The sequence below is a fragment of the Thermobia domestica genome, chromosome 11 (assembly GCF_964235325.1).
Source record: "Thermobia domestica chromosome 11, izTheDome1.hap1.1, whole genome shotgun sequence".
NCBI classification, from domain to species: domain Eukaryota; kingdom Metazoa; phylum Arthropoda; class Insecta; order Zygentoma; family Lepismatidae; genus Thermobia; species Thermobia domestica.
This window is the reverse complement of record NC_137464.1, coordinates 117,444,999-117,679,072: the sequence shown is the minus strand read 5'-3', so window position 1 is coordinate 117,679,072 and position 234,074 is coordinate 117,444,999. Positions and strand designations below refer to the sequence as shown.

At 34.4% G+C, this 234,074-nt stretch overlaps 2 protein-coding genes across 2 annotated transcripts; both read left to right on the top strand.

The window, feature by feature from the left end:
- Positions 1–14,459: 14,459 nt before the first annotated feature.
- LOC145664388 (uncharacterized) lies at positions 14,460–42,128 on the top strand. Its single transcript, XM_081731049.1, has 6 exons — positions 14,460–14,648; positions 23,608–24,738; positions 29,013–29,112; positions 31,825–32,003; positions 32,718–32,810; positions 41,684–42,128. Exons 1-6 carry the CDS (start codon positions 14,588–14,590, stop codon positions 41,986–41,988), a joined length of 1,869 nt encoding a protein of 622 aa, XP_081587175.1. The 5' UTR covers positions 14,460–14,587; the 3' UTR covers positions 41,989–42,128.
- Positions 42,129–47,520: 5,392 nt separating this feature from the next.
- On the top strand, positions 47,521–123,583 carry LOC145664389 (serine protease ea-like). The gene is made up of 6 exons (XM_081731052.1): positions 47,521–47,654; positions 68,810–69,280; positions 88,953–89,052; positions 102,263–102,432; positions 114,432–114,548; positions 120,888–123,583. The coding sequence occupies exons 1-6, from the start codon at positions 47,594–47,596 to the stop codon at positions 121,190–121,192; spliced, it is 1,224 nt and encodes a 407-aa protein (XP_081587178.1). The 5' UTR covers positions 47,521–47,593; the 3' UTR covers positions 121,193–123,583.
- The last annotated feature ends 110,491 nt before the right edge of the window (positions 123,584–234,074 follow it).

Genomic DNA, 234,074 nt, shown 5'->3' with positions numbered 1-234,074 from the left:
TTCGCGGGACCCTTTTGACATGAGGCTCTTTTGACTCGGGCCCTTTTCTCGCGGGGCCATTTTGAGGGAGAGGCCCTTTAGACTCAGGCCCTTTTGTTGCGGTGCCCTTTTGACCCGGGCCCTTTTGTCGCACGGCCCTTTTGACCGGGGCTTTTTGACGCGGGGCCCTTTTGACGCAATGCCCTTTTGACGCGGGGTCCTTTTGACCCGGGCCCTTTTGACGCAAGGCCCTTTTGACCCTTGCCCTTTTGACGCGGGGCCCTTTTGACCGGGGCCCTTTTGACGCAGGGCCCTTTTGACCGGGGCCCTTTTGACGCGGGGCCCTTTTGACCCGGGCTCTTTTGACGCGGGGCCGTTTTGACTCGGGCCTTTTTGTCCTCGCCCTTTTGTCCGGGCCCTACTAACGTGACACCCATCAAAAGATGCGATAGACATACGAAAGTAATTAAAGAACTTTCCTTCGTCTTCCCTTAATTGTGAAAACAGTATAGAAAAATCTCCTTCAAGATACCGCTTCTCTAAAAAAGAGTGAACCCATATGTGTCTCTGACGTTTTTTTTTTTTCTGCCTGTGTCTTAACAAGGCGAGTAGAAAACACATTTTGCGTCTGTCCATTACAACCACCACAACACGACAAGAGTCACAGAGTTTTGTTTCTTCAGTTGCACAGCAACCCTGTTCGCATATTTTTCATCTACGGCAAAACGCCGGATAATATAAAAGGGGCCGAAACCGGATGCGGCAAACAGCCGGAAACAGATCCGACAAATCGCCGGATAATGTGAAAGAGGCCTAAGAAGTCAGTATTCAGATAGAAGTTGAGAACTTCAGGGAAATAATGTGACAGATGAAATCTTCTAGCTATTTGTTACAATTATTACTATTTAGGAATCAATGTAGAAACCGAAATGTCTACTATTTGTTACCACTTCCGGTTTTAGTAGATGCATAAAACTTAAATCTCGTCTTCGGACATTTAATTCATATAAAACTATCGTCTGTCGCCTTCTATTATCGTTTTAGATCCATTGCAATCAATATTAAAACCAGATGTTCTAGTATAGTTTTACAACTTCCGGTTTTAGTAGTTGAATATGGGTGGAGATGATATCTTTTCTCAATCAATGTCAGAAAACCGCTCACCGTTATCTATTACCGTTTTGGATCTATGCCGATCAACATCGAAACCAGAAACAGTAGTAAATCTTTACCACGTCGGTTTTAGTAGAATAGAGATGGAATGGAGATTTTATCTTTAGTTGAGAAGCTGAATCGATTCCAAGAAACATTTTGCGACAAACAAGCGATTTGTTTGTCGCTATCTATTATCGTTTTAGTTCTATAGCGGTCAAAGTTAAAACCAGATACAATAGATTTCTACCACTTCCTGTTTGAATAGAGTACGTATTAGGGGAGTATATAAAACATTTTCTTGGAGATGGAATCACTAAATCGATTCCAAAATATCGCTTTTCTTTATATATCTTAGCGTTTTGCTTTATTGACATCAATATTGAAACCTGAAGTACTAATCAAAATGGTGGATCCCACTACGCGGTATGATTGGCTATGTTGCCCCCTCCCCATACGATACAGCGTTTGAGATCAGATTAGATTAGATTTGATTTGATTTATTTACTCCACGAAACCATAATACGTGGTTCAGTATAGTACAGAAGATGATACCTATAAAAAGTAATACATAATACATGCATAATACATAATACTTAATGCGAAGAAAATCATCAAGACTTTTACATTACAAAAAATATTTAAAAGTTTACATTGACAAAAATAGTATTAAGTGTAGTAAAAACAAAAGAAAAACTACTAGGAGATTAAAAATTTTACATAATTTACCAGGATTTACCAAAAAGCTAATTTGTCAGTTTCTGACATTTTTTAATCTTGCAGAAACTCATTTATGGAATAGTACGCGTTTTGTATTAAGTATTTGTTTAGCTTTTTCTTAAACAACTTGTAATTCTTTTCAAGTTTCATTCTATTTGGTAATTTACTGTAGATAGTGTTACCCATATGTCTGGGTCCATGCTGAACTAAGGTCAATTTACTGAAATAGGATTTCTTATAAGTGTTCCTAGTACTATTTTTGTGTGTTGTTGGAAAATCCTCGTTTATGTTTTTTTGATAAAACTAGCTATTTCATATATATACAATGAGTTAGTATTTTAAATTTCAAGCTAAATTGTTTATAGCTGTTTCTACGCTTTAAACCTGCTATAATTCGTATTGCTTGTCTTGTGTTTTAAAAATAGTGCAGAGCATTCCTCAGAGTTATCCCAAAAAATAATTCCAAAACTGAGAAGTGGATGGATAAGCCCGTAGTAGACTTGTATGAGAGTGTTTGTGTTTAAACTGTCTTTTCATATTCTTAAAGGATACAATTTTGAGTTAAGTTTATGTGATACTGCCTGAATATGTTTTGTCCATTTAAGATTTTTATTAACTATAGTTCTTAAGAATTTAGTAGTGCTTGCTAATTGCATAGATGTATTTATTGTTGTTATCAGGTCATCTTTTCTTCTTCTATTTTGAATGGTGTGAAAAATATATATTGAGCATTAATGTTATTCAAAACTAATTTGTTACTGCTAAACCATTTTTTTTAATGTTTCAGTATCCTCTTCAAATTTAAGAGATAATAAATTTATATTCTTAGCTTTTACTCCGTATTATACTCGTGTCATCAGCATACAGTATTATATTTGTATCTGGTATGTTCGTTTGTAAATCATTTATGTAAATTAGAAGAAGGAGCGGACCTAGGATGGAGCCTTGAGGGACTCCATGTCTGATTTCTCTGAGAGTTGATTGGAAATTTTGTGAATGTCCAGTTGAAGTATTAGTGGTTTCTACTTTTTGCTTTCTATCTTTTAAGTAGGACTTTAAGAGCGTCAAACACTTGCCTCTTATGCCGCAGTGTTCCAGCTTCTGTAGGAGAATATCATGATTTACAAGATCAAAAGCTTCAGTTAAATCGTAGAATATACCTAGTACTAGAAGTTTTTCGTTTAGTCCATGCAGTATACTATCAATAAAACTGAAAGTAGCTGAAGTAGTACTTTTGCCTGGGAGAAAACCGTGTTGATGTTTTAATATAACATCGTGTTTCATGAGAAAATTTAGGAGCATGGTTTCGATTATGTTTTCGAGAACTTTGCAGGTAATAGTGAGATTAGTCTATAATTTTCAGCTAAGTATTTGTTACCTTTTTTAAAAATTGGTTTAATTTTAGCTACTTTTAGTACAGTAGGAAAGATTCTTTGTACAATGCATTCATTAAATAAATAAGAAAGGTGTGGTGCTAGTAGCTTGGCAGATTGTTTAGTGATTTTTACCGGGATTTCGTCACCTGTTGTTTTATTATCATGTAATTTGTTTAATTGGGATAGAATTTCGTATTCGGTTATGGGCCTGAAAAACATAGTTTTAGATACTCGTGATGTAGCCGCTTTTAATAGTGTGATAGGATCTTCTGTGGTATTTGAGGTCGAACTAACTGTGTGAGCAACTTCACTGAAATGTTTATTTAGGGCCTCACAAATGAGTATTGGGTCGCTAGTCAATGTTCCATTAATATTTAGTATGATATCATTTGAGGATGTTTTTTTATTACCTTCAATATTAGATCTTACCACTTCCCATAAAGCTTTAGATTTACTATGTGCAGTTGCAATTTGGTGTGAGAAAAAGTCTTGTTTGGCATTTCGTATCGTTTTCTTGTATTGGCTTACAAATAACTTAATATTAGGTTTCTGTCCTACCAAGCTTTGTGTATGTCTAAGAAGTTGGGGTTTTAGTTTACTATATTGTTTGATTTCTGGCGTTATCCACCCTTTATAACTCTTGTTTAAGCTTTTGCACTTTACTTTCGGAAAGCATTTTTCGAAAACATTTAGAAGAATATTTGAAAACAATTCAAAGGATTTGTCAATACTGTCTTTTTATATATATCTTCCCATTTTTCTTTTTCAAGTTACTTTAGAAATTTACTAATACTTTTTTGCGCTGTAAGACCTACAGGTAATTGTTTTATTGTTGTGATTAAATTTACCTCCTAGTTATCTAATTTTCAGTAATTGACACGTATGGTCAAAGACCATCAAGTATCTGGTATTGAAAGTTTTCGTACTCTATATTCGTAAAGGCATTATCAATAGCTATTTGTGAGTGTGAAGTTATTTTTGTTGGCCTTTTAATCATATAATTGATGTTATAAGAATTTATAAGCGACAACACACGATGCTTTTCCGAAGTTTCTTTCAAAAAAATCTACGTTAAAATCACCACATATTAGTTCTTTCTTTTTATGTAATTTATTGATTTTATCGAGCAGATCTTGTAGAGGTTGCAAGAATATTTGTATCGAACCAGATTGGCTACGGTATATTGTTACAATAATAACATTTAAATTTTCAAATAACACAGCTGAACATTCGAAGGCAAATTCACATGATAAGCTACACAAATCAGTTAATTCCCTAACCTGATCTTCTATTGAGTTTACTAAGAAAATAAGAGAACCACCTCGTATATGATCTGTTCTGCAGAAACTACTAATGTTCCTATAGTTCGGAATTTTTACGTAATTTAGATTATTTGTATTGCACCAATGTTCGGTAATACAAATCACATCTCGTGTCGTTTCTATGAGTACTGAATGTCATCGTCTCCTTTTTCTCTTGTATGACTGTTCTTACACTTTTGATCATCTTGAATGTTTTTTTACTAGATTACATTAAAAAACCTGTTGCATGTGCAATTGTATTGGTTACTTTTCTATCTCTAACGCACTCATATTTGGCATTTTACTATTTTTAGAATAGATTTCTTGTATCATTGTTAACATGACTTCTTATTTCCATACAATAAATTTAATTTCGTCCATTACGATGATTGATTCAGTTCTACCATGTTTTTAGGAATTATACATTTTGACAAAAATGTGGGTCATTTCGCCTTATGATCAAACATCATTCTACCGTATTATTTTTCGGGTACTGTATACACTTTTTCTATATCCTGAGTTTTTCCTCCTCTTTCGTAGACTGCTTTACATGTACCAGAAGTTTATTAGGATTTGATGTTATTCAGTTCGATTCGAATGCTATTTCATGCACGTCTTTTTATTACGGAAAAACTATTGTTTCTTCCAATTGCCTATTATGTCTGACTAATTGCCCCAATGCTCCTGTTAATAAAACAGAATGCTCTAATCTATCAAATACCATTTGTGTTTGTATGTTCTGTTACATTCCTTTAATATCTACTTTTGTGAAGATTCGCCCTTTTAGTTTCTTAGTAATAATTTGTTCATTTTATCTGCTATTCTCTAACTTGTTTTCCATTTCCATTTTGCTTTCTAAATCTGCCCTCTGAGAATACACTAAATCTTTTTTTTTTTTTTTTTTCATACTGGTGAACCAAATGTTTCACTACTCTCTTTTTCTAAGTATTCAAATATTAGATTTACTGTTTATAGTCTTTTGTCTGGGATTTTTATTTTAATACCATGTTTAACTTTTTGTGTATTTCACAATGTTATGTATTTTCTTTATTACTTCATGGGGTTGTTTTCCCTACAAACCAATGGCTACGGTCGGAACAATTATTTCTTATCTTATAGCATGACTATTTATTTTTATGTCCAAAAGAATTAAAACAATTTCTAGATCTTTTAAGGCCAGATCTTTCATATAGACCTACTTTACGTGTATGTTGTCATAATTATATATTCTTGTTCAGCAAAATAGTGTTCATTTCTTCTTACTAGTATATTATTTATTGCATCGAATTTTTATATGTGTATTTATAACGTCTTCGGCGAGGCCCCTAGTTAAAGTAACGAGTTAAGGGTTTACGAGAAATGTCAAGCACGTGTTTGCAGTGGAAATGAGCTGTGTCAGCGCGACATATATTATTTTGTTTGACTGGTTTTGACTTTTCTCTATTTCTTATTTTGTGTTGTACCTATTTTCTGTTCTTTACTAAATAAACTTCTATATACTTATCCATCTAAAAGTCAGTTCTAGAAATAGATGTTTCGTGGAGCATTTTGTGGGTAGTACAGTTTCTGTCCGTTTTAGACACACACTTTCTTTCTTTCTTTTTTGTATGGTATACATACTTCGTTTTAGTTCTTCTACCATCAATTTGCGTTTTCATGTCCTTTATTTCCGCAATGTCAAAATATATTTCTCCTTTTCGTTACAGTGTTGGCTGACAGTGGCGTATTTACGATTTTGTTTCGGAGGGGCTTTGCTAACTTTCGAGGGGGCTTTGCTAACTTTCGGGTGGGCTTTGCCTGGAAATGTGAAAATTCTGCAAGATATTTCATATACCGTACTTTACTATAATTGGTAAGATTTCGGAGGGGGGGCTTAAGCCCGGAAGCCCCCCCTAAATACGCCAGTGTTGGCTTACATGGAAATAATTTCTGCAAGAAAGGAATTTTAAGGTCGTTACCAAGTCTTTTATGTCGCGTGCCTCAAACGATAGGTGCACTCTACCTTCTCCAACCAATTTTTGTGCGGTTCTTTCGAATATAAAATGACATTTTTTGCTTGTTTCTCGGGCTAGTTCAAATACGAGGCTAGCTCAAATATGTGGTTTGATTTCCCTCTATGTTTATTATATTTCTTCCTCTAAGAAGTTTTACTCTAAAAATGTAGTTTCTACTAATTCTTTGTCTTCATAGGCAGCCGAAACATGGTACACTATGAGTAAGGTTGTTTTCCTTCGAACTTTCTACCCTGACGTTTACATGCAGTCCTCTTAATCGCACCGCATGCCCAGCTATTTCGACAATAAGTGTATTTTAGTTTCCTTTATTTCTGCAACTTTTATATTCTCTTTCGTGGGATTTCTGAGAGAATAAAGTCTTTTTATCACTTCGTTCACGTTCTGATTATTTTCTGCCTTTAGGGAAAGTGCAGGTCTTTGTTTATTGCTTGTTGAATTACTTGTGTCCTTTCATTCGTTTGTTCTGGTTAATTTTGTCTTGCTTGCAATAGTGGAGTATGGTGGATTCTCACCCATATAACATGTCATTTTATATTGTCATTTTTATATTGTTATTGTCATTTTTGTCGCATTTTTGCGATCTTAATCTTCATTCTTTTAATTTTGTTCCTTAAGTTATTGTATTTTTTATTTTCAAATATTGATTAGGTCCTTCTGTTTATGATTGTTTGATCATCCAATTGATTAAATGTTTGTTTATATTTGTTGTGATATTTGAATGTTTCTTATTTTCTTCTCTTCAGCTTTAACGAACCTCAAAAACCATCGATTCGCAACTAATATTTATCATTTTCGATCATTTAAAAATATTTCATTTTCCCCTTCTTTAAGTTGCACCGTCAAAGTGATATGATAAAATCCTTTCCAGGTCCGAATGTCATCTATGTTGAAAATGTGATCGGGATCGGTCGGGTGGTTCACTTTCTTTTTCATTTTTAAATATATCTGCCCCTTCACCCTACCCTTGGTTGCACCGTCAAAGTGATATGATAAAATCCTTTCCAGGTCCGAATGTCATCTATGTTGAAAATGTGATCGGGATCGGTCGGGTGGTTCACTTTCTTTTTCATTTTTAAATATATCTGCCCCTTCACCCTACCCTTGGTTGCACCGTCAAAGTGAAATAATGACAACCATTCCAGGTCCGAACCTCGCCCATATTGAAAGTTTTATCGAGATCGGTCGGGTGGTTTAAGAGTTATTAAGTTTTATCTATTTTTATGTATCTCCCCCTCCATTGTACCTCCCCTAAGTTCTACCATCAATGTGATATGACAGGTCCGAACCTCATCTATGTTGAAAATTTGATAGAGATCGGTCGAGTAGTCCACTTTCATTTTATTTTTTTAAAAAATATATCTCCTCTTTTCCACCTCCCTTATGTTGCACCGTCAAAGTGAAATGATGAGAACCATTTCAGGTCCGAAACTCATCCATGTTGAAAGTTTGATCGAGATCGCTCGGGTGGTTCAAGAGCTGTTAAGTTTTATTTATTTTTGTATATATATCTCCCACTTCCTCCTACTCTACGTTGCACCTTCAAAGTGAAATGAGAACCATCGAACCTCATCTATGTTGAAAATTTGATCGAGGTCGGTCGAGCGCTTTAAGGGATTAAGTGTCACAAACATAGTGACTTTCAATTTTATAATTTGTCCCATCGTTACTACTATCTATACGAGGCTCTCTGCCTATGCAAATTGAAGTCTTTTAGTAGGATTTATTCTCTATTTTTTTTCATTCTATTGTTCAGTCCATCGATCAAAAGGGAGACACTTTTGTATTTTACACTGATACAGGAATAACAGAAAGAATGCCGTAATTAAAATTCCAATCAGTGCATTGGCTATTATTTCAGATGTGATACGAATAAGCTTTAAATAGATATATCCTCAAATTAATCCTCTACTTAGTTAGTATTTGTTTTTGTTTCAGTTGATTCATTTAGATACATAAAAAGGATGACTGGGTAACGGTATTGTCCGTTTACTGTAGCTTGGTGCTGTGTTTTGACACAAAACCTGGCCAGCGAATCTTAGCAGTACTTCCCCTTCTTTCTCCTTATCGCAGTGGTAACAGTGGCACTAACTCATCAACTTTAGCACTAGTAGGGTTTGGTATTTGCAAATTGCGTAAATTTCGAAACAGTTTACTTCTTCTCTAATCAGGGCCCGTAGCTTGTGTGGGGCAGGGGAGGGGCAACTGCCCCCCAGGGAGGTTCCCCGCCGTTCGAAGGGGCCCATTTTGAGGCAAAATTTTCTTAATCCATATACGATAAGAACATGAAATTATAAATGAAGCATCAAACAGTTTCACTACATTACATAAAGCAGCGCACAAAAGGTAAATAAAACAAAAGTGAGTCGAGGACCCACTTCAGTAAAAAACGTCTACTATTAGGTGCCCTAGAAATAACATTTATTCATATGGTTTTGAGATTTGTCAATATTGTCCCCTGAATTAATTTGTCATGTATGAAAAAGGCCCAGGGGCGTAAATAACGACCCCGCAGACCTTGCCGTGAGAGAAGACCCACAGGCTCCGGGGGGACATAAATAGTAAGGGAAAGATAGAAAGAGGAGGGCCCAAGAATGAGAAAAAAACTTTTTCTAGGAGGCCCAAATACACGTATTTATGCTTGCCCCCCAGAAAAAATCTAAGTTACGGCGCTGTCTCTAATGTGAATTTATTGGTACAGTTCTGCTAATAGTTAACTATATCAGGTTGGTCTCTTTAAACCTTGGGCCGTGGAGAGAAACAATCTTACAGGAGGATGTATTCAGATTTTAAGAAGGTGGGGAAAAGAGAGCGAGGATGAGAAAGATGAGAAGAAAGAAAGAAAGAGAATGAAAGAAACACTTCTACATTTACTTCATAATGAATTTAAACACATATAAACGAAAAAGGGATATCGGAACCCACCACCATAATATTTGTGGAAATGTTGGCAACATAATATTCTGGCGTAATATATTTCCTGCCAATTCTGGGGCCTCAGTGTTTGGCCCAATTCTGGTCTTACAGCAGTAGCGGATCAAGGGGGCGATCGGGGATATTGCCTTCCTTCCCCGGCGAGGAAACTTTCTTATTTAAATAAAACCCATCCCAGAGTTTGGAACTCTTAAAAGTAGCTCTAAGTAGCAGTATTAAAACCCACCACCCCCAGAAGTCCGTCCTGGATCCACCCTTGCCTCACAGAAGCTACCATCTAGGAATTCACCTCGTGGGACTGAGGAAAACCTTAATAAGGAATACCAGCCAGAGCTGGGTTCATGCCCACGCTCGATCTACCTATTTTAGTGCCTTTTTTTGTGTTGGACAGTGTCTGCTAAGGGCACCCAAACAGGGTAAATGCGTACTGCTTTAAAATATTTACATGTTAAAATTCGCTTTATACTGTACTTTGAACATGTAATTCAATGTGTATTATATTCTTCTTACAGCAGCATGCTTTATTTCCTAATACTTTAAGTCTATGGTTGTTAGTATTTATAATTATTGCATCACACTAATCCTCAAAGCTCGTTCAATTAGTATGAAATTCTAGACTTGACAGTCACCAACAGGCAATAATGTGGCGAGAATATTTCCACCTATACTCGCATCGAAATTCCCAGCCCCTGTTTACAATCAGTACAATATGTTTCTGTCGCCTTATCATGAAAACAATGCTGTCCAGCGAACCTAACGGTCTTCGTTCTCTCTGTTTATTGTTTACAATACAAACTGCATGCTTCCAATATTACCAGGCGTACAAGGTTTTCGCACACTTTCGAACAAGAACACTTGTACAAAATTGAGTGTGCATTATATGTAAGATTGTATTACATAATAACTAACTCGATTTGTCATAACGTTAATATCTCAGTCATCTCAAAAGCAGAAATTTATGTAGTATAATAATTGTTCTATAACTGTGCAGAAGTAGGTACAGTACATTCGGTACGACGATACATGTGCCTAGCAACCATGAATTAACCATGTAGGGGTGAGAAGCAAGGTGTTGAGGCTCGCACTACAATTGTTGTTTGTAAACAATTTTCCATCCTAGAGTGAACGGACAATAAATAAGAAATATGTGTATAAATGAAGCAGTGTTGAAAACTAAAAGAGAAATTTGATATGATAAAACAATAAACTGCATTGTCCAGTCTTGATCATAATGAATCAGATCGGAATTTAGTAAATTAATAAATATAATTTTATATTCCGACAATACTAGTTTTCGAAACTACCTATGCTTGTACTTGAAGTTAGGAAAGTCTCCTACAGAAATACTTTAACCGAAATCTGTCAATTTTCTATTGGGTATCTTATATGGACCAAGGTCGTAGCAATGGGTCTCCAGCAGAGACCCTACTTATAATAAGGTAGCTAATCTATTACTTTGATAGTTTGATGTTAGCATTTGACGATATATTACATAGCTATTAAGTTTTCTACTATTCGCCAATATAATGGCGAAAGAAAATGTCTAATTTGGTGTAGGCAAAATTCGAACCCTAATCTTTGGTGTGGGAATTTGATATGCTCACCACTAGCCCAACCGAGAACTAGTAAAAAAAAAAAAGTTCCTTTTAATAATGTTTACTTAACTCTCTCTTCCTGGCTTAATCCTTTGATGATTATTGTCTTTAAGTCACTGTGATATTCTAGAATTTGTATGCTTGAAATATTTTAATATGAGAAATGTGTTGTACCTTGGAAACTATTTTGTTCGAAATATTCTTCACAAAATTCTTGAAAGATAACTTTATAATCTGGCAGCACTGTTAAGTCAGTATACATATTTTTGTACTTAACGTTAATATAACCCTGTTTGAAGCTAATTAGTGAGAAAGCATTATTTTCGAACTACACTTCAAAAGTGTACAAATAAACCTTCACAAATAACTCTTAAAGTTCACAACACTATTACGTATGAGATATACATTTCTTGCCATATGTAATCATCTTGCATATATAATAACATGACGAAGTGCTATTTGAAAATAGAAACTGCATATGGATTTGACAACACTGCATTATCAACCGCACACGATACTAATACTTTGGAATGCTTCTATTTCATGAAGAATGTTACTAAAATTTCTTGTAGTTTTGCTAAACTACATTTGAAGATCATTGAATTCATCTTAAACTTTTACTATTGTGTTGATTGATGTTTTCTTATTTTTTTTATTTTTTATTTTTATTTTTTTTATTTTTTTATTTTTTATTTTTTTTTTTTTTTGTGCAATAAACTCATTGTTTATGCGCATTTGCACCTACAACCTTGGAATATGCTACACCTCGGAAGGGCTATGTACATCTGCTTTCAGATTGTCCAAAACCCGCTTCAAGTTGGCACAAGTATTCGTGGTTAGATTGAGTAGTGAATTCCCTCCTGGCTACATAGTTAGTGTACGTGCCTTCGGCGCAGGAAGCTCTGATTCGAGCCTACGATGGAAGCTCATATGGTTCCAATCCCATATAAAGCTATAGATACATGTCTCATATATAGCCTCAGTGTTGAACCGGGCACAAAACTTTAAATCAACCGGCTAAGTTTAAACGTAATCCAAAAGAGACAGAAAAAGTTAAATTGAAATGAATTTATCAGACACAATGTAGTTGTTATATGCAAACGTCTTTCGGTTATTCTTCCAGACTTCAATAGTATATAGAAAAGAATTAATTCTTTTGTTAATTAATCCAATATAAAATTAATTTTAATTTATACTACTTCAAGCCTTTTCACTGATGTTATTTCTACCGTTTCTACCCTATGTATGGAAATGTTTTCTATTTCCGTTGAGATATAGATCACCCACTCCTCTCAGTTGGTAAGTATGTTATTTTCACTGCACTTTGGAGGTCAAAATGTAGGCAATTGCATCTAGTTGTTTTTTTTTTTTTTAATTAAAATTTCTTTAGATTTCAGAATTTACCATTGCAAAATTACTTTCATTTTTCTTATTGATAGAAGTTCCTGATGCAACTGCACCAGAATAGACAATAATAGAGGCAAAGTTAACAGATATACTCGTATAGTTAAAATAATATTTTTATTACTTTCTATATTAACTAAGAACCATGATTTATCAAACATGTAAGTAGATACTAAAGAAAAACATACTTAAAAGCCTTCTATATTTTCAGAAAATATAGACATAACAAAAAGTTTTTTCTTCCTCCGTCCTCATTATGACCCCGGGTGATCCTCTTCCGTGCCTCGTTGTGACTTCGCTATTCTTTTGACTTTTGTGCAAAGTGCTTTTCTACTTCACTAAAATGGAGAAATTTCCGACGCGTCAACTGCGTAGCGAAACTCTGTTTCATTGTTCCACAAGCTTATCAACTGTCGTCCCCTGGTTGAAATGTTAGGTGTAAGTTAAGTTGCTGTGTTGCCATACTTGGTACAATTGTACCAGATTCAGCCCTTTTTGTTATTCATCGGCCCGTTGGTACCACGCTGGCATTTTCAGCCCCTTTTGTGAAGAAGTTGGTACAATTCTACCCAATTCAGCACCATTTAACAAATATTGTCACATTTTCAAAAGTTCACGTTACTCATACTGTGTTGGACTCTTAAGAAATGCTCGTGAACATTCATTCTGTGACGTTGCACCGCATAACGCTACAAATATCATGTGGAAAATTCGTAATTCGAACTATACCTAGAAACAAACGAGGCTAGATGGGCCCATCCGCGCCGCGCAGGAAGTAGACGAGAAAGAAGCAGTGTAGTGGAAATTTTAGCTTGAAATCTTTTTTTTTTTTCCTTTTTTCCTTTTTTTTAAGTACACACACGTTGAATCAAGTGTTGCATATTCTGAAGAAGACAAGCGGGTGCTGAAGTAAGTCTATAATTTATGTGTCGTTGAAAAGATTATGCAACATCAAAACAATAATAGCACCAGTGCCGTACCGTGGAAACTTAGCGCCTGGGCGAGAATATACGACGGCGTCCCCGTACATATGACTGAGGTCGATAGACCAGCCGCAAAGCGCCACTATAGTTGGCGCGAAGCGTAATAAAATTTTTAAAAGTAAACCCTGGTTTTCCTTGATTTTGAGCACTTTTTCTTAGTTTTTTCCTTCAATTATATATATATATCTTTTCCTTCCGGATTTTGCCCCCCTTACTTCGGCGCCCGGGACCGTTCCCCCCCCCCCAACGGCATGGTATAGCACAAAAAAATACATTGACGTAGTTGCCGGCTTACCGGGCTAAGTTGTTTACTAGTGACGCCATATTGACGAATATAAAAATACCCGAACATTTCTGCGTTTTAGAGATCTATATCGACGCGTTGTAACAAACTTTATGTATAGGTCTAAAGTTAGATCAGGGATGATCATATGTGGGCAAAAATATTTTACTTTTTGATAAAAAATGAATTCTGCACTTTTCGTTTAAATTTGGTACTATTTTTCAGCCCACTCCAAAGCTAGGACTGTGGCAACACTGTTAAGTTGTATCTGGCGAGGCGTTTCTGATACCAGTAAAAATACTGGATCCAACCTGAGTTACAGCAATGAAGGGGAGGAATTACCTTTGTTGTTGACTACATAATTCCAGTTGTTGTTAATACTAAGATTAGTTTTATACATTTTGTCGTCGTCGTTAATGGCTGAAGATTGTTTTAACAAAAATTTATTAGATAATGTTTCCTGGAAATTTTGCTGTCAAATTTATATTTTACAACTAGATCACGCTTTCCTTGTTTTGATATGAAACACATTCACTTTTTTTAAAAAAAAAAAAATCATTTCCTGAGTTTTGTTAATTTTATCTTTGTACTAAAAACCTCAGTTTCCTTTTTTTGTGGTTACTGAGGAAGGATATAGATTGACAGTATGAAAAAAAAAAAAAAAAAAAAACGAATTTCAACAAAGAAGGAAAAGGATGAGCTAGACACTTTTGGCCAACTTCCAAGAACCCTCTTGGGCAATTCCACCTTGTCACGCTCCTTTGGTTCCTCAAGAACCGTTCAATAAAAAGTGCCGTTTATTGTAAAACCAACTCGATCTTTCAGACGCAAATACAAGACTACATACAATGTCGATTGTTCCACCGTTAATTATTTTGGCTGCACTATTTTTGCAACTGATTACCTGTCGTAAGTAGTTCTGTTATTTTACATCGTACTTTGCTCTTAAGACATTTTTATTCTTACCTCAACAAACAAAAAAAGTATGCTATACTATTTACTATTTACAATTTCCTATACTATTACTATAGCCTACTAATTGCTTCTAATATACTGTTTACAAGCGTTCTAAACTTGTATGTCATGTTTTCAAATAAAATTTAAAAGAATTACTCAACGTTCCAATACAAATGTATTACATTAACGTTGTTGAATACATGGGTCATCTTTGCTTTTTAGCCCTTTGATTTGTATAGGGAACTAGCTGAAATATTCGTTCTTTGCAAAAAAGAATAAGCTATATTTGGTCAATCTTATATATGGAGGAAACCATAATAGAGATTTCCGTCTTTCTCCTTTAAAAGTCGAATTTTCTATGTGATTGAGGTATATATCCACTTTTTTTTTTTTTTTTTTAAATAAGGACTTTATATAACAAGATTCATCTTCGTAACATCAGAGTTGTGACATATTCCATATTTGATATGGGGTGCACGCGGGCTCAGTGATAAAGTTCTTACCTCTGGTGCGTGGGATCCCTGGTTTGATCTCCGACAAAGTTAGTTTAGGTGAACAATATCGCCTCCTGTTTTCTCTCACATTCTCATTCCGCCAATTCTTCCACCATCATTCACTTGCCTTAATTATCCGTCTTCCTTAGCTTAAAGAGCAGAACCGTGGGACGTTAAACTTAAAGTTTTCATTCTATAATTTTATTTTTTGATAAACATTTTTAGCCTCTTCCACCTGCCCCCTTAAAATATACCACCAGCGCACATCATCCAATGAGGCGTTGCTTCATTTTGATTATATTAGGAATATAGATAAAGGGTTATATTTTTTTTGTTGCATAGAAAGCAAATACCAAGATGTATAAGGAACATTTATTATAACATAACTAATGTAGTTATTTGAAATCAAATTGTTAACGCTGGACAGATATCCAATAATTTTAAGGAATCATAGAGAACAGTGGTTATTTTTCTCCTTCCTTTAGAGATAATTCTTGCTTTCCTCATTCTAAAGATATCTTTGGATAGAAAGTATGTCTCTAGGGATTTGTGAGGTACAGTCTAAAGCAAAAAACCTGCAACACGAGCATGTAAGTTTATTGTGAAACGACGAAGTTTTGCTCCCAAATAAGTGTGCAGGGGAGGACGCCGAAGTTTCCCTTGGCGTGATTCGTGCTACTTAGACGTTATGTTGATTCCCTGCGCTGTTAGGCGTAGTTTCACAATAAACTTATATGTTGCAGTTTTTTTTCTTTCTTTTCTTTCTGAGGACTGTACAAGATCTCATCTCAAAAAAACAGACTACACATGTTTTTTACAATTCGAGATAAAACACAAGACAGCCCGTGCAATTTATCTTCTCGTCTTCAGTGTCTCGAGAAAACATAGACTATTTTTTAAAATTATTTCGATAGAAGTATTCACTCAAAAAGAGGTATCTGTCCTCTAATCATTATTCTACTAATATTTATTACTTTAAAATGATAGAGAATACCTAAACTTAACAGTTAATGTTTTTGAATCAAGCTTTATTCTTTATTGTGTAAAAATATTGACATGAGGGTACATTATACAGGGTGTTTGAAAAATAGCTCCATAATTTTAAGTATAAATTTAATTGGGAAATGAATGAAAACTTACATCAATGAGTACATATCATGAAAGAGAACTCCTTCAAGTTTTGTTTAATGTTGGTAGACTTCAACGTGGGATCTATTTGTGGCCCTGCACACGTCGAGACGATATTCCACTTCTCGTCACATATTCACCAACATTTCAGGTGTAACTCTCCTAACCGTCGCGACGATTCTTTTCCATAAATGATTGATGTCTCTGATCTTTTCACCGTACACAACATTTTTTATGTGGCCCTAAAAGATAAAGTCCAGTGGGGTTAAGTCTGGGCTTCGTGGTGGCCAAGGTATTGGGCCAGCTCTGCCTATCCACCTTCCTGGAAGGCGAGTGTCAAGAGCCGCACGCACATGGTTACTGTAATGAGGTGGAGCGCCATCTTGTTGGAAAAACACAAGCCCCTTTTCCGCCTCAATATCGTCCATTTGGGGAAAGACGTACTCTGTCAGCATGCCATAGTAAAAGTCCCCGTTTATTGTTTTTTCCACAAAAATGAGAGGACCAATCACACGATCTTCCATCAAACCGCACCAGACATTAAGTTTGGGAGAGTCACGTTGATGCTGAATAACTTCATGTGGATACTCTGCCCCTCAAATTCTGCAGTTATGACGATTAACTGTTCCACTGACATGAAATGTAGCCTCATCAGAAAAGAGAATCTTTTTTTTTTTTTTTTAAATGACATCATCATCAATTCTGTGTGGAAAGTCAGCAGCAAAATCTTTCGATTTTATCAGAAGGTTTAATTTCATCTAACAGTTGCAATTTGTAGGCGCGTAACTTAAGTCTTTTACGCACAACATCATACACAGTACCTTTAGGCACTCCTAATTGTAGACTACGTCTGGCCAATGAATTTTTTGGGCTCCGAACCCAAGAAACACGGATCTCTTCAACAACATCTTCAGATCAGAAGTTCTCGGTCTACCTGGTGATTTTGCTTTTAAAACACTCCGGTTTCCTTGAAAGACTTTAGCCAATGACGGATAGTTTTTGCTGTTGGTGGTTCACCACCATACTGACGTCTAAGATTACGTTGCACAGTTATAACTGACTCAATTTTCACAAGCTAATAACACACTTCGCTTTCTGTTGCGGAGTACACATTGTTGCTGAGTTGCTCTGCACTGCACGCCTGCCTAGACTGAACTGAGGAAACACAGGGAAAAAACAGGACTGGTGCCGTCTCAAGGTCAAGCAGACCTGTAAAATGCAGAGGAGCCAAACTTGGAAAGTTGATGAATCAAACACCACAAACTAGAATAGTGTATGTCACTTTGTACAGATTCTAGGACACATTAAAACTAAAGAGTTATTTTTCAAACACATTGTATATGCGTAGATTCTAATTGTATGTTTGACTATTATTATTATTATTATTATTATTAATATTATTATTATTATTATTTATTATTATTATTATTATTATTAATTATTACTATTATGTTCTTTCTTATTTTTTGTATTTCTGTAGGTAATTTTTTTCAAGTATTACTACGCGAGTTTTGTTTTGTATGAGTGTTATGGAACAATCATTTTTTTTTTAAATTTTGTTTTTACTTTCAACTTCATATTCAATCATTTTCTGCCTTTTTATTTATATATTGTTATTCTTTATTCTATTTTTAATACTTGTGCTTCATTAGTAAACAGTTTGTTTCGATTTTCTCATAACTTTACGTTTCTGACTCATGATCTTTTCAAAACTACTGTTTCAAATCTTTTCACTAACTTGAAAGTGGTATTTTCCAACGTAGTACTAAATAATTACGTAGAGAAATTTTAGGAATAGTTTTTACTATCGCACCAAAACGTAAAAAATGAGACCTGCAGGTTGCCATCACCACAATACAAATGCTGCTGAAATGTTTTACCAAGAAAGATACTTGGGTTGGTGTGTGTATTCCTTCAAGCATAATATATTTTTTCCCCTTTAATTACACTTATACACAATTGTTCTTGCTGTTTTATTTGAGAATGATTACCATGATTATTAATAGAGGAAAAGTTCGTTAACTTTTTTTTAAGTAGGGGAAAGTGGGGGAATACCACGCAACGAGGGAATACCACGCACCCTATTTTCTCAGTTGTATTGCTTCGAAACTGATTCAGATTAGTACTACTATGTAGTTCGGAGCACAGACTAATACATACAGACGAGCAACTTCCTATATGCACTATTGAAATCAGTTGGATCTTTTGCACAGCAAAAGAACCAATCAACGCTCTTGGTGGGCGGGATCAGTGTCGTCGTGTGTGGATGGCGCTGCCATACGTTTTAGACGTGACGTCATGGGTTGTCATAGGAACCGGCGAATTGTTTTTGTCTGTTTCACAAATCAATGTTAGATGTAGTGCAGAAAGATAAGCTAAGGTTCACTTTTTCTTGTACTGTCTCTTGACTGGACGTTGACTGGACTGAACAGATTTTTCTTTCGTTTAAAAACTTCACTTTGAAAATATCTAAGTTCCGCGAAGTACGTCAACAGAAAAAGCTGTTCCCCAAAATGCAACTAAAGGATCGAAAGAGTTACTTTCGAAATTTCCACGTATGTGACGTCAGATCGACTGGTTAGTTCCGTCGTCCCGTGTTAGAGGCGCTACTGTCGCCAAGTTTCCAGTTTTTCGCTGAGTTTGCCGTCTGTATATTCTAGTCTGTGGTTCGGAGTATGAGAGACATATTGCATCAGCGAGGCGCCAATTGCTGCTAGGTGTGGTTCATGGCATGGCGAAATGTTGTTTTCTGTAATTTCTTCTAATTTACTTCGTTCGCAGATTTAGAGGTAGGTATTGCAACACTTAGTTGATTTTTATATTATGTATACAGTGTTTTAGCGTAGTATATTAGTAGTAAGTTCATGCTAAATCTGTTTATATGAACCGACATGAAACGGCTGAAGGTTCAATTTTTCTTTCTCGGCTTGGAATGGGATAATCGCACGCATGTCGTCCATTGTGCGTGGTATTGCCCCTTCACGAAGCAGTTATCAGAAAGTTTATGCTGTGTTTTTTTTCCTTTTTTATGTATATTGCAGATGCCATGACACTATATTAGGCAAACAGAGAAATGGAAATGGACATTGGAACAGCTACCAAACGCCATAGGAACAATAAATGGCGGAAGAAAAATTAGAGAGGTAGCAAATGATTTTGGGATACATTAAGCTACATTAAGAACAAAAATGAAAGCTGGGATTGTCTGGTCTAAGAAAATGGGAAGAAAAGCTGTATTGAGCTCTACACATAAAGCGGAACTTGCTGGCCCCGCTTTACATTTAGCCAAGAGTTTTTACGGAATGTCTCCAATTGGAGTACACAGAATAGCTTATGAATACGCAGACGCTAATAATGTCAAACACAATTTGAATAAAGAAAGTCGACTTGCTGGGAAGGATTGGTTGGAATTGTTTTTAAAGAAAAATTTCACGATAAGGTTAAGGAAACCTGAAGCAATTAGTATTAACAGGGTCGACGAATTCAATGAAGAAGAGATGAAAGGATATTTTAAGAACCTGACAGAAGTTACCGAAAAATATTTCTGCTAAGATTCGATCTTTAACGTTGACGAAACAGATATATTCATAGTATAGACACCAGGGCATATTTTGGATCCAAAGAGAGTGAAACAGCTCGGAGCACTAATATCATGGAAAAGGGGTAAACCCGTTATAAAGCTGCCATATCTTACATATCCCCTATGTTTATCTACCCAAGAAAACGCATGTCACCTCAGCTGCAGAAAGTAGAATCTACTGGATCTATATATTCGTGGGTGGAGCAATGAATCTAGTGGCTGCAACATTTTGCTCTTATTGCGAAACCGATAACAGATGATCCAGTCCTACTTTGGACACACGAGCCATATTTCATTAGAAATTTACAATTTTTGTAAGGAGAAAGGAATTGTTATTGTTACAATACCACCGCATACGTCACATAAACTTCAGTCGCTAGACCTCGCCGTTTTTTTTTTTTTTTTTTTTGTTTTTTGTTTTTTGTTCCCTCAAGACATATTTCAACCAAGAATGCACACTATTTGCGAAGCGCTATGTTAATGAAAAATTTCTCCATATGACTTAGCCGATATCTTTAATAGAGCTTATCTAAAAGCAGCAAGTATGGACAAAGCTGTTAATGGTTTTAAACAAGAGGGTATTTGTCCTTTGGAGCCGGACACTTTTAGAAAAGAAGATTTTGAAGCTGCTCAGTAATTCCATGCCGTAGAGCTTGAAGATGAAAGGGAGACTTCTGAAGAAGTGAATTCAGAATTGCTTTCCTATGCACAAATTATTATAGCCCTACTCCAAAATGAACAACTATCTTCGACAAAAATAGGGCTAAATCGAGAAGAACATCAACTACCCGGAACATCATCACAGCAGTTACCATTGCTTGTCCAACCGTCTTCTTTACAAAATAAGGCTGTGAAAGTCTCACAGATTTCTCCTTTCCCCAGGCCTTCCGAGTAAACTCCTAGAAATAACAAGAAAACATTTAGAAATCTTAACTTCTACTCCAACCAAACAAATATTGGAAGATGCTGAATTCAGAAAGAGCACTAAGCGAAGAAAGCACCAAGAAAGCAAAGTTGAGAAGAAAACTCTAAAATTCGATGTTGGTGGAAAACGTGAAGACAAATTAGAAGTAGACCTAAACGTACAGTCACAAAAACTGAAGTTTTTGGAAAGTAATTTTGATGCTTCACGTTAAGGAATTTGCGCTACTAATTAATGCGTGCCAATACCCGGTGAAATGCGTGTGATTACCCGATGTGGTGGGGAATACCACGCGTTTCTCGTTTTCCACAAAATTTATTTTCACATAACCTATGAAAATCAAGGAGTACTACCAACGACCGAATATGAAACTAGAATGATTAAGTTGTTACAACATACATTTTCCTCGTGTTAATTTCTTTGATTTGTAGTGAGATATTGGAAAATGTACCTTAAGTGCGTGGTATTCCCCCACTATCCCCTATCCCCTACAGTATGAAAGTAATATATGAACTTACCTCCAAGTTATTTTTTTTTTTCAGTGCGAATTTGTCAGAATTTGTCTCCAAGGAACACAATATACGGAACATCCGTCACCGAATATATTAATCTTTACTTCATTGCGTTCTCTTCCTTTACATAGGGACTGCGGTGGCTCACTGTCAGAGCGTTCACCCTGGTGCATGGGATCCTTGGTTCACGCCAAGTGAGCTTTGTGGAGGGCACGCCGTGTGCGTTGATTTTCTGAAAGTTCTCCCGTTTCCTTTAACTTTCTTCATTCCATTCATTTCTCATCATCATCGTCTCTTTTATCCTAGCCGGCATAACCGTGTCTTCATTTGTATCTCAGTGTGGCCAACTACCGGAGTAGAAAAGCAGAAAATGACCAAAAAGTGATATAACATGCTTTGCCATCCTTGTATTGGTTTGATTCAAAAAGTTTGACTTGCCTGTACAAATTTGGATATCACGTTTTAACATAAAACAAAGCTGAATGGTTAGTGCGATCATTGACTTTTATTGTGTATTATCTTAGCTTCTATTCCCAGTGAGAACACAATACTTTCAATTTAAGTCAAGCATAGTGAGGCCATTGGGGAGTGGGTTTGCGCACGAGACGAGACGAGACAGAACAGACTTTTTGTCACGAGATTCGACACAATACAATTCTAGAGCTGTTAACAGAAATATATATATATATATATATATACATTTTTCGAGACAAGGCAGTCTCAGCTTTTGCTTTGTGCGCATCTTTATTGGGGAGATTATTGAATTTAGAAAGTACCGGAAACCAGTCTAGTACATTTGCACCAATGACGTTGAAAACGATTTGCTGACTTCCCATCACCCAACTGAACATCTGCTGTCTGGTGGCCATAAACCTTCCTAGATTCTAGTACCAGGAAGTTTATTTTAGTTTTATTTGACCTAGGTATAATAATATAGCAGAACTGGTCGTTCTTAGCACGGGGAGAATAAGGTTTAATGAATGTAAAATCGGTCATATGAATGCTCCTTACAAATAGAATTTTTGACACTACTGAAACACACTTCCCTCATTTTGTATTAACTTCTTTAAAAAACGAATTTAATACCTACAACTTAAGCGAATTTTTATTTTGAGCATTTTCCGAATAAAGAATCGGGAATTTTAGTACTATTGAAAATACCCATTTTCCCCTCTTAGAAATGAAATTTTCGAAATCACTGTAACACGTATTCCATTATTTTATTAAAAATTAAGAGCTTATATACGGAACTTCATATCATTTTACTGATAAGCAAATACTCATATTGAACATTGTTTCAATATAGAATCGAAAATATTAATACTTTCATACAAATGAAATTATCCCCTTTTTACCTTTAAAGCAAGGTTTATTGTAGACACTGAAAAACGTTTCCCTTAGTTTTAAGTAATACTATGTATAAATGCCGCAATTCACATCTCTAACTTAAACGAATAGGTGCATTAGGCATTTCCTGAATTTAAAATATCTGAACTTTCATATAGAATTCGATACAATCTTCCCTCAGCCCTCTATACAAGTAGAATTTTCGAAAATATTGAAACACGTTTTGCTTATTAATAATTAAGAGTTGATGTAGCGAAATTTGACATCACAAAACTAAGCGAATTCTGGTATTAGACTCGTGTTTTTCCGAATAAAGAGTCAGAAATTTTAATATAAAAATTAACACTTTCCCCATTAGCAGCAAACTGTTCGAAAACATTGGAACACCTATTCAGTTACTTTTAATTAAGAATTTTATTCCGTGTTAACTTCTCCTGACTTCAAGAATTAGTAAGAAGTGGATTCCTGACCAAATAAATAAATAAAAATCTCTCTCTCAAGATCCTATTTAAAAAGAAACTTTCAATTCCTTGTTTCTGTGACAAACATTTTCTCTTCAAATTATACATTTCTGTACAGTAGTATGGTCTTGATGTTGGTAAGTGAGTCACTTTTAATATTTTCGATATAAGGATAGTGAAATACGACCTTTACATCTTTACAGGACATCAAATTACAACCGTATGAACTAAATTTAAAATATTTTCAGTGCACTGGTGAAAAAGGTATATGTACTGCTAAATAGGAAATTTTTAATTTAAGCCCTTATCAACTTTCTCCAACATATAGATCTCAGAATGACCGGAGCGAAAAATCAAAAATAACCAAAACCTGATAGACATATCATGCTTTGCCACTTCCCTACAGTTAGTAGATTATAGTTATATAACAAGAAATAATAATAATGATTGTTTCTCAATCTTTGCAGAGTCTGAGAGCTGCAAAACGCCTTCTAACCAGGTTGGGAATTGCGTTGATTTACGCCAATGTGAGCCATTGATAAAGCTTCTAAAAGAATCACCACAACCAAACAATGTAATCAAAATACTGAAAGCTTCAAATTGTGGATATCAAGGACATCATCCAAAAGTTTGCTGTCCAACATCTGAAAGTCCAGATAATACTCCCGAACTTTCATCTCAACCAGATAATATTGGAAATACCATGCCTAATGAAGAAATGGTAAATAGACCTAACCGCCCACCATTGGGAAGACCAGGTAGTTCTGAAGGTTCCGAGTCAGAAGAAGAATCTGACAATAGACCAGGACGTCCACCATTCGGTAGACCGGGTAGTTCTGGAGGTTCCGAGCCAGAAGAAGAATCTGACATTAGACCAGGACGTCCACCATTCGGTAGACCGGGTAGTTCTGGAAGTTCTGAGCCAGAAGAAGAATCTGGCAATAGACCAGGACGTCCACCATTCGGTAGACCAGGTAGTTCTGGAAGTTCCGAGCCAGAAGAAGAATTTGACAATAGACCAGGACGTCCACCATTCGGTAGACCGGGTAGTTCTGGAGGTTCCGAACCAGAAGAAGAATCTGACAATAGACCAGGACGTCCACCATTCGGTAGACCAGGTAGTTCTGGAGGTTCCGAGCCAGAAGAAGAATCTAACAATAGACCAGGACGTCCACCGTTCGGAAGACCAGGTAGTTCTGGAGGTTTCAAGCCAGAAGAAGAATCTGACAATAGACCAGGAGGTTCACCATTCGGAAGACCAGGTAGTTCTGGAGGTTTCAAGCCAGAAGAAGAACCTGACAACAGACCAGAAGGTTCAGCATTCGGAAGACCAGGTAGCAGTGGGGAAGAGCCTGGAAGTAAGCCAGAACTTGGCGCAACCACAAATACACAGCAAACAACCACAATCAGTTCCCCGACAGAAATTGGAAGTGGTAGTGTCTCAAATCCTAGTCAACCTGGTGGATCAGGAAATAATCAGGACTCATCACGTTCAAGTCTTCCCTTAGATCAGTGTGGAAATTTCAATTCTGATTCCTCTGAGACACCAGCACCTAAAGATTTTCCTTGGCTGGCTCTGCTAAGATACAGAACTCCAGGTGAGCATTTTTTCTGTTATTTTTGATGGTAATAATTCCAATAAAACTAGTAGTTGTCTCTTACATTAGTGATACTGCGTTCATACATCTATATGTTATTTTCATTATTGCAGATAAACGGTCATAATTAAAACACTCCTAAAGAAACACCCTTTCACTCCTTAAATTTCTGGATGAATACCCTATACGTGAAAATACTTGTTTAGAACATGACAAAAATTTGCGTAATACAAGCCTCAAACCTATCTATTGTATAGCTTCATATAAGGCACTCTCACGATTTAAGTAAATATATGTTATTTTTTTTACAGATAATAAAATAATAAATGTTGGTCTTACTTCCATTAATTAGAATAATTAAATTCTGTAGTAAGAGAGAAATTTAAGACTGAGATTTCTATCTTAATTCAGTGAAGTAAATTAATTAAAAAATAATAACAAAACTATTGTCTGAAATTATCGTGTTTTTGAATAAGGTAAGATTTTGAAACTTTTTTTTTTTTAAGGTTACAGGGTTATGGATTGGTACTTTAAACTTTATTCATCTATTTTCATTTCAAAAGGTATGATGGCAGAGCGTCTCCTAACCCTAGCCATTAGAGGGTTGCGCCCTCTCTTTGGCACTTTGAAACTGGAAATCAATGTTTGTTTATAGCCAGGAGTGTTCTCAAAAGATTGGGAGTCGCGATCAAAATGAGTTGATTGAAAATTAGTGAAAGCACTTAAAGAAGTTAGTGTCTGAAAATCTGTTGTACATTTTTTTTTTAAAAAAAGATCAATATTTAAGCAAATCCGTACCCGAGTATAAGAGGGAGCTACTTTTAGGCCAGAATCAATCAGAACCGCACTCACGAAATGTGCAGTGAATAATGATCCTCAAATTTACGACACTCAACATCGTAGGATTGTTGAATAACACATGAATGGTAAGCCTAAAAATGTGGACTCACGATTTCGTGTAAACTACAATTGAAGGGGTGAGCACAACAGTGGTTTAACCCACATTTTTAAAAATGGAGAAAAATCAAGGTAAGCTTTAACACGTGTTTTTTGTACAATATACCAAAAGCAAGCACAAGTGGTTGAATGTGTCATACATTGTACATGCATACTGTACAAAAAACCACATGTGTTTTAAGTTTAACTTGATTTTTCTGCATTTTTTAAAAATGTGGGTTAGACCACTGTTGCGTTCATCCCCTCAATTGTACTTTTATTTCTAGAATTATAATTCTTAAAGTATTGCTTTCTTAGAAATGAAGCAGTATTTTTTTAAATTTTTTTAATTTTTAAAGTAAGTTTTCTCTACAGCCAATTTTCTATAAAAGTTTTGTTGATTTTAATTTTTAAGAAATGCCTCATATTAACTTCTTTTAACTTATTAATGTTGGTTGAGGTTGATTTTTATTATAACAAAAGTATTCTCCATAAGAGATAAAATATACAAGGAATAATTTCGTTTATTACGAATTAATTTATATATGATAGCATATAAAACAGACAATTTAGATCATTTGTTTGAAGGTATGCTACTATACGCAGTACCAGTAACTTCCTGAGATGTACAAGTATTCTATATCACACTGTATCCTGTGCTGTTTTTTTTTTTTTTTTTTTTTTTTTAAATATACTTAATTTGCTCAACATATTAAATTTCCTGGTAGCAAATTTCGGAAAACTTAGTTAATAAAATGGGACAATTCACATAAACACATGAGCATTTATCCGTGTATTTGGAAATAAAGGTTTGAATAGATTTTACAGTTTTGTAATACAGAAACTTTTCTAAATTCATATTTATAACATTTGTATTGTTTTGTTCCAGTCACTGTCATACACTTTCAGTGGTTTAAATTTATAAATGTCATTGTATTGATTACAGAAAGGTATGTGCAAAACCTCTTGATTCAAATATGTGTGTATGTTACTGTGTTTTCTTTTTCCTGATAGATCTCAATACTTCTTCGTTTCACGTTTCTTTTATAATTTCGTTCTTTTCATTCAAATCCATTAGTACTAAGAAATATTTTCTTACTTTAAAAGAAATGTTGATTTCGTATCGCTTGTGTTATGCGTTTGAAATCAGTTACGTACGGAGGTTCAGTAGTAAAGAACTCATCTCTAATGTGTGAAGTCCCTGGTTTGATCCCAGCTCGCACCAAGTGAACTTTGTGGTAAAGAAACATTGAGTGCATTGGGCTCATTATTATCACCACCACGATCCTCAATTTGATGCCGTGGGACAATAAAATACAAATTCCATTTCATTTTATTTTAACAGATATGTAAATCAAGATATAATTTGTCAAGATGAAGGTACAACACATTTAGAGTCTTATATGCTCTAATATTTCTTATAATGATTAAACTTTTTAGTTAATAACGTGCAAATATATTTTAAAAGAAATTTCAATGACAATTCAATGTTTATTGCATGTGTAAATCACTAAAAAATATACTAACATTGCTTAATACGAATTGACTTCTCTTAGTACTTAATTATTCTCTTTCTTTATTGCAAATATATTGAACACAAGTCGCTAGTGAAATTAAACATACTATTATACTACTACATCAAAATAGTAATTATGGTTTCGTTACACAGAATCTTCAAACCCAATTTACCTTACGATATAAAAATAATCTTCCACGGCACAAAAGACTGATTATTAATACATTGCTATAAGTGAAAATTGCACCACCAAAAAGTAGTGATAGAAATGCGTACAAACTCTTAGAATTTGTATGACGGGTACTTAATACAAAAATAATTTCAGAGGGATGATGCATGGTGAGCCAAGCATCTCCCTCGCTCCTATTAACGCAGTGGTACTACAAGAGAAGTTTACACAGCATTTAGACAGTGAAGCGTTATCAAGCGAGCAGGAAACGTGTTGGAAAATATCACTTTGCCTCGTTAAGGGGCGCAATATAAACTGCTAGCTACATTAAGCCAGGCCATATGGTCGACTTACAGGAAGACAGTTTCTCGTACTGTCAAACTGGTGCCCATCCCACCACGACAGTAATGTGTGTGTGTGGAAGCAATAGGCAAAAGAGAACCACATGCAGCGGCGATAACGTAGCGGACTGCTCAATGTGACTACATCATTACATGACATACAGTATATCCCCATGATCGTATCGGACCGTACAGTGTTGCTCACACAATTAGTTCGACGCTGGAATTCCATGACGGATGAGGTGTTGTCTGCGTCGACGGTGAGAGTCTGTTAACCGCAAGACTGGCAGTAAGCATACGTTTGCTTTATCTTGCATTAGCATAGAATCATAAATTTATCAACCTACAATTGACAATGAAACACTGATCTATCGTGGTGAAAGGTAGATGGTCTACCATCTTGCATCATCGAACGTCATAGAGACCGAACGACAGGTTGATCATGTGAGGTAAAATTGAGTGCAATATACAATCTTGGCTGCGGCGTGTTGAGGGTACCTCTACCAGTGATCGTTACATCAGGGGAGGTACATCGCTACATCACCGCTGGTCATTCCCTTCCTTCAAAGAATTTTGAATGCAATTTTACCAGGACTATGAGCGGTCACATGCATTCCAAACTGTGTAAGCCTTTTTCGTGGTACTACGTATAAGTACTGCGGTTTTCCTGGTCTACAATGTTGCCTTGCACCAGATGTTTCATCGGACGGTATATGATTCGTCACGATCCTCCAGCAGATTGTGTCGATGTTTTGTAGACTCACATACAAGCAGCGTGGCAGGCACTTCCTCAGAAAAACATATCTGAGACTGTCTAATGCCATGGCATGATGGAGTCTTCAGGCTATACTGATTTATTAGATGCTGTACAGTTCTAAAATAAATCATTTGTCTATTGTCATGAAACAAGTCATTCGTATAAATTTTATTCCACTTGAACACGTCTTTCTCGGTGTAAGAACTTTCGAGAAAATCAGCACGTATACTGAAGAGGTAGAACATCATAATTTTATGTTTAAAATAAGAAGCTTGTTTTGAAATTTTAACGTTTTTATTCATAAGAATTTTCAGCGTCCTTAAGGGCAATGCTGTAAACCGAAGATACTAATTACAAACAATGGAACTGATTTATTTTATTTATTAATCTCTTACTCTATAATAAGTTCTAATAATTATGTACAGTTCTTTAGTTGTAGAAATGTTAATTGTGCTTATTATATATCTCACTCAAAATAGACATGAATGGAAATGTTCACTTTTAAAAATAAGTTTCGCAAATCTACTGTTTTCTTCTTTTTTCTCTCTTTTCCAGATGGAAATTCTGGACAAAGGTGCATTGGAACTCTGATATCAAACAAACATGTTCTGACTGCTGCTCATTGCGTTATGGGATTACCAGAAGGATGGAGAGTGTAAGTAGAGATTTTTCTTGCAGCATTCTGAATTCCTGACAATTCTTCTAAATATTATCTTAATTTCTGGATAAAATTGTTGATCCTCAGTGTTTAAATTAAATTATCAAATTAAAACATTTGCAATTAAATTTACGAATGAGAGTTCAAAACTCTTGTTAACATATTTCACTTGTGGAGTTTAATTTATTGCAATGGAAAGTGCTGTTATTGATTTAAACTTGCTTTAAGAAGCGAATTCCGACTTAAAAGTTAGATAGTATTGCAAAAATAAGAAACAACTGACTCATTGTAAACAAATGGAGAACCGTTTAAAAGTGGAATAAGAAAGGTATAAAACTTGTGAAAATAGTGCATATTGAAGCACAAGGCAAATACAACTTACAACTATAAGCGACATGCAGCAATGTTCAAAACCCTATTACAAACCAGAAATTACTTTTTGTCACAGGCAATAGGATGTGATGAAAGAGGTCGTGATATGAAATAGGTAGAGAAAGCCTGGCTTACGCAGTTAATAGATATATTTACACAGTTAATAGATATATCTTTAAATTATTTTTTCGCTTTCAACTAACTAGTTTGAAAAGTTTCGGTAACAATATATGTTTAAAATAAATTCTTACAGTATTTGAATGTATTACTTCTGTTTTCTTTAGTTTTAATTTAATCAATATTGTTCCTATGACAAATCTCTATTCACAAAGAATATGACTAATGTACCAACCAATTAGTTTTAGAAGTTTTGGTGATGGTGAATATTTAAGATGAATTCTTAAAATATTTGAATACATTTTCTTTTCTTTCCTTTAATTTCAATTTATTCAATATCGTTCCTGTGATATTGTTTGATTTCAATTTGATTTGATGTTTAGCGTTCCTTTCAGGAATGAGGTTATATGAGACGTACCTACAGCTTAACACGGAATCCGAACCACATGAGCTCGCACCGAAAACAGGCCCGTAACCAAGGGGGTCTAGAGGAGCCGGTCCTCTAAATTTTTACTGGTCACCCTAAAAGTTTCACGTTAGGCTTGCAAATGAACTATAATATGGTGAACAACTATAATATGGTTAGGTCGCCCCCCTAATTTCTACCGGCGCCCCTACATTTTTGGGCTGGCTACCGGCCTGACCGGGAACAGAACCCGGGTCTCCCACGTCAAAGGCGCTTATGCTAACCGCTTAGCAACAGGGAAGCTCTGCGACATGGTTCAAATGCAAAGTCCTTCTTAATCTTAGTTCAGTTCACATCAACATACTCATTTACAATATGCAACATTATTTTATACAAACTGTGGTCTTGGAAGAGGAATATGTCCAAAGTATATTTTCTCTAGTGAGGAATGATGTTTATGCCACGTTTTCATGGATATACATCGAGTGACACAGAAACCATCTGCCACGTTGTATTTACAATTCGTTGGCAACACTGACGAAATTGGTATGTTTGGGTGCAAAGTGATATTATCAAACCCTTACCCGAGTTACGTTCTAGCAGTGAGCCGAACAGGAACATGATAGACTCAGGGGCTTACGTGTGATGTATCGTAATATTCATTTTTATTTTTGTCGAATATACCATACATAGGGTCACAAATACCAACAAACTGGCTGATAGTTTTGGTTTGGATACATTATATGTAGTTCTTCAAATATAAGACGTACAAGAAAATATTTGACTGAATGAAAAACATTGGATTTTTCGGATCAGGTGCCACAAAAATTTTGAATGGCCTTTAAATCGAGTTTTTGTATTTTTTTACGGAATAAGTACATCATACCGAGTTAAGTGGTAGTTTTGGTTTGGCTACACTATATGTAGTTCTCCAGATATAAGACCTAGAAGAACATTTTTGCCTGAAATATATTGGATCTTTCATCCACAGATCTATAACTTTTAGGAACATAATATGGTTGTTAGGCAACTAAATTTACACTAGTGTTATGTTGGGTTGCATAACACTTTCTGGCAACTGGAGAAATGCCACAAGACCAATCAAGATAGCCAGCCTAGGACTGAAAATAGGACTCCGAAGGAACTTTTTTAAATGGTAGAGTCAATTACGGGAATACAAAAGTGGTACTTGAACAACAAACTCACGAAATTCTCCCCCCAAAAAAGAGCGATTTAAAGAAAGAAAAAAAAACTATTTATAAAGATAAAACCCTCCCAAAATGTCAGACTGTTTTGCATCTCTACATTTGGATGAAAAGTGGAATAAACTGCTTGTCACCTTCAGTAGAATAAAATGCTACTTTCATTTGTTGAAGTCCGAATCACAGTTATGTGAAATGTTCTCCCACGTAGAACCGAACCCTGAATAACGCGTACCAAATGTGAACACGCTAGTTACAAGATCAGTGGAGAGGACTAAAATTCAACTTGCTCACAAACAAGATTATAAATAAAAAAGGAGGTACCTCATTACTAAACAGAATAGTGAGATAAGCAGTTTGTTTCCCAAACCCTTCTACAACGTATGCTACATTGATATGATCGACTTGGTTTCATATAAATTTCTCTACACAAAATAAATGCTTCTGTTTGGAACAGCTCTTCATGGCAAAATCACAAGTCAAATAAACTGTCAACATTATCTTGCTTTGTTTTCATTACTTACTTCTGTTTTGTAGTAAAATTAAATAGTCGAAAATGCTCCTCTTCTGTTGAAAGACAACTGGAAAAGTTTTCATTTGTTTGTGTTACAGGATGGAGGTTCGTTTGGGAGAATTTAATCTACGGGAAGCACAAGACTGTAGTTCCTGCCAATCTCCAGTAGATATTAGTGTAGCCAGAACCATACCTCACCCTGGATTTTTAAGCAGCTCTAGAAATCAATGGAATGATATTGCACTATTGGAGCTTAACTGGCCAGTTACATTCACAGGTAAGGAGGTTATGTGCTAAGAGACTAAAAACTATGTTAGAACGTTAAACCGAACTATAATAATAGTAACCACTTAAGATGATCAATATTAACAAGGTCCGTTTTTAATAATTGAATTATTGAGATCGTCTGCAATGCACTTTGCTACAGAAAGGAGCAAAACGTTCTCGTTCTGTCATAATTTGTAATTTTTTGCTTTACTCTCTATTAAATATGTGTGCTATGTAGAAACAAGACATCGTAATAAGTGAGATCTGAAAAGCACTAACCCAGATTGTGCCCAAGAAATACGCCTAGTAAAGTGAACTGGCGACCCACAATCTTGTGTCTATAGTATTTTTCGGTTAGCGTGGTTTCAAATTCACGTTACTATTCATATATGACTCGAAACGATATAATTGATTTGATCCAAGACTGTCTGAGTTAGTAGTACATAACATCGTGTCCACGATATTCCTCATGGTTTTACATCTTTTCTTCATTTCTTATTTCATCAATGCTTTCATCATCCATTTGCATTTTACCTAAAGTTTTTATGTGCTGCAAAGTATAATGGTAAGTCTTTAATATAAAGATTGCATTTCGTTTTCATAATATAAAACACACAGTTAATTTTTAGCAACACTTTTTAAACTTTTCAATATTAATGCAATGTGTTAATGAGTTTTTTTTGAGTAAGTGTATTAAGATAGGTATCTTTTTTATTTAATGCAGATCAAATCCAACCGATTTGTTTACTCAGTGATGAAAGAAGATCACTCGTTGGATCAAGCTTGAATGTAACTGGATGGGGAAATATGGAAGGACGTAAGTACAACACAACAATATAGAATTATTTAGTAGATTAAAGATGAATAATTTTAACCTTATGCTGCATATTTCTTCTTCTAAATAGTTTCAAATGAGTAGATGGATGACCTATTTTGGCATCATTCTAAGAATTATTAACATTAAACCTATTCTTGCAGATTTAATTTAATCTCGGATATATCCACACGGAATTTCGATAAGAAATATTTCAGTTAGGGCTTACTGACTTCATCACTGACTTCACAAAGCCATAAAGATTCATTGTCTTAAATTTTACAGTAGAGCAATAGTAGTGTGCTCTAGCTATGACAGGAATTTTGGATCATTCTGCAAGTTTGGAAGTTTATCAAAAGCTTAAAAAAAATGTCACCAAACTATTTCTTCCTTTTTAATAAATAGACAATCGTACAATAGAATCTTAAGAACTTACATTAATAAACTTGAAACCTGAAGTTTACTTATTTAAAATGATATATGGGTTGGCTTATAATACAGGACAGAAGTTAATGTGACTAGACGTACACGAAAGCACGATATACTTTATGATTCAATTTCAGCTCTTCCTATTTAATTTTTAATCTCTACTTTGAAAATTTTTAATGAATTATTGAAGTCCTTTAAGAAGACCACATCTCTACACAATCGAATCTAATTGAAAATTTTAGATGAATGCCTCATAGAAGTTTCACTGTGTGCAGTATTTCTGTGTTAATGTTTACTCGACAGTCGAATTTTAGTTTTGTCTTGTAGAATATGAATATAGATTTAACATCAGTAGTAGACTCCGGGGTTACAGATTCCATATTAAAGCTGTTAATACTTTTTTTCTCAATATGTAGTATGGACATTGAACATCTGTCTGGAATATTATATCCTACACTTATATTCTGATAAACAGTAGAAAATTGTAGTATTATAGAAATCCCTCCCCCTATTTACTCCTAAAAGCAGAATTTTCAAAGAACATTGAATCAGGAGTTCAGTTACCTTTTAGCGGAATGCTTATGTTCCGAATTCCATCTTCCTAACATCAGGAATTAGTGAGATATGCTATTATTGTTTAAAAAGGTAAAACTTCCTTTATTCCCCTGCTAGATAAGCATTTCCAAAAGTCCTTCATTGTCCCTTGCATTCGTGAAAATGAACATTCTGCCCAAATTTCACGTTTTTACCTATAGTAATATGGAATGGTGATTATAAGTTACTCACTTTTTTACTCTTTTTATAATACAATACATATATGTACAGTATATACAAGGTAAATCATTTACCTTAAAACACTCCTATAAATTATAAACTAATAGATTAAGCAAACGCTGATATTTAAAAAAAAATTGAATATCGATAGGCGGAAATTGTTTTACATACTTTGCAATACTATCAGATTGACAGAGCTTCTAACCTAACACGAAACTATATCTTCTCACAAAGCACTACATCAGATGTTACATATTTCAGATCTACATGTCAAAACAAAATGTGTAATACCACATTTATTACTCAGTGTTGCAAACTCAGAACGGAACAGTATCAGAAATATCCAATCTTTGAATTTGATTTGAGTTTAGTTTAACGCCCCTTTCAGTTGTGAGCTATATGAGACATTGAAATACAAATTAACATGGGATCCGATCCACATTAACTCACTCCGCAGGGAATCCAATCCGGATCTTAGACGCATAAGGCACGTGTGCTAACTGCTTAGCCACGAGAGAGCCTCCAAGCTTTGGAGACACTCTACGGCAGGAATAACGCAAGTAAGATAGACGGGGCAGTGCACATCCGAATATTTTATGAAAGTTGCAAGGACATTTCAAGATAATATATGGAGAATGCTGTAATAATCCTAGAATCTTGAGTTGAGTTGATTTTGAGTTTAACGTCCCTTTCAGTACCGAGGCTATATGAGACGTGGACCTACTGATTAACGTCGAATCCGAACCACCCAAGCTCCCGCCGGGAATTGAACCCGGGTCTCCGACGCAAGAGGCGCGTACGCTAACCGCTTAGCCGCCCTAGAATCTGTCCGCTTAGCCGCCCTAGAATCTGTAACAAATAAAATATCAATACATAACATTATTTTTGTATATAACTGGTTATGAAAAAGTCGGTTTTAGTGTTTATATCGACAATTAATTATACAATTCATACAATATTGTTAATCTAATAAATTGTTTATGCATTTAGTAAATATCTAGCTTTATTTCATGATAAGCTGAAGATAATGAACATTAATGAAGTACTTAAGAAGTGTTACCTAGTTGTGTCGCGTTCTATAAAACCTTATTTGGTGGAAATGTAGTATACATTCAAAGAAATATACAGGGTTTTCATAAAGTCTGGACGGATTTAATTTGCTTATAATTTTCATAAAAATGCTCATAATGAAATCAAATAAAGTGCAAACGGTAGCGGAAGGATTACATTTCTAGTTGGCAACACTGTTAGATAAGCGACAACTCTGAACACGTTGAGAGAGGGAGAGGGAGGGCAAGGCCAATTCTGGTGTGTCGAAAGTTCACCAAAGAGTTCAAAAAGCCGGCACCGACTGAGAGTGCAATCCGAAAGTGCCATGCTAAGTTCTTGGAGACAGGAAGCATCCTGGACCGTCCTCGAAGTGGTAGGCCGCCAACATCGCCTGCAACATTGAGCAGGGTAAGGGAAAGCATCATCAACAGCCCACAGAAGTCGATTCCTAGACGGTCCTACGCGAATGTGTGGACGTAAATGGCGCCCAGTTGGAGGTGTGGCGGTGAATGAACTGAGCTGGTGCAGATTACAGGTAAAAATTTAATCCTTCCGCTACCGTTTGCACTTTATTTGATTTCAATATGAGCATTTTTATGTAAATTATAAGCGAATTAAACCCGTCCATACTTTATGAAAACCCTGACAGGAGAAACTTACATTCTGACTAATTGTATACCCGGCCACAAAAGTATCTCCCTCCCTAAGTGCTCTAATTCCATTACTTGGGGTCCAAGTAATATGCAATTGTGAGAACGCCTAGACAGATGCAACCCAACTTACACGTAACTGTTCTCAGCACTGACAGCAGTTGGTAGCCCTGATTCAGGTGTTTATCAAGTTAAAATTGTAAAGTAGGTGACTAACGAAACAGTTCGCCTCTCTAAGATGAATTTCTATGGTTCGGTGTTTTCCAAAGAACACCATATATTTATCTTAATATTGCTGTGTATGTAATGTATTATTTCTTTATATACTGTATGTTTAGATAAATAAAAATACTGACAACGCATGAATCAGAAAATGCTTGAAAGTAACTGAAAACATCAAATCTAGAACTACTGCTGGAAATAAGTTAGTAAATGATTGCCTTCATTGAGAGACCTTCTCCAATTCTCCTCATTCCAACATCTTTTTCTTTCTGGAAGAGAGTTATTCGGAACATGCAATAGTTTGTCATGAATAGCAAAGATGTTGAGCATTTTGTGTAGTAATACTGTTTTTGTTTTGGTTTGGTTTTACAGATTTGATCAGAGATTGCATGGGTCAATGAAAACTTGACCTACCACCCACCGCGACCCACTCTGACCCATGATCCACCACTCACCTTGGCCCACTCTGACCCACTCCAACCCACCACCCACCATGAACCACTGACCCACCAAAACACATATTCATCAACTCTGACATATGATCCACGTCCTCTTTTCTACCGACTAAAGAGTTTATACTTGTAATATAACCATTATGTCAAACTCTAACTAATCGGAGTTTGAATTTCTATGATCATTCCTTCAAGCACCGCTCTGTTACAATAATGATGGATCTGACCTTTACAATATAAAATGTTTGTCATGGGCAAAATTACGATGAATTTCAATTAAATTATCATGGTCTAATTATTTCCTTGTTGAATTATTGCTACTTTTCAGTGGATAAACGGATGAAATTTGAGTCCCAAATCAAGATACGTAGAAAAACATAGAAGCTTACATTACAAATTTTATGTCTATTTTCTCATAACTACAAAGGTTTCTGCCCTGTGCTCTAAGCGCTCCATATAATAAACAATCTTCAGCAACTATTATAAAGCGCATGGTAAGCATATATGGATATATGATGCGAAGCACTGTATTTTTTGTTGAGTTGAGTTGATTTTGAGTTTAACGTCCCTTTCAGCAGCGAGGCTATATGAAACATGCACCTGCCCCATGCTGTAAACGTCGCCAATACCTAGTGGCCCACATGCGGGTAAACGTCGATCTTCAATATAGAGACGAGTCAAAGAATTGTCGCTAGTATCCCACTGCCGGCAGGGTTTCGTCGAGTCGAAACAGATATCTTGCATAAGGGTGTTGAAGTTATCACCGCGTCGCAGCGAGGACTTCGTTTTGGTCCGCGCTCCTTCGATTCGTCGCGGAGAATCGCGAAGAGGCCAACACGAACTATCGCCAGTCATTAATATCGCCAGTCTGGTTATTATTACACATTTTTTAATATTTTTTCCTAACGAATTGTTCCTAAAGTGAGCTCCGGGAGTCAAGAATAACATCGTCTCAACAACAAGAAGTGAAAAATCTTGAGTGCGATAATTGTATTAATTTAGATGACAACTGTCCTCGATCATTAGAAAGTGAGTATGGGAGGAATATGAAACAACGTAAATAGACACGCGTCATTTTGTTATAAAATTACATGGCGAACGCATTTTATCTTGTCCCAAACAGTTATCGTTTCATGTCTACTGTTAAAAGAGCACTCTGATTGACCAAATAAAAAAGATCTCAACGATTTATCCCTTACAAGCGACGTCTCCCTCATTGCCTCCGTGGCGAAGTCGGAAGAACACTCGCCCAGTAATCATAAGGTTGGTGGTTCGAACCCCCCGGGGTACTTTTTTGGTACTTATTTTAGTGTTCTGGACTCACGTTAATGTAAACAAATCACATATATAGGAGATTTAACATATTTTGGGAGAGTAATTGTGTGGTTCATTAGCGTTTTGTCGCGTCAGAAGATGCTGCCTACAATGCAGTGAGCAGAGAGGGTCGGTGGGTCAGAGTGCGTCATAGTGAGTGGTGGGTCACGGTGGGTGGTGCGTCGCAGTGGGTCACGGTGGATGATGAATCGCAGTGGGTCACATGCTGTTGACCCATTGACCCACTCAAAAAATCGATCAATTTGACCCACTGACCCACTGCAACTCTTGATTTGACACCACATAGAAAATGGAAGATCAAAAATTGCATGTTCATATTTTATTGTTTTACTTCAGGCAAGGGAAGAACGCGTAAATAGTGTTTGTGATTTTTACTGTCCTCCATGTTTCTGTGTTTTTGTCCCTGTTCATAAAGAGTTAGTGAAAAAACTGTAAAAGTGAGTAAAACGCGTCAAAATAGGAAATAAGGTACTGAGGAAGGTTCGTTAAATTAATTAACTTAAAAAATAATCCAGTGCCCTGAAACACCAGTTTCCAATCAATATAAGTATCTGTCCAAGGCCGTGTCATGAAAAATCAGAGCCCCAGGCGAGAGCATACGGCAGCGCCTCCGTACATATGAGTTGTCATTTTAAAGTTGACTTCTCTGGACTATTCTTTCTGCATATTACTTTACTATTTTATCATGATTGAAATCAGAAAGTTTCAGCATTATTACACTGGAATCGTAAAAGTGTATAATTACTGAATTCACTGCAGCTCCATTTATCCTTCTCGCAGAACAGTGATTTCTTAGAGTAGTGGCTTAAGCGTTAGTTTCATAATGTTGGGGACGCGAGTTCGATTTCGGCTGTGGCCATTCAAGATTTTTTATAATCTACAAAACTGATACTTCTGATGTATACTAACATGAAAATATTCAATTTCTCTGGGTCTAAGAGTTGAGATAACTTCCCTTACAGGTGAAACACCAATAACACAAAATTACGTCATCTGTATCAACCTTCGTAACTGTCTGGCAAGTAACGTGTTTGGACAAGAATTGATGAACACATAAGGGCTAAACACGTCCTTACTGCTGTAGTATGGGCCAAAAATGAGTTCCAAGGAATTGTTTCTAGCTGTGCACAAATTACAAATAGTGATCGAACTTACGATGGAGATCACTAGTCATTGAATGATCCTATTTAAGATGTCACCTCACATTTCTACTTAGAAGAAGGGCGAAACAAAATGCATGACTGTTATCAGCTAACAAATCTTTATATTCCATTTCTTGTAGTCATAAAATCCATAAACGTAATAATATTGCGTTCATGTGTAAATCTAAAAAACATCTGACATACTCTATATCTTTTCTGTTCCTATGAATACCTTCGACTATGTAACTTTTTCTTTCCATTGTGGTAACGATAATAATAATAATAATAATAATAATAATAATAATAATAATAATAACACAGGAATAACACAATTACAATACCAATTACATAAACATCTTCCCATTCAGAAAAATTACTAATTACCACGACGGGATTTGAACCGAAGTAGCTACAATGGGAGTTTCCTGCTTTCACATTTGTTTAAACAAATCGCTCCAACTGGAGTATTGTTTGACACTGGCACCTTATGTCTTTTCGACGTATTCCAAACATGAACACAGAAATACTGAAGACAATTAAAATTCCGGCTTTGCTCTTCAGAGGAATTCGAACCCCTAGTGGATTGCGCCTCATAATCAGAAGCCGAACGCCCAGGATCACTTGGCTAGTGCCACTGGTTCTATTTACCACAAACTCCTCATATGAATATAAGAAAATAAACTAGTAGTTATGGAACGTAAAAATAGAACTGTATATTTCTACATGTATTGATACAATTCAAAGAATGTGAAAATAATTTTTGTCGTCTTTTCTTCTTTGGAAATTAGAAGTTATGGTAAAGACGAAATGTAATGTAAATCGGGACCATCCCTGTAACCGATGACCAGCGCCGTAACTTAGATTCTTTTCTGGGCGGCATGCATTAATAAGCTTATTTGGGCCCCATAGAAAAGTTGATTTTCTAATTATTGGGCCCCCTCTCTCCAACTTTCTCTTAATCTTTATGGGCCAACGGAGCCTGCGGGCTCTCCCGCATGGCAAGGTCTGCGGTCTCGTTAGTTACTCCTTGGGCCCATTCCAAACATGACAAAATTGTTAAGCGGACAATATTGCTAAATCTCAAAGCCATACCAATATATGTTACTGAAATGGGTCCACGACTTATTTTGTTCTATTTACCTTTTGTGTGCTGTTTTGTTTATGTAATGTAGCGACTCTATTTGATGCTTCATTTCTAATTTCATGTTCGTATCGTACACGGAGTAAGAAAATTTTGTCTGAAAATGGGCCCCATCGAACGGTGGGAAGCTTCTCTGGGGGGAAGTTGCCCCCCACATGTTACGGCTCTGCTGATGACGTTGGCTCAGCTTGAAGAACATTTCGTGAAATTTTCCTCATTGAGCAACCTCTATATAACTTGTTTTTGAGTTAAACATGAAAATCTCGAGTAAGTCATAAAGACACTCATACAAGTTGCTTATATTTTCTTATTTATATTGTATTTATATTTTGTTTATATTTGTTATATTTGAGTATCTTGTTTATATTTTTCCATGAAACGACTTTAACTAGGTATTAGTTTGGATGGAAGTTTGAATGGCGCGGTGGGTTGTGAATAGTAAATATCCTTGTAAATTTCTCTGTATTTCGATGACAATAAAGTTATTTTTAAAAAAGGTGGGTGAGTGGTTAGCGCGTTGAACTTCTATTTGATGGACTCGGGTTCGAATCCCGGCCAGGCTGAAACTTTTTAAGTGTTTTTGTTTCAATTTCAATTTCAATACGTACTCAGTGTGATAAGCAAGATCTTCTCTCCTAAGAAAGAAAAACATGTTGGAAGGATGAGAATTGGAGAAGGTCTCTCAATGGAGGCAATCATTTGCGAAGTTATTTCCAGCAGTTGTTCTAGATTAGATATTTTCAGCTACGTTCAAGTATTTTCTGATTCATATGTAATCAGTGTTTTTATTTCTTTGAAAATAATGAAAAAATACATTACATACACAGCAATATTGAGATTAACATATGATGTTCATTGGACAACACGCTCTGAATCAGAGAGATTGATGTCAGAATGGAGAAATGTTTCGTGCCTCATCTACTCACAATTTTACTTTCATAGACTTGACTCAGTGCTACCAACTGCTGTCAGCGACGAGAAAAGTTGCGTGTAAGTTGGGTTGCATCTGTCTAGGCGTTCTCACAACTGCAAAAGACCTGGACCCCAAGTAACGGAATTAGAACACTTAGGGGGGAGATACTTTTGTGGTTGGGTGTACATAATTTCGCATAATGCCATGACAATAGTAACATTATAATGGAGGAGATGTGCCTTACACTGGTAGGGTACACAATGATAAATGAATGTGTCACGATTTCGAGAATTGTGTCCCGATAGAGTGATTATTGTAGTAACGATTATTATAATTTCAGAAGGACATAATTGAAGACTCGCTGTAGATAACAATTTAAATGCCACCATGAATTTGTTTTCATTTATTTTATTTTTTAAATACTTTTATGCGTTAGTTAGATTTTCATACTTCGTTATACGCTAGGTTGTATTTCTAAGCAATAGTATTTTCTATTTTGTGACGCTTCTGCACAATTTACTATCTTTTTACTCTACTGTTACAGTAACTATTGTTTTTGGTGCTTACATTGTTTTTACAGCGAATCTTTAATTTATAAATACCACTATGATCAATACTTATTGACTATATCTACTATATTATCATTATGTTTTTCTTGTTTCATACTTTCTTTAATTTCCCTCGTTACTTTTTAAAAAAATGCATGATTTTTATCTGAGTGACGTAGATATAGGCATAAAACTAAGGTGTCATAATTGTTTCTTTCAGGAACCTTCAATGATGTTCAACGCCGAGTGCCAGTTAACGTTATTTCTAGTATAGAATGTTCTGATACCTTCACAAATATTAACCTACATCGATCTCAAATTTGCGCGAGAGGAACACCGGAGCTGGCACCTTGCGTGGGCGACGGAGGCGGACCACTCATTGATCTCGAAGAAGCAAACGGAAAACTCCGTTTCGTGCAAGTTGGAGTTGCATCACTTGGCCCAAGAATTTGTGGAAGAGCTCCAGATGTTTTTACTGCCGTTTCTTATTTCTACGATTGGATTCGGTCTGAAGTGGAAGCCTAGTGATACATTACATTTAATATTAAATAAAACAAAAATAAACAGTTGTTTCTTATTTTATACGTTACAAAAATAATGTAATAATTTCCATACATCAATGTAAAACCATTTAAAATAATTTTGCAATTTTATTTTTAACTTAACCGGCGGTTTTACTACTTTCCTATTTCCCATATAATAGCACATAAACCTATATTAATTAACATTTAAATAAAACTTTTCTTAAACTGTTTAAATCAAATCTTGCATATACAGCTGTCCTCAAAATTATCTTAAAATCTCTTCTTTGCATTCTCCGATTTTGAGAGCAGTTTAGGCAGCATTGTGTAAACGGATTATACTTTCTGTTATCTTTAATTTTAAAAAAACTGAGTTTCACGTTTTCGTTCCTCTTCGCTTTTACTCATAAAATCTCCTGCTATCGTTTAAATATGAAAATACACTCTTTCTTCTTAAGTAGTATAAGCCTCACAATACGTTGTCCTTGGTTCGATCTCTCTATTTTCATTCCTACTAATCACACTTCAATGAAACAAGAAAGTGTAAAATATATTAATATTTCTATTATATACAATAGAAATAATAATACTAGAGTTGTCAATGAAGAGGAGGCAGTCTAACGTGTAACTCTGAACAAAACAGCCATAAAGCTAAAATCTTGCTGACACTATTGTCCGTCGCATCAATCAACATCTCTCCCCATTTTGAAAATCCTGCTGAAAAGCCTGGTCAGAATACGCGCTCATTATGGCGACAGGAGAATGCTAATGTGAACAATGACAAAATGTTTAGCGTATATGTCTTCGACGTGAAAAATGTGGTTTCGATTCCAGGTGGGAGATCGTATATTTCTGATCCCATGTTAAGCTGTAGGTCCACATCTCATATAGCCTTGGTGCTTAAAGAGATGCTAAACCCCAATCCGAAAATAAACAGTTGTATGATTTCAATCTCACGCTAACAGGGCCAAAAGTTACGTAAGAATTTGTTAGAAGTATATGTTTCTCTCACAGATTTTTTTTTTAAATACGTAATTGTAGAACTGGAAATTTGAATAATCTAGAAACTGCCTTCTTTATCCCTGTAAAAGCGGAATTTTCGGGAACGTTGAAACATATATTCCCTTATTTTTAATGAAGAGTTTATATACCGAATTTTACACCAACAAGTTAAGTAAATCGTTACATTGGTTGTTTTCTAAATAGAGAATCGGAAATTTAAATATATAATTTTCCTCTATAAAAGCAGATTGTATGGAGACGCTGAAACGTGCCTCCATTATCTTTAGCGAAAAGTTTACAGTATAAGCTAAATTTCTCACCTCGAACTTACGCGAACTCTTCATGCTTATATAAACTTTAAACTTTTGTGTGCACGGTTGATGCTAGCATAAGAGTGATATCAACATTTAGATTTTCCTAAACTCAAGCGAAAAAGTGGCAGTTTTCATCTCCCATTAGGTTAGTTGGAATTTACGTTGTAGTTGTTCTCTTTAGATAATAAACGAAATTAATACAATTTTCCTTTAAGATTCGTGCTCACCTAGCATTTAACTATCATACACAGCATAATTTTACATGCTCGCTCATGGCAGACCTGCCTTACAACAGTCACTTGTATGTCAGTGTGATTCATTCCCGTTTAGCCTATTCCCGTTTCGTCTACTGACCTGACTACTAATTTATCTCATTGTCTCCATCGTATCTTATCAGTATGCGGAACGAGTATTCCCGTTATATCTGTTCTCGTTTCACCTACGTTCAATCGATAAGGGTATTTAGTGTCTGAGGGAGTTTGGTGGCAAAGATTTATTTCTGGATGCAAACAATTCAGGCGTGATTGGCTGTGATTCTAGTCAAGCACGCGCTATTAGCAGTTTCAGAAATCCACCATAGCCCTTTTGAAAATGACTCTCGTTCATTAGCAATTACATTTTCAAAATATAAGTTTATTTTTCAGATAAACATTTTGTTAGCAAAGCAGCCATTTTAAACAGATTCACTTAAAAAAAAACTCAATTTTTAATGTAAACAAAAGCAGGAGTAAAGAGAAAAAGTAACAATATCTAGATATGTATTGTGGTTGACTGACAAGATTTTTTGTCTTTTCTTCACGACAATATGTGTAATCACACTCATATACGGGACTGCTTTCTTCAAACTCCATTAAGCCACCAGAGAAAAATCACATGAGATGACGAAACACGAATCAGTCAAATGTGTTTATTGCAGGTCACACATTCTCCATACCAAAAGACAGACTCTGGTATTCAATCATTGTGGAATAGTATGCATGAAAAGTGTTAAGGGCAATCGAAGCATCTATCAAGGGTGAACTTCATGATGTAATTTGATTTCTCCCGTCGGCTGGCTATTTTCCTGAAATTTCAAGATCAGATAGTTTAGAAATCATATTTTACTCCTTCTACGAATCACATGATTCATGTATTCATCAGCATCGTCATCCGCCATCCTTGGATTCTTTCGTCGTGTAGGTCGTAAGTCTTTCTATAAACTCTCTGTAGCACTTGTACACATAGTTATCCATCATAATCTTTAATCATTAGACATTGAATGGTGGCTATTTTGTCCCCTTTCGCCCGGAGAAAACGAATTATAATGTAATTCACCCTTGGTGATCATTTAGATTGCACCCGATATGGTTTCATGCACACTGCTACATAATAATTGAATACCACAGCACATCGATACTTACAGTCTGTCGCGAGTTGCATGACATAAACATAGGGGCGGGTTGCACGGACAAAACCTCTGACTACAACGTTTTAGAATGACACCGTTGGTGCCGCAGGTCGGATGAGTCATTTTCCATCTTATTACAAACCACAAGCCGTGGGTTTGTGAGGCAGACGCTCAAAAAAGCATATGAACAGCAGCGTCTCCGCCCAACCGTGAAATATGGCGACAGCTTTTTGATGTTGTGGGCAATAATAAGCTTGTTTTCAGTGGGTCCTGTGCTGCCGCTTACCGGTCGCGTAACTGCTAATGATTATGTCTCCATTTTGAAGGACCATGTGAATCTAATGGTCTAGATGTTATTTCTTGGCAATGGTCCTATATTCCAAGATGAGAATGCACCAATTCACAAAGCTGAAGGTGTTACGACGTGGTTAGATTGATATTGGGATGTCTGGCCCACTCAATCTCCGGACCTGAACATAATGGATCATCTGTGTTACGTTTTGCAGACAAGGATTCGGCGCAGATTTCCACTCCCATCCTCTCTCCCTGATAGTGAGAGGAATGGTGCAGTTTTCTACTTGATACAAACCTCTACCTCAATGACTCCATTCCACGTCATATCGGAGCTGTTGTGAAGACAAAAAGTGGTCCAGTGTCACATTAATGTGGTAAGTTGCACTGTGTTCAGGTGTTTCCATTAAATTGATAATTATCTGTATACGGTACAGAATGTGTCAAAAGTTCTGGGTCATAGATCAACTCCGATATAAGTAAGGGTACAAAAAAATGGAAAGGAAAGGTGTTGGAAATAGGTGCCCCATTGACAATCCGCTGGCGGGCCGAGAGCGGCCAAACAGCGGGGCTAGAACCAGTATCGACAGCGTCCCGCCAACGACTTTATACTTTTTCCGCAGGCGGCCCGCTTAGCGGTAACTTGTCTGCTGCCGCCAAAATGTCACACGCGGGTTGGTCAGCGATTTGTGTTTTTTATAACCACAAATCCGTACGCAGGCAGCCAGTTGAATAAATGCCTGGGTCTCAAGAACCAGGTTTCGGAGGAGCCAAATTAAAGTACCGCTAAATATTACTATTTCTCTGTAATCAAACTGAAAACAATAATCGAAAAATTGCTTTGTAGGAACACTAGTGTGCATGAAACAGTTATTACGAGTCAGGTAACTGCTTTTGTTAATGCAAATTCCACAAGTTTCTGCATAACGAAAGCAGTTAGCCGACTCGTGATAACTGTATCTCATGCACCCTACTATTCCTACAAAGCAATTTTTCGATTATTTTTTCAGTTCGATTACATAAAAATAATAACATTAGCGGCACTATAATTTGGTTTATGAGGGCTCTCAACATACAACAACATATGTGTTACACTAACTATAGTCATTGGGAAGAAACCAGTGAAGGGACACAATATAGCATTTACTTTATTCGTCGTCTTCCCCACAAGGGGCCACTTACACATCATGTTATTGTCATTTTCGCTTAACCAGGAACTTGGTACAGTTGCCAGACTATTGTTCACTTGGAAAAGCACTACGGTATAATATATGCACATTTTTATCACTCAAAAAACTTTTTCTCCCACTTGTACGTGTAAACTCTGTTTGTAAATGTTTGAAGGAGTCCACCCACACTGCATCACCATGTAACAAATGAAGAACGCGAATCGAACATGCAGGCAGAGCGACCAGATGACAATTTCTACAATCAGGCTCTTTAACGGTAAAGCTGTTATCGTCGCTGGCGAGGCGGCACGCTCAATAGCTGCAAAACTGCATCGCGGGCACTTTAGCGGAACAGCTGCTATCGTCGCTGGTAGGCAGCCAGCAGGAAAGCGCTGCAAAACGGCATAAGCGGGCAACGCCCACATCCCGCCTTGACACCGCCTGTGTTGGCGGCCTGGGCGCTGAAGTAGGAGGCAGTCCGCTATCGATAGCGGCAAATTATCAATGCGATGGTTTTCAATCTAAAATGACTGATTTTTTTCAATCGCAGTAGCCATTTGGGCACCACATTGGTAACGCGCACTATGAAATACGGGAAAGCGACGTTTGTCAGTTTAGCAGGCTGTTCCCTTGGATCCCCACCCCATCAACCATACAACATTGTTAGGAAATGGATTCTTCATGTGCTGGGTTTCTTCACATAGCAGCGTACGCGTTTCCAGTGTTCTTTTTCCGTACCTTTGGGTTCCGTTTGAACAGCCTACTGAAATGGGAATCTTTCACTTTTATCTACCATGGTTGTGCAAGCTAGGCTAAAGATAATGATGATGATGAGAAATGAGTGCAATGGTGGTTTGAATAAAGTGTGAGGAAACGGAAGAACCCCGCGGAAACCCACGCACACGGTGTATGCCCACCACAAAGGCCACTTGGCGTGAGCTGGGATCAAACCAGGGATCCCAAGCACGAAAAAATGGAAATGTTACTTTTTAACTTAACGTAGGACACCTTACCAATATTGAGTCCACACAGCTAGTGCAATTGAAGGAGTTTCATTTTAGATAGCAAATCACCTTTTGTAACTATTTTTCCATGTTTCCATTTTTCGCACCTTTAATCATAGCGTAGTTGGCCTACGGCGCGGACTTTTGATACATACAGTATAATTCAAACATGTTTTTGTTATATTGTAAAATTCTTGCTTCAGAGAGAATAAGAAAGAAGTAGGAAATCCCATATGTTGACGTAAGTAAAGGAAGACTATTATTTTTCTCTTATTAAAAGTAGTATCCCATACCTTCAAACATTCAGCCGAAAGCAAAGCGTCACCGACGGAGTCACCTTTTTCCGTCGCATATCAATTAGGTTTCCTGTTGTCTTCTTGTGTAGTCGCGAGAGTTTTCCCTAGTGGCTAGAAAATAACTTTTTGAAAACAAAATCAGTGAAATGAAGAATCGGTGGCTGCACGTGGCATTGTCCTCATTGATTCTCGAAGCTGTTTTTGCAGGTAAGCATTTGCAGGAAACTACACTATATCTGTTATCGTGTTTTTAGTTTTCTTTATAACACAACTTATCGCTCTTATATTTTTGATTACTACTTAATAAATTCCCAACAAATACGAAACTAATTGGGTCGTTTTATGGCAAAAAGCAGTGAGCATATTGACCTTTGACAGATCGGGTAAGGAATCCCACACTATTATATGCACTATAATTGAGCTGTTCGGGGGAAGATGATGGCAAGTCACATTTTCTAACTTTAGAATAAACTGGAGAAGATAGTTTAACATTACCTTGCAATACAATGCTATGACACAAACCAATCAAGCATTCCCTCTCATCTGTAGGTACATTTTCGAATTTAAACTTCCTACATACTCTTTTATGGTCTCATACCAACTCATTCCACCTAATAAATCATTTTCACCTTAAGTAGTGCTTACCATTGTATTGCTCCGAGATGCTTAGTTAGAACTACCACATTTCTTTACTTTAAATACAGTTGTCAAACAATAATAAGGAAAGTAAATAATAATAATAAACCAGATTCCTAAACACAATAGAAATCCTACATTATTTCAGCATTTAAAAATATGCTAACTTTTTAAAGTACATTTTATTACTTGGCCATTTTGACTAATGGGCGCTTTTGGAACTGATACTGTGCATGAAATTATAACTTAAGTTATTTAAGTAATACTGGAAGTATTTCACATTTACACTATACGCTATATACTGACTTGAATGCTAGAAACCTCTGAGTAGTGTCGGTGATGTTGGCTCCGATCGTTCTCAAGTATTGATATGTTAACATTTAAATTACTAAATTAATAATCGATTTCCTTATATTTTCTTATTATTAATATAATAAATTACAACGTCAGTAGGCTGTGCTCATGAAGTTTTAATCTGTACACCGATATTAAAATGTGTATGGAATGCATTGTGCTATAAAAAATAATAATAATAAAAAAAAAAAAAAGATTTTTAAGTTTAACGTCCCTTTCAGCAGAGGGTGTTAATGAACTATACCGACAAACTGCAAGAGCTTATTTCTCGCAACAAAATAACAAAATAAGTTCATGTAAGCATTAGGGGGGAAATGTTTAGTTTCGAAGTTACAACCGTCCACCAGCGTGAAGAAGTTGAATCATGAAACTGGCGGTCCTTAACATTTTCGATTTTCCACCGACGCTTAACTGCTGCCAAGTTTTACTCTATGCAGAATTTGGACCAACCTTTTAAGTACGACCATAGCTGGGATTTCCGCTGCGAACATGGCGGAAGTATGCTCTGTTGGGAATCCCTTGCACATTGGTGAAATATGAATTTTTGGATGACATGGGTGTGATTTCCTTTACGTTGATATAAACAGTCACTCCAAGGTTCGTCGTGTTCGAAATAACGCGTGTTGCAATGTAATTTTTCCACGTCTTTGACGGCTCTAGCTCTGAAAATATTAGCTTTTCCCTACAGGTCTATCTGAATTTTCTTTTCTGATTTTTATACGAGGAATCATCTTTAATAGTTTGTCGATATAGTTCATTAGCATCTTGTATAATAAATAATGTTCATAAGTCATGTTAAATGCAAACTCTTAATAATCTGTATTAGTTGTCTTGCTTCCTCTTAACTCACAGATGGTCACAAAGAAAGTAGCTTTTAGATTCATTCGGTAAGCAGGTTGATTCTTTTGCCCAGCAAGACAACTTTTGAATCACTGGGCGAAAGGACACAAAATGTGACGTATCAGGTCTTTCTGACACGTATGATACAAAATAATCTAACCGCTTCAACGAATTCTGGGAATTTTTCCTAATGGAGGGAAAGGAAGATTCAATATCAGTATCACATGTTTATTTTGAAACAGCTATAAAGACAAGAACTTTGGTAAATAAAATGTCTGCCTAGCTTATAGGTTCTAGAACGAATTCTATATACAACAACAACAAAAGGAAAAGTGAAGAGAGGCGACTTTTGCTATCACTACGTACTTGTTTTTAACTGCTGCACGTGTAAGCAAAAACATTTGGTACATGGGACGTTTTTACTACAACACAATATCGCATTCATATGCCTGAGTTCTGGAAATTTCCTCGTTAATGGACGAAGGGAGGACATGTCACAATTATCACGTAGTTTTGAGTCACTCTAAGCAGTGGGTTTTCCGTTTTAGAGAATATGTAAACCTTTACAAGAATGTAATATGATTTGAATACAAAGGGAAGGGACAGGGTGGCGCTAAGTTTCTGAACAGCCAAATGTAACATAACCACTAGACATAACGGCAAAAAATATTAACTGCGGTGTTTTTGTTTCAGAAAGTGTGAACATAGAACTAGAGTATTTACTACAGAAAATTAGTTCATTTATGCTGAACTGCATCCATGAAAAAGAATAAATCTATCGTTTCTGAGTGTTAGAAATCGTTTTAAACTTTGATAATATCATTCAAAGGCGACATTGAGAAAATGTATTTATAGGGCTAACCATGTTCTCAAACGATTTAAATGAAATTAGTAAATTTATCACTTATAGTAATTATTTTCTTCTAACCTAAGCATATAGATAATATTTAGTAATTAGTTTTTGCAATTAGTTAATTATCTCTAAAATGTTCATTCTCTTTACTGTTACAAAAAGTTTTTTTAATGCAATTTATATTTAGAAATTTGAGAAATGAGCAAATAACTCAGTGCTTCATTTTTAGAGAATTTGATTTACCAAAATTTCTTTATATATTTACTCTGTCTGTCCGTCCGTCTCTGAGACAAAAAATCTCAAAAATATTTGAGAAATTATCACCAAATTTGTAGAGAGTAAAAGTTAGGAATTGAGTGCATTTTCACAGCCAATATTCAAACCGGAAGTTGTAGAAATTAACCATCCAAGTTTTAACGTTGATTGTTACAGCAGAAACGGTAATAAAGAGAGAAGCTGTTTTCAACAATCGATTAAGCGTTACAAAAGTGCGTTATATCTTTATCCTTAACTCTGTACAAAAACCGGAAATGGTTCAATCCCAGGTCGCACCAAGTTGACTTTGTGATGGGTAAACACCGTGTGCGAGGGTTTTCTAGTGTTTTTTTTTCGTTTCCTCCCACTTTATTCATTCCACCATTCCATTCATTTTTCTTCATCACCGTCTTCTTTAGCCTAACCGGCATAATCGTAGGAAGTAAACCTGAAAGATTTGATTTGATTTTGAAACCGGAAGTGCTATAAATCTACTACATCTTCCGGTTTCAATATTGATATACATAGAGCTAAAACGATAATAGATAGCGAAGAGGGTATTTTATAATCGATTTAGTGTTCTAAGAATAGGTACAATTTTCGTTTTAACCTACTATTCAAACGAAAAGTAGTAGAAATGAACCACTTCCTTTTCAAACATTGATCGCGATAGAATAGAAACCGTAGTAGATAGCCAGTAGCAGTTTTCTGTAATCAGCTAAGCGCCTCACAAGGGAACCTTCCGAAAATGATAGTTGCAGTGAAAGATATGGCCTATGCCAATTGAAAGAGCTGTAACAGAGATGAGCACTCCCAAAAAATTAGCTGCCCATAGCAATAGGTTCAAGAAATATAAGGGGTGGAAGTTCGGGAAACAGCAAGGTTGGACAAAGGGGAAAAGTGCAAATTCCGCAAAAAAAGGGGGGCACGGCAAAATACAATGCTGACAAGTGATGTATAGAAAGAGACTTGCCACAATAGGGAACGAATGAAGGCCACCAGTGGGGTTAACAGTGTTGCCAACTGCAATGAAAAGTACATGTTTTGCAAAGAGCACTATATGTAGTGAGTGTCATGTAGAACAATATTCAGTGTCATGTAGAACATAAGATATGACGTGTATAATCAGTGGTACAATCTACAAAAGAGAATAGAAAAAACAGAAGTACGAAAAATACGGAAAAGACGAAGTTGGCCATAATGCGCCACATTTGATCACGAGCTGTGCATATTAGAATGAACAAAACAAGAAGCACCAACTATGCAGGAAACCGACGTACCTAGAGTCGAAAAGAAAAAGGAGTTCCAAAGTTGGCAACACTGGCCATGAAAATCCACACAATTATAATATAGTTAGGCCACTCGCTTCACAAACAGAAAATTCCGGCAAGAGGCATTAGCCTTCGCATCATTTGTACATGCTCGTCCACATTGTACGTGCAATTGTTCGATGAGACAATGGTCCAAACATAAGATACATTTGCAGTGAGCACAGAGGAATACTGCCAACCCGTCATACATGGTACAATGATCGCCTGTGAATGTCTCGAAACAGTACTCTAGAGGTGTCGGAACCTTTGGTGGTCTTTCTATCACATATCCACACCAGTAGAAGGCAAACATAATCAAAGGCTTGATCTGCTGTGTGTTGCTGTCTGCAGTACTATCACCGGCTATATGATGTATCCAGAGTGTCCCACCTAACTCTGTGACTGAAATAGTTTCAATCGAAAAAAATGTGACACATCCAGTTGTGCAGGAATGTACCCATGTCAGCGGGCGAGAAACTTCTGTGAGACGCAAGTGCCCCCAAGTCCCCCATCATAGGGTCCCAGGGGCCAACTTGAAACTTTCAAATAGCACCATCGGTCGAGTTATATTTCTTTCGATAAATCATGGAATATGCAACAACGCATATCAGAAATATTTACTATATGGGATTTCAAAATGGCCGCCAAAATTATCTGATCGGTGACAAGAACAACGTGCATTTTTGGCGGCCATTTTGAAACCCGTGCTTCATATGTCAAATGTTTCTTATAGGCGGTGTTGTATCTATCCAGAGAAATATCATCCGCCCCCTGTTCCCATTTGAAATGTTGCGGTTGTCCCCTCGAGCCGTATGATAGGGACCCTGGGGACTTGCTTCTTACAAAGTTTTCTTGGCCTTCGACATGAGTACATACCTGTGCAATTGGATTTGCAAAATCTCTTTTCGCTTCACAGCAATTTGAGATCACAATGTTCGATGCCATGTTAAAACACAACATATATTTGTGGCGGCCATTTTGAAAAACATGCTTCATATAGCAAATGTTTCCTATATGTGTTGTTGCACATTCCATGATCTATCGAGAGAGGTACCACTTGGTCCCTGTTGCCATTTGAAAGTTTGAAGTTCGCTCCTGGGGACCTATGATGGGGATCCTGGGGGCACTTGCTTTTCACAGACTTTTATCATCCCCTGACATGGTACATTCCTGCACAACTGGATCCGTCACATTTTTGTTCGTTTCTCAAATCTTTCAGGTCACAAAGTTTGGTGGGACACCCTGTATATTCCCACATACGACCCAACCATGACATAATGTTTACTTCTGTTATAGGTTGTTGGCTCAACCCAACCATTTCATGTTCCCCGACTTGGCATTGCCTCAATCACTCTAACATTGATGCATTCCAAGTGATGCCTGTTGCCGGAATTTCCTTTTTGTGAAGCGAGTGACCTAACTATATTAGACTTGTCTGGATGTTCATGGCCAGTGCTGCCAACTTTGGAACTCCTTTTTCTTTTCGAATCTAGGTACGTCGATTTCCTGCATAGTCGGTGCTTCTTGTTTTGTTCATTCTAATATGCACAACTCGTGATCAAATGTGGCGTATTATGGCCAACTTCGTCTTTTCCGTATTTTTCGTACTTCTGTTTTTTCTATTTTCTTTTGTTAGATTGTACCACTGATTATACACGCCATATCTTATGTTCTACATGACACTGAATATTGCACTCAATTCATATAGTGCTCTTTGCAAAACATGTACTTTTTATTGCAGTTGGCAACACTGTTAACCCTACTGGTGGCCTCCATTTGTTCCATATTGTGGCAAGTCTCTTTCTATACATCACTTGCCAGCATTGTATTTTGCCGTGCCCCCCTTTTTGCGGAATTTGCACTTTTCCCCTTTGTCCAACCTTGCTGTTTCCCGAACTTCCACCCCTTATATTTCTTGAACCTATTGCTATGGGCAGCTAATTTTTTGGGAGTGCTCATCTCTGTTACAGCTCTTTCAATTGGCATAGGCCATATCTTTCACTGCAACTATCATTTTCGGAAGGTTCCCTTGTCAGAAATATATTCCATCTTCACTGTAATCTCTCTATTGGACCGTAAGTGGCGGAAATAAATAACTTTCTGCACTAACGTTGATCGCCATAGAATAAAACCATCATGGATAACTAGAAACTGTTTCATGTAATCAATTAGATGTCTCACCACTAATATATTTCTATCTCCACTCTAATATCTCTACTGAAACCGGAAGTAGCAGAAATCAACTACCTGTAGTTTTACATTGATCGTTGTATAGTAAAACAATAACAGATAACGAGAAGGGTTTTTTTGTAATAGAATATGAGCCCAATAATATTTTCCATCTCCATAATATCAGCAGAAAATCAACCACTTCCGGCTTTAAGGGTGATTGCTATAGAGCCGAAACGGTGATAGATAGGGGAAAAATGTTTCTTGAAATCGATTAAGCGCAATTAAAGTACATTTCATTTCCATCTTTAAGCCTCTACTAAAATCGGAATGGTAGAAATCCATTGCGACTTCCGATTTCAATATTGGTTTATTCTATTAAACAATCTAAACAACTATGATTTACATTGTACAGTAATGATTATAGAAAAATAAAATAAAATTAATAAATAATTTTTCGTTAGCTTAGTCTAGCCAATATATGAAATGTCGTTCATCTTGGCGCTTATATACACACAACACGAGAGAACAATTCCACTGACGTGTTTCTGCTATCATATCTAGACCAACTTGCATGATAAACAAAAAAATATTAATAATTATGTTAGAAATCAGATACATCTTTCGAGGAAATTTCCTAAATTTACGTTTTTGAAAACATATTTAAGAGAACCTATAGCGCGGCCAACAAGAGATGGTCTCTGACGCTTCTTACCACATGCGGTGGGACATTGCAGCTCCTACTTTGATACCAGTGTTACCAACCACGATCACTCTGTCTTATACCAGTAATTAAATTGCCATTACAGTTGCACCGAAAAAAATCTTGACACGCGAGTAGTGGCAATGTCACTGCGAGCTGTCAGAGACGTTCTCTTACTGGACGCACTATAGTATTCACGAATCTGGCCAAAGTTTCTACAAAGAAGAAAGTAATAACTGGCAATGGTCTCAGCATGACAACAATCTGGAATAAGGATGGCCAAAATTTTCCGGAAACCGGATTTCGAAAAATGTATTTTCCGGAATCGGTAATTTCACTTCCGGAATTCAGGAATTCGAAAAAATTCTGGATTACGGAAGACTTCCAATGTTGGAATTCCGAAACTTTTCCGAAATCTGAATTTTTAAACTACGGATTTTTATTTTTCCAAATTTGGGGAATTTTTCCAATTTTACTTTCCGGATTCCGGAAAGTAAAAATTCCGGAATTGGCCATTCCTAGTCTGGAATATAAGATTCAGCAAAGTGTCCTGATAAGGTGGGAGACAGGAATTATGACATCTTGATTATACGAGGCACAAGTCATACTCTCCTCACTGAAGGCTGCAGAAGATTAGATCCCATTCCAGATACGGCGTAGCTGCGGCGTATTGCGTGCGAATACTTGGTGAATTTTCACGCTCGCCTGCATTCTACGGACATACACAGTACCGTCACTATGTTTAAAACAGGAACGAATTTAATTGCTAAATACAGTTGGCCTCCATTTGCATTCATATTACAGTCATTCCCGACACCACAAAAGATATTCTTCACAATTCATGTATCAGAGATAATCGTACGAAGAAACTTAGGTGTCAGGGGTAATCTGGCTCAACCAGTTCGTTTACTCACATGAAGTGTTATATCGGCTCTGTCTGCACTGGCGTCGTTGATTTGTTAATTAGTGTGTCCCGAAAGATCCTCCTTTTCAGCCGTCCCCTTTTGTACTGGGCTATATCTCGAAAGGGGTCCCTTTATGTTTCATTGCATTCACTATGAATGGACACCATTATCGTACAAGAGACCACCTAGCATCTCACAATCTCACTATACAACGATGCCCAAAGTCACTTTATTATACAATAAGTTTTCACTAACGTCGCTTTGGCATTGCAGACACAGATTGTGATCCATATTCAATGAATTTGCACATATAAACTACACTTATTGTTGTTCCCGACGACTTCAGTATGTCCTTTAAAGACACTACAATCATTGTGGCATCTACAAAGCTCAGTGTATTGAGGCCTCCTACTAAACGCTTCTCCATTAGTGTATTTTCCTGGACACATTATTGACAGATAAGTAATAAAATTATGAAAGTTGAGCAAATTATTGTACGTTTGCTTATATTATATCTTACATTCGTTTCTTGACGGTTTTTTCTCGCTCTTTACATACATTCCAAGCTTCCAAAAATATTTTTTACCCCCTTAGAAAAGCCTCGCATTAGAAAATCGTCGAGTAAATCGATTATTCAGATAACAATTATTTTCATTCTCGAAATACAGTCCTCTCGACGCTGCTGACAGAGAGTTCATAATATCTAAAACTACCGGATAAATCAAGAGATGAACTATGATTGCTGATAACTATTTTTGGTCTCCACATATAGTCAATTCTTCAAAAGTAAATTCCTGGCGACTCATTAACAGAAATGTCATTATTTTGCAAACTGTCCAGTAAATCGACACATCTAAATGAAAATATATTTTCTAGATAGAATTTTGTCCCAGAAATATATGTGTCTAAGTTACGTCAAACAAAGTGAATCGGCCTGTAAATCAACTCACAAAATCGAAAACGACCAAGTAAATCGTGCTTGTTTGTTTTGAATATAATGTCTGTTCTTTAAGAACTCTATACATACATTCCAAGGCTGAAAACAAATTCATGACGAACATGTTAACAGACAAGTCATGGTGTTAAATATGAAATAAAATAGTAAATGTAGAATGTCGATTTCAAATGTGAAGGGTTTCCATAACTGTTTCTGAACTAAATATATATCCAAAGTTTCACAAAAAATGAGGCTGCTCTACTGATAGGTATATACAGGATTTGGCACTGGACGGATAAATTGAGACTGCTTATTCCTAATCTGAAGTAGGTATATTATTTCGTTTTCTAGCTAGAACGACAAAATAAATTTCTAGAGATGATTGTAACATTTTAAGCTGTGAGGTACTAAATGGAGTATTGATTTTGAAGCTGAAATCCGTTTGTCTATTTCAATTTCTGTACTCGAGATAAGTGAAAGATACCTGCAAATAATAGATTCCTCTTAACATAGTGAAAGATAATTCATAGCATTGAAAACGGGGAAGCAAATATAGGGCGCTAATTACAAAATTTAAACCCGTTTTTCGGTAGTTCTTTGCAATCTAATAGTACAGAATAAACCACAATAGATTTCTCACAACATTGATAGTAGTCAAATAAATTGTGGCTACCTGTACACTGATCAGGTGATGATAGTTCCAAATCTAAAGGGTATCAGCAGCTTTCTTTATTTCCAAAGACCAACCGAAGATCCATTGAAAATAGATCTCTGGATTGTCACTAATATGGAGATCTCAAGATTAAAGACTGCCAAGTATATCAAAGGTGGTGATCGATGTCGGTCGGCTTGAAAACAGATTCTAGAATTCTTCCTAGAAGTCGGACGGAACACATTTGACTGTGGTGACGTGAAAGTAGAAGTTTGCAGTTTTCTTTACCAGAATTGGAAATTATATTAAAATATTTTTTGTGGTTTGTCCGTAAACATAACCTTCATTTCTCCAAGCCTTCGGTTCGAGCGGTCCCGGGTTCGATTCCCGGTGGGGACACTCGGTCAAAAAAGTGTAAAACGCTTTTTCAGGTCAGGTACCCTGAATGAGTTTTTCCTGGGTGTCCCTCATTCACACCAGGCAAATGCCGGGGTGGTATCTAACTTATAGGTCCCAGGCCGCTTCCTTCCTTCCCCAATCCTTCCTTCCTTCCCCTTCCCCGGATAGTGTGCTCGCCGAAGGACGTCATTCCTCAAAACGTGACGGGCTAAATGGCCATAGCTGCCGAAAGCCCTGAAATCTAAATCCTAAATTCTAAATCCTCCATTTCTTCAAATATTGAAAGAAAACGGTAAAAAAAAAAAAAAAAGTAGTAGTAAACGAAGAAGAGAGTGTAGAGTAGAGGAGTCGCTAAAATTAATTCTCTTTTAACGAGGGCGATTACTAAACAACACCTACTAATTGAAATCATGATTATTTTCCAATAAAGTAAAATTCAATAAACTTTCTTGTTATTGTTCGTCCCTCAATGCATACTCATCTCATGGTTAATTATCCCACATCGAACTTCCGAAGAAACTTATCGAAACAACTTATTGACCGCACCAATAGCGACTACTCTCAGTCATGACTCCGTTTTCTTTCATTTAAAAATAGAAAAGAAAGAGAAGAAAGTAGAAGGGTAAAAGGAGGAGGTAGGAAAAGGGAGGAAAAAGAAAGAAAACAAATAGAGTATTTTAATAAGAAATAGATTACTGGATAATTCCGGGAATATAGGGAGAAGTCGAGAAAGTTGTTAAAAGATGAATCATTTTAAATGTTATTAACGATTACTCAATTTTAGAATGCTTCGAAATAAACACATGTTCCTCCATACCACCCCGACCTAGCTCCAGGCACCACGTTCGTGGGGTTGCCCAGACCTAGACCAGGAAAAGAGAAAATCGCAATTATTCTTTGTAAAGTTATTCCACACGATGATTGATAACCATCCAGTATCTCTAGGATCGACCACACATATGAATTAGCCAAGAAAAAAAAATCAAAGTTATAAACTCAATATAAATTTATGTATCGTATCAATGAGGGTTTCAACTTCCTGGAAGAAAGATGTCGTATTTAGGCTCATCCTGCTATTTTCGTTTCACTCCTAGAGCCGATTTAAACCGTTAGTAGCGGTCCTTCATGACCTAGGTTATTTACCTTAACACATATATTAAAACATGACACATATATTATAGATGTTAATACGACAAATGATATCACTAAAATTACTTAAATTAAATCTATCATGCATTCACACGCTCACTCACTCAGGACAGTGTATATATGTTTAAAGGAAACCAACTAACTACAAAGATACAAATAGTTTATTACATTCATAGTGAAAAAAAATAATTATAAAGAAAATATTAAAAGCACAAGTTCTTGGTTATATATCAATAAAATACATAGGGTTATACTTTAGTAAGTGTTTATACATTTGATCATATTGACAAATGGAAAGAAAAAAAATAATTACATGTATTATATCTTAGGCATGCTAAAGCGAAATTATGATTTGCGACATACGCAAAGAAGACACTTATTTTACTTTAAAAAAATTGACAAAAAGGAGGAAAAGAATAAACTTTTAGGTGTAATAGAACTCACGAGTCTCTACTTCACATTGAGCAATAAAATATTAATAATTCCGAGCGTTCAAATCACAGATCGCGCACTACTCGTAGCGTCCAAAATATTTCGCTCCATTTAACTTAGTTTGTGTTTATATATATATCTATATATTTATATAACTATTGGTTTATAAAAAACATTCATCAACTATATTTAGTTTGTGACTATTAGCAGTTTATATCTGCACTCGCATACTGCGACGTTTATACCCATCTAGGGATTTTGAAAATCACTTTCCGCCAGAGGATGCTTCTCCTCTTAGTCAGTCCATTCACAAATTTATTAATCAGGTAAATTTTGAGTTACTTGTTCATCACTGGGACACGTCATGAGACCTTTCGTTTGTCCAGGATCACTTTTGTGTATGTATATATATATAGTTCGAATTTAAGATGATCTTCCACAGGTGTAAGGAGTATAATTGATTTAAATCAAGGAAAAACACTGGTCAAGTCATAGGATACATATGCAGGTGAGAGGGATTAAAAGTACACTTTCCACAATGGTTTTAGGTTGGTAGCTCAGGAATAATATTCATTATGATGTGGGTTACATTTAGACCTGCCGTTACTTCTTAATACATGCCATTGAATAATGATTACATAAGTTATGATTTACATCTATCCAGAAGAAAGGAAAATTATTTGAGTTCACGGCGGTATTCCTGACAAACATCTATATTATTATATTCGTCGGAAACTTACTTATAAACTATAGCAACCAATACACGTTTGGGGGGACAGACACGTGCGCTCTTACATATATCCATATAATACATTTAATATCATACTTTACTTTAACATCATATTCACATACTAAGCACATGTACATTTCGACGTATTCATTTATCTTTATATATATATATATATATATATATATATATATATATATATATATATATATATATATAATAATCGCGCACACATTTAAAATAATAACCCCAACAATAATTTCAGAAAAGGTTGCAAACATTGTACAAGAAAAAACAAATGACTTCCGACATTACATATGAAAAAAGAATTGATATTTTTTATCTGATACCGCGCGTCTATAAATTTTAACTTTCATATAGTCAATTCGTGCATGAATCGTAAAAAAAAAACTTTGTGAGGCAGGTACGTAACACAGAACATTCCTAAATATATAAATAGATAGACCAATATACAATTTCTGGGCCCAGGTTAACTACAAGATAAACGAAAACCAAAACAGAAAGTAAAGTGACCAATGGATTAAAAAAACTTAGAGGGACGACGGTGAAAGAACGTAATTGAAGTGTCGTCAAATATGAAGTCGTTATTCATTTTGGCAATAGGTCAAAATGTGATGGAGGACCCATTCATTATCTACTCTATCCATGAATTGTGTCTTGCAACGTCTCAGCTGGTAATTTTAGATCAGAGTTGTACGTTAAATAAATCGTAAGCGACAAGTTCAAAATCGGGGGGGAAGGTTGAAATTTTAAAAAAACTCTAGAGAAGAAGTAGAAGTATAGGTAAAAAGAGAGGAGACAGAACACTACAACTACGAAAGATAAGTGGTCGAATTTACGTATACAACGTACTATAACCAAATATTCTGTTTTATGCCAAAAAAGGTTGGTTTACTTAAATACGTAAACTCAAAAGTTATCTCCAAACACACAACTAGTCTGTGCCCGCAAGGGAATTTTCAGAAAGACGAAAGCTTTAAGAAAATTCCCCTCCTCGCTGTATCCGGTTGAGTCCTTGAAGATCCCGGAATCCCCCGGAAGGTTAGGGAAGGCGCTAATTTAGAATTTCAAAAGAAAAAAAAATCATCCGACCTCTCGGAAGGTAAAATAATCCAGAATAGTAATGAAATTAGAGGGAAAAAAATAGCTAAGGTGTCCCTAATTAGTGATTGGCCAAAATAAAAAAATTAAATGAACTGAATTTTGGATCGGTGATTTCCATTGCCAAACTTCACCGATAGTTCCCCTTCGCAGAATGCGCTAAATTCTGAGGCATCGATTAATTTCCATCACTATCTAGTTTGAAAACTAAGAAAAGGAAACGAAAATATTCAAGGGGGGAGGGATCGATGCCCGGGTACGGGAAAATAAATTTCAATAACTAATTGTTTTGATTCTGTAACCCTGTCAGAGCTGTCGCCTCCATGAATATTGTAAGCTAGCCCGAGTAGGTAACGTGAAGAAAGAAAAAAAAATCTCACGGAGCAGGATATTCTATTTTAAAACCGACCGAAAAATATAATTCACTACAGCCCCGATGTGTAACAACTATTGTGTTTACATAATTGATTATTAAATATGTCCAGTCAGCGATTATATGATGCTACAAATATTATTAAACGAGATTATTATGATCGAATACGACTGCAATAACAAATTAAGTTATTAAGCACTAACATAGTCCGGCAATATCTCACCCACATGTTCGCAGGATGCTCCGGTGTAGGGGCCAGAACCCGAGATGTGGATAGCTACACATAATATATATATATCTATTCTTTGTACCGAAACGCGACTAATCATAAACTGGGCTTATATCTATCTATCTATCTATCTATCTATATATATATATATATATATATATATATATATATATATATATATATATATATATATATATATATATATGGGTGTCCTCTCATTTATTTCGTTTCACAATATATTCATACTATCATTTTATTCTTTTATTACGACATCGTATTTCATAAACACCCTATTTCTTTAACTACACCCAGACTATACTGCACACTTCGTCATATACTTCTAAATCTATAAATCATTGCCAACATTTCATGTTCCGGCCACCACACAAAACATCCCTCGAACTCAAGACTCCCTTACCACGCAAACAATACTATGTTATACTTCGTAGCTTCATGTAAAAAAAGAAATATGTATGTTCACAAAAAGTAGAGTTCTCCACGATATTATTTAATTTTATAAAATTCTGACAACAATGAAATTATTCTGCAGCCACAGAAGGAAAGAAAAAAATGAACATTTAATATAATTTCAAAGCGAAAAACTAGCATCATATCGCCCGACTTCTGTTAAGAATTTACGTATTGTTTATTTACTTAAATATTTCGATTTCTAGACTAAGTAGAATGTTGTAATTTTCAGAAAATATTAATTTTGGATCACTTAACCTAACTGTATATGCATTTGGGCTGGGAATTTTATTTACTAGGTTTTATTTCGAAAAGAAAGGTCAATTCCATGGAAACTAAATCACTAAGAGCATCGACATAAGAATGACGGTTAGTACTGACTTTTGACACTAGGGGGCTAGCGACGATATGATCAACCCTTGAACCACTGAATGTGACCTTGTACACGGAAATTTTGATACTATGACACTCTCATTTTCTGATATTACTATAGATCGATATGTTGCGTTTAGCTATTGATCGGATACGAATGATACACTGTCCATACTTCATTATTTCACACACTCTTTCATCACTTAACTACAATTGCTACTACTGATACTACATTACGAACACATACATGCCACATCCATAACTACAAACTACATTAATACATGTTATAATACATATTAATCATTACTACTTACTCACATAAACAACATTCAGATTTTACCATTTTCTTTAAAATCGGCTCTATCGGTTTATGAAAGGAAAGGGAAAGAAAGGAACAGGGCCAATTGGCCTTTATATTCACTAAATCACATTCTTAATTCAACCTGTTTAATTAATACCCAAACTATTTATTGGAAAATATATAGGCCCCTTTCCTGAAGGGAAAAAGAACCTTATGACAACTATACGTTCAACCCATCCCTGCTGGAAGCCGTACCCCCAAGTTGGGAGTAGACAGGAGTCCTCTTGAAACTTTACACGTGCATTATGATCACTATCCTAACTACAACGAAATTAAATACCGCCATGTTACTACTAAATAAGTACAAAAAGAAATCACATTCACTACATACACGAACACCAACGGCAGTGGGGCAGGCCATACGTAACTCTAAAAGGAATAATTTTCAGGATAATAATGTTTTAAGGGAGAAAAACACTACTCTTCCGAAACTGTTTGTGGATATTTAAGAACAACTAACAAACTGATGCACTTCGTAGAACCTGTCCATTACTAATGATATCGGCAAAACATGGCGTCACTGAATTACACTTCCTATTTTCAGCTCTTCAGTCCGGGTTATTTACTATGAAATTAAGCAAATTATGGCTCCATAGCTTCCTGGATGGTATTTATTCAATTATCAAACTAAATTTACCTTGTTAATGCAGCTTTTCTAGCTCATTTCTACTTTTCTGAGCTGGGAAGATCTTAGTCTGGTGTCTTCAGCAAAATTCTAGGCAGGGAATGGGAATAATCGCGCTCTAACATCATAGTGTGGGTGAATCCTCCAATCAAAACAAAGCATTTTTGGCGGTGGGGCTTTGAAACGAATAAAATTTGGTAAAATCTGGATTAAACTAGATTTCAGAAGGACCTAGACATCTAAAAGAGAGGTGAAGGGTGGTCCTGAAAATTCTGTCGAATTTTAGATTGGTTATTTATTCGAAAAGTTCCGTCCAATGGTGGACCTATATTTTCAGATAGCACTGACACCGTAAGACTTGTAATAATCCATTTACATATCCATATACAAGACTTATAACTAATTTAATATATAAATAAAGATATCGATTCCCAAAACTATAATTCCTAATGAAGTTTTACAGTTTTCCATGTTAATTTGAAATAGAATAACAAACAAAATTACGAATTATATGAACAGCCAGAAATTTTTTGTTAAACGTCAAGTACAGTGGGTGCAAAAAATTTCGGGCACCCTCCTATTAAAAACATCATCACATTAGACTGTAATGACATATTACAATATCATTCATTATTTTGTACTTTAAAATACTTAGTTTTGCTTCATTTATTGCTCTAGACAAGAAGTGGGAAATTCAATATTTTCTCTAGGATTAATTACAATAAATACTGTAAACCCAAGTAGTTTTCGTGGTACAAAGAGAAAACTAGTGGAAAACGATGGAATAATCTTTATGATTTATTTGTAATAAAGATTAAAAGGCCAATACTAACGCTTGTGATTGGAATTATTTCCCGATCATGATCTGTATTGAATATTGAAATGTCCACGCTTTTAGGAGTCAAGTTGATATAGGCCCTATTCTTTTCATAGAAGCCATATTAATTTCTACATTATTTTTATTCAAGATAATTTCGATATGTCATGAGATATTGAACTGTATAGAAGAGAAACTTAAACTTAAGAGAAACAACGAAAAATTACTAGAGGCATTTGAAACATAGGAATGATTGGAGAGGAATTCACAGTATTTGTTGGGAGGAATGAGGAATACGAGGGCCAATTAAATTGAAATGGCAACATATCTGGTAAATGAAACGAAATGTGTTACTCAGATAAAGATGGTTACATTTCCTCAATATAGTCCCCGCCTGCCTCGTGAACACATTTCAAGATATCTGGCAGATCTTTGGATACCGTCGAGTGCCCCAGTCTGTGAGAGAGTGGCCTAGAGTATGAGCAATGTTGGGAATATAACGAAAACATTTTTCCGAAAGTACCTTTTTCATTTTTTGGAACAAATCAAAATCTTGGAATATGGCGGGTACTTCTGTTCTTCTCAACCCCGTCCCGCGTCGGCGTGGAGGCGATGTATAACGTGGGTAGTATGACATATTGTCGTGAAGCAGATGTGGTTCCAGGCTGCAAATGTGGTTGTTTGCATCGCAAAGCTGGCCGCAAATTAGGGCCCAGGTACGAAGTGTGGCACTTGACGTGAGAGGCCTTCGTGGTTGTAGGACATTATTATTGTGCCCTTAAAGTTTGCTCGATCTTCTTTGACCATTTTCGGTCATGGAGCCATTCACTGGACTGGGGTTTCAATTCTGGTTCGTATGATCCTTCTCATATTTCGTCAATCGCAATAATGTAGTGCAGAAAATCAACATCTACCAGCACGTAAGATGTAAGCGTTCACATCCCAATCGCCGAAACTTCAGTACCTCCGTTAGGACATGTGAAACTAATTTATCTGCTATCTTACGCGTGCCGAAATCGTGTGCTAGTATGTAATACACTGACACATATGAAATATTCAGTTTATTATCCAGTTCACTACATGTCATCGCCGATCGTTTTTGAGTAGTGTCACAGTTCTTCCACATGATGATGATTCGTAGGAGTTCGAATACGGTCCCTCTTCATGTTCTTTGTCAGCTGGCTGTCACAATCGTTCGATAAGGGAGAACACTGTCACCACACGCCCCACGAAATCCTTTGTACTAGATCTGACGTGTAGTTCAACCTCATGCTACCTGAAACTTGGTGAAAATAAGAGGTAAACATTTTTAGGACGATATGTAACATGGGTGTTACTTTAAGAGTGTCCACTGAGCACACACATACACATACACATACACACGCACACCGTAATACAAGAACATGAACACGACGCAACGCCTAGGAACACACTACGTTTGTCATTTGTCTCCTGAACAATCGACAATCGAATAGCAACAGTTTCGCCACTTCAACTTGAATGATCCTCGTGAATAGCAGTGTTGAGTATAGTAGGAGAAAACAACAGTACTGAAATTATTGCAAAAAAAGAAAGAATAAAGAATTTGGTTGGGACATTCTTTTCAAAAGAGCCAAAATAATGTAGTTGGTAAAGTCTCTACCTGCCAACTGGACTGCCATGGTGATTCTCATTTCCGTGTTGCTCTAATGCTTATTCAGTTTCTTTAAAATAGATACGTGGGGTAACTTGGGGAAGTAAAGGAAACTAGAGCGTGGTGCTCAATGATGATCCGTACATCTCAAACAGTCTCCAAGTCAAGAAAGTGTGAAACCTATACCTCTTCACACAGCCATTAAGCCTTCATAGCTTCTTTAAAAAAAAAGTGGGGAACTTTACTATTCATTGTTTAAAAATTAAGGATATTCCTAGAGATGTGATTGAGGATAACTGAGGAAGAGGAAGAAAAGTTACAAATTTTAAGTCCTTACCACTTGCTCGTGCCTTTATTGCACGTGATCCCGGGTTCGATCCCTGGAAAGAAAGCCTTGGAATGAACTCTTTACGGTGATTTAGAGTCCATCTTAAACTTCAAGTTCACGTCTCATCTAGCATCAGTGCTGAAAGGGATACTAAAACTCCAATCCAACCAATCTATAAGTTTTAAACGATATTTAAGCAAGTAACTCCTACGTCAGTATCAGTATGAAGGTAATCAATGATCGCCGTTCATAGAAGCTTCTAAATTTGTGAAATGTGACCTGACGGTAATGATAGAGCACAATAGGACTATTTACGCATGTACACTCATGTCCAAAATAATTGTCGCACATCTATAACTGTCTTCTTGTAAGAATATAATTTGATAATGATGTTGCAGGGTACTTTAAATACTGATACTATGTGTATAATCGGGAAATGTATATTTGTGGTAAATTTCATAAGAAAAGAATTATAAATACGAAAATTAGAATGAGTAAAAGAAAATGTTGCTAAATGGAGAAGAAAGTTTTGTTTTCGTTTTATTGTTCTTATTTACTGCTCTTTTGACATGAAATTTGTCACATACATGTCTTTACCAACTACACACTTACTAACATTATAAGAAATACCGGGCGAATTTGTTATCAAATTATATTCGTAGAACAACATATTTATAGACATGCGACAATAATTTTGGACATGAGTATATGTATACATATTATGTTTTTATGAATGGAAATTTACTGGACAGCACTATTGTTGAAGCACGCAATAAAACAGCTATTTTTAAAATACAAAGATTTCAAAATATGTTTAAGATCATCTTAAACGCTATACAATCATGAAAGTACATGTCATAATTCTCGGTTATTTTATATGAGTATCGATAGTTTATAAATTACTTCAAAGAGCATTATCAGAATTCAATAATGATATAAAGAAATAATCATATAAGAGAAGTACCTAGTAGCATTGAGGAAAATGTATTGTATCATAATATAGGTGAGCATGTGTGAGAATGGACATAAATACACTGGTGTGCAGAGCTTAAGGACGGGATAGATAAAGTAACGTAAAATGTTGCGTAGTCGGTGAAAATGAATGAAAACCCGCTAGCATGTTGCTAGATGCCTCCTACCTACACACACACACACACACACACACACACACACACACACACACACACACACACACACACACACACACACACACACACACACACACACACACACACGTTGCAAGACATTGCAAGGCGGGGCGTCAACGTGACTGTTGCGCCGAGCTGGTCTGCTCCTGCAATATGAAGCATTTGAATGAAAGGGATAAGACAGTGTGTGTTGGAGAGGTATTAGATTCATTGTGATGGTGTTACTCACAACATAGCCCGAAGACATTTGGATGACTTCACACGGGTAAAATTCATCGAGAAACTAGATGAAGGACGAAATATGACGAGTGTCGCCGAGGACTTTGGTATTGTTAACAGCATTGCATTACGTTCATGTGGAGCATTCCGAACCACAGGCAATCCTATGTGAAGGAGACGTGGTGGTCCACCATACAGTAGCATACGACTGCTACATTGTGCAACATATAAAACGGGATCGATAGCAACATATAACATGCAAGAAGAGATTGTAAACAGAGGTTGAAATTACAAACACATTTAACAAGCTTTACAATGGCATGTTGACTACATGCGAATGGCCTCTTTTCTCGACGGCTAGTACGTTGTGTCCCTTGACACCTGAACATCGACGGCACCGTTTGAGGTGGTGCCAATAACATTAAGAATGGACCGAAGACGTGTAGGGTGACATTCTCTTCTTAGATGAGAGCAAATTCAATTTCAGGTAGTTATTTTGAACGTACACTCATCTGACGAGAGATGAAACATCAATAAACAAAAGAACATTCTCAAATATGATCCGTTTTATGTTCCAGGTATTCTTGTGTGGGGAAGCATAGTGTTGCATGAGCATACAAATGTCCAAAGATTTGAACACGGTACACTCATGGTTAACGTTATTGTGTTATTTTACCCCTTCTCCACGTGTGTCTTCGGAGGTGTAGTTGGCTCCAACTTCATCTTCAAGGGTGATAATGCTCTACCACATCGAAATACACAATGATGAAGCTCTTGGAAAGACAGAATATTCGGCGAATGAACCGTCCATTCCCCCGACTTGAACCCCATCGACCATACGTTGGATGCTATAGACATCTTGCAGTACGTCCAGATGCACTAAGCATTATCCAGGAATTACCAACAGTACTGGAAGAGGAGTGGAACTTCACACCATAATTACTCATTACCAACCTTGTGAGCAGCATGTAAGCACATTGCAACCATGCGTCGCTGTCCATGGGGATCACACAACCTTCTAAGGACCATTTCACTTCTTCAGTAATGTCAAGGGAAACATAACATCTTCAGTGTAAAATACTGTACAGTTTTGTTTTTCTAATTACGTGTTTCTTCCTGTTGTTTCCTGTAGCATACTGTAACACTATTTTCTATGTATGACTCAATTTTCACTGATCTATGTTACTTTAGGGTACCAGTGCATGCGAAACTTACTTTCGTACTTAAGGTTAGTCTATCATTGTCGTATACATAGCGATGTTTCGGTACACTGCAGTGTACTAGAAACTGCTTTCTTGATTAGAATTCACGAATGATCTAACTAATTATTTTCATTTACATTTTAGCCATAATCCCCTGCAGAGCTCCTCCTGGTGATCGCTTCGGTCGATGTGTCAGGATAGAAGATTGTTCATCTCTACAGAGTCTTTTGAGCGAGGACCAAGTTACTTCAGAAACCGCAAGTACTCTACTTGCATCATCTTGTGGTACAGTGGACGGTCGGCCAATTTTCTGCTGTCCTGAACCTTCCCTTAATAATATTCCTATTATCCCCGAAATTGATGCTCATTCTTCACGTACCTGGCTTCAGCATGCCAAGCCTAATGCACGTGCTGACTTTTCTTTATATCCGACTGAGTGCACTCTCACCAACAAGCCCAGAGATGTGAAAACTGCGTTTTGCAGTTCTCACAAGAATTTTAATCTGCTTCCATTAGACAGTTGTGGGACGGCAACCACAAATTCTAGCGAAGAAATTAACACAAATTCTTTGAATACATTTCCATGGATTGCATATTTATCATATAGTGATAACCGTAAGTACAATATATTATTATTTTTAGAATTGTGGCAAGTTACTGTTTGTCCTGTATTAATAGTACGTACATTAACAAAATGTCTATGCTTATTTTCCCTGGCGCAAATCTCGGGGGGATGAGGGGGACATGTCCCCTCCAATCTTGGAACTGGGGGGGACAGTCCCCCCAATAATCCTATTTGAAATGTGGTTTTTGGGGAGAAATGTGATGATTTGTGTCCGATTGCCACAAAGGACAGTAAGCCTCAAATTTGCCCGCCTCCCAATGTTGAAGACAACTCTGACCTCCTGATTCTCCAGCGGCATTGTTTTTCAACTTCATTAATATTTTGAACATCGCTATATATATATATATATATATATATATATATATATATATATATATGGGAACGGTCTTACTAGCCCCTTGTTATTATCATACTTTTCATGTTGAGAAATAATGCCAATATTTAATATTGATTTGTTACTATGTTATTAATTAGTTACTATTGGAAAATTAAAACAAATTTTCAACTAATGTTGTAGTAAGAACTGATTGAAAATGGGATAAATTAACATTAATTTCGCATTGTAACTTGCTTTCCTCAAAATGTTGCAAAAGAAACTATGAGTTCATTTCGTAAATATTTGAATACTGTATACATGGTAGTTTCTGTGATTAATTTGAGACCTCGAAAGAAAGTTAAAGCACAATTTTCAAGCTGTAACGCACAGTGTAGTTTTAATGATTACAACACTTTAGGAAGTGACATGTTCAGTGTTTCTCTGAGGTATACTTCAGAGAGAGCATTACCAATCCCTCTCACGGAGCTGAGATAAATTACATTGTGACTAAGTGTGTTTCTTGCGTAGAGCATACTGTTTAGCAAATAATGTCCCACTCCACCCTTTCAAACTTTGCGTTGCCCCTCCTAAATATCTTCTGTAAGAAATCCAGAATACTCTCCATTTAAAGGAAGAAAATATATGTATTTAAAATATAGTGAAAGACAGTGTCCTTTTACTAGTATAGGCTGCTGAATAATAGGTAACGAATTATTTAAGGGTTCAAGCTTTAGTAATGAATGATCCTATAATAAGTAATTAGTCGCAGTGACGAAGTGGGTAAGGCGTCTACTACCGTAAAATGGGGGAACATTGGCAAGTTTTTTAAGTTTTTTTTCAAGATTTTTCAGAAACTATTGAAAATTCAATTTTTTTTAAAAAAAAGTCAACATGACATTTGAACCTTCCTCTTGAAATACCTGGAACGTCTTTTTCAAAATTTCAATTTGTACCTATATAAAAAAAATATTTTTTGTGCCAATTTTGCCCCGTATACGGGTAACTTTGTCAAGTAATTTATAAGGCTTATTTTCACCAATTTTGCACTAAATAAAGGCAACATTGGCACCTAAAAGTATTTTTAAAAATATTTATAATATTTTTTTAGATTATTAAAACCATTAATTGTGCATAGAAAAACTGACATCCACAGATTACAAAAATTGAGTGTTGAACAGAATTTGAAGTGCTCAATCAGAGAGGCACATTAAACATTCTTAATAGGGATCTGTAGTGTTCTCATTACAATTGCCACACACCCAATTTAAACAGTTCACACACTGAACCCAATCCGGGCCTGGAAAAGTACTCCAGAGACAGGAACAAACGTGACATTTGTCTTTGTTTGAGGAGATCTTCGCAGCCGAAGTCGAAGGTTGTCCAGTATCACCTTGGCTTCCTGACGAAGCAAACTCTGCACCTAAATTTGCACTCCGAGTAATCTTCTTTCCTCGTTTCTTTCGCGGTTCCTTCTCTTGACCTTTTAACTCCTGTAGCATCTCTTGAAGACATTTGTCCAGAGAACTTCTAATTGATTGCCCCTCTTCTGCATCCGGTATTGTATTCAGAACAACTGACGGATTAAACGGAACAAGTCCAGTAGCTCGAAATCCATATAGCACAATGTTCTCCTTAGGTCTCATTTAATCCCAAAGTCTTCTTAACAGCAGCGGAAAATGCTCATTGGGTAAACATCTTGATACCCTGCTCTCCTTCCTCTATTTGCTTAGGATCTTCCTTCAGATGATCTTCATGGGACGGAACACAGCCACGTCTAGAGGCTGTGTAATATGTGTAGAATTCTGAGGTAACGTTGTGAAATAGATTTGATTCTCCTTGCAGGCTTTTATTACAGTAGGTGAAAAATGTAACCCCAAGTTGTCTCCAACTACCAATTTCTTTCCGTCCGTCTTCTGGGCGTGTGGTAAAAGGATGGTGAAAAACCAACGCTCAAATGTTCTGGATTCAAACTAACCAGTATTCGTACAATCGTAGAAAGTTCCTACAGGGCCACCGTCTGTCCAGCCTTTATAAAGATTTTTGGCTTTGTACACAACAAATGGCGCTAGCAGTTCTCCGCCTGCAGTGATGCTCACCATAACAGATAAATTCATTTTAGAATGATCCTGCACTCTCTCCACTCTTTTCATACCCCACGGTAGCAACACTTTCTTCAAACCAGGGTCGTCCGATAAGTTTGTTTCATCAAATTGTATACTATACTGAAAAAAATGTAATTAAATTGTAAAACATCATTGTAAAATCAATTACTCTTCATTTTGTAAGTTCCTTAGATTAAATTACAAAATTTGCTGGTTGTTTTTACAAATTTACAGTAAATTTATAAGAAAATATATTTTTATTGACAAAAATGTTATTTTACACCATTTCATGTTAGTAATTTTATTTTATAGGTGTAAATTAATTTACATAGAGGCTTGGCAAACAAATTGAAAACGTTCTTTGTATATTTAACTATGAATTTTTTTACAGTGTAGGGGAGGCTCTACTGAACCTAGCGCATCCTTTATCCTGGTAAAATAATCTGCTACAGTTGTACGTGTAACGGATGATCGAGATTTCTTAGTACAGTATTACTTGCAGTTCTCAATACAATATCGTTCCTTTTGAGAAATGAATATATGAAATCGTCTCCAGCAGAGTTTTAAAAAAATAGGGTATGTTTACCCCTTTCTTATCCAAATACTTTTTAACCATTATTTTCATATGAAATGGTGTCAAGGGATAACCCCATTTAGCAATCTCGACCATAGTATTAACAAGCTCTGTTACTTACTCTTTTGTCAAAGTTGGAGGCCTTCCTACAGTTTTAGTACATTGGCCTTTTAAGTGATTTTGGATTGTTCCCCTCCTTATATTATACTTTTTGCTGGCTTCATTTTGTGACATACCATTTCTAACATCTTGAACTGCCCTTTGTAGATTTTCAATTGTATAAGGTTTATATCTTCTCTTTCCATTTCCTTTCTCGTAAGTTCTGACCATCTTGAAAGAAAGGAAGAAATACAGCACACAACGTACTGTGACTCCAGTCTACTCTGTAATGAACCTGGAAAGACACTAGAGTTTGTAAAATGGCGGTATCGTTCGTATTGGCAATAGTAAAAATAATAATAATGAATGGTACTATGTTTGTCTAATTGTTGGTCAACGTTGAAATAATTGTTCCAAACCCAATTAAAGAAAAAAAAGAGTTAAAAGGAGAAAGAAAATTTTGCTTAGAACAACGTTGCCAAATTTACCCCGCTCTATGCCAATATTACCCCTAGGTGTCAATGTTTCCCCATTTTATGGTGCCAGCCAGGCGACCTAGGTTCTATCCCGTCAGAGGTGAGATTTATTTTTAGGCCCATTCTTGTCTAAATAACGCTTAAATATTCATTCAGCTACTATCAAAAGGATACCATGCGAAATGTGGATGGTAAATGCAGCCGAGCATGGTGATAAACAATAATCTCTTCTCTAAATGTGCCAGGATCATGAAATTAAGGAGCTTAACCTCCATACCACTTGTGTACCTTGTCGCACGCCAGTGGATTTTTATTATGGAATTAAGTACTTTCAGCGTGAACGCATAGTAAGGCTGCGGTGGTCAAGTGTTGCCACACTTGGTACAATTGTACCAAATTCAGCCCTTTTTGTCCTTCATCGGCCCGTTGGTACCACGCTGGCATTTTCAGCCCGTTTTGTCAAAAATTTGGTACAATTCTATTCAATACAGCACCATTTAACAAATACTTGTCACATTTTCAAAAGTGTCAGTATTATGTGTATGTGTGCTGCACTAGTTAGCAATAATACCATTGTCACTTAAAATTATTAATGTGTTGTGACGTCTTTCAGGAAAGGTTGTAGGACCCTGGACCGTTTTCACATTTTTTACAAATGTTAGTTTACTTCTTACAATCTATTATCCTCCTTCGGTCGTGGAATAAGCAAGAATAAGGTGCAATAATTTATATTTTAATATTTTATTATAACATACTGTTTTCCACGGACTCGGATGATTGATTTGTTCCTCGTTTTATACATCTTTTTCATATATGGCCATAATAAAGTTTTGATTTACTGGTCACTTTGAAATAGAGGCGTGTTTGGTTTCCTTACAATACATAATGAAGATGATAACTGTTTTCCCTTTTAATTTGCACCACTTTATACTTTCTACATGTGAGAAAAGTTTCATCTGCTTCCACGGTTGTTCGGGGTCTTCCTATTTGGATCATGGGTGGATCCAGGACCGACTTCTGGGGGGGGGCGGTGGGTTGTCATACTGCTGCTTTTAAGGGCTTCAAACTTTGGGATGGGTTTTATTTATAGATAAAAAAATAAGAAAGTTTCCTCTTCTGGAGGGGGGCGATCGCCCCGATTGCCCCCCTTCCCCCTGGATTCGCCCCTGATTTGGATGCTATTAAAAAGTAACTTTTAGAAAGAGCACTTTCTTGATTTGTACTCTTGGAAGAGAGGAGTCTTCTAGAAATTTACCTCTTTTAGTTTCGTGTTATAGAGTCATGTATTACACTGGTATAAAATACGTAAAATAAAATAAAATTCAGCCCTTTTTGCTTCAATTTGGTACTATTTTTCAGCCCACTCAAGAGTTAGGACTGTGGCCACACTGGCGGTGGTTGTTTCTCAGAATTACGTGGATCATGACATATCAGTGGTCCATCGGTAGTGTACGCGATGAAAGACAGAAAGTTCCACAGAAGACATACCCTCTAGTGCACTTGTAATGCACAGGAGAGCACCTAGACACAAGGACCATTCGGTCTAACCTAACTAATCACTAAGGGACGCCACTGTAAAATGGGTCATTGTAATCCCTATGTTAGTGCATGAACACTGAATGATCAAATATTGGAAGTAGATCTACGTACCTACATTTTAGTCTCGTAATCTTTACCTTCGCTGCCGACAACGACCTAAATAAAAATTAACCAATTTCTTTCAACCCAATCTATTGTACCGCGATTATTAGTGACACATGCTCATCGTCGAGAACATCTTTAAGGGCGTCGAGAGAGGCAGCTGTGACAAGATATATGAGGGCTAATAATAGTTGGCGATGAGAGTCGTTTGACTAGTGCATCATACGTCATCAGTCTTATCTTCTAATTTTATGTGTACCAGGCACGTAGCCAAGGGGGGGGTCCGGACCCCCCTCCTTCGACACCAGAAATGAAAAAATTAAGGATAAAAAATGAAATGAGAAAAAGAAGGATCAGCGTTAAAAATGAACTACAGGAAGCTTTTGGTTACTCTTTCTTATGAGGAGATTTGTATTACTTACAATACATGGTGGCGAGGTGAACGAGATATCTGGAAGAGTCAGAGAATTTGAAATTTCTAGAAAATTTACGGAATTCTCAGAATGTCTGCTACTAGTCAAGGAAATTTCAAGCTTTCGAAAACATAGTGCTGTTCTGTAATAGTGTAGACATTTTTTATCATAATTTTTCGTCATCGCTTCTAGGTAGTATCAAACATTTTATTTCAGAAACAGTTTTCTCCTGCTCCTTTAACTTGTCATTTGGAAGACAGTAGTTGACGCAATAATAGAAACAAAAATTTATGTGGAAAGAAATTTCTGTTAACATTTGATTCAACAGAGAAAGGAACAGAGATGATATAAAATATTTTACAAGACATTTACTTTTTATAATCGTTGAGCTCATAATGAAAGGAAATTTGTTATATTTGAATAAACAGAGGAAGGACGTAAATATTGAATAATCTTTTTCAATACGTTTTTTTATTATTATTTTACTTGAGATTTCTTCATAGTTTGTTATTAAAATACCAACATATCCTCAACATGTCCTAACAAATCAATAGTAGTTTAGATCAGTGCTATTCAACCGGGACGCGGAGATGTTTCTGAGGGTACTTCCTCAGATATCCTAAAATAAGCATTTATCCAATATTTATTGAATTATCGTACTTGGAGAATTTTTTTAATGTTTCCTCTGCGTTAATGTCAATAAAAATGAAGCACAGAAATTGCTTGAATCCAGAATCAGCTCTTAGTCTCGCACTCTCGAAGATTCGACCAAAAATCAACAAGTTGGCATCCCGAAAACAAGCTCAGTCATCTCCTAAACACTTTAGTTCCAAAGTTACTTTTTAGTTTTGAATTTTTAAACCTCGTCCCCAGTATGCGAATTATCAGGGAGGATGAGAGGAAAATCGCCCTCAGTAGAACTGGATGTCTCCCATATGTTTTGAAATTTCCCATGTTAATTTTTTCGGATGTGCACTTTATCCCCCTTTAAATAGTCTTTTGATTGGCAGACTTATTGTTCTTTTGTTGGGTCTCTGTCCCCCCTTTTTTTAATTAACAAAACATGTGTATTAAGGTTAATAAGTCAATTTTGATATACAGAAGTAATTTCTTTTAGCTCAGGGATACACAATTGAATGGCGAAATGAGTCTAGAGGTACGCGAGAAAAAAAGGTTGAATAGCGCTGGTTTAGATTGGTCAAGCTCCTGGACCTTCAGAATTTCATGTCACGCTCCCCCCCTTCCTGTTACGAAATCCTGGCTAAACGAACCAATATATGTTCCAGTAAAATAGTTTAGAATGATCGAGCCCCTGGTGTGATGACCATAGTATTTCATGTCACGGACCCCCCCCCCCTTTCACGAAATCCTGGCTACGTGCCTGTGTGTACACTTTGCTGGAACACATTTTCCAGCACAACATGCGTTCCCATTCTGTCAGTGCAACTCAGTCGATTATTTTCTCGGTATATGTTATCAGTCCTGAGCTGCTATTTCTCCGTACCTACCGTACCGCAAACTACGTGTCCGAACAGTTATTTGTTTAGCCCTCGGAGTCAGTTTTCGAATTTGTAATTTATGCGGTACTGCATCTCAATTTATTATTCAAAATCATAAAAATGCGTTGGAAACAAAACATTAGACAGAAAAGTACGATGCATCTATAAGAGACATTTTAGCTATATATATGTATACCTATCTATACATAGGGTTGCCATATGTCCGTATTTTGGACGGACTGTTTGTATTTTTGGGTCCGTGTCCGTATCGTACAAAGCATTTTTGTAGCTGCCCGAAAATTTCGGAGTCGGGAATCGCTAAAACCTTGGGCGAAAAGAATATTGTGCTTTCATCATATAACTTATATTTTAGTCACTATTAATAAAGTAATTTTATGCTTTCAAAAAGTGTCCCATTTTTCCCTTGCAGAGTACTTTTGGTTAGATTTAATAGGGGAAAGGAGGCCAAAGCGAACTAGTTAACTTCAACAGTCTCAAGCGACAACTAAAATTAGACAAGGAAACTAAGAGGAAATATTTTATAATTATTAAGCTTCCAAATGATAATATAAGAATAATGATAACCTCATATACATAAGTGATATAACGCAATAACTGAACTATTGCAATTGATTCGCCTTGCCCCAATGGTCAGACAAAGCGGATCATGTTAGGGGAGCAAAGTGGATAAGTGAAAACTTACATATTAAGGTCAGAGCTTAATATAAATATGCAAATTTTTAGTTTTATATAAGAGTATATATATTTCACAAGTGTGTAGTACCACGTCATATGCAAGCAAAAACTTTGAATTCAAGTAGTGACATTAAAAACTGGTGAAAAATACGTATCACATAATTGCCATATTTACAAATATTAAAAAAAAAGTCAGTTTCTTACCTGTCAGAAAACCAATCATTTAAATAAAAGAAGAATTTGGGAGCACATTATTCGGGTGCACATCGTTTTTGTTATTTTCCTTCTTTTTCTTCTTTTTCTTTTGAGGGGTACATCATGGGAATCTGCGGTAAATGTTCGAAATCAGTGTCTAGACTAGATGTAAATTCAAAAATTCAGTGTAAGGAGTGCAGCAATATTTATCACAGTGCTTGTGTTGACTTGAAGGAAGAAGACGTAAAATTTTTTAAATCCTCAGATAATGTATGGGGATGTAAAGAGTGTGAGAAGGCCCGACGGAAATCCATGTCTGGTGACAGTTCTGTGGATAAGGCTGAAAAACTCCCCACTTTGTCTGAAGTACACAATTTGTTACTATCAATCAAAAAGGAAGTCGACGAAATTAAAGGCTCTAATAAAAGACTGGAGGATGAGTTAGGCGCTTCCTTAAACACCATCCATGAAAAACTTGATGAGAATTGTAACCTCATCAAATATCAAACTGAGGAATTGAATAAATGCATGAATACAATTGACGAATTAAAGAATCAAAATCTATCGTTAAAAAAAAAAAAAAAAAAAACAAATTGACAAAAGTTCCTGTAGATGAATTGGACCAGTATAGTAGAAGGAATACAATTGAAATTCAAGGGATACGTGTCTTACCAAATGAAAACTTTAATAATATAATTAAGAGAGTAGGTACAGCATTGGACATAATTGTTTCTAATGATATGATAGATGTATGTCATAGGTTGAAGAAATCTCCCAGCCAACCAGAACCAGGTATTATTGTTAGATTTGTTAGGAGATCAGATAAGGATAAATTTATTGCAAAAAGAAAAGTGAAAAGAAATCTCAGTTGTAAAGATCTGGGTCTGTCAGTGGGTGGGACTATTTATTTCAACCAGAGTTTAACATTACACCGTAGAATAATCTTTAGTGAGGCCAGGAAAGTTAAGAGAGAGAAAAACTTTGCTTTCCTTTGGGTTGTCTATGCGGGTAATATCAAATTAAGGAAAAAGGCTGATGATTCCTTTGTATATACTCTTACTACTATTGATGAGGTCAGAAGTTTAAGTAAAATATGAACAGCAATGATCAGACGTTATTTTTAAATTATCAGAATGTTAGGGGTATTTGAACCAAATTACATAAACTGTACACAGGTATTGCAGCCACTAATTTAGACATAATACTTTTGACCGAAACTTGGCTGTGTGACGGTATATATAATAATGAATTTATTGATGAAAGGTATAATGTATTTAGATATGATAGAATTCACAAAGATGGAGGAGGTGCACTTATTGCAAATTTTAAAGAATTATAGTGTTACTGAAATTCCAATTACTATAAATTATGTTGAAGCATTATGTATAAAAGTTAAAATAGCAACTAAATATATTGATGTCATTGTTGTATACTTTCCACCAAATACTAAAGTGGAAAAATATCTTGAATTCTTTGAAAAAATTAAACAAATAGATGATATACAATTTCATAATATTGTTATAGTTGGTGATTTTAATATTCCTTCAATTATAGACTGCTCGTTTGATTTGTTAGATCGTGATGTTATCTGTAAGTCCTTGGCAAACTTTATCTCATTTCATAATTTAATATCAATGAACTCAGTAAAGAATGCGTATGGTAAAACTCTTGACTTAGTTCTCTCTGTGTTGAGTTGGAAGTTAACGTATCTAGAAATATGTATCCCTTATTAAAAGAAGATAAACATCATCTCTCATTACACTGTCAACTGTTCCTTAGTAACACTATTTCACGTATCAAACATACTACTAGTATTGTATATAATTTTAGTAAAGCAAATTTCCTTAATTTATATAGTTCTTTAAGGCAACAAAACTGGTCAGAGTTACTTGCTATAAAAGATGTTAATCTAGCAGTGAATTACTTTTATAATGTTTTAAATGTTATTATCGATAGTAATGTGCCCAAGAAGAAAATATTCAAAAGGCACCGTCACCCCTGCTGGTTTACGCAGGAAATTGTTAGTATACTTAAAGAAAAAAAATTACTATAGAAAACATATGCATGTTTCAGTTTATAATCTGAATAAATAAGGAGCTACGAAAACAAGCTAAAACTCTTATTAATAGGGCTTACGAACTTTATATAAGAAAATCAGAAAATGACTTAAGGAGAAATCCTAAATGCTTTTGGAATTATTTTAAGAGCAAAAAGAGTAATAATTTAGAAGTCAGTCATATGGTATATAACAATCAAATACTTACTTCTGATTCTGCCATTGCCAATAATTTTGCTCAGTATTTCAAAAGCGTTTACTCTTCATATCGTCCAAATTATAATGGGTATTATTCTCCCATCCTAAATGTTAATAACTGTCTTGTGATCAATTCCATTACTGAACAAGATTATGTGAATGCCATTAGAAAGTTAAAATTGTCTAAATCCTCTGGTCCTGATTTAATTCTTTCGTACATTGTTAAGGGATATGGGAAAGTTCTGAAGATACCTTTATGTCACATCTATAATCTCATATTAAAAACTTCTCTCTATCCTGATGTTTGGAAAATTAGGAAAGTCCGTCCTATATTAAAGAAGGGAAATCCTACAGTAATAGAAAATTACAGACCAACCTCATTAATTTCTACAATAGCTAAAGTTTTTGAACACATCCTTTATAATAAAATGTTTAATCATGTTAAACCATATATATCAATTTATCAACATGGTTTTTATTCCAGGAGATTAACAGTTACAAATCTTGTTACTTTCGCTCAGTATATATCAGATTCCCTCAATAATAATCATTCAGTTGATACAATTTATACAGATTTTTCAAAAGCTTTCGACAAATTGGATCACGATATATTAATTATGAAGTTGTCTAGTTTTGGATTTTCAGAACAATTGCTCCTATTGATTTCATCTTACCTAAAAGACAGAAAACAATATGTGGTGTTCAATAATCAAAGACCTACTTTATTTGATGTTTACTCAGGTGTGCCACAAGGATCTAACTTAGGACCTTTAATTTTTGTATTATTTATCAATGATATGCCGTCTGTTCTCAAAAATTCAAATTGCTTATTGTACGCCGATGATATGAAACTGTATAGACAAATAAGAGAACCTAATGATGTTTGGAAGCTTCAAGATGATTTAAATAGCTGTTATAACGGGAGTCTTAAAAACAAACTGCATTTTAATATCAATAAATGTACTGCAATAACCTTTTCAAGAAAAAATGATCCCACTTATTTTGATTATAAGATTAATAACTTAAATATCAAAAGATGCCAAGAGGTAAATGATTTGGGAATTATTATCAATAATAGGATGTCTTTTAATGCACATATTGAAAAAGTATGTAATGAGCCTTTTAAGTTTTTGGGATTTGTAATGAGGAACACCAGAGACTTCCACAATGTGCATGCTTTAATAACTATATTAAATACCCTTGTTAGAAGTAGACTTGTTTATGCTTCTATAGTCTGGGCTCCTTATTACAAAACTATATTAACAAGGTTGAACGTATCCAAAATATTTTTTTTAGATATTTGTATTATAAGATTTTTAATATTAATTCTTATGAAGCAAAGGTATCATACAAAACTCTCCTGAGTATTTTTGGTTGTAGTTCATTGGCAACTAGACATGAGCGCTCTCAGCTAATTTTCCTCTACAAATTAGTGAACGGAATTGTCGACAGTTCAGAGTGTCTAAAGTTATTGAATTTTAATATAAAATCAAAAAATTAAGAAACCGATTACCTTTTATCTGCAACAGGTCTCAAACTATGGCACATTTAAACTCACCTATTATGAGAGTTTGTCGATTATACAACAAGCTGATACAGGAGAATATCGACTTAGATTTTACTATGCCTTATTCAGTCTATGTAAAATCTTTTAAATATAATGTTTGATTATGGGAGATTTTCAATTCGAACCTGACATTGATTATGGTATTTTGAAATTAAAAGAGTATTTTTATTAAACGAAAACATTTCTGCTTCTTGACAGAAATCTTATTTCAACATTTATATTTTGGATATTTATATTTTTGTTATGTTCTGTTTGTTTTTCTTTCATTTTTGTCACGACGGGCTGGGTTTATAGTCTTTACTAGGTTCTATTTGTATATTTGCATTTCTTATTGGAGGCATTAATACAAATATATCTCTTACTTGTGTTTTCTCATGTTCGTGATGTTAATTGCATGTTTATTTTATTTTTATTTTTGTTGTGTCTTTCAATATTTATAAAGTTTGTAATTATGTAAGCCTATTGTAAATGGGAATATTCTTTTCCTGTAATAGGTGTCCAATAAATAAATAAATAAATAAATAAATATATATATATATATATATATATATGGTCTAGGAATTAATTCGTGCGGTTGGTACGCACACATTGAAGCTGTAGTACAAACACAAAATACATAAATACCTTAAGAAAAATATTGTCCATCGCTAGCCACCACTTTCGCCCATCTGTCAGGCAATGTACGGATTCCGTGGCGAAAGAAGTCCTCATCCTTGGAAGCGATCCAGTCAGAGACCCATGTTTCGATATCTTCTGAAGAAGTAAACCGCTGTCCAATCAAATCGTTGTTCATGCAATCGAACAAGTAGTAGTCCGAAGGAGCAACGTCTGGTGAATACGGCGGGTGGGGTAAAACTTCCCATCCGACATTTTCTAAATAGGTTTTGACCGGTTTTGCGACATGTGGGCGAGCGTTATCATGTTGAACAATAAGTTTATCATGTCTGTTCTCCCATTCTGGTCGTGTTCTGGCCAGAGCTTGCTTCAAACGCATTAATTGTCGTCGATAACGTTCTCCATTCATAGTTTCACCCGGTTGCAGCAGCTCATAGTACACCACAACTTTCATATCCCACCATATGCACAGCATAACCTTTGCACAGTGAATATCTCGTTTTGGTTGTGATGGACCTGGTTCACCTGGTTTCACCCAGGCCTTTTTTCGTTTAGGGTTCTCGTAATGGATCCACTTCTCATCACCCGTAATAATTCGATGCAGAAACCCCTTTCTGCTCTGTCGTTGAAGCAGCAATTCGCAAATGGATTTTCGTCTTTCAACGTCTCTGTCTTTCAATTCATGTGGAACCCAATGTGACATCTTTTGAATCATTCCCATGGCTTTCAAGCGTTTGGAGACTGTTGTTTGATCAACGCCTAATGCTGCTGCAAGTTGTTCCTGCGTTTGACACGAATCCTGCTCGAGCAATGCTGTCAATTCTTCGTCTTGAATTTTTTTTGGCTGTCCAGCTCGCTCTTGGTCTGCCAAGCACGAAATCTAAACCGTGCAAACCACTTCTGACACGTTCGCTCAGCTAGAGCATGGTCACCATACACTTCCACCAAAATACGATGACTTTCAGTCGCATTTTTCTGCATGTTAAAGTAATGCAGCAGGACACCCCGCAAAAACACTTTATCAGGCACAAATTGCGCCATGTTCACTTAACTACAAACTGGTGTTGTTGACGCTTTAATCCACTGCCCTATACTACGAACGATACGCGATGACAGGGGTTTGCAACACATGTGTGGATACACGGAACTGTGGGACGCTCCGTTCGTTGCGCCATCTCTTGTCCACCCGCACGAATTAATTCCTAGACCAAATATATATATATATATATATATATATATATATATATATATATATATATATATAGGGTGTTCTGAAAATGGCGCCCACGGACCACAGAGCGCTATTCTACAAGCCAAAATAAAGCAATATATATATATATATATATATATATATATATATATATATATATATATATATATATATATATATATATATATATACCTGTCTGTCCTCGTCTGGAGACACTAATTGCACTATGTGGCAATGTTGCAAATACAGAAGCATAGAGTAGATCTACCAATCTATCAAATAGTTACATCGATTCTTTCCAGATGACAATTAAAGTCCATATAAATTGATACTAGCATTACTTAGTAGTGTGGCAATGGATATAACTTCTTGATGTAATCGTAGAGTAATGCTAATGGTTCCAAGTTAATCTGCGACATTGCCACATTGTGAAATTTTGATTTCTCATAGCGGCTGAAGGAGGCACCGGAGGGCATACCATCATATAATATTTTCGTTTTGTTTTGACCTGTAGAATAGTGTTCTGTGGTTTGTAGGTGCCATTTTTAGAACACCGGATATATATAGCCGTGGATCCAGGATATGATCAAGGGAGGAGCTAAACCATAGTTTGCCGCTTTATCAAGTGTAAAGTAGTATTGAAGCCCTTCTATCCAGTGTGTATTCTGTAACTGAGCGTCAAAGGGGCTATAGCCCCAATAGCCTCCCTTGGCTCCGCGTCTGTATATATATAACTCTAACTAACTCTATGGCCTATGGCACCCGGAGGTTCCATGCCGCGTTCACAAAAGCTCTCCACTGACTTCTATCCTTAGGCAATTGGATCCGGTTTCTACTTTGTATTCCTATTTCTGCGAGATCCATCTTAATATTGTCCTTCCATCTGCTGCTAGGCCTTCATAATGGTCGTCTTCGGATTGGTCTTCCAGTCAAGACTTTGGAAGCGTTTCTACTTTCTTTCATTCTGGCTACATGACCTGCTCACCTAAGCCTCCTAGACTTGACGACCCTAACAATGTTGGGTAAACCGTATAAATTTTGTAGTTCCTCGTTATGAAGTTTCCGCCATTTCCCATTCCTGTTCCCCTTGGGTCCGAATATTCGTCTGAGCATCTTCTTCTCAAGTACTTTCAGTCTATGTTCTGCCCTCTGAGTAAGCGACCATATTTCTCAATCATGGAAAACAACAAGCATGATTATCGTTTTATATATATTTTAAGCTTGAAATTCCTCGACAGAATTCGCGACGACAAGAGATTTTGAACCGAATAGTAACACGAATTCTCTGCTTTTAGTCGACATTTAATTTCTTCGTGAATATGATTTTCGTTTGTTAATATTGATCCTAGATATTTGAAAGTATCCACTTTATCAAAAATATTATTTAATATTTTAACGTATCTATAATTTTCGTATTATGGTCCCGACGTACTTCCATGTATTTAGTTTTCTCTGCATTTACTTCTAAACCCATGTCCCTGAAAGGGTTTAATAAGATCTCTGCATTTTTCTAGTGTTCTCCTATCATCCCTTACATCCTCTACATTTATATAATCCTCATATCCCATAACCTGGTGAATACCGTTCAACTCTAGGCCCTGGTTGCTATCTTTGATTTTCCTTATAGCATATTCCAGAACAAAGTTAAATAACAATGGCGACAACGCATCTCCTTGTTTCAGGCCATTTTCAACGTGAAAGCTCGTGGACAAAAATTTTCCTACCCGGACTTTACTTTGGGATTCATTTAAACATATCTTAATTAATCTAATTAGCTTTCTCGGTCTTCGAAGTTCTGTAAGAGCGTTGTATAATGTTTTTCTCCTAACCGAGTCGGAAGCCTTTCTAAAATCAATAAATATTTGATGCACCGGGGTATTGTATTTCCACTTTTTTCGAGTATTTGGTGAATGGTAAATATCTGGTCGATAGTTGATCGATTTCGTCTAAATCCGCACTGATAATCTCCAAGAACGTCGATAATCCGAACGTCAAAAATCCGAACGCGGTCCCTAGAAGCTAGTGACAGTACACTAATTCAATTTTTTTTTTTGTGTGAAGTCAGTGTTTTTACAAAAGCTCATTCATATGTAATTGTTTGTCATACATATTCTTATTTTCCCTTAGGCCTATACAAGTTAAATTGCAAGTGTGAGTTACAAGAACAGTGTAATTTAGCGTACGATCAGGTTCCTCAGAAACACGAAATGTAAGTAGCCTTACGTATAGTAATCACTGTATCGATAAAAGAGCATACCGTACAGTATATTTAAGCCTAAATGGCATTTTCTTGATCATTTTCGAAAATATATATAATAGAGAGCTACCACCTAAACAAACTGTGCTTAACATTTTGTGAGTGTGCGTCTAATGCAATTAAATATGGAATTTGATCTACACTAGGCTTGCATACACACTAGACCTAAATATATTTAAAGAGCTCAAGTCCATATAGGTCTACTTTCTTATCAAATAGACAGTGTTCTTTGTGTCTACTTTCTTTAAATCTAAAGTAACCTTAATGATAACATTCTGCGTAACAGTAAACAAACTGAAGGAAACATATTAGGGCCACTAGCGTGCGCAGGACATTGGGAATGTGGGTGCCAGATTTAAAGTACCACCATATGGAATGTCATCCTCTCCCCCTTTCCCCTAAGAAAAGATAGCGTCATTTCACCCGACGCTGCGTCGGCGATGCACGTCACACATGCAGACGGGAAATAATTTACACGTAATCTTTTCTCAGTTTGTAATAATTCTACATAAAAAAGTTTGTCTAATGGGTGTGCCAAGGCACCCATGGCACCCACGTTGCGCACGCCTATGATTAGGGCTTAGAATATCACATCACATGCTTTCTTTCTTCACAATTAGTGCAATTTTCGTGAAACCATGACAGACAAATAGAGTATTGGATCCAGTATTCGGCAGGTGGATGTGAATAATATCCATGACAAAACTTGCACTGGTGGCTACCGTCTTCTTCCGTATGCTGAAGATTTTGGAAGTGATTTTTTTTTTTTTTTGTAATTCCAGATGTACTTTGTATACTTATAGCAGCAGCAAAAATATTTCATCTTACAGAAATATCTGATCGGTACATTTCCTTTTTTTCGGTAGTTTCTTCAAGGAAAGCGCAGTAGTACCTGCTTCGGCAGATTTAGTGGACTTGCACTTTTCTTTTGTAGAGATTTCTTGTCAGTGAATCGCTTTCGTTTTGCCCCTTCTAAAATTATTCTCTTTGCCCCTCACTGCCACATGAAACAAAAGAATATCTAAAGCATATGGACTGTGTAGTTACGATTACTTCCAAATACGATAATAAAGGTAAGACCCCACACTATTGATGCATTCTATGTTCGCAAACATTCTACGGAATAGTAGGAAATGATTCTGAAAACTTTACCTTGTGAAATTTTTTAAGCAAAAGGCGTATTTTCTTTTCTTCTTCTTCTCTCGTGAAAACAACAACACGTAGACATTATGCATTAATGTCCTTCTCGTCTTCCACTAGTTATGTCATAAGCTTGGTCAATCATTTCCTGCCATCCATATTCAATTGACTGTAAATTAGGTTATTCGCTTTGTCTCATATATTAACTCTACCTCCCCCTATACGTAATTTAATTGCACGATTTATTATATTTGTGTTAATGAAAAAAATACAAAGCGTGTTAGTTTCCAATAGAGTTTTAAGTATTACAGTAAATAATTGTGGGACAATCTAAAATGGTGGTTTTTAGTTAAGAAATTTCAAAGTATTCTGTGTTTGGGCACCGTACCTTTGATGGGTCGTCATTTTAAGGCTTGTCCGTATATTGGAGAAAAAATTATGGCAACCCTATCTATACATATATTTTAGTTTCGCTTCATGACACTACGATTCCTTTTCGATTTCATATGTAGTTAAAGTTCCGTGATAAACATCACCTTGAAAGCCTGACGTTAATCTTTAGGTGCCTTTTATGGTACCAATAATCCAAACCAATCACCCCTTTACGAACTACATATCGTATTACTGCACTCTGGTAGAAGTACGAATATGGTTACCCTGTTCACTTCGACATTTTTTTGCATCTAGAAATAAAGCATCTCAACCAGCTTGGAAAGCTTTTCGGATACAGATCACTAGCTAAGATACGGTATTTTAGCAGTACTTCTTGTAAGGGTTTCACAATTGACACATCTAATCGTTTCATAATATTTGTCATTCAAATGTTCTTTCGACTGTTTTCTCTTGTTTTTAATTGAAATGGTGAAAGAAAACTATTTTAATTTAATAGTTCTTCTTTTTAAATGGAGGAAACAAATTGAACACGCGCACTATTTGTCTACAATCGAAGTTTGAAACCACGTTGTCGTGCTTTTGTCATAGGAAACGAAGGTTTACTCTGTAGACTGTGCACAGCGATTCATGTTTCTCGTAGCTCATGTGGTTCGGATTCCAAGTTAATCTATAGGTTCACGTGTCATATAGCCTCGCTGCTGAAAGGGACGTTAAACTCAAAATCAACGCAACTCAAGTTTCTCGTTTGTTAACGGCATCACAAATTCAGCAGCAGTTATATCCACAATAATATTATTTAATAACTATTTTCCTTTGCTATTAAAAGTTACACAAAACTTGTAAATTACTATGGAAATTTAAATTTAACTTTGTACGCAGATAGCAAAATCTAAATAATAATAATAATAATAATAATAATAATAATAATAATAATAATAATAATAATAATAATAATAATGTCTAATAATTTCATTAGACTTCCTTAATTTTAATACTTTCAAGATTTCATGAGGTAAATGCAGGATATAATTTCCGTAGTGATTTCAAAGAAGACTCTTTCCTTTATTTTTTCTAAAGAAAACCACAAAGTTATCTAAAGGAAAACAAGTATCTACGAACTCCTTCCAAATCAGTCATTTATAATAACTAAATCATAAGCTAGAATTATCACTTTCAATTTCCGTTTTCTGTTTCTTTTATTTCCTGCAATGAAACCGCATATTTCCCACTAGTATTACACATTTAGCGATTAAACAAAACAAAAGAGATCTTAGAAACAACGAACATTAGGGTTTATCAGATAGATAATTTCCCTTCCTCTACATTATTTGGAAAACTAAACCGTATACTTACTTCACGCTGTATGTGTGTTTGGGATTTATAATCTCTTTTGAAGTAGCGTACCTTAGGTGTTAGTCGAGGCTTTAAACGTAACGTACGAGTCGCATATATTCCTATCGTCTTTCTGATTTTTGAAAAATAAAATTACCAGTACCCACTCAGAATCTTCAAAACAGACTATGAATAATTTCATTTTCAACTTGGAAGTATAAGGATAGCTGAGACTGTCAAAAATACCAGTCAGTCAGAACATCCCTTTTCTCTGTTTAAAACTATGTCTTTGAATTAAAAATGCTATACCGCATCTATTTTTTCTCCTAAACCGAAAACGTAAAGAAAGAAAAAAAAGTTTGAAAATGCTCGTATGTCTGAGGATATTGAACGATCTGAAACTGAAGCCCTCAGAAATTGTCTTCAAATTGTATTGTCATTTTTTTTTTTCAAATCAGAACAAAGAGGTTACAAACTGTTTTCAATGTCCTTTTATATTTACAATGCTTCTTTTATTAGCCTTTAAAATGTTGGAGGTCATATATTGGGTCACATGTATGACGTACAGCACCTAGAATGTGTTCTAAACAAGGGCGCCGATCCTGGGGGTTGTTATATGTATTTTTTATGAATGCACCCCTCAAAAAAATTGGCGCCCTTGGTTCTCGAATAACTGCCGCTTCCTGTATATATTATGAGAAATCCAGAATAGATTTGAAAGCCTGTCATAGTTGATTTAAAAAGCGCAATATTCATTAGTACTGCTAAATGCATAAACATTTTATGATCAATATCTTTACTGAAAACAGAAATGGAGCAGTAAAGTAGTACACTGTTCTTAATATTTCTGTTACGAAGCTATTTAGATGAATTTATTTTACAGGTACCTTCAGAGATTACCGTTGTCTAGGCACCATAATAAATGATTTGCATATACTCACTTCAGCCAGATGTGTCAGGAAATATCCACAAACTTGGAAACTGTGAGTTGCTTCAGTGTCACTCTTTAGTGTAATATCACATAATCTAGGGTTATTACAACTGAATCCACTCTTAAGTATCTGAATATCAGTTAACAAGTTATGAGCGTTTCTAACCCCAAAGATCATTTCTTATAATTAGAGATGCAAAAAAGCCGGCTTTTTTGAATCGATGATTTTTTTAACATAAAAAGCCGGCTTTTTGGAAAAGAAAACGAGAATTTTGGAAATTATGGCTTTTTTCATTTTCATGATTTTTCTATCCAAATAGCTTTCTTATAGTATATTCTATAGTTAGATAAGAATTCCACGACCTGAATGCCATGTTTATCTGTGTAATTCACCATCAAGATGGATGGAGCACATATTTTACGAATTAAAGCTAACATGAAGAATGTAGTATTTGAGGACAATTTTACAGGCTATTTAACTTTATTTTAACTTTTGAGTTATCGACATTTTTCTTCTTCTCTAGATCATTTTAGTTTGTCATCTGTGTTTCATTTCTAAGAGCTTAGTATTCTAGCTTCTAGCATAAAAGTTAAACTTACATTTTTCTATATATCCGTCAAAGTATAACTTTTTAAATATGTCCGTCAAACCGTACTTCCACATTTCTGTTATACTGTAGTTGTGCAATGATTTAGCAATAATTTTCCAGATACAACCTTAAATACCAATTTATACAAATAATCAGTAGCGGATTTAGAAAAGTACTTTGGGAGGGGTTTCTCTGATTGTTTCGTTTTCTAAAAGTCCTAATTTTATTTGGGAGGTGCTTGAAGTTTATGAGTATAGGCATAACTAATATTTCGTTTCGTTTATATGTATAGCATTAATCTTCCGGATACAACCTTGAAGATCATTTTATACTGAGAATCAGTGTCGAATTTAAAAAAGTGTTTTGGGAGGGGTTTTCTTACTACTAATGTTTAGTTTTTCTAAACATTCGTAATTTTTTATTTGACGGGAGCTTAAAATTTATGAGTAAAGGCATAACTAATAGATATTTCGTTCGTTTTAGACATTCCGCAACTTTGGGGAACAGACTTCAGTCCGAAAGACCGATCCCCTAACCTTCGCAAAACCGTCACTGCTGGTAATTAGTAATAATAACGATTTAAAAACAATAAAAAAGGAAGTCGGCCAACTCCTACACTCCTAGTCGGCCAGTACACGCACTATTTCTACATTCACAGATGGAATGAAGGAAGGCTTTGTCAGAATGGTCGAATGCTGGGTTGAATCCCGAATTAGTGTCGAATTTAAAAAAGTGTTTTGGGAGGGGTTTTCTTACTACTAATGTTTAGTTTTTCTAAACATTCGTAATTTTTATTTGACGGGAGCTTAAAATTTATGAGTAAAGGCATAACTAATAGATATTTCGTTCGTTTTAGACATTCCGCAACTTTGGGGAACAGGCTTCAGTCCGAAAGACCGATCCCCTAACCTTCGCAAAACCGTCACTGCTGGTAATTAGTAATAATAACGATTTAAAAACAATAAAAAAGGAAGTCGGCCAACTCCTACACTCCTAGTCGGCCAGTACACGCACTATTTCTACATTCACAGATGGAATGAAGGAAGGCTTTGTCAGAATGGTCGAATGCTGGGTTGAATCCCGGACTTCCCGATAGAAGCGCAAAAGCCAACCACTCAGTCATGTTTGTTGTGCACTTGTATTTAGCTTAACTTAAATATATTCCGTAGTCCTTTTTTTGGGGGGGGGAGTTCCCTAATGATATGTTGAATTCCTCTTGTTAAAAAATCAGAAAACTTGAGGACTGGGTAAACCGTGATGTCGTCAAGGGCGTCCATGTTGTGGTTTCCAAGGAAGGGCAATTATAAGCGACGTTTCAAAAATAGTTTCAAATTGCTGTAACTAATGTAAAAATTCTATTGGATTTTCAATATTCTGAAGTACATTTTCCTCTAGGGGGGCAAGCACTCCCTTCCTGATGGGCGCCCTTGATGGTGGTTATAAAAAACTTGACTGTAGAATTTCAAGAATATACAGAACCAAAAGTTTCAGATGTGCAGCCTTTAATTGTATCATATAAATCTAAGTATTTCTCTTATGTTTTATTTTAATTTTATTTTGTTTCAAAAAGAGGGTATGGAATATTTTGAAGTAAAAATACTACATACAATTTTGCTAGTTATTTGTATATTTTTTTAAAAGAAGTTTTTACTTTTAGGGTTGGCTCGTTTACACCAGCTGTTTTTTTAAATAACTGGTTTAAAGTAAAAAAATAAAAAGAACAAAAATGCGAATCGTGTGAACTTCATGGTGACGTTTCCACATGTCAAACCATCTCCATTAGTCTTATTTCCTTTTCACCTTTTAACCAAGGTGTCCATGTTCAATTCTCGGTCGAACCACAACCCTTCTTTCATGTGTAAACCAAGTAGCGGTTCGGATGTCACTTTAAGCGAAAGTCTTCTCCTTGATAACCTCGGTATTACGTAAGGATGTTAAGCCTAAACATACGAAACGAACCCAAATTATATATTTCTGCATGCATGTTGTTTTATAAAGAAGCCAAGGTTACTTAAATATATTGATTGAAATTGGTAAAATTTATCGATTGCCTACGTAGCTTCCAACATTAGCTTGGATTGGACTTTCAATGATATCTACATACTAAATTTGTAATTTAATACCTCAGTTTTAGCGTACTGATTATAATACGTTGACCTTTAAATTTTACATGGAAAGCAATAACAGGATTTTCCCGTTATTGTTTTACATTTAAAAGAATGACGGGATTTTCCCGATGGCTAGGGCGGGAGTTTCTCAATTAAAGAAATTTACTGACCGGACTTCTTTAAGCTTATGGGACCTCTTCCAGCATAACCCCGTTGTTGCATAATAACACCAAGGCGAAACAAACTTATTTCTGTGAATATGTAATATAAATACATAAAGCCAAATATCTAAATCAAAAAACCTAGTTTAAACCCAAAAAAAGCCTGGTTTAAACTGCCCCCCCCCCAAAACGGGGTTTTGGCATTTTCAGAAACAACCATGGTTGTTGCCAACTCTGCTTACTTTTGTATATAGGATGTTAATTTAATTTTTTTATTATATACATTGGTTAATCCTTTGGAATTCATAATGTAAAAATGTTGAAGTAAAATTGTTTAAAATATCTTTTCGAAATTCATGGTTTATTTTTGAGGTTTTATATTATTATCGGCATCAACCACTAATTAAATGACTTTTTGTGTTATAGAAAAGCGGAACAAAGTCTGCTTTATCAATTTAAAGCAGAATTTTGAAAAAAGCCAAAATTTCCCAAGCAAAAAAAGCGAAGCAGAAAAAACCGAGTTTTTTTTCCAAAAAAGCCGTTTTTTTCCGAGCCCTTGCATCTCTACTTATAATTCAGTGCATGTGTATAATGCGTTTCAACCGGATTTTGTTCAAATGGCGAAGTCTTCTCCATGGTTTCATTTTCAATTTTATTTTTCTTCCTTTAGTAGAAAGAGATTATGAAATCATTAGGTGTTTGCACATAAAATATTGGATTTTTGGATAACGTAAGTTGAATTTCCGAAACCACAAATGATGGTATGTTCGGAAAGTGACGGGTACATGTTTCCGTACATGCGCAAGGAATAATATAAGTGCTAGTGTATTATAGACACAAGGACATAAATTGAAATCGCTTTTCTCTTTACGAGTTTAAACTTGATTACGACGGGTCAAAGACACTGAGGAACATCACCAATACCGTAATTAATGAGTGATATTTACATCAATGGTTCAAAAAATTCCGATCCGGCGATGTAAAGCTTATAAGTAAACAGCGTGGACATGCATCAACAATTATGAACTGAGCACTAGTCTAAGACTGACTCTAGACTCTGGAAACTTGATTTCTACTAAGTAAATTTTGTTTAACGTTTCAGTGTCAAATAAGAAGTTCTTTCAATATGCGACAAACTAATATTTTAACGTTTATAATAAATATGAATAATCACGGCGAATATATCAGACATATGAGACTATCCAATTAATTGTTTCCCAGTCCTGATCCCACTTCATAAACTCTGTCCACATATTAAAATGTAGTAAGTAGAAAGATCGAAAGATAACACTACAGAGTGATAACAAGCTTTTTAGAAAAATATCTTCTCTCTGAAAATTTTAAATTAGTTGTTTCCTGCAATTTGGTTTTTATTTGTATATGTAATACATAATCCAGCACAGAAAAATATTAGTCATTAATGGCAACTTTTTCATTCATTTGCACTGAATGAAGATAGAGTACGGAAATGAACTAATTGACTAAGGCAATAATTTCCAACTGGCCGATATATGTCATAGGAGCTGACTTAGGGAAGAGAACAAGGTACGTTGAATGGAATAAAATAAGTGTTGGCAGTAATGAGTTCACGAGTAGTGTATCCGCACAATCATCGACTACGCCTTATCTTTACGACACTACTGTCTTTCATCAATGCATGGTTTGCTGTTTACTCCTTATTCTCTCTGTGACTTTTACTGACAAGTAAGGTTTCCCAGGTGATACACGCCGATTTTAATCAAACTTCACAGGTTTGTAGAACAGCAAAAAATAAGCGACACGTATTTTTTTGTAGCGGCCCATATGCATATTTAGGCGGTATAATAGTTCTGTCAAATTGGGACAACAAAGCATACTTTAGGTAATAGCGCGAAAACGAGAAGAGATAGCCAAACGTTGTAAAAGAGCAAGTTGTCATGACACGATAAGCATTTCAATAACACATAGCGCTTCCACGGGGATAACACACAACATCCGCAAATGGACCAATCAGAGATGAAAAGTAGTCACAGAACTTTATCTATTACGCGGAATCCAAATAATGTAGGTAAGAATAAAGAATGATAAAGAATAAGTGATACGTGTTTTTTCGTTTTTGCAAGATGAGACAAAAAAAGTAAATAGATGCATCGTTATCTCAATGTCAAAAGATTGGAGAACTGGGAATATGAAGATGTGAACGCCTGTATGAGAGGCAACCTGTCAATCAGTGTTGTAGAACTGGTTGCAGGTGACAGGTAGAATCCTGCTCGAGAGATAAATACCAAACATGGTCTTATTGATCAATGGTTTATATGTTATATCTATTAGTAGTTAGTGATTGCGAACAGTTCAATGCTCATGATCAGTAATTTGAAAGCCACCCAGCATTAAACGAAATCACACCCTTCCTGTAAGAATCGGCCGTATAGGATAGTAATACAAACATTGATATTGTTTTGCAACAAGCCCCGTTGTAGGGATAAATAGGCCCCTTTGCGGGATACTAAACAACATGAATTGCATGTTCTTCGGCTTTAGTTATGCCCAATTCTTTGTCAATGACGCTAGACCTGTTTTCTAGAAGTTTGTGTTCGGAATGCTATGTTTAGTTCTATCTATTAATACAACAGAGGAATGGTTTCCAATATTGACATGTGGCAAATTCAAACGCATTTGAATGGCCAAGAACGGAATTTATGTACTGTTTTCGTAAATGTATATCGAACTGTTTTGTTAGTTAGTTGTAGGACTTTTAATTTTTGTTCAATGGAACTGTTTTGTTAGTTAGTTGTAGGACTTTTCATTTTCATTTGACGTGCCATACTTTATACTGTTTATATTTGTATATTTCGAAACAAATACATGTAGCCATGAATCATTTAATATCGTTTTAATACTGCTTATGTCAAGAAAGTTCTATTAGGCTCATGTCCGATTTCAATAAGAATCATTTGTATGACGAATATTTACTGCAATTGCTTATATTCGTTCCATACAATATTCGACATTACGCTACATTCTGTTAAATAGCAGTCGGCTATGGTTCAACATACAGCATATTACCTAAAATAGTGCTTGTGTAACACATTCATGTGTTTTGGTTTAAATGCATGTTCATATGCATGTGACTATGAATTGTCTATTTTTGTCAACCTGTTCAATTGTGTTCAACATGTTGTTTAGTATCCCGCAAAGGGCCTATTTATCCCTACAACGGGGCTTGTTGCAAAACAATATCAATGTTTATATTACCATCCTATACGGCCGATTCTTACAGGAAGGGTGTGATTTCGTTTACTGGCTGGGTGGCTTTTAAATTACTGATCATGAGCATTGAACTGTTCGCAATCACTAACTACTAATAGATATAACATATAAACCATTGATCAATAAGACCATGTTTGGTATTCATCTCTCGAGTAGGATTCTACCTGTCACCTGCAACCAGTTCTACAAAACTGATTAACAGGTTGCCTCTCATACAGGCGTTCACATCTTCTTATTCCCAGTTCTCCAATCTTTCGACATTGAGATAACGATGCATCTATTTACGTTTTTTGTTTCATTTTGCAAAAACGAAAAAACACGTATCACTTATTCTTTATCATTCTTTATTCTTACCTACATTATTTAAACTCCGCGTAATAGATAAAGCTCTGTGACTGCTTTTCATCCCTGATTGGTCCATTTGCGAATGTTGTGTGTTATCCCCGTGGAAGCGCTATGTGTTATTGCAATGCTTATCGTGTCATGACAACTTGCTCCTTTACAATGTTTGGCTATCTCTTCTCGTTTTTGCGCTATTACCAAAAGTATGCTTTGTTGTCCCATTTTGACAGCCCTATTATACCGCCTAAATATGCATATAGGCCGCTACAAAAAAATACGTGTCGCTTATTTTTTGCTGTTCTACAAACCTGTGAAGTTTGATTAAAATCGGCGTGCATCACCTGGGAAACCTTACTTGTGAGAATACGACCAGCAAATTGTGACATCAGAGCATACAGTTGAAAATGACTGGACTGAGATAATCGGCAATTACTATATGTGAGCTACTTCATTTTTAAAATAATTCACGACGTCTACTGATAAACAGAAACAGACACTACTACAAGCTTTGCAGTATTTCCGCACTCCAACTGTCAGACGTGTGTGTATGTGTGTCGTAATCGGATATGTAAGTACAAAGTTGAATTGGCCCAAGAAGTACCGTAGTATGTCAAGCTGACTATTTAACACGAAGTATTTGCAGTCAGTTTTTAGTGACGATAAGTGCCCAATCACATAAGCTGTTACTATATGAATTCGAACTCGGGCACAACTTCATCGAAGAAACCCAAAACTTTTGCTATCCAAAAGAGAAATTGCAATGAACCACGGCATAGCAATTTGTTGGTTCCAGAAATTTTGCTGGAGTTTGTTAAATGTTCAAGATAAGCCAAGATCTGGCCGCCCTAGGGTAACAGATTTTTAGGTTATCTGACACGCCATTCATGATAATCCATCCACCAGCACCGACAGTTATCAAACCAACTTCGCACGTCTCAGTCCACCGTAGTGCGTACCTTCAGAAACTCGGGAGAACCATCAAAATCTGCCGCATTGTGCTGAGTTGATCCCAGCTCAGCTGCAGAGGAGATGGATGTACGTCTACAACTGTTGCAAAATCCGCGTGATGTAAGTTTCCTGTCACATCAGATGAAAAGTGAATGTTTTTCAAAATCCGAATGAGCAATTGAGCAAGGGCCAACTTTCAGAACCTGTCGTCAAACACCACTCTTTAGAGGTAAAGTCCTGCTCTGTATGTTGTGGAACTATGAGGGCGTAATTCGGGTGAAATTCGATCCTGTAATACATCAATGCCGACCTTATTTCCAAACAGTCGCAGCCAATGTATGGTACACTACGTCAACAATATCCTGAATTGGTGAACTAAAAGCGCTCTCTGATGCAACATGGTAACTCAAAACTACACTCTACTCGAAAAACGTAACAAAAATTACATAAACTTGATGGCGTTGAACTTACGCCACACCTGGCATATAGTCCTGACCTTGTCTATTCGAGTTACTGCCTGTTTCTGTCCATGGTACACTTAACTGAAATCACGATGCTTCACCAACTAGCAAAAGGTGGAAACGACAATGACTGGCTGACTACTTTGTTTCTAACAAGGGACATCACCCAATTGTCCGGCTCCGATTTCAATGAAATTTTTGTTGCTGATAGAGAACATGTATTCATTACTTGTGATGACAGAAATTTTTGCCATGGTGCATGTTTTCTATTTTTTAATAATTTTTAAAGGTTGTGATGTGGTTAATAGAGATTACTGCAGAAGTCCCTTACTACCCTTTGTAAACGGAGTGTTAATGAAAGAACAGCCATGTAGATACGCATAGGGCCTAGGTAGAAGTCGTATGGTACGTATGACCTTGACGGCAGCCATCTTGAAATCCGCCATTTTGAATTAAGGTCAAGTTTTTTAAATGGGAATAGGGTAATATGATACATAATTTCGGGCTAGAATTTAATCAGGAAGACAATAGTGAAGTCAGTTTTAAGATGCGCCCATTTCGTGAAAAGTTACAGGCATATTAATTGTTTATACTTACTATGTGCGTAAGTACCTTACCTCCGCTTGTAACCCGCGTATTAATGATAATAAGTGGATAAATGTTTCGGTAATACATATTATGCCTAGAGGGAAGTGATACGATAAGGGTATCATTGACGGCAGCTATCTTGAAATCCGCCATTTTGAATTAAAGTGAAGTTTTGAAAACTGAAAACCATAGCATGTGACACCAAATTTTAATAGTAAATTTTCCCCAAAAGCCAATGGTATGCTTATTTTTGTTCTATAGTTAACCAGTATAAATTTATGACTCTTATAATGTACACGAAACGTCCATTATTCGATCTTTCAAATTGGCAACAGTCCTCATTTTCATCGCATGTTTTAAGATTCCAACTGGCACTTTGCAATTGTTTCCATGGCTCATGTTTTCTAAATTTATTACATTTTTAAGAGTTGCGATTCCTCAGTTCATGAATAGTGTTGGGATAAGCATCCAGCAATCTTTCTGAATTTTGAAGACTTACCATGTAATTATTAATTTCCCAGGCAGTGTAATTATTTATTTTAACCCAGAGTACATGAGAAACCTATGGACCTAAGTGATGTAAAGAAATACAAATGAAATTATAAGAAATTGGTGTAACACGAACTCAAAATTATCATGAAATGTAGCCTACATGTTGCGCAAACGACAAACAGTATTTTTTTTTAAAATAAATACAACTTTACAACTTTAAAGGAACAGCAGCAATGATAGAAAATATCAGACATAATATGACTGTTCCCAAAACACTGTTTGTACCATGAACAAAATATGAAAACAGGTAACTTGTTTATAAAGAGGTATAACTTAATCGAGTTCCCGATCAATACTGATTATAAATCTTACAAACATAAACCATCGACAACAATCGCTGGAAAACGAATGACTCTTTTGTCTAACTAGCTTAAATATTGCCATAGAAAATAAATAAATAAATAAATATACAATAAACAAATAAATATAAAACAAAACAAAAGACCATTGATTTGCACAACAATCATATTTCGTTTTCTTTTTTGAAGTGAATTTTCATTTGATTTCTCGTCTCATTTACTTTCCATTACAAGCTACGCCTTCGGTATTATGTGAATGCAAAGTTGGAGTTCTTTCGTTCTGCGATGATTCATGTCAGTAAACGAGTTTTTGAAGGGCAGGTATAGGAAATAAATAATTACATTGCCTATGAAATTAATAATTACATGGTAAGTCTTCAAAATCCAGAAAGATTGCTGGATGCTTATCCCAACACTATTCATGAACTGACAAATCGCAACTCTTAAAAAATGTAATAAATTTAGAAAACATGAGCCATGGAAACAATTGCAAAGTGCCAGTTGGAATCTTAAAACATGCGATGAAAATGAGGACTGTTGCCAATTTGAAAGATCGAATAATGGACGTTTCGTGTACATTATAAGAGTCATAAATTCATACTGGTTAACTATAGAACAAAAATAAGCATACCATTGACTTTTGGGGAAAATTTACTATTAAAATTTGGTGTCACATGCTATGGTTTTCAGTTTTCAAGACTTCACTTTAATCCAAAATGGCGGATTTCAAGATGGCTGCCATCAAGGTCATACGTACCATACGACTTCTACCTAGGCCCTATACGTATCTACATGGTTGTTCTTTCATTAACACTCCGTTTACAAAGGGTAGTAAGGGACTTCTGCAGTAATCTCTATTAACCACATCACAACCTTTAAAAATTATTAAAAAATAGAAAACATGCACCATGGCAAAAATTTCTGTCATCACAAGTAATGAATACATGTCCTCTATCAGCAATAAAAATTTCATTGAAATCGGAGCCGGACAATTGGGTGATGTCCCTTGTAAGAACAAAACGTATTGGCGTAGAATCGAGGAACTGGCAGACAAGTGTTGCAGACAGTCCAACAGCAGATGTTATATTTTGAATGTTGATTTACTTTCACTTTACTGTAATAAGTACTGGTATGTTGTGCGTCAGAATACTGCAAGCCTTAGCCTTGTAAGAACAATTCCTTGATTAATCTTACTCTTTCTCTCGATGGCTTAGCTTTACTTCACCACCTGCCGAAGTAACCAAAATAATAGGAAGATTTTTAAAAATAACGATCGAACCAATAACTATTTCTAACAGCATGAAAATTAATTTCCAGGAGTACTTAGGGAAATTAAAACATAAAAGAATCAAAATAATCGAAACATTTAATTAACTGTCGTTGATAAGAATAACAAGTAACGTCTACAAAGTATCAAATTGAAAACACGCATATTTAACATGTCTACAAAACGGCACATGTACTCTTTCATTACATTTTTCATCATAAGGCATTTTTTAAAATTTCTTATACATAGTAATTTACCCAGAATATTTTCAAAAATTGTGGGAAAAGAGCATTTCTTAAGAGATTTACTAAATCATTTTATCTTATACATACAGTATGTTTATTATGTATAACCCTAATTTAACGCATTGAAGAAAATCATTGTTTTGAAAAACAGTTCAATCCCATGTTAAAAATTGGCTGTTCTTTGCTATAATCCTTTGCATGTTACTAATGTTACGAAGGAAATACTTCTTATGATATACCAGTAATCACAGTAATAAATGTACCATTTTCTTTAGAAACAAATTGTTTCATAGCAGTTCTACAAGTACTGATCTCGAATCACGATTACATAATTATTATTTATAATAAATTTATATTCGATTTCCTTGTGAAGTAACCATAGTGAGAAATTATTATTATTATTATTATTATTATTATTATTATTATTATTATTATTATTATTATTCAGAACAACACAAAGAATGGTATGCAGCAACAATAGAAATAGGTCATTTTTAGATAGGTTATTACGAAATCATGAAAACAAAAACTGACAACATAAAGTAGACAAATTGTTTCTTCGAATATTGTAATAATGTATAAGGTGCATCTGAAAAGTTCTGTGAATGGCACCATGTGTTAAAAACCGGGCTGGTTAGGTTTTTAACACATTGGACAAGCATACGTATTGAAAGACATATCAACAATCACTCCCTATTGTGCAAATCACAGAAGTTAAGCACTGGTGCACCTGCGACCAAGCTATCGGATTCGATGTGAGAATTCGTGTCGAGACAAAATGGACCAATGTTTTATCATGAATTTTTGCTTCAAATTAGGGATAACGGCAACAGAGACCCAAGGAATATTAATATAAGTGTATGATGTTGAACCAATGAGTAGAAACTGTGTGTTTGATGGTTTAAACGTTTTAGAGACGGAAAGGAAAGTGTCGAGGATGAACTGTGTTTGGGTCGACCATCAACAAGCACAATCGCAGACAAAATCGAACGAGTGCGACGAAAACGTGATTATCGGCGCATATCTTTAAGAATGATAGCAGAAGAGTTGAAGATAAGCAAAGACAGTGTACCCACTATAGCTCACGAACATTTAAGAAAGTGGTAGATTTGTGCCCAGTTTGTATCGCGCACGGTCACAGACGAGCAAAAGCAAACTCCGATGGAAACATCTGCCCTTTTCATTGACATGTCTGACTGGAATCCGTAGGTTTCGGAAACCATCATTACTGGAGATGAGACCTGGTGCTACCAATACGATCCGAAGACCAAACAACAATCAATGGCATGGTGTTCATCGTCTTCTCCGCCTCTCAAAAAAGGTCTGCTGAGAAAATCCAAGATTAAGACGTTGTTGATCGCCTTTTTCGACAGCAAGAGCTTGATCCGTCATGAATTTGTAAACAAGGACAACTAACAACGCGAAAGTTTACGAGTGAGTTTTGAAATTGTTGCTGCAACGTATCCCAATGGTTCGGACAGAGCTGTACCGGAGTGGGCAGTTTCCTCCACGACAACGGTCGTCCATACAATGCGATCCGCAAGTGTTCAACTTTCTCGGTCGACTCAAGACGACTATTCTTCAACATCCTCCTTATTCTCCAGATTTGGCGCCGGCAAACTTATTTTTGTTTCTGCGCCTTAAATTATCCCGGAATGTCTTATGCTTCGCCGATAATGCGTATATCCAACAAAGCGTTATCCTAGTGCTTCGATAAGTATCGTTTGCTGACATTTTACAAGTGCTTTACAATCTATGTCACAAGTGTATTGTAGATAATGATGATTACTTTGAATTCCAGTAAAAGTATTTTGTTTTAACTTCTCGTTCCTTTAATTTTCTGAGACCATTCAACGAACTTTTCAGGCGTACCTTGTACTAATATTAATATAAGCCTGTAACTTTGATAAGCATTAAACTAAGAAAAATTCAAAGTGTGGTACGAAATTCTGAGACTAATTTGTCATAGTAGTCCGTGGCAGAAGAAGCAATTTTAGTCGAACCATGATTTTATATATATTTTCAGTTGATCCTATATGATTTTGGGGTAGTGATTTCAAAACCGATGATTGCCACTCTGTAAACTTTGGGGAAGCTTCGCAATTGGGAAAGGCAGAGGATAAAGGGGGACGGTGTTATATTACTTTTTGTTTCTTAAATTTCTGGTGTTATCTCACCGTGGTTTCACTGAACATTCTTGTTAGATATACCAAAACAAATAGTCATGCTTCTAAATCTTTCCATCCTAATATCATTATACAACTTGAGTTTAGAATTATGTTTTAAATCAATATCCATTTTTTATTTATCTTTGTCATAAAAGAAATTAATAAACAGCAAAATCTAGTTCGGATTCAAGATAATTAATACATTTTTTCTAAATGTTTTAGTACAAATAAATTTAACTACCATTAGATTATATATAAATTATATTGCTCATATAATTTTTCAGAAACGGCGTTATGATAGGAAAAGTTATCTTGAATTCCGATGAATACTGTAAGTCTTGCCAGCCTTATAGAATAGAATCAATACATACTCCACCACATCGGAGGACAATGCAAGGCAACGAGGAGAATGACATTTCCGTTGTAAGACTAACGAAGAGGATAATATTTTCAGGTAAGCTTAATTACAACAGTTAGTCATATTAACAAACAATTCTACATCTTAATTTTCTATGGAGAGCACTTGGATCGGTGGTAGTGCATTCCTCTTCAATGCAAGGGGTACCTCGTTGATACCAAATTACGTAAGTTTGTGGTTGACAACATGGTGTCCGTGGATAATTTCGTCCTTCTTCTTCTCCTTCCACAGTCTCATTAAATCAATTACTACACCATCCATTTTCATTAATGATCCACTTTTCAACCTTTCAGGGAATTACCGTGGGACGTAAAAGAGAAAGATTTTAACTATTATTATTATTATTATTATTATTATTATTATTATTATTATTATTATTATTATTATTATTATTATTATTATTATTATTTAGTTTTACCCCCTTTCCTAATTTCCTTCATCAAGTTATTCGCAATCATAACCGTCGCGTTACCGCGAAAAACAATCGTGATATGTAAGTGATAGACAATCAGTGGAGAGCACTGTCTTACGCGGTGTTTCCCGAAGATCTGTGTTCCGCGCGGGAAGATGACGAATTTTGGATATTTTTATAAAAAATGCTAAAGACCACCATAGAAACGACGAATTGTTAGAATTGGGAATGGTTTTGTTAGATATGTTAGTTTTGCCACATATTAGTGCCGATTATGAGTGTGTATTTTCAAAAATGTACTTAATAAAGAGGCCGTTAAGAATTCAACGTACAGTTAGTGGTGTAATGCTTGCTGCCTCGTGTATACAGAACTGTCGAATTTAAACCCAGTAAAACAATAATTGGGCCAATGAACACATCAAACATATATGGTGGTACAAATAAAGATAAAAAATGATGATGAGGACAGTGACGCCGGTTTGGAGTTCGAAAAAGATTAGGAAGTAAGTTTATTATATATTAGTGCTATTATTAGTAGTATTATACTTGTTTCTACAATTATCATGTGCATAACGAATGTTCGATAGTTTTATCTAATATACAATAATTTTAAAGACAAAACCGATAATTTTATTCTCCGATGTTGGCAACTCTGGTTCAGGCTCGTATTTGGTATATATACAGTATAGATATAGATATAAAGGCATCTGTCCATACATGAATCGATTTTTATTAAATTTCACAGTGATCATTAGACACTCGTAGTTCTTCATTCACTATTTTAAAGGTCAATGTTACTTTTTCCTTACAGGTTGTAGCTCTTTCTTCACTAAAATCGATGTTAAGCATTTCTTCCAATTTCATTTTAGTTAAGTGTTCACATTACAATTCAAAAACCTCTTAAATGCCATTCGATTCCAAATATTTGAAACCAACTTGTTCTATGTTATTTGCAATTTGAACAATATTTTCAGTCGCTATTTGTATAATTTGTATGATATCGTTACTATTGCTCATAGCTAAAGTATGCAACATAAAGATGCAGCTTCTCCCACAATTTTGACGTAGAGTGACTGTCGTTCTTTGAATTTGTTAAACTCACCTTCTGATACTTGAAATCCTCCTTTCATAGTTCACTGGTAGGTTTTCTAGATAATTACTATTCCATTTAGATGCGCTCACACTCTTCTATTACGATATTCAATTCATAGTATAAGTATGTGTTCCATTTTCCAATTGCTATTCCACGCATGGTTTTTGCTGATAGCGAAGCTGAAATAGAATTTCTGATTTTGTTTTCAGACATTTTGATACTTAGTATATAGTTGATTCATTGATGTTATGGATTAACATAAATATCAGTCATTTTTGATCATTCTTAAATATCTCCCTCCTCCCTCACCCCTAAGTTGTGCCGTCAAAGTGAAATAATAAAAACCATCCCATGCGCGAACCTCATCTATGTTGAAAACTTGATCGAGATTGGTCTGATGGTTTAAGAGTTATGAAGTCACATAGTAATTTCAATTCTATATTTGTATTAGATTACTACAAGAGTACAATGTTTTTATTCATATCATTTTTTCAACATAGTTACCCTACGTTTCAATGCACCTGGTCCACTGTTGCACAAACTTTTCGATATCTTCTACAAAAATGGTTTTTGGTTGCGCAGCAAGCCACGAATGCACCACTTACTTCACCTGTTGATCGAAGCTGAATTGATGGCCTCTGAGAGCATCTTTAAGTGGACCAAACGAATGACAATCCGAAGAAGCGAGATCGAAACTGTACGCAGGATACTCCAACACTCGAAGAGATTGAGCACTGTGGGCAGCGGTACGTAGACGCGCATTGTCATGCAACACAAGAACAACTTCCCACAATCGACCTGTGCGTTTATTACGAATTGCAGGCTTCAATTTGCTTACCAGAATATCACTGTACCTTTTACAGTTAATTGTTACCGCTTTCACAGATAATGTTCCAGGATTGGCCCTTGTGAGTCCCAAAACACTGTGAGCACCACTTTCCTTGCAGACGGTTGACTCTTGAATTTCATTTCGACGGGAGATCCGGGGTGCTTCTATTCCATGCTCTGGCATTTGATCCTAGTTCTAAGTGATGAATCCACGTTTCATCTCTAGTTTTGATTCGCCTGAGGAACGCTTCAACTTCGTTAGCATAACGGTCCAGTAGATGCTGACAGTTTCTTACACGGTTTCGCTTGTGCTCTTCATCGAGTTTTTCGTTATGTATCTCGCACAGACTGTGAAAGTTGATCCTGGTATGCATGATGCCATATACAAAACCATGACTAATCTGCATATAGGTTATCACTTAATCAATAGTCACTACTCTGTTCTTCAAAATCAAAGCACGGACTCGTTCAATAATGTTATCAGTTGTTGCTGTAGCTAGACGCTCCGCTCTTTCCTCATTCTTCATGATCTTTCGAACACTTTTGAACTTTTGAATCCACTGGTAAACACTGCTGTGACAACACATTGTTCCGTATTGTGTTGAAAGTCTTCTATAAATTTCAGTTCAGCGTACACTACCAGACTACACACACACACACACAAAAAAAAAGGAACGCTGTTGTTTCTGCGTGGCGCAGCCATCTTTACTTTTCAACAACGCAAAGCGAACTGATGTGATAACACTGTAACTTACCACAGGTGAGGTTAACGGTGAAGCGTCTGATGAGCACAAAATGCCGTAGAACCAACCTGAAAAAAAGTAGGAAAATATTGCATTTACGTATTGACTTACTCAGGGGTGAAAGTAGATCTGAAAAGGTAAGGGGGCGCATGACGTCCATCTCATCCCCTTTGCCTATCTTTGCCCACTGTAATTTTTTAGGAAGTGGGGGACGCCATAGATATTATTTGGAAGTGGGATAACGGCGTCCACTCGCGTTCCCCCTCACATTTACTTCTGGAATTATTGAGATCCTTATAAAGTAAATCTACAGCAAGGAATTTAACGTCGCTTATAAAAATCATCTTTGAACATATTAAGGGTCTATCTTGTCTGAAAGGCTGGACATATATTATTACTTTCAATAAGTGCACCTATTCTTAATCTGCACCTTACATATTTCTATTTGTAAATCGTTTTTGAAGATATTAAGAGGCTATTTTGTCCGAAAGATGGGATATGTGTAAATATTTTACAAATCTATTCTTAACTTGCTTCGTAGAGCTGTCTAGTTATAGATAAGTGTATAATGTTTTGTGAATTTAAATAAATCATTTTTGATTCTAGAATATGGCTTAATATCGGCTTGTGTTGAATAAACGTGTGTCTGTAGTTTATATACTGTCTTCATTGCGGATGTTAACATAGAATAAATATTCGTGGATTTTATATATGTAATTACAATTTCATTTCCATTTCATAGTGAGTGTTAATGGTAATACGCTTTAGGTTTTTTCTGCTTCGCTTTTTTGCTTGGGAAATTTTGAGCTTTTTTGAAAATTCTGCGTTAAATTGATAAAGCAGATTTTGTTTCGCTTCTCTATAACACAAAAAGTCATTTAATTAGTGGTTGATGCCGATAATAATATAAAACCTCGAAAATAAACCATGAATTTCGAAAAGATATATCAAACAGTTTTACTTCTCAACATATTTACATTATGAATTCCAAAGGAATATCCAATGTATATAATATTTTTTTTTTAACTTCCTACGTACAAAAGTAAGCAGGGTTGGCAAGAACCATGGATGTTTTTGAAAATGCCAAAAACCCGTTTTTTGAGGGGGAGTTTAAACTAGGTTTTTTGGTTTAAATCGGTTTTTTGGGGGGTTTAGATATTTTCCTTTATGTATTTATATTACATATTGACAGAAATAAGTTTGTTTCGCCTCGGTGTTATTATGCAACAATGGGGTTATGCTGGAAGAGGTCACATAAGCTTAAAGAAGTCCGGTCAGTAAATTTCTTAAGTTGAGAATCTCCCGCCCTAGCCATCGGGAAAATCCCGTCATTACTCTAAATGTAAAACAATAACAAAAAAATCCTGTTATTGCTTTGCATGTAAAATTTAAAGGTCAACGTATCATAATCAGTACGCTAAAACTGAGGTATTAAATTACAAATTTAGTACGTACAGTACTTATCATTGAAAGTACAATCCAAGCCAATGTTGGAAGCTACGTAGGCAATCGATAAATTTTGCCAATTTATATCAATATATTTAAGCAACCTTGGCTTCTTTATAAAACAACAGGCATTCAGGCATGCGGAAATATACAATTTAGTTTCGTTTCGTATGTTCAGGCTTAACATCCTTACGTAATACCGAGGTTATCAAGGAAAAGACTTTCGCTTAGTTACGTCCGAACCGCTACTTTGTTTACGCATGAAAGAAGGGTTGTGGTTCGATCGAGAATTGAACATGGGACACCTTGATTAAAAGGTGAAAAGGAAATAAAACTAATGCAGATGGTTTGATGTGTGGAAACGTCACCATGCATTTCACACGATTCGCATTTTTCGTTCTTTTTATTTTATTTTTTGGTTTAAACCAGGTTTATTTAAAAAAAAAAAAACAACTGGTGTAAACCAGCCAACCCTAAAAGTAAATACTTCTTTAAAAAATACTCAAATAAGTAGCAAAATTCTATGTAGTATTTTTACTTCAAAATATTCCATACCCTCTTTTTGGGCTGACAGACAATCATAGTCATACGTCTTGCAAATAAAATCAGAAAAATAAACACACTGCTGAACAAGACTGCACTTATTTAATACAAAAACACATTTACACGTGACGTTTCGATCTTTTAGCCAAGATCCTCATCAGACGTACAGGATCTTGGCTAGAAGATGGAAACGTCACGTGTAAATGTGTTTTTATATTAAATAAGTGCAGTCTTGTTCAGCAGTGTGTTTATTTCTCTTTTTGGAACAAAATAAAATTAAAGTAAAACATAAGAAAATTGCTTAGATCTATATGATACACTTAAATGATGCACATCTAGAGCTTTTGGTTTTGTATATTCTTGAAATTCTACAGTTTTATATAAGCACCATGACGGTTTACTCAGTCCTCAAGTTTTCTGTATTTTTAACAAGAGGGATTCAACATATGAAGGGTGTGAGGTAAGAACATGGTAACCCACAGTTTTACTATTTTAAGAAATTAGAAATTTTCTGCTGCACAATCCATTTTGAAAGTCGGAAAGCTGATTTTTCACATAAGATTATACATGAAGGATTAAACGAAGCGGTATGCGTTGCTGTCTATCTGGTGCTGCATAACTCTGCAATTGAAAATTTGTTAGTTACCATGTTCTTGGCTCACACCCTTCATATAATTATGGAACTGTTCCCACCCCACCACCACCACCACACAAAAAAAGAACTACCGAATATATTTAAGTTAAGATAAATAGCTACAACTGCACAACAAACATGACTGAGTGGTGCTTTTGCGCTTCTATTGAGAAGTCTGGGATTCAACCCAGCATTCGACCATTCTGACAAAGCTTTTCTTCATTCCATTTGTGAAGTAGAAATATTGCGTGTACCATGAGTTGGCCGACTTCCTTTCTTATTGTTTTTAAATCGTTATTATTTCTAATTACCAGCAGTTACGGTTTTGCGAAGATTAATCCTCGCAGGACCAAACGTCAACCCGTTTCGCTGTGGACCAGGGGGGGGGGGGTTAAAAAATGTCCACTGTATTATTGCACTTAAATGAGATTTTATTGTTGTGAAATTTAGTATAATTAACAAACACACCTTTTCATATAATATTTATGATTGTCTACATATGTATTTAGGCTTATTTGTATGTAACTGTATGCTGAGTATTATTCAATAAAATTAATTGGACGGATGATACCATATATAGCTTTCATATATTATTATGTGAAGCTAATACTAAATTTATAATCTTGGCAATGTTTACATCACATTATTTTGAGTTCTTGAACAATGTACGCCACTGTTAATATGCTATTGATATAAGTAACTTTGTACTGCGGAACTTTTCACGGAGTATTCAATCGGAGTTTTCAGTGTCAAGCTGACAATTCTCGCAAATGTTTACTTTCTCACTATGTTTCCCACAAACAAATCTGCTGCATTTGGTACACACGATTGTTGTTTTAGGAACAGTGATGAAAATTTTCCGGTAAATTTTGAAACGGAAAATTTTCCGATTCATAAAAACATACTCCACTTATTCCTACATCGTTGTTTAGCCGTGGTGTGAAGAGGAAAATTTTCTTCTATATTTTTCTGGAAAATTTTCCGTTCTTAACAAATATCAGTGATCAAGTAACAATTTCTCAGTATTCATAAAATCAATCAACTTCATGTATAGAAATGTTAAAAAGTGAAAGATCGTTTAAAAAATCTGAAAATTTTCATGGCTCAGACAATTTTCAGTACTATGTAGAAACAAGTGAAACAATTTTTCATGAATCGAAAAATTGACTATCTTATACAGTGATGAAAATTTTCCGGAAAATTTTCAAACGGAAAATTTTCCGATTCATAAAAACATACTTCACTTATTCCTACATCGTTGTTTAGCCGTGATGTGAGGTGGAAAATTTTCTTCTATATTTTTCTGGAAAATTTTCCCTTCTTAACAAATATCAGTGATCAAGTAACAATTCCTCAGTATTCATAAAATTGATTGAATTCATGTATAGAAATGTTAAAAAGTGAAAGATCGTTTAAAGAATCTGAAAATTTTCATGGCTCAGACAATTTTCAGTACTATGTAAGAACAAGTGAAACAATTTTTCATGAATCGAAATATTTTCTGTCTTGTATGGAAAAATTAAAGAACTTCATGAGTCGGAAAATTTTCATAATTTTGAAGCAAAAATTAAATCAACTTTTTGCGAATTGGAAAATTTTATTTCTCTGTAGAAACAAGTGAAAGGAATTTTCATTAATCGGAAAATTTTCATCACGATGTAGAAACAAGTGAAAAAAACTTTTCATAATCCGGAGAATTTTGGATATTATGTATAGTGATATTTGGTGGAAAATTTTCCACTATATTTAACTGCACATTCAGCTATAAAATTCAACTCCTGTAGAGGAAAGTTAGACAACAACAAATTATAATTTTCCAGTTAGCTTTCGGAAACCAGAAAATTTTCTATTTTAACTTGGAAAGTAAAAATATACAGTGTTTCTCCCTCTCTCTCTCTCTCTCTCTCTGTCTGTGTGTGTGTGTGTGTGTGTGTGTGAGAGAGAGAGAGAGAGAGAGAAGTTGAATTGAGTTGATTTTGAGTTTAACGTCCTTCTCAGCAGCGAGACCATATAAGACGGGACCAACTAATTAACGTGGAATCCGAACTACATGAGCTCCCGCTGGGAATCAAAGAAAGGTCTTGCATGCCAAAGGCGCGTATGCTAACCGCTTAGCAACGAAGGAGCTCGCAGAGGAAGAGAGAGAGAGAAGCACTGTGTAAAATTTTACTTCTCAACTTGAAATATTAGAAAATTTTCCCGTTCCCGAAAGCTAATTGGAAAATTATAATTTGTTGCTGACTAACTTTCTTCTACAGTAATTCAATTTTGTAACTCTATGTGCAGTTAAATATAGTGGAAAATTTTCCACCTAACATCACTATACACAATATCCATAATTCTCCGGATTATGAAAAGTTTTTTTTTCCACACTTGTTTCTACATCGTGATGAAAATTTTCCGATTCATAAAAATTCCTTTCACTTGTTTCTATAGAGCAAAAAAACTTTCCAATTCACAAAAACCTGTTTTACTTTTTGCTTCAAAATGATGAAAATTTTCCGACATAAAAACAGAAGTTATTCAATTTTTCCATATAAGAGAAAATATTTCGATTCATGAAAAACTGTTTCATTTGTTCTTACATAGTACTGAAAATTGTCTGAGCCATGAAAATTTTCAGATTCTTTAAACGATCTTTCACTTTTTAACATTTCTATACATGAATTCAAACAATTTTATGATTGCTGAGGAATTGTTACTTCATTACTGATATTTTATTAGAACGGAAAATTTTCCGGAAAAATATAGCGGAAAATTTTCCACCTCACATCACTATTTAGGAAGCTTGTTTTGTTTTTCACGTTTTGTTCTCGCCTGGGAGTTGCATACATGGCACCTACCTTTGACTGTTGTTGCAGACCGTGCAATGTCCTGAAGTTTTGTGGCGATTTTTCTCTTCAGTACGTTTTCCATTGAGGAAACAATATTACGCTGCATACCCATAACATTTTTGGTGCGTTCTTCAATGTTTGGCTTGATGAATCCAATTCCCAGTTCTTGAAGAAACAAGCGCCTTCTATTACTTTTTGTTTTATTCCAATCAGGAAAGTTCATTTTGTGCAAGGTATATGCTTTTATACAAGCGATGTCAATAAGCGTAAAAAAGACGGATAGTGGCCATTTCCGTGTGCCATTTGGTCGATTGTATCGACACCACCTTTTGTTGCGTTATAGAATAAATTTATGTCTGATTTGTACGTCATCATTATGTTGAGTTGACAGTAGTAATAGAAGTTTTTTCGTTTTTTCCTTAGCTACATAGGACACTATTGTTACAGGAGGCTTTCCACTGTTGGGATCAGTGAATACAAACATATTAGAACGTAGTTCCCTATTGTTGATGGATTTAAGTTCCTCAGGAACGTGTTTCCTATTGCTTTGTAATGTTTCTACTAATGTAAGACCATAGTCAGTGTACAAATCTTCAGCCAATTCTACTGACGTGTAGTACCTGTCTGTAGTGACATTCCTACCTGTATTCTTTATAGGAGTGACAAATCGTTTCACTACTTCCTTTGGTCTTCTTGAGGCAGTTGTTGTGCCCTCTTCCTTACCGGCATACACTTCCATATTATAAACGTATCGGTGATCACAGTCAGCCAACATCCTGATGAGTACACCGTATTAGCCAGGTTTCTCTTTTATAAAAACTTTGAACTTACAATTTCCGCGGAAAAGGGAAAGCATTTCATCAATAATTGTATTAGTTCCAAATTTACAATACTTTGGAAACGTGTCGTTCAGAAGGTTGAACACTTCGCGTAAAGGTGCAAATTTGTCCTTAGTTTTCCTTTGCTCTCTCGTAGCCTTGTCATCAAACCGAAGAATTTTGAGGAGAGAACGAAATTTGTTCCGACTCATGCTTGCAATGTATACAGATCGTCCTAAATCCTCAGACCACAAACCGTGATAGTCTAAGTTAGTGTCATCATTTGCTCCCATCAGAATAAGCACTCCTATAAGTGCAAGCGCTTCACTTTCATTGGTGGGGTCAATATTTTCTCTAGATGCTTCTTCATTGGTATGTTTCACGATTTCTGATAGAATATCGTCTATGAAAAAAAATCAGAAAAGATTCACGAATATTGTTTACAAGACGTCTGACTTTAGTCAAGGTCGTTCACGTATAATATTTTGCTTTGTTCTTCGTAGACAAGGTGGTGGTTTATCAACGTACACTCTACCAGATTTGCTTATGTACCTTGTAGAAACATACGTTCCCTTACTATCGCCCACATTCGGATTATCACTACAGTTTGATGTTACCGATTCCGAGTCACTGGAATGGTAAACTTCATCGTCACAATCATAAATGTTTTCGATGTAACTTACATGGTTCTCGGTCTCACGTACATCTTCTTCTAAACCACTTAACTCAGTTTCACACACATCAGAAGAAAGTTCCTCCGCTATTTCTTTTTACGACAAATATCTACTCATTATTATCTTGTAAAAGAAACACAACGCACTGAAAACTACACAAAGACTGTTCACAGACTGTACAACTGTTCTCAAAGGAGTATCACCCTTGTACTGCTAATGGCGAAGATGTAGACAGTCATTTGTCTACTATATGAACACAGTAGCCAGCTAAAAGTAGAAACTAAAAACAAAAAATATTCCAAAATTGAAGGTACTTAATTGGACCAAGGGGGGAAGGGGGTATTTTGTGTCCACCTTCGAATTTTCCTTTTATTATTAACCAACGAAATAGAGGAGAAAGATTTGTCCCATCGAAACAATTATTTTAGATACTTACTGACACAAAATAAAAATATGGAGAAGGGGCTCACAAATATTCAACATCAAAACAACGATATTCAAAAGTGTGGACATTTTATAGCTACCCCCCTTGGTCCTTCGAGGGTTAAGGGGGCGGTCTTTCGGACTGAAACCTGTTCTCCAAAGTTACGGAATGTCTAAAACAAACGAAATATCTATTAGTTATGCCTTTACTCATAAACTTTAAGCTCCCGTCAAATAAAAATTACGAATGTTTAGAAAAACTAAACATTAGTAAGAAAAAAAGCCCCTCCCAAAATACTTTTCTAAATCCGCCACTGATTCTCAGTATAAAATGATCTTCAAGGTTGTATCCGGAAGATTATCTCTAAATATATAAATGAAACGAAATACAGTATTAGTTATGCCTGTACTCATAAATTTCAAGCTCCTCCCAAATAAAATTAGGACATTTTAGAAAACGAAACAATCAGAGAAACCCGCCCCAAAGTACGTTTCTAAATCCGCTACTGATTATTTGTATAAATTAGTATTCAAGGTTGTATATGGAAAATTATTGCTAAATCGTTGCACAGCTACAGTATAACAGAAATGTGGAAGTATGGTTAGACGAATATATTGAAAAACGTACGCTTTGACGGATATATAGAAAAACGTAAGTTTAACTTTTGCGCTAGAAGCTTGAGTACTAAGCTCTTAGAAATGAAACACAGATGACAAACTGAAATGATCCCGAGAAGAAAATATGTCGATAACTCAAAAGTTAAAATAAAGTTAAATAGCCTCTAAAATTGCCCTCAAATACTACATTCTTCATGTTAGCTTTAATTCGTAAAACATGTGCTCCGTCTATCTTGATGGTGAATTTTAGAGCGAAATATGGCGTTTAGGTCATGGAATTCTTATCTGACTATAGAATATACTATAAGAAAGCTATTTAGATAGAAAAATCATGAAAATGAAAAAAGCCAAAATTTCCAAAATTCTCGTTTTATCCCAAAAAAGCCGGCTTTTTATGTGCAAAAAACCATCGATTCAAAAAAGCCGGCTTTTTTGCATCTCTAGGAATTAGCGTTACCCACAGACAATGTATTGCTATTATAATAGCATTGTAGTCCCTACAGTGTAGCTACTGTAATACGGAACTTTGTATATATATATCACTATTGTTGCTGTTATTTTCTTTTCTTTCTTTTTCTTTTCTTTTTTCTTTTTCTTTCTTTTTTTTACCCGAATACGTTACCGCTTTCTTTCAGGTAAGCTTGCAATCATTGCAACACGGGAAATATTCATTGTTAATGCTCTTTGATATGTAAGTATTGACCAGATCTGGAATTTAACAAGTGAACGATCATGAAAGTTAATTTAGCTATTCATTGTAAGCAATCTTCAACTCGTTGACTCAGGATTTATGCTGCGGATGCTCTTGGACTTCCAAGATAGAGTTTCAAGATGGTAGAACTACCATGTTTTCTGACAATAATCCAAATTTTTGCTTTTAGAAGAACATCGAAGATTGGTTACCAAGATTGATTTATGTACATACAACAATTACAAAATTGATATTTTTATTGTTTTTGTTATTTTTAGACGACGTTCAGCCTATATGTCTACCATTTCCACAACTCTTCGATGAAAACAATGAAATAAACTCTCAATTAGTCCATGTTGCAACACAAAACAGATACTCCAACGGGAAATTTCGAGGTAAGTCGTAGGGAAGTGCTTTATTCAAACACAAACGGATGTAATCTATGTAACTACAGTGAGCTCTCTGCCACGAATAAGGTTTTTGCGCATATGCATTAAAAGTTTGATTGAGTTGTTAACTGCAGCAAGAAAAACTCGCTAATTCATAAAGCGATTCAACATAATTGCACGAGGTGCAAAGAGCGGTGTATAATAATTATTTTACTTCCCTAATGTTAAAATTTAAATAATATTAGGTTATTACTATTATTCCTTTAAAACCATTTTTCTGTTATATTACACTTAAATTTGTAAGTGTAAAATGTAATTAAATAAAATCCCATGATTTTATGTTTCTATTGTTCTATAAAATTAATCATGAATCGTAAAGAAGAAGCTTTTAAAGGGGTAGGTAAACTGGCACACTGCAGTTGAACATTTGAAACCATTACAGAAATGCAAGGGTAAAAGTGAATCTGAAAAGGGAGAGGAACGGATAACGTCACGCGTCCCCTGCTTATCTTTGTTCATTGTAATATCTAAGGAAGTGAGAGGGACGCCATAGATATATTTTTGAAGTGGAAGAACGACGTTTTCCCGCGTTCCCTCACTTTTACCCCTGCAGACATGCATTCATAATTATATATAATCTGTTTTATAAATGAAAGCTTACATATCCCTCCCTACTGGTCTAGTGACTATCGCGTGTGCATTTGGTGTAAGGGATCCCGAGTTCGTTTCCCACTGAAATTTGAACCCAGTAGGAACACATCTTTTTTCTTGCAAAGAAAAATGGCATTTTTGTATCAAGATTTCGCATCGTCTCGGCACATCAATTTGAAGATAGAAGTGTCAAAATACACTACCCCATAGCTTACATTATTTCCTGCCTGTTCCTAGATACCTTAGTTTATTTACACATTCATTTCAAAAATACAATTAGTTATTCAGAGAAGCAAAGGGACTAAAGCAATAGGTTATTCGAATTAAAATCAAGCAAAATTAAAATTATTCGAGTTAAGTAATAATTATGTACACTATCATTGTAAACACATCTAAAGGAAATGTATACTCGTATTAACATTACAAATATTCAAATAGATCATAATAAGCTGTATATAGTATCTTCTATTTTTATTTTTACTGCTATTATTATTTTTTGCTCTAACAAGGTACATTCGCCAAAGTGTCCCACTCGGGATTCGTAAAATTGATTCAAACGCAAACTTCTCCGCGACCCAATGTGCGTTGTACTAATTTTAGCGGCCCATATGGGTAATTTGCATATGGGCCTTCATATATCCCGAATTCAATCATACGCTACTATAACGCTCGGACACAAATTGCTTTTAGTTTATTTAAATTTAACTGGATATGAATATGGGCATACATAAAACAAATTGGATCAAATACTGCTTCTCTGATGTATGTTGCTCATCCCGCATCCCGCCATCTTGGATCTGCCATATTAGGTTCAAGTTTCGGTTTTTCAAATGAGAATAGGTGCATGTTATACATCAAATTCATATAAACTTTTCTCCGAAATTCATTGGTGTAGTGGCTTTACCGTTTGCAAAGTAATGCATGTTAAATATCAGAGACTTCACGAATATTGAACCACATAGGAAATTGTACAGGACCTCGTGTGTACGAGGGTCACTACGAAAGTTTTGAGATACGCATTGTTGTGGCACAGTATTTGAATTCCAACAATTGCGTTCGGTAGTGGTATCCAGAGCGAAGAAGCGAAGCAAGTTTCAACTCGCCTCGCTTATCGGCGTGGCCGTATCGCCTTCACTTCTTTGTTGATGTGAGCAGTATTCGGCTCTCTAGAATGGAGCTCAAAAGTTAACATTTTCGGGCAATGATCCTTTACGATTTCAAAAGTGGTTTGAACGAGACACAATGCCTTGACCGATTGCAGGGGCCATTTGGGGGCCTCGCTCCTTCCCGTGCTACAATTTTTCGGTGGTTTGGTGAATTCAGAAGAGGCCGAACATCGCTTAAAGATAAAGAGAGAGCTGGACGTCCGGCAACAGCTGTGTCAGATGAAAATATTACAGCTGTGGAACAAATGATTCGAGAAAATCCTCGAACAACTTTCAAGGACATTGAATCTACAGTGAATATTAGATCGCCAGCAGTAACAAAAATTCTTCATGATCATCTTCGGCTCAGGAAGGTTTCATCTCGTTGGGTGCTTCACACTTTAACTGAACAGCAGAAGCGCATGCGTGTGGAATGGTGTGAAGAAATACTTGCAAGATTTGAGGAGGCAATTCTCGACGCGTCTATGACATTATTAATGGTGATGAGACTTGGATCTATCAATTTGACCCTGAAAATAAACGCCAGTCTACAGTTTGGATCTTTCCAGATGAAAATCCACCCACGAAAGTGAGGCGACCTCGAAGCGTGGGGAAGAAGATGGTCGCAACTTTCTTCTCCAAATCTGGCCACGTTGCAACTGTTCCACTTGAAAAACAAAGGACTGTTACTGCTCAGTGGTACACCACTGTTTGCCTAACAAAAGTATTCCAGAAGCTTCGGGAACGGCGTCCAAGAGCTGGATTGCGTGTGAATCTGCTTCATCATGACAGCACGTCCGCACACACGGCCAACATCACAATTCAGTTTTTAGAATTTACGGAGGTCAAAGTTATGGCTAATCCGCCATATAGCCCTGACCTGGCCCCGTGTGATTTTTTTCTGTTCCCCAGGATCAAAGATCGCATGCGTGGGAAGAGATTTTGCAGCCCTGAAGAAGCTGTAGTGGCTTACGAGAATGAATTTTCAATACTTGAAGATAAAGACTGGCAACACTGCTTCCAAAAGTGGGTTTCGAGGATGCAAAAGTGTATACAGTGTAATGGTGAATACTTTGAGAAAATGTAAGTGTTAAATTGATTTTAAGTATGTAATATTTTATGCAATCGTATATGTAATCGTATATGTAATCTTTTACGTGATTTATCTTGACAAAATATTCTTGAACGCAGGTACATACAGACACACAGTCGTCAATATGGAAATGGTAGTTCTTCACACAAATCTGGTCGTATCTGGATTTACATTAGCCATTTTGACCGTAATACAATATTTTCTTGTTATAGTATAACAGGAAGTAATAACAATCACTCACAGAAATGTAATAAGATTATGACGCCAATGTTGTAAAAAGTTTGTTTATATCTGCAGTATTCTTTGAGGTTGTTTTGATTTGTCAACATCAAAAACGTAAGCGTAACTGATATTATCTGCAATGTCTATACGCAAAATGCGTGGAGGGATTTAACATACCATACCTTCCAAACGGTACAAGCTACGGTAAAATTCACTACACCAGTGAATTTCCCAGAAAATTGTACATGAATTTTATGATGACTTGCACCTATTCCCGAAAGTTGAATCCAATATGGCAGATCCAAGATGGCAGCCGTGGTGAGTAACATGAGTTAGGGAAGCAGTACTTGATCAAACTTATTTTTGGATATTCCCACATTAATGTCCAGTTACATCTAAAGAAACTAAAAGCAATTTGCTTCCGAGCGTTAAAGTAGCTTATGATTGAATTCCGGATATATGAAGACCCATAAATATGCAAACTACCCGTATGGGCCGATAAAATTAGAACATTGACGAAAGAAATAAGTCAGCCGGGCAAGAGAAGAAAATATTCCCAACCCTGTTTACGTGAGTTAATTCACCGAGAGACTTGCTGCCTTCACGTGAGGTCTGTAAGCAGCTCTTCCAAACAAATCCAATTTCTGCTGTAAAACAACGTTCTTTTCGATACTAAGCGTAGTGCTTTGAGACAGAGAAGAAAAACAATACTTGAATTTGTTTTCGAGGAAAACAAATAATTCATGCATAGTAGTTTACAAGTACCAGATTACCTATTATAATTAATTTATATATCTAAATACTCATGATCTACTCACAGGTAATTGAGGAGTGAACAATGAAAAGAGATTTCGGAAATTCAAGACTGCATTATTGATCTAATACTATGAAATGAAATGGGAATTGGAGGCTAAAGGAAACAGATGATGAGTGAACGAAATAATTAATGAAAGGAACTGAGGAAGACAATCAAGAACTCTTAGAAACAAATGGACACAATGCTGTTCAACACAAACGTACTCCCAATTCTGACGTCAATTGGTTTTGTGACGAATTGATTTGGAGTTTAATATTCTGTTCAGCGCCGATGCAATTTAAGACGTGGAGCTATATCTTAACGTGGAATCTGGACCACATAAGCTACCACCAGGAATCGATCCCGGGACTCCCGTGCCGAAGATGAGCACTCTAACTATCACGAGAGAATTCTCCGCGGTCCGGTTGTGCTATTCAGCCGGTTCACTAGAACCGGTTGTTAAAATATTTTCAGTTCGCAAAACCGTTTGTTAAACCCAGACAACAGTAAATATTACCCAGGTACGAGCGCTTATTTCTTAGTCTCAAATGCTCAGATATCAAGAATGAGATCTGCGATTACATCAATATAGTTGTGATTGTTATTTATATTCGAAACGCGTACATACCATTATCAACAACGACGTGAACTTCGTGGGTTTGCTAGTGTTGTTCACGACGGGGTCTCTCTCGTCTCGTGAAGTATGATAGAGATTTCATTTCGTTTTCAAAAAGGCTTAATTATTTGTATTGGACGATGTCGTCTTGTGTCTTTCCTCAGCAACACTATTTTCTGCACACAATAACACACACATGAGTAAATAGTATATGTATCAGTTTTCAGTATTATAGCGTTTCGTTTACTCGTCATACATTTAAATTAAAAGTACATATAGTTATAGCATCTCTACTATCATATAGGTTATGTTTTAAATATCCTAATCATCTAAAGTGCGGGACAAGAATAAACGACCAAAAATACCATTGAAACTAATGGTGTTCTTGGTCGTTTATTCTTGTCCGGTACTTTTATTGCGTAATTGCTGCTCGTGAAAATTTCACCAATATTGTTTCAATTGTTTAAGTCAACAGGTTTCATTATTTCTCTTTGTTAAGAGGAAGTTTGGATCACAAATTCTTTATAAGTGAGATTAGGAGGTTAAGGAAAAATCGTGCTTAGTCTTGAAGGAAGTAGTAAAAAAAATTAGGTAACAAGAAGAAGACCCTTAAGTAACAGTAATAAGGAAGACTCTGTAGTTGAATATTATGCTGCCCACACGAAACGAAAAATTTTATTTTCAGATGGACAATGATCCCGACATTTTCGTCTTCCATTAAATAATCAAGGGTCAGATCTCATATAAAACGCTCCAACAAAACTATTGATTGAAAGTGTTGAGAAATAAGATGTTTCATTCACTATACATAAGGGGCACTTGGTCGAAAAGGTGTAACAGCTTTTTCAGTAAAGCCATTCTGTGTGAGTTTTTTCTTCCGTTTTCCTCATTCATACCAGACAAATGGCGGGATGGCACCTAACATACAGGTCTTAGTTCACTTCCTTCCTCTCCCGTTCCTTTCTTCCTACGTCACTGATTGATTCATGCTTTGTCGAATCAATGTGGTGATAGATAATCGTGGTTCGTGGACACGCTATTAGGTTTAAAATTATAAGAATTTTATGTTTATTGAAAAATGTTTTGTTCAAGATTAATATTAGTTTGAAGATATGAAGTGTTCACGAGCAGAAGGAAAAAAATAGTTCTAAGCATTTGGAATTGCTAAGACTGAAATATTTTATCTTGTTCTTTTTGTTTAATAAGTGTAACTATATTTTTTCTTTTTTTATGAGAATTAACAATTCTTTTTATTCTATCATTTTTTTACTGGAATAAGGAAAAACATTCTAAACAATTTTGAAACACACAAGGCCAAGGCGTAGTTAAGTAGAATATTTTGTTTTGTTATCTGTGTGAAATATATCTGTTTCTTTCTTTCTTTTTATATATGAGAATTAACATTTCCCATTATTCTTATTATGGAAATTAGAAAATGGATATTTCGAACAGTTTTGGATTTCAAATACTTAATGTCAAGTAGTAAACATATCTCCATGAAATAAGCATCTTTCTTTCTTGACCCTTATCTAATCGACCGGCAGTAGTTCGCCTGAAGGCAAAAATCGCACAGCAAACAAGCTGATTCGACACGTGCTAATGTACCTCCTGAGGAGGCTTGGATGTTCATTTTTTCTCTTTCCTCCTTTCATGAAAATATAGATATCATCTCTTCTGTACAATACACATTCGGCCACTGAGAACTTTGCATTTGAATCAATTTTACACGAATCCCGAGGGGACACTTCGCGAATATACCTTGTAAGTTGTTCGCGGTACTGTAACAATGACAATTATTATTATTATTATTATTATTTTGCAGAAAGAGTACCAAATGGTTTACGACAGTTGAATGTGGAGCTGATGTCACCCGATGACTGTCAGAAAGCATACCAGACAAAAACGCAAATCTTGCCTTACCAGTTTTGTAGCACAGGAACACAAAACACTCCATGTTACGGAGATGCAGGAACTCCTTTATTTGTGACCAAGATAGTTGATGGTGTATCTAGAACTATTCAGCTGGGAATACTATCCACTGGACCGAAGCAATGTGGTGAATCACCTGACATTTATACTAATGTCAATAAATTTCTGGAATTTGTTTTAGACTCTTTATCCCCTTAATTTAAGATGTGCTTGCTAAAAAAATAATAAAATGTGAACTTTGTTTCCATTGCCTATAATTGCAAGCCTAGAGATCTTATGAGTAATCGGAAGTTCATACACTATTAGGAGTACAATACAACACAGAATAGTCATTTGGATCACATTGTAATACAATAGATTCCATTTTCCATAACATTGTTGTTGATTAAAAATTAAAATAGGTAAAAAGTCATTTTCTTTATTCGTAAATTTGAATATGTCATACATTTATGTATCTTGTACTTATAATTGTTTAAACTTGACAGATGATCGTAATGTATTTTGCAAAGTTGCTACTGCGTGTGTCAATTACTTCGCATGTCTACAATTGTCTTACAAATGACAAGTCTTCTTTATATGTTAATGTTACACTAAGTTGTCAAAATATCTTTATAACATCACATTAATTTTAATTTTCTTTGTTATTAATCTCAAGTGGTAATTATGAATGTGTCAAAAGACTTTGAATTTAACATTTAATTAACTAGTTAGGTAAACGTAACTGTAAATGTGATTCAAAATGCTCAGTAACACTTACTTTAAAAAAATAAAATTTGATTTTGTAAAAATTGATTAAACCTTCGCAATTTCAGATTTATTGTTATTAAGAGAGATAGACTTTATGAAGCAATTGAATTATAAATCTCAACTATAAATGGACGACTCCAAAAAGTGCATTACCACCTGCACTTCTCCATTTCCTGTACTAGTAGGCAACTCAAAACACAGAGTCAATGGGTTGGTTGAGAATTAGGAAGACGTTGGACCAAAAATAAATTTTCTTACAAATATATCAGTATAGGAAACTGCAAATAAGAGAATAAAACAAATTGTTAAGAATGACGGTTTTATTATCGTGAGAACTATAGATGACATAAAAAATTACAAAATGCTCTTACGTAAGCAGTTCAAACAAGACAAATGGTAATAAATGGATGTCAGAGAAAAGCAGTTTCTCTCCTTTCCCCAAAAAAGAAATCTCGTAAAAAAGAAAAATGTTACATAGTGTAAAGGTTTAATATAAAAGCCTAACAGAACAAAAACAAACATCCACACGAAACGAAAGAGACCCAAACACAGAATAAGGGACACTAGTGGCGTAGCAGACATGCGGAACTTCCATGCAAGATGAATAGATGGGACCCTAGCTGTACACTCAATTGTAGTATTAAGGGGGGCGCAGTGGCTCAGTGGTAGAGCGTTCACCTCCGGTGCTTGGAGTCCCTGGTTCGACCCCAGCTCGAGCAGTGTGGACTTCGGGGTGGACAAACACCAGTGCTCGTGGGTTTTCTCTGGGTTCTCCCGTTTCCTCCCACTTTCTTCATTTCACCACTTCATTCATTTCTCATAATCACCGTCTCCTTTAGCCTAACCGGCATACCGTGGGACGTAAAACTTAAAGATTTTATTTCAAAGATTTGAATTGTAGTATTATACTATTAATAATAATAATAATATAATAATATTACTGCTACTAATTATTGTTATTATTATTATTATAACAATTGAGTTTACAAATAGGGTCCCATCTATTTATCTTGCAAGGGGTTTCCACAAGTCTGCTACGCCACTGGTGTCCCTTATTCTGTGTTTGTATCTCCTTCCGTTTCTTGTGGATGTTTGTTTAGTGTTGTTAGTCTTTTATATTAAACTTTTACATTATGTGACATTTTTCTTCTTTTACGATACATTTTTTTTGATAAAGGAGAGGAATTGCTTTCCTCTGATGTCTATTTCATACCATTCATCTTGTTTGAACTTCTTAAGTAAAATCATTTTTTACCATTTATGTAATCCATTTCTCTCACGATAATGAAATCGTCATTCTTAACAATTTGTATGTTTTCTTATTTGCAGTTTGCCACACTGATATAATTGTAAAAAAATTGAGGTTTGGACCAAAGCTTTTCTAATTTTCAACTACCCCAACAACCCTGTTTGTTGGGTAGCCTACTTTTGCAAGAAATAGAGAAATGCAGGTGGTAATGCACTTTTGGAGTAGTGTATACAGTATTTATGATAAGAAGTTGTCAGAAATCTTTCGAGTCACGAAGTCCACAAAAGTGTGACTTAACAATATTTAAATGAAATTTATTGTTGGACTATATTGTATAATGACTTTCGTATTTTTAATCGTTGATAAATGCTCTGAATTGTGGTCGTATAAACACTTTATCAATTTATAGTTTTTATATTGTGAATCATGTAACAGTAAAATAGTGTTTGAGATCTAAGACTTGGTTGAACTATTGCAGAGGAAAACTACTAAAATTTCTTTTCTCGTCTCAAAGGCAACTTTTCTTTCAAAAGCTTGTTTTTCAGTCTTCGCCATACAATTTATCTGCGCAAATCCAGTTTTGGGGGAAGAAGACAAACGAAAGTCCCCCAAATCCCTTCCTTTCCCAGTCATGTGGACAAGAGAGGTATAGAGGTTGAAAAAATGATTTGCCTATAAGTTTAACCGTAAGCCTCTACGCTGGTTTAGTGGCTAACACCTGTGCACGTGGTCCAGGGTAGGTTTCCAAGTTGGAGAGCATTCAAGTTTAATTTCACAATAATTCTCTTTCACTAATCATCAGAAGTGTCCTTTTATTGGGCATAACTGTTGGACATAACTGAGTAAACGTAATTAATTTTCACTTCTTTATTCAAGTTTGTTACAAACGGAAGTCTGTTACTGATCCAATCCTTTTAGTGGAATCTATGTGTAACGTACGAAACCAGTAGCAGTGTCACGTGTAGAGCAAGTGAAACGAATTGGTTTGTATGGCATGATGTTTATCCAACTAATATTGAAAACGGAAGTGAATTTTTACCACTGAGGGTTTTGGAAGAGAGATTATCATGGAGATGGAATGTTCGTTGGACGCTTAGTTGGTTACAGGAAACGGCTTCTCGTTCTCTATTACAATTTTATCTCTTTAGCGATCAACGTTAAAACCGGAACTGGTTGATTTCTGCCACTTCAGGTTTGAATAGGGGTTTAAGAGAGAAGTTGGTTCGTATTTTTAAAACGCTAAATCGATTTTTAAGAAAGGCACTTTTCTCTTATCGCTCTAGCTCTATATAGATCAATATTCAAACCGGAAGTTGTAGTTGATTTCTATTAATCAGAGTTAAGGATGGAGTTGAAATGTATTTTAGGGAACCTTATTCCATTCTAGAAAACCGTTTCTTGCTATCCATTACAGTTTTTGCTCTATAGTGATAGACGTTAAAACAGGAAATGGTTGATGAACCGGTTAAACCGGTTTGAATATCACCTCCATAAACGAATTTGATTCCTAACTTTCGACTCCTTATATCCTGGCCATAATTGATTGTGATCTATCAAGTAGCTCTTAAAATATTTTTGTTTCCACTGATGGACAGACAAGGTAAATATATACAGGAAGTTTCGTAAGACAAACTCTCTAACAATATTGATGGTTCCTTCTACTCAATTTTCACACATGCATTATCTTTTCATAAGTTTGAATACGCTGTGGTAAAATTTTACGTAAGGTAACAAATGATATAAAACTACCTAGTTTATTCTCTGTAAACTAAAAAAAATTAACAATTAAATTAATACCAATCCTTCAAATAACTATCATACTGGTTGTTACTGTTAACAGTATTGCTAATAATATTCTACTAGTAGTAGGAATAGCACAGTATACTACTACTACAGATATAATAATAATAGTAACAATAACATCATTAATAATAATAATAATACCTTAATAATGTTACCTAAAATTAACACTAGTCAAAGTGAAACTCAATCCTTTTGAATTTCTTGGCAAAATATTGGATATATATATATATATATATATATATATATATATATATATATATATATATATATATAGGGGCGGATACAGGGGGCATATTTGTTATATAGCCCCACTCTTCACGCTCAGGTGTACACTGAATAAAATGGGCTTCACTCCTGCTTTACACTGGATAAAGCTACAAATTATGGTTTAGCCCCTCCCTTGATCATATCCTGGATCCGCCACTGTATATATATATATATATATATATATATATATATATATATATATATATATATATATATATATATATGTGTGTATGTGTGTGTGTGTGTGTGTCGGAAACCGGGGTATCCGCGAACACTGGGGTAATCCGAACTCCGAAGTTTACGCCCAGGGACGCTTGTTAGAAAACAGATGATTTTGCTGCACGCTAGGGAAAAGAGCTAGAAACGTGTAACATAAATATTTAAAAGTATAGTTGGTAACAGTCAGCTGAGGGAAGTTTCAAGAAGAACACGTTTTGTTGTTTTTGTGGATTCACTTATAAAGTTGATTCAACAATCTGGGCAAGATAAGTTGGCTCTTATTTTATATATATTATTACAGATAAGGCTATATATTCCCTTATATTTCAACATTAATTCTTTTTAATCTTACTAGCCTGTATGTAGTCAACAATTAGTTTCAACTATAACAATGAAATGGTGTCTCATGGGGAAATGTTTGCTATTGCTTCGGAGTACTCGGAATCGCCCGATGATGTGAAATAAATTATCAAAAATGTTGAAATAGTTATTTTTATTGAAAACTAAATAATAATTTAATGAAAATGATTTGGAAAATAGATCACTTCTTGGTAGTAAGCGTCATTAGTTTTATTAATTAGAATAGTTTGCTATATTTATTATTTGATATATGTACTAGTTATATTTGTAATTATAATTGTTATTAATAATTTAAATACTAAATTCCGGTAGCCTATATTTTAAATGTATTTTAAGGTATTTCGCTTCTTTCTCAAAAGAAAATTTAAATTAAACTCTATGTTCGGGATGTTCGGGATCATCCCAACCACTTGGGCTATCCCGAACATAGGTACATTTTTAAAACATCTCGATCTCCCCTATATATATAGGGTAGACAGCTACTCCCGCCCTGGCCCATTTAACTACGAAGTTTACTCTCGCTGACCTGCAAACACGCTGTGTTGCTATTTACTGTACATTACTAAACTTTCTCCATTAGTTACAATGTATAGCGTTTGCTTATTGGTGTGATGTGGCAACAGCCAAGTACTTTCAAGGACATAACGTCATCTGCAGCCAACGACATGCGCCCAGTTTTCTGCTTTAGTTGGTAGGGCTACGTGATTGGAGAATAGGTCCTACAGCAGAACCTCTTTAATGATAAATTTTAAAGTCTGTTCTGATCTTGCTTATTTCAAAAATAGTATTTTATTTACATTAAAGCAGAAAAAACTCCTTTCCATTGAAACACTTGTAGCATGAAGGAAAAAATAAATTCACACAATTTTGAGTGGGAAAAAGGGGTTTGATTCCCGGTGGGAGCTCATGTGATTTGGATTCCACGTTAATCAGTACGTCCACGGCTTATATAGCCTCGTTGCTGAACGGGATGTTAAACTCAAGATCAACTCAACTCAAGTTCACAAAGTTTCACTATCCCTTCATCTGAAGATGGTTTTGGTTGAAGAAAAATTAGTAGTACATTAACGCTTTTCCTCTATAAGTTACCAGAAACATATATGTTACCATTTACTGCTACCGAGGAGAAAGAGTGCACTGAGATAGCCCTTTCTAGCCCTTAATCGTCAACGTTGTTTACCAAGCTGGGGTGTTCTACGGACCCCAAGTATTATTTTGGTTTCTCAACTTAATTTTTTCCACTTTTTTAACGAAAGTATCACTGATCTAATTATGTAGCAGATATCCCAAAAGAATGCAGGGCACATATAAAAATCGAGAATAAATTGGTTCTTATAGTTGCAGCAGTATTACCAAAGATCACCCTGTGGAGTCCCTAGAGAACCCCGCTTGATGTGTTAATGGCTAAGAGAACCCAAAGTAATTTAAGGAAACATATTCTTTCGCTTTCATCTGAATTAATTGAATTGATACGCTCCACGAAGCGTGAATAATCTAAATAATCAAATTTACCGATGAGCTGTTCCATTAAAATATCAATAATTTCCCAAAAGAGATCTTTATGACATGTCTTAATATGAAAATCGTCATGTAATCTTAACCTCTTGCTCTTCGGCTCAAAGAAGTTTCTTACTTCCGGTACCGTCTTTTAATATTTTTCAAATTGTTCACTTTTTTGTTCTTGAAATTCAGCTTTCAATTCCTTTATTTTACTAATACAATAATCAGTGTCATGGGACTCCTTTAACAAAATAGAAAAGAAACCTGTCAGTCAGAGGGAAATTGTAGAAATTACCTTCAGTCTAAAATAGAATCTGAAGTCTTTCAGTGAAACTAAATACCTTTTGTCTCCACTACAGCGAAATTAAACTACCGCTAATTTTAGAGATTTTCTGTAATATCTTCAAAACAAATAAAAATATTCGAAACGCAGAAACGTAGTGAACTAGACAATACGATTTTGCATGTGATATCTTTACCACAATTCAGCTATCTGCTTTTGGTATACCGCTATTTACAGAACCCGCAAAAAATGGTAAATCTATCTACAGTCGCAAATCTAAAGCAGATAGATGAGTTGTGATAACGGTATCACATGCAAAGTCGTATTAGTTCACTACGTTTCTACTTTTCGAATATTTTTTATTTGTTTTGAAGATATTACAGAAAAATACGAAAATTAGCGGTAGTTTAATTTCGCTGTACCTATGAAGACCGTATTTTTCATCTAGATTTGTTATTTTATGGAAAAAATCGAATTAAAATCCTCGCAATATTCTGATGAATATCAACTAAACGAGAATCATAGTTCCGGGGCGTAGCAGAGATTTTGGAGAACCTTTCCCTAATATAAGTATTCAATGATAGACTCTTCTTTTTGTAGACTTGATAAAAGAAACGAAGAAAACATTGTGACTAAATCGAACTCAGAAGTTTCAGACGTGCAAATTAAGGCCCCAACCTAGCTCGGACACGCAATGTAGCCATCTTTACTCCTTAGACGATGGGCTACTTGCGCAGGAAATTTGGTTTAGAATCGGGCAGTAGACTTGACAGACACTTATTTCTTTGCGCTGGGTGTACTTCACTTGCAATTCTTGTATTTTTAAATGAATATATATCGCAGCGATTCTCAACCTATGTTTCCGGACCCACTGAGTGAATCTACGGGTCGTGAAATTATTTTTATCAGACCGAAGTGTTTCATATAGTTTAATAATTTTTAAGAATGTAAGGAACGTATATCCTAAAATTTCGGATAAACCGTCAAGTTGCTTATGTCACTCATTAATATATGGTTAGATGAAACAATATTATGTTCTCGAATTCAAGTCAAAACGATGCATGATACATTTTTTAGAATTCAGACTTAAGTGAATCGTCATTCAGCAGACTTACGAAAAAAAAGGAACTCACTTGTCACATTTCTTCCTTCAGCTTAAAAACATTTGTTTTGTACCTAAAATCTCAAGAATTTTCGTTATTCTTCTGGGTTCGTGAAAATAAAGTGGGTCCCAACGAGGGTGTCAATTCTCAGGGGACGAGGAGACCCTGCTTCTTCATACTTTGCTTCGATCACCCCCAATCTGGATATATATTTGTTTCGATCTTTCCTTGAGCATACGACAATTAAATACATATTTCTAAATGCCACCCCATCCGCACCCATAGTTACAAAAATCGGGACTGCTGGTCTCAGACTTGAAAAGGTTGAGAAATCCTGATATATTGGGTTATTGTGAAATTAACGTAGGATTTTGAACTGTATATTAAGTTTTCCTTGCATGTGTGAATATGTGTGAAACAAATCTCTTTTATATCGCAGGAGCAACAGCAGAGTACGAGGGTCACTACGAAAGTTTTGAGATGTGAAATAACTTACATACTTAAAATCAATTTAACACTTACATTTTCTCAAAGTATTCACCATTACATTGTACACACTTTTGAATCCTCGAGAACCACTTTTGGAAGCAGTGTTGGAAGTCTTTTTCTTCAAATGTCGAAAATTCATTCTCGTAAGCCACTACTGCTTCTTCAGGACTGCAAAATCTGTTCCCACGCATGCAATCTTTGATCCTGGAGAACAGAAAAAAAATAACACGGGGCCAGGTAAGGGTTATACGGCGGATGAATCATAACTTTGACTTCCGTAGATTCTAAAAACTGAATTATGATGCTGGCCGTGTGTGCGGACGCGTGCCACGAACGAAAATAGAAGTGTGATAGGACGTTTTAACCTTAGTCTGAGTCCACTGAAATGTATCAAACCACCACATCATTGCAACTTGTGCTACTAACTTTTGAACACAGTTGCACTCACCGTGTAGCCGACAAACAATGCTGTGAAGGGCATCAACTGGCTGATCTTCAGAAACATTAATTAAATCCATACATTTTTTTCTCAGTTGCACCATCAGACCATGTATAACTAAATACACAAGAAAGTTGGGAAAAATAGTTACATCAGTGGCTTCAACCACGGTTATCGAAAGGAAACCAGTTTCTCAAAATTTCTTGCTTCATATAATGAAAGCAAGACATTAAGAAGAAATTAAGAAATTTTCAATGTCAAAGTCTGGAAAGAAGCTTCATGAACCACAGCACAGACGGGGCACGGCATGCGAACGACATGCTACGTGTGAATTAGCCTTAAGAGTGTTCAAAATCTACCTCAGCTTTTGATGTCTTCAATAACTATAAAGTCACAGAAAAGACTTTTAAACAGTTTTAGGGCACTCTACACACTATCAGTTATACATTTACAAGTTGTTTTCACCTACATACTTTTGAACGCTACAGAAGTTGAAATATAGGCCCTTTTTTAAAAAAGTTTTTTGGATATGCTGACCATTGATCAAGTTTTCTTTAAAATACACACATTTATTCTTTGCAGTGAAGTTATTATCACAAAGTCCCTAAGAAGTTACAGAGGACTGCAAAAAAGAGTTATCACGACGAACTGATTTCTACGCAAGACGTACAAAATGTGCCTGACGGCCGTGCAAATGTATCTCTTCATGCACATGACTATGTATTATTAGAAGTATCTATGTGCATCACTATTAGATATATAAAGTGTCATCATCAGGAAAAGACCAGACAACGAGATATACAATCTGCTAGTTAACACTGTAGCTTCTATATTTACATAGAAGTATACAGTCAGGGCCGGCTCCATGCATGTGTAACACGTGCATTTGTTGCGGCGGCAAAATCTGTCATAACTATATTATTTTAAATATATATCTCTTGTAGGAAACAGATTTCATAATGATGGTAGTTAAATTTACTAAGCTCGTCTTCTCTTCGATACTACATTCATATATTACGTTTCGGTCGCATTAGTTTAAGGTTACAAGGACAGTGCTAAAGCAAATGGTCGAACAAATTTCAGCATGAATTGCTTCTTTGTTATCAAATAGAAGATCTCAATTCTCGAATAGTACTGAACACCTGTTAAATTTACTTAGTTATCACAGTTTTAATATGAAAATAAATCTTGTGTTTGTCACAAATAAGTTCCTTATCATTGAAGGTGGAAACAAGTTTTTTTTTAAATAAAGAATAATAGATGTTGAAGAAAAATCAAGAAACAAAGATAAAAGAGCTATTTGCAATGACATTGCAAACTAATATATTGAAATTGAAGCTCGATATTTAATTTTATAAAAAGGATTACCATCTTTCCTTTGCAGGTATGTTTGCTTTATCTTTTACTAACATAATAGACTATTATTACAGAAAACAGACCCAATGATATTGTATTTGTAGTGCTAAATCTTTCTGTGTGCGAGTGTTCTTTCGCTCCTATTCGTTCACGGTGGGATAGCATACTTAAAATTGTGGCTTTTAAGATTTGCTCTTTCTGGAGAAAGGGACGGGGCGGAAAATTGCGTATGGCCGGGCCCTGTATACAGTATATAAATAAATTTTACAAAATTATTTGAGTTAAGGAGGGAAATCCCCCAACATAAGACATCATGAATCGATATATCTCATACATATGAACAAAGTTATGTGCATGAGTAAACGTTCACGCATAGTTTTTCGGGACATTCTTCGTATGCAACACTACAATTACGTTATTTATTGCAAGGTGCTTGTTTTGTTAGTCAATCTGGGGCCGGGTTTTCGAGATCTACAGGTGAAATCATTCCATGCCTGTGAATACGTTATTCCACGCAGACGAAAGAAATGTATAGTGATTTTAAAATCACCCTGTATATTGTGCTTAAAAAAATGTTCCTGCAGTCGACCAGTAATTAACTACAGTTTCATTGCATCCAGTGACACGAACCTTACCTCGAGGGTAAAAAGCCTAATTAAAACCCTATATCGCAACAAGTGGCTTGCCCTTCACAGGCAACAATCTCCGTGAACGTTACACTAAAAATACCTCGTTTGATATTATCTTTAGAATTTTGTTATTCTATTGCCATAGTAGGGACCTCAGTGAAGCACAAGGGAATATACAATAATGTTATTGGTAAATAATATTTTGAAATAGAAAAAAAAAGAAAGTTTCTGTTTTACTCATTTTATACCGATTCCCCGATCAGGTCAGATCGCGTTAACATTGTTGTTTGCGTAATATAATAATTTAAAAGATGTTTAAAAATAGGCTATTTATTTCAAAGAATCCTTCATCGTACTTACGAAATTCCTTTGTCTACTACTGGTGGCATGATAAAATTCATGTTTTTAGTGTGTATTCTCTGATTACGAAGTGAACAGATGAAGAATGGATTGAATGGCAAAATTGATTATTATTTTTAAAAATCTTCAATCTCAAATTAATAATAATATTATTAGAGCAGATATTAAGTAGTAGGTTCTGAGCCTGTTACAGGCTTCCTCGCAGTAGTCAGAGTTTGGGATTTAATAGGACTTAAAGTGAATGGCAAATTTAGATCCCTAATGTAAAGTGAATACCTACTCCGTACCTTCCAAATTTGAAAGATACGTTTTCGATAACTTTTGTAAAGACATTTGTGTAGATGTTCATGCAATGTGGCTTATATTTTTTGAGACCTTAAAAATATCCTCCCTCCATGGATTTAAAATCAATCGAGAATAGGAATGCGATTATCTCTAGTTTCCTTCCCGTTTAGAAGATATGTTTCACGATATTAATAATAATAATAATAATAATAATAATAATAATAATAATAATAATAATAATAATAATAATAATAATAATAATAATAATAATAATAATAATGTGTTCGTCGATAACTGTCAACTGCTTCAGAGCTGTACACTTTTAACGGTTTGAGAAAGTTGTATTGAGTGTTTGAAGTTCGTGGGTGCAATGTGCAGGCAAGCACAGCAGTTGGATATCCTTGCTCACAGCAGCATTTATAATGGTGATATCAAGATGACTGCGGTGACCATCTACAATAAAAAGTGCTCGGCCAGGGATCGGGTGTCTGTTGAAATGCTCCATAAATGAACGGTATTCTTCCTTTGTAACATAGCATATAGGTATCGTTGCATATGTGTTACCTGGAGGAAGATCATCACCAATCTCTTTTCTTTTTCATACTTCCCCTTGTATAACACCATTGGAGGGATCCAATTTGAACCTGATGCATTGGTGCACGTAATAACACTCAAAGTTTCACCTTTTCCGCCATGTGTGGCAATATGTACTCGCTTGCTCCCTTTCTGTGCCAGAATTTTTAGGCTTGTGTCGTACGTTAGTTGTACCACAGTTTCATCTCTATTGCAAATAAGTTCAAGATTGTCACGTAAGTATATAACATCAATTGTATTTTCCCGTAGCGTATAAAATTCGTTCATTATAGTTCTGTTGAAGCGCATGAGTCTTAAATGGCGTTATTACCCGACTGGCGTTATTTGCCGAAGTTACCGTATATATAATAATATTTTGAAATGTGAAAGTAACTGTTTAATTTAAGGAACAGAGTTCATAGTTACTTTCCTTTATTTATTAACTATTCAGGCATGTTTCGGGAATTTGCTGGGCCTGAGAAGATGCCAATTGATTGCATATAGGCCCTCAGCGCCCATGACCTGCAAATTACAAAGGAGAAAGGAACCTGAGGAAGATATCATTAAGGTAAACAACGATCGAAGCTTTCTTTTCATAGAGGGATTTATTCCAGGGTGCTGTTCTCCTTCCCTCTGTTGCCCCTAAGTAATCTTAATAGCCAAGTTACAAACCAGCATATTACGAAAATTCATGCTAGCTCTGAAATATTTGAGTCTTCCTATTCCTAGTCACGTTTTTAGCCTCAACGCGACTAGAAAAAAAAAGTGGGGTGAACTTACCTGTATAAACTATGTATAATCACACCGCACAAACAAAAGAAGCTGATTTCTTAGCAACTGTTTGTCGATTATGGAGTTATTTAAAGTTAACTATGGAGTAACAACTATCTTAAACTAGGGTGACCAACCATCTCGTAAAAACGGGATTGTCTCGTTTTTTCACTATCATTTCCGGTGTCCCGAAAAATTCTCCCGGGACGCCAAAATGTCCCATATTTACTTACATTGGGTACAAAAAACCTTTCGAATCACTAACATTTCCTAATTTATATTATCATTTTCTAAGCTATGTGATTATATTGGAATGTGTCTAATTACTGAGCAACGTCATTACGACGTTTGCGATATTAGATGTGGTAGCTGCACTATTTTCACTCCTAGGCCTCCCCACTCCGCAGACGACAGTGCAAGGGGCTGAAAATGTTATGAAGTACAAATGTAAGCTGTTTTTACTCTCTATTTCGGGCGATGAAAGATTGAGGCGCTATCATCAGTACAATACAGTGTTTTGTGATTTGACTAAGAAGTAACACACTACGAAAGGGGAACAAAGCTACAGAACTATAAAAGTGAAAGTAAAAAAGAAAACTAGTTGTAAATGAAATAATGTTTAAAAGTAACAAAATGCAAATAAAACGAGTTGGAATCCGATGCTGAGAGTAATTATAAATCCTGTGACAGATTTGAGCGTTCATATATTTTTAGTAACGTTTTCAAATATTTCATTTTTTGCTGATAGTTACTTGTTATCTAATTAATTCCACAGCCTTTTCCATAGGTTTTAAAACGAAGAAGTGTAAATTTGCCCTTTTTGTGAGAAATAAAAAAAAGGAGAGAGAGAGAGAGAACGGAGAGGCTAAAAACTATATTTAGGGGAGCAATCTATCCAAAAATAAAAGGTGTCCCGTTTTTTATAGTTGACGATTTGGTCACCCTATCTTAAACAATATACAAATATATGAATAATGAAAATTTTCGTTCTAATGTCTCTAATTTTCAGATTGTTAATATATTCTAGTTGGGATTCAATTATAATTCATTATAGTCCATTTCAATTAGATAGAAGAGGGAAAAATTAGAGGCGTTGGAATTATTGCCAAATGACTTAAAACTTGAACAATGCTTCTGCACTTAATTTTGTGTCAAACTTGGAAAGTCCCACTTGGAAACCATCCACAAGATTCGACAGGTCTTCGAGGACGAAGCAATAGGCACCACAACCCGTTTGCTCTTCACATTTGATATATGATTTCCTGGGCAAACACAACATACCGATGTGTCATCAGGCTCCCTACTCTAATGACATGGGTCCACGTAATTTCTGACTTTTCCCGAACTTGAAAATGTCTCTGAAAGAAAGCAGATTTCAGTCCACAGAAGACAGCTGCAGAAGCGACGGCATGCTGCGGACAAGCGCACCTGCTTTCAACAACGGAAGGACCAATAGAAGAGTTTATGAAAAGCCTAAGGGGACTACTTTGAAAAAAGTTAATGCTATGAAAATAAATCTGAAAATGAAATGAAATCTTAAACGAAATGAAATGAAATTTTACGTTCCACGATTATGCTGGGCTAAAGGAGACGGTGATGATGAGAAATCAGTGAAATGGTGGAATGAAGAAAATGTGGGAACCACGAGAAAACTCACACACATGGCATTTGTCCACCAGAAAGCTCACATTGGCGTTAGCTGGGATTGAACCAAGGACTCCATGCACCAGATCCAACTGGAATTTACAATCCCTCGCTGTTTATTTATCCAGAACAAATGAATCATGAATAGAAACGAAGGGAACCGCATGGATTAATATACAGGTCTTCAAAAAAAGGATATTCCATTCAAGATACCTTTATGCTTTGGTTAAAACACTTTGTAGAGATTACTAAACCATCTGTTCAGGATCAAATTCTTCTCGTTATGAACGGGAATATGCGACAGCAAATGGTGTGATCATGCTTTCTTTACCACCACATTGTAGTGTTAAATTGCACCCTTTAGATGTTTCAGTGTTCAGTCTCCTCAAATGTGCATACAATGATGTTTGTAATTCATGGATGCGCCAACACCCATACGAACAAATTGATCTTCTTGACGTTCCAAAAATTTTTAAAGTTGCGTTTGAGAAAGTGTGCAGCGTTAAAAATGCCTCACTATTCTTTTAAAAGTGTGGTATTTCCCCTATGAATCTAGAAGTTTTATAGATTTTGATTTTGCTGCAAGTGAGTAGTGCTGTAGTCAGACAGGGGAATATGGAAGAAGACCTTCCTCATGATGCAATGGACTCGACGAAACAAAAATTTAGTAACGTTTCTGAACTAGCAGTCGCTGGACCGTTAAGAGAAGTCAGCAATTCCGAAGAATCCTCCGCAATAGTTCCGTTAACAGCAATTTCTCCCATTTCTAGGCAAAAACCATCGTTAATGAAGCAGAAAGGAAGGCACCAAAGCTCAGAAATTCTAACAGCAACACGTCGTAAGGCTCTTCTGCAACAAAGAAAAGCAAAGAAAGCAAATATATTTAGGAAATATCATCAAAAGGAAGGTTTAAAAACGAATTAAACTAAGAACTCAACTGTTGCGTGCTATTACCCTCAATTGCAGGATAATGACACGCAGTGTAAGGTTTCAAATTTCTGTCTGTTGTCTTATAACGAAGAGTAAGTATACAACAGTTATTTCATAGTAAACATACGTATGTATGTAGAACACTATTCATTAGATTCCTTGGTGCTCTCATTGCTGTTCTGAGAAAATAAAAAAAACGCGTGTCTTTACCTCATTTTCCCCTATATAAGCGTCAGCGATTAGTTCACTAACTTCCATCCCCAGCCCATTGAGCTCAAACAATCTCCTAGTCATGTTTTACTTGGTAAAATGTGCGAAAGTAGTATAGATGTACAGCTTTTGTGCTTGGAGATAATTTAGAGAGGACAACATCAGCCTGCCTGACCTACTAGTTTATTAGAACAATCATTTCTCATCTTAATTAAACTGCTTTCTTGTTTCTTCGCAGCACCTGTGTGCGTGCTCCTCCCTTAATTGTAAAAAGTACACTATCTAAAATGGTAAGCTACAGTGGAAATAGCAACACTTTCCGAAACTTTCTGCCGTCATGTTTCCATTTGGGCTTAAAAGATACCGGCGTGCTGCAAAAGCAATAGTTTACGTCGGTTTTCTGTAGGTTGCAGGAAAAGGATTCACCAAACAAAATAACATAACATTTCTAATAGGGAAGAAATCAAGTCAGGAGGAGAGAAGAAGGTGCATGCCTGCATGACACTTACGACCGTCTTTAAAATATCTCCTTCCACTCTGTGCATTAGCGTTGCCAGGGGTAAAGAGTTGTCACATCTCACTTTAAAGAGTTTCAGTGTGATTGATTATTTTTGTAGCTATTGGTGCATCCCCGTCAGTAAATCCTGGATCCGGTCCTGTTTCTTCGTGTTATTGTATATACATTCATTTATATATTCTATATTCAAACATGAACGCTAGTTGCAGTGAGAAAAGTATTTATTGATCCAACCATTAAGTAAAAATATTGTGCAAGTTATGAATAATGGACATTTTCTTTTTGACCAAATGTGATTTAAAGACACCATCGTGTAGAACTAGTCTTCAATATACCACATACCAAAAATCACAGAAAAATATTTCTTCGTTACGGAGATACAACGCTTCAAACAATGGGAAAATGAGCTGCTCACGTCATGCCAGCACAGACAGGAGTTTTGCCGTGACATCACAGGTCGGTATTGCTCTGTGAGTTGCATTGGAAGCTTCAGGGAATCTTTTCATATTACAGTTTCTTACTGCAAACTACAAATAAATTTAGTAGAATAGTGAAAGATAAAATGGTAAAATAAGTAATACATTTACTGTACATAAACGTAACGTGTTAATAAGACCTATTTTCCTAGTTTGAAATATATTAATGATTATTTGTAATGTTCTATTATTACAAATATTTTAGATACTTATACACTTAAGCAGGATTACTTTACTATTGTATTACCTCATAAACATTAGAGTCTAAGCACTATATCAGTTCATGCGCAGATTGAGAATATCTAGGCCATTATATAGCTTTCCTTTATTTTGAAGCTCTATCGTGAATCTCCATGCTATTATACTACGGCTACAAATAAGCACTTTCTGCACCAAAAAGCTCTTAATCCCTTTAAAAAATATTCATATCCTATTACATCCTTTCATTTTTTCTACTATTTACTCTGCATATTAGCAATTGGTCACCCCACACCATTGCTACAACTATTTTTATCTTAATGCTACAAGAATCGTATTATTAAAAGTAAAACTAAACATATTTCAACCGGGTTTCTTACCTTTAATGGTCAGGAATTAAAAAACAACAACAATATTGCTAATGCGTTTGCTAATTATTTTCGGTCAGTATACTCAGATGTCGGTGCTAAATATAATATACAACATTACACTCCTGACAAACCTGTACATGATACATTAGATCTGTTAGTACTCAATGAAATAAAAATGGAAGAAGTAGAAGAAGCGATAAGAAAATTGAAGCCAAAAACGTCTTGTGGTTCAGATGGCATACCACCTTATATACTAAAAGCTTGTATGGGCATTCTTAAATATCCCATACATATTATAGCGAATATCTCAGTAAAGACAAGAATTTTTCCAGAAAAGTGGAAAAAAAAAACATAATCTGTCCGATACCGAAGGCCAACGGAACTAGAGATGTAGATAAATTTAGACCCATATAAGTATTGTCACCATTTTCAAAGGTATTTGAACAGATTATTCATCAACGTGTTCTAAATCATGTGAAACCCGTGCTATCGACCTATCAACACGGCTTTGTACGAGATAGATCAACATCCACGAACCTGGCCATTATTACTAACTACATCTCAACGGAGATAGATAAAGGTAATCAGGTGGATGTAATCTATACTGACTTTTCTAAAGCCTTCGACCTAGTGGATCATGACATTTTACTAGCCAAACTAAACCTTTTCCACTTTTCTCAAGAGTACAAACAGTTAATATCTTCCTACTTAAGTAACCGTAGGCAATCAGTTGTTTATAAAGGGTGCATCTCTGAAAAGTTCAATGCTTTGTCAGGAGTTCCCCAGGGCTCAAATCTCGGACCGCTTTTGTTTCTCTTAGCAGTGAATGATTTGCCGACTAGAATTAAACATGCTAACTGTCTTCTATTTGCAGATGACCTCAAAATATATATTAAGGTAGATTCAATTGATGATTGCGAGAAAGTACAACAAGACTTAACTAACATTATGGAATTGTGTAATAAAAATAAATTTAAAATGAATGTAAATAAATGTAACTTCCTACGTTTTACACGTAAGAATAGTTATGTAGACTATACTCATTCGATTGATGGGACAAAATTAAGCTCTCCCAAGTATATCATAGATCTTGGAATTTTCTTTGATCAAAATTTAACATTTAAGCATCATATAGAAACAGTAACGAGCGAGGCTTATAGAAACCTACCTCTTTACCTAGGTTTTATCATGAGGCTAGGTAAAGAATTTCATAATGATTTAACTTTAATGAAATTGTACTTCACTTACGTTCGGTCAAAGTTAGAATATGCTACTGTTGTGTGGACACCAAATATGCAAAAATACTGTGATATGATTGAGGGAATACAGAAAAAATTCCTAAAACTTCTAACGTACAGGAAAACTGGGCTTTACCCGAAATATGAATCTTACAGAGAGTTACTGGAAAATTATCAACTACCCACTTTATACGAAAGAAGAAGATATAATGATCTAATATTTTTATATAAATTAATACATGATAAGATTGACTCTATTGAGCTGCGTTCGTTGCTTTGTTTCCAAGTCCCATCAACCAGAACGAGGATAAGAAACGCATCTACGTTTTATCAAAGAAAGGCAAGAACAAATATCCTTCGGAAATCTCCTATATGGAGGATAAGCACTTTCCACAATGAGGTTGAAAAAGACTTCAATATTGATATATTTAGCATGTCGGAAAGTGTGCACAAAAGAACAATTAAACAGGCATGTTTTGAAAACGGGATATAAGGAGCTCATATGCTAAAGACAATATGAATGTGTGTGTTTTTTTTTTAAATTGTCTATTTTGTAATGTGTATTTCTTTCAATTATTTGTATATCTCATTATTATGTATTAATACATATTTCGTTGTCAAAGACAACACAATAATTGGGCCTAGAGCCTGATGTGTTGTACTTGAACTAAAATAAAATTAAATAAATAAATAAAATTATAAAGCGCTTTACTTTCTTACTATATTTCAACAAGGGAAATGCTTATGTGGTCGCCGCGGTGGGTTTGAAGTTGAAGAAAGCAGTAGCAAATAAAGGCAGACAGATGGTTAGGCTACCAAAAGACCATCATGAACAAGATAAGTGCTCGAGAAATTTTCTTTTGACCTAGGCACCGGTTCTCAAACCTAGGCACCATAATAAAATTTCATACATGAGCCTTCATAATTTTATTTTTGATGTAACTTAACTAGGAGCAAGACTCCTATTTCCAATCGCCCTGACTAATTGGCGTCCAGGATTTTTCGAGCCTGAACAAGAGGAATAGTGACAGAAATTCATTATGTGTTACTTATGTTGTTACTTTGAAACCTCAGCATTTTCTTTTCAATAACCTCACACGAAATGGTGTTCTAAGTATACAAACATAAGTTTATTTATATTATTTCTCTCCTTCAGATAGACCCGTATCCACGGGAAGCAACCTCCCTAAAAATTTTACTGCCCCCTAAAATTTTCAAGGCAGGCTTGCAAATAAACTATAATATGGTTGGATTATCCCCCCAACTTCAACTGTTCCCCCCCCTACATTTTTGAGGTGGCTACAAGACTGCCCTCAGCTCTGAGATGATTAATGTTGGGTATGTGGTAGTATATTTGCAAAAACTTATATCGTGGAAGTATTGCGTTTTGTGTTCTAAGGTCCACAAGTAAGAAAAAAAGTCATAAAAGCAAAGGTTTGAAGAGTTTAGCCTTTGTTAAGTTTCGTCCAGTAGATTGACTTCTCTTATATTGTTTCAGTCACTGGAACAGAATATTGTGTTCATTACTCGTCATGACATATCACAAACATTCATTATCAAAGGACACAGTGGATCAATAGTGGAGCGCTCACCTCTAGTGTGAGGGTACCTGGTTCGAATTCAAGCCATATGAATTTGTGGTGAACAACATCGTGTCAGTGGGTTTTCTCGCGATTCAGACGTTTCCTTCCACATGACCATTCCACCGATTCTTTTATAATCATTCCCTCTATTTAACCACCCGCCTCCCTTCGCCAACAGGACATTTTCGTGGAACATAAAATTAGAAATTTCATTTTATTTTATTCAGTAATAAGCCACTGTAACACATCTTTTATTTGTTGTCCTAAATGTTATGTGCTCAAAACACTTCAGCCAATTTGTAAATGTTCACATGGACTAATATAAACAATTTATGAGTATGTTCCATGGGCTAAAGTAAACGACAGTGAGCGCGAAAATATTATGATGAAGTAATATTGCTAATGTGTAAAGTAGTTCGATAATAGCACTGATAAATTATTATCAGAATGCTCATGAACATAATTATCATCGTAAGTTTGTGCGTCCTTGTGTTGAATTCAATAAAGAATTTAGATTATTTTTACTTGAAGAAATGTTTTTTCATGCATTAATTTCCTTGGGCTTCCCCTGAGCGCATAGCTATCGAATCCACGATGAACTTGCGTATAAGAAATTTGCACTCTACTATCAAATAACTGCTTTTATATTGTTGATTTTTTTTCCTAAAAATGAATAAAATTCGCTGCGTAAGGTCGGTCGGTGACCGAAACATGAAAATATTAAACAGTTTCTTACCTCAGGCTGCAGACAATGTCAATAATATAGCAAATTAGTACACTTTGTCCAAAGATATTCAAATAGTTTCCTTTTTAAATAAACCTTAAATTTTGTTACTTTTCTTATTCTTTGTGTTATTAGCAACGTCGTACACATTTGAAAAACATTCATCGTATCTCTCGCTAATCCGTTTTCCTAGTGAGCGGCGCAGACCTTTTCCCCTGTACCGACCTGTGACGTACAAACATGGTGGTTGATAAAGTTCTTCTCGGGCAATCAGCCACGTGAAAACTGGTGGATAGGCCAACGTTTCGAGAGCTGTCATCGTTCTCATCATCCAGTTTTCACCTGGCCCGAGAAGAACTTTATCATATACGCCGCCAGGAAAGCTTCAAATCTTACTTCAAACATGGTGGTTGTTGTTTTAAGCGCACGAGTAGCAGACCGAAATTCAATCGCAAATTTCGACTGGTTAGAATCGTCGGATGAGCGAAAGGAATTGTTCTCCGTAATCAGCTAGCTCTGAAGCTTTTTTTTTTCAGAGCAATGAAAAAAATCAATGGAAATCTCCATTCCCTTTGTTTAAAAAACCTATTTATTATACAGGGTCCGCCAGAGAAACCTAACGGTTTACAAATTGAAATTCTGACCAGATTAATGATTTCGCATATGATTTTTTATTTCCAAATCGAAGTACAGCATAACGCTAAGCGTTTTGTTTACAACAAGTTATGAAACATACCGCGCCTATTTTTCAGACATTTTAACATTGCCTGAGAGCTGTATTCAGAACTGGTGTAACTAAAAGCTCTATTTCTTCCTTTGTTTTTCTTTTGTCAGTTCTGTACAGACATGATTTTCCTTGGTTGTCCGTCGACTTTCAGAGCAACTAGTTATTTAGTGTTATTTTGTAAGTATTAAAATGCCTATTTTCCAAAATTATCTTAATAATACTATTGCAAATAGGATATACATTTTCTTCGTTTAACGTCCTTCGGATATGCTAAAGGAGACGGATGATTAAGGAAAGAGAATGATTGTGAAATTAAATTTTTGTGTTCTCCATTGGCAATCGAACCCAGAACCACGAGCCCCAAAGGCATACGTGTTAGCCGCTACACCAGCGGAGAGAACTAAAAAAAAAAAGTTCCAGGAAGAGTATCTAAGAATTTTAACATGGCACAAAACAAAGAACATTTGAAAAACTTTTTTTTTTTTTTTTTTTTTTTTAAGAAAACTTACGTATATCGTTTATATATATGAATGTAATGTCATGTATGAAAGCACTTTGTTTCCGAATATGCATTTATACTTATCTTTCCGTATTGATCTATAAAAAGACTGATTAATACTAAACTCAAAATAAAATAATGTCCTTAAGTCCTTAACTTAATGTCCTTAAGTAAATATCTATCTGATATTTCAAAGTGATGTAAAGAAACAAATAAATTTGCACACAAATTCATGAGTAAAGTGAGCTTCTATCATTCGACTCACCCGGCACTTCTGTCTGGTTGTTTATCTGTTCCACGATAACTCTCGTAAAACTTATCCGATTTTGATGAAGCGTCGAATGTGCCTCCCTCCAACCTTTGAAAAGTAGTCTCTTGCTTGGGTCTGCAATTCATTAATAATAAGGGCGTAAAAAGTGCCCCATGTTAAAAGTTTATCCATTATACATTCCACAAATGTTCCCTTTTAAAACTTTGTAAAACTCGTTCAATTTGTATAGAGCAGAGAGTTTGTTTCCTTTGGAGCATCCACATTGGTTGCGGTTGAAATCAATCAAGGATAAGTTTGTGAACGGATCCCCAAAGACCTAAATCTAATGTCATAAGTAAATAGTGCCCATGCTTGGATAATATTTTAATTATCAGGGCCCGGATCTTGTTGACAAGTCAACTTTTTTCTGTTACGCATAGGACAAGGCAAGTTCAAATAAAAACTTATCCATCAACTCTAAGTTCTAAAAATATAGTTTTTTAGGGTAAACTTTTGGTCGCTTTTTGCTGTTTTGAAATTTCAGGTCATTTTTTTAATATTTTAATGCAACTTTTAGGTCACTTATGGTCTTTTTATTCTTTTTCTCTACATAAGGAAATCTTTAAATGAACACGGTTTACGGATGTGGAAAAGACGAAGTTGAATAATCTCTTTTCTTACTTCCTGACTATTGGAGTGGAAACATTGCATTCTTAACAAGCTAATGAAAACTAAACTGTAGCTGCTTAACGAAAGGTGGGGGTTGGTAGGTGCCCAAACAGATAGTTTTGGGTTATTGACCACAAAGAATGTGATCACGTGAATAACTAAAAATGCATTAGAAGGCGTACAAGGGTTTTAAACAGGTTTTTATCTATTATTTTCATGTATTCTAAACTTATCATGTATTCTAAAGTTTTATTGTTTAAGAGTGCTTCCTAGTTTCAACTCGGGAGTGAATTGACGCTTTCAATACTTACAATGCCGTACAATGGGCTGATCAATAGAAATAAATGATCATTGGACTGCAGCTAACTGAAACAAAACTTTTGAATATGAGTGAGAAATGTTAATTAAAAATCCAATGGAGATTTAAAAATGTCAATGTTTAATGAAATAAAAGTTTGAGAAAACGTAAGTTCTAAGGTCAATTTTTGTGATTCTTTGAGTCATTTTACAGGAATTTTAGTGTTATTTTATAAATCACTTTTTAAAAATTTTTAGGTCAACAAGATCCGGGCCCTGCTAATTATACTTTTTATAGTGATTTTAGGAAGCTGAATCAGATGAGACTATTTCTGAATAAATCCGCCAAGTGGTTACAAAAAGAAAAACAAAACCGTCAAAGTTGGGATCTTTGAAGTACCGCTTATGCGAATATTGAAAGTATCTACATTTGGATATATTTTTAATTGCAGTTTCTATGAGGACGCTGAATCAAATGGAGCTGTTTCCAAATGTATACGTTCATAGAGTAACGAGAAGAATGACCACAAAATTTCGCTCTTTGAACTCTTCGCTAGTTTGACAGTGGTAAAACTGAGCGATGATCATAAATATTTGTCATTTCCTTTTTGTATCATTTGAGGAAGCTGAATTCAATGGAACTATTTTCAAACATTTTTGAGCATGGCATCATACGAAAAATGACAAATGACGTAAAATTTGAAAAAAAAAAATCAAATGAAATGAAATCTTTAAGTTTTACGTCCCACGGTTATGCCGGTTAGGCTAAAGGAGACGGTGATGATGAGAGATGAGTGAAATGAAGAAACTGGGAGGAAACGGGAGAACCCCGAGAAAACCTACGAGCACGGTGTTTGTCCACCACAAAGTTCACTTGGCGGGGGCTGGGATCGAACCCGGGACCCCAAGCACCAGAGGTGAACGCTCTACCACTCAGCCACAGTAGTATAGCACGTACTTCTCACGAACTTATTCCGAAAATCTCACGAAAATGGCCCTAAAATCCGCCATTTTGTACCAAAATTTACCCATGTTCCCAAAATCTCACGAAAATCGCCCTAAAATCCGCCATTTTCTACCAAAAATTATCCATGTTCCCAAAATCTCACGAAAATGAGGCTAAAATCCGCCATTTTGAACCAAAAATTTAACCATGTTCCCAAAATCTCACGAAAATGGATGCAAATTTCCTCTTGAATGTTTTATCATATATTTTAATACAATTTTATATTAATTTATACAATTTATGCTGATTACTTACCGTTTTTCCCCAAGCCTTTAAGAAACTTGTTTCTTCCTTGCTTATTTCTCCTTCAAATGCTGAAAATACCTAAAGGAACTTCAGAACATGTCCACACAAGTCTTTTTTGTTAATTTTGAACGCAGTTGGTCTTGGTATTCAAGAAACTAATTCTAAAGAAAGAAGGCACATATAATGAAATAATGGCATGTCCTAAGGTGAGGTAACCAGTGGGGGAAAGTATCAGGAAGTGGGGGAGGCTGTAGCTTATTTGCTATATGTCCACATACCATTGAGGCAGGGGGTCCATTGTTCAATGTATAGCAAAGGCTTGTATATGTAACAGATGGTCTTATGGAGCTGTCTCGTAATTTTATCATTGTGTCAATTAGAGAAATAAGGAGCTGTCACTTAAACGTGACATATGCATGTGTGAGAATAGTGTAACCGTGGGAGGCGAGAAAGAGATGTGAAATGCCTTTTAGAAATATAGGAAACATAAAAGAAAAGGATAGAATTTGAAATTGAGAAGCTTCTTGTAACTGTCTCGTAATTTGAACCTTGTGTCATTAAAAGAAAGAATATATTGTCACTTTAATGTAACATATAGATGTCGGAGAATACTTTAACAGCAGGAAGTGAGAAAGTCATGTAAGCTAAGAATGGCGCGGGTAGGGAGAGAACCCTTTGATGGAAAAGAGTAATGAAAGGAACATAGACACCTGCTTGTATGTGTGTGTTCCAAAATGCTGGAGGGGTGAACTGTGCTCTCCTATGGAGTAAAAGACATTGCTTAATTGGGGACTGTGACTTCTACTGCAGGGAAACTGAAAAATATGTGAAAAAAGAAATAGGAATTATTATTCTAAGGACAGAGAATGTAAGAAAGAGATAGTTACGTGTCACTTTTTAAAAGTTAATGTATTGCTTCCCATACTGAAAGACCGCACATAAGATTGGAGGGGCGAACTGTGCTCTTGTTTTGTGTGCAAAGGACCAGTTTTTTAAATTGGCGTGGGAATTGTTACGCATTTTGTTAAGACCTTGCCACATACGTAGAGGGGAGAGAAAGGATGGCTCTTCCTACCTGAGTTGCAAAGAGGAAAAAGACTGAATGAATCGTGTGCGTAAGGGAACTTTCACTTTTGTGCTTTTGGAAGAAGTGTTGAAAGAAGATTTTTTTTTTAGGTATTTCCGCATAAATGATTTTATCCTTTTAAAAAACTAGATTATTGAATTAATTATTTATGAATATTAATGAGATGATAATGAATATTAATGAGATGCTAAAGAAAGGATTACAAAGAATGGATTTTAGTGTTTTTCGTATATTTAGAGCTATATTGCGGATATATGTAATATACAGTACTACGTATTGTACATAAATGTATGAGATAATGTGGAAGGAAATGGGCGCAACTCTAAGAAACGTATTTTATGTAATGATATTGTATTTTCAGTAGCTGAAATGTGATTTTTAACATAGAATATCATCTTTTGGATATTGTATGGGTCTAAGGGTGTACGAAGCTTAGACGAATAAGAAATTGCATGTATATGTGATTAGTTTGTAAGTGGGTACATGTATGTGTAGCTGATATGTGATTTTAACATAGAATATCATCTTTTGGATACTGTATGGGTCTAATGGTGTACGAAGCTTAGACGAATGACAAATTGCATGTATATATGAATAGTTTGTAAGTGGGTAGATGTATGTATGTATGTATGTATATTGGTTTTTGATATCGGGACAGGAATATATGTATCATATTGTAGACATATTATCTGTTGTTTTCATGTAAGTGTTTTAAGCATGTGTTGTTGGTTGCGTAGCTTTAGGGGCTATACTAGGCTGGATGCAAACACCCAAAGTGTTTCTATTGTATTAATATTGGATTGTAGCCTTATTTTATCATATTGTAGAGCTGTATATGTTGTTGTGGTGATATGCTATGTGAATGCAAACACATGAACTGATTATATTGTAGGCTTATAATTTGATTGCTTATGTATATAAGTGTTTTAGATTACCTTGAATACCATGTTAGAATGTATATAATGTGATTTTTTACGTACGCAGATACTTGTTAGACATGTTGTACGGATATTTTAACCACAAAGGATATCACTATGATATAAGGCATTTACATATACATATGTTTTCACTAGAGTATTCTAATGATATATATTTTGGTTTTTACGTACGCAGATACTTGTTAGACATGTTGTACGGATATTTTAACCACAAAGGATATCACTATGATATAAGGCATTTACATATACATATGTTTTCACTAGAGTATTCTAATGATATATATTTTGGTTTTTACGTACGCAGATACTTGTTAGACATGTTGTACGGATATTTGAAGCACAAAGGATTTCACTGTGTTATAATCCATTTACATATAGATATCTTTTTACTACAGTATTCTAATGACATTTATTGATACCTTTACTTACTTTTAAGATGCTTGTTCACCTTATAGAAGACATTGTGACATCAACATGGTTTTCAACTTAGAGTCATTTATTATAGGAACATAAAATACGTATAAATAACCTTATATGAAGCATAGGTATTCTTCCTTTATCTTATATAGAATACATATACTTCGTATTATAGGAATATTTGTTTGGAGAAATAAAACATATTATTATAAATTGTAACGCTTTATTGTATTTATATAGTCTACAATATTGTATTTTGGCATATTGATATACATATATAGACATATTTAAATAAGATATTTACATTATATATACGTAAAAGTACCAACTGATAGGAAAACTTATGGACATATTTGGTGATATTATGACAACATGATACCTTTAGACACTCTACTATTTACATATATACAGAATACCAATCATTTAACACACTTAATACTTTGATAACCATATGGCAATGTTCTATAGTCAGTAATACTGTTATGATTTAATCGTCGTCTTTTATTTTGAACTTTCTGATGTGTTTTAGTTTCAGACTTGGATACGATGACAAACCCAGGCTTACGAACAATTCTTCCTGGATTGTGTAACTGTTTTTTGTCAGCTTTATCTCGAACTAGTTGATAAAAATGATCAAAGTTAATTTCTTGTCGTGTACGATGATTTAAAGTAATTCCTCTAATTTTAAATACATAATCTACTTTCCCTGTTTGAACTTCTTTGATTCTATAGGCATAATTTTTTGGCCCTAAGCCTATAAAGGCATCAATTTCCCAGCCATCAGGAACTTCATTAGTTAACTCACCTAAATAGGAACCCAAAGAAAGTGGAGGCTTTTCATTACGTTGCTGCACAAACATAATACTATCAGTGTCGCAGTACAATACACGATTAGGATCTATAGCTGTTAGTAACTCGTAAAGTTTTAGACGCGCCCAAGAGGTAATGAAGGCTGCAAGGACAACATTGGAAAATTTCCATGGCTTGTTTTTGTTTTCAATGTTCTTATATGATACAATGAGATGCCGCTCTCCAATAGGCAATACAGTTTGTACCTCATATTGTGGTGCCCATAGATAACTTAAAAATTTTTCTGGAGTATCTACAATTACAGATTGAGATAAATCTGTTCTTTGTCCCCATTTTCCATACAACGAATTGAGAAATATTTTGGAAATATATCTTAGACCAGGATTTGATTGAATGTTATTTTCCGTTAACTGAATGCATTCATGTTCATAATAGTCTGCAATATATTTTTCTTGATCTTGTTTAGTTTTGCACCAGCTAGGAAATCCTGAAGACTCCTGTTTCATTTTTAAGAAGGAATTGACATAATCTTTAAACAGATTATCTTCTGATCCAGATAATTTGAATCCCCAAATTTCGATAATTTGTACAATTTTGTATCCGAGATCTAAAGCTACATGAAGTTCAGGAGTACAGTATGTACCAGTAAGGACACGCTCGGCATCATTATGGATGCACTTGTTGTCACTTTGTTCCATACACGTACGACATAACCCAAACAAAAGGCGTTCATTACATGTATATGGTAAAATTGGAAAATATAAATGTTTGGGAGGTAAGATACTACATTTGACTAATCCATGAATACTTTGCACTTGTGGAAAGTCAGGTCCCTTGTATATTATAGGTTTACCTATAGGCAATGGCTTACGTGCCATCACCCAGGGGTAAAGACTGGTAATATCATAATATGCCACAAACTCTTCGCTGGTACATTGGTACAAGGCATTAAAACATTCTGTACGTCCCCCATGAAAACTATCTTTAGGTATCAGATGGTCGACAAGATCATGACACTGTGTTTGAATAAACTGTTGTAATTTTTTATCATTTTTTACCATGAGGTCCCATTCACATTCCCACATTTCAATGACATTAAGATTTAATTTTTTAAGAAATGCTATTTTTGTGGTGGTGTTTTCATACCGATCTTGTAGTGATGTACCTTGCTTAGAAGTAGAATCTAGGGACACGTGTCGTAGTGTAGGATAACAGTTTAAACACCCGTGATAGTAACATCCATGAAATTCGTAAACTGTATTTGTTTTAGTTTCAAATCCATCAACCTTATATCTCCCAAATCGTTTTTCCAAACCATTTCCAGAATGAAGAATTTTATTACCAGTAGTACGTTCTAAGTATCGCAGCCAGTACATTGCCTTCAGACTTTGACGATCACGATGGTCAAACCCATAAGGTGGAATAATTGGAATAATTTCTTTGGGTAAATATAAGGTACGATATGTTAGTATTGCCAAACTAGCAATAGTTGGTGCAGCGATAAAACATTGGATACCATTTGTTTTGTCTTCAATTAAGTTTGAAAATTTAATGACAGCCTCTGCTAAAATTTTAACATCATTTCGACAATATTTAATCATTTCCTTTTGGAGATTATACTCCTCATTACTTGCAACACGTTCTTTGTGCCATATGATAAGTTGCTCTCGATCTTCAGTGCTCCTTGAATCAGGATCAAAATATTTTAGATCAGGAATTTTGCCTATATAATTTTGGTTTTCTAATGTATTAAACAAGTACGGAAAATCTCCCTTTCGTAAATTTGCAGAAAGACCTAACGTCTTAGGTAATTTAGATAATTTAACTCCCATATACAAATATGTGTCACGAAAGTAAATCTTTTGTCCTAAACGCATTTCAATAATTTTTTGCCCTGACATTATTACTTCAGGTGTAAAATGATGGTTTATGATCAAAGTTTTAGCACAGAATTGCATATCATAATTACTGCCATTATGGGAAAGCACAATGATTTTTTTAAACATTGGTCGAGTTATTAATACATGATTAACAAATTCTTCAATGTTGTTGAAATCAAACGAACGGAATCCATTTTTATCGCCGCATACAAAGCATGTATCATCAAGCTTCATGTCCTTACAGTTGTAACAAGCATGAATACAATTTACGAAATTTACGCGATGTTCTTGTTCTCCTTGTTCATTTTTAGGAAGCAACATTGTTTCTACATCAAAGATAATGTACAAAAAGGTATCTACATGCTGCATCATAGCCGTTTGAACAAAACAAATATGGTCATCTCTTACATATGAGTAACATGTTTTACAATAACGTTCACCACATTCATGTTGAGACCTGCGTGAACGCATGTCAATCATATCACCACATTGAACACAAATTTTCTTTGTTTCGCATAAACTTTTTCCGGAAACATTTATTGTTTTATGATTAGCAAAACATTCTTCTGAAGAAAACAGTCTATGACAATCAATGCATTCGCGTTTAATATTATTATCATTATTACAAACATTGTGATACTTTTCACACATTGGACATTTGAAGTTACACTTATGATTTTCTGTACGATGATAACCTTCCAAACAATACTGACAATAATTTTTCTTGTTTAATAGTGTTGTAATACTAGTAATTAATTCATAGTGTCCCTCAGTATACAAAATTAAAATTTTCTTTGATGCATATATTCCAGGATAAATTACATTGTAGTTTCGAGTTAAACGATTTTTTTCGTAAACAACAATTTGATAATGAGGTGCTAGCTTATTTTGAAACTTTTTTACATCATCAATAGTACATCCATCATGGATTTCAATGTCAACTTTAGCACTGACACACAAATCCTTTGCTTGTTTCATCAATCGTTCAGAATGATTTTTCAATTCATATACGTAATTATAACGGTGATCAGCCCTACCCATTCCAAGAATAATACTCTTGGGAAGACAATACACATCCTTTTGTACAGGAATAGTACATTGATGCATGTGTGTTACAAGATCAACATATTTTGATGAACCCATAGTTCGTCCCCTACCTTTACGTGAATCAACAATATGAATTTTGAAATTTACTTTATCACCTAATAAATAATTTTCATTACTATTTAAAACATTTTCAATTTTACGAAATAAAATGTCGGAGCTTAAATTTGACTTTTGACGCCAAGAAATGTATATTGGTTTATTAATTGTGGAAGCAGAACTTTCTATTGTTATACCAACATACATATCATCATCGGCATCATTTAAAACATGATCCTTTACAAATTCAAATAACAACTGAATATATTTTTCAGGATCATCTATTCCGCTAGTGTGCATACGTTCAATTGTAACTTCCTTTCCCGTAAGTCCAAAATAAGTATAATGTTTGGTTCTATTATTAACAATACGAAAATATTCATTTGTTTTACCACTCCCATACATGGTAGGTTGTGATACATTATTAGTATTAGGACTTGGAAAGTTTATAAAATTTTCCATGAAAACGCTAAAATCATTTGTAGTTAAACTATTAGCTTTTCCTTCAAACACAAGTTCCATAAACTTCTCACGAGATAAATTCTTTATATTATATTGACGAAAGAAGCCTACATGATATAAATCAATAATATCTTTTGCAGACTTACATTTTTTCAAAACAACATGAGGATCACAACCAAAATGCATAAACAACGCCTGCAATAACTTGGAATAAGCTTCATTGCTTACCCTTGCACCCGTAGCATGACATTGTGTTATCACTTCCCATGTAAATAAAACTTCGTTTGGATTTTCATATCCACGTGCTTCTTGTGCCGACAACATGGTACAGATGACAGACTGTCCTTCCATTGTGTGATTGACACACTAAATATGTAATTGCAATTTGAATTTTTGTCTTATACAGTAAATATTTTACACAATGATGTACACAGAACTTTGATATTTCTTTTCACAGTTTTTTTTAAAATGACAAGGTTTCGTAAGTAGACTTTTATGATATGATTCACAATGTGTTGACCAAAGATACACTTTTTAAGAATTTTACACTTACCAGTAAGTATAATAATAAAACTTTCCCGAACTTGTTTCAGTTCACAACAGATTTAGTTGTAAGTTTACCGACAGCACACTTAAAAGCTTGTCGGGAATTGCACTAACACTGGCCGTTAACTACAATGATAAAACTTCCCGTAACTTTTTTCAGTTTAGTATCGATGCACTACCACTTGTCACTCACTAAGTATATTTTAGTTCACCGAAGATATACTTTTAAGTTTATCGGTTAATCCTTTAGCACTTTCCGATAATTGTAATTTACAAAGTGGCGTAATAAAATTGTTTTAGACTAATTACAGCACGCAAAGTACAAACAGGAAGTGCTCATTAGCAGCTCAGAGGAATTACATTCCGAAAATATTAAAATTAACAAAACATAAACATAAGAAAGTTATTTTAGAATGACACAAGATGATTAAACTTAAAATTTATTACATGAAGCTCTTTGATTGTTAAATGGAGAAGTAAAATTTAAGCCAGTGTTGCAATTGAATACAGAAACTATCAGTAAAAGTACAAGTTCTCAAAAGTAAAGTGTAGAAACAAAACTTAAAACACAATGTTGCAATCTAAATTGGAAAGAAAATTAAAAATACAACTTACAAACAAAATGTAGAAACCGAAAATAAAATTGCAGAAGCAAAATTAATACTACAAGTTTAAAAAAATTGAAACTGACATGAAAATACATAAACAAAATTAAAAGAACGCTACAATCTAAATTTAAAGTACAAGTTCCCAAAAGTAAAGTGCAGAAACAAAACTTAAAACACAATGTTGCAATCCAAATTGTAAAAGAAAAAATTAAAAGTACAAGTTTAAAAAATTGAAACATGCAAACTAAAAAATAAAAAAAATACAGAAACAAAACTTAAAACACAATGTTGCAATCCAAATTGCAAAAGAAAATTAAAAGTACAACTTTAAAACACAATGTTACATTACAAATTCCGAAACAAAATAAAAATTACAACTGAAGAAATAAAAAATGCAAACTGAAAAACTAAAAATGCAGGAATAAAAAATTTTAAAGTACACAATGTTGCAATCTAAATTGCAAAATGAAAATAACAAGGAGGAAACAAATTTTAAAAAATGCAAAACTGAAAACAAAAAAATACAAAATAAGATTAAAACAATGTTGCAATCGAAAATACAGAAAGAAAATAAAAATACAAACATAAAACATATACGAAATATACGATTGTTGATAATAAACAATCAATAAAAAGTAAACACACTTCCTGTTTGTACTTTGCGTGCTGTAATTAGTCTAAAACAATTTTATTACGCCACTTTGTAAATTACAATTATCGGAAAGTGCTAAAGGATTAACCGATAAACTTAAAAGTATATCTTCGGTGAACTAAAATATACTTAGTGAGTGACAAGTGGTAGTGCATCGATACTAAACTGAAAAAAGTTACGGGAAGTTTTATCATTGTAGTTAACGGCCAGTGTTAGTGCAATTCCCGACAAGCTTTTAAGTGTGCTGTCGGTAAACTTACAACTAAATCTGTTGTGAACTGAAACAAGTTCGGGAAAGTTTTATTATTATACTTACTGGTAAGTGTAAAATTCTTAAAAAGTGTATCTTTGGTCAACACATTGTGAATCATATCATAAAAGTCTACTTACGAAACCTTGTCATTTTAAAAAAAACTGTGAAAAGAAATATCAAAGTTCTGTGTACATCATTGTGTAAAATATTTACTGTATAAGACAAAAATTCAAATTGCAATTACATATTTAGTGTGTCAATCACACAATGGAAGGACAGTCTGTCATCTGTACCATGTTGTCGGCACAAGAAGCACGTAGATATGAAAATCCAAACGAAGTTTTATTTACATGGGAAGTGATAACACAAAGTCATGCTACGGGTGCAAGGGTAAGCAATGAAGCTTATTCCAAGTTATTGCAGGCGTTGTTTATGCATTTTGGTTGTGATCCTCATGTTGTTTTGAAAAATGTAAGTCTGCAAAAGATATTATTGATTTATATCATGTAGGCTTCTTTCGTCAAGATAATATAAAGAATGTATCTCGTGAGAAGTTTATGGAACTTGTGTCTGAAGGAAAAGCTAATAGTTTAACTACAAATGATTTTAGCGTTTTCATGGAAAATTTTATAAACTTTCCAAGTCCTAATACTAATAATGTATCACAACCTACCATGTATGGGAGTGGTAAAACAAATGAATATTTTCGTATTGTTAATAATAGAACCAAACATTATACTTATTTTGGACTTACGGGAAAGGAAGTTACAATTGAACGTATGCACACTAGCGGAATAGATGATCCTGAAAAATATATTCAGTTGTTATTTGAATTTGTAAAGGATCATGTTTTAAATGATGCCGATGATGATATGTATGTTGGTATAACAATAGAAAGTTCTGCTTCCACAATTAATAAACCAATATACATTTCTTGGCGTCAAAAGTCAAATTTAAGCTCCGACATTTTATTTCGTAAAATTGAAAATGTTTTAAATAGTAATGAAAATTATTTATTAGGTGATAAAGTAAATTTCAAAATTCATATTGTTGATTCACGTAAAGGTAGGGGACGAACTATGGGTTCATCAAAATATGTTGATCTTGTAACACACATGCATCAATGTACTATTCCTGTACAAAAGGATGTGTATTGTCTTCCCAAGAGTATTATTCTTGGAATGGGTAGGGCTGATCACCGTTATAATTACGTATATGAATTGAAAAATCATTCTGAACGATTGATGAAACAAGCAAAGGATTTGTGTGTCAGTGCTAAAGTTGACATTGAAATCCATGATGGATGTACTATTGATGATGTAAAAAAGTTTCAAAATAAGCTAGCACCTCATTATCAAATAGTTGTTTACGAAAAAAATCGTTTAACTCGAAACTACAATGTAATTTATCCTGGAATATATGCATCAAAGAAAATTTTAATTTTGTATACTGAGGGACACTATGAATTAATTACTAGTATTACAACACTATTAAACAAGAAAAATTATTGTCAGTATTGTTTGGAAGGTTATCATCGTACAGAAAATCATAAGTGTAACTTCAAATGTCCAATGTGTGAAAAGTATCACAATGTTTGTAATAATGATAATAATATTAAACGCGAATGCATTGATTGTCATAGACTGTTTTCTTCAGAAGAATGTTTTGCTAATCATAAAACAATAAATGTTTCCGGAAAAAGTTTATGCGAAACAAAGAAAATTTGTGTTCAATGTGGTGATATGATTGACATGCGTTCACGCAGGTCTCAACATGAATGTGGTGAACGTTATTGTAAAACATGTTACTCATATGTAAGAGATGACCATATTTGTTTTGTTCAAACGGCTATGATGCAGCATGTAGATACCTTTTTGTACATTATCTTTGATGTAGAAACAATGTTGCTTCCTAAAAATGAACAAGGAGAACAAGAACATCGCGTAAATTTCGTAAATTGTATTCATGCTTGTTACAACTGTAAGGACATGAAGCTTGATGATACATGCTTTGTATGCGGCGATAAAAATGGATTCCGTTCGTTTGATTTCAACAACATTGAAGAATTTGTTAATCATGTATTAATAACTCGACCAATGTTTAAAAAAATCATTGTGCTTTCCCATAATGGCAGTAATTATGATATGCAATTCTGTGCTAAAACTTTGATCATAAACCATCATTTTACACCTGAAGTAATAATGTCAGGGCAAAAAATTATTGAAATGCATTTAGGACAAAAGATTTACTTTCGTGACACATATTTGTATATGGGAGTTAAATTATCTAAATTACCTAAGACGTTAGGTCTTTCTGCAAATTTACGAAAGGGAGATTTTCCGTACTTGTTTAATACATTAGAAAACCAAAATTATATAGGCAAAATTCCTGATCTAAAATATTTTGATCCTGATTCAAGGAGCACTGAAGATCGAGAGCAACTTATCATATGGCACAAAGAACGTGTTGCAAGTAATGAGGAGTATAATCTCCAAAAGGAAATGATTAAATATTGTCGAAATGATGTTAAAATTTTAGCAGAGGCTGTCATTAAATTTTCAAACTTAATTGAAGACAAAACAAATGGTATCCAATGTTTTATCGCTGCACCAACTATTGCTAGTTTGGCAATACTAACATATCGTACCTTATATTTACCCAAAGAAATTATTCCAATTATTCCACCTTATGGGTTTGACCATCGTGATCGTCAAAGTCTGAAGGCAATGTACTGGCTGCGATACTTAGAACGTACTACTGGTAATAAAATTCTTCATTCTGGAAATGGTTTGGAAAAACGATTTGGGAGATATAAGGTTGATGGATTTGAAACTAAAACAAATACAGTTTACGAATTTCATGGATGTTACTATCACGGGTGTTTAAACTGTTATCCTACACTACGACACGTGTCCCTAGATTCTACTTCTAAGCAAGGTACATCACTACAAGATCGGTATGAAAACACCACCACAAAAATAGCATTTCTTAAAAAATTAAATCTTAATGTCATTGAAATGTGGGAATGTGAATGGGACCTCATGGTAAAAAATGATAAAAAATTACAACAGTTTATTCAAACACAGTGTCATGATCTTGTCGACCATCTGATACCTAAAGATAGTTTTCATGGGGGACGTACAGAATGTTTTAATGCCTTGTACCAATGTACCAGCGAAGAGTTTGTGGCATATTATGATATTACCAGTCTTTACCCCTGGGTGATGGCACGTAAGCCATTGCCTATAGGTAAACCTATAATATACAAGGGACCTGACTTTCCACAAGTGCAAAGTATTCATGGATTAGTCAAATGTAGTATCTTACCTCCCAAACATTTATATTTTCCAATTTTACCATATACATGTAATGAACGCCTTTTGTTTGGGTTATGTCGTACGTGTATGGAACAAAGTGACAACAAGTGCATCCATAATGATGCCGAGCGTGTCCTTACTGGTACATACTGTACTCCTGAACTTCATGTAGCTTTAGATCTCGGATACAAAATTGTACAAATTATCGAAATTTGGGGATTCAAATTATCTGGATCAGAAGATAATCTGTTTAAAGATTATGTCAATTCCTTCTTAAAAATGAAACAGGAGTCTTCAGGATTTCCTAGCTGGTGCAAAACTAAACAAGATCAAGAAAAATATATTGCAGACTATTATGAACATGAATGCATTCAGTTAACGGAAAATAACATTCAATCAAATCCTGGTCTAAGATATATTTCCAAAATATTTCTCAATTCGTTGTATGGAAAATGGGGACAAAGAACAGATTTATCTCAATCTGTAATTGTAGATACTCCAGAAAAATTTTTAAGTTATCTATGGGCACCACAATATGAGGTACAAACTGTATTGCCTATTGGAGAGCGGCATCTCATTGTATCATATAAGAACATTGAAAACAAAAACAAGCCATGGAAATTTTCCAATGTTGTCCTTGCAGCCTTCATTACCTCTTGGGCGCGTCTAAAACTTTACGAGTTACTAACAGCTATAGATCCTAATCGTGTATTGTACTGCGACACTGATAGTATTATGTTTGTGCAGCAACGTAATGAAAAGCCTCCACTTTCTTTGGGTTCCTATTTAGGTGAGTTAACTAATGAAGTTCCTGATGGCTGGGAAATTGATGCCTTTATAGGCTTAGGGCCAAAAAATTATGCCTATAGAATCAAAGAAGTTCAAACAGGGAAAGTAGATTATGTATTTAAAATTAGAGGAATTACTTTAAATCATCGTACACGACAAGAAATTAACTTTGATCATTTTTATCAAATAGTTCGAGATAAAGCTGACAAAAAACAGTTACACAATCCAGGAAGAATTGTTCGTAAGCCTGGGTTTGTCATCGTATCCAAGTCTGAAACTAAAACACATCAGAAAGTTCAAAATAAAAGACGACGATTAAATCATAACAGTATTACTGACTATAGAACATTGCCATATGGTTATCAAAGTATTAAGTGTGTTAAATGATTGGTATTCTGTATATATGTAAATAGTAGAGTGTCTAAAGGTATCATGTTGTCATAATATCATCAAATATGTCCATAAGTTTTCCTATCAGTTGGTACTTTTACGTATATATAATGTAAATATCTTATTTAAATATATCTATATATGTATATCAATATGCCAAAATACAATATTGTAGACTATATAAATACAATAAAGCGTTACAATTTATAATAATATGTTTTATTTCTCCAAACAAATATTCCTATAATACGAAGTATATGTATTCTATATAAGATAAAGGAAGAATACCTATGCTTCATATAAGGTTATTTATACGTATTTTATGTTCCTATAATAAATGACTCTAAGTTGAAAACCATGTTGATGTCACAATGTCTTCTATAAGGTGAACAAGCATCTTAAAAGTAAGTAAAGGTATCAATAAATGTCATTAGAATACTGTAGTAAAAAGATATCTATATGTAAATGGATTATAACACAGTGAAATCCTTTGTGCTTCAAATATCCGTACAACATGTCTAACAAGTATCTGCGTACGTAAAAACCAAAATATATATCATTAGAATACTCTAGTGAAAACATATGTATATGTAAATGCCTTATATCATAGTGATATCCTTTGTGGTTAAAATATCCGTACAACATGTCTAACAAGTATCTGCGTACGTAAAAACCAAAATATATATCATTAGAATACTCTAGTGAAAACATATGTATATGTAAATGCCTTATATCATAGTGATATCCTTTGTGGTTAAAATATCCGTACAACATGTCTAACAAGTATCTGCGTACGTAAAAAATCACAATATATACATTCTAACATGGTATTCAAGGTAATCTAAAACACTTATATACATAAGCAATCAAATTATAAGCCTACAATATAATCAGTTCATGTGTTTGCATTCACATAGCATATCACCACAACAACATATACAGCTCTACAATATGATAAAATAAGGCTACAATCCAATATTAATACAATAGAAACACTTTGGGTGTTTGCATCCAGCCTAGTATAGCCCCTAAAGCTACGCAACCAACAACACATGCTTAAAACACTTACATGAAAACAACAGATAATATGTCTACAATATGATACATATATTCCTGTCCCGATATCAAAAACCAATATACATACATACATACATACATCTACCCACTTACAAACTATTCATATATACATGCAATTTGTCATTCGTCTAAGCTTCGTACACCATTAGACCCATACAGTATCCAAAAGATGATATTCTATGTTAAAATCACATATCAGCTACACATACATGTACCCACTTACAAACTAATCACATATACATGCAATTTCTTATTCGTCTAAGCTTCGTACACCCTTAGACCCATACAATATCCAAAAGATGATATTCTATGTTAAAAATCACATTTCAGCTACTGAAAATACAATATCATTACATAAAATACGTTTCTTAGAGTTGCGCCCATTTCCTTCCACATTATCTCATACATTTATGAACAATACGTAGTACTGTATATTACATATATCCGCAATATAGCTCTAAATATACGAAAAACACTAAAATCCATTCTTTGTAATCCTTTCTTTAGCATCTCATTAATATTCATTATCATCTCATTAATATTCATAAATAATTAATTCAATAATCTAGTTTTTTAAAAGAATAAAATCATTTATGCGGAAATACCTAAAAAAAAATCTTCTTTCAACACTTCTTCCAAAAGCACAAAAGTGAAAGTTCCCTTACGCACACGATTCATTCAGTCTTTTTCCTCTTTGCAACTCAGGTAGGAAGAGCCATCCTTTCTCTCCCCTCTACGTATGTGGCAAGGTCTTAACAAAATGCGTAACAATTCCCACGCCAATTTAAAAAACTGGTCCTTTGCACACAAAACAAGAGCACAGTTCGCCCCTCCAATCTTATGTGCGGTCTTTCAGTATGGGAAGCAATACATTAACTTTTAAAAAGTGACACGTAACTATCTCTTTCTTACATTCTCTGTCCTTAGAATAATAATTCCTATTTCTTTTTTCACATATTTTTCAGTTTCCCTGCAGTAGAAGTCACAGTCCCCAATTAAGCAATGTCTTTTACTCCATAGGAGAGCACAGTTCACCCCTCCAGCATTTTGGAACACACACATACAAGCAGGTGTCTATGTTCCTTTCATTACTCTTTTCCATCAAAGGGTTCTCTCCCTACCCGCGCCATTCTTAGCTTACATGACTTTCTCACTTCCTGCTGTTAAAGTATTCTCCGACATCTATATGTTACATTAAAGTGACAATATATTCTTTCTTTTAATGACACAAGGTTCAAATTACGAGACAGTTACAAGAAGCTTCTCAATTTCAAATTCTATCCTTTTCTTTTATGTTTCCTATATTTCTAAAAGGCATTTCACATCTCTTTCTCGCCTCCCACGGTTACACTATTCTCACACATGCATATGTCACGTTTAAGTGACAGCTCCTTATTTCTCTAATTGACACAATGATAAAATTACGAGACAGCTCCATAAGACCATCTGTTACATATACAAGCCTTTGCTATACATTGAACAATGGACCCCCTGCCTCAATGGTATGTGGACATATAGCAAATAAGCTACAGCCTCCCCCACTTCCTGATACTTTCCCCCACTGGTTACCTCACCTTAGGACATGCCATTATTTCATTATATGTGCCTTCTTTCTTTAGAATTAGTTTCTTGAATACCAAGACCAACTGCGTTCAAAATTAACAAAAAAGACTTGTGTGGACATGTTCTGAAGTTCCTTTAGGTATTTTCAGCATTTGAAGGAGAAATAAGCAAGGAAGAAACAAGTTTCTTAAAGGCTTGGGGAAAAACGGTAAGTAATCAGCATAAATTGTATAAATTAATATAAAATTGTATTAAAATATATGATAAAACATTCAAGAGGAAATTTGCATCCATTTTCGTGAGATTTTGGGAACATGGTTAAATTTTTGGTTCAAAATGGCGGATTTTAGCCTCATTTTCGTGAGATTTTGGGAACATGGATAATTTTTGGTAGAAAATGGCGGATTTTAGGGCGATTTTCGTGAGATTTTGGGAACATGGGTAAATTTTGGTACAAAATGGCGGATTTTAGGGCCATTTTCGTGAGATTTTCGGAATAAGTTCGTGAGAAGTACGTGCTATACTACTAGCCACCGCTCCCCCAACGTGAAATTTGAGTTGACGAAAGTTTCATTGTCTTAATAACACGATAAGAAAATGTTTTTATCGATAACTTTCACCAAAATTATTCGTGTTTGGTGTCATCACGCAGCGCATATTTTCTTTGAGACTTCTCACTAGTCTCAACTAAAAGAAGTTGAAATCAGTAAAGAGTCAGGGGTAGTATTTATCTTCCTTTGATATTCAATTATTATTTTTTAAAGTGTAGTGATAACTTTTGTAACAATTATTGAATTTTTATACAATATAGTATGTATATATGCCTTTTTGATTAATAACCTTAAATCAAAGAAATATTCTTTAAAGAAAATAACTTAAGCATGTTATATATTTTTGTACAAAGAAAGAAGTATGTCATAAATTTGTTGAGTATATTGTGTACAATTCAGATCTGCGAATCTTTTTTCTTTTCCTCCTTTAACTAGTTCGAAGTAAACACTAGAAACACTGTTCACTACAAATTATAAGTACCAATGTAACATTATAAATCATTCGGGTTATTATTATTATTTATCGATTGAGCTCTGCTGTAGTTCAAAAGCATTGAATGTAACTATTTACCTCATTATCCTGGATTTTCTCAAGGGTTTTCGAACTTTTCTTAATGGTTATAAGATAGTAAAACTATAGACCTACGTCTTATATGTATGAAACTGCAATCAACAACGTTATTTATTTCTTTACCTACTTCTAGCATGTGTGCAATTATTCTCAAGCAACTGCATTTTAAAAATTTTCTACAAATTCTGCCCTGTACTTGAGCCAAACTTTATCAATACTAAAAACAATTATACATATTTTCTAGTTTTGAATTTTTTCTTCTTTTCTACTAATATTATGTTGTTTATACGTAACTAAAACTAAAAACAGTCCAGAATTGTTTCAATTGTGTGGAACGAAGTATCTGTATTATAACAATTTTCCAGAAAATTTAAAATTGAAATAATGTGACAGTTTTTCGGTAAATAAGGTATAGATAAGAGCAAATTTTAAATGCTTTTAGACTTTGGACATATAATTAATTCATTAACATGAGTAACGTGATGCAGAAAATTTTAATTTTTATTCAAACATTTTTCATTAACAACCAGATTTTCCAAAATAAATAAATAAATAAATAAATTACGTTCTGGTTTAATTCATTTGGCTCATTGACAAACACTTTAGTTTCTGTTGAAAAGAATTTATGCAGGTGAAATACGAATTATGCATTTTTCCACATATTGAGTTGTCTTAAAAATATGCACAGTTTAAAAATATGAAATTCACTTTAGAAGAAATATCTAAGCAATGGAAGCTGGATAACAGTAAAAAGTAACGTATAGCCAGCACAAGACATTCTCTCGTAAATTTTATAACAACTGATTCACCATTAGCGAAGGGATTGTACCCCCTTTGATGACAAACTGACTTTACGTACACATATCACTGTTACAATATTTAATACATTATATCAATACCCGTTTTTGTTGAAGTTCAACATCGATAAGTGGACGTTCAGTTGAACCATCGTAATTTGTTCACATTTCAATTCTCTCTCTCACTGGGGACCAATGCAGGGACCCCCTGCACGAGCTTGCCATTAGATCAGTAGGGAGGGTTATATCTATCTTCGGCATTGATAAAATTGTTTGGGAATTTTATGACATTTATTAATTATTAGTTGTATTTATTAATTATTAGTTGTATTTAAAAACACTAACCGTTCATAATAATCGATTAATTTTCCCATGTTCAAAATTCTATTCATTAAATTTTACATTAGCTTTCACAGTTAACAATTCATTGTTATTACCTAGTACTGAAAATTGTCATATTTAACTTTAATTTTAATCAATTAACTTTAATTTTAACCGTTACTCTTTTCAAACATTAATTCTTAACTTAATGAATTATTTCTGCCAGAATCTTCATTTTTAACTTTAATTCGTTAATTTTTTTATTAATCTTTCCAACTACGCATAGGCTATATCTAATTAGATATTTTAGATATTAAATTATGTCAAATTCTAATCTATTCTGTTATTTCCTATTCCTCTTCAAAATACTTACAAAGTAACAAGCAGGAAGTTCACATAAAGGAAAAATTGGATTAATTCTCTGAAAGGAAGTTGAAAGCTCTTTTATACATTACCTCCGGTATGACTAACTTTTAATCGAATATATACAAAACATTATTTCCTTGTCTTTCCGTTGTCTGCACGTTTTGTTACTGTAGGTACTAAATTTATCTGACTTGTGACAATCATGCTATTCTATAGCATTCAAATAATTTTAATTCTTTGCGGATTAATTCAAGTCAATGCTACAAGTGAGTATTATTTTCTTCTTTTATCTTTCAATATCTTGGAGGTATTCATCTTATTATCCTATTAACTGATTATTCATATATATATATACTAAACTCTGAAGCAGCAAGAATCCCGCCATCGACTACAATGACACCAAAAGATTTGCCGTTGCTCTACATGATATTACTCTGTAAACGGTAGTAAACGTAAATGACCCACAGTTAGAGTTTCCATTTTATTCCAATAGAGTTGCTGCAGTCATACGATCACAGTTGAGATCTGAATTCTTACCATTCCTTCAGATCATTTAAGTTTGTATGTACGGAAGAGAAAGAACTAATTTAAAGACATATTCTTGAAAAGTTTCGGATTGTAATTAACAGTGTTGAGTACATACTTTCTATACCATCTCAATGTTATAATACATGATTTCTATGGGATCTATTTTTTTATTATTTCATTGAAATGAACTTCATTTTTAATAATTTGATTTTATGATTTCCTCTTCAAATATATTTAAATGCCCCTTACTTCAAGAAAATTAAATTTTTAAATATCAATCTTAATATTAATTAATCAAATTTAATTTAAGTACGGTAATATTTAAATTTCTATATAACTCACTGAAATCTAGGAAGAACGTTAACAGACCAGAACTAAATATACGAAGAAATTAAATGGTCAACTGAAAGCAAGGAATTCGTGTTATTATTTAGTTCCAAAACTTTTGTATTCGCGATTTCTGTCAATGAATTTGAAGCTCAAATATATAAAACGATAATTATGTCTGTTGCTATATATGGTTGCGGAACATGATCTCTTATTCTCAGGTACGAACGTAGACTGAAAGTATTTAAAAATAGAATTCTGAGACGAACATTCGGACTCAAGACGAATGGGAATGGGGAATGGCAGAAACTTCCTAACGAGAAACTGTATAGTTTATACGTTTACCAAACATTGTTAGAGTCATCAAATCTAGGAGGTTCAGGTGAGCATGTCATGTAGCCAGAATGGAAGAAAGTAGGAACGCTCTCGAAGTTTTAACTGCAATTTCAATCAGAAAACAACCATTAGGATGACCTAGGAGCAGATGGGAGGACAATATTAAGATGGATCTTGCAGACATAGGTATACAAAGTTGGCTAAGAACGGAAGTCGATGTAGAACTTTTGTGAACGCGGCATCGACTCTCCGGGCTCCATAAGCCATACAATTAGTTATAACTAGCAGCAATACCTGGTCTTCGCACGAGAAAGATAATGTTTATGCAATACATCATATTTGAAGGTAATGAAATGAGTAAAATAAATAAGAAAGCCTTTGGCGGTTGTCCCTCTGAATGCGATTGAAAATAAATCATGTAGAAGACATTGCTACTGTAAGTTCCCGTACCGGATGCCCTGTCTTTTCTTGCTTAAACTTATTTTTCACGACTCCCCTAACTTCCCATGACTATGGAGGCTAAAGTTGACTGTTACAATTCATCTCAGCGACTCAAAACACTAAGAATTTGACACAAATATTTCGGTGTCCCGAGCATTTATCATCTTCCATTATGGATATACAGTGTGTCTATAAAAGAACCCCGGGGTTTTGAGGCAAAATATTTTAATTAAGTAAAAAACGTACATACATGTGTTATGCATGATTGGAGAGCTTACATTTTCAAGTTTTGTTTTTAACAATTTAATAAAGTTCAATATGAGCCCCGCCGGGGTTTTGAGGCAAAATAAATGAAAAACGTACACACATGTGTTATACATGATTGGAAAGCTTACATTTTCACGTTTGTTTTAACAATTTAATAAAGTTCAATATGAGCTCCGTGAGTGGCACGGCACACATCGTAACGGTACTCTATCTCTTGCCATGTCCTGGCCAGCATGTCTGGGGGGACGGTTGCCACGCAATTGACTATTCGTTCGGTGAGATGGCGAACATTACGAATTTTCTCCGCATACGTCGTCTCAAGGTCAATGCTCCGCAGCGCTGCCACCTGTTGATAAAAACATTTCCAATTAGTATGACTAAAACTTTTTGAGCTAGTCGTTTCAGAGAAATTAACTAAATTTTGCTCTCTTTTATCGTTAATAAGATATGAATTTTTAAAACCCCGGAGTTCTTTTATAAACACCCTGTATTTTGACCTCGTACTTTCTGCCCGTGTCGAAATTCGGAAAAAGGGCCTCGTAGGCGATTAGATCTGGTCGAGATGTATCTGTGTAACGAAGTCGGTAGCTCTAGATTAATCTTCTCTATGCGAAAAGCTAATGACGCACACACACACACACAAACACACACACAATGCATAAGTGTCGGAAGATTTGTTTGTTCGTCCGCCCGTCTGTCGATATGTAGGGTCTATCAAAGTAAAAACGGTAAGAGATATCGAGATACAGTTTTCTGCAATAGATTCAGTGTTCCAAGGAAAGATATCATCTCCTCCGCCGACTCTCTATGCAAACCAAAAATGATTCAGATTAGTCATTTCCTGTTTCGACATTTATCGTCATAGAAGGGGAACGGTAATAGAGCGAGAAGCTGTTTTAGGCAAACAATGTATGTCTCATGACAACATATCGTGACTATTCGCAACACCCAACTAAAATCAGAAGTGGTTCAAATTTACTATTATTTCCGGTTTCAATACGGTTTCAACATTTATCACAATAGAACGAAAATTACAACAAATAGCAAGAAGCGTTTCTTTTCTTTTTTCGTTTTTTCGTTTTTTTTATTGCAAACGTTTCAGTGTATCAAGACAAGAAATCATAACTACCCACAACCCTACGAGACCGGAAGTAGTTTAAATTTACTGATACTACCGGTTTCATTGATTTCCGTATACTGAAAACGGTAAACGCTATCAAGATGTACTTCTTTGCAACCGATTGAGAGTTCTAAAAATAGGTTCCATCTGCACTATTAACTCTTTATTTAAACCGGAAATGGTTAAAATTAGCCTTTTTATTTTAACATTTATCGCTGAAGAGCGAAAACGCTAACCTATAACAAGAAGCTTTACCTTTTTTTCTGTTTTGCAAACCAGAGTTGGCGTGGGTCAATGAAAACTTGACCCACGACCCACTGACCCACCACCCACCGTGATCCACGACCCACCATGACCCACTCTGACCCACGACCCACCATGACCCACCACCCACCGTAACCCACTCTGACCCACCACCCACCGTGATCCACGGTGACCCACCACCCACCGTGACCCACTGTGACCCACCATGACCCACCACCCACGGTGACCCACTCTGACCCACCACCCACCATGAACCACTCTCATCCACTTTAACCTACTCTGACTCACCAAAATCCATCGTCATCAACTTTGAACACGATCCACGGCCTCTTCTAAACTGACTAAAGAGTTTACACTTGTAATAAAACAAGACTGTGAAATTGTCACTAATCGGAGTTTGAATTTCTAGTCAATCGCTCAAGCACCACTCTGTTACAATAACAGTGGATCTGACCTAAGGTATAAAATTGTAAAGTGTTTGTCAGTGAGGAAATTGAAACAGTTCGAGGTGGGGGAAATTAGTGTGTGCCTAAAAAATACTTGTACTAAGAGAGTACTCTTGCAAGTGTTAATTTCTGAACGCATTCCACGAGAAACTTCTATTCGCAGGAAAATACCACTGTACAATATGGAAAAGGTTATGTTTTTTCAGTTCACAGTATTTTTCTCACAAAAGACTTGAAAAATCAGTTGTTCATAGGGTATAAAGGTGCTCGGTTACCCTCTGTTAGGGCTGTTCCGATAATCGAGTAATCGATAACAATTCGATAAAGTTTCAAAACCGTTTCATCGATAAAGAATTTTAATTTTATCGAATTATCGAACTTTCGAGACTCCCGAAATGTTTGAGACTCTCGAAATGTTCGGGACTCTCGAAGTGTTCGAGGCACTCGAAATGTAAAAACATTAGAAAACTTCGAGACGCCCGAACTGTCCGAGAGTCTCGAATTGTTTGAAAGCAGCAAATACAGAAATATATCAATATGATCGCATTTGTCGCGTCGCTTGAATATTTAGAAAAGTTCGGGATTATCGGAGTGTTCGAAAGAAACGATGTATTCGAGGTTATCATAGTTGTATATAATATGTATTATATATATGCAGAGTGTTCATTTTAAAACTTCTCTCCTTAGCAATGTAGTGAAGGAAAAGTTTTTTCCCCACAGATCTGTACAAGGTTTAAGCAGTCTGTCAGAAGAGAGAAAGAGGAAGAGAAAACATGCATCACCCGAATGGAATTGGATTCCAAGACAACGTTAGTCTACTAATAGTCACTTTGCCGATTGCGCCAATAACGGGGCAGGCAGAAAAATAATTTTACATATGATTTCGACAAATACAACTTCGCAATAACTTAATAGATGAAAAAAGTTGTTTGACTAGTTTGGCTGCAAGAATAAATCGTTGGAGAGGTGAAGGAACCGAACTGTTAATCACTACTTTTGATAATACCCGAAACTTCGATAATACTCGAAATATCGATAATACCCGAAACTTCGATAGTACTCGAACTTTCGATAATACCCGAAACTTCCGATAATACTCGAAATTTCGATAATACCCGAAACTTTGATAATACTTGAAATTTCGATAATACTCGGAACTTCGATAATATCAAATACTCGAACGGTTTCGAGTAACCGATGACAACTCGATAAATTTTCACTCCCGAAATTTGATAGGTCCTCAGCCTTATCGAACACCCCTACCCTCTGTGAGAGCATCTCCATAAAGTATGCTCATAATTGTAATTTGTGTAATCACTAGAACACCATGTTAAATTTAAGTTACAAATATGCATAATTGCAATTATTATGAATATTTATTCAAAGTAGTCTACCTAAAACAAAGAAGAGACTTACTAAAAATTAGGTACAAAGTTGAATAACACAAATAAGCCATTAGTAATACAAGTATACATTTTCCGTAACACGTAATTTTCCACCTTAAAACAAATCTGAAATCGGATTTATTTTCTGTTGGTAACTTTTTGGCGGTAAATCATCCGCAGTGGAATGATGTCCATCCTTCAGCCAAGAAATAACTAGCTCGTCTACTCTGAGCTTGTCTAGCGGTGGGCCATTAACATTGATGAGCAACGAGCTAGACAATGTTTGAGCACTTAGTGTATTTCTAATATTAGTCATCTGTAAATTCATAAGGGAAAATTCCCGTTCGCACTCTGTCGTGGAAATCGATAATATTTCTACCCGATTTCTGCAACTTCTCATCGACAATGTACTTGTTAGACTTAAGTCTGATAACTATTTTTCTTGGTTTGGTTTGAAATACTCAGCAAGAAGTATCATCTCTCTATCACCATACAACATCTTTTCCATATCGACCATGTGAATTGGTAATGTCGACCCATGTAGAACAGAAACTTCATCTACCACGCCTTTGATAGGGAATCTTGTGAATAAATTATCAATTAAAGCCTGATAAACTGATGATTTCTTATTTGTTTATAAATTTAATTTTTGTAAATACACATGAAGGTTTGATACCATTACCAAGTTCCCTCCCCCGTCTAGAAAGCGAAAGGGAACGAGGTTCCTGGAAAGTGTTCAGAGTTGAATGATAATTTCCTTCCTCCTCCAACTTCAATTACCACACTGTTGTTTGCCATGTGCCAAATTACGATGAATTTCAATTAAATTATCATAGTATAATTATTTCCTTGTTGGATTATCAATACTTTTCAGTGAAAAAAAGATGAAATTTCAAAGTTCCAAATCAAAGTAAGTAGACCAATGTAAAGGGAGAAAAAGTGTATTTTCCGTACAATTATGCGTACAATCCTAACTTCAAATTTCCGTGTAATTAAGCTTACAGTACAAATTTTATGCCTATTTTTCTCACAACTTTATGGGTTGATTGCCCTGTGCTGTAAGCGCTCCAAATAATAAACATAAGCTTCAGCAATTATTATAGCAGAAAGCAATGAATATATGAAGCCAAGCACTGTATTTTTTGTTTCTAATTTTTTTTCTTAAATAACATCGATCGTTTTTGATCATTTTTACAAACCAACTCACTACCAATTTTCCATATATATAGAAAGCCCCCTCCCCCACATAAAGGAGAATTTTAAAAAATGCTAGGACACACACTGTTTATTTTCAATAAAGAGTTAATACACTGAATTTCATCTCCGTAAGTTTAACGGCTTGGGAGATACTCATTTTTTTTTTTCGCAAAAATTCGGATCCTCACTACCTCCTTAGGATAATATGCATTATAATAAAAGCAATATAACATCCCAATTTGGATTAAGGCCTAACTATATACCAAAAATAATTTCATTTGACTTTGCAATTTGACCGTGATGATCAGGCACACATAGTTACATTCAGTTTTTTTAATATAATAATTTATATATTACAGTGATTCAAAAATGTATTTTTTCCAGTAATTAGCTCTAAAAACTCACAGGTCTCGAAAGCCAAGTAGTAGTGTAAGTCCTATTGCTATTATTACTATTAAAAATATCAATATCCAAAAGTGCCTGAAATTCTTTTTTCACTTGGTTAGATATACTCACCTCAGGTAAGTAGACAGAAACAAATGGAAAAGAAAGGATAATGAAGGTCTTGAAAGTAAAACGAAGACAAATTTATCAGTCTTCAGAAGATACTGTCTACAATGCAGTGAGCAGAGAGGGTCGGTAGATCATACTGAGTCGGTGGGTCGCAGTGGGTCACGGTGGGTGGTGGGCGCAGTGGGTCATGGTGGGTGGTGGGTCACAGTGGGTCACAGTGGGTCATGGTGGGTGGTGGGTCACAGTGGGTCATGGTGGGTGGTGGGTCACAGTGGGTCATGGTGGGTGGTGGGTCGCAGTGGGTCACAGTGGGTGGTGGGTCACATGCTGTTGACCCACGACCCACTGACCCACCCAGAAAACTTGACCCACTTGACCCACCGACCCACTGACCCACTCCATCTCTATTGCAAACGATTCAGCGTCTCAAGATATTACCATAAACATACCATTACTATCTTCAACAATCTACCGAAACCGGAAGTGGTGCAAATATACTATTACTCCTGCTTTCAACACTGATTTCCTTACAGCAAAAAACGGTAAATACTATCAAAACGCTGTTTTTTTGGCAATCGATTCGATTTTCCAGCAGTATGTTTCACCTCCTTGTTTGAAGCTCTATTCAGACTGTGAGTAAATTAACCATTTTCGGTTCCAACATTTATCGCAACACGCTAACAGATAGCGAGGTTTGAGTTGTATATGTCCATGAAGTGTTGAATAGTTATTGTGTGATGAAGATATTATTACAAAAGAAATATATTTTGGTGTTCTTAGGACAAATCTTTACCAACGTGCGGAAATTGGCTGTGAGGAGACCTTTTAAATTTATCAAGATATTGATTCCAAACATTCTAGCCAAATCCGACTTGCGCTGGTATGTAGGAAACCATGAGATCGCAAATGATCTAAACTTCCATCGTGAAACAGTAACAAACCACTTGGAGAAAGCTGACTACAAAAAGAAGCTTGACGTTTGAGTGCAACATCATTTGACTCAAAAACATTTACTCGATCGAATTTCTATCTACTAATCTCTACTGTAGCGTAATAAATTAGTCATTTTTGAAGTTGTTACTCACAAGTAATAAAATGTCAATAACGTATATCAATTTGGTAAAAAGATCGTAGCCGAAGTGAGGAAAAGGTACACATTGAGGCAAAGCCCATACTGGAAGGTTATGGTACCCGTTTGATGGGATTGAAAGGTCATGGTACAAAACGAGCTTATGTCGCCGGGCTGAACGATACGCTGGGACCTGTAGAGTGAACTACTAGCTTAAGTACACTTAGCAATTCAAAAAGCGTCCGGAACTGTCAGCATGAAGGGTGTCGTATGCCACGGCAACAACGCCATACCGCATGCATTTTTAGTGCCCCGTCAGATGTTCCGAGAACTTAGGTGTGAGGTTTTGATCGATTCATTGTATACTTTGGATCTGCCACCGTCAGACTATTATTTGTTTCGGTCTTTGCAGAATACTCTGAATGGTGCTAGGTTCGTTTGAAACCAAGCCGGTAAAATTCACGTGTCATTTTTTTTTTTTTTTTAACCAGAAACAACTTAAGGTCTATAGCAATGGAATTATAGTGTACCTGGCCAATGGCAGATCTCGAATAAGATGATGAGTATGTGGTTTCATAATGTTCTTTTTAAATGACAATAATCATCTTCTCAAATTTTTTCTCCAAATGAAGGGTTACTCAGAAAAATGTTCTTACTCTCCGAGTAGGTTAGGAGCAAAAAAAAAAAAAAAAAAAAAAATACTATTCCAGGATTTGAACACACGATTAACAAACTATTCACCGAAATCGCTCGATTATTTCGTACGCTACTTTAAATCTATTTTGTGAAAAGAAGTTTTGTGTTCCACACTAGACTTTGTTGACAGTCTAATACGACTGAGTTTAATGTGAATAATTGAAAATTATATATTTTGCAATGTTTAAATACAGTAGAGCGTCGATTATCCGAAGTAATTGGGGGACATGGGTGTTCGGAAAACTGGTTTGTTCGGATAATCGAACTGTACATGTTTATTTGCCAAAAAGAAGTACTGTACAGTAAATTTATCCATAAAAAGAAGTGTGCTGATTGTTGAAACACAGCGACTGGCGGCTTGGTCGGTCAGCAGCGCCTTATGAAGGCCCCATTAGAAGCAATGTTCCGCAAGCGGTGGCTCAGTGCGGTGACTACTGTGGGAGACTTAGTTTGGGAGTGAGGGGGATGATGGACGGTAGGGTGGGAGAGTAACAGGTGCGAGCGAGTACACAGTTCGGTTAAGCGGTCGTTCGGTTAACCGACGTTCGGATAATCGACGCTCTACTATATATATATATTTTTCGCATATGTCACATTTTCTTTTACGTTACAATAACTGATGTAAATCAAATTGAACCTGTAAAGTGAAGTGGGTTGCAATGATCGTTAGCAATAATAAACCAATAATAAAATCGTAATAACAATTACCTAAACAATAAAATTCTGTAAAGAAGTTTAATTAGGTCAATTTAATTAACTTAATTTAATTAACAAGCTGCAAGAAGGACTTGTGCTGGCGGTAGCCAAGCGTGGTAAGGCACCCAATCTTAATTCGTAAAGAACTTCTAAAACTTGAAGATCGATGTTTCGAAACTCGGTTTGAGACGTTTTTAATTTACTTTTAAAACATGGAGATGTGATGAAATAATTAAAAGTGTTACCATCTTTTCATAGAGTCTTAGTAGCTTGTGTAGATTTACATGAAAGGATTTTAACTAGTTCACAATTTCTGTGTTAAGTGAAGGAACTGATTAGCGTGGATGTGTAGTTAACGAATTGCGTTTGTAAGTAGAGTGCCACGATTCGAATCTCAGAATATCAGTACTTGTAACATAGTTCAATTTCAATTTAATCTATACTCAGTGTGGTAAGCAAGATTATCTCCTCTGGAGAAGGAAGAGATGTTGGAAAGACGAAACTGGCGGGAAATAAATCAGGACCATGAATAGAAACATAGATTTACAAACTTATTTCCTTGAATTTTTCGAGATTTAGTATTTTCAGTTTATTTAAAACATTTTCTAACTCAAGTATGGTCATTGCTTTTTCTTTCTTCTCATATATTATACAATAAGTAATGAAGTAGTACGTTATGTACACTAGTTATAATGTCTTTGATGTATGGTAGTCATTGGACAACACGCTTCTTAAATTTTTCGTGCATGGATTGGACAGAAAATCCTGTTTCAGTGTTCTACAGTCTTACCAACTGCTTGAAAGATTACATGTAACTCGAGCTGCATCTGTGTAGGGGTTTGAGAAACCAGAAAAAGTGGTGGACCCGACCTCATGGAGTCATAGCACTCAGGAGTTCAAATACTTTTATGGTTGACTGTACGTATTACACGATAATTAAAAACGCCTCTTTTACCTGATAATATACACTAGTAAAATTCTAGCAGTGTAATTTGAAAAACTAAATTCACATTTATGCACGTAAAAATTTTATTTTAAGACCATAGAAGTCATGATGTGTAATGTAAACTTGGTTCTTTAAATTAATGTAAACTTCACTCAATAGTGTAGCACGATTACTGTAATAAACAATATGTTTATTCTTTATTATTCCGAGAGCTGCAATAATTCCATTTGTACGTATTTTCAGTAGGCCAAATTTGTAAAATATTATTAGCGTTTAGTGAAAAGAGAAACTAACTGAAGATGAATCCCATACAATCAATTGATCTCATTAAGCTAAACAAGATTATGCAGGTAAACACAAAAGCTCACACGTAGTTGTCGTTAAAATAAAGGAAAACGAATTTGTTTGTAAACATAAAATTAATGCAGTACGAGAACCACGATCGTCTTGAGGTACAAATGGTATTGAAGTATACTCTCGTTAATCCGTAAGGACATGTGATCTAAAAAAATCGGGTGACCCGTTTATTATATTTAAATTTATTATAATCAGACCTGCACAACTTCAGCAGGATCAGATAGAATATTGTTGCATGATCCTATAACAGTCTTGAGAGGTTGTTTTCATTCTAGAAAAGCTGGTAAATTTGATTTACAAGCCAAACGCTTCAAAATAAAATAAAACATTGTTATTTAAAGGACAATAGTGTTTCAAATACATGACTAGTAAACAAATATTAATTTATGGTAAATAAAATAACTAAAATTAGTAACCAAAGTGACCTAGCGTTAATTTTGTATTAGTAATAAAGTATTCCTTATTATATAAAAAATAGTAAAGTATATTATTGCAAATGTTTTCAATATACATATATTATCTGAGTTTTTGGATGTACTCCTCCCACTGAGCACAATCACAAGTTCAGGTAGAATCGGTTACAGATGTTTAAATTCTTGTAAACCGAGGGTAAAATATCAACATGTACACAAAAATTGCCTCTAGGGAACTTCATGCACTAACGAGTTAAGCTCTTGATTATGGCACTGGCAATGTGACAATGTATTGTGTTTTTAATAAAATATAGTATATCCCAACTTATTATTAACTCTTAAACTTTAATTATGCTTAACTAAAATAAGTTCGAAAGTCAATTGCTACAGATATTTGCGAACAGAGATCAAGCTGAACAAAATGACATACCTGAGATTCAATTCGTACTTATACAATAGTTTCCCTAAAAATTGAAGAAAACCATTTTGATTACACTGAAACCTGTGTAGTTCCTTGCCAATTAACAAGATCTTTTTAATTTGTTACAAAATTTTATTTATTTATTGTATATGTAAACAATATACTGGTAACAAGCTTGTTATATCTACTGCTTTTTGTGTTCTGACGCTGACACCCATACTACAAACAACGAAACATTTACTCCAGGGCTGGATTAACCCATCTGGAGACCCGGGGCTAGAAAAAATATGTGGCCCCTGCTGACTTCACCTAATACATTTCTGTGAAAGTACGGTAGGAAAGTTAAGGGAATATGTTTCATATTTTTGGTCATATTTTATTTTATGATGATTGTGTCTTCATGATTCTTTTTAGATAGCCAGTTAAGATTTTGATCGGAGTAGAGGCCCCTGTCTACCTGGAGGCCCGAGACTATAGCCCCCCTTAATCCGGTCCTGATTTACTCCTAACTAAGCAACCAACTCTGGCTATGGAACCCAGAGGTTCAACGCCGCGTTCACAAAAGATCTTCACTGATTTCTATCCTTAGCCAACTAGATCCACTTTCTATTTTGTATTCCTAACTACGCCAAACTTCTAGCTACTCCTATTTACGCCATATTTACTCTTAACAGTTACACAAATAGTACTTGTAGCTTTCTGAGCACAGAAAGATATAGAAATATAGGAATTCATGAATTTTTTTTTATATTTCAATCTCTTTCCCAATTAAGTTATATTTTATAAAACATAGCATATCTTATTTCAGACGGAAATCCTAAACTGAGTGATATATGTGGAACTTCTGAAGATACTGCAATATATCGTGGGGATAAAACTTCTCTTGAAGAATTTACGTGGTTGGCATTATTATACTACAGAAATAGTAAGTAAATGTTGCATTTAGTTTTACTTTTGTTTACTGCCATGCCTACATGCCTGTGTAACAACTATATAAAATGAACACTGTTTTTGATGTCTTTTTATAGATTTTTTTAAAAAGTAATCAATATAGGGTATGTTTAAAAAGAATTTAAAAACTACTTCCGTATACGTTTCATGATAATAACACGGTTAGGTTTTTCAAGCGAAGTGTTTAGGAACAAAAAAAAGAAAAAAAAGAAAAGAAAAGATACTAAACTACTGCGAAAAATGGGCAAAAAAGGTAATTAAATAGACTAAATACCTATGCCGTCTGTCACTAGTTACCAAAGAAAGCAAAAATATAAAGCTGATGTACGTAACGACATGAAGCATTGCTAAGTTTTTAAATGCAAATGTTTTTCTATTTCGATAATAAAACCTCTCTGTAAATTCTAATGCTTCGTTCCTTCCGCATCCACAGAAACATCGTATTCGCTGGTAATAGTAAATTTATACATATTGGAAATTCGATAACATTCGGATCCTTCTGTAGACTATCTTCAAGACTTATTTTGCAAACCCATTAACTGTTGCCTCATGGAAACAGATATTTCGCTGTTCTTGCTCTAACCGTTCTTGCTGCAAGTTTTAGTAGCAGCCTTCAGACATTTCGTATTTGTAACGGTAGATACAGTTCTGACTTCATATCACGAATTCATGAGTGGTGCAACTTGGAAATTGCGCCTGTATCATTTGGGTTCAGAGAAAGCACACACTATTTTATCTTGTCAAAATTTTCGTACAAAAAATACCAATACCGTAATTTCAGGGTTTGCTTAGGGGTGGGAGAGCAAGACTTTCCGATATAAGTAGATTTTCAACTTTTTCATTAGTATATTATTATATTGTAGATTAAATTGTATACATCTCAAACTTGGGAGGGAACAATTGCACCCTTAAAGGCCTAACGCACGGTGACCAGGAAATTTGGAACAAAATTAAAAAAGTAACAGTAAAAGAAAATATGGGGGAAATACATGAAGGGTTAATGGGAATAGAGAGCTATACAGCATGAAAATAGGAAATTTATAGTAGTAGGTGCAGCAAAATTATATTTTTCAACTGAAAGCAACATTTTGCACATCGAAAATTTTTGGAGAGAGTGTTTTGCTCTAAAAAATAGTGTTTTTCTAGTTTAGCGCAGTGTAGTGCATTTTGGTTGCCCTGCATTTGTTTTAGCACTGAGCAAATGACAGTTACCAAACAAAACGGTGTACCATTCAACCATCCAAGTACCATAGTTCCTGCGCAACAAACCTACGAAAACCCAGTATTCTTTCTCAAGACCTTGTGTATGTTGAGCATTGATGACAGCAGGCTGATATACATTCGTTCGCAAATACCATTTTGAAGTGATCGATATCAGCTTGCTCTCATCAATGCAAAGTCACGCGATATGAGACATCCTAGTAACCAAATGAGTGCTGGCCAACGATTGATTTTTGGTAGAATTACAATTTTTCAATGGTTGCTAATGTGCTGATAATGCCCGGTTTCCCGCAGCAGTTTACAAGCAATTAATTTTCACCACACAAACAACCAAATTACCTACTTTTTTTTAAAGTTAACAACAGAAACCACATTTGTTATGCAGTGAATAATGGTTGGTTGGATTCAACGAAGTTAACAATTATAAATTGTATTTGAACTAAAAGTGAAATTTCTTGGGTTGAAATCTAGGGTTTTGACTACTAAAATGTTACTATCCTAAAGTTCTTTTACGCACAAGAAAAAAAAAAAACACACAAAGAACTGCTATGCTGATTTCAAATTTTGATTACTTAGGCATTTGAACGATGGTATGTATTTTTCAAGTATTTGATAGTTGTAATACAGATAATCTTAACTTAAACCATGTATAGTTCTCTAATAGTACTAGGTTGAAAAGCGATTATAATCTCACATTTTGTAAACTCCTTTTTCAAATCAATAATATCTATCTATCTATCTATCTATCTATATATATATATATATATATATATATATATATATATATATATATATATATATATATATATATATATATATATATATAAAAGTAAAAGTGTCTCATACATGAAAGTCCAGGGCATTCTAGTAGAACGAAAGATGTTCAATTTGCAAAGAATGTTCCTTTGGTGACTAAAGCAAGTAATAAGTGAGGATCTTTTGAAATACACGAATAAGAAGTCCTTGAGACTTATACATCTTTCGTCGTCAGGAATATTGTATTTCACAGACCCCTGAAGTTAAGGACACGAAATTCGGCATACAAACTCATTAAAACTAACTGAAAAGACGTTTCAGCGCTTTCGATAATTACGCTCCTTAAAGGAAAAGGAAGTAATTTGTATAATATTAGAATTTGAGTTTCTTGATACAGAAGGTGTTCAATATAAGACTTTTGCTTAAGTTGGAGGTATGAAATTTTAAAAAATAAGTTATAATTAGCGCATTCGATCATTTCGCTCCTAAAACAAGGAAGAAAGCCATTTCTGATATTGCAAAGAGCAATTTGAAGATTGTACAAAATTTCATCTTCGAAATAAAAGACGATAGAAAATTTTGTCTTGACCGTACAAGACGTACAAAATTCTGAGCTAGTTAGAATTGCAATTTGAAGATTTCTAGACAGCTAAATAAAATCAAATGTTAAGTCTAGACGAAGTGAGCAGAGAAGAACGGTAGCGCTTAGATGCTTCCACAATTTTTGGCACTGGTAATAGTAGAATACTCAAAGAAAGGTGATTATGATTTACTTTAGTAGATATTTAGATTTACGAAAATGTGAAGAGGTTATAAAATTCAATTTTTGCATCAATGTTGATCTATGAATTACTTGCAATTCTATATTTTAATTGTATTTTTTTCTTGAAGCATTTTCTTGAAACTTTCAGCATAATTCACCACTATTTCCAAAATACTTTATATTATGAACTTCTATGTTTCTCCTTAGGAAATGGTACGATTGTGTTTAAATGTGGAGGAACACTAATTTCTGAAAGTTACGTTCTGACTGCAGCCCATTGTGTAAAAGATATTCGTCCAGGTTTAGAATTATGAGTAGACTTCACGCATATGGTTAATATTCGGTATAGTATATAAAATAAGAAACGCAGTATACATATATACACATGTCCTTATCAATTTTATGGAAATACCTGAATTGGAAACAGGTGAGACGTCTGAATTGGCAATGATCAGACGCGGACCTCAGCTCTGGGCTGTTGGTGCTGCTCTGTTATGGAAAATTCTTTACTACGCACAGTGGGCCGAAATTGATAATTTTGTGCGCATAATTAATGTACTCTTGTCCAATGGTTGAGATTCATTTTATATGGTCAAAAATGAAAGAAAATTAAGAAACAGTGAATTAGATTGATTTACTGAAAATCTGACGTTTTAACACTCAGAAATATGTGATACAGAGATGGTATACAGAGATACAGAATTGTGTACGAGATGAGGATGAAATATGTGATATGACGATATTTGAATCAGTACTACAAGACAAATAGATCAGTGCACACTAATTTTACATAAAATATATTATGAAAATATAAATTTAATAAGGTTTGAAACCTATGTTGTATGTGGTCAAAAATCACACAAACCTTCACACAAACACATGTGTTATCCAGTAAAAATGTGGATATGAAATTCTACAGTATAAAGTTATTTTAAGTTAGACGTACCACATTGAATTGTCACAAGTTAATCACACGTATCATTACTTTCTCACTACCAGTTAGTGTTATTTCAGTCACTACTGTCTTCACTGTAACCTACAGAGCTGTCGCTGTCTTCTGCTGCTGTAATGTGAGAAGGATCCACCAGAAGAGCTAGTATTGCTGTTGAAAATGTTTCTTTTGTTTGGCAGAGGTCTGATTTAGGAAATGACAGGGTCCGGTGTAGTAAGTAAGTTTAGAAGCAGATCTTCGTTTGTAGCATATCGTGAAAATCTTCTGCATTGATGCTGCTAGAATCGGCGCACGTCTTTATTTCGTGCTTCCTGAGGTTCTTCGCTTAATTGTCCAATGGTAAATAATGCAGCAGAAATTATAGAAGGACCATAGGGCAAAATTATGTGCACAGACGTAGACTTGACGAACAACTTGACAGTCTGAAGAGCACACTCATTGAATGCAAGAACATTTATGTCAAATCCGCAAGAAATAACTCCCAGCGCAACACCAAACCTCTTAATAAGTACCTCATCAATTCCAATAATTGCTGACATACTTGGACCTTATAAAAATCTTTGTGCCGTATTGCGATCATTAGATGTCGTACTTTCATCATACTTGGGTTGGTCCACCAAAAGACCCATTTCAGTTTTGAATTTTGCACGCATCATTTCCTTTCTTATTGTGAATTTTTAACTTACGTTTGGTGCTGATACACTTGCTTGGTTTCTCAATTCAGCAATTCTTTTCCTTTTCCTATTTTCTGTCACTATATTAAATGGTTTATGTGTATGATCTATATCTGGTGATGGTTTTAGTGCACTGTGGTCAAGAAACATCATCACCACATCTTTCATCCTGTTGCTCGCCTTCTGTTGCTTCCACTTCTGAAACATCTTTGAGGAAAACAACCTTATTGTCGATGAAATATTGTCCGTAATTTCTTTATCTGCTTCTCCTATGCCTATTACTTCCATCACACGACTTTCAAGGTACTTTGTCCTAGCAAATTGAGAATGAGTGGCTTTCTCAGAGAATATGTTGAACGGAACTCTATATGTAGGCTTATATCGCATGTTTACACCTGTGAGAAGAAGAAACAAAATTAATTTCAAAGTTACAAGTCACATCTTTACGTTGTTCATTACCACCGGGTTATTTATATATTTGTAATCATCATGTCGTTTGTAAATGTGTAAGACTTGTCTTTACTACTGTTACTGACTTCTTGCAAAAATAGTCATTTTAACATTCATCACCTCATGATACATTTTTCAGTGCCATTTGTATAGGGGCACACATGGGCAGTTATAGTTTTCACATGTTACACCTTACATATTGTACACTTCAACAATGCTTATATTTCAGATGTACATTCATGTCCAAAATTATTGTCGCATGTTTACAAATATGTTGTTCTAGTAATATAATTTGATAACGAGTTCGCCCGATATTTCTTATAATGTTAGTTTGTGTATAATCGGCAAAGACAAGTATGTGGTAAATTTCATGTCAAAAGAGCAGTAAATAAGAACAATGAAAGGAAAATATAATTTTCTTATGCATTTAGTTACATTTTATTTTACTCATTATGATTTTTGTATTTATAATTCTTTTCCTACGAAATTTACCACAAATATACATTTCCTGATTATACACATAGTATCAGTATTAAAAGTACTCTGCAAAATCATTATCAAATTATATTCTTACAAGAAGACAGTTATAGATATGCGACAATAATTTTGGACATGAGCGTACATCGTGGTACATTTTTTGAAAGTCAAATATTGTAACGGCTGATCTTGATTACAAAAACTTGCACAGTTTCATTTACATCACCTACTATCCATACTGCACATTTGCAATGTACATGCTTAATGTATATACGTAATAATAATCGCAACACTTAGTAATAACCTATACTGATAGCTTGAATTCCTTTAGTCATTTTGTTTTTATTACCTACTGAATATGACGTACGAATCTACTTACGAGAATCATTTTCTTCATATCGTACAAACACTCAGAAAAACTTTACTTTAAATGCATACAGACAGGGCATCTATAAAGCTACAAGGGAAATTCATACAACATTTTAAGCCTGGGAGTTTTGTCAAACTATGTCAGTGTTACTTATCACAAAACATTCATTTTGAAAAATAAGGTTATGCGCGACTTTTTAGATCTTCTGACCTACTGTGCTACGTGGAGATAATAGAACTACAGCCTGCAGTGAACTTAGTAGACGGGGATAGTGTGAAATTAGCAACCTCTCTGAACTCCAAAGGGGACAAATTGTTGGGTTCGGTTATGTGGTACGAGCGTGACGAAAGTGGTAAGTGTGTTGTGTGTGTAGCGAGAGACAATGTCTAAGGTGATGACTCCCTACATATCTCAAGAAAAAGACACATTCGCAAAGAGAATCAGTTCTGAGGTATTTTTAGAAAAGTTGATTGAGGAAATGTAACTACAATAAAGTATAATACTTCAATGATCAAAAGTCGTAGTTCGTCATTCAAGTTAGAAAAACTGTTGCAATTCGAAAGAAGAAGAGGTACACATGTTTGGTTGATATACTTTGTATCAATACAGAATAGACTCCCGGAGAAAAATCTGAAATGAAACGGTTATACCTACTAGGTTAATGAAGACACAAATATCACTCATGGCTATGTAATTAGAGTACGCAGCTTTGGGGAGGAAAATCTGGATTCGATTCCCGGCTGGAGCTCATATGGTTCGCATCCTATGTTAATACATAGTTTCACATCTCATTTAGCCTTGCTGGTGAAAGGGGATGCTAAACTCAAATCCTATCCAATAATAGAGGCAGATGATAAACGGTAGTAATTATTGCTAAATAAATCATGGGATGAGAGTGTAGGAGGAAAGAAGAACATCCTGAGAAAACTAAGGGACACGATGTTGTTCACCACAAACTTTCATAGTCTGTGATCGAACTAGGTATCTCTTGCACCAACCTCTCTATTTCTGAGCCACTGTTCCCAAACTTTCGAGGAAGGGCTATGACTCCAATAGATGCTGCTCAAGTAAATACTTCGTGTGACAAACCAATGTGCAAAAAGTACAGACGCTCAGAATGTGGAGTTCGTAGAGTGTCCTTCGTATCGGAAAGGTAAGTACATTTTCCTAAGTCAGTTCTTAATTGTTGGGCAAGTTTCTCTAAAAGCTGCCGACAGTTTATCGGTGGGTCATCGTTAAGGTAATTTTTAATACGATTTTGTTATTATTACTATTATTTGTAAGGAAGAAGGTTGATCGCAAAGAGGCGGTCGTAATATTCAAAATACTGAGACCTAGTGTTGTAGGTTGATTGTAAGAAAACGCAAAATGTACGAATAGCGTATAAAAACATTGAGTAGGTTCGATTTTTTCTTAGCATTATTACCCTCATTATGGACAAGAAAGTGATTCAGACAGTTTTCTAATGGTAGAGGGAAACAATTCTACGATAACTAAGCAAAGAAACTCACACTCAAATGAAAAAAAAAACCCTAGGAAACGGGAGTATCTCGAGAAAACCCATGGACACGATGTTGTCTGCCACAGTAATTAAATATAGTGCACTAAGTTATATAGATTGCTTCATTGAGTCAAAATAACTATCTCTAAAAATCTAAAATATTTATTGAGAAGTATTTCGTCACTATCTCTGTACTTGTACCACGGACTGCCACACTTCGTACCGGAATACAAGCTGAGGCCGATCAGGCAAAGTTAGACGTTGTGCCGTGGTCCGCCACTAATACATGCAATGACATAAAAGAGATATGTAATAAATTCTATGAGTGTAAGGAACACAAGGATTTTCGCTTCATGAAAATTGGTTAAGCATTAAGATAGAAGTAATTGTCAATAAAGCGTTATTTCCCGCCCACCTTGTAGTTACTTTCAAATTATCGTACTTTAGGCTCTAATTGGCCTACACACGAAACAAAAAGTAGAATATGAAGAATACAACAAGGATTCTGAAAATATATGTTAGACACATTTAACAAACTCTGACTTCAGTGGGGGAGTGGTAGAGCATTCACCTTCGGTACTTGGGTTCCCTGGTTCGATCCCAGCTCGCGGCGTGTGGACTTTGTGGTCGTGGGTTTCCTCGGGGTTTTCCCGTTTCCTCCCTCTTTCTTCATTCCACCATTTCATTCATTTCTCATCATCACCGTCTCCTTTAGCCTAACCGGCATAACCGTGGGACGTAGAACTAAAAGATTTCATTTCATTTATTTTCTGACCTCAGTGGAAGGAGGGGGAAGGAAAAGCGGAAAATGGCCTGCAAGTTTCATTCTTACTTTATTCTAGCCCGCGGTGGGTTAAAAACTGGCCATCACTGTTTTAGTGAATTGAGGGTCCTTGGAATTGAGTACATTTGAAGGATTGAATTCTTTAACAAATCAGGGACTTCAATAAATTAAGTAACTTGAATAATCGAATAATGTCATTTTCCATAAAATCCATTGATTCTTTCTATTGCTTTGAATTCCAATTCAGAGCAAACTTTTACTACCTTCGATTTGCTGAAAAATTACGTATTACTATAATTAGTTGTCCAAAATTTGGTACCTTCTTGTAGGTGCCTTATGGTGTTAGATCGACATTAAGTTTCTTTCTTTCTGTCTCTCTCTCTCTCTCTCTCTCTCTTTTTTTTTTTTTTTTTTACTTTCAAGCAAAATTTGTTTGTTTCAAATTATAGCGATTCAAAGAGACAAGTGATAATTAAAAGTACGGAGTGACCATTACTCCAAATGTCCTTACTTTGCATTGAGTTATTATTATTATTATTATTATTATTATTATTATTATTATTATTATTATTATTTCTTCATCCAGTTTAGGTGTTCGCCTTGGTGAACATACTATCAGCTGGGACCCTGACTGCGACGAATATGGATATTGTGCTCCAGCTGCTCAGAATTTCTCTGTGCGTGTTATACCGCACCCACTGTATAGAAGTAACGACCCAATACATAATGACATCGCTCTTCTAAAGTTAGAAACACCCGTTAAGTTTACAGGTAAAACAAATGTTTTAATGTACAAGTTAACATATACGTAGTGTGACATTTGATAAAAATACATTTAAGTACGGCATATATACATTTTATGAAATATGATTACCAGGGCTATTAAATGTACTGATACCTGAAATTATTTTATTCACATAAATAACTCAACAATTATTTCTTCTTTTGCAATAAGGAATAGCAATAAACTCAAAGTGTTTTCTAATGAAAGATATTATCTATATTAAACTGGTTCATAGCTACTGTAGTGCATATATATCACATCAAATTTGAGACTTAAAATTACTGTAATCTCCTGTATTGACCAATTTGGTTTATCTATAATGAAAATATGTTCATATGTACTGTAATCTTATTGTTCAATTTCCACTCCTGGCTCTGCCAAAAATGCATGGTAAATGATCCAGACCTAAAGGAACTTTGTAACAATCTAGGTTCATTTTTTCTAATTTAATGTTCTGAAAGCGGTCAGGTTTCGGTGACTAGAAGTGTACAAATGGTTTCTTCATAATGAAGGGAATGTTTCCGATGTCATGCTGACATTTGCTTAAGTGATTTCACCATGATGAATGGAATGTTAATGATGTCATGTTGGCGTTGTGAGATCTATCATCGTTGACAATTTACAAAAACAGTTACACTAAACGTTCTCTTCAACTTTAAGATGTGATGGTGTCTCATGAGATTGTGTACTATCGAAATTGATGACATCTTCCAACTAGTTCTTTGTAGGATAAATACATTGAACTGGTATTTTAGAATAGTTTTCCACTAATGACCTTGCGTTATGTGTCGTGACTACAACCCTAAGGTTCACAGTGTTTATTTATCAACCAATCAGATTGCATAAAAAATAGTTTTTCACTAATGACTTTAGAGTGAGACGCGATTGAAAACTCTGAGGTTTAAAGTATGAAATAATTACTTTTGTGTTTGAATTGTCTTAAATGTTTATCAGTACAGCTTTCATATTTCCAGTTGAAATTTTATATAAATGGATGATATTGTCACATGTATCAGATCAAGACCATGTCGGAAATATGTGCCATGTTTAAATTCATAGCAGTGTTATAGGTTTTGCTTTGAAAGAAGGAAGAATATGCGAATGTGACGTCTAAACATTTTCTTTCATCAATAATAATGCAATATCTCTTGAAATGTACATTCAAAATTAATTGCACAAGACAAGAAATACTTGAATATGACGTCAGAATAATTTCCTTACACGATCATTAACTGTAATCCTCTATCAAAATTTAAAATGGTGTACATTTGAATCTTTTGAAGCTTGATTTACATCACATTAAACATCATCTGTGATGTCTTCAGCCAGGAACGTATAATCTAGAAATCAAATTTATCAAATTTGATTGTTAAATTCAAAAGAGATACAAGAGCTATTGACTCAAACGTTGATAAAATTGATATCTACTAACAGTTAAATAATGAAACAACATCTAAGATTGTTACCCATAAAAAATGTACTTATAAAATTTATATAAAGGTAACCAAGAAAGTTCTGTCGCTTTTTGTACAGGTCTGTGTTCAATTGGCCCTCACACCGCGAGTTGACTGCGAATGGAGATAAGGAGAAGGCCAGTTGTTGGTGTGGGTATATAAACATACTACCTGGTTGTGGCACTTCAGTTACACCGTGAACTTGCGTAAGGACAGAGTAAACATGGGACTCCATAGAGCGTCATAAGGACGTGTATGCTGAACGAGTTCAAACTGGGACTGCGGGGAGGCGGAAAATATGCCAGGCATTTGATGAGGGTGTCATGACAAGGTGGACAGTGCGACGGTGGTTTAACAAGTTTAAGAACGATGACGAAACATTCAAAGACACACTATGTGCCGGAAGACAAAATGAATATCTTCAGGCAGCAATTGAGGCGAATAGTGCCCAGACATGTGACGAACTGAGACTACAATTCAGTGTGGGTGGAGAAAGCATTTGTCAACACCTCCATCAACTCGGGAGCACCACAAGTTAGGTCGATGGGTTAAACATGATTTCACCCCGGGCCAGAAGGCAACGCAAGCAGACATGTATTTCTTTGCTGTCTCGTCTAAGGAAGGAGCCATTTCTGGACACGGTGTTGATATGTGATGAGAAGTGGGTCCTGCATGAAGCTCCGCGGCGCCGTCATCATTAGTTAGCATCCCATGAACCGGTTCCAAAACAGCCGAACCCAACACTGCACCAGAAGGCCCTGCTGTGTGTTTGGTGGACTGCTTGAGGCATCGTGCATCGGGAATTGCTACCCTCTGGTCAGAGCATCAATGCAACTGTGCACTGTCAGGAGTTGAGCCGTGTTCAAGAAAAACTCAGAACTCTGAAGAAAGAACTTTTGAATCGATCACGAAGGGGTCCCCTGTTACAGGATAACGGTAAGCTCCCCACGTAGCTAGGATGTCCCGGGACACCATTCTACGCCTTGCATGGGAAACACTATTTGCATCCGCCATACTCCCCGGACATAGCGCTGTCCGTTTATCACCTGTTCCATTCCTTGTACAATCACTTTCGATGACGGCAGTTCAAATCCCTAGTGGAGGTACGAAATGCACTTGATACCTTCTCCGCTCTTGGCCCATCAAGGTATCGATGCTGAGGGGGACTATTTTTGCTCTTCCAGGTACGTCTTAGGTGTCTAAGCGCTGTCTACGCGCCCACTGTTTGCAATGGCTCCCTCTTCGATCCCTCAGCTGGTAACGGTTATTGGCGTACCTCTCTGCGTGCGAGTGCTATTACCAGAATCCAAGTATCTAAAGTTATTATCACACCCACCAGTTAACAGCTATCTTTGCAAAAGAAAATTCCTCTGGAGGAGGAATGATAGAACCACTAATTTCAAATAATTAACTTCACCAAGGTGGTTTTTGACAAGATCGGTTTATGATCCCCCTCTCTCCCTTATTTCCTTTAACTTACTCAAGGGAGGCTGAGAAAAAAGATGGCTTAAATATCTCTTAATCCTTTAAATAACCTCATACAACATTTCTTGCCGACCAATTCTAAATTAACCAATTTATTCAGCCCTATTTGCAAGAATCTAAGGAAGTTCTTACTACAACTAGCATACTAGACTCAAATTACAATGAAAAAAACTCATCAAGTATCCTCTTTTTGATATCTTTATTTCAATAAAGTGCGAATGGTAGCTGAGAATAATCTATAATCTCTAGATAAAATAATTATCTGTCTCTATTTGTCCTCCCGGAGACTGAGAGGGGCTTAAGTATATCTCTATCCTAATCCCTAAAGAATACTGAATTAGTTCCTACTATGACAGATCGAAGAATTTCCTACTTTAGTCTTTAAGACAAAATTACATAAACTAACACTAACTAGTCAGGGTCCACTCAGGAAGCGTTCTCTTACAAGCTGATAAAGTGAACCAATTTAAAGTACTAAAGGTGCCTTCACCACTTATCCAGCACCTGTCCTACACCTAAGCGAGGAAAAGACTGGAACCAGACCTTACTCAAGAGGGATACTATCTAACAAAATTTACTAGGAGTAGGTTCAGTGAGGATAGAGGAATAGACCCCAACAAGAGGTCTTTCTAGATCCGCACTCAGATCTATAGGTATAGGTTAAATTTCACCCCGTTCAGTCCCCTAGCATTCTAGAGCGGAACTAAATGTGTCATTAAGAAACAAATTATCAGCATGGACTTATATAGCCAGACGTCGGCCGGACTCAAACCCGGAGCCCTTCAATTCAAAAGCAATAAGCCTTTCCACTGGACCCAAGCAAGGAGCCCAGGCAAACTCTAATGTAAACTACAAACACTAAATGTCCTAGTTAAAATGCTTAAAGAGAAATCGCGAGCTAAACATTATCCAAATATATATATATTTCCTTAGATTGAGAAGTAAAACAATAAAGCTCTAAGCTACCCCGTGGACTCACTTGCCCACTTGCTATACTATACATGAACTTTACGGCTTACTTTCAAAATACCCGAACGACAGTCATCATTTAGACTGTTCTAACCAAGGAACTCCCAACCTCCTGAAATTGAACCAGAGAAGAACAAAACTGCCTCCGCCGCTATTCGAAGCACTAAATGGTTCCTCGCCTCAAAAGAATGCCTTCTATATATATGAGAGGTTCGGAAAAATATCCAAGTGTTTTTCTAGCAAAACTACCTATTGACCCATATAGATGGTATAGGCGGAATAAAGAAATACGAAAGTAAAACCAGGTCCCCGTTTCCCTCTGTCTATATCCTAAACGTTGCTCTCAACGGACAATGTTTCCAACTAACATTCGTTATCTATAAAAGAGGAAGATTTTTTTTTCGTTTATATGCTGCAGAAAAGAATATACTAGATTAATATATGGATTACACATGGCAAATACAAGATATCTTACATGAAATAGTAATGATAATAATAATATGTATCACATAAACTTTTACCTTTGAAACCAGCGCTGGTTTATCTTATACCTATATTGTAATTACAAATATACAAGAATATATTCATGTTTATATATATATATATATATATATATATATATATATATATATATATATATATATATATATATATATATGTATGTATGTATGTATGTATGTATGTATAATAATAATTATAATAATAGAAAAACTTGCAAGTGGCTCTGAAGGGGTCTCTTGTAGGTGACAGATCCATGTTCGAAGATGGTGGGTGAAAAAGCGATAGAACTTTCTTGGATAACTTTATATTTATCAAATATCGGTTTCTAAATTTTGAAAGGGACTATATATAAAAGCTAATTTTCAAATATGTTAATGGAACTATACATAAGATGCCATAAATCCAATCATTGTTACACATAAGTAAAATGTACTTTGTTCTTAGTGATGCCGTACATTTACATGTTCCAACTATGTTGCTTCCTATTCATTTTTCGGAGAGGTACCACGAACGAGATAATCCTTCGTTTTGAACCTTTAATTTTCAAACGCTTTTAAAAATTTGTACATTCACATCACCAAATATACATCTTATACCTATATTGTAATTACGTTGTATTATTACAGATTAAGCGTAGTGATAACATAAATGCAGTCTCCCAAGATGCTAAGTCGTAAGAATTTTTAAATACATTAACAAAAACCTATCTATTTCTTCACAATATTCAAACTACCACAAACCATAATACAGTTCCAAATTAATGAGCAAATCTTAAGTGCACCTTCCAAATATTATTTTTGGCAATTTTTACTCAGCGATAAAGACAAATTGAATCACTGAAATTTACAGAAGCATATACCTTACTCCTATAGAAGTGTGTATTTGTGTTCTAGAGAACATTCGTTTGATTTTTCGATAATTTCCAAATTTGAGGAATGTTTTTATACATTTCCCAAAATTTGAAAGAGGTTCATGGACCTATGTCATATCCAAGTGAATGGAAAACTGTACCCATTTATTTAACTATATAATACGTATAATAAACCCTCACAAGACAGAATAAAATTCGTAAACAATTACGATAATTTTTGGTATTTTTACCTTATAAGAGAATAAAATGAAGTATTCAAACTGCAGATGTACGGACGACTCCAAAAGTGCAATACAACCTGCAATTTCCCTTTTCATGCAATAGTAGCGAACAAAAAATTTGAGTTGTTGAGTTGGTTGAGAATTAGAAAGGCGTTGGAGCAAACCTCAATTTTGTTACAAATATATCAGTGTGGCAAACTGCAAAAAAGAGAATAAAATAAATTGTTAAGACTGACGGTTTTATTATTGTGAGAAAAATGGATGACATAAAAAGTTACAAAATGATCTTACTTAAGCAGTTCAAACAAGGTGAATGTGAAACAATAGATGTCAAAGAAAAGCAGTTTCTTTCCTTCTTCAAAAAACTCGTAAAAGAAGAAAAAAGATTTCATAATGTAAAGGTTTTATATAAAAACCTAACAGCACAACAACAAACATCCACAAGAAACGAAGAGACAAACACAGAGTAAGGGACACGATTGACGTAGCAGACTTGCGGGTCTCCCATGCAAGATAAAGAGACGGGGCCCTACTAGTAAACGCAATTGATATAATAAATAATAATAATAATAATTATTATTATTATTATTATTATTATTATTATTATTATTATTATTATTATTATTATTATTATTATTATTATTATTATTATTATTATTATTATTGAAAACAGGTTTCCCTTCCAAAATATCTGACTCTGCCTAAGAGAATGTCAGCATATAGCGGTCATGTGTGAACTTTTTTCAATGAGCGGTCCCAAAGGCAAAAAGGGATGGAAATCTCCGAGAAAGAAGAACAAAAGGCTTTCTTCAGATAAATTCTAGGTCAAAGTTCGAAGCACTTGCTTTTCACAGGTGTTTTGTTCTTTCTTTTTTTCGGGAAGAGAAAAGTTTTCGCGCCTCAGAAATTAAAGTATATAATTTTGCAAATCTGCAAGTGTATTTATTTACATTGCAACTAGTAATAATAAAGAAATTGTTATTAGAAGACATTGTAAAAATTAAGTTTTATTACTTCATCTATCGCAAGCCTTAGGGTCCCTTAATATCTCGTTCAACCCCATGGAAATCGATATCGAAAATTTAGCATATGGAATATACTTGAATCAACAATCAAAATCTAAATGTGTTCTTCCATACCTAAGGTTGATGGGGAAGGGGTGAACCCGAACAAACATTTTTAGCAAAAAAAAATGTTAAAATAAAAGTAGTTATACTTCCCCCTTAACAGAAAATTATTACTGTAATTTATCTTTTACCTCTGTTTCTAATTGTCATTAGAAATTAGCGACAGTACAAATACTTTACATAGAATAGAAATATACTCTATAATTTTTCACAGCTAAGCAATCGGAAGATGAAATTCTTGTGATAATAAAGTGGAATGTTCTACAAAAATAATCATAATTCATTGTCCTTATTTCTGTCAGTAATTGTGACACAGACTCAGAACTGCAAGACATCTAGAACTAGAACTGAGAGATTTAATTCCTTTTTCCTTTCACACTAAAAGATGTCTGCATTTTGTTGAGATTGTTATTTCTTTAATATATAAGTTCCTTATCCCGGGCTAATTCTGGTTACCTGAGTTTCGAGGTAATCGGTACCGGAAAGTGTAAAGTTTGTCGACTCTCAAATCTCGACAGTTTGTTAAAATAGATTTCACATTTTGTTTTTTTTCTTCGTTACAAAATACTTCTCCTTGACTATATTCATGGTGAATTACTGAACTTATACACTGTGCATAAGAAAAAGCGACAGCTAATACCTTGCAGCTAGGCCATCCAACATAATTTACCTTCTTATCCCATAATCGTGTCTGGTAGAGAGACCCCCTCTCTCTCCTCCTTTTCTCTTTCCCGTATTAACCGCTTAACTTAAAACCACGAATTATTACGTTATTTTTGTTTTGCCCTAAAATTATGAACACGAATATATTCGTGCAAACAACATGAGCACAATTCTAATTTCAAAATATACATGTGCTAGTGTCTATAAAGTGAAAGAATAAAAATGAGATGAAACGAGATTCATAAGTTTATGTAGAGAGAAACTTAAAAATATCTCAGTGAAAAATTGAAATCCATAGATATCTGTTAAAGATACATAAGTGAGACAGAGAGAGAAATTGAGATAGAAGAAGAAGAAGAAAACAAGAAAAGAGAGCACATATAAAAATATTGGATTTAAACTTAGTAAGAAAAGAATCTAACATTATAAAGTTCCGTTTCGAGAAATCCAACAGTTATATAGAAATTACGTTTTTTTTTTTAATTTTGTCAGAACTATTCGAATAAATACGTAGAGGATGCTTGAAAAATTCATTAAGTCACTTTCAAATTGAATACCAGACTTGGTGATCAAATTAAGTTCTCAATTTTCAGTGAAACTAAAGAGTTTTGAGACATATCTAGGATCATGCCTAAAGTTTAACACACATTCTGTCTTTCCACGTGGTTCGGTTGCAAATTCGGTAGTGTTCATTAAACGTGCTGATCTGAAATACATTATAATAAACCTAGTAGGTAACGTAGGTCATGCCTTCCATTCCAGACCACTAATGCAAACTGAACAAAAACAGAAAAAGAAAATACAGAAAAAAGAAAGAAAAATTGTATGTCATATTTTACTGCTAGATTTCTATCAGTCTACATTAAAAGTTTGAATTGTATCATGATGAAAAGTTAAAAATGTTTAAAAGGAAAATTGGATGTTGGTTTCTTATAGACGTAGTAAATCTTGCATATTTTGCATTTCATATGTGGATGAAACAAATTGAAGAATTATAGGATGGAAACTAATTTTTTGTCAAATTAATATAAGTAAAATTTCTCTTGAAATGACCAAAAAGGAGGTAATTTTCTAGTCAGTTCTGAACATTCTTTTCTTTCGAACATCCACTCTTGATTTCTCCTATTGCATATATAACGTTGTAACTCGCAATGATATAGCGAACAAGCTAGACCTCAAACGTTTCATCGCAGTGGCACGATGATTCGATTGAGACTCGGTAACCCACAGAAAAAAGAGACATTACTTATTTCCTTTACGTAAAGTGTGTGTTTGTGTGTGTGTGTGTGTGTGAGAGAGAGAGAGAGAGAGAGAGAGAGAGAGAGAGAGAAGATGCAAGACATGATAAGGAAACGCCAAGAAAGACGGATAGAGAGAAGGAGAGACGATATAAATATGAAAACTACTTATCATTACTCTGTATGAGGAAGATTGAACACACTGTTTATTCGGATTCTCACCTTGTAACTTCTACAACCAACATTGGTTGCTATTGTTTTATGAAAAAAGATAATAGCTGATGGAAATTCGAACCGAGAGTTTCCGTTTGCAAGTCTAGGACGGTACCAATACACTAACGGTTACTCTATCCGAAACATATTTAAGAAAATGTATAGAGTTTCTTTCTAAGAAGAATAACATGAAAATGATACAACAGACCAATTAAGTGTTCCGAATTGTCCTTGTAGCTCCCATAGTTATTATTTGCGCTTTTCCAACTAAAATTTGTAAATCGTCTCATTAGTAATCAATATACAGATGTTTGCTTCAACATTTTTACGGATTGCACGTTTAGTATCAGAAGTCACTCTTCGATTCTTCACGGTCACATTGTGAAAAAAGACATTTGTCTTGACCAGGATTGGACCCTACGTTTTGAACCTATACTACTCGTGAGTCCAGGACGTTACCCCTATCCTACCCTGCCACCTGAAACTATAATTCAAATCTTACTAAGTTCAGTTCTACTCTTTGGAACGGACCGAATTCTTTCTGTAAGGTTCTTTACACCAAAGCGCACGCCGAAATTCATTTATTCGAGTATCTGGAGAAAAATTAGTGCCCACTAATAAAATTACAGAAAAATTACAGAAATAATAATATACTATGCAGTAATTATGCCGTGCAAGTTCAAAAGTGCTCTTATAATAATAATAATAATAATAATAATAATAATTATTATTATTATTATTATTATTATTATTATTATTATTATTATTATTATTATTATAACAACAACTGGGTTTACAACTAGGGCTCCGTCTCTTTATCTTGCTTCCTAGCCCCGCCAGTCTACTTCGCTAATCTTGTCCCTTCGACTGTGTTAGTTTCTTCTGGATGTTTGTTATGCTGTTAGGCGTTTACAACCTTACAGCATGTAACCTATTTCCTTTTTTACGATTGTTGTTAAAAAAGAAACTGCTTTACTCTAATATCTTTTCCTTACCATTCATCTTGTTTCAACTACTTAAGTAACTTTTGATCATTTACTTAAGTAAGGTCATTTTGTAACTTTTTATGTCATCCATTTCCCTTACAATATTAAAATCGTCATGCTTAACAATTGATTTTATTCTTTTATTTGCAGTTTGCCACACTGATATATTTATAACAAAATTGAGGTTTGGTCCAATGCCTTTCAAATTCTCAACCAACCCAACGACCGAGTTTTTAGGTTGCCTACTTTTGCAGGAAAAGGAGAATTGCAGGTGGTAATGCAATTCTGGAAATGTGTATACATACCGATTATCTATACTGCCACGTAAAATTCTTATTTTTGGAAATTTCCAAAATTTAAGAGAGAATCCTGTGCACCCCTATCGAAATTTGAAGGGGTGCACCAATGCATCCAAATCCACAGGAGATTGACTGTTATAACGTCATGTCATGTGATTAGATCAGTCACATATAGCAGCTAATCAGAAATGATTGTCCTATATAAGTACTAGCGTTAGTAGTATTCATAAAACCAGTTCGGGGCCACTTCCTCAAACCAGGCTTTTTGATATATGAAATCCTCCAGCATAGAATCTAATTATACACATCGAAAATTACATCTTCCCCACATTGACCCCATACAGGATACATCTTCAATCTACTTTTATGATATATAACCATAAAAGAATTTTACACCTAAACTTACATCTAAAAACTTACAATGGAATCCTACACAAAATATATTTACTGCATCTTAATCTCTTAATCAGTTTATAAGCTTTCATTTGACACTTGAATCATGAAAATCCGTTAATAATTAGCTTTAAAAACTCAATGAGAAGGAATAATACAACTCCGGAACAGATGATCTGTCACTGATTCATTTTGAACGATTCCAGTACCAGCACAGAACCGTCCAATCCGATTCTCTTTCCTTCTCCTCACACCAACATACATATATATGCATTAGCCTCCTCATGCCAACAGAACTTTTTAGCTAGCACTCGTGAGATGGAGCTGTATACCGATGACGTTGTATAATAGCTGTTAGACTACGTCATATACATATTCAATCATTCTTTTTGTCTTAACCATGAGAGCGCCGTACCGATGACGTTGTATAATAGCTGTTAGACGACGTCACTGAATCCACAACAAAATATCTCTTGAGTCTCTTTTTTCTTTCCTTCCCATCAACACTCAGTGATAAACTACATGATATGCAACACCATCTATTGAGTAGGTGAGTAACTTCTTGATCATAGCCATCTAGCTGGTAAATATAGCTAAAACATTAATGTTCAAAAAAAGAAAAAAGTCAGTGTCTAAAACTCAATATATTTTTTCAGAACGTTCCAGGATTTTAATTTTTCAAGATATCGCTTTAAAACATATCGGGATGAATTCACCCCATTACTAATAAATATGATAATTGTTAAAAATGAGTTGGCAACACTGGCAGTCCCACCCCCAAATAACGTTAACATTCAATAGTTCGGTTCCTAATTAACCGATTTCAAAAATTCAAACGGCAAATGAATACTAATAACATAACCAATTTTATAAAATGCATAAATGGTTGCATAATTTACAGGATATGTTTTCCTTCTTCAATATCTCTACTAATTTTCATCAAATCAAAAAATAAAAAATACTACCATAATCACAATAAAATTCTAAGACTTTTTTAAGGATTAACATTTTCCCGAAAACTTAAAAATAAACCCGTAAAAAAATTCCCGAAATTTCGAATTTGCTATAACTTCATCAAATATTAACCAATTTTCAAAATTCAAACGACAATCGATAGAGAAATAAATTGGCTATCATTTTAATGTCTTATAAATTGCATAACTCTAAGGATATAATTATAAAAAAACTCAAATAAATCCCTTATTTATACATATATCTTTAAAATTCAAATCATATTATGTTCTATATATCCAAACGTGAAATCATAAAAACACATATACACTTAAAACATACTTAAAATTACAAGTTCGGATATTGATAATGGAATCTTCTGCTAACCTCGTTCTCAATAGGAAACAATGACTTCTTAAACTCTGTCCACTGATCATAATTCAAGCTGAATAGACAACCGTTAATATCAAAAACAACTTGAACTTCGGTCTGCACATTTTTCACAATTACATTGAAATTATTAGTAAGAATGAACTTCTTTTGGGGATCCATTTTAATCGCTCTATTTTTTACTTCTAACAACATATTTTTGTTCATTTTATTATTTTTTGGATTCACATACAGAACTCAACAGTTGGATAATTATCTTTTAAACCAGTGTATTTGATTTTTGTTCCATCTTTAACGATCTCATCAATCATTTTATCTGTTAAGTGTTTTGTAAATCTAGGTGGAAGAAAGACCTTCAACTCCTCACATTCAACTAAAATGCTCTTTCCAAACTTAGTTTTAATCTTTTCCATTTTCACAATCTTATATTCTGTATTTAATTCTAATTCTCTTAATCCAATAACCTGTTTTTGTTCAAGACTTCCAAGTTTATTTAAAAGTTCAATATGACTCGCCATCGTATTTATTATATTAAACTTTTTAAAAATCAGTTTCTAATAGCCTCGAATTTCGTTAAGTATATCATTGATTCTGTTAACAATATCTCTTACATTTTCATCTGTTAATTCGCCATTCATGAGCTTAATTACATTAAGCTCATCTTTAAACAGCCCAATTCGATTCACCATATTTTTATAATATTCTTTCTTTGAAGCTATATTAAACCGTGTTGATAGACCAGTGATAACAGCAGAAGCCGAAGCAAATGCAGTTGTAATAATTGAATACACTGTAATAGGAATAAATACATTGATGAACCCTGTAGAAGCTGATAATAGAATTGATAACGTAATAAGAGTAGTATAAACACATTTTATTCTCTTGAACTTCCTTTTGTTTTTATTAATAACTTCTCAAGATTTAATATAGTATCTTCAATTAACGCAATTAAATTCTCACGTGGAATGTTATCTGGAATAGTCATTTTATTTAATAAGTTTTTATGATATTGTCATAAAAACACTTACAAACTAAACAAATCTAATAAACATATAATTGGTTTATATCTTCTCAATTATTTTTTCTTTCTCAACATCATACTCTAAATTTTTCTTACCAATCATAACAACATAGCAAATTGTTTTATCTGGTACATCGCTTTCAAAATTAACAGTCAGTTTCAAATTAGTTCTATCACTTACAGTTACTGATTTATGCTTGCTTGTGTTAACTACGAACATTGGTCTATTTTCTAAAAACTCTTTAGGATAATAAAATATCTCAGTGTTTCCAATTGTAGCTCGCTTATATAACGTATACATTTCATAAACTTTCAAATACTTATGTTTTGCAAAATCTAAGTTTAAAGATTCTAATGGGAAAGATTCATTTCTAGATTTACGAAAATGGATATTCTGAACTTTACAATGATCAAAATAGCTTGAATCTCTTTCTTGATTATCATTTCTATCAGTTTGGAAAAAGGCAATCACAAAATTAGGCATATCAAATTCACTTGAGTTAAATTGTGTGGTTAAATCGAATTCTAAATATTTGCCTGTAACTGATTTCTGCAAACATTGATACGTGTTGAATGAAATAGGAATCTTACCTTCTTTTAACATATTAGATCTTAACAAGGTGGCATAGTTAGGTTCATAATTAACAATAGGCATTCTTAACTCCATATTTGTAATCTTAACTTTACCTGGATGTGGTTGATCATTCTCATATGTTCCATCCTGCTTTTTTGTTTTCCAAATAGCAAATGCATTATCATCAGAACCACTTCTTTTAAATGTATATTTCAAACCTCCTTTCCACATAATATCTTTAAAATCTGAACAAAATCCTGGCAAAAGTCTTAGCAAAAACACTATTTCTTCATCTGTTCTTGCTCACGTAATTCCTTCCCATCCACATTCATCATAGTGATTTGCCTCTGGTTTTGAAATCGTACATGAGTTTACAGCTGTTGAAGTTAAACCAGGATAATCTATAATATCTAATATCTGTCCATGCTTACTAACTTGAATTTGAGAAAACAAATGTGGGAAGAAATTATTAATAAGTCTAATATTTTGACCAGCAGTATATTCTCCATCAGCGTCTCTACCTCTAATTTCAAAAGTTACATAAATATCAGCATAATAAGGATGTATGAAGCCATCACCCACGTCAATATCAAATTCAATAGACCTGTTTGGCTTATTTAAATTCTCGATTGTTTTTTGATTAGGTTTAAAGGATTGTAATTCATATGATTCTATCTTATCCATATTTATTATAAAAAAATATTTGTAATCGTTTTATGAATTAAGCCCATAAAATAAGCCCATAAAAACTTAAATATAACTTCTCCAAATATCCTTATTCCTATTCACCTGAGTAATAATTTCTGAAAAACTATACCCATCTGTAAACATTTTTAACACTGTAATGCATAAATGTCCACAAATTACCTCGTTAAAATGTTGTATACGGCTGCTATTGTACTCTATATTATGACCAAGATATTTAACGAGTGTTTTTGGCGGATTACCTCCAAATGAATCAAACACATACTTTCTATTTCCTTTTTTCCAATAACAAATCCAATGCGTTCCTATATTTTTAGACGTATCAAAATTAAGAATACCACACTCATTCTTGCTTGGTTGTTTAGGCAATTCATCACTCATAAATACACCTCTAAAGTTTGTTATCTTAAGTTTTTTAACAAGTTGTATTAGATCTAAATTACTTAAAGGTTTAATTTCTTCTTTTTCTTTACTGTTTTGGAGTTTACGTTTTTTGAAAGCTTACCACCTTGTTTTTCTTCCATTGCTAATTTATGTCGCTTTTGTTCCTCTAATTCCATTTTATTCTTTTTTGCATCATCTACAGTCTTAGCAATAGCAGCCGCACCTCCAGCAACAGAACCTAGAGCACCTATTAAAGCTAAAATCGTTGGAATAGTACATATAAAACCGCCATAATGAACTTTATTACCATTTGTCTTCATTTCTTTGTTTATTTTCTTAAGTTGTGGTATAGAAAGAGATAGAGACATACATTGTCCTTTACTTAGTTTTGCTTCTTTTTGTTTGAGTTGTTTGTTAGTTAAAATGTGATCTATATTTAATTGTTTAAGTTCCTCATTAGGAATCGTAAATGTAAAACCTTTTAACTGCATATTTATTATATAATTAAAAGCTTTTTATGAAAAATTTCCATAAAAAGTACACATAAACCTAAATCTAAAAAATACTTATAAACCTAAACCAAATCTTACTTTTGTTACTTATAAACCTAAACCAAATCTTACTTTTGTATTCATCACTAAAGCAGTTCCAAGAGCAGGTAGTTTTTCAGTTATTAAATTAGCATCTTTAGCAAAAACTCTTTCCCAAGCTTTATTTTCTAATTCCTTATCTGCAATATGTCTTGATTCTGTATCTTTATTATCCCTATAGTATATATCATGTTCTTTACAAGCTTCGTCTAATGCATTTATACCTTTATCACCTCTTTCTAATCTTTCTTGTAACTTAGTAAAAGGTCCGCAAAATTCATAACCTGGTATATGTAACTCTGGAATTCCTTTCATGTTTAAAATCCTATTCATTATTCTTTTTCCATACTTTTCACTATTCCAAAATTTTGGCGGCAGCGTATTCAATATCTTTATCAAATAACCTATACCTTTTCGATCATTAGGTATAAATTGTATGAGTTTAGAATTAATCATATCCATAATACCTACTTTCTCATTATAAAAGTTATCATTTCCAGATTTTTCTTCCCCATCAATAACAATCAAGCGATCAATCAGTTTTCTCACATCATCCATCCATATGTATTCTTTTGATAATTCGTTATATACCTTTATTCCTTCTCCAGATTTTGGTGTCTTTTTTGAAGGTGTTGCCGGTTTTATATATTCATCCCAAATAGGTTTGATAATTTCTTTATATTTTTTACCTTTACTAGATTTTTGTTTTCTTGTACTTGGATCATTATTATGAAATGCAACACTAGAATCAATTACTATTTGTTTATATTTTTCTAGATCATCATCATTATAATTTGTTGGAATATGTTTTGTCAATAATTCCCATAAACCTTCTGTTCCTGTATAATGTCGATTATTAATAACTAAATCATCACCATGAATTTTAACTTCTGCATTTCCTATCATATGTATAATTTTCCCATCTTCATCATATGGTTGTATTACAAAACTTTTATCATCTCTAGTTGCATAATATCTTGAGGCAATCTTCCCAAAATGAGTTGTTGCTAAAGATTCTATTCCTTCTACTTTATATTTAATTTGTTTTTTCATGTATTTTATTTCTTCTGTTATAGGCGTATCACTTTCATTTGTAGGACTATCATACATAGGCGGTGTTTCTAATAAGCTTGAATCTACTCTCGCACTTTTATGTACAACTGGAACTAACTCTTGAATTAGATTTTTATTTTCTTCTGCTACTTTTGATATATCTTGCCCTAAATCTTTAATTGCATCAATAACAGGCTGATCTTGTTCTTTAAATTTTTCATACTTACTTCGATTACTTTGTTTAATTTCCTTAAATCTTTTAATAAGTTCTTCTTTTAACTTAATATACTTCTTAGCTTTATTAATATCCATTTATTATATAAAGAAAAAATAAAAACATAACATAACATAACATAACATAACATAACATATACGTTCACCTGCATTCATATACGTTTTGTTTACACTTTTAGAAATTCTTTAATTTTATTTCTATATTTACCATTATTCACCTTCCTAGTCATATCTATTGTTAAGAAACCATGTTCTTCACTCCAACACTTGCTACATAATGATTGTAATTTTTCAAACGACATATCAGATGCAACAAATTCATCATATATATGTTTTAAATTTACATTGTCCTGTCTAAATATACAAAGAAAGTTTAAGTTGTCCCTAATTAATTGTTTTGGTACTTTAGAATATGTTTGTCCAAGATAGAAACAGTTCAAACCCTTATGACGACCTCGAGTAAAATATTCTCTAACGTGGTTTTGTTCTTCTAATATGAAATCATCAAATACTACCACAGAATAGTCCTCACATTCATCTAATGGAATAATCTCTTCATTGTTTCCTTTTATTATTGCTACTGTATCTTTAATATAACGTTCTATATCTCGAAAAAGTTGTATTAAGTGTTGGTATTTAGGTTGATTTAAACTTTTAGAATAGATATAAACATTTGCATATTTTAACCATTTAGGTGCCAACAAAAAATTATCAATCATTAACGTCGTTTTACCACAACCACTAGGCCCAACTATTAAACATCTTATATCATCAGGTAACAACTCACCATTCCTCTTTCTCTTCGCTGTTTCTTCTGTTAACCTTACTTTAATATCCCAATTATCCATATTAGTTATTTATTATATAATAAATGAAGGTATTTAATTTAAATGGTTATTCATCTGTATTAAACATGTCTTTGCACTACCCATTTGAAAACGATTTAGAAGTAGCTGTTGCAGGATTTTACACAACATACTTAACTCCAAACATTACAGAAAAGAACAACAAATTAACATTTTGTAATAGTAACTTAAAATTTACAAAACAACTCATAATTCAGCCAGGTCAATATAGTTTACAAGAATTAGAAGAATATATTAAATCAAACCTTCTATATACCAACGATCCTTTTAAAAATATTCAATTTACTGAAAATAGAAGAAAAAATAGAGTTAAAATATTTAGCCAGCAATGTGATATAATCTTAGATACCATTAATACTGCATTAGGTTTTAGTGAAAAGAACTTGGCCGAAAAGATAGAACATGTTGGAGATAAGCCACCAAGGTTTCATCCGTTTGATACTATAAATATTCACTGTGATTTAGCAGAAGGTATGATTTTAAAACACAATGACACAACACACAACGAAACAGACTTAATTGCAACATTTAGAACAAATGCAAAGTTTAGAGAACCAATTATATATGAACCTAATGAAAAGATATTTTTCCCAATACATCACAATAAATTTAATAATTTGAAAGTTTCAATTAAAGATGAGAATGGTGATTTGATTGATTTTGGTGGAGCTCGTATAACTGTTTTACTTGCTGTTAAATAATTCAAATTATTATATAATAAATATGGATATTTTTGGTAATGTTAAAAGTAAGGTAAGTGATATTAGTGAAGAGCAGCTGAAACAGTTAAGGAATTTAGATAATGTTGTTAAGAATGAAGAATTTGAAAAATATTAAGGAGAAAATTATTACACACATCAAAATTTAATGAGTCCTACAAATTTTAAATCTGAACTAAATAAAATTTTCACAACAAATTATAGATCGTGGATTGATTTTACACAAAAAAGAATAGGTAGTTAATATACCTAATGGTATTGATCAACAAGATGCTATTACGTTAAACCAGCTCGAGTCAGTGAAAAGCGATATTAACAACCAATTAGAAAGTGATAGAAACAAATTTGAAGATGTATTAAAATCATTACAAGACACACATATAAAGAAAGATGATATTGAGGTTTTAAAAGGTGAATATATGGAAGAATTTAAAAAGACCAATAATAATGTTACTATTCTATTTAAAGCAAAAGTTCCTGTTTCAGAATTTAATCAATATAAGTCAGAAATATCATCCCTGTTAAATACACTTACAACAAAAAAAGATTTCCAAATGATGAAGAAGGAAACTTTTAATCTAATTATGCAAAAAGAAACTATAAATTTATTATGTCGATTGAGAACTAGAAATGTTCCAAATCCAATCTTCAGAATATTTAATTTATCTAGTGATTATGAGTTTCTCTACAATGGAAAAATAATGCATATGGAATTAAGTTTGGATAGATACTTCTTAGATATATTTTTGAACAATACTTTAGTGGTAAATCTTCCTTTAAACATTAAAAAAGGTGATAAAATTATGTTTCAAGCACAAAAAAATTCAGCTATGGAAGAAGGAAAATTATTGGAAGTTATTATGTATATAGAAAGAGAACCTTAATTATTTTATTTTAATAAATAACGATGTTTTGTGTTGTGTAAGAAATCAACAGGTGCAATGAAAGGTACCATTAGAGTAGAACAGACAAAGAATGGAAGATATGTTAAGAAAAGTATATGTGTTGTATGTGGTACTAATAAATCTCAATTCATTAAAAAGCCCGATTGACTATATGAAGGTGAAGGTATTAGAGAAGAAATTATAGAAGAAATTCATAAACCATCTAGAAAGAGTTATCCTAGGTTAAGTGTTATTGTTAAAGGCATAGATGACTTATGGCAAGCAGATCTTGTGGAAATGAATAGTGGTGTGTTAAAAGGTGTTTCAAAATTAAATAAAGGCTATAAGTATCTGCTAGCGATTATAGATGTGTTCTCAAAATATGCGTTTGCTGTTCCTGTTAAAGATAAGAGTGGTAAGAATGTTACAGAAGCATTTGAATCAGTGTTAAAAGTAAGAAAACCTAGTAACTTACAAACTGATCAAGGTAAAGAGTTTTACAATAAAGAATTTAAGAAGTTGATGGAGGAAAATAGGATTAATCATTATTCAACCTATAGTGATAAAAAAGCTTCTGTTGTTGAAAGATTTAATAGAACACTTAAACAAAATATGTGGAAGAAATTTACTGTTCAAGGTAATTATAAGTGGTTAAAAATATTGCAAGGTTTGGTTGATGAATATAATAACAAAGTACATAGAATAATTGGTGTGAAACCTGTAGAAGTGAATAAGAATAATGAGCATGTGATATTGAAAAAAGTATATAAGAAAGAATATAAGTCTGTTAAGTTAAAGTATAAGATTCGTGATTATGTTCGTATAAGTAAAATTAAAGGTTTGTTTGAGAAAGGTTATACACCAAATTGGTCAGCAGAAGTGTTTGTTATTAATGAGGTTATACCATCTAATCCACCAACATATAAAATTAAAGATTTAAACAATGAAGAAGTTAGAGGAAGATTTTATGAACCAGAATTATTGAAAACTAAATATAAGGATGAGTATTTGGTTGAAAAAATATTGAGGAAGAAAGGTAATAAAGTGTTTGTTAAACGGTTAGGGTTTGATGATTCACATAATAGTTGGATAGATAAGAGTAATGTAATAACATAAATGTTATATTTTATGGTTTAATAATTCACATAATAATTAAATAAATAAAAGTAATATAATATTATAAATGTTATAATTATGGTATAATAATTCACATAATAAATAAATAATATACTATTATAAATGTTATATTTTATGGTTTAATAATTCACATAATAGTTTGATAAGATAAGGAAAATGTTGTAATGTAAATTTAATGTGTTTAACTTTTATGAATATTTTCATAAAAGGTAATAAAGTGTTTATTAAATGGTAAGGGTTTAATAATTGCATAATAATTAAATAAATAAAAGTAATATAATATTATAAATGTTATTTTTTGGTTATTTCATAAAAGGTAATAAAGTGTTTATTAAATAATTAGGGTTTAACTATTGCATAATAATTAAATAAATAAAAGTAATATAATATTATAAATGTTATTTCATAAAAGGTAATAAAGTGTTTGTTAAATAATTAGGGTTTATTAAATGGTTAGGGTTTAATAATTGCATAATAATTAAATAAATAAAAGTAATATAATATTATAAATGTTATTTCATAAAAGGTAAATAGGATAAGAAGGTGAATGATAATTATGATGATGAGTAAGTTTACAAAAATGATTTAATTTTAATATGTGTATATGTGACTTTGATGGGGTATTCTCATCAAAGCCGTGTTCTAATACAACGCGTAATATGTAGACAATGGCAGGAGTGTACAATGTTAAGCGTTGTATTAGGATATATGGAAGTAAAAATAGTATGAAAATGAACTGAAATAATCCGGCGAGGATAAAAATTGTTATATCAAGATTTTCTATATAATAAATAAGATGAGTAATTATAGTAAATTTACCGTAGTAGAGTTAAGGCGACAATGTAAAGAGAGGGGAATCAGAAGATATTCCCGATTAAGAAAAGCAGAACTGATAGACCTTCTTAAACAATATGACGATGAACAAAGCAGAAGGCAGATTAGAGATATATTCCCATTTAAAGAAGAAGTAATTGAAAGACCGAAACCGAAAAGACCTAAGCTAAAAGTTGAATTGAAAGAAACATCATTGAAATATAGATTACAGACATTTAGAATAGAAAACATTGATGGATATAAAGATCCTTTGAAATTCTTAAATGCAAGTAGTAGGATTGTTAAAAATAAAATCAAGGACAGTTTTAAACTTTTCAATGCGCTTAAAGTTAATATGTCATTTATTTGTAAATTAAAAAAGAAAATACGATACAAGAACATAATTTTAAAACTTCAAATGAAATAATACTCGAATTTACAGATTTAGATGACTTTTGTAAAAAAGCTTCATTCAAACTCATAAGAGAAATGGAAGAGTTTCAAAGTAAAGGATCTGGATGGATGTTACATTCTATAGACTTTTTAGAATTAAGAATTAATAAGTATGTATCAATGAGAGGTTCCTCTTACATAGAACTTCCATACATGATTAAGAAGAGAAGAGCATGTGTTAATATAAAGAATAATGATCAAAAGTGTTTCCTATACTCAGTCATATCTGCATTATATCCAGTTAAACATGGGCAACATGGAGACAGGGTCTCTACATATAAAAAACATGAAGATAAGTTTAAAGATGTTTTTAAAGATATCCCATTTCCTGTACAAATTACTGATATAGCCAAGTTTGAAAAGAGAACTGATATTTCTATTGGTGTATTTAGTTTTGATGATAACTATTCAATTTTTCCACTTCGAATCGCACAAGAAAAGAAAGAAAAACATGTTCATCTGTTATATCTTAAAAGTAAAAAGGAAACTCATTGTTGTTGGATTAAAGACTTGTGGAAGCTTGTAGGCAGTCAAATAACTAAAGATGGTCATAAAAGATTCCAATGTGAAAGATGTTTAGCTAAGCATTTTAAATCAGAAGAGTTATTAAAAGAGCATGAAAAATACTGTGGATTATATTCAGCTGCAAAAATCGTTTTACCAAAAGAATGGAATAAGGTACTTGAATTTATTAATCATAAACGATCTTTGAGAATTCCATTTACAATTATTGCTGACTTTGAATCACTATTAAAGGAAATTATTACATGCCAACCTGATCCAGAAAGATCTTATTCAAACGCATATCAAGAACATAAACCAAATAGTTTTACATACTATGTCAAAAGCACTTTAGATTCTTATAAAAGCAAACCAGTAGAATATATAGGAGATAATGTATCAGATGTATTTGTAGAAAAATTAAAAGAAGAAGCTATTAAAATTGCAAAGATTTATGATTCTTATAAACCTATGAATCGCCTTACAGAAGAAGAAAGAAATATATTTGAATCATCTGAAAAATGTCATATTTGTGAAAGAACTTTTGAAGAACTTCCACGCTTATTAGAAAAGAAAATAGAGAGGTTAAATATTTTAACTAGTTATTTAAAAAAGAAAATCGAAGAAGGTTATAAACATCTAGAAGAGGAATTGTATATGAAAAAAGATGATGATGGTATTGATGATATAGATGACATATTAATGGATATAAAAGAGCAAAAGGAGGATATAGAAGTTATACTTGATGAATGTACTAAAGAATTGAAAAAGACTATAAACAATATAAAATCATGTATAACCAAATTTGCTAATCATGATCATTTAACTGGAAAATTTAGAGGAGCTGCTCATTCTTATTGTAACATAAAATATACAAACCCAAGATTTATTCCTGTGTTCATTCATAACTTATCTGGATACGATACACATCTATTTATAAAAAGTTTAGGAGGCGGAGAATTAGAAGAAAAGATAACTATAATACCTAACACAGAAGAAAAGTATATTACATTCTCAAAAATGATAAAATACAAGAATAAAGAAAATAAAGAACGATCAATCCAATTAAGATTTGTAGATTCGTTTAGATTTTTATCAAGAAGTCTAGCTGAATTAGCAAAAAATTTAAAACCAGAACAATTTAGAGAAACATTAAAATTCTTTCCTAAAAATGTAATTGATTTAGTTAAAAGAAAAGGTATCTATCCATATGATTATGCTGATTCACCTGAAAAACTAGATGAACCTGTTCCACTATCTAGAGACAAGTTTAAGAATAGATTAACAGGAGAAGATATAAGTGATGAGGATTATAACCATCATCTATTAATCTGTAAGATATTCAATTTAAAAACCTTAAGAGAATATACTCAATTCTACAACAAAACAGATGTACTTCAATTAACAGACATTATTGAAAACTTCAGAGATACAGCTCTTAATACATATAAATTAGATCCTGCATGGTATTTCACAAGTCCAGGCTTCTTCTGGGATGCAATGTTAAAGATGACACAACAAAAATTAGAATTGTTAACTGATTATGATAAACTGCTCTTTATAGAAAAAGGTATAAGAGGTGGAATTTCCCAATGTTCAAATAGATATGCAGTAGCTAATAATAAGTATCTAGAAAATTATATTCCTAAAGAGAAAAGTTCTTACATAATGTACATGGATGCAAATAACGAATATGGATGGGCTATGAATCATCATATGCCTTATGGAGAATTCGAATGGAAAAAGGTTATTAATGGTGTAAATGATAAATACTGGATAAATAAAATATTAGAGACAGACGATGAGTCTAATACTGGATATATACTAGAAGTCGATTTATAGTATCCAAAAGAACTTCATAATAAACATTCAGATTTGCCATTAGCTCCTGAAAATTATATAAACAACAAGAAACTTCCAAAATTATTAACAACACTTTACGATAAAGAAAACTATATATTGCATTATCAAAATTTAAAATTCTATGTGTCACAAGGTCTCAAAATTAAAAAAGATACATAAAATATTAGAATTTAAACAATCAGGCTGGTTAAAGAAATATATAGAATTAAATACAGAACTTAGGTCGCATGCAAGGAATGATTTTGAAAAAGACTTCTATAAACTAGCGAATAATGCAGTATTTGGAAAGACTATGGAAAACATAAGAAAGAGAGTAGATATAAGACTAGCACATAATGTAGAATTAGCAGAGAAACTAATAGCTAAACCTACTTTTAAAGATAGAACTATATTTTCCGAAGATCTAGCTGCTATTCATATGTATAAGACAAAAATTACTTTTAACAAGCCTATCTATGTTGGGATGTCTGTTCTGGATATATCTAAAATTTGTCTATATGATTTCTATTACAATGTGTTGAAGAATAAATATGGAGATAAAGTCAAACTATTAATGAGTGACACAGACTCGGTTATAGCACATATAGAAACGGAAGATGTATATGAGGATATGAAAGCTATGTATGAGCATCTAGATACATCTGATTACAAAGATAATAACAAATATGGAATAAGACAAGTTAACAAGAAAGTATTAGGAAAATTCAAAGATGAACTGAAAGGTGAAATCATAGGAAAAGTCGTAGGTCTCAAATCAAAGATGTATTCAATACAAGCACCTCAAATAGACCTCGAAGATAAAGACTTTAAAAGTAAATTTGATAAAGACAAATGTTGTAAAAAGGCAAAAGGAATAAAATCGAATATTGTTAAATCAGAAATAACTTTCAAAGATTACGAAGATTGTGTCTTAAAAGATTATGAATTATATAAAATGCAAAATACTATTAGGAGTAAAAGACATAATGTATATTCAGTAGAAGAAAACAAGCTAGCATTAAGCTCTTACGATGATAAAAGATACATATTAGAAGATGGGATACATACTCTAGCTTGGGGCCATTATTCGATAGATTTAAGGAAAGAAGATTTACTAACAAAGCTAAAAGAACTAATGGATAGCTATATCAAAGGGAGACAAGAAAAAGAAAAGCGAAGAATAGAAAGTTTAAGAAATGTTTAGATATAAGTTTTAGATGTAAGTTTAGGTGTAAAATTCTTTTATGGTTATATATCATAAAAGTAGATTGAAGATGTATCCTGTATGGGGTCAATGTGGGGAAGATGTAATTTTCGATGTGTATAATTAGATTCTATGCTGGAGGATTTCATATATAAAAAAGCCTGGTTTGAGGAAGTGGCCCCGAACTGGTTTTATGAATACTACTAGCGTTACTCTTAATAACATCAAAATAAAACCTATTTATAGAGTCATGAAGAATGTGTAATTTGAACGTGTATACTTCCACAACGGTCCCTTATATTATCGATCTGGAACTCATGCTAATTTTGAATGCTAGACCATGCAGCTGCTCAAAGGTTGAGAATGTTATTACTGTAATTCTATATGTCCAAATAGGCCTATAACTCCGTAAGTAGTAGATTGATGAAAAAAATATGTATTCACACTTGTTTCGTAGGTTGACCCATATTATAGAAAGGTAAGAATCTCTTCCTACCATTAGCTTAGGTACCTACTTCCTAACAAAATGTAACAAAACAAAACAACTAAATAATATTAATCGATTTTTAAAAAGTCGCTAGAAGGCATAACATTACGAGAAACGCTAAAATGCAGACAGTAATAAAAAGGGCCAAAAAATGAAAAAATTAACTCATTGGTCCTAATAAGTACTTTTCAATGTAATTTAATATAAAACAATGACTATGAACGAATTCATCAACTTTACCACCATTAGATTATATTTACCCGTATCGGATTTATTAAGTGTAATACTATTATTTATAAAATATTTTGAAGTATGTGCGAAGTTAACAAATTAACACTTCATAAAACTACCACTGAACATATAATTATATTTGGCATTTTTTTGAGTTTGTACGAACATCATATTTTTTGTAAATACTACAGTAGCAGTATAGTAATAAAACTTTATTAATATCAAATAGGCAAATACTACGTAATATATTTTCTGTAACTGTAATAACAAACTAGGGTTCAAAAATTGAACGTAAAGATACTCTTGTATGAATTATAGATAAATTATCATTATCTGTTTTATTTGATTTGAAATTTCGATTTTTTCTGTTTGTTCACTTTGATAATAAAATATTGTGGTTGTATGTGTTGTGTATAATTATTATCTTTCTTACGATTTCGTTTATTTTCTCTAGAATATGTGAAGCCAATTTGTTTGCCACAAGAGGAAATACGTACGAAACCATTTTCGGGTGAAACTGCATCAGTTGCTGGATGGGGAAAAACAGGAAATGGTATAAAAATAATTTAATCAAGCCATATATTTTTTCAGTGGTTTAAGTCAACTTTGTTCGTTCTGAAAAATTGAAGATTGTGCATTCTTTTCTCATTGCACACATATTAGTATTAGAGAACACACATATTAGTTTTTCATCTTTAAGTTTAAAACGATGTTCAAATTAAACCACCGATGTAAATAACTAACTAACTCTATGGTCTATAGAACCCGGAGGTTCAATGCTGCGTTCACAAAATCTCTCCATTGACTTCTATCCTTAGCCAACTGGGTCCAGTTTTTATTTTGTATTCCTATTTCTGCGAGACCCATCTTTATGTTGTCCTCCCATTTGCGACAAGGTCTTCCTAATGGTAGTTTTCCGATTGGTCTTCTAGTCAAGACTTTCAAAGCGCTTCTACTTTCTTTTGTTCTAGCTACATGGCCTGCCCACCTAAGCCTCCTAGACTTGATGATCCTAACAATGTCTAGTAATCCGTATAAATTATGTAGTTCCTCGTTATAAAGTTTCCGCCATCCCCCTTTTCTGTTCCTCTTGGGTCGGAATATTCGCCTCAGGATCTTGTTCTCAAATACTTTCAGTCTATGTCTTTCCCTCACAGTAAGCGACCATGTTTCGCAACCATACAGAACAACAGACATGATTATCGTTTTATATATTTTAAGCTTCAAATTCCTCGACAGAATTCGTGACGATAAGAGATTTTGAACCGAATAATAACACGAATTCCCTGCTTTTAGTCGACATTTAATTTCTTCGTGAATATGATTTCCGTCTGTCAATATTGGTCCTAGATATTTGAAACTATCCACTTGATCAGAAGTATTATTTAATATTTGAACGCATCCATAATTTGCCGTATTACGGTCCCGACGCACTTCCATGTATTTACTTTTCTCTGCATTTATTTCTAAACAAAAGTCACTGCAGGCGTTTAATAAGACTTTTACATTTCTTTCTATTGTTCTCCTATCATCCCCTATTAAATTTACATCACCAGCATACGGCATAACCTGGTGAACACCGTTCAACTCTAGGCGCTAGTTGCTATCTTTGATTTTTCTTATAGCGTATTCCAGAACAAAGTTGAATAAAATAAAGCCGACAACTCATCTGCTTGTGTCAGGCCATTCTCGATATGAAAGCTGGGGACAAAAATTTTCCTACCCGGACTTTACTTTGGGATTCATTTAAACATACCTTTATTAACCTACAAGCCAAATTCTGTAAAGACGTTGTACAATGTTTCTTTCCTAACCGAGTCGTAAGCCTTTCTAAAATCAATAAATAGTATATGTATCGGGGTATTGTATTCCCACTTCCTTTCGAGTATTTGGCGAATGGTAAATATTTGGTCGATAGTTGATCGATTTCGTCTAAATCCGCATTGATAATCTCCAATAACTTCATCTGCGTATGGAGTCAATCTTGCTAATAGAATGTTCGAAAGGATTTTATAGCATGTTGACAGAAGATAACTGCCTCGATAATTATTACAATCAGTTTTGTCGCCTTTTTTGTGAATTGGAACAGTGATTGATTTTTTCCAGTCTTGTGGATATTCTTCCTTGTTTCAGATAAGGAGAATGAGTTTGTGTATCTTGTTCCACAATTTTTCGCCTCCAGCTAAGATTAACTCAGCCGGAATTTCGTCTATACCTGGAGATCTGTGTTTCTTTAATTTCTTTATAGCGGTTTCTACTTCTATACGGCTCGGTTCTGGAATATATGGTTCTGCGATGTGTATCTCCCTTTTTCCACGCATATTAGTATTTGGACGCGTGTTAAGCAAATCATCAAATAAATATTTTCGTCTATTTAAGATGCTATATATATATCCGTGAGAACTGTTCCGTCAGCTTTCTTTAATATATAAGCACGAGGTTGATAGCCTTCTTAAATTTGTCGATCCCCTTATACATGTTCCGATTTTTTTTTTTTTTTTACTATTATCTTCAAGTTTCTTAGTTTTCAAAAAATAGCGTTTCTTTGTTCTAAAAGTTTTGGAAGTTTCCCGCCTGATGTCTACGAAATTCTGTGTAGTTATTTCATTCGGATTTTGTAATCAAGATAATTTTGCCCGTTTTCTCTTCTTCGTTAGTTTAATGCATTCCTGGTAGAACCATGATTTGTTCCTACGTATTTCTGCGTATCCCAGTTTGTCTTTTGTTGAAATATTAATGCTATCTCTAATTTCAATCCAAATATCCTCAATACTAGTGCACTCTGAATCTTCTAAAGCCGAGAATCGTATTCGAAATTTCAATCTAGTATTCCTCTCTTACCTGGCTGTCCTCTAATTTCTTCCAATTTCTAATTTAATCTCTCCGTTTTCAGACATTGAATATTTCCTTTGTTCAACGATAATCTCTCTCTCATCGCTGCTAACAGGTAGTGATCAGTGTCATAATCAGCCCCTCTAAACGACCAGACATCGATTATGGTAGATTGTCTTCTTCTATCTACTAAAAAGTAATCAATTTGATTATGTGTTTTTTCGTCTGGTGAGGTCCAAGTGTATTTATGAACATCGCTATGTTGGAATTTTGTACTCTACACGATAAGGATTTTGGATGTTGCGAAGTTTTACTTTCCTTATGTAGACTTTCGTTCCCTATAATCGATTTGAAAATATCCTCTCGTCCTAGCTTTGCACTGAAATCCTCTAATGGAATTTTCATATCGTATCGCGGGAGTTGGTCAAATATCCGTTTCACTTCTACGAAAAAAAAAAAAAAAAAGAAACGATGTAACGAAACGTAATTTTAAACTGCAAATGTAAATGATGTTTTAGTGTGATAAGTGATTTTATATTATGTATAGAAACAATTATAGATTTATTGATTAACATTTCTAAAAAGAAGAAATATGTTGTTCCCTCACATATTGTGAGTATCGCTAACCAAGAGTGTTAATGAGGGATGTATTACAAAACGATTTCTGTTATTTACAGATTTTGGAGTTGCCCCACTTGGGAAATAGGCGGATCAATTATTTTCAATATCGTTTTCTAAATTTTACGTTAGATGTAAATTGAGTTACTTCATGTAATCTTAAAAAATATTTTAAAATACACATTATGTAAGTAACATTTATCTTAAAATACACATTTGAAGATAAATGTTAAGTGGCGTATTAGGGGGGCTTCCGGGCTTAAGCCCCCCGAAATCTTACTTACCATAGTAAAGTATATGAAATATTTTGCAGAATTTTCACATTTTCAGGCAAAGCCCCCCCGAAAGTTAGCAAAGCCCCCGAATAAATCGTAAATACGCTACTGTAAAAGTTACTTACATAATTTACTAGATATAAGAAACACTATTTTATATTCATGCAAATGAACTAAATTTATGATATTTTTTGTAATATAATATGAAACAGTCATTTCAAAAGAAAAATGTATCACATTTTTGAGAAACTTAGTTATGGATAGTTTTGAATTTTTATAAATATCAGCATTTTAAAAAGCATTTTAATTGAGCATTTTAATTGAGGACCTAAATTGGAAACATGTCAAGTCTACTTTTCAGTATTTTAAGTTTTTTTATTCTTCGGCATCTATATTCCGAGGGCTATTCATTTCCCTAATATTACAACTAAGTTCAACTCAATATCATATTTTTAACACAAAATAATTTTAGCTGAATTGAATAACATCCCAAAGCAAAGGACTTGAGATGGTATTCAATTCAACTGAGGGATTTAGAACGTTTGTGCATTTAGGTGATTCACATTGTTGCAAATAAAAAACATTAATCACAGAAAAAATAATCTTCTATAATGCTTTACTTGACTTTAGTCGCAAACAAATAATAATAATAATAATAATAAACTTAATTGCTTCTCAGGGATTTGATAAAATTATTGGGCTAAATCGTCCGTTATTGAAGTCGGTATGATAATCTGTTTGATTTCAGTAGATTATTATACCTAATGCCACAATAATCACAAAAATGTGTAAATCACAACAATCATTCAACAATATTATAACAAAACAGTGACGTCATTTTAGGATTTCCTTGAGGGGATGGCAAAACTCTCCGATATAGGTAGAGTTTCACATTCCATTAGTATTTTAAAATGTATATTTTGTTGTGTCTGTAATTGTCACTTGCATTCATATGCTCATACCCTTCCGCTCATCTTCATTTGAGGCGAGCTAACAATTTTTCTTAAAAAATCAACTCTGCCTTAACACGAATGATAACCCTCTGTCATCACTTTGATTGATGTTTTCATAGCTATTAGTTAATGGGCAAAAGCTAAAGCCCAATAGAGATACACAAATCTTCTTCGAAGTTGCTTCCAGCAATTTTCTAAATAATATAAATTATGAAGTCATAATAAAGCATGAATTATGAATTATATAGTTATGAAATCGCATGACAGTAAAACTTTACTACGAAAATATGTACGAACCAGGATTAATTAATATGTCAGAGGCCCTAAGCGTCGATTGGTGCACACAAATGCTTAATGAATACAATGGCTATGCTTCGAAAGACGTATATAAGATTGTAACAAGTGTCGAATCATGGATATATGCATATAAGCCAAAATGTAAGCAGCAGTCGACTGTATGGGTGTTTCAAGAGGAACAAATTCCAACATAAGTTGTTCGCGCTCAAAGCACATCGAAACAAATGGTCACCTGTTTTTTTTGTTTTCTTTCGGAAAAACTGGTCATGTGACAACTGTACCTTTAGAGGTACGTAGAACGATCAACCCTGAATAGTACACAACAATTTGTTTGCCGGAGGTCTTCGGTCAAATACGGAAAACAAACAAGCGCCGTCGGATCATTCTTCATCAAGACAATGCGAGCTCTTACACATCTCGTCTAACAACCGACTATTTGAACACTCAAAAAATCGAATTGATAAGTCATCCGCCGTACAGTCCCGATTTTGCACACAATGTCTTTTCTTGTTCCCGAATGTCAAGAATAAATTGCATGGACAACGATTTTGAAGAAGCCGTTGGTGCGTTCAAAAACCATATTATGGAGGTGTCACAAGAATATTGAAAAAAAATGCGTTGATAAATGGTTCGAACGAATGCAAAAGTGTATTGATCATAAAGGAGAATATTTCGAAAACAATAAATCAATTTTCAATAACAAATTACTGTTTTTTTTCATTGTTAGGCTCAAAATATAAATAGTCGGCCCTTGTATTTTCAACTCGTGCGTGTGTGGGGTGTGCGTGTGTTTTCTTTCCTTCAATTTGGTGGTCCTTGGCGGAGGTCTGTACTATCTGTATGCTCTTGTTATTGTATATATCTACACGTAAATTTCTCACTTAATATTGGGGACACTTTTCTAAACTCAGGTTCAGTCGCGCCACTTGCAGTATAGTATCATATGACAAATGGACAATGGTAAATTCGGCTATAGAAATTTCTGTGGTGCCCCTTCCATTGAAGTCCTATGCTTGTTTTAATCTTGCTTAATGGTTAATCCAGCTCTGGTAACAACTTCAAAATTAATGTAAAAGCAACCCAAAGTTTACTTTCCATCATAATGAAATTATTGGCTCAATATGTTTTGTTCATTTTTCAATATTTTAGCTGTTATTCAAATTTTGTCAACACCAGTGTTGGTTTTACTTCTATAAAGTGAAAGCTGTTAAATTTTAACTTTCTTCTAGGTTACACTTGACATACTTTCTTAAGATCAGTTTTTATCTAGTCTACCGATTCTAAACTTTTAATTACGTATTTAACATCATATTCCGTCTCTGTAATATCGAAATCTTTGATGTAATTTTACAATCAGAGGAGAGTTATGATCAAAAGAAAATATTAACATCTTGACTGGACAAATTGTTTCGAAATTTAATATTGTATAAATAAAAGTTAAATGTTTTTTTAAAAAATATTTCCTTTATTCTATAGCTAAAGGGAGCGACGAGAAACTGACAGTGACTGTTCCTGTTATTGATGATTCCACGTGCCAATCGATCTACAGAATGGTTTCTCTCAACGACCATCACGTTTGTGCTGGAGGCTTGCCAGGAAAGGATTCATGCAGAGGAGATAGTGGTGGACCTCTTATGGTTCCTGTGAATAATGGAGGAGAGTCACGATGGTACGTCATTGGAGTGCATTCCACTGGGTACCGTCACTGTGGAACTGAGGGTATACCTGACATCTACAGTAAAGTTGGAACATTCATGAAATGGATTTTACAGGAGATTAATAATTGACTTCGTACTGGAAGGAAATAAATACGTTACGAACTAATGAGAATTGACCCTTTATTCATATCTTCTATTTCAATAGAAATGCAATAAAATTGTATTTTTCCCGTCTTTTGACTAGTTTATAAATAATTAAGATCATTATGGTAGTCTTAATTTTTAATATTTTGAGTATAATATGAAAATAATATAAACATAAGGATAGGTTGAATATATTTAACAATCTGGATGATCAGAAGAAAAGAATCATGTATAAAAAATACCTTGTCTTCCTCCTAAAGACTGTTTCGTAATTTTATATCAAGCATTGCATATATAATTTCTCTATGTTGAATGATAATACAAGTATAATATTGTGATTTGTTCTAACACAACTACATAAAACAACATATAGATCTGGTCCATTGATTTTCATTTTGAAACAGCTTTCCATTTATTGCCGGAAGGGATCATTCATATAGTTTTAAATCTTGGGAATTCCTTGCATTGAGAAAAAAAAATATATTCAAAATTATAGCATTTACGAAACCGAATTTTGTTGTGTGCGTTCTGCTTTCTACAAGCTTTTGTTTTACATCTCCTGTTCAGTATATATTTCCTTCAGTATATAGTATGAGAACAAAAGTGCACTGCAGGACTAGTGCTGATGTTTTCAAGTGTATAATAGCCATATATTTAACAGTTAGAACATGATATACTGAAGCCATATATTTAACAGCTAGAACACGATGTCGTATATAACTGTAACAAGTCTTCCTTTATCGAAAATAACATGCTTCAAGTAATGCTAACTAGATATGATTAATTTATTGCAACAGAAAAGTTACATATGTTGTACCTGCAAAATGTATCACCATTATATTGGGTATACAGGACATAGAAAATGACATTCTTATTTCCATATAAAGTGTGCTTATTAACAAATATCGATTTAAAAGGGTATTGTGAAAGTTGTTAACCCTATGTATAAATACGTGTCACTAAAATTTTATTCAATTATATTACAGTCGATGACTTAATATTTAGATTTAATGCATTCGAAAGTCACGAATATGCCGCACGTAAATAAGAAATAATTATCTTTTTATATGTTGAGTTTAGTGAATTCTGAACGCTATCAGCTACATGCAATGTGATAAAGCTTTAACCAAATAATATTAATGAACTATTGATTTTTTTTAAACATAGCTTTTATCATGTGCCATGCGTATCTCTCATCGTGTTTCACACAACACGTTCACGATAACATACCTAATACACAATCGGATTAATTAAAATAAACTTTCACATTATGTTAGTCACAAAATATTAAATGTTCATATGATTCAGAGAATTATAAAATTCAATTTATTTGGTATTCAAAACATCGGTGAACATTTCAAATATTATACCTAGGTAGAATAAGGAAAATATATGATATACATTTCTTACAATTATTTGTCCTCAGAAGAAATTAAAGAATTATTTTTGATAACAGATACATAGCGACATGCACTAAGATTTATTCTTTATTCAAACGAAAAGCGCTCTCCTTCAAACGTAGAAGTAACTGTTCGTTCCCAGTATTCAATAAATTAGTACAGAAATATATTACTAAGGTAGAATATCATGTTTCCTTATCAAACTTTTTTTTTTTGCATGTTTCTTACACACTGTCACAACAAATTAGGTTTCCTAGTACTATATAATAACAAAGAATGCATTCTGAGCTCTCAGATTTTCTAGAGAAATGTCCAAAGAAACATAATTGTCAACGAATAAAGAAAAACGAATATAACCTATTTAGCAGTAGTTTAAATGTTATGGTTATTCACGTATGCTTGCTCTTGTAGTTGTATTTAACATTTTATGTAGTTTCATAATTTAAAATGTAGTTTCATAATTTAACTAATTTGTAAATCATTAGCTACGCATCCTCAATTAACGGAAACGTAATGGTAAAGGTATATTTTTGTCAACGTAATCATGTATGCAATTATGTTCATAGGAATGAAACAAGGTTATAGTTAGCTCTTTACGAATCATCATTGCAATAATGAATCATCAGGTTTACAAAGGAATACGTCCAAAATAGGAAATGTTGATTCTCGAAAGAGGAAACTGTATAAGTAGTTGAGTTTTTATACAATAACCACCAAGTTTGTACTGAAACTTGACAACTATGAACTACACCACTCGAGTGTAAAGCAAAGCTTAGAGATAATATAGAGTATTTAATTTTATTCTGCTATCTTTTGGTCTTCATTCCTCTTTTAATTCTGACAATTCAATTGTAAATAATAACGCGAGGCGGAAAATTAAATATCTAATTCCAATATTAAATATTCAATTACTCACAAACTATTGGAAAAATAATAAAATATTAGAATGTTTATGTTTCATATCATTTTTAAAGAAGACGTGGTATGTGATGATGTTAAAATGTTATAGAAATTTCAGTAGCCTTGTACTAGTAAGCAGTTTTTATTATAATAAGTATTTAAGATAATCTTCGTTGTTTACTTCCTTGATTAGTATTTGTTACATAGTGTATGATTAGTTTCGCAAAAATGTGTCAAAAAAGAGACTTAAGGTAAAGAATAAAATAACACAATAAAGCGAAGCAAAGGAAAAACACACAAACATGAAGATACACAAAAATAATCTCTTCAAGGCAATATAAATTCAATATTTCAAAACAAATTTCAAAATAATTTTTAAATTTTCTAATTCTAGGTGCTATTCACAATTAGAAGTATTATTATTTTATTTAATTATTAGATTCTCCTTTAAATTCGCCATAAATATTTTCATTGTCATTGCAAAATCGATTTCATGTTTTCCTTTAACAGCATTATTATGTTTCCTGGGGAGTCTTGTAAGTGGTGAATTTTGATGAAACACTGAACTAGATTTCTTACAGTAGATGGTTGCCGATTTCGTAACGCATTCATTTTAACATTGAAGTTCAATAGTTGTAAACACTCACCACATTCCAGAGCGTCATTTACAATTTTATACAAAAATAAATGATCTGTTATTTCTCTTTTTAATTATAATGTATCACAAGTAAATTCATTAACTAAATTATTATAGGAAATATTTTTGTCATATGAAGATCTTTTATATTTCTTGTAATACATATCTCGCAAAAATTTAATTTGTATTCTTTCAATTTTCTTAATATAACAGTGATAAAAAGGATTCCATACCACGCTTGCTAATGTGCTTCTTACATATGAAGAGGGAAAAATTAGTAGTAGAATCGTGCGAGGGAACGGGGAGTCGCTATACTTTTGTAATCTTGTAATTTCTTGCAATTTAATCAAATACTGAATTAAAACTAAATAAATGATTTTTGAAAATACTTGAAATTCCTATGTATGCTTTAAGTATTAACTAATTCATATCGGACTTCCGAAGAGAAACATCAAAACATGAAGACACATGTTCCCTCATACTATCCCGACCTGAATCCAGGCTACTGAACAAGTGGAAGTTGCCCTAACCCAGCCCAGGTGACGAGAAGTTTTAATTTAATTGTTTGTCTATTATTTCGAAGTGTTAAGTAACCTGTATGCAGTAAGTGCAGTTTTGTAATGGAGATCGAATACACACTTGAATCAGCCAAGAAAAAAAAATCAAAATGCGTATTTTCCACAAACGGAAATTTTGAGATTTCTGGCAAGAACTGTCGTTATTCAGGCTCATTCTGTTATTTTGGCCTTCCTCCCAGAGCCGATTTAAACTACTTTAGAATTGGTTATCTTTCATGACCTCAGTCATACACTTATAGATATAATATGCTATTACACACTTATTATGAACACTATCACAGTAAATCAATATTAAATACTACCACTTAAAACTAAATTTATCATTCATTCACACACACTCACATACATACAGAACAGCGTATTGACATGGGTAATAATAGTTTTAAGAAAAAACATCTAACTACAATTTGGTGAATATTTATTTACTGAGAAATTAAGACACAGAATTTTATAAACATGCAATAAGTATACATTTACATGGGTCAATTCACATACAAAATTGCATAATAGCAATGTAGTAGTATATACATCTCTCTCTTTCTCTCTCTCTCTCGTCGGGCCTCATAAAGTTCAAGGGTATTTAACATTTTTAAAATTAATTAATATATATTTTTCTCTGGAAATCAATTTCTAGTTCTGAGGAGAATTCACCGTAAATAATTGCTGTTACAGGAAATGGCAGTGCTTCTTTAAAATGAACCTCTAACCGTACACTTCCTTGACGCCGTGGACTAGTATGAAATGCAGCACTAGCACTAGAATCGGAAGTTAAATCAAACACCAGTAGAGTGTAACCATTAGGATATTCGACAAGTGAAATACCATTACCTTGATTAGAATAATAAATACCAGAACCTGTAAATAGCGTACAATATGCTTGTATATATAGCTTATTATCAAAATGTGGTTGTAGTGGTTTGGATGGTAGAGGCGTTCCATCAACTTACAAGGTAAAAAATGACATACTGAAATGCTTAAAGTTAAACGGATTTGTCTTATAAGTACCATTGAAAGCAGTATTAGTAACAAACCCAATAATAATACGTTTGGGCACTATGCCAGAAAACAAATCTGGAAGTGTGATATCTATAATTCCTTGTAGCAAAGTTTCTGTCTTCACCTGCACTTTTGTTATATTATATTTTATTCTAAATTTAGGATTTTGAAATACTTTATTTTGTGCTATTTTAACCGCTGGTGACACATCAACTTTTTCACAAGCAATGTTGCATCTGTAATTCCAACTTTTCCCACAGCATCTGCTTCACCCATTATACAAAATGCAGGTTTAGCTGGAATTAGTTTAATACGCAGTTGTACACCATTCAGTAGAAATTTCTCCTGATTGAAAATATCAGCATGAATATAACCCAATATTTCAAATGTCTGACTTAAAGTAGTGAGAAGAAAACGTTGTTTAAATCCTAAATTACTATCGGCCACACTGTCTATATGACCTGCAGTATCTTTAAACTCACATTGATGTTTGAAGATGCGTTGATTTAGCATTACCATTATAATTTAGTATTTTTTTCAATATACGATCGATATGGATATGTATGTGGGGAGTAGGAAATAAGTTGATTATTCAAATATACTTGCACTTTGCTGAACATTGCATTGAGAAAATCATTTACAGGACCAATTTTCTTATCGGCAGAAGTTAAATTAGAACCATTTGTTTTAGTAATTTTACCTTTAATGAGTAACATTGTAAATCAATATAGTCGTCTCCACCCCATGACCAGGGACTACAAATTCTATTGGTGCATTATCAGATATTGAAGCCACAGGCTTATATGGAACTATTTTATTACCTATAATACTTGTTTGAGTGGGTACACACGCAAATAAATCTAATTTTAATTTTATACTCTCACATTGCATTTTGTTTTCTTACTATTAATATTCAGACAGGTTAAATTTACAATACCGTATTACGTCTGCGAAAATGTAATTTTACATATACACTGCCATATTGAAAAGGAAGTCGATTACCTGTACTATCTCTTAAATCAATAATAATTTGATCAAACTGTTTACGTTGCACCGGGACATAATGATGATTTTCAAAAATATGTACATTATTTATACCATACTCTTTAATATTTGTATTTATAATACGTAACAATGGAGCTATGGTATCACCCACCAGTTGTGGTTCTACAATATCACTATAGATATACATAAGTGTGGGTAGCGATTTCTGTAAATCTGGTGAATAACGAGCATGATGCACAAATGCAATATCTTCTTACTCTATATGATCAAAACCTATTATTATGGCTAATTCAGAAGATAGGCGTACTTCTATATGCTTCTGATCCTGATCTTTCTTACTCTACTCACCTCAATTCGTTTTACTGATGCTTTAACTTTTAATTGTAAATTTAATATATCACTTTTATGATTAACTTGAGATAGAATATCTTCAACATCATAATAGTGTCCTGGTAAGATTTTAGTTATGTTCCAGCTTTCTGTATTCATGATACGGTAATAAATATTATTAGTATATTTGGAAACATTCTGAAATGAACTTGTATAATGTACTTCAACAACAGCTGTTTCCCACACTCTCTTCTCCAGTACAATAGGATGGAATAATTTAGTAGTATAACAAGCAAGAGTATTTTGAGGAAAATATTCCATAGAACTGTTGCTAGGAAATATGAGGTTAAAACTATCACTTTGCTCCATAATTAATCTAATCAATAAAAAATATCTCTAGATTTTTTACCCGTTTCAAATTGGTACGGAAATAATTTTAGCTACCTCAGTTTCGGCGGCAACCGGATTTAGTGATATTTGGTAACAAAGTTTAGTAACATTTTGTTCTCTTTTACGACCCTGCAGTGAGTAGCTCAATTAGTACATTGATTAAAAAAAAACAAAAAGTTACTAAACTTGGCTACCAAACTATCACTAAATCTGGTTGCCGCCGAAACAGAGGTAGCCAAAATTATTTTCGTACCTATTTGATTGGGGTTTCTTTCTGGAAGTGGACTTAGATTATCCGAACTGTTTGCACGAAGACTATAGTAATTTTCCGTGTGCTTCCACAAACGAAATTTCACCAAATGGTAAATAATCAAAATTACTTTTAACACTTAAGTCTAAAACGAATTATGTATTATATTATAGAGTCTTACAATTTTATCTAGCGCAAGGTTTAATATCAGTAAAGGTACACAAAATATTATGGTAATATGGATTAGAAAAATTAAGATAAAAATTGAAATCGGTTAATATCTTCCGTCCGTGCATCGCAGTTAAAGTTTACCAAAAATGACGAAAATCTTGTTACTTTTAATTTCTTTTGTCTTATAAATGTAATATTTAATCGATTTCACGATTTGTTTTCGTTAATATAAATTGTAGTAAAGTATAAAAATAGTTACAGTGTGTTGTTTTGTTTTGTTTTATGTTTTCCAATTGCACAACTCTACTGAAAACTTTTTTTTTTTTTTACAAAAAAGAGCCTCTTTCATTCTTTATGTCTGGTGTAATTTTGCACATATGAGTTAAATGATTGGTTTAAAAAACAAGCAGATTGACAGGGAAATATTTCACCGCACTCCGACAATTTACTGGATTTAATCCCACTTTCCCTCCTCTTCTGCAAGATAGCTTGACAGAGAGTGTTCGAGCATTGTTGCTGAATGCTGAACGCTGCAAGTTTTGATACGCATTCCGTGTCCGTCACGTCCTCGCCATTTCCTCACTTAGTGATTAAGTGTGGCGTTGTGCAGAAGTCCTCTTCAGTGTTAGCTGTTATTACATTTGTATTAGTTGTTCTTTATAATCTTGAATTATAGTGCTTAGTATTTTTATTGCATTCCGTGCCGCGATCTTTCGTAGCGCTACAATGGCAGCTTCGAAGATGATTACGAGGCAAAACTTTGAGTGTCCTGTTTTTCGTCATTCCAGAGATTTGCCACTAACTGAACAGCCTACATATGAAGATGTACTTCGGTGTTGTTTTTTCGAAAGACTACAACTGTACCCACAAACAAACAATACAAAAGTGAGCTTTTCAAAAGTTGCTGGGATAGTAGCAAGATAAATAAGAAACATTTATGATAGAGCGTCCATTCCTACCGTTACTGAGTACAGGATCGTGCAGCTTGTTGATGCGTATCATGACAGTTACTATAAACTGAGAAAGTCGTACGGTCGTGATTTGAACAAGCCAACATTTGCATAGAACATTGCAGACTTCAAGCAAAGATCATTGTCGTTATTTGGTGTGACAGCATGTAAATGTCCTATCATTTTGAACTGTACGTGTGATAAGACAGAACATTTATGGGAATGTTTAATTTCTATCAAGGGCAAGTGTGAAAAGTCTAAGAAGATACCTGCCCTTGAGTTACGATTCATTTATTTTCAAAGGAAGTGTGGTCTGGGCAAAATTGGATCAATAGATCTTCAAGAAACGAAAAGGTTAACTTCAAGACTGAGAAAAAGGAACTGCAAACATAAACGTGTTTTTAATGATACGCCTTCCAGTTCATCAACCATTTTAAAAAGGACCCTAAAGATTATTTCAGTTCAAGACTTCAACAAGACGGTTCGGGCTTTCCCGAGTTCAGTGAAAGTGAAAATGATGAATTCGTCCCAGATATCCCCACCAAAACTCCGTCAGAATGGCAAATGAGAATAAAACTGAAAACAACGATACTAAATAGACCGTGCTACTGCTGCAATTGCTTCCACCATTCTACAAGATATTGGAATGGTGACACACACGGACTATTCTCACGTTGTCGATAAAAATAAAATACTGAGAGAGAAAAGTCATATCAGGAGATCTTTGCGGTATAAACCTGATACTTTGCTTCGTGGTCTATACTTTGATGGGCGCAAAGATGATACCTTGGTAGTTGAAGAACGTGATTCTAAGTTATTTCGCAGACTTCAAAAAGAGGAGCATTACACTATCATTCAAGAATCTGGGTCGACATATATTGGCCACGTTTCTCCATCATCGGGATTTTCTACTGATATCGCTTCCAGCATAATTTCCTACTTGACTGAAGTTGAGATTTCTTTGGACGAATTAGGTGTTGTTGGCAGTATATTGGCCACGTTTCTCCATCATCGGGATTTTCTACTGATATCGCTTCCAGCATAATTTCCTACTTGACTGAAGTTGAGATTTCTTTGGACGAATTAGGTGTTGTTGGCAGTAATGGTATTGTTACCAATACCGGATGGAGGAATGGTGTAATTCGGCAAAATTGAACTTCATATAGGTAGACCGTTGCAGTGGGCTGTATGTCTTCTCCATTTTAATGAGTTGCCTCTCCGCCACTTACTTCAACACGTTGATGGGGAAACAACAGGTTATAAAACCTTTAGTGGGAAGATCGGTAAGCTGCTTAATGGCTGTGAAAGATTACCTGTAGTTCAATTTGAAAGAGTTGACTGCATAATCCCTGAAGTAGACCGTCAAATTCTCAGCAAAGACCAGCAGTGCCTTTTGGATATTTCAAGATCAGTAAATACAGGGGAATGTAAAAAAGATTTGTTCTATGGAGACCCTGGCCCTATGTCGCACTCAAGATAGCTGACAACCGCAAACAGAATTCTTAGGTTGTACATCAGTACTGAAAATCCCTCAGAAGGTCTTAAAGAATTGGTACTTTTTATATTGCGTTCGTACGTGCCTTTGTGGTTTAAAATCAAAACAAGCCATTCTTTCTTAGATGGTTCGAAACACTTTTTGAAGTAATTACTACAATAAGATACATACCGGAAACTCTTCGGCAAGTGGTAGAGCCTGTAATTGAGAGAAACGGGTTTTTCCCCATCCAGAAAGCTTGCTTTTGGCTATGATGACGGACGAAAGGAAATATATTAGAGAATTTGTTCTTAGACGAATAATAAAGGCAAGACAGGCAAAATCAGGAACTTCATATCACCCAAACTCAATTTTGGTGCTAAAGATTATACTGAAAGGATTGACTGGTCGACCTGCAAAGTATCTCCTCCATTGTTGTGTCGAATCAATGATGATGAAATCAGACTCCTTATACAGAGTGGCATAGTACCCGATTGGGAAGTTGTAAGAGGATTCCCTTGCCAGACACAAGCTGTCGAGAGACATGTAAAACTGGTAACAGAAGCAGCTAGCAAAGTATGTGGTTCTCAGTCAAGAGATGGATATATCAGGGTAACTCTGCAATCCAGAGCTATTACGCCACACTTCAGCCAAAAGTCTCATTTCAAAGTGAATCCTCATTGCTAAAACAAGTGACAAAATCCACAAAAATCAAGGATTAACTAAAAATATGTAAAACACACCTGCATTGAATAGTTGGTTGGGAAGGGTGTGGGTGTAACTCGAGCTGCAGCCAACTCCTCGTGGTGAGTTCTGGGTCATTCCTGTTTACGAATGGGCGAAGAGCTGCAGATGAAATTATTTAAATTTTAAGTACAATTTAAAAAAATAAAAAAAAAGTTGCATGAACTGTTTTACAATGTTCATTTTGCTCTTTAAACCAGTCATTTAACTGAAATAATCCAAACTCTGTTATACAAATGAAGAATGTTATTTTTTCGAAAATAATTTTCAGTTATGTTGTGAATTTAAAAAACACAATAACTATTTTTTACAGTTTAATACAATTTATATTACAGAAAACAAATCATAGAATGGATTAAATATTATTTATTTATAAGAAAAGAAATTAAAAATCACAAGATTTTCGTCATTTTTGGTACTTTAACTGCGATGCGCGGACGGAAGATGTTAACCGATTTCAATTTTTTTTCTTATTTTTTGTAATCACTACCAAAGGCAAATTTTCCGCGCTATAGCGATTTAAAAAAAATAAAAAGTTTTTTCGGCCCACCCTAATATATATATATATATATATATATATATATATATATATATATATATATAGATAGATAGATAGATAGATAGATATAGATACAGATAGACATAGATATAAACGAGAATTTTTCAAGTTCAGAAGGACTGTTATTTGCATTGTAAACACAACTACTAAGGTGGAAACACTGGTGAAATTTGAAGATTCGTAAGGGAGGGATAGTAATCGAAATGTAGTTCTAAGGAAGGATTTTCATTAACTAACTTGAGGGTTGATATAAGGACATATTAGGGTTACGATGACCTGCCTCAATCCCATGCTACATGCAGTTAGTATATTACAGACAATGTTAGTTGATACATATATTACTTAATAACGTTATTCCCCGAAATATAATTCTTACTGGGTTACTCAAGGCTTCCACATTAATTTTGATTTAAATACAGATCAAATGAATTTACTACATGGACCGAAAAATATATTTTGAAAAATCGTATAGTACAGTACGTTCAAAAAATATTGGGCTCCTCCAAACAAAAAATTCATTACACGACTGTAATGGTACATTACACATAGCTACTAAATAGCTTGAATGCAGTTGGAATATTATTTAAATCTTTGGAATTTCGTAGCACAAAACCAAGTGCCTTATAAGATTCATTAACTATTTTTTCAATGTGTAATTCATATGTAAGTTTGTTGTTTAGCCATACCCCCAGATCTTTATTAAAAGTTACTCTGGTTAATGTTTCACGAATCAGACCATATTCATGAGTATATGGAGTACATTGCCTTGAAAATGTGCAAAATAAGCATTTCTTTATATTAAAATAAGTTTATTTTGCAGCGACCATATATAACAACTATCTATATCTTGTAGCTCAATACAATCGAGTTGGTTAGCTATCTTCTTTTAAGGTCGTCAGCAAATAAAAGACATTGTGGGAAGTTAATAACACGTGGTAAGTCATTTATAAATAATAGAAAAAACAATAGTCCCAAATTGGATCCCTGTGGTACACCTGAATTCACATTGAACATAAAAGAGTGTAATTACTTATATACTACAAACTGCTTCTGGTTGCTTAAGTAAGAATAAATTAATTTTAGTAATCCATAAGAAATACCAAAATTAGATAACTTCTGTAGCAAAATAGTATGATCCAATTTATCAAATGCTTTAGCAAAATCAGGGTATATTGCATTCGTAGAGTAACTATCATTGAAAGAATCAGATATAAACTGAGTAAATGTGACCAAGTTTTTAAAAGTACATGTTTTCGGATAAAAGCCATGGTGATAAATTGATATATGATTTAACATGCTCAAAAATTTTCTGGTATAAAATTGGTTCAAATATTTTCGAAGGAACAGATATAAGTGAAATCAAACTAATTTTTTTTACTTCACATAAATTGCCCGACTTGAAAATAGGTATAATTTTACTAATTTTCCAAATATCTGGAAATATTTGAGATTTCAAGATGTTCTTCTATATATATAAAAGAGGAACACGAAGAACTTCCCCAACTACTCATTTTACTTTTTTTTTTTTTTTTTTTTTACAGATACCTCGTATTTACAGTGATAGTAGAAATATTTAAACAGTTCGTTGTTTCATGATAACTCGGTTCAGAAATTACATAAGAAGAGCAATCCGAAGAATAAACACTCTTCAAATAATCTGCAAAAGAATCCACAATTTCTTTACTGGAATTAAGTAATTTACCTTCACAAGTCATCTGATTCAATTTCCTGTTATCCCTCTTTTTATTATTTATGAAACTCCAAAATGTTTTCGGATTCTCAATTATCTTATTCTCGATGATAGCGAACCAGACAACCAACTAAATGACTACACTTAATGTATGTTATTAAATAATTTATTCTTAATCCTCATAACAGTTAAATCAATAATGCCTTAACGCCATGCATGGGCAGTGTGGCTATTAGCTATTTTCCTATTTCTTTCTTAAACTCTGAAATTTACGGTTTGAACACAAGTTAGCTTTAGTTGGTTTTAGTTAAAGCTAATAATCATTTGGTTCTGACAATAGTTGCTTAACTTAGACATCTCAAGAGAAACTACTGACCTGGTTGCTGCTGATATATTCTAGTCCTGTTATAAAAGTGTTGAAGTTATAATCACTAAAGATATAGAAACTTGGGTCCGAATTACCGAGATCTTTCTGAGACGAGAATTTAACCGAGACTGCTCTCCTTGTGTTCTAGGTACATGCAGGTTGAAAACTACCTTCCGTGTTTCTTGCAATATTTTAGATTCCTGCCGTTACAAGTACCTCGCAGATGACTCAATTGTCTTCCCTGTAGTAAGACTTCCTTAAACCAGACTCTAGATTTTTACAAATGTTTTTACATATTTCCTTGTTTGTGAAGTCTATGGAGTAATTTGCATATAGAGATTTCTTTACACGGAAGTATGGCTTTAAACAATGGAAGAGATTCTTAAGTTAATTTCCTTATACTCTTGTACTGTCTGACCTGAGTTCACGCATGCATTGGATATTCTTAATGAGAACCTACCCAGCACCTTTTTTTAAAGCTGAAATTATTTTCGAAATTATATGTACTTTTATGTAAATTGATGACTTTTGTCAAGTGATTTTTTCGTTTTTTGGAAATGAATCACAAGCAGGTGATTTTCCTTTGAATATATACACTGTAGTTAACCTAAATATTTGTTCACTTATTTGTGGATTTGTGCAGGAAACGAGTTCCTTTTGGCTTTATCTCTTTCCTTGTTGCTGTTTTAGTCCTGCTAACGGTACTTGTCTTAATAACTACATACTTCCACTACCTGACAATAGCTCATGATTATAAACAGTAATTCTAAATTTCAAATCATAATCAAAGTACGTAATACAGTAATATCATGTTTTAATATACTTACCTCCGTTTTTCTTAGCAGTTAGCACTATAACAAACGAACACACTCACACAATAACAAGTCAGAATTCGCTCCATAACAACATGAAAACCAGTCAAGCATGCACAGAAAGTGTTGGAGACTAGCTTCAAATGAAACACGATAGGTGACGCTTTCATCAAGAAGAAACGTATCAGGAAAGATGCAGAAATCTGCATCAATCGAGTAATCTTACATCACAATGCATTTACATGTATGAAATGACTCGTTTTTATTTTCGATCGTTTTCTCGGGTTGAAAATGCTGCACATCAGTGACAAAAAATGAAATGTATACACATATTTTAACGCGCCATTTGATGCACGTAAATGTTTTAGATTTTCCATGCCGCACTTGTAGTTCTGTGTGTAGATATTGTATATGAAAAATAAGGCTATACGTGTTTCACAAGTATCCTCATCCGATTTGCTTCAAATTTGGCACATCATCAGTAAGTCCAAAGGATCGACACATTTTTGTTTATGCAGAAAAACATTGTAAGAGAGTAACCCCTTTCCCCTGAAATATTATTATAAAATACGCTATAGGTAGGAAACGGTTAGTGTTAAAATGGTGTAAGTCAAACAATGCACATATAGTTGAAAGTAGAAAATGCTTGTTACTTTGTGTTACTTCTGAGAACAGAAACTTTATAACAACCTATGTTCCTGTCATTAGTCGAACGTCAGTGAGACTTCCTGGAAAAAATCAGTTTACATTTGCTCGTATGTCCATCTGTTTGTACCACGCTAGATTGCGCAATGTTCAATTCAGTCTTTCAACTTGAACATTTGAGGGTAGAAGCACAACACAGTCGAAATTCACTGTATTGATCCTAACTTTTAGGTCGTCTATCTATTCCTAAAAGTTCATTATTTCAACACTAGCTGTTTCATACCTATAGCGTATTTTATAATATAAGGGTTGGATTTTTAGTAATGGCAACAACGATATATCTTGGGAAGTAGAGTACTTACAAGTTCAAAGTTTTACAAGCCCTCGATGTAATCACCAGCATTGTGGTTCACTCGTTCCCAGCGATGTGGAAGCCGCTGGATGACGTTGGCAGTGTCTAATCTCTAGATAGTGCGAATGGAGCAATCGGTTTCCCGGAGGAGATCATCAATTGAACAGAATCCCACGAAGTGGTTCCTTCATCTTCATTAAAAGTGAATATCATTTAAAATTTTGTGTGTATGTATTTAAAAAACTCAAACCAAACAGGATCACAATTTTCTTTAGATTTCCTCCTAGTTCAAGCACAAGGTGCCTTTTTTTATTTTTTTACCTGAGCAACAGTTTCAATAAAAAGAATTAACAATAATGTCCATCGTTGTTTTTCATTAAACCACACACGCACACAAAAAAGTCAACCCAGTAAAAAAAGGGAAAAAACTTTTAGCATCTTGTGAAAGAGCAGGAAAACGGCAAATCTATCCAAATTAAATTAAATCAAAATAAAAATAATTCCTAAAAATTTGCAAAAAGGACATTTCAGACCGTTCGTCTCCCAACATGAGATAAACTTTTTACATATCTCTAAAACTTTAACAAAGTCACACACAAAACAGAACGTCGCCGATTCTAAATTTCAAAAAATGTTAAAACATATTGTAAAATGTAAAAAAAAATCACATCTTTCGGAAAACAAACGCTCCAGCACCGTTAAGGGGTGTATATCTTAAGAAGAACAATCCAAAACGCAAGCAAAAACAACTAAACAAACACAACAAATTCAAAACAATAGGTTATAAGCAAATCCAAATCTTAAAAAAAATTAGTAACTAAAAAGCTCAAAACAGTCTAAACTCATCAATGGTGTAGAACACAACATTTCAACTTACACTTAATACGACACCACACAAAATTATACACACACTTAAGTTAATCGTAACAATAAGGGCAGGCGAAGTTAACACATAGCCACAGTGTCCACATTCCACAACACAAACTAACGTAAACGCTACTTATTCATCATTTTCTTTAACAAGCCACAAACTTGTATCAAAAATCAAGTTATTTACGTATTTTTGTACTTTACATACTACAATTTAAAATTTAAGAAAAACTAAACTTATTTATCTCTCTTATTACATCGAATCAAAACTTAATAATCACAATATTAAAACAGTAACATCATGGCTCAAACACAAAACTTAAATTCATAAACACTTCTTAAAAAACATTTTCTAAAACACACACACACCCGCGATAACAAAAAATGGTGTTAACAAAGTATAGTAACAAAACGTGCTATAGGTTGGCCATGCATGGCAAAAAAGCACCAAGTAAATCCCAACAATAAGAAAAGTCTAAAATTCGTCGCCTCATGCAAATGAAAATAAAGGCCCAACAATTCTCCTTAGCGGCAATCCAGCGTCCAAAATATCGTCAAAAAATCACAAATCCAAAACCCGCAAAAAAATCTATGTGTGTGGTAAGGTGTGTGATAAAAATAACACTGGCAGCAAAAACTAAAACCAACCTATTTTACTTACTGGTGTTAAAAACAATTTTTTTATTCTTAAATAAAAATGTAAAACGTTGCTGTGTAAACACTAGTGCCAAAATAACTAATATTTAAAAAAGGTAACATTGTTTTCATCACTTCAAACTTAGTATTCTATTTCAAAGGTAGGAAGTAAATAAGCAATATCTTTCGTTTTAAAAGTATTTTTTTAGTTCTGGAAAAAACTATAGCAATTCTAAATAATTTTAGAAACTTCCACATTTTTTTCTTAACTTAAAAAAATATTTAAGTAAATTGCTTGTACAAAATGTAACTTAAAATATGTTCATTAAAAGAACTCACCAAATGCAACTGCTAAAACTCCAAATACTCTTTATAATATTAAATATGTAATGTTAGTTAAAAAAGTAAAGCCAGTGTTCAAAATATAATTTTATTTCCTTTTATGTCAAATTATTTAAAAACATCCAAAGCATACTATGGCCAAGCATTACTTGTATGTATAATACGTGAAGTCATGCAGTAAATATTTTGTTAATATAAAATAATGATATGTGTTAACATCTTCTAGTAGATATTTGTAAAATAAAAATTAACTTCAATTAGTATTGTTATGAAAGTTAAAAGATGTAAAACTAAAAAAATCAAATAAAAAAGAATTCGTAAAAAAGAATAAAATACATAAATCTTATAGGTAGTCATGCTAAGGATACGGTACCCGTTGACTAAACATGATATTCTAAAAAATGAATAATTATTTACATATCATACATATCATTTACATATCATACATATCATACATAAAAACGTCGGGCTAAGCAAAGGCGCAATCAGCTAATTATCTTGATCCTTCTAAACAATAGGAAAATCAAGATCAATGTAAATAAACAACAATCAACAACCAGGTCAAAAATGTTGCAACATAATAATAATAATAATAAAACTGCAAAAACCAACTAAATTTACCCAAAACCTTTTAAACAGACGTTTTTGCATTATATCTATCTATCTATATCTATCTATCTATCTATCTATCTATCTATCTATATCTATATCTATATCTACATCTTTATATATATATATATATATATATATATATATATATATATATATATATATAATGTTTTCATGAACATATTTTAAGTTACATTTTGTACAAGCAATTTACTTAAATATTTTTTAAGTTAAGAAAAAAATGTGGAAGTTTCTAAAATTATTTAGAATTGCTATAGTTTTTTCCAGAACTAAAAAAAATACTTTTAAAACAAAAGATATTGCTTATTTACTTCCTACCGTTGAAATAGAATACTAATTTTGAAGTGATGAAAACAATGTTACCTTTTTTAAATATTAGTTATTTTGGCACTAGTGTTTACACAGCAACGTTTTACATTTTTATTTAAGAATAAAAAAAATGTTTTTAACACCAG

What these genes read in the sequence shown, in the direction of transcription:
- LOC145664388 (XM_081731049.1), top strand. Translation starts at nt 14,588, where the DNA reads ATGTCGATTGTTCCACCGTTAATTATTTTGGCTGCACTATTTTTGCAA. An exon ending in GCTAAGATACAGAACTCCAG is followed by an intron (nt 24,739 to 29,012) that starts GTGAGCATTTTT and finishes TCTCTTTTCCAG; the next exon opens with ATGGAAATTCTGGACAAAGG. An exon ending in TTACCAGAAGGATGGAGAGT is followed by an intron (nt 29,113 to 31,824) that starts GTAAGTAGAGAT and finishes TTTGTGTTACAG; the next exon opens with GATGGAGGTTCGTTTGGGAG.
- LOC145664389 (XM_081731052.1), top strand. Translation starts at nt 47,594, where the DNA reads ATGAAGAATCGGTGGCTGCACGTGGCATTGTCCTCATTGATTCTCGAA. An exon ending in TATCCACAAACTTGGAAACT is followed by an intron (nt 89,053 to 102,262) that starts GTGAGTTGCTTC and finishes ATAATTTTTCAG; the next exon opens with AAACGGCGTTATGATAGGAA. An exon ending in CTCCAACGGGAAATTTCGAG is followed by an intron (nt 114,549 to 120,887) that starts GTAAGTCGTAGG and finishes ATTATTTTGCAG; the next exon opens with AAAGAGTACCAAATGGTTTA.